Here is a 209,153-nt window from a genome sequence, read left to right as displayed (position 1 = left end):
AGATATCTTGAAGGGATTTATTATTCCCTCTGTTGGATTACTCAAAGTGTGATGCGAGTGTCTGAGTGGCTCAGATAGTAGCTGTTAGCAGAGACCTCCTCCTGTGCTTCAAAATAGGAGTGCTGTGGTGGTTTTTCCTGCACAATGGTGGTGTGTTTTTGCCTTTGGACCGTGTCCTTTGTATCCACACAGATCTGCAATAATCTACCAGGAACACAGTTATGAACAGTGAAGCTGCCATCTGGATCTCTGTTGGGTAAAGCACACCACATGTTAAGTGACCAGACACACATTAAGCAGGAACTGCAGAGTAATTACCACATTGATTAGTGTTGCTACACCGTCAGGCTTTATTTGCACAAAACAGCTTGATTACCAATAAACAGGCTTATTTGTACGTGTTGATATTTCCTTTTGCGAGGAGCTTTAATAGCATCCACGCTCAAATTTCATTTTGTCTTTGTTTTCATGATCAGTCCCGATGGACTGAGATGAAGCCGTGAAATGAAAAAAGGCCCACAAACAAGCCCCAGAGGAGAACTTAAGATTGAAGGCATCCAATTACTACATGTTCCATTCAGCAATGAGCAGTGACAACACAAGTCCCTCATTTGTATCTTTATTTGTTTCTTTTTGTTGATTTGTCTCGCTCTCCTGATTTTTTCATTCTGCGTCAGTGTGAGCCGTGTTGGGAGAATGTCTGGGACAACGGAAATTTCGCAGTAATTCTGGGTTGTTGTCGTGGTCCCGCTCTTTCCTGTCGCCTTTCTCAGGGGCTTCCATCATTTCCAAACAGCTGTCGCTGCAGTCCGTGCCAAGACCTAACCACTACCGACCAATCACTGGCCAACTCTGTGTTTGGATCTGGGCAGCCCTGTTAAATAGCAGCGTTTGCCAATGTGGCTCTCTCACTCTCTGTGTTTCCCTCTCATTCTGTCGTTCTCTTTCTTTCTGTTTCTCCCTCTGGCTAATAAGAATCTTCCTTGCAGTGCAGCCAACAAGATTCAATATGCATCTGCTAGCAGGACCAAAATAATGTTTTTAAACCCCTCAAATCCACCCACCTACAGCAGCGTTCTGCTTTCCTTTAAAAATAAAGCCTATGTCCATTAATATGACTAAGTACTTTAATCAGATCTCGCCGGAGCAGGCCAAGCATATTTTATCTGATGAAAAGATTTGTTGTGTTATAAAACCTACTCTCAATAGACTCCTATTCCATAAACATACTATCACAGATAAAGGCAGAATGACAGAGGGAAGCAGGGACAGGGGGAGAGAAAGAAAATAGCTAAAAAGAAGTGAGGATTAATGCAGGAAGCGTGAATTCATTTAGAAGAAGTATGCAGCGGCAATTCTTGGTCAGTGGTGTATGGTGAAGGGAAGAAAATGATTTATGAAACGAAGGGCTTGATCTGAAGAAATAATTTATTTCACATTTATCAGAGCATCCTTTTCCGGCTTTTGCTCACAGGTGTTCATTACCGAGGGAACCTGACGGGGAGGATATTGTAGATTTGTAACAGTGGGATTTTAAATGTAAAAGCTAAGGTTTGAGGATACACAGTTCTCCACATATAAATCTTTCAGGCTTTATTGTCAGCTTCTTCTTTTCAGCAGGACTTATGAGAGAGAATAAACACTTAGAAATGAAATGATATAGTCCTGCAAAGAAAATTGTTATTTCTTAACCAGGGAAATACTGATTTTTCAATCTTCTCTTGTTGGACTGCTCAAAATCAACCAGAAGGAATGTGACGTGATGGGCGCTATCTTAAATCCTACATTTCTTTGATGTTAAGCCTTCTGAACGTCAGTTATCAATGGATCCTACTTGATACTATCGATGTGTCAAGAGATTTTAGGAATAAATGAAGTTACGCTGTTGTGTTGTGTGTTTATGATTTGTGGGATTTCTGCTTGATATAACTTCAATCTGAGCATAAACATATTTCATGCTGTGAGTGAAGTTAAATGAGCTATCAGTTTGATTCATGTCATGCTTAAAACATACCCATGTACAATCAAGAGACTTACCCCAATATGTTTGAGCTCTGCCCCTCACTCCGTGCCCACATTGAGCACAGCACAATTAGACAGACATGTCCACAATAACCTTTCAGCATACACTTAGACTGTGCACTTCAGATCCTATAAAATAGGACCCTATATGTGTAAGGGAGGGGCAGGTTACATGAGTACCCATGCATAGTTTTTTTTCACATATTAACAGTTTTAAGGGGTAATCTGCCACATCCTGCATGTTGTCTTTGCATTTGATCCTTAGTTGTGTTTCCCCTGTGACTCTTGTAATGACCTGTTTGCTATAGCTCTTTCTCTTTGTTTGCCTGTCTTGTCTGCCTTCACACTGCCAACAGCAAGCCAGCCACTCTACAAGCCAAGGACTGTCCTTATTACTTATAGACAATAACTCGCCGGTATATTCCTGTGATTTAACTCGAGCAGGGAAAAGTAACATCTGTATTTTCAAGACAGGGTAGCTCACACCTGAATGATCACCAGCCTGACTAAAAAACGTAATTATGGTTTTAACAGGCAGCTCGTTATGGAATGTGCAATATTAACTACTACTACTAATGAAGAATAATAATAATAACTTTATTTATATAGGACCTTTAAAAACAGGTGTTTACAAAGTGCTTTGACAGACAAAGCAAAAGGAGGAACTCAAGACAATAATACAATAAAAATCAACAGTCAGGCCAAACAAAGAGCAGTGTATCCAAAAAAGCTGAGACTAAGCGCAGGGACCCAGTGGAAGCACACACATTGAATAAAGTGAAAACCTATCACCTCCGCTCTCTTTGCCAGCACCGCAAAAACTAGAGCGACGACCACTCACCGACGGTCCAACTATAGGACAGACGGCCGACAATTTCCTTGGTGTGTCAGGGCCTTAAGAAAGCAACAGTCAGGTCTCCAAAGGCAGTTAAAGCTATAAAGCAATACAAGGACAGAAGAACACTGCACACTTTTGTTAAAAATGTAAACTGTATTGTATGTCAAAAAAATTGATGTCATAACCCCTGTGACATTGCTGTCAAGCTCATGATATTTTTACACACAATTTTTTTTTTGTTTTGGCCCGTGACATGAACACCTTTGTTTCAGGCTTCTAATTCTATGTTAGACCTCCAGGATGTCCATGTAATTGTATTAATTTACTTTACTAGACCAGTTGGCACCAATGACTGTGATATAGTCTGCTCTCCTGCCTTCTTTCCTTTTTCTAGATGGATGAAGTTTCTCACATTGTATCCCATGTATCTAGCCACAGGTACCAATCTGTACATTTTAATGTGCATCATACAGAACACCATGAATAAAATATAAAAAAGAAACACATTTAAAAATATTCACTTATTCCTAACATTTCCAAATGGACCCTGAGACATGTTTAACCACATCTCGGATGCATAATGTTTGCAAATTTATAGAGTGTATATTTGCAACTGTTTTTTGTACATTTATATGAGAGGATCCTTATTACTGATTGGCGTGCAGGCATGTTTATGTATGCTGATGAACATATGACTACATTTTGGTAAACAAATGTGTATCCTTGTGGCTGGTAGGCCGCTGTCATCCTTTGCTTCTTTTTTTTTATACCTAGAACAATCTATGAAGCCTTGAAAAGCAAGGATTAACATGAATTGACAACACTGACATTTACAAGAGATGCACTGAGTAGATTCATTTTTACATTTTTCACATTTTAATCAGTAAGTCATTTGCAAATTGCTTTACAAGATTTAATTGTTGACTGTGCTTTAGGACCATCCCAATGGAAGTAGAATTCAGGAAAAGATGTTATTTCATGTTTTATGAATCTTGTTACAATTTTAAATCTTGTTATATTTTGGAAGTAAATTGAAGTCATAGTAATTTGGCATACAGAATGTATATTTATAGCCTGTTGAGTAAGCATACTGCAAATTGGGGATTTAACTACATCATCTGCATACGAAGATTCTTTTTTTTCTTTGAACGAAAGCACTTTGGTCTGCCATCTTTGTTTATTTTTTGGGCTTTTTAAATCGTACTTATAGTTATTAAAATGGCTTTCCCTTGTTTAGTGATGCGTTGCTTGATGATGATTTTCTTATTTAAACCACCTTTGCACTCAAAATTGTTGAAATGACTTTAAATCATTTTCATGTGTTGTATGTAATAAGAGGTTTTCTGTTTTTCTCTCCCGGGGGAATATTGCTCGCCACATATTCAATCATATATTGTTTGGTAGGAGTGAAAATAAGTTGTTGTTTTTTATAGTGTGTGTTTGAAGTAGGTCAGAAATTCTATGCGGGTAATGTGTTGGGATTCACCATGGGACTCAGCAGGGGACCATTTCTCTCTCCTGCCGTTTCACGATTGAGGAGTAATTGAGCGCTATATGACTCTACTCCTGGAGACGATGGCGGCCATGGAAATGTCCCCTCGCAGACCAATAAAAATGTCCTCTCCTTCTTGCTGTAATTGGACCGGGGACAGTGGGGTTGGGTTCTTGCCCGAGGAGACCACCTGTGGAAACGCTGTGCTCAATACAGCGCTATTAAACTGATGAGACAGGGGACTCACTGAGAGAAAAAGGCGTGATGAAGTGAGTGATGCTGATGAAAACAAGAACCTACCGCTTTTCACTTTTCAAATTGAAAACGAGCTTGTATTGAATTGCTCGGGGCTTACACAAAATGACAGCTGTCAAACTCATGAACACCTCCTATTTGTTATTAGAAATGAATCAGGAAATGAGTTAGTCATGTCTATCACCACTTGTTAACCAAAATTAGAAGCATATTTGCAACATAGCAATCATCTGAAAAAAGTATCTAAGCAACACAATGCGATTTTTCTGCCTTATTAGATTTTCTGACCTCCTGAGGGGGCATTGCAACAAGATGTAGACAATAAATTGACACATAAACACCTTTTAGAGTTGATATGATGCAAAAAAACATCAGTGAACTTGTACCAGCCTTACCATCCACTTGAAGACTCTGTTTACTTCTGTTTTTCTCACGTACAACTCCTGAAGGAAATATCTGTCTCTTTACCTTTTAGATGTTTACTTTTTCTGCATGGCTTTTGGTGCTGGACAGGTAGTGAACAGTCAAAACATTCAGTTTCCTGCTTTCTCTTCGAATGTCACTGATTAGAACAGTGAGAGAATACCAAAAGTTTGAAAAGCAAAAGTTTTTTTTTTTTTGTTAACTTTCAGTTTTTACCATCGGACTTTAACAAAGAAAAAAACCCTTTTTTTACCGCCCAGAATTAAAATGCCAAAGCAACCAAATTCATGTTGGTTTTTTTAGGATCTGTTCTTAGATTTTAAAACACAATGTCAAATAATGAACAACTTTAGCTGTTTTTAAGTTTACAGAGAGCAATGCCCTCTTTACAGAATAGAACATAAATGTAAATGAGTAATGGGCAGGGGTCGGCAATCCATCAAAAGAGCCATTTTTGCCCCTCAAAAAATCTGTCTGGAGCTGCACACAAATTTGAACCTTTCAGTGAAGTTTATGCCACACTAAGTGAATTCATATTACTAATTGATCTAAATGAGCATTCCTTTATATATTTTACCACATATCATGCAACAATTTTCCAACGGGGGATTTCCCTCCATCACACGCTGTCTGTCTATAAGTAACAGTAAATAACAGAAGAGAAAAGTAGGCTACATGATGTTAAAAAACATCCTTTAATGAGAAGTCACTTCAGAGCCTTCCTTTTATTGACGGTTAGAGCAACTCCTGTACCTGGGCGCTCTGTCATCTCACCTGCGGTTATCAGGGTCCGGCAGAGCAGAGTGCTCAAGTGGTTTAGAGAGAGGGTGTGGTGAGGGTGCCGGGCAAAAAAGCCGCAGCGCAGAGGTAGTGTAACATTGCCGGCTTTTTGGCATTGAATATTGATTATGTTAATCAGAGAGACAATAACTTTGGCGTGTTACCATTTAATATTTGACAGGTGAATACAACACAATATAGTGGAGATATAAAAAAAAAACTAGGTTAAAGAATGCAATGAGATCTAAACAAACTTCTACTTTAGGATCCATGATCTGCAGAGTGGAGTGCTAATTATTTGTAAGTTTACATTACACATAGTCTCTTAATTCATTTTGTTTAAAGATATTGATCCAGGCAACTTTAAACCAACAGAATCAGTCTTAATGCCTTCTCCAAGGCCAGTGAGATGTTCTCTCAACTGACTTTTACTCTTTTCATCTGGACACAGTGTTGCAGTCGAACAGGTTTGATCCTGAGCTGACCCGTACAAAAGGGCATGATCCCTTTCAGCCTGACTCACGCCTCACTCAGGTCGGCTTAAAACTCCCAGATCGCAGACAGCTGAGATGGATTCAATTCCAAGGACATAGACCCAGAGGATGTTTGGAAAAAAAGATTGATATAAAAGTAAAAGAGACAGAGTTAAACAAGAGATAGAGGATAGCAAGACGCTTGCAGCAGATAGAGTATAACAGCTAAAAGGCATTCACACTCGAGCCCCATTCAAACATTCATCCGGCTTCTCTCTCCTGCTGCATTCATGCTGCACAGCCAATTCCAGGGCGATAAGCCAGCTGTGTGCTTCTCAAGGTAAAGGAGTGAATAGAGCGATACAATTTCTGGCTGATGCTGAGGAGGGACGGAGCCTATATGCTGACCTTCCTTGCGCCAGCTTTACTTCAGTGGAGCAGGAGGGTTTCATAAAGGGATTATTCTGCTCAGCCACCTTTAACCTGCCTAGCTGCCTTCCATAACGGCTCAAGCTGCCTGTCCATCACTCAAAGAGAAGCAGGAGGAGATAAGAGAGGAGATGGTTTCAACCTGTGGGAAGGGATTAAAACTGCTGTTGCTTTGCTGTGAAAAGCCGACGAGGAAAAAAAAAAGGGGAGGGGACTGACGACTGAGTTGTCAGCCTGTGCAGCCACTGTCGAATGTATCGGTGACTCAGCAGGTCAGTGCAATATGGACGAACCGAAGTGACCTTTTTCATCAGCTGTGAGACAAGGGTGTTGAACGTTTTCCCTCTGCCGACAATTATGGTCTGTCAGAAGGCGCGATGAAGCCCTGAGGAAAGATTCCGTCGCTGTTGAATGCCAAACATGCCATGCTTCAACCCACGAAGGATTGCATTTCCCAATACAATTCATTGCATTGGAGAGAGACTTCTTAATGTTCATTTGGAGGTACTAGAGTGAGTCAGCAATACTTGAGAGCAGAATTATAGAGCGCACGCAGTGGAGTGACTAACCAAGTTCAGGAAATAGAGATTGCAATGTTATTGTGAGCCCCTAAATGCAGCCTTGGGAGTTAGTAATGGCAGAAACAGCAATGGCAATGTTTTCTCATCTCTTTAGTCATAACAGGAAATGACAAATGCTGTTTCAAAACATTGTCTAGTATGTAAAAGACACTATTATTGTGTGTTTTATCAAAGTGTATGTTCTGAAGGTTTTTATAGAAGCGTGTTTGTTCTTCTGAATGACTTGGACTCTTTAGAGCCATGGCTGACCGTGACAGACAGTTGATGATTTGGACAACGATGAGCCAGTGAGCTGTAACATCTCACTCCAGAGAGCGAAATCTCCAACAAGTCTGAAAGGAAAGCTCTGAGAGGGAGGCATCCAATTCCACCTTCCTTTCAGCCACCGTCCACCAGGCATGCAGGAATGAAAGAAGTAGGATTGAGAGGGCAAGAAAGCAAAGGAGATTGAGACACACAGAGGAGAGGGTGAAAAAAATAAATGCATGATGTAGCATAAGCAGGAAGCAGAGAGAGAGAGGAAGGTGGTGAGGTTACAGGAGATTTTCTCCTCTCATCTCAGCGCTCTTCCTTTCCCCCTCTGGCAGTGTGCTGGTTATTTACTGCGGCCTCTTCCCTTTCCCGGTGGAATGGGAGGGAAATGGGCTCTTAACTGGGTTTCCATACATCACCCACTGACACTGATGCTTGTAGTTTAGGAATGCAAACATCTGATGACTCTTTTTAAAATCAATTATTTACAGAGTATCTAAAGTGGCTGTGCAATTCATCACAGCTAATTGCAGTGCATCACCCCTGTCGTTTATCATGTCAGCAGCAGCTTGTTCTGTTTCAACTTTGTTTTTAGTGCTGGAGGAAAGGTAGGGGGTGCTCCTGACAGTGGGAGATGTGGAATGGTAGTAATTGAGCTACCTCTTGTCAGTATCAACATTATGAAGTCAATTAAAGGTATTCAATGACTATAACTGTCAAAGGTTTTATGTTGTTGTCAGTGCTTTGGCAATACAATTGTTTCAGCTGAAATAAGTCAAATCAAATGAAATCAAATTTCAAACAATGAATGCTAAAATGACATGCTATTTTGAACGTAACAAGTAAGACTCAGCACATCCAACGGGGGGTTGTGGTTTTTGATAGAAGATAAAAGTTTGAAGCTTGAAAAAGTGGAGCGTAGCGTTAGTTCAGGCAGGCCACGGAGTCACACTCTGTTATCATGCCAGAGTTTCGGTAACAGCTGATCCCACGCAGCCGCATCAACTGATGGCCAGCTGATTTGCTTCGAAGCGTCCTATTGGCCAAATAGTAAATATGCCGCCCTATTTAAACTGCTCTAGCCTGCCTACTTTTGCTGCTCCCTCTGCAAGCCGCATTTGCAACCCTCCTCCTCCCCAGCTCCTCCTTTTCTGCTATTCTGACTTAATCAATATCATGCTTGTCATTGATGCTTGCTCTGGGGGGGGGGGGGGGGTTGCTGCTTATCTCCCTGCCTTATAGCTTTCCTTGTATGCACGGGAAGGGCAGCAATGTGTGCTGTTCCTGCCTAATGCTTTCCACGTAAGCGCGTGGAAGGCCAGGGAGATCCCTCATAGAGCCATACCGCCAAATATAAATAATTGCGTCAACGTATTCTTTTGACAAAGTGGTCCTGACTGAACTTAAATAATCTTGATACTTTCTGGTTACTGAATTCATTTAAGACCACATCTCAGCAAATTAACTGTTGTCATTCTTGTTTAGTGTATCATGTTGAACTAATAACTGGAGTTGAATAGATTTCTTTACAATTTGAAAGTTATCTGGGTGTACGTGTATGACACCCAGTGAGTGACGCAATGTTTGATGTAAGGGAGATGCAGTGGTATCCACCTGTCATTTCCCCCCACAACCCTGTAAGTTAACACAAGAGTTGAAGCTGCTAATAATCAAATGAAATCAAAACAGAGCGGTTGGAGTTGAATGAAGTTGCAAAGAAAATTGATAAATTAGGAGAGAACAGCAAAAAAAAAAGAGAATCAATTTAAGATGGAAGAGGACTCTACAGGGAGATAGGGTGATCAAAGATGTCTGCCCTGAGTGACAGCAAGATCCCCATTGAGTCCAGACACTGGTGGTGGAGGTGTAAGCGGATGATGTCTTCTGGGCGCGTGGGATGAAGAAGCTGATTGAACTGTGAAGACTGGGGTTTGATGAGAAGATGGTTGATGATGTCATCTGAGGCTGATGGGATGAAAAGCCGATCTAACTGAAGAAAGATGTTGAGCGGAACAGCTGAAGATGTCGTCTGAGGCTGAAGGGATGAAGAGGCTGACCAGACTGTGAAGACTGGGGTTGACAGGAGGATGGTGATCTGAAGCTGATGGGATGGGATGAAGAAGGTAATGAAACTGCAAAGGCTTGGTGGGGATTGGGGGATGGAGGGTTGCACGTAAAGATGGCACGAATGAAGAAGTGGAAGAGATAGCCATATTTTAAAAATACAGGAGCAATATGATATAGGCTAACGAGCAGTGCTATTGGATAGATGTGAACAGGTGATGTGAACAGTGACATGTGATAGTATGAGAATAAACAATAAAACCAGCAGATAGTCTTCCTGACTGAACCATCACTAGAACTACATTTATATTGACCCTAGTGCCACCAGGAGAAAATTTGTAGAAATCTGCACACATTTTTCTTTTTCCACTGACTTCTTAGCCAACCATGTCTCGTTAAAAATGTTAGATTTTTGCTTGAACAAACCTTAAAGAACACAGTTAACAATCAGGGTTGATTAAGCTATAATTGTTTATGTGTTTTGCTTGGCTTGGTTTTTTAGCAAACTCATCCAAAGAATTTAAGCTGACAGAAACTTTTCAATACATACTTTTCAGTACAATAATTGTTCTTTAGGTATGATAGGTTGTGAGTTTTAGCTAACATCATTACTTTGCATTCTTCTTGGACCATTAGGCCAAAAAAAACAATCCTCCTTTTTCCTTGTGTCTTGTGTTTCGAGAATGCTTTGGCATGAATTGATGTGACTCGTAATGACGTCCTCAACATTTAAAGGGACCAGAAGCTCACAAGGTGAATTAAGTTGTCTTCCGTAGTGGAAATATATTTATATTTCTGCTCACAGTGTCTGCCCCCCAGCAATAGTTTTCACAGTCTGATTGCTTTTACATGAGGCTAATGAAATATGATTGCATTATCAGGTAATCCAATAAATACATTAACCTTTACAAATCAAAACGTGTCATCTCCTCCTAGCTGATGTTGTTTGCCTAAGTAGGCCAGATTAAACCAAAGCATAATGATCCTCTTTCAATTCTACTGGGCTGTCTTTTGTTTGTACAGTCAGTTGACCCAATACTTCTCTCTCTTTAATGGAAATAAAAGAAAAGCTCATTTAAAAACTCTTGCCATTATTTGAAAGAATACAGGCTTTAATCAATTTTAAATGCCACAAATCTAACCTGCAGCACTTCTCTCAAAAAGCACCCTAGACAGGCACGTTTTCCCTCCGATTTTTCATATACATGACCTTTTCTGCACTCATTATTTCATTCTTGGATGATATTCATGTCAATATCTTCAGGGCAGATTGAGACAGACTGAACATAAAAACAGGCTAATATATAAAAGGTTGTGAGAGGATATAATCAGACGTAAAAGCCAGGTGAATGATGGCATGATGATCACAGGGAACGAGCTGAAGACAGTTGCAAAAGACAGGGCAGCATCAGGGGTTGGAGAGAGAGGTCTGATTGACAATTTGCATCCTCTTCAGAGGGTATCAGGGGACATGATTGAATCCAGTCAGGCTGAACCCATTAGGGGAACGCTGCTGTCGGAGGCCGAGCAGAAAGCCATTCACCCGCACCCGGTCCCTGCTCTTCACTGGTCTCCATTTATATTCATGCCGGGGTTGAGTTATTGAGGAAGAAAAGTGAGAGAGAGAGAGAGAGAGAGAGTGTAAAAAAGGGGACTTGAGCTGGCCTCGTCAAGCCATCCATTTGCTATTTGCCAGCCGTAAAGTTCTTACCCTCTGCCAAGATCGCTCACTTGACCTGGGCACGACTGGTCCCATTTGCATGTGATTTCCATGGGTCAATATGTCTATAAATTGGTTTTAAACTGTAGACCTGTAATATCTCAAAGCACTGGGAGAAACCATTTAAAAGCTCTCGGGAAAATGCAAAGGATATTTGCATTTTAATCTGTTTAAAACGTCCCATCTCATTAGCTTGCTTTGACAATGTTTCCGTAACCGAAAAACCTATCCAGTGCCTTTTTCAATGGAGATAGCCACTTGACATCTCTTGGGTTGAACGGAGGCAATCATTTCCTGAAGGTTTCTCTTTGTACTCCTCAGTAGATCCCAGGGCGTGATGAGAGAAGCGGAGATATAACACACTCGAGGGCGTGATAAGCAGCAGTGGCCGAGGACTTCTGAGAACACTTCTTGACAGGCATCCCAGCCCTCATGTCTCCATTCACCTCAGCAAGGCGCCAGATCCAGAGCAGCCCCGGAGTTTGAATAGGTGACAAAAGAGGTGGGGTTCTTCGGAGAGCCTTCCACATGTCGCAATTTATCTCACAAACACAGCACATATGCCCAAAGCTATATATATTGCAGCTTTGGTTTGTACTGTTCCAGCCAGCTGTCAGAGCGGAGAAGATGGAACCTCGCCGATTGACTTCTCCTTCTTTGGAGTGAAAATCGTCGGCTAGAAGAGGAGATTTTGTTTGTGAAAGATTCTATTGCACTTTTTGTTAGATTCACCAGCTTTGTTTAACACAGCAGCAAGTAGCAGAATAGGTACACTGTAGCATTTTTTAAACAGATTTGTTCTGATTATAGTCTTTACTATGGAAGTGCACTCAGGTCGCCAAATTGCCATTAGGCTGTTTACATACAAGCTGGTATGGCGCCACTAATCCAGTTTTTGTACATTTACTCCTTGCTTTGATGTAATTACCAAAACAGAAATTTGATTTGCCCTTTATGGAGCATTGTTAGAATGTAGCCCAAGCTACCCATGATCATATTTAAAGTCATAAACGTAGAAGTCACTTTGGAGGAGAGGTTATTCGATGAACGCTCATACTCTTGAGACTTCTATGTAGTGGCCAAAGAGTCATAGTCACTGTTCCTTTTAGGCATACAGGTAGCAATACATCTGTTCCTAATGCGACTGTCTGATTTAACATCTTTGTCTCTCTCTCTGTCTCTAAGTCTGTCTCTTGTTCCTCCTCTCCTGCCTCTCCCTCTGTGTCCCTGAGGTTTAAAATAGTCACAGAGGGATCATGTTCGAGTTATGAATGGCCCAATTAGCAGGCAGTGGAGAAAGAGGGTCTTGAAAGTAGTACTCAAGTGACTGTTGCAAAAACATTGCTGGGCTATAGTTTTTATTTAGGCGGGCTTAATGCAGGCTATTGACTTCTCAATGAGGACCAGGATTAGGTCAAATATACCTCACTCCCTAATGCATGTCTAATGGCTCTGTTATAGATTAGCCATAAAAGTGGATGATCATAAATATTGCTGGATTTTAAAACATTTATGAGTGAAATCCAATGCCCTGCTTTCAAAATTGTGAGTCTCTAAGCGGTGGTGCAGTATCCAGATATTTATGCTGCATGTTTCAAAGTAGTGGAAAATATTTGGACTCAGCACAGCTACTTCGATTCAAGCATCACTCAAAATCACTCTACAAGATGTGTTTTTGTTTTGCTTGCTTTACTCTGTTGCACTTTCTCCACCTGGCACATCCAGAGCAGAATCATGATAAATGAGGAACAGGTCATTTTCAGGTTTCCAGAGCTGACATGTTCATGCTTTATTGCCATGGTTACTTCGGTTTCTGTGACACAACTGCTGACAAGGGCCTGCCTCACCTGTCTCAAGCTCATCTGTCACCTTTGACCCCTGGCAGAAACTCAAGCAAAGGGGTTGCTGAGCTCAATCTTCCAGACAGTAACAGTCACACAACGCTGTCAGAGCTGTGTGATACACCTTCAGATTGGAAGGAGGAGTGAAAATTACAGGACATGGAGGAGTCGCAGTCAGCACAAATTTCCTTCCAGTTGTGGTTTGAAAAAAAAGTCACTACTCTTGGGTTCGAAGGAAAAAAATGTTTTAGCCATCTGAAAAGGGCTTTGGGTGCTTTCCCACCTAATCCGACAACACTGGTAAACTGATCTGTTGAGTTTTCCCATTTAGTAGAATTTAGCATGTTTATTAACTTTTTTCAAATGAATTAAATCTAATATGCATTAATCTCTAATTGGTGTATTTAAAGAGATATCTGCATACAATTTCATCTTACAATCTATTTTAGGACGACTTTTCTGACCACCAACTTTCTGACCACCAACCCCTTGTTTCTTAAGTCATTGTCAAACTTTGAATAATGGAAACACACAAAAAAATAAGTCTTGGCTGGAAGTCTGTGATCACTTACTGTTGGCAAAGCAGAATTCCATGAAACATTTACCGTGACTCCGAGATACAATTATGACATCAGCACAACAACCTTGGGTTCTGAGATTTGAGTATAGGTGAAAGAAAGGTGAAAATGTGCGTTATATTGAACAAATTCACAGCGTGTTACTTTTCCGCCAGCAATTCACTTTGTTTTAGTGCTACTTCGGCACACCACGTAGCCTACATCTTCAATAGTGTAGAACTCAATTGAATTTTGACGAGTAGCAGCGCTGGACTGGAAAGAACATTTTGCCCTGGCCCTTTTGGCTCAAACTAGCCCCTTACAACTAGACGAACATGATGCAACTTCACACCATCCATGATTCCCCTCTAATAGGTATACCACATTCTTTCCCGGCACCATATCCAAGATGAGAAGTAAATGCCATAGAAACTATTAACAAATCTGTTTTTACTTTTGTGGACAGAGGTGAATATGAGGACTATGTCACCTCCGTCAAGCAGAAAAAAGTACAAGCTATAATTGCAAAAATTATTTTACAAATTACATGCATAGGATAACAAATTAACTTTTCATTGTAATAAAATGAATTTACTTGAATATTGGAGATATTCTTGATTTAAAGTATTTTGTATATGCGCGTCATTTTATATTCAAGGGTTCATTTTGGCAATCACGCTGGCCCTCCGAAAGATTTCACGTTCTGAATATGAGCAAACAGAGTGGGTGGATAGATAGATGGATAGTGTGAACAAAAAATGGACCAAATTAGAAAATTGTTGAAAACATTGTAAGCTTGCCTGCCATTGGTCCAGAGCAAATGAACTACAGTACATGCGTGACCATGCATCTTGGAAGGGAAAAGTATGGTGTTAACATTTTGCTGTCTCATCTGCTCGTTTCTTGCATCTTGTGCAACAACAGGTAAGATAAGAGGCTGCAGCTGTCTATGTATCATCAGAGAATTAGACACATTTATTGCACATTTTCTCCTTTCATTGAGCTATGAATCAATTTCTGACTTGTATTAAGCACATTTTGCTATCTGCATCAATCTTTACTATCACTTTCCTGCTACGAATCTCATTTCCCTCTACCTCGTCCTCCACATTATACCTGCACAAGATAAATATGTCCTTCAGTCTCCAGTTCTCATTCTTTCCCCCTATCTCAGATTTTCACACACCAACAAGAAGCTGTGCACAGTTAAAAAAAAGTGTTTGTTTTAACAAAGCACTGCTCTTTTTGTTCCCTGCCGTGACTGGGGTCAGGAGGAGGTTTGCAGAAGATAGTGTGTCCAATGGATCGCTGCTCTGGAGTCAATTAACCGAGGTCTGTGCAAATGAACAGAACAAGGGTGCAATCAGCTTCAATCTCCCGCTAAGTCCTGCCCTCTCGACTCATTTATTAAAGCATGCTGGTGAATTGACTGCTCCCGACTTCATTGGGATGAATCTCAAGTGGTGGAGTGTGGAGAAACAAGGTCCAGCGCTTTCAGGAAGGGCAGATAGTGCCAGTAAGAGAAATGAAGGGAAAAGATACAGAGGCATCAACTACACCAGCCAGATAAAAGTAGTTTCTGGGCTTGGTAACTTTAGCTACATCGCATCAGCATTGGCATGAGACAGACCACGGCTGTGTTACAAGCGTTTTTAATTAATTACCTTCCCGGAGTCCCCAAACACAGCTTTAGTCACTCTGAACCGCCGCCCCCAAACACTAATCCAGGAAATCCATGCTGACAATCCTCTCAGGGCTGTCCTCTTCCCTTAACACTCAGTTACCCTGCCCACTTCTACGTGTGGAAATCCACTGGTGACATTTCAGGTCAGAGATGATTTCCCAAGTGGGATTCAGCTGCCCCTGCTCGATGTGGGAGCAGATCAATGAGTGCACAGCAACGCTCAGATGAGAGGCCATGAAACCTGTTTACTGTCCTTCTACAAGCCGTTCAACCTTCTCACGCCTCTTTCTCTTTGCACATTTATGAAGCACTAACTAACTCTACTGTATATACAATGAAGTACCCCTGGGCAAGGCTAAATATCGTCTGCTGCTCTTCTGCACATATACAACATGTGATTGGAATAATTCTCTTAGATATTCTAGACTATAACTTTTATATCAGTATGTGTATCCTACTTCAACCCATTGGAGTTTTTTAAAGTACCAGGAAATGAACTGTATAAAATAACACAAGACAAATAAACTTGATTTATTGAATATACCTAATGTGAGGTAGGAACTGGGATGGATGCATTACTGTTCAGAGAAACAGCAGAATAGTGATGGCTAAGATTCTTAAAGGCAAAGTTGAAGTTGAGTTTTTTAAGGTACTTATCAACAATAAGTGCACTATGTACAGTAAAGGGAACATCAGTCCCTCCTAGCCCTGTTTGAAGAAGCTGGCCATGGTGCCTACCCAGAAGGTACAGATAGAACATAGTGCCAAAAGAAAAAGCTGTATATGTGTGTAAAGGGGTAAAAATACGCATTTAAAAAAATATACATACACTTCATTTTTTTCACGTGGCGGCTTAAGTAGTGACCTTTTTCGTTCGATTCTTCCACAAAGAAAATCCATAAAAATAAGAAAATATTGAAACATGTAAATGTAGTATTCCATGTGTATGTACCAGTACAGTTCACGTATACATGATGACTGAGTGTTACACATTCCATCTTATCTCAATTGAATGTCAGGTCTTCACTCTATTTTCAGCTGAGAATGACTGGCCTGCTTTCATCCAATTACTGTGGAGGAAGGAGGTGAGAGGAAGAGAGGTCAGTGTGATGATTAAACATTGTTCTGCAGTCAAAACTTTTCATGACTATCTACTATATATCAGTGTCTTTTTAAAATCGACAGGTCATTTTCCCTGTAAAAAAAATAATACTAAAATGTATTTTAACAGCCTGAAATCAAATGGAGCTTAAAAAGTAAAACAGTGAAAGTTCGACCCTGCACCATGTAACAGCTGTGACATTGTAAGTGAGTAAAACTTTCATATAAAATATGTCTGTCTTGTTCCTTCTATATTTCATTTCTGTTCACTGAGCGGTGCTATAAAAGTTTGAATCATTTTTAAAGGGCCTGTAAATCGAATCTGTGGATTGGACACAATGGGGAAAAGGGGGAAGAAAGGGCACAGTCATCAGAAGGCTGAGCGATATTAGAAGCTCCTCTTATAGAAAGGCCCGGGGCTTCCGTCTCTGTCAGCTGGTACAATAGAGTTGGATCAGGGCTGGAGAACATACTGGTTGTTTTATTGGCATTTGGTTCAGGTTATGTTCTTATTATTTTCCAGTGAATATCCCCAAAGAAAAAGGTGATGGTGTTTTGTACCTTGCATGTTTGTTATATTGTAGCATGAAAGTCCACAACATTTATTTAAAGGACATGTTTGATGGTGAGATTACATCAGCTTGGCTTTTCATTCATGACTCTTTAATTCTAAGGATCATGGATAACATATTATGTGACATCTTACATCTGGATTAAACACTTCAAAGTTAAGCAAAAAACCATACTGCACAAGTTGATATTTTTATACTATAAGAAAACACTCTAAGAAAATTCTTAGAATCAGGACATTTTCTAAGAATTTCCCCTAAAAGTTAGGACTAGATCCTTGTCAAGATGAATTATTCACAAAGTGTCTTAGCCCTTAAGAGAGCTCCTAAGGTGTCAAACTGTTAGGAGTAGTGAGGAGGACTTTTAACAGGATGAAGAGTTTCTCAAGCTGAGGAGAAAATGGAGAAATGTTCTCCAAACACTACATGAAGAATATTATTGACTCATAGTCGGGCAGAACAGACAAAAATTATTTGTGCAGACATTTCAATCTGTCTATGACTTTTTTTTGTACAAAGTGAGACATGCATGTTGAGTTTCTCTACATGAGGTTACCTCCACAGGTCCATCCAATCACTAATTAAGACCTTTCACCTGCTAATATAACTATATATCTGCAGTTGAAGAAGCTGCTGCACATGTCCATTTACCATTTACCAATCAGTGTTGGGAATGCACTCATGAGGACCGATCAGGTTCTTCTTGTTAACTGTGTAACCCAACTGTTATGTAACTGAGCTCTGTAACAAGCTTCAAAGTTAAATGTTTATGATTTAAAACAGTAACAGAACAAATAGAAATGATGTAAAATAAAGTAAACAAGTCACATGTATTCATAAAGCACATTTAAAAACAGCAGCATTTGATCAAAGTGCTGTACAATGCAATAAAGAAACAATATACACGAGTTTACAACATTTATAAGAATAAAGAAATAACAGTGAGGCAATAAAATACTTGATAGAAATGGCCTATTCAGGACCAGAGGGCTCAAATGCTAACATATAAAAATACAATTGGAGGCGGGACTTAAAAGACTCATCAGAGGGGGCCGACCTAATGGAAGTGGGAATGATGTTCCACAGTTTAGAGGCACGATCACTTTTATGCTAACTGTTCTGTATCTGAGCTCTGTAACAAGCTGGAAAGTTAAAAGTTCATGATTTAAAACATCACAGTAACAGAACAAAAAGAAATGATGTAAAATAAGAGAGGGTAAGAAAAAGTAAACTCTGAAGAAAAAAACCTTAATTTGTGTTTCAAATTTGAGTTTTTTTTGCCAAGTATATTCTCCTCCCTCAGCAGATAGGACCTTATTATCCAAACCAAGAAATGAGTCCTTAGATTGTTAAGATTCAATTTGCCAAGCACCTGCTATAAAAATGTACAAACATGATGAGAATTTTGAATCACTATGTCTTTAAAGTGCCATTTTGCTGTCAGTTCCTATGACAAATGAAATAAACAGTGAGTCAGTTGTATGAATGGGTGAGTCTCAGTATCTGAAAGCTACTCAGACTGCAGATATAGAACCTCATCATAACAAGGTCACACATTCTTAAGATGTGTTATCTTGTCTCATTTAAGCTCCATAAAAGATCTGACAGAAGTGGAGAAAGTTTATAACGTGTTCATCACTGTTTTCACCCTGTAAGGGCCTGTTAAAAAACAGTAAGTCAAGCGCCACAGCAGAAACATCAAGACCCATTGAGCTCTTTGGTGTCTGACTCGTGTACATGAACCCCATAGGATCCATCTGTCTGTTACCCTGGCTCCCGGATGAACTGTGAATCTCTGACCAAATAAAACTCACAGAGCTCCGCTGACAGCTCTGTGCTGCTGAGGCCTCTGATCAAAAAGAGCTACAACCAGTCTAATAGCCACATCTCCTTGCATTATATTTCACACAGTAAATATGGCATCAACCTGTCAAGGCCCAGTGAAATTTAGGACGCTGAGCCGGCAGCCCATTTTTTAAACTTAGGTGGATGCTTTCCTATGTAAAAACAGGACAGGGTGATAAATGTATTCTTATTTAAGGAACGTCTGAGACCTTTAGCAGCAGGCTCATGATACTGACATAATATATTGACCTGCTATGTAATGTCTATACATGTATACATACCATAAACACATAAAAAGATGTAGTAGTATGACGTCCTCTTGTTTACTCTCAAAGTAAATTAAAGCTTCTCTTTCTGTATAATGACATGGACACTTGACCTTGAAGATACCTTTCATTCAAATCGGTTTCCTTTGAGTAGCTTGCAACAGCTTTTTGGTTTTACCTTCAAGTGAAGATTGTCAAGGATTTCATCTTTGCACACCCCAAAGCAACCTCTCCTTAGCATTCAATAGAATTAGCAGCCCACAATTCTATCGTATATGTTCATTTAAAGAGAATATCAAGGACCTAAACAGATAACCAGATACTATTACTTCAGCTTCATTCTGTAGAGGTAGCAGACAAAGTGTTCACTTGTCGCCAACGGGATTCAGCTCAGGGTGAAGTAGGGGTGAAGATCTGAACCTAGTTTCATACAGACCTGGTTCTGGAACATTTTTACAACCAAAAAATCAATAATGTTTGAGCGCATCCATACTGCTATTGAGTCTCCTGAGTCCTGTAGCATTATTTGATATATTGAGTGAAGTCACTTCATTTAATTCCAATCACTATAGTGCATAGATATATATCAATAATCCAATGTTTTTGGGTTCAATCAGATTGCCAGCCAACATGCAAATCAGCATTGAAATAAAAACTAAATGCAGCACCTGCAACTGTCGGCTTGAATGAACTCTGTCAACTGTAGCAGTCGATCTCTTCCTCTGCTCAAAGCAGCCGTAGTAAGTGTAACACTCAGGATACAAATTTGTTCAATTTGTAACAAATAACAAAAAACACTTCAATTTAATCAAGGAAAATACCACAATTAAATAAAAGAAAATAGGCCTTCAATTAACAGATTCTTAAGGGCACTTTTTACCCTCCATACAACATATGCTAAATATACCCAATTCTATTCGTATAAATCAATGCACCAAAACACATCACACGTACTGCAGTTATTTGTTATGTGTGTGCAGATGTCCAACAAATTCAAATGTTTATTTAGGTAGGGGAAATCCTACCACACCCTTTAACCAGATAGCCAGGCTTGAGGCCTGCCTTTTGAGGGAATTTTGAGTCTCTTGAAGTTGCTCCTTTAGCTCGCCATCTTCTTTGCTCCAGCAATATGGCCTGACCAGTGTTCAGTCCTGACACATTCCTCCTCAGCAGCAGCAGCACATCAGCTCCTCAAGGGCTTCAAGTTTCAGTTCAGTTAAGTCCAGCTTTGTGTCCAGGGTTGAACGCACAGTGTTTTTCTTTCAGAAGTTCTCCTTGACTGTTTTAGGAATGACTGTGTCCTGCTGCCTTCTGACTGACTCCTTGATTGGTTTCTTGATTAGTGCACCTGGTGAAAGGGGGCAGATGCCTGTTGGCTGCAGGCTGCATCCAATTGGCTCAGGGGATTTGAATGACAGTTGTTGTTGTCCAATTTCAGCAGTGTTACATAAGCACACCCAAACTATGTAGCAAATCCTGTTAATTAAGAATAATGATCCAATGTTGAAATCAGCATATCAAAAGCCAGTGAGCTGACTTAACTAGATGACATAAGGTTACATTATGATGTGTTTAAGGTCAGGTCATTAATTTGACTTTTCATTCTTTTCACGTGATGTCACACACTTATGGAACCACCAAGGCGACTACTTCTCGACGCTACAGATAATGTGACTCTGAAGCCACCTACGGGTTTTCAACCTGTTAACCAGTCAAAAGGCAGTTGTTCGATTAGATGCACTAACCAACGAGGAGACAAGCCAGATGCTTCTACACAATCCTGTGTGAGAAAGAAATCCCAGAGGAGGAGATTGTGGATTAATGCTATAAGACAACCCATTGTTTCTTAAAGGGACATAAGAACATACCTCTGCTCACCCTGCCATTAAATATTGTGATAACTTGACAAAATGCTATTGCCTTTTAACTAACATAACTGCTCTTGAACGCTGACTGAAAATGACAGCTGACAGCTACCTGATACAATCATTAGGGAACATTAACTAGCTTACGTTAGCTAATTAGAACTCACCAAGCTTTGATGAAGAATAATTTCTTTCACTTCCAGATGGCAGCGTCATAGAACCACATAGAACATGGTTATGTCCGTACTTTTGTTACCTTTATAGGCTGTCATGCTGGCGGCGGTGTGAGCAGTGGCAGCTGGTCAATAGAGGGCACTACAAGGAGAATTGCTGACCCTCACTGAATATTATTTTTTTGTATTCGTTTTTAATAAAGGTTAAACATACATAAACAATTTGTATATGGAAATACATGTATAATCTGCACACAAAAACCGGTGCTGGAAGGTACAACTGTTCAACAACTGTATGATACCTGAGTGATGTTTTAGAAATAGTTAAAATAGTATTTTTAAGTTAAAGTAGATATAATTAACAGAGATAAAATGCTTTTTGAGCACATGCCTCCCACCACCACCTCCTGTAACACACACACACACACACACACACACACACACACACAGAAATTCTGGACACACTCCTTTTATCATGCATCACACCGTCTCTTCTTTCAAACTGACTTACCGTGCAGGCTTTTCAGACAATTTAGAAAATGTTCTTTTAAGAAATTCTCAAATTGAAATATTCAAACCCTGGCACCAAGGATGTAATGATTTCCAAATAGAGCTGAAATCAGGCACTGCTATGCTTTAATAGAAGCTGTAAAGGACAGCTTTTCTCTAATGAGGCAGTAGGGCTGGAAAAACAAATGATGAAGAGCTCAGTGAGGTGTGTTGCACTATGTTGAAGTCTGGTTGGAATTAGGGTTTTGAATATGATCTTTTATAGAAATAAACAAGGCTGATAAGTGTGACCCTGATAGACTTATTTTGTGGGAATACCTCATTAATTAAGTAGTTGATATATATATCATCTAAAAGTCTCTGTTGGTGCCTTTAGAGCATTTTATTCCAAAACAGCATCAGAAATTAAATTTTAACTTGTCTTTTATTGGTGTCCCTGCTGCTAATGATTTTCACCACTTAAAAATATGCGATCTATCTCACAGTGCTGAGCTCCTAGCAAAAAAAAAAAACATTACTGATTTTTTTTCTATGAGAGAGGATATGACATGCCGTGGAAATGCCACTTTAGGAGTCCCGTGGGTGCCCCGTGTTCTGCTGCCACACACCCTGCACACTTAATAGAATCTCTGCACTTCTGGTTTCCATATCAGTGGAGCTGAAATGTCAGAGGAGTAATATGGACATCCCCACCTGACACTGCAGACTTAATTAAAGATCCTGGTCTCATGGAGACACTAACAGAAAACAGAACAGGCTGATGGAGATATTTAGCTTTTTTTTGGACGATGGTGGCTCGTTTCTCTGTCACATGGCAGTTGTAATGTACACAGATAGGGAGCCAGTGTTCTGATTTCAACGTCACCATTGCTGTTCTTCATGTCACATAAACATAGTTAGTTCCACAGGAAATATGGTTATATTCATTGCCTGGTTGATATTAGGCCAAAAAGTTTCAACTTTTATATCTGCAAGGCAAATTTGAGGCTCCAGTCAGAGGCCTTCTAAAAAAAAAACACGACATTCACCTTCCAGTATCTCAAAAGTTTACTTATTGCAAGTTATTGCTCCTTGTTTACCAATGACAATTTTTAAGGGTGTTTTTTTGTTACAGCTCTATTTTCTTTTCATGTGACCTCACTTCTTGTTGAAGTCAACTGCTGGTTGCTGTATCATTTAAAACATACCAACATGAGCGTGTTAACTTGTCCGTTGATTCAGTGCAGGAAAATGCTAATCTGTTTTTTCTTTTCTTTAAATGTGACATATACAGAACATTGAACACGATGCATTGTTTCTGCTCTTACACATTGTATTCATGAGTTGTACAGTTGCGAGATGAAGTTCCTGCGTGGTATTAGAAAGATAAAAATGCATGAGCCGCCTCTTCATGCCTTCTGTACACAACCTGCTTGTGTTGCACATTGTGGCCCTGTGCTCCAGTATATCATTTATAGACTCATGCATCTCATCCAATCCAAACTATTTTTGTGTGTGTGTTTCAACACTGAAAACAGTGAGAGAGTGACAATAGTGCTATAGGTTAATGTTAGGTTAAGATGGAGTCCAGAGGCAATATTGAAACTGTTTTAGATTTAAATCATTTTGTTTCTGTAAACGATAATTTTCCCCTTATGTTTCACCCATCTAGCTTTGGCTTTGAATGCTGTACTGTGTGGCGTTAGTCGACTTTCTCCATACTTGTCCCTATATATATAAATATATGAAAACATAAATATGAAACAAAATGTATTGATTTGGAATTAACTCTGACAGAAATAGCACCAAGGTGTCTCGGGTAGCCTCTGATAGTTTCATGCTGGCTGTGTTCTTTTTTGTTGAACTGGATTCAAGCCAGGCCCAGTATTGGAGTGCTGGGTGGCTGACCAGCTGCTGGACCCGGCTGCACTGCAGCAAACACTCTGAGGTGTGTATACCCAAAGTGCCAGCTGATGAAATTACAGCTGCATTGATATTCCTCCACTCACAACGCTCACACCAGTGTACTGGAGCACCTTTTAGCATATGCTGGGAGACCAGGAATAGTTCTGACCTAGTTGGAGCTTCTTAACTCCACCACCAAACTTCTCTCTCCCTCTATATTCTCTGATCCCATGCAGAGGCTACTATTTGTTCTAACTTTACGCTTTTAATTATGTTTTTTTTATGACAGTTCTGGTCATGCAAAATCTATTTAAGTGATGTTGAGCTTTAATTAATGTGTCGAATCAAATCAAGACATTTGAATTAATCACAATGTCAACCTAAATGAACTCAAAACACTGAGAGACTTACTGTAGGTTTATCAGTCTGAAACAAATTCATAAAAATGTATTTTGTAAAGCGGTTAGCACATAACCTAATAATTAAATAGCAGTTTTGACTTTTGGTACCGAAATGTCTTTAGATGAGACTAAAATGCAAATAGGAATAAGTTATTGTATAAAAGGCGTCACAAAACAGAGCCACTGTACTTACCCTACAACATGACTGTAGCCTAAGCACTGAATACTGTTTTCATTACTTACTGACGTGGATCCAAACACCCTGAGTGCAGTTCTGACTATTGATTGACAGGCTGGGGGTTCTGAGAGCTTTGACAAACAGATATAAGTGGAAATAATCCATGCTGGCCACATTGAGGGTGGAGTCCATTTATATAAATGAAGGTCAGTCAACCAATAGTTGGTATTAAAAAAAGAAACACAAGGTGCTGTTTTGTCAGATCAATGTGTAAGCAATCTATTGCTGTAACTCCAGAAAGTTCTGACCTTTTCCGTTCAATTCTAAATCTCCTCGGATCACTCAATAACTGTTTCTTGTCTGTTTGAGTTTTTAGCATTTTTTTCCCTGTAAGCTTTAAATATACAACTACACAGAATAGAAGACATACAGGCTAAGAACATGCTTTTATGATTGCACAAATAACAATATAAATTAACTACAATTACATAAAGGCTACAAGGCTACTACATACATTACAGGCTGTGTCGTTTCAACAGCTGTTTGTTTGTTCATGTATTTATTTAGAGCTAATGCATAGAGTGTCTGTGCGTCATAGTTCAGCACCATGGTCAGCTCTCCAGTTGCTGTTCAGTTGAAGAATGAGTTCAGCACCATGGACAGCTCCCACATCTCACAAAGCAAAATAAGTGATATAAGAAGGAGACAGCACTCTCACCTTTCTGTGTACTGTAGCTCTTATGGCCCATAACCCCTTCACCAGAGACCTTGTTACTCACCTTAAGAAGAAACAGTTTGGCCTTGTGTGCGATCCTTGCATCTCTATTATTGTGACCTTCCATCCGTCGATACATAACCTGTTTGATGGCTGCCCATGAGTCCTTTTGAGAGAGTCTTGTAAGATGTTGATATGAGACACTTATGATCCATATATGATCGTCGATAGTTTTATCTCTCTCTGAATTATTAGAATAAAATTATTTCTGGTTTCTTCCCGCTAAACAGCTCAAGACTGGAACTTTCATAAAATGTGCTGGGCTGTCTGCTGTGCAACTCTTTTGTAGTTTATTTTCTGTATCTTCTTAACCCTCATTTTTAATGGAATTGCTTTTTCCTTGCTTGACGGTATTTGTTTTGGTTTAAGTATTTTATCATCTTTTGTTATCCATGCATGGGATTTTATTCAGTTTAATTCTACGTTTTGTGTTTCAGAGCACATGGTAACTTTGGATGGAAAGTAGCTATGTAAAGTATTATCAATAACAGTTTAGATGTATAATAATTGAGAGCATTCCAAGATAGAGTCCTACCATATTCATGTGTGTGTGTTGTGAATTCATCCTTGTCAGATTCTGATGCAATGTGTTTGTAGACACCGTGAGTCACACAAACAAGCCCATGGCAGGTGTTTTCACCCTTGGGTGGTTCATGCTTTGAGAGAAACTCTTAATATACTTACTGTGATATAGCAATGTGCAGGTCTTTGTCTACCTGTGCTGCATAGCAATGTCTTACATGCAAAAAGAAAGGAGGAGCCTTAGCTTCCAGGGCTGCTAAATACTATTCCATATAGATATTCAAATTGCCTGGTGGAGTCCTCCATCAAATGCTAATTAAGTTGTTGTAGGGACCCAAAAGGCTTGTAGTTGACAGAAGTGTTGTACTGTGGGTACCTCATGTAAATGGCTAGTAAGTAACCTGGAAAGGTGAAAGCAGGTCTTGAAGTTGATGTAAACCCCAGGTGTAATGCCTGCTGGAGCGATAAAGCCCTGTTTGTTTTCCCCCTCTACTGCAGTAAGCTAAAAAAATGACTGGCACTATCTAAGCCTCTGGCGATTATCTGACGTGCCAGAGGGTTCATGCTGCAAAGACTAATTAGTTTCATTAACTTGCACTCAAGATAAAAAACAATTGCTTTCATGTAATTGAAATGCTGATTTTCCTATCCCTCAGCTCTCCCCTCACCGCTGCCTTGTCTCATTCATCTATGGATGCTACATCAGAACCCAGCCACTCTCACCCCCCTCTGATCTCACCATCACCCCACTCTTAGCCTTTTTGCAAATTAATTTTTTATGCACTATCATTTCATCATTTTTTTTTTATCTCTTGTGAACACTACATTGTGTGTGACTTCCATTGTATGATCTTGAAAGCTTTGTTTCAGTGTACTGGAAACCTCTGCTGAAAAAGAGAGTCACATAGGAATCCCAAAATTTCAGTTCTTAAAGTGACCACTAGACGCTGGCACCAAAAGTGACTTGATTCCCATTTGGCCTCATGATAACTTACACTACAAACTTGGGTTATTCAGCTTATAGTCTCTATCCAAGACAACTGTTTGATTAAATCATCCATTTCAATTATTTCAAGGCTTAAAATAAAGCATTATTAGAGGCGTGGTTGCTTTAAGGAGGTACTCCTAGTCAAGTCTCATTTTAATCAATTCAGTCAAATTATTCAAATTCAAATAGGCTCCACTCTTTTTTGGTTACTGAACAAATTTTCAGGGGCATAATGATGAGAAAAGCTGTTACCTAAGTGTGTTGTGGTGTGTCCATCTTAAATGTGGACAGCTGAGCAAAGAATCTGTTACATTCCACAAGCCCATCTTTTTTTTGGACCTTACAACTTAGGTTAGTTACCACCACAAATGATGTTTAATTAGGTCATTTACTAGCCAGTGAATTAGCCATTGGCACACAATTACCATTTGCCAACCCTCCAAAACAACAAACAGTAGCAGCAAAAATGCTGAATTAGAGGCTTCAAATTGCCAGTTTTAAAGAAATGAGTGATGTCACTGTGTGTATCACTATGTATAAACTTTATGGTTTTTGTGTATGCTGTAGTTAAAATGCAAGAAAAAAGCCAAGTGTGTTAAACGTCAAGGGGCCTTCAATTAAAAAAAATCATAAAAAGAATCATGGGAGTGATTATCTCTTCTACCGCCACGCCTGATAAAAACATATCATACAACAAACTACAGCAACAGAATGATTGTGTTCAGTAGCAGTTCCTGCTTCCTTATGCATCTGTCTTTAATGTAACAATCAGGTGTTTCTATGGCAACGATAATCATGTCTTGCCTTTGATGGCAACTCTGTCATGGCGGCAGCCACGAAAGACACTGGCCGTTACAACTATCAAATGAAATATTTATTTGGCTTTGATAACTGCTGGAAACACTAGAGGTAATGTAAGAACTCAACAAATGATATAACATAGGTTTAGTCCATACGTGTATTAACTCCTACTATGTATTGCCTTTGATTTGTTCAATTACCACTTTGTTTATTTATCCAAACATAGATCAGAAAATAGATCTTTTTTATATTAAATGAGAGATTGTTAATTGAACCAGCTACAATTGATATATGTCTTAGCAAATGCACTTATTGTATCACTGACAGCACTTCTATAAATAATCAACAACAGTAATAGAAGTTGTCGTTTCTCAAGAAGCAACAACTGCAGCAACAACATGATAACAGATGTTAACAGCTGACACTTTTTTTAACAATCCATTCCAGTACATCAACCTGTGAAAATACCCAGACACACACATGTTCTAAAAAGACACAGACTTGAGAAAATGCTTTTTGAGAGTCCTGTAACTAGCAGTGAATCTGTATTCAAAGCCATGACAAGCATCACTCTGTAAAAAAATGGTTTCACTGACCACATATAGCAAATGTATGTTCTCCTCCGGTCTCTTTTTTAGTTCCAGTGATCTGTGTTCGTACTCTTTCCACAAACTATTTTCCTATCTGTGCTTCTGCAGGTGTAAAGGTTTCTGAAATGTCTGATTTTCAATCTTTTCATACCAAAATGATCAATGACCTACTTCATCTCTCTTCGTCTCTACAAATAGAAATGTTGTGCGAGAAAGGCTGTTGAATCATCAGTTGATTGTTTGCAAAACACTTTTTTAAAACAAGATGTAGCTAGATTGTGTAGCTCTCTCTCGGGTTGACATTTTTCAGTCAGTCAGTCAGTCCACCACTTTGGTCCAGACTAAAATTGTTGCTTTGAAATTGAAAACAGACATTTATGGTCCCATAAGGATTCTTTTTATGGATATTAGTGATGAGGCAACTTTTTACTTTAGTGCAGGTCAAAAACTTCACATCCCCTTAGAATTTTTTCAAAATGTAATAGATGGATTGGAACATGTTGTACGGACATTCATGGTCCCAAGACGATTAATCCCACTGACTTCGATGATCTCATAACCTTCTACTCTGGTGCCTCCATTAGGTCAAGAATGTCACTTTTCCCTAGAAATGTCTCAACATTTAACAGATGAGTTTGGACAACATTTAGTACAGACATTTATGGTTCCCATTGGATGGTTTTAAAACTTTTGGGACTCTTGACCTTTCCCTCAACAACTGTTTGCTTCATCTACTGGCTTAAAATATTGGTTTTGCAGGAAATATCTCAACAAAAATTGATGGATGGTTAAGACATTTTGTAAAGCCATGTATGCCCTCCTTAGGATGATTTGTAAAAAAAAAAGTAACTTGAATCATCACTTTCTATGTAATTGGTTTCTTGTCATCTAGGCCCACAGACAGTGGACTCCTTTAAAAAAGACCTAAAAACCTTCCTCTTTAAAAGAGCCTTTCCCTAAAAACACTTTTCCCTGTTGTCCCTAAAACCACGGCTTTTAGAATCTTGTTTTATGTTTAGATTCTTAATTCTGCCTAATTTGACCTTTCTGACTATTGCAATTGCTCACTTTGAGATTTCAAATGTAAAGTGTGTTATAAATAAAATGTATTATTATTATTATTATTATTATTATTATTATTATTATTATTATTATTATTATTATTATTATTAATCTCTCAATTTCCACCGTCTTTTGACTGCAGAAATATTCAGATAAACTACCATTTCCAATCATAACATCTCCAATACTTTGTTTGATTGTGAAAATACCTGCAAAACTAAAGCCGTTACCATCGACCAAAGTTTTTTTTTTTCCAGTTCAAAGAACAATGCTATCATAATAGTTATAAGAAGAAGATGGTTAACATTAACACCTCATTTCGTTACTCTATACTTGTATATGTGTAATGACAATAAAGTTGAATCTCATCTCATCTCATCTCATCTCATTATAAACATATCATACATTCTTAGCTTCTGGAGTTTCACATTGTCCTTGACAGCATGTTGGTTAGCTTTTCGCTCAAAGCATTACTTTGCTGAAGCACAGACTTACATAGTTGCTAGCATGGCTGTAGAATTATCAATACCACATCTAGCTCTCCTTCTACATCCCCACTTCAACAGTTTTTTTCCCTTTTCCTCTACCTCTTCAAACACAGTGGCATATTTTTCACTATAGAAACACTGTTGCAGCCCCCCCCCCCCCCCCCCCCACACACATTTCACTCACTTTGCATGTAATTTACCCTTTTCCTCTCCTCTTTAGTGCTCGCAGGCCCCTGGTCTTTTATAACAAAATATATGAGGGCTGACGTGTGTGAATTTGTTTGGTATTGTTTGGAAAGTGACACACACCAGGGTTTGACAGAGAGGCACAGCAGGGACGGCTCCGGCTTGTTTGCCCTATAAAGAGATATCGGCATTTTGACCGGAGGGGTCCGGGCCCTTCATTAATGACCTTTTCAAACACACGGACTGAATACATTGTATCGAGACTGCACTGTCAAAGCTTTTTCTAGCCAAGGGCTGCTTTGTTCTCTCAAGTGTTAGGGCTGCATAAATCAAAGATTTTGATATCTTGCCTTTTAACAACAACGCAGAAACGACAGAAGTAGGCATGAATAGTAAAACAGCGACTGTGCTGGTTCTGAAATTTGAAATGTATAAATTGCCTGGGCCCATAAATAAACATAAAGATAAATATATGAACATATTTTTGTCTGGAGTAGCTGGAGAGGAGATTAGTCATTATTTATAAGTAGCTTTATTCAACTTACAATATTTTGTACACATTTATAGTCTTCATTGGTGACTTAATAGTCAGTGTAAATATTTAAAGGCTTTCTATTGGCTGGGGGCTGGCTAGCTAGAGGAATGTTTTAGCTGTGTTTTGGATCAACAGGAAAGATTTCAAACTGTTTCCTTTCAAATAATCAATGTGGACGGATATCACAAAATTTTGTCAAATTAAATGAGAAATACAGCTCCCCTTGATAGGGTATTTAAAAAATGAATGCTGTAACCCTAAAGTTTTGAGCACACTGTTTCCTCTTTAGATCATACTGAAAGTCATTATGTGCTAAGATTGATTACAGGTTAATGTTAAAACAAAAAGTGACAGTAATGAAGCACCACAGGATGAACAGACAGACCGACTGGCAGGGAGCGCAGACACTTCCTTTCCTCTAAAGCATCACTTCCTGAATTTCCATTTCAATCAGCGTAAGCCTCCTGGGAGGAACCAGGGCCTGGAGCTTGGGTGGGAGGAGTCAAGCTACCTCCTCATTGCCAAGAGTGGTTAAGATTGCACGGCACAGCCTGACATCTCTTGCATTGTCCTCCTTCTGTTGCTTCTCTCTTTCACACCTGTGAGGAGTTAACATGCAGCACCATCCTCCATCTTTACGTCTCGCTATCGCCACCCCTCTCCCCTCACAAACACCTCACTATCTTTAAGTGCAACATGATAACACCAAACTTTTCCTGCCTACTTGTTAAACTTTGCCTCCACTTCCCCGCAGTCATCACTATACTAAGTGGAAAATAATTGAACTCCTCACACTATAAGGACTATTCAGGAGATTCTTGTTCGCCCCGAGAGGCTTGTTTCCCGCTTGCTCGGTCATGGGTCATTTCAGTTGGTCATTAAACATTACTGTCTTCTGGCCTTGGAAATGGAGAACCTATTTAGGGCTGTAATCTGGCCATATAATCTGGGTTAAAAGGTGTCTACAGCTCCTGTAACAATAAGGCCCCCTCTCCTTTGTGTGTGACACGTGCTTGTGTGCCTGGCTGTGCCGGGGAGTGGAAGCAGCACTTTCTGTCTGTAAGTGGGATGCACTGATGCTCACTGACATAAATAGGTCCTGCATATTTGGTAACACATCGCCCAGATATATTTGGATGTGTTGCAATAAAATCTCTATTTGCAATCGCTCTCCCTCCCTCTTCTCCTCTATGTGTTTTATATAAGACAAACACAAAAATAACAATGTTTTATCTCTTCAGGCAAGTGAATCGTAATGTTACAACTTCTTAATATCATCATTGCTCATTCAGGGACAGTCAGACTTAAACATCCTCTTGAATACTGATGCGCTTGAGGGGAATTCAGATAAAGTGATTAGGAAAAAAATTAGGCTTGAGTAAGTGGTCCTTTTGTCTCTCTCTTTGAGGCTCCTTCGCTTTCCATATGCTGTCAATACTGTAAGGAAGACAGAAGGGCTGTTTAGGTGAAATACAATAAAGACATTTCTTCCTCCGGGCCCTCTGGCCTAGCGGATCAATTGCCGCTAGGCATGTTTTCCTGTAACTTACATATGTGAATACTATTAGCAGATGGATGTGTAGTTAGTCACAAGGTTTCCCTCCCATGATGTGAGACCAGCCATGCATGGGGAGAACATTATCTCTCATAGCTTTGTTCTGCTCCTTACAGCTGAAAAGGGCTATTAAGGCCATCTGCCAACTGTCAGAGAGGTGTTTCTTTACATCGACACACATATTTCACTTCGAGCCAATGCAATGTTTTCCACTGCTCAGTTTAATGAGAAAGGTATTGATCCATCTTTAACTAAATATAAGCTCAAGGAAAACCAGCATGAGAAAGTAGTTATTCCTTCTGGATGAAGACGTTTTAGAGGTTTTTAAGAAGAGATTTCATTGCCTGCGTAAGATAACTTTTCTCACACATCTTTTTTTAAAACATATCCATGTAAAACAAACTTTGGCACTTCTTTACTTGAGTCCGTGGCTTAAGAATGCTGTGCAAAAACAATTTTGCCACAGGGGTAAAATTGATGTCAGGGAGGCAAGCAGAGACACCTGACAAAAAATGGACAGAGATTCCAAACCAATAACCTTTGAAATGTTCTGTATTATAAAATATGTTTGATGTTAAAAATTTAAACTGCGTTATCATTGGGTCTAATTTATACTAAAAGAAACCACTTTGAATTCAAACATGTTGTGTTTTTATGTTTGTTTGAATGACTAAGTATTTGCGGTTGAAGAATGAGTTCAGCACCATGGACAGCTCCCACATCTCACAAAACAAAAAAACTGATATAAGAAGCAGATGGCACTCTTAGTATTTGCATATGGAGTAAAGTGTTTAGTAAAGTAACTTTGCACCATGCATCACTCTCCCTTATTAATGGTTTTAAGTTTGGGTAATATGTGACCAAAGGGTCCGTTAAGGTAACTTCAGCCAACAGAAATGTCACATTTTACCTGTCACACCCTTAGGTCCACATCAGTATGAGATATTTAACAAGGGATACTTTTTAACACAACCGCAGATGTTCTGTTATATAAACCAACGGGTTATTATTTTAATCATGAAACCAAGGTTTCATTAAACCCATTAACATTTTTTTAACCAGAAGCATCTTGAAGCAAAATGAACCATGTGGTCTTCCTGCCAAGAGACCATAAAACACTTCAAAGTGTCATTCTAAAGAGCAGTAAAACACATTTTTAGTCTTATCAAGAGGACATTCTTTTCATTTTTACTTATCCCTCTCCCATGATAAAACCATCTCTTGCTTTCTTAGAAAATCAACTCGTTTAAAACATTTCTGTTAAATATTTCATGTAGGAAGTCTGCTGGTGCAATATGGTAAATGGACTTAGCTTATATAGTGCTTTTCTAGTCTTCTGACTGCTCAAAATGCATCGACACCACATGTCACACCTACCCATTAACACACTGATGGCAGAGGTTGGTATGTAGGAAGACTATCAGAAGTAATTCAGGGTCTTGTTCAAGGACACCTCGGACATGTTGGGGAATGAACCCACGACCTTCCGGTTAAGAGACTATGACTCTACCAACTGAGCCACAGACGCCCTAGCATTATTTGTTTTTTATGGATATAAGGAGAAGAGGAAGTTTTCACATTTCACTATAGCGTGGTGCTAATCTTCCATCTACTTATATGTAGTTGAAGGCTAACCTAAGGGCTGAATAAGCTTGATTGCACACCATAGTATATCTCTTTGAACAGTTAAAAATCACTATGTTGTTTGATCTGTAAAGCATGTTACAGGCTACATTTTTGTTCAGCTAACCCTTCAGTCTTTTGGCTTGAGCCAGCAGCAGTGGGAAGATATGAAGCAATGAGATGGAATGACTTTGTCTCCATGTTGGTGTGAATATTTGCTATCAAAGCTAAGTTTTTGTTTTGTGCGGTTGTTGAGCCAAGATCGGTGTGTGTTTGTGTTGTGTGCTACTTCTGCATATTACCGGGCATGTTTATTGCTCCTGTTTGTGTGAACCTGCCATCGTCTTTGTGTATTTTATTTGTGTACACTCCGTGAGCAAATATTCTTTCAAGATACAATTTCTGTCTTTATTCCCCTTACTGCTGGCAACAGGAGACATCTGAGGGAAGCATATGGCTTTTAAATAAAGCGAGCGAGTGTTTGATGTGTAAATGTGTATCCTAGACATGTAAATAAAATGCTATCAGCTTGTCAGCGTCTGTCTGTCACAGATTTGACTTGTCACCAATGTTCTCCTTCTTCATCTCTGCGTACTTCTCTCTTATGAGCGCTTCCTCTCTGCCTTGACAAGAAAGCAAACTGGCAAGTGTAGCCCGAGGCGGAGCAAGTGAGCCTTTGTTTAAAAGGTTATACATTTTGTGCTCATGCTGATAGAGAACTTAGGAGCCCAGTGGCTTTGAGGGTTGTATGAAAATGTTTCATCTATGACAAAGTGATTACATATGCATCTGAATGTGGGGAACAAAGCAGTCCAATTTTAGGTTCCAGATGTTCTGTCCTGTCAGCTATGATGCACTTAATTACTTAGATAATAGGATATAAATAGAATTGCTTTAAATCCAAAATGTCTCTAATGCTCATGTGCAGTCATAAACACTATAATGCAGACTATGCACACAGACATTTTGCATGCACACACTCACACAAGCACAAGCAACAATAAAATGTAGATATTATGATTAACCTTTTTATGTGTATAGGCATTGATTTTTGAGAATGTGCGATTTTTTTGATCCAGTAAATGTCTCCCTCCTTGAGCACCAGCATTGCAACCAAAACAAACTGCTGTTTGGCTACACCTCCGCTATCTAAAGCCTCCGCTCTCCTCCAGCGGCACACCTCCAACCCCTCGCCACTCGCGTTCACACGAAGGAGTAATGAATTAGAACGCATCATAATTAAGCACCATTAAGCACAAAATTGTCCTTTACTTGAGCTGCAATTGCCTGTGGCCTGCATTGTTGTGTTAGCAGGCTAATGTTAGCACACTCAGGTTAACTCACAGTTTCATATTGCACATAAATTGACAAGGAATGACCGTGATCTAAAGACAGTGAGTAGGCTGTGTTATCCTTCATTACTCTAGTCCTTGACTAAAACAGCTTTATTTGCATTAACATCTAAATACTTGATTTCTGCTGTATTTACGTGTTAAATGTCACTCATCCTTCCTTACCCTAACACTCAAACAATGTGAAAATGAATCTGGAATTCCCTTGGATACTGACATCAAATGCAGACAATGTCACTTCAACATGCACCTATAATTTAACAAAAGTTACTTGTAGGAGTCTCATGAACAAACACTTTCTTATTTCCAGCTATGAAAAGAATCTGCAGCAGTTGCTCAGACTTTTTGTCCAACAAATTACTAAAACCGAGAGAAAAAAAACATTATTATCTCCGTCTTTATTGTCCCATCAGACATTCAGGCCTAGTTTTCAATATTTTAAATATTAAACATAGCCATGTTTTCACTTTTAATCTTAAGGGTACTGTTCCTAAGTACCTCTCTCCCTCTCTCTCTCTCTCTCTCTCACACACACACACACACGCACGCACACACACACACACACACACACACACACGCGCGCACACACACACACACACACACACACACACACACTCTTATACACACTGTTGACATTTAAAAGAACATGAGTGAAAGAAAATTGTTGTACACCTCATTTCAGATTTTATATATATATATATATACAAGGGAGTTTCTTGTGAACACAAGCTTGAAGCGGCAGAACTAGAGCATGCTGGGTAAAGTTCTGTACAGCCTTAATATATTTTATCTCTCTTTTTTTTTTTTTTTTAGGTTTTCTGAATTCATAGAGCAAGTTCAAAATAATATTTAAACCGAAAACAAAACGTGTCCGTCCTTCATTCCCTCAGGACCCGATGTGTTTATGATGCATTTCTGTGTGTGGTGCCTAAAGAACAAGATGAAAACTATGTAAGTGTGTGTTCTGTTTTATTCTTTTCAACTCTTGTTTTGTACAACACAGCCTTTTGTGTGGGACCCCTGTCGAGTGATATAAAAACCCTCTAAAGGTCACAGCCAGTAGAATCCGCTTCCCTCAAGGGTTGCCAGTGTTGCCGCTGCCGCTGTTTACTCCATAAACCAAAAACATTAGTTCATTTCATTTGTAGCCTTTAGAAGGACTAAATATCCCAGAGTTGTTCAGCTCTTTTCTATCTGATTGTGCCATGAGCTCAATCAAAATACATGATCTGCGGCTATTGGATAACTGCGTTTTCATCTTGCTCTCCTCACAATCTGATGGAATTAAAAAAGTTATTATTCACATGACTTATTTCAGCTTCAAGGGGATTTACAAGCACACACTTTGATGGGCCTGGTCAGTTTGCATTAATCAGTGGATACTATAAATACACTGTGTATGTACAGTTAAGCATTTGCAGCTATATGATGTCATGTGAAATGTTCCATGAGCTTGAATCAGGACATTTTTAATAATGCTGAGCAAATATATATATATATATATATATATACTGTATATAGCATGGATCCTCATCCCTGGTTGGGCTCTCATGATGAATCCGCTGTAGTTAATAATATCATAAAGATGACAGTCAGTTGCTTTGGTTATTTATAAAGCACATGTAAATGCAGCTAATGTTGATTAAAGTGCTTCACAGAGGAATTAAAAAACATATTTATGTTATTAAAATGAAAACAAATTGATAAATAATAATTATAATTGATACAATTAAAGCGTTTATGTAGTTTTGATCATTATCAGGACTCCAAAGGACACAGTCAGAGTGAGATAAACCAGATTATCTTCATAAAGCTGCTGACAGCTCTGTGAAGCTTTTATTAAACACAGCACGTCTTTGAGCTAATTGCTAATGTCAGCTTCATAACGTGTTCAAAAATCACACGCTAATACTCTGTTGGTCAGTGTTAGCAGGTAGATGTTTGCTAATCAGCATTAAACTTAAGGTGTTGGTGGGTGTCATTGGTCTAGCAAGTATGCAGTCACATAGGCAAAAGTGTTTGACAATTTTACATTTTGACGTAATTTCATTTCATCCTGATTTGAGCGTGGTTGTCTGCATTGTATGAATTAGCAAAACATCCAAGAGTTGTATAGAAAAGTATTCTAAGACAAAATGTGACCTCAATATGGCTTGAGGTTGAAAGTAATCACTCTATGATGTTATATTTCACACAACAAATGAAAGGTTTTCCTTCTTTTTGATCACAAGTTAAAGGGTGGTTGTTGTTTTTTTTTTTTTTTAAAGTGGGGTTGTGTGAGGTACTTGTCAATAGTACGTGTTTTGGAAACAGGATATGCCCCTAAGTTCTGCTCCTTTATTGAGAAACAGGAGTATTGACACAGGAGCTAGGCAGTTTGTACCACGTAATTTAGCTCACTTTACGAGGGGGGGACTTCATAAAAAATGAATTACGATGCAAGTGAACACTATAATTAGGCCTATACATTTTTCAGTGGTTTTCTAGATTTTATCGTTTTGCACCATGGATGTTTGACAAAGATTTTATAGATTTTTTTGAATCCATTCTTCTTCTTTTTTGTGACCAAATAGTGGACTTCATTGTTATCACTGGAGCCTTTTCACCATAGTGGCTGAAAATAATGTATAACCTCTGGATGTTGACTTTGCAACAGTTGCTTCTGGCTTGAACTACAAACAGACTAAGAGTGGTAAGCTTGATGAGCAAACAATTCAAGTTCAAGCTTCAGATCAAGGCCTACCTACATCCTACATCTATCAGTGTGTGTGTGTGTGTGTGGGGGGGGGGGTGAGAGAGAGAGAGCGATGGAGAAGAAGAAGAAAGAGGGAGAGCGAGACACTCAGATTTCAGTATTGATATCAAAGATTCCACACAGCAGGCACCAAACTGTCTGAACACTTTCAAAGAAGCCCCCAGCAGCAATAAAGCCTGTGTCTTATGCCAACAGAGACTCATACGTTTCAATCAATGACCGACTTTTCTAATTGTTTGAAAGGTTTTTTCTGCACCGCTGAGAGGAAGAAAACTATTGCTTCTGACATTTATACAAAGCAAATATCTTCTGAACTGTGTGTGACAACTGCTGATCTCCACGATTTTCTCACAAATTAAAAGATCGCAGGTCAAAGGTCTAAGACTAAATGCAGGAGGATTAATAAAATAGAGGAGGGCACAGAAATCTCACCACTCCTTTGTGCTGTAGCATCCATAATACATGACCCTCCATCAAGAACCATCATAGCCGGGGAATGACAGACATGCTACAGCACGCCGGCCATTCCAGGTCACACGATCCACTGATCTATATTTCAAGAGTTCTCTTGTGAAAGAGAAGCATGTCTGCTGTTTATGATGAGTTATTAAAGAATCCCTTTTTTTGTTTTGCTCCATACTTTTTTTTAATCTTAGATTTAAGTGCCTCATCAATCTTTCATGTGGCCAGTCTTCCTTTCTTTTGTGTGATGCCTTTGATGTCAGCCTGCACTTTCCCCTACCTGAAGTCCATGTATTTTTCATTATCGCACTGACAAACAGCTATGCATTCACAATGCATTCCACACTGTTTACTCAAAAGTACTCGCATTTGATAGTTCATTTGTGTTCATGTAAAGAATGATAACACATCACGGACTTAACAGGATACAAATCAAATGGAATCAGATGTAAATTAAGATCAAAGAGATTAATTTCACAGAACTCGGGAATGCTTCATTAGTAAAGTTTTCTTAATATAGCTTTAAGAACAATCATACTGACATTAAAAGGCAATAGGGCAGCCAGTTATTGTGCTCCATTTACTCAGTTCAAGGATGGATGCACCAGGTCTGCGTTGTGCCAAAGCAGATTTCCGCTGGAGGCGAGCAGCTCTCCATGTTGGATGTGCAGCATACAGTCAGGTCAGGTGAGGGTATCATTAATTAAAGGCATGTTCTCGTTGGAAGCACCTCTCTGCTATGCAATAAAGCAAGTTTATAGGCCTCTGCTGCCCACATTCTTTTTCTCCACTTTTCATCTCTGTGACAAAATGCCCTCTCTGTGGTCAGAGCATAACTCTTCGCCCGCTGACAGCTCCCGGATTACGACTTCGAGGATGAGAGGGAGGTGTGAAGGAACGGGAGGTAACAACCAGGCGCCTCAAAGTCATCATGGCAGCCGTAGATTACAGAGCATCCTCTCCCTCACTCTTCCTGGCAGGCGGACAGTGTGTGACAGCGTGCATGCTGATCGGTTATGGAAGAGATGCAGCAGAGAGGGCAGCATGACAGGATCGTATGGCCCGGGCCCTGGGAAGAAAAGCCACCCGATCCCCGCAGCTGCCGGTGCAGCCCAGGCGCCGCTCACTTTCCCACTCAATAGGTGGAGACAGGAAGGGCAGGCATGAGCTGAGTGATTTGACTGGAGCCTGAGCTGTGTTTTCAGCAGCTCTTCGTGTCTGGTTCACACCTAAGTACCTCCAGTCTGGTTGTATCGAGATAAGCTGCTGTCAGATTTCACTCCTTAAAAGCACCACTAAATGTATCATGCATCATGCTTTAATCATCTTCAACAAAGCAAATGTGTTTCATCTTTAGAATAACTTACCGGTGGACATTACTCCAGAAACTCATGCAAATGACTTCCTAGAGTTGTCCCCCAAAACCTTGCTTTAAGTTGGAAACGATTTCAGATTTTTTTTTTTTTTTTTTTTAAACTGTTCATTGGTAGCCAAGTTGAAGGAACATGTAGGTGAGATATGTTGAATATAGTGTTGGTGTAATTTATGATTGCATATGCACCTTCTCCTCTCTCTCCTCTGCTTTCTGTGTCGGTGGTGTACTCCTCCTCACATCCACACACAGAGGCAGTGGCGGAGGAAGTGCAACATAAATTTACCAGAGAAACAACTACTCCCATTACAGTAAGTGGAATAAAACACTTTGACTAAAATGTCAATATAAGAAATGTATGAACACAACTTTTAAACAAACTTGCAGGGAAGAAGAAATGTTTTCATCCACTTTTCTTGCACACTGTCATTCACATTCCCCATCAGTATGTTTTGTTTATACTGCACTCATTAGCCTTATAGAAAAGTGAACAAGTTACGTATGTCAATGGAAGAGTTCCTCTTTAAGTACTATTTGATCTAAGAGTTGCCTTTACACGCTCAGAATGCTGTTTTAATTGGGAGCGTTGATGCAGTTTGGCTTATGTGGGTCAGCGCTGAGCTTGTTTTTTTTCTCCTAAAAGCATGTGGTTTTAGTACAACTATTGAATAAGCGAGGCTAAAACATATTGTTAGATTCATATTATAATGATAATAGTTAATAATAATGTAATGATTATTAAATGAACGGTATATTGACCGACTTTGCTGTTGTAAATACAGCTGTTGCTGCTCAGAAAATATCTTGAATATATAATTAAACAAATTCTGATGTTCTGTGGAAGTTCTTCTTTTTTATATTATATAATTTATAATTTTGAAAAAAAAAAAAATTGCTGTATTTGAAAAGTGCATATAAGCAGGGTCGTGTCCAGTGGTTGGGTTGGCCAGGGGTGGCATGGGCCCCCCATGAAATCTGATTGGCCACCCCAAAAATCTTTCACTGTGACTGCTGTTTTTCTCTGGTTGAGGAGGGACTTGTGACTATTCTGGCTTCTCGCTGCATCACAGTTCAGATCTTTATTGTCCCTGGAAGGGAAATTTGATTTGCAGCAGTGGACACAAAAACACAACTGATAAACAGACATAGGACAGTGCAACACAACCTGATGAAATACAACCAAGAATCGCGTTATAAAATATAAAACTCACTGTTCGTTAAGAAGTTTCACTCAAATGATATAAATAAATAAATGTAATAAATATAAAGTGCAATAGCTCTGCTTGAAAGTGCAGTCAAGGATTTAAAGAAGATTAAGAGCATTAATTGTACGAGGAACATATGGAAATTTATATCTGTTTGCCTTAGCCCTGGGCAGCCTGTACCTCCAACCTGAGGGGAGAAGAAAAAATTCCTCTAAGAGAGGATGGTCAGAGCTAGACAAGATAGACTTTGCTTTCCTAACAACTTGTCTGTTCCAGATATCTGACAATGAAAGCTGCTGAGTGCTGATTATTTCTTATTATTACATCTTCTGCCTTTATGGAGGGTGTGTTGTATTTGAAAGAATGAATCGGCATTTGACACTTTCACAAGTTACATTTCTTGCTTTAGCTCCTACAGTCAGAGAAGTGCAGCAATATAATGTCAGCTGCCTCAGGTGAATTATATACTTTACTTATCATTGTGCTGTCAAGCTTCATGCCTGTCTCATGCATAAGAACCTAATTTTCTGCTGCCCACTGCCGGATCAGGCCAGAGAAAAAAAGATGTAATGCTTTTTTTTCCGCTTTAAATTGACAAGAAATAAGATCTGTGTTTCACATGATGTGTGACAAAAATGTGAATCAGGAGGCTTCCGACTCCAGTGTGAGTGTGCCCTTGTATTTCCATCTGTCTATCCTGGCTCTCCCTCTATCTGTTCCCTCTGCTGGCTGTGTCCGTGCACCTGTTCCTGCCCGTGCCTGTCACCTTTCTATCATTTTCTCAATGTCTCTGTCTCCCTCGACTGCTCTCCTTCTCTGTCCTGTTTGAATCAATTTCCTCTAGCTGTCTGCTCACTCTACCTCCCCATCCGTCTCTCTCTCTTCTTCTCCCTTAACACCATCTTTTTGTCCCTTCAGAACCTGGCTCTCCTCCTTCCAATCCCTGCTGGATTAACATACATTACACATTTCACCGTGGCTTTGTAATAAAAGACTGTATTCAGCTTGTTTCTCCAAGAGCAGAAACCAGTATGCACATCTCCCCCAAGGTCAGGACGGACCTGAATAGCCCACCTTAATTCATTTTGGGGGTGTGCCAGTACTTTGGCACGCCATCTTTGCAGCGCCTAGTGGCCCAGGTGTTGCTTTTAGATTACACTGTGTGCTCACATAGGCAAGGAGAAGGTCTGTAATCATGTTAGCTGAATAAAGAGACACAGCTCCTCACCCTCGTCATAAAATTACAGCCATTGTCGACACTCAGGACCATTTATCCCTGAAGCTCTGTGAAGAGCAACATGGAGCGGTGTCTGACTATGTCTGGCTGCCAGTGTGTGATGGTATAGGCATGATGTCTCTGCAGCTATAAGTGAGATTAAAAGTAATGGGACATAAGGCTGCAGCAAAGGTGGGAGGTAGCTATGTAAGTCTCTATGACAACATGCAAAAGACATGCCATCAGACACCAGGCCACACTCACCCAGACCATTCTTTAACCCTCCAGAAAGGTGTCTCAGGAGACACCCAATCAACTACCATTATCTCCAAATTAAGTTAGGATTCTCTGGTTTCTGGTGTGTCTGTTTGCATTATGCGATTGCCACAGTTACACACACTCATGTAAATGACAATTTATATCGCTTCCTGCCTCGGAAATCACTCAAACACACTGGAGCGGTGCCAATTTACACCCTGACCTCACCACCCACGGTCTAAAAATAATTAATAGAGTCGTAGGAAGGCTGGGCGCACATCATTAACTATCATAGCAACGTTTCTGTTGGTAAAAATCAATATGAAAGTGCCTCGTAATATCTAATCAGAGAACAATATCATATGGAAGCAAAAATGATTCCTCTGTCTGCCATGGGAGAGTGAGAAATGAGAATTATTGACATTCTCCGCCGGCTTGTTCTTGAGATTAATAAATCAGCTGAACTTTCTTTACAAAATGTATAAGAATAATTTAACAAACATGTGGGAAGCATGGCAAATGGAATAAGAAAAATAATAAAGAGAAAATACAACATCACCTCTTTGAACTTCAGGGAGGATTCTTGCTAATTAATTCCTTGGTGTTATTTTTCAGTTTTAGTTCCCGTAGAGAGTTTTATTAATGGCGCCACGTCCAGGCTACACGTGGATCCGCCAGCTTCTGTAACTGAGTGCAATCTCCCGTGCATGAATTCTTTCATCTTTCTGAACAAGTGACACATTTCCCTGGGCTTTACTTTTTTCACCTGAGGTCTCCCTAACTGACACCTTCATGAAATTAAGAAAGAGTATAATGATTCATGATTTTCATTGGTTTTGTTGCTTGAATGTAATTTGCTGTTTTATTTTGTCATTTGTAACCTTGTGTTTCTCTGTTTTTATCTGTTCATATTCCTGAGTGCCTTTTTAATCTTTCTTGTTTTATTTAGTCTTTTCCTTCCTCGTGTTTCTAAACTTCCCTGTGTGCATTTCTCTATTGTGTTTCCTGATTTAATTTGTACTTCTTTTCCCTAGTGTTTATTGTCTTATTTCTTCTAATTGTCTTTTTTTCCTCTATTTGGATTGCCCGCCCCACTCTCACCTTTGTTTCGTTTGTCCCACTTGTGTCCAATCACTACTGCTTTATTTAGAGTCTGTGTGCTTTACCTTCAGTTCATACGTCTACCTGTCTGTGTTGACACGTCTTACTCTCCTAGTGTTTCCTCAATACTTTTTTTATGGATTTTGGTAGACTACATTTTTTCAGACATTTGAAAGAGTTAACTTTTGTTCATGGCTTCGGCCTTTTTGTATAAATAAATATTTTTGGTTTAGAATCTGTAATTGGGTCCCACTCCTTGTTTTTCCCCGACACAACATAATTATTACTTTTGTCTTGAGTTTTACACCACCATCATTTTATCCATAAAATTTACCAAAACTCTCTTTATATATTTACTTTTTCAATTCCTTACTCTTAAACTTCTAAATTGTTCTCCAGGGCCAGAGTGGGATAATATTCAGTTCAGTTTTTTAATCAGCCTGGGCCAAAAGCCACACATTCACCACAGACAATGTCTACTGTTTACTGTTTTCATTAATGTTCTGTCTTTTAGTTGGACTTCCACACAAAAATGGCTTGAAAACATCTGAAATGGTCATGGCCTCCAAGGCCTTTTAATGTGCAACCTCCCAGTTGCCCATTTAATCTTTGTTTATGTTTCTTTTTAACTTACAGTATCCATTTCTTTTCTTGTACTTTGTAATACACGTGTGGCCCAGCGGTGACATTCACTCTTTAGCATAAGGTGAAAACTGGATTTGATGTCTGCATGATGACACTCTAAGGGAGGCATTGGTAGAGAGGATTCAGCTTTCAGAAGTTAAGAAACACTCAATAAGAGTGGAAATCAAGCTGTGATAGGAATAGTGTGTGTGCAGAGTGTGTTATTGTTTTCCTGATCAGTTTCAGGTACCAATGTGCTGATACTACTCACGGCAGCAGTTTCACTTATCAATGTTGGATGTGCATTGTAAAACTTCTGTGGGTTCCAGAAATAGAGTCAGGGTATGTGAGTTGGGCATCACTTAGCTGAATACACACATCTGCAGCATTAAGCCTCATTACTCCACAGGATGTTCACGTTGTCCTGCAGATGTCCAAGAGCTCTTTTTTCCTCCTCCCATCACACCTTGTGAACACACCACAACTCACCAAGCATACCGGCCTTTATTACGTTTATGGCCATAGAGATGCAGACAAAATGTTTTTTGCCATTATGCATTCTTTTATTGTATTTAGCATCAATAGTCACTCAATCAGTTGTAATAATTCCATTGTTATCGTTTTGAAAAGGCTCGGTTTGCATTTTGTTATTGTATAAATATGTGTTGCATAAGGCGTCTCGATTATGCACCATGAATTATGCACAAAAGCAAAAGATCTGTATGCAAAACAGCACACACACCCACGGCAGCTCAGTAATTGGTTTAATGTAATAAAACTTTCCCCCCTAAGTATTTCTCCTCCTTGTGTACGCAGTGACCCCCAGTTATCAACTGACAACCAGGCTGGATCAGGAATTTCAGATGAATAACACGAATCAGCTTACTCACAACAACACAAAAGGTCTGCCGAATACTGAGAGAGTTGCTGTCAGCAGTTTGTGAGCGGCAGCGGCGGCAGGAAACTAGCCCCTTTGACAGTGTAAATCATAGATCAGTTCATTAGCAAAATGGCACTGATGGATTTACACTGGGGTCAGAATATTACAGAGCGCCCGGAGGATCCTGACTCTCTTCTACAACCTTGCAAAATGTTCTGCCTCTCCATCTCTTTTCGCTGAACATTTTAAATTCCCCGTTCCACACCTCAGGCACAGGGAGAGATTTACACCTGAAAGAAAGGCCAAGTGTGAGAGAATATTTTTCTCCTTTCCAAAGTACAACATAGAAGCTCATAACACAGCACAGCACAGGGGAAATGGTTTCATTGATTTCACATCGATGCATAGCTTGTTTGCATATCGTCACATTATCTATGAATTCTCCATAGAAACCCTATTTACATAAAGATACTGTCTAAAAGCGTATGTATATGTCCGATGTAACCAAGCAACAAGCAGCCTATCTGTAAACCACCAACATTAATATATTATGTATTGATGAAAGTTTTTCCATCGGAGCAGAGTGTAATGCAGAGACTGATGCCTCAGGACTTACTTTGCTTTTTCTCCCGGATTCATGTACCAACAGGTTTTAAAAAAAATGTTCACTGTAGTGGATTAGCAGCCGTTCAATCCTCTTTTTGCCCAAAGCATTTAAATAAACGGCTCTGCTGATCCTGAATAGCTGACTCAGAAGACAAAGACTTCATGATTTATTAAAAAAAAGAATCCAAAGCCGAATCACAGAACATTGTGATTGATTTTTTTCCAATCAATCACAATGTTCTGTGATGTGTGTGGCTTAAAAATAAGTTATGTTCACGAGTGATTTGTGTTCCGGTAGAAGAAGCCTTTTCTGAGTGTGACAATAAGGGGGAAAGTATAGGCAGTGAGTCACGGAATATTTTCTCCTGCCTTCACAAAGGTTTCTTTTTTCCTTTCTTGTCTGCCATGAATTACCTCTGCCTGGAGCCCTCTCTTTTGAAAGTCAAAAAGGGCGTTCAGAAACTCTTGAGCAGAATCACATTTCTACTGTGAAATGAAAGTAAAAAAAACTCCTTTTGATCTGTGGTTGATTCGGTGACTGTTTTTGTTTTGCTGCTTCAGATACAGTGGGAGATGTCTGACGGGGATTAATGACTCCCTTAATTGCCGTACTTTGATGACGTTACATTTATTCACGGCTCAGCGTTTACACAAGTGCTGTGTTATAATCATTCAGTTATTTATAACAGCCAGTCACCTGCGTCTGAACCCAACATGTAATATCATCCAGTCGCCGGAGGGGATGTGTGTGTGTGTGTGTGTGTGTGTGTGTGTGTGTGTGTGTGTGTGTGTGTGTGTGTGTGTTTGTGTCATTGTCTGTATCAGAGCTGTCCAGTGAAGGCTGTCTGTTGCTGAGGGGCTGTTGTGGCTGTGTTGTGGCCCTCACTGAGTTTTTTTTATTTTTCAGAGAAGGAGCATTTGGCCGTTTCCTGCAGAGAGCGACTTAGCCCATGCAAGGTCAAGTAAAGGTGAGGCACTAGTCTCTTTGGCCCTTATGTATAGTCTGCTGTGCTGCTGTGTGAGAAGTGAGTTCTGGGCTCTGCTCTCACTCCACCAGACTAGAATGAGTGTCACTCCCCTGAGAGGAGCTGTCACGGGCAGGAAATGTGTTCAGAGAGGAGGTGAAAGGCACAGTTTCCTCAACCATTGACCATCGGCTGACACGCAGAGCTGTGAACAAATGAATGGGAACCTGAACTGGAGCAGAAAAGAGGCAATGCTTCTTAGAATGAAAGGTTCAGCAGAGAGGTTTTAAAAAAAAAAAAAGAAATCAAATATCATGGCAGGTGTTTATTAGACATGAAATAGATTCTGTTCAGACTTGAACGCTCCCCCCTTCAGGACCCGGAAGAGCCACAGAATTACAATTACACACCTGGAGAATTCTGCAACGGCATCAGTAAACATGATTAAAAAACATTAAATATCAGGAGGTCTCCCATGAATCTTAATTTTGGGAGCACTACTCGGGTGGAATTCATTGTTTTACGTTCTCTAAGTGGTTCTTTAATGTTTCATATTATTTAAATCATTACTAATTTGCTCAGCTTCACATTTTAGCCTCTGTTTAGAATTATCTTTAATGCAAGAGGCCTTGCTGAACTGGTTGACAAAGGTTGGTTGAAGGAGGTACATTTTAAATAGAAATAGTTCAAGTTTATCATATCTAATTCAACACGAGCTTAAGAAAAAGTAATCTGTTATCAAGCTCAGCCAGGAACAGAATCAACTCAAAAGCAAAACCTCATACTGTCCACTGGATCATATTGAGTTAAAATACAGTATGTTGACAATTTTAAACCTTTTGTTTGTAATGTGTTGTTCTGGTTCAGCTTGAAGAGGGTAAAAAGAGTATCAGGTTCCAACTGATTGGGATGTTTTCATGCCAATAATTGGTAATATTAATTGTTTGAGGGAGCATAGTTATGTGGTAGTAGGTCACTACTATACCTCCTCTGCTTATTGGGTAGTTGCATCATTTTTTTATGTGGAAGGACTCAGACACTTAGACTGGCAAGGTCCAGAAGCTGTTGTACTTAGGACAGGAGTAAAGCATGAGGAGTAGTCAGCTGATTCTTATAAATCATGAAAGATCTGCACCCGGATGTTGTTTGCCTGGATGGATGTGTCCCACTGCACTGTGTGCAAAAAAACAACAACAAAGAAGAGCATTTTAATTAACATAAGCCGAGTCATAACCCAAACCATGATGTTTTCCTAAGATGTATCAAACAATTATGGCTCCTAAACCTTAACCAATTCGAAACTGTTTTGCGTCTTTAACTTTGTGCATGTGCTTGTAGATGCAGTAAGCCCATACTGATGCATTCTAATGATGATGTAACAACAACACAGATAGTTACCTTTTTCTGGGTCTCCAACTGGTCAATGTGTCAGCACATGACCTCACATGACCGCTGTCTTAAACCTCATTTGCAGTTGGAGAAATCTCGTAATGCCAGAAAAAATGTTTTTCCCAACTTGTGGTGCGGCATCAGACTAGAATAACTGTTCAACTGCCGCACTCTGATCTCATACTGTATGTTATTAAGTGTGAAATGGGTCATGCCGGTGTCTCTCAATTTCGTATCAAAGTTGAGCTCTACTTTTAGTTTGAATTCTTTACTCCCATAAAGGTTAATCCTGAATCATCACCGGGGTTATCTTCCATAACTTTGGACAGCTCCTTCCAGAACTTGAATTACAGAGCTTGTTTCGTAATCGTTACCACTCTTAATTTTATATTTAAAATCAAACATATCTTAATGAGTAAACTCCATTGATTGTTTGCAGTTCATCTAACTAGCTCTCAAGTGAAAGTGGAATTTTGAAATGTGGCTTATGATCAAGAAAAGCACAATCGTAAAACAAAAGCCAAAAGTGGACATGCTGCTGCTGGGTGACATCTTTATAGATTGATTGGTATGACCATATTAAAGGGGCAGCATTGGTTGTCAAACAGTCCTTGTTGTAGGTGAGGGAGGCAGGAAAACTATTTTGCACTGAGCAAAGTGCTCCTCATAGCCCTCTATGTGGGGTCAGATTTTTTAGTTATCAGCTTCTTTCTTGACATGGTAATCGCTTCCAGGCTTTTTAGAGGGCTCACTCTCGCTATGAGGCCATGGCGAGGCCAGGCTTGACAGGTCCTGTCTTTTTTCTGCTGGTAGGATTTCTTCCAAGAATACTTGACTGATTAAGAAGAATCATGCAGTTGGCGAGCAGGCGTTGGTATTGCATTGGGTCACATGAAGCAGGATGAGTCATACATCTTTACTTTTTGTGATCTTGGATGGATTTTTAATTGAAACTTTGTGATGCTACCACAGACAATGAAGACTTGCTGACAAGGGTGGTGGTACTTAGCGTAGAGCTAACAAAATGTTGCCCCAAAAAACAGGCTATACCCCCTGTTCTCTAAACACACACAGTGGCAACAATCCAAACAGGCCACAGCAGCAGATGGAGCTGAGAGCAGGAAGTCTCTGTCTTGTCTGTAGGGAAGTTGTTTTCAATCATGGCGGTCTTGTACTGACACCGGTCCAAGCCAAGACACACAGGCAGTTTGGTCTATTTTGTGAGCCAAAGTATTCCTGTAATACCAGCTGTAAACCATTATTTTTCTGCACAGAGGCAGAACTTACCTGCTAACAGGCACACAAGTTTTTTGGGTTTTTTTTTTTTGGCAGACCTGTGCTGCTGCTGTGTAGATGTCATTCACATGATTCACTTTTTGAAGAAAGATTTTCAGACTGAAGATCTTTAACCAACCAGCAGATCGATGGAAGCAGCCGGCAGTCCAGACTTTCAAAGAGACCCTCAAAGGCAGCATAGCAGCTCGTCTGAGGTATATCACTCTCATCTTTTTCTGCCGTAGAGATTCTTCACCTGTTTCCCTAAATTTCCTTTTCTAAGAAATGTGCCTCTTTTAGTAACAACTCTGTAAATATACCTCGAGCAAAGCAATATTTATATCAAATACATGGAGTTCATACCCAAGTGTTAAAAAAAGCAAACCAATCTTAAAGGAAATAATCAGAGAGAAGCTTTATTTAATTATTTATTTTCCCCATTCTCTATTACACCCAATCATTACTTTTACGAAGCCTACAACAACATGCCTCTTATTTACTCTACTTTACAGGATAGTGAGTCATTTCAGGCTGTTTTCTCAAGATCTAGACTCATTTTACAAATTTGACAAACATATAAATCGGCCTGTCTTACTGTATCTCATTAGTGTGGGCAATGGCAAAATGGAATGGTTCCATCTGGCCTATCACAGTAACCAGTTTATTGTTGTGTTAACATTGCCAGAAAATGATCCTGTTGTCAGAAGAAAACAATCACTGTTATCTCTGAATAACGAGATATATCGACCCCATTATATTGGGAAACCCGCCTTTGTTAACACAAGATAACAAGAAAATAAAGTGGAGAACTCAAGAAAGCAACTGAAATTAAATCAATATAATATAAAAACCAGCATTGTTATCTTGATCATAGGAAAATGGAGTATATAAACATATGGATGCCTTTCCACTTTGGGCTTCCGTAGTTAACAGTCTATAATTCATGGTATTGTTTGAAACTCTTTAAATGATTGTTTTTCCTGTTTTTCTTTAAGGGTGACATTCTTAGCAAGTCCTCCTATATGTGTTCAAAGAAACTATATGAGCTATATGCGCATGCTTGAATTTGCTGCATGCGGATTCCTATATTCAATAATTGGCATCTGTGTGCATGTGCATATGTATGTGTGTTCTGTGCTGGAGCAGCAGAAACGTGCATTGGAAGCAGAGTGGTGAAAGCGAGGGCAAGATGACAGCACGCTTGGCTTGTTCAGCTGGTGACCCCACTCATCACCTACCTCCAGGCTCTTCCTCCTCAAAAAACAAAAGCATCCTTAACTCTGCCTCTCTATGTTGTGGGCTGGGAACTGGCAGCAGCCCAAAAAGTAAAAGTTCAATAAGGTATCCATACGTGGGAGACCTGGAGCATATGGCCAAAATAAAGGCATTGAGTGCTAGACTTGGAAGCACCATGGAAGGTTTTTAAAAGTAAGATTTGTGGAAGCTTTGTGTCAGTGTTGCGGGTGTTTACATAGAAAGTTAAAATGCGTATCTTACTTTGTAGATTTTTGCCAGTCTGTAATAATTTGTTACTTGTAGTGAACAAGTGAATATTAATAGTTTGACATACTCTATTGTGTTTCCAGTGTTTAATGGTAAAAGCTAAAATTATGCCTTACACAGAATCATTAAAACATCATGATTTAAAAATGACAGAATACCTGCCTTTAATTAAAAAGTGGCACCTTGTGAGATGAGAGACCAATGGAAGCAAACAAAACAAAAAAACAACAATGGTGTGGAAGCAACAAATAGAGGCGGATATGCATCCATACATTTATTTACTCCTTTCAGTAATTTAAGGTTGTTTTTCTCGAGATCTTGACTCATTTATCTTGTCTCCCCAAAGTTGTTAAAACAAACATAGAAATTATTAGTCTGTCAGCATGGCATGTCATGGTTTGGCCTATCGCAGAGACTTGCCTATTGTTTTGTTTAGTCATGTTCCTTTTGGGCTTCCATACTTTTGTGCTGATTTTGAAATGACCCTATACAGCCCTGCTAGTGTTCTTGTAGGTTTTAAAACCACAGCATCTTCCTCATGTTTCCTCAGACTAAATTTGGATATTATTCACAGGATGGTTCATAAACATTTAGTGCTGAGGTATTTCATGATATTGTATTATAGCAACTTGTGACATACAGTCAGTTGCTATGATAAATTACGTTTAGAAATATGAACTTATTGTCTTGTCACCACTGAACTGTAAAATCCAACAGAGAAGGAAAAGCGTCCCTGTATCCCACACTGTGGTCGAAAATGGGTTCGGTTGTCAAACCCTCTGAAATGTATGGCAAAGTCTTACAATAGCACAGTCATCTGAAATGTCAGCCTTTCAGTGTAACTAAATCTGAGTTCGTACAAACAGAGAGAGCTGAAAAATCGAGGCAGATAAAGTGAGAGGTGGAGCGTAAGGGAAAAGGAGGTTGGATAGAGGAGGGTGCACAAACACAAAACAACATAAAAATGATAGAACAGCGCAGGAATCCAATTTAGAGGCCCTAATCAGAGCAGCTCTAAAAGAGAGCAGAGCTGAGGTGGAACGTCGCGTCTGATGAGATTCTGTGAGCACACATCAGCATCCATCTCACCCTGCGTCATGGATAAGAAAGAGATTGTATGCTCAGCTGGGAAAATCTTTGAATGGTGGCAAATCGAACATAGTTATTCTATACAGAGGGTCCATTGATATGAATCAGGGTTTGGATTATTCGCTGTCAGAAAAAAAGGATAGAATAATTGTACCTTTTGGGGCACAGAGAGAGAATAATAAGGCAGTGTCCTTTTTGTACCCTTGTATTGTATCTTGAAAAGTACAATTTTTTCCCTGAAAAGACCGATATGTTCCTTCAGACAGAACATTTGACATTAGACAGTTCTGGGGAAAAAAATAGTTTAACCTTCAACCATTTACTCTTGAAATACAAAAGCAAGTTTCTTACTCAAGTTTTTCATTTTAGGAATAAAATGGGACACATTCATGGCTTATTTAGCTCTTAAACTTGTTTGTGAGATAGTACCTTGGTCTCTGTCAGATTCATGATGTGTTCTTAAACCTCATCATTATCGCATTGTGTTCTGGTAATGCTGAATGCCATTGTCCTTGCAAGTTGAAAGCTCTCACCATTTTTTTCCAGGCAATAGCAGAGGTAAACAGCTCTCCAATCTCCTCAGGGCCTTTTTTGCCCACTAGGAAAGCACATAGTAGCTGACAGAGAAGAAGAAACAATTCAGGTTTGCCCCCCAAAAAAATCTAAAGCGAAAAACTTTAGAAGAAAACACAATTTAAATTAATTAAGATGAGAAACAAAACGGCTGATGGGAGGCTAATCTTCATTAAGTGAAGTTAAAGTTGCAAAAATGTGATTGGATCTCAAATCTTTATCCAGTACAGAGGGGAGATGCTGACCACTGGAGGATCTCCAAGGCCCTCTCTTATTTAATAATTAGTGAATTAGTCAATAAGTTGAAGTTTTTTTCACAATGAGTGCAATTTCAGAAAACATTTGTTCCAAAAGTAGTTGCTTTAAAAATCTATATCATAAGACACATTGAACACATATTCCTAAATCAGCATTTAAAACTTAAAGTAAGGTGAGTATATATATATTTGAGTACATGTTCTGTGATACCAAACTGTTTAATTTGTGTTAAGAGCTGTAGGACTTCCTGTAGCAGTAACTAGCAAACCTTCATGATTGAATTTTTTGTTACTATTTACTGATCTGATGCAACCATCCAATGGGGCAGAACCTGTCACCTTGCGCCCATGTGTTCATAAGGTTCCTATTAAACTGCACAATGTCTGATCTCAGCTTTCTACCTGGATAACCAAGAGAGAATAACCAAAATGTTCTGACCAATGGCCTCAACATGTCATGATTTGGTTTCTTATTTTCAGAGTTTAGGTTTTCTTGTTGTTTTTAGTTCTCATTCTTGTCTGATGGTGTTGTTTCCCTTGTGTGTTTTCTAGGTTAGTGTTTCATGTGTTATTTTTGTAACTTCATATCCTAGTGTTTCTTTATGTTCTAGTGTGTTTTGTTTCATTCTTGAGTTCTGTGTGTCTTCAGTGTTTCATGTATTTTATTTTGTAGTTGTCCTCAGTGTTGTGTCCATTCCTTCCTCTGTGTGTTTCCCTCCAGTGTGATTGCCCTCATTGTCTTCACCTGTGTCATTAGTCTCACCTGTGTTTGATTACCCCTGTGTCTATTTGGTCTCTGTGTTTCTTCCCTTCTGTGTCAGTTCATTGTATGTTGTTGGAATGTCAGTTTTTGCTCGTGGTCCTCTGTGGCTCCCTGTTTTTAATCCCTGTGTTTTTTGTTGAACTTTTCAAATTAAGTTTTGTTGCCTTTGTCCTTTTCGTTTAATTAAATATTTTTGGTTTCTGCACTTGGGTCCACCTCCCTTGTTTTCCAACAGTCCGTAACACAACATTTGTTTCAATCACAGAGGCTGACAATAATTTAATACAAATGAAGAAAAATTCAGATCTGCACTTAAAAATGTGTTTTTGTAAGTGTTTTCCATTATATTTTTTTTCTTTAAATTCATTGTGTTGTTTAAATTATCAAATGGAAAAAAATAAAAAAATAAACATTTTAGATCGTCATAAATATACAACTGCAGAACTGAACAAAACGTATTAATAAAATAATGTATTTCACACCGTCAGATTTTGGACCAATGCAAGTGTTCACTTCTAATACAAACTTAATTCTCATTTTACACTCTAAAGCCTAAGCACTGAACTAGGTGGGTATTTTGTGAGTGCCTGAGTCTGTGAATGCTTGGGATGGTGTTAAATGAGGAATGGGACAACTATCAAAAGTCAGAAGGCATTCATTATATTCTAAACGAGGACTTATGTGGCAAAATAGAGTCTGAATCAGAACCCTCACACACGTATTGAGTGATGAATGAAAAGCACTAAGCAATAACACATACCAGGAACATACTTTAAAGTCTGTGAGTCAGTGAATGATTTGGCATTGGGCAGGTGTTTGATTTCTATGCTGGAGACTGGAATTCAATCATGTCTCTAACCTGCTATAAAGGTTTGCAGTTTAATCAACTGGAAGTACATTTTTCCCTCAATGTAAGCCCTCTACCTTGACTAAACCATAGCTTCCATATGCAGTGCAGAAAGAGAGAATAAAAATGGATTGGGTGTAAAATCAAAAAGCTTTGTTTTTGAAGGTGATTTGGGGTGTGCAGAGTCGTCCACTGTCAGTGCCCCTTCTCTTAGCCTGTGTAGGGTGAAGTCAGAAGTAGTCACAGTTACAGAACAATCAGTTACCAAAGTCCCCAACTGACTGCATTTGATTAGGCCAAATCATTAGGACTGCTGCCTAGGGTTGGACCTCAGTCTCTGTGATGGTAGGTGAGAGCTTTGTTACCTTGCATCATTCAGGCATCAAAATCAATACTCTCTCTAACCAGCCACAGTTACTGTACCCATAGTTCATCTGGAAATGTTTGAAAATCTGTGCTTTCTACCATCAAAGCAGCTTTGTTCCTGTACAATGGATAAAAGGGTATGCATACATGTCTGAAGAAGGCCCATTACTTGCCTTATATGGTGCATCTATGTACCTTTCAGGACTAAAATGTACCTCTTCAGGACATCTCTCATAAATGAGCTTTGTATTTGTGTGTCTGCATTTAACATGTACTGTATTCCCATTTGTATCTTCCTAATGCAGAGCCCATTAGACAAATACTTGTTTTTTCTCACATATAAGAAGCAATAATTATTAGTTTGTTATGTGTTATTATGCATAAAATATATTTTTTAAATGCTTCAATAAGATTGCTTTCTTTTAAAAGATCCTCTTCATCAGTCTTTTTGATGCCACAGGGGCATAGAAATAAAAAGATGCTGGATTAGTCGCTACACTTTAATGGTGCTCTTATAAATTTGGTCTTGACACCACATTGGGATGAGGTAGAACTGGTCTCATGGCCTTGCCCTAACCTCTTGTTAATGTTCTTGTAAGTGTCTTTCAACTCTCCTGAAGCCAGATCGTATTTCATGTTTTTATTGAAAAGAGTGCACATTTGAGTTCATAATCGCCTCTGCATTCCGCCAGGGGCCCATTCTTCTCTCACCTCCCTGATTTATGTTTCACTAATCTCTGCTCCTGGGCTCATATGGAGTATGGATGTAGCTGGTGGCTGACCTGGATATCTGAGAGCGGTATAAAGCACTACAGGGAGTCTCAGGGTTTGAGAAATGGTGTGGACAGGGCAGTGCTGTGAGTATACATCCATTGTTAATATGGCCTCTGCCCTGAGGGACACCTCCAGGGGCATGTTAGGGACTGCAGTTATCTATTAACTGCAACTTATTGTCAGTGAAAGAGCAAACCACTGTATTTTAAAACAGTATTTCTTTTTCTGCTTGAAATCACATACATATAGGTGATAGAGAAACTTGCCCAATGGAATAATTGAAACGGTCTCGTAGACCCTGAACTATGTGGCCTAAAATAATTTATTTAATTCGGGTAATGTTACGGATAGTATTATATCTGGACCCAAAAGCACGACTCAGAACACAAGTAGGCAGAGTTAAATAGTTGTTTAATGAACAAAGTGATTCAAAAGTGCAAAGGGCAAGGGTGGCTGTTTTCCATTCGTCACCTTCCTTTATGCGCACCAAATGATAGGCGTTGCGCAGGTCCAGCTTGGTGAAGATTGTTGCGCTATGAAGGGGCTCAAAAGCAGAGTAAATGAGAGGCAGAGGATACTTGTTCTTGATGGTACTGTTGTTTTAGCCACGAAAATCTATACAGGGTCTCAGGGTTTTATCCTTTTTACCCACAAAGACACCAAGAGGAGAAGAAGAAGGTCCAGAGTCTTTATAGTGTGATTCTTGATCATAGGATGAGGTTCACCTGGCATTGCCTGTAAAGGGAAAGCCACGCCCACCACACACACAGAACACAGACAGGGACGAGAAACAAGACGATGAGACAAAAGGGGAATGACAAATAATACATACAGCTGGGAGGGCTGCCATGATGTGCATCATGACAGGTAATGCACAACTCCAGGTAGAGATTCTACAGATGCTTCAACTATCAGTCTAACTATTTATCATATTTTAATTGTTAATGTTAATCTTAGTGCTGCTTGACTCCAACTGCTACAATTATCATTATAAGTCAAACATTATGTATTATGCCATCATTTTTATTTTTTACAAATAAGTCTCTTTCTGGTCAAGATGTCTCACTGTTGAGCGGCCATTTCCCTATGCCACTGTTGCCATGTGGTAGCTCACGGTGGACTTGTTTTCTGTATATAATATAACAGAGAGTATGGTATAGATGTCTCTTATTATAGAGTGTATTGTGAAAGCTTTTGTTAAAACTCAGCTCTATATCGATAAATATTGATTTATTTATTGTTTTGCATAAAAATGCATGATCTCTAAGCTGTATTTTGGTATTAGAAGTGTTCCAGTGTTCTTTTGGAGTACAAGTAGTGTTGTCCACCAGCGTGCTTTGGCTGTACCCATTCGCAGTTATCCAACAACACTTTTGGCTAAAATTAATTTCTACATAAATCTGCAAATAAGTTTAGCTAACAACCAAATGTTTGATTTTGTTTCTCAACACCAACTCCAATCCAACTTCTTAAGTTGATAGTCACACTTTAAACACAGGCATGGCAAAGAAAAGAGAGCTTTGGCCAGAGGTCCCAAAAAAAGGCTTTATCGTCATAAGATAATAGCTGTTCCGGAATTAGGGTAATGCAATAGCACGGACTGGTTTGGATTACTTGGGCTATTGTTGTTGTCCTGAGTGTAATTTTCACTTCAATGTCAGCATTCCAGATGTGATGTGTGAACTGATTCTTAATTCCATTTTTAACTCTGTATACAACAGGCTAATGGGCAGTGTGCTGTTGTGTAATGAAACATAGCATAATTGATTAAATAATATGGAAGTACCCATCCTAATAGCAGCCAGGGTTTTCTAATAAATTGGAGTTCTCACTTTGTATTCCAAGTTTACTCCATTTCATTAAAGTGCCAGACACTGCCTTCTGTTCAAGGTGAGGTGCCTATTAAGGATGTATATACAGCAGGCAGCAAGAGAGTGGCTTCATCAATAAAAACAGCGAAACCTAATTGTGAAATATCCAATCCTTTCTTTTCAATATCACTGTCGAAGACGGGAGTAAAAGACAAGAATCTCTCACTTGATGTGACACTTAAAACTCTATGAGAGCACAGGTCAGACAGTCTTGCAAATAAATCATTAAAACTTGGAGATAAAAGAAATGTAGAAGGACAGGTTGGAGAGAGAGAGAGACAGATAAACAGAGAATGAGTGGGAGAAAGAGGCAGCTATAGCATGCTAAGGAAGCACGGTTTCTTTGTTCTCATGCCACACACAGAAAAAGGCCACATCAATGATGTTGGCTGTTTTTCAGTGAATAACATAAAAGAAAGAGGGAGAGGGAAAGAGAGCGAGAGGGATGGAGAAAAGTGAGCGTAATTCATTTGAGATTCTGGAAGCGACTCAGTCCTCTCTGTCACTCGTCCATCTTTCCCAGGAAACACAAAGAGCATTATGCATGAGCCCCAGAAGGTCTCGGAGCACGCTCCATGCTGTCGCCCTGCTCCACCGTACAAAGTCACTCTGACACCATTTCTTAAGGACTTCACAATGCCGCTTAACACAATAAAATATGTCCAAATCAATGAGGGGTTAAAAGGTTATAATTCTTACAACTTTCAGCCTTGACCACCTCCTCAGTGCTCCTATTGAAGCCTGACTAACAGCCAGTCACCTTTCAGATATGACATCTCCTTCCCCGTGGGTGGAGGTTGAATAAAAAAGAGGCAGGAAGGAGTTATAAAAGAAATTCAAATACACTGTGTCCTTTTCTTTTGAAGTCTCAAAGTGCTGTCTTGGATTTTTCAGATTTCTGTGGATTTTTCTCTTGGGTAAAAGAGCAAAACTTCCTTATTCTGCTATAAAGTTTAGTGAAAGGATGCAAGATAGGGATGTGGAACCACCCCAAACATTGAGCAGGTGTGTTTTTTAGATAAAGTAAGAGTAGAAAAAAACACTGCAGGGAGAGGAAGTAAGGATAAAAGATGAAGGCTGAATCAGATCATACGCAGAACAAGCTATGTGATGGCACGTCTGGATAAAACACAGGTGAGTCAGAGCCACATTCACCTTTGTATGCATTTTTTATGACTCAACTGCCGGCACAAATCCCAGCATGTCAGGCAATCCGAGATAAAAACCAGTCAGAGATCTTAACTTTCACTTTCTCGCAGACATGCATGTGGATGACGACAGTTGTCAAATCTTAGTGAGATATTTTTCCTCTACTTGTCTGCACTCATATGCACGACTGCTCATAATAGAAAATGATTTCATTGTTGTTCATTTTCATGTTCAACCCTTTTTGAATATGATCATTCATTAAAGGGTTGGACAATATTATCTGAATTACATATCATTGATAGAGTCTCAATAACGATAAATTAAAGAATGATTGGTGTATTTTTTTTTCAACGCTCAACTTTGGAACTAGGAAAGGGTGAAAAACACTTATGAGGTGCGACAGTGACCTTAAGATCGACTGAATCTGTTGAAAAATGATGTTTTAATTACTTCCATAATGCTTTCACTTCCCTTTATGCAGTTAGCAGAAAAGTTACAGAACATGTTTTTTCTTGGAAGTAAATATTTACCATTCAAGGACTGCATAGGCAGTAATCCACATTAGATATGAAAAGCACACGGCTGCAGTTTGAATCAGACAATGTGGGCCATACCCATTGGTTGAAGAGGACGCTGTTTACCAGTCTCAGACAAAAGATGTGTAAACTGTTGTGAGAGGAAGCAACTTTGCTTTGGAACATTGGAATATGCGCAAATTAGGTTGTGAAAAATGAATTTGGGGTTAAAGCAGTTAGAGTATGGTACCCAGCCCTTTACCATACAGTCTATAGTAACAAACCTGGAAATCTCAGAAACACATTAACAGTTTTCTCCCCTGTTAGATGTTGATTACATGTTGTCCCTGTGTTCATACCCATTTCCTCCCACAGTCCAGAAATACAGGTCAGGAGAATGAATGCATCTAAATTGCCTTGCAGCATTTTTGTCCTTCTGTGTTGGTCTTGTGCTGGTCTGTAATAGATCAAGGTTTGCTCCCTGGTTTAACCAATGAATGCTAACAGTAGCTCCATGCACCTGTTGTGTGTGACATCAAATATGTACCCTTCATTTGTCCTACTTTTGTCCTTTGACTTGTTCTCTACTGTAAGAATGGCTCCATTGGACAAGAGGCATTCGATGAGTTATGATATAAAGTACAACATCACAGGAACTTTTTACGATATGTATCACTCTATACCATCATAACAGCAAACAGAGTTTGTCCAATAATAATCTACATTTTAGTTGGTACCTCTGAATCGCAAACAGACAATATTTCATGACAAATTCAAACATACAAATAAATTATTAAACACAAAAGTCTGTGGTGTGTGGCAACAATGGACACAAACAAACAGTGCAGAAGAATGTTGGGTTGCTTGGAAACAAATCCTTTTTGGATTTGGGATGAGTTGAATTGCGGCCTCATGCCTTTGATCGGATCACAGCGGTGCTGAAATTCAGTACATCAGTCCCTCTCATGTGATATTGCTTAATTACACAGCTGTATTTAATACTTTTGAATAGCAGACTGCTGCTATCAACAAATTGTTCATATATATTTATAAATGTATTTATAAATATATATAAATACCCTGGAGGATGAAGTCTAATCTTAACACTAATTTTGGAAGTCATCAATTTTTGCCCCATTTTTTTCTGGAAAAAAAAGTACAAATTGGTGAACAAAATGCTGTGACAGAGAAAACAAATCATTTGAGAAGAAACATGAGGTAAACACAAAATGTAACCTAGTATGGTCGAGCATTGTTTAAACACTGTAAATGGAGAGGAAAAAGCCAACCGTTTTCACAAGTAATGGTGCAGAAAACCGATCCTTTCAGTCCAGGACACCTTGTCTCCTGTCTGCTGAATGGAGATGTTCATTTTATTATGACAGGAAACCGTAGAATCAAAGAGGGCCGTTTCCTTAGATGGAGCAATACAGTCATTTTTCAATTAAAAAAATCTTTCCAAATCAATATTTTATTTCAAATGTTTTTTTATTTATAACCATGTTCTAAGCTTTTAAACATCATCCACTACAGCATCCAGCTTGTTGCACATCATCCCTTATGTTACACCTTCTATTTACAGATGTAAGGATAAACACCATTAGCCCTCATAATGGAGCCGCCAAGAAAAAGGGCTGTGATGGCTGGACTGAAATGCACGTGTCACTTAGAATTCAGTGGTGTCACAGCCCGGATGAAGCCGATGCAGACAAATATTGGTTTTGTGTCAAAAAGCTACTTTAAAGTTGGATGTGTTAATCCTCCTGCTAATGGCCTGGCAAAGGCCTCCTTATTATTCAGGCCCCAGCCTCCCTGTACTGAGGGTGTCTCCACAAGGTTAATTAGTGGAGGGTCCCCTGAGGTTCCCCACACGATGTGGGCTTAGCATAGTGGAGGTGCCTGCACAAACAAGGTTAATGGAGCCTTAGATAACTCCCTCCTACTCGTCCACATGTATCCACATGGAGGCTTCAGTGCCTCAGTTATTCATCAACCTGTAAGGTAACAGGGCTGGCTACCTAGGGAGCTTGAACTGTAGGTATTAGCTATTGAGATGACATTCACATCAGCTTTTGGTCATTGCATTATTTAAGTAATACTTCAGTTGGCAATGGGAAAAGGGACTACGGTAAACAACAAACTGCCATTTCCTGCTATATAATGTGATGAAAGCCAACAGGTTTAATCATCATGTGTCAGGATGCAGAAACAGCAACAGCAGAAAACATTTTCCCTACTAAAAAATGCATTTGGAAATCACTTCGCTCGGAAAACCATTTTAGCAACTATCATCCATCAGTGATCTTGCAGTGCAGCAGCTTTTCTGATGTAGGCAATAATGTCCCATTGAGCTAATCTGGAGCCCATGGGTGTATCTGTCATCAGTTCCCAAAGGAAAGGGGCAACAACACGAAGCCCAAATCAAAGAAATAACTCACAGAGCGAGCGGGGCCCTGCAAAGGTCACTGTGTCACAAATGACTTTGCATCAAGAGTCACACTCTGAATCACACCCTTAAACAAAGTGTGTCTGCAAGCAATTCCCCTAGGTGCACAGTCGACCACATTGCGGTGCACTCTCCTCTGCCCCATCCTCCCTCTCCTCCCACCTGTGACCTCAACATGATTTATCACACCACCATCCCCTTCAACACCATCCTGATTGCTTTGATTTCTCTATTGACATTTCCAACCATCCCACCTGCATGCATTTTCCATGCTTGACCTGCAACATCGGGCATGCCTCTACACTTGATAGTCGTAAGAACACACACAAACGCACACAAAACAACCACACCTTATCTCTCATAGTGTGCCTGGAGCTTTATGTGCAACAATCATGTTTACTTTAGGTCCCATGAGTTCAGAGGCTGGCCAATACGGCTCTGACTGTCTCTGCACATCTTCTTGTCTGTGTGAAGATTTCGCCTTCAGAGGGAAAGGGATGAGAGGCATCCTGCTGCCTTCTTGAGGTCACAGGCAGGGAGGGGGCTGATATGCTGCAAGGTCTGTGAGGGGGGAATAAAAGGCAGCGAAGGAGCGGCTAAAAAGTTTTCAAGCATGACCCAGCCCCTCCTTTGGTGACGAAGGTGACACAGTGTGTGCCAAGAGGCTTGTGAAGGAATCTGGCTCCTCTTACTCTCTCATATGCACATCTAAGCACTTTTGCAGCCTCTGCCTTGCCACTGTGTATGGGATGTTTTTCTTTTGTGTGTGCGTGTGTGCTGTTGCATATGTCTGCGGTTGTCCTTGTGTGTTTATCGGTTGCTGTGTTTGGTTTTGTTGGGTTATGAATTCAATGCTCTGCTGTGCAGTGAGCTCTGCTGCGTATGATACTGAGGCCATCTATTGAAGCCAGTGTCTCAGATGTGGCCTCATCATGCGGTTGAAATTTTGAGTTTTCCCAGCATTCCCTTTTTCATTGTGAAAAAAACAGCAGAAACCTCTCCTTCTGTGAGCAGCTAAACCATGTAATGAATATGATCTCCATGGTATCTTGCTATACAGACACTTTAAAAAAAAGCTCACGTATTTTCCTCTTTACATCCTCTGGCATACATACATGATTAACAGATCAAACAACACCATGAGTGCCTCTCTCATGTAATATCACAATATTACGTCTTCCCTGCTTTGATCCAACCTGGTTATTTCTATCCAGGGAAGTGCTGCAAAAAACCAACCAGCAACATCACACACTATGTGGACCCAACATTTCACAAGCTCTGTTTGATGAATTCACAGACACTCGTGCAGACCCACTGACTATGTTATTCCAAGGCACATTAATGGAGGGCCTCCAGCTGAGAGTGGCTGACAGACATCTGGGCGAGAGAGATAGCTGAGATGTGGCAGCTTCTGTCGCTGTATTGATCCACTCTACAGCACTGACATTCAGAGCAAACACAAGCCGAGTTTTGACAATCTTGTGCTCCTGAGCTGCTGTGGATTTTACGGTAGAGAAGTTAAAGTTATTGTGGATGATGCTTAGGTAGAGCATGGGGAGAAACACTGGGGAAAAAGTCTGCCTTAGTCTTCTTCTGGAGTCAAAATATTTACTGGGTCATAATGTGTCCAGACTCTCAGGGAGCAAATGGAAGGATGAAAGAAAGGGCTAAAGCTCATACATATGCATAGCTGTGACATTGTGAACTTGGTGGGTTAGCACAGAAAATGATGACTAATTATGTTTGCCGTCTGTCATATCACAAGATGTGCTGAGCACAGGGTGCCGATGACCGTCCCCTCCTCTGCCCATCCCTCTCACTTTTTCTCCATCTGATTCCCCGTCACTCTCAGGACTTCATAGTGTCTTTCTCCCCTGTTTTAATTTCCCTGTCAGGCAGTCTGCTCGCTGTCTGCGTGACTAAGCTCCGAGATTTCTTGCTTGTTGACTCAGCAGTTAAGTGCATTAATTCCCCACCTCTCTCACTCATTTGGTATTCCGTCAGATGGAAAACAAAACTGTTCTCAGGCGAGCTAATACCGCATAAATCTATATGTAAACATATCATAAATCAGAGTCTGAAACTCTAAAGCTTTGACGAGAATCACAGCCGTGTTACAAAGCTGAAGAAGCTACTCTGAGATTTTGTACGCGTTCATTATTTCCCTTTGTCTTGTATGCACTGGCTGTGCTTTTGGCCCGAGAGCGTCATATACATATATTCACAGAGGTCAAACCAAGTGGGTCTGTGCTTGGCAGAGTCTGCTTTTCTTAAAGGCTGTGAGACAGACAGTGTGTGTGCAGATTGAAGCAAATGTAATGGACCTATCTGCATTCAGTCAGAGAAAGGGGTCATTAAAGTGTCCAGTATCTGTGCGTGTGAGACAGAGAGACAGAGAAGCTAAACCCAAGATGCTTTTGGATTCTTCTTCTTCTTCCTCTCTCTGGTGATCTTCTCTGCTGTCCAGCCACTCACGTTAATGAGATGGGCAGAACCTTGCTGTCATTGTCTCATTGACTTTTGAAGAGAGCCCTGCAGCCGTGAGAGCTGTGCTGATTTCTCCTTTGAACCTACATGTGGGAAATGTGGTTAACATGCAGGTCTGAGAGACGAAAACATGCAGGGATATGGAGAGTGGACACAAAGAGACACTTGAAGAAAAACATCCAGCAAACAAAAGAGTAAAATGATCAGTGCCAGTAAAAAAGAGAAAGAGAGAGAAACCTGATATGTTAGTAAAAAAAAAAAAGAAAGAGGATGGCAGATAACCTTAGATCGAACGTGTGGTCCAGACTCTGGGCAGGCTCAGGGTGTCAGTTCCTCGCTGTGAGCCCTGTGGGTTGTTAGCTAAGCTTCCCGCATGGCCTGCTGGGAGCTGTGGCTCTCCGTCTCTGGTACTCTGACAGCTTGCAGCTCACTGAGTGGAAACTGACAGTAGATTATTGAGGGAGACCTCAAATTAATTGCTCTGCCTCCACATTTGCTCACTTTCCTCAAGGGAGGGAAGCAGAGGGAAGACAATATGGGACATGCTGTATTATAATTATCAACAGGGACACTGAGAGCGTACAAGTAGGGACAATAACTAAAAAGACTGACAACACAATCCAGCTCATCACATAATGTTTTATGTATAAATAAAACATTGATTCTCACAGTTTCGACAAACAGTATGATAATAGCTACTCACGAATGTTTATGTGAGTGTCTTTCCTAAAAAAATATTTCGTAATACAGTTTATTACATAAATATAAATTTAATTTCAAACATTTGTTTTCATTATGAAGTCAGATTCATTCTGTTTTGCATGGCAGGTGTGAACAGAATTGTTTTTTTAGATATACTGTATATTGAAATCCTGCTGTGTTTTTTTCTTCATTTTTAATACATATGTAAACAAATAATTGACAATTATTCAAATATATATATATATATATATATATTTGAGTCTGGGGTACTGCAGGTCAGCAAAGAATATTAGCATATTATGAATTGAGCCTTTTTCAGTTTTTAATATGACAAATTGTGAAAAATACACTTTGCCATGTTTTTTTTTTAACACTAATATTTGTCCCTCACTCAGCTCACTTGCATTTAAAGCTACAGACACAGACTCGGCCTGTTTTGAGCAGGGCTGAAATAGAGTGGTTCATAGGCATGATAAAATACAGCAACCGAGACGATTTTTGGCAAGAAACTTCATCGACATGTTTTATGGAGCTCTGAGACGTATTTACACTTGTTGAAAAGGAGGATAATATGTGTCCTTTAAAAATTGTCAATCCCACTCAATCCAAACACTTTCAGTGTAAATAATAGTAATACAAAAATCTATATTTGATGTAATCTAACAATTGTCAAACTGTGTTTAAGAAACTTTTATTGAATCACAGCTGATGTAGGTTAGTGGGTTGTTACCCACTTGGCCAAAAAAGATTAAAGTCTGTTGTTAATTGTATCAGATTTATTTCTGTGAGTTGCGTTCTGTTTAAATGAAACCCATAAAGCACATAGCCAGCTTTTCAAGCGTTTATTTCTTTAATTTATTATGGTCTAATTAAAAAAAAATTCTACACCCTACTAAGTCTTAATACGCACATATATTTTAAAAGCAAACTTTTTGAATGGATTAATTAAAAGATATTGGAGATTTATCTGTTAATTCTTTGAATCTTCAATTTAGAGAGCTCCTTCGACTCTAATCCAACATGTTGTCTTGAATTGAAAGATGGTTTGTTGAACGTCAAAGCAGTTCTTTTGTGACACGACTGCTAACGCTGCAGAAAGAATCACAGTTTTTGCTCTGCGAGACAGGACAACATCCTAAATGAGAAAAGTTGAATTGCATTAGTAAGGGTCATTGATATTCTGACAGTCCTGTCTGAATATCAATTCTCCAGAGAGGGGAAAGCATCCCTGGTGAGACAAAAAAAGATAAGACACAAAAGCCTGAAAATATTCAAGTGCATCATCTTTTAGTCATTCGGCTTGGCTTTGGCTCGTGGTGAATATTCAGTTTTAAGTTGAGCGTGCCACTCTTCACTGACACAAAGAAACAGGGAAGGGGTTTATGCGTTTGGTAAGACTTGTTGACACACTGAAATAACATGCCAGAGCAGCACTTTTTCACTTAATTCATGACCTCAGGGTTACTTTAAAAAAGGGCAGCAACAGTAAGAATATTTCACTGTGTAAAATATGGATCACTGACAGTGAAAGCTCTCACCAAAAACAAGGGTGTTAAGAGCTAAAATATCAAATAAACATGAGATAAATGCCCTCCCTGTTCGTTTCAATTTGCACTTTCCGACAGCTTTACAAGGTTTCACTGTGTAAATTCGTATATTTGACCACAGTGGGGCTTCAAGAAGGTCTCTTGGTTGCAGCTGTTCATCATCATCATCTCCTCCCCTCTGTCTCGTCCTCCCCAGTCTGCTGACACTGACGGTTTGGAGGTGAGTATCTCATCCCTCTCTCTCTCTCTCTCTCTCTCTCTCTCTCTCTCTCTCTCTCTCTCTCTCTCTCTCTCTCTCTCTCTCTCTCTCTCTCTCTCTCTCTCTCTCTCTCTCTCTCTCTCGCTCTCTCTCCCTCTGTCATAATCACTGCTCTTTATGATCGGTTTGCCCTCTGCGCCCTTTCAAGATGCTGCATGTAATGAGGGCTCTGGAGGACTGTGTGAGTGGGCTATTTAGCTATTCAGACAAGATCGGCTCACACATCCCACGCTCTTTAACTCGACTCACCACCAATACCTCGAGCTGATTGACTGATTGTTTGTCCTGCTCACAAGGTCACACACTGGGTGTAGCTGGAGTGGCTCAGACATTCAAAAATCCATGTCTGCTCAGTTTAAGTCAACCGCATGATTCAAATGAGCAAATTGATTGTTAAATCCAACCCACAGACAAATATTAAGATGGATTCTAGAATTGAAATAGCTACAAAGACTACTTAAACATTTTATCTTCAAAACAATGCAGTGCCATCCATTTAAAGGCATGGATTCATATATATGTCCCTTCCCACATAAGGATACTTAAACTCTCTGTATCTTACCTCTGCATTGTGTTTGGAGGTGGAGTCAGTAGAATTGGTCGATGCAGCTTGTAAGCTCATTCAAATTGGGCCCATCCCACTGGGCTCATTGACACCAGAAGTGCACGCCCACTGCAGGACTTACCCGCAATTTCCACAGGCGCCGCGGTCCATCAGCATCACGCACTACAGAGCTGATTGCTCCCTCTTAAGTCAATGATTGTGTTTCCACAGCATGTGCCGCGGCCCGTCTCTGGTGCATGCTAGCAGCGTCACTGCACTCGGCTCAGTTACGGGTCTTTTTTTTTGACAGAGCTTGCTGCAAGCATGCGTCAAGCTGAACTGAGTAGATCCACCCAGACAGGAAGTCAGACAAAGGAACACAAAGAGCATCCAAGTGAAAGCAAGTCCAAGGTTCACTCTAGTTTTAGGACAAGCTTTAGCTGCTTGGCATTTCGCCTCACTATGATTATATTTGCTGTTCTTTACAGCTACGTCCAAGTCTACAATATTCGCCGATTGGAATGGCGTCCAATCACTTAAATGTATCTACTCTCAAACTCACCTGTGGGCTGTCATTGGCTTGGGGAAACTCATGATCTCCCCACACAGCATCACCCAGTATATAGGGTCTCTGCGGACATTCACCACCACACATGTATCTCTAATAAACAAGTGATGACTGAGCGGCATTACTTCTAGTATATACAGTGGGTACGGAAAGTATTCAGACCCCTTTACATTTTTCACTCTTTGTTTCATTGCAGCCATTTGCTAAAATCAAAAAAGTTCATTTTATTTCTCATTAATGTACACTCAGCACCCCATCTTGACAGAAAAAAAACAGAAATGTAGAAATTTTTGCAAATTTATTAAAAAAGAAAAACTGAAATATCACATGGTCATAAGTATTCAGACCCTTTGCTCGGTATTGAGTAGAAGCACCCTTTTGAGCTAGTACAGCCATGAGTCTTCTTGGGAATGATGCAACAAGTTTTTCACACCTGGATTTGGGGATCCTCTGCCATTCTTCCTTGCAGATCCTCTCCAGTTCTGTCAGGTTGGATGATGAACGTTGGTGGACAGCCATTTTTAGGTCTCTCCAGAGATGCTCAATTGGGTTTAGGTCAGGGCTCTGGCTGGGCCAGTCAAGAATGGTCACAGAGTTGTTCCGAAGCCACTCCTTTGTTATTTTAGCTGTGTGCTTAGGGTCATTGTCTTGTTGGAAGGTGAACCTTCGGCCCAGTCTGAGGTCCTGAGCACTCTGGAAGAGGTTTTCTTCCAGGATATCTCCATACTTGGCCGCATTCATCTTTCCTTCAATTGCAACTAGTCGTCCTGTCCCTGCAGCTGAAAAACACCCCCATAGCATGATGCTGCCACCACCATGTTTCACTGTTGGGATTGTATTGGGCAGGTGATGAGCAGTGCCTGGTTTTCTCCACACATACAGCTTAGAATTAAAGCCAAAAAGTTCAATCTTGGTCTCATCAGACCAGAGAATCTTCTTTCTCATAGTCTGGGAGTCCTTCATGTGTTTTTTGGCAAACTCTATGCGGGCTTTCATATGTCTTGCACTGAGGAGAGGCTTCCGTCGGGCCACTCTGCCATAAAGCCCCGACTGGTGGAGGGCTGCAGTGATAGTTGACTTTGTGGAACTTTCTCCCATCTCCCTACTGCATCTCTGGAGTTCAGCCACAGTGATCTTTGGGTTCTTCTTTACCTCTCTCACCAAGGCTCTTCTCCCACGATTGCTCAGTTTGGCTGGACGGCCAGGTCTAGGAAGAGTTCTGGTCGTCCCAAACTTCTTCCATTTAAGGATTATGGAGGCCACTGTGCTCTTAGGAACCTTGAGTGCTGCAGAAATTATTTTGTAACCTTGGCCAGATCTGTGCCTTGCCACAATTCTGTCTCTGAGCTCCTTGGGCAGTTCCTTCGACCTCATGATTCTCATTTGCTCTGACATGCACTGTGAGCTGTAAGGTCTTATATAGACAGGTGTGTGCCTTTCCTAATCAAGTCCAATCAGTTTAATTAAACACAGCTGGACTCCAATGAAGGTAAGTATTAAGTACATAAGTATTCAGACCCTTTGCTGTGACACTCATATTTAACTCACATGCTGTCCATTTCTTCTGATCCTCCTTGAGATGGTTCTGCTCCTTCATGTGTGTTCTGCTTCGGTATGTGTGGAGAAAACCAGGCACTGCTCATCACCTGCCCAATACAATCCCAACAGTGAAACATGGTGGTGGCAGCATCATGCTATGGGGGTGTTTTTCAGCTGCAGGGACAGGACGACTAGTTGCAATTGAAGGAAAGATGAATGCGGCCAAGTATGGAGATATCCTGGAAGAAAACCTCTTCCAGAGTGCTCAGGACCTCAGACTGGGCCGAAGGTTCACCTTCCAACAAGACAATGACCCTAAGCACACAGCTAAAATAACAAAGGAGTGGCTTCGGAACAACTCTGTGACCATTCTTGACTGGCCCAGCCAGAGCCCTGACCTAAACCCAATTGAGCATCTCTGGAGAGACCTAAAAATGGCTGTCCACCAACGTTCATCATCCAACCTGACAGAACTGGAGAGGATCTGCAAGGAAGAATGGCAGAGGATCCCCAAACCCAGGTGTGAAAAACTTGTTGCATCATTCCCAAGAAGACTCATGGCTGTACTAGCTCAAAAGGGTGCTTCTACTCAATACCGAGCAAAGGGTCTGAATACTTATGACCATGTGATATTTCAGTTTTTCTTTTTTAATAAATTTGCAAAAATTTCTACATTTCTGTTTTTTTTTCTGTCAAGATGGGATGCTGAGTGTACATTAATGAGAAATAAAATGAACTTTTTTGATTTTAGCAAATGGCTGCAATGAAACAAAGAGTGAAAAATGTAAAGGGGTCTGAATACTTTCCGTACCCACTGTATTTGCTTTTTTTTAATGAAAAAGCTATAGACTATAAGGAGATGAGGTAAACACTGCCCTGCCAGTTGTTTGAATGTTTGTTCCCCACAGGCTCCATGTTAAACAGAAAATGCTCTGATGTGTAGCAACTTAACATGCACACCTCTCCTCAGCATTGCCTTTAGCTGTCTGTGTTTACCACTTTCCATTAAAACATGAAAACACAATGCAGCTCATAACGATCGTGCGGTTCCAGCAATCATAAACCTTTAAAAAAGCAATTTTTCTTATTCATGAATTTACTTTGGAATATGAACATGAACTAAACACTAAATCTTCATTAAAAAAAAAAAAAATTATGTATAATAAAATCCTAAATTTGTATATATATTTTATTAATTATAATAAATAAATAGTAAGGAGCTATATTTTACTAAATCAGTAAAGCAAAACCTGTCCTGGTCTGAGGTCAGTAATAACACGTGATAGAAAAAACTAAGCTTGATATGAAAAGAGTTTGTGTATTGCAGTAAAACGTTGAGCCTGTAAGACTCTCGTTCATGACTGAGAACAGCTAATCAGCAGGAAGTGGTAATAGCAATAAGAGTCACACAACAAAGCAACACAATGTAAACAAATATAAGCTTAAAGCCTCCAAAAGGAACATTCACAGGCCTAAACCACACCTTCAATCAACTGATAAGCCAACTTATACCAAACCATCCCTCTCCACCCTGTTTGTCTCAGTTCTTCGACCCACCCTCCCTTCCTCTCATCCATCCACCCTCCTTTCTCATCGATTCATCCTCTTTGTCTAATTCTAGGCACTGTCTGGACCGTGATCAGCCCATCCTGAGTCGCTCTCTGGCCTGCAGTCAGTCCATCCTCCCAGACAAGCCACCTGACAACATCCTCTTCCATCATAATCATTATCTCATTAACCTGTCACAACATTCATTTGATCCATCATTAAATATGTAAAACGCATATTGTTGTGGCGTGGTCCAAAGTTAATCATTTTAAAATAAACAAACACTTTCTGACATGGATCGATGAATACGAAAAACAACAAAAACTGACCCTTTATTCACGTCCAAATCACACTAAGCACAGCACATTGGCGGTAATACAGTACAGTAAATGTACTTCAATTTACATGTTTCATTTTGACAATTCTTCTTCTGTTCCGAGCTTTAGTGCAGTATTTATCCTTTTCTTTCCTCCATGTTCGATCTTCTCTTAAAACAAAAAAGTTTATTGAATTGAAATTAGTCCATTTCCTTGAGTGAGAAGGAGGAAAGTCAAACTAGTTTTTTTCATGAAATATCAAACCAAGACATCCACTTTCAAAACAATACCTTCAAATGTAAAAACATTTAACATAATTGTCTTTGCAAGGACTGCTGGATAACTTTATTAAGCTATTGTGTTTTAAATATAAGGACGAATTGAAGGTTACTTGGAATGTTATTTAGGGCTTTTGGGCTGCATGTTTTGGACTTGCTGGCTCTTTGATATTTTGAATTTGATAATTGATTAATAATGATGATAATAATTGATTATTAATTAATAATAACTTTACAAACTAAAGTCTTCCAGAGTACCCTTCAACAGGCATGCACAATAAACGTGAAAACTGAACTTAGGACTTTGTACTTGTGTGTGTGTGTGTGTGTGTGTGTGTGTGCGTGTGTGTGTGTGTGTGCGCGCGCGTGAGTGTGTGTTTTTAAAGCACCGCCCACGTCTGCCAGTCGACCAATGAACGGCTTAGTGTAGAGTCGCACATGCTTCGGCGTCATCCTACGTAGGTCTTCCGTGTCAACATGGCGGCTTCCATGGCATCACAGGCTGCAGCAAGAGGGCTGAGGACAACAACCTCAAAGAACATACTTCTCGATAAACTCAAGGTACAATAGCAGCATACTTTACTAAGAATGCGTTTCCACCTCTAACGGGTGTTTTCTGCTGTCTCACGCCCGCTGTCATCGTCTCAGGGATCAGTTTGTGTAGCTACGGAGCTAGCAGGTTAGCATGTGTGAGCAGAGAGAGGGCTGGACTGATCAAAGTTGAACATGTGTCAGCCCTGACACTGCTCATGTGACACCTACCTTCAATGTAAAATGCAGTGCTGAAATCACGTAGCATACCGGTCACGACTTCCGTTTCTCATAATTACATTGTTAAATCGTTGCTGAGGAAATCCTTACTGAAGTCTTAACTAATGTCAGACTGCTAAGTAGCCTAAAGCTATCTTTCATCCTTGACATGAACATGTTATGAAACGATGCCATTGTGTGAAAATGTGCAATTTAAGCATTGAGAGTTTTTAATAAGTCAGCAAAACATGTCTGTCAGAGTTTTTGCTTTATCCCTTTTTTATTTGCCATACTTTGTTTAATACCCTTCATATTGTGGACTGTGTGGATACTTAGTTTAGGCTATTCTAAACAGCACATGTTCACAGGCTTAGAGACATCGAATGCAGATATAGTAATGACCCGAGAGCTCAAAGTGTCTAACTGCAGCTTCATGCCAGATAAGACAACAGTGAAAAGGTTAACTCTTGCACTTTGATCCTCTGATGGCTGTGAGCTGTTTTTCACAGCTCACAGAATTCATCTGATAAGGTTGATTATGTACACAGTGGTCTTGAGCCACAGTACACTTTACCTCTTTCTCTCTCTCTCTCTCTCTCTGTCTGTCCACTTTTTGAACAAATTTTTTACACCTAATGACAAATAAATTTTAAAAAGTGCTGCTTTTGAAGCCTTGTAAATGACCCTAATCCAACCCCCCCCCCCCCCCCCCCCCCCCCGCCTTGTATTGACTCACAAGGACTAGTGCAGGGTATTTTTTTTTGCCGTACGTCAAAGATTAATAACTGCCTCTTTACAAGTTGGATAGTTTTCTCTTGAATCAGTTTAAGATATCTGGACTTTCCTGTCACTGTATCTCTATAAATATTTGCATAAGTACACATGTGTTGACTGAAAGAACCGAGCAGGATCCTGTTGATACTGTAAACATTGTTCCATTGAAGAAGGGACACTGTTGGCTCTGTGTAAACATTACAGTTAGACTATCATGGACTTTCGTAATGACTATATTTTCATTTCTGCCTTGCCGTGTTGTCCTGATCTTTTTCTTCTAGTATTTTAAGGAGCATATTGTCTTTGCACTTGGAAGAGTTTTTAAATGAAGTGGAACAGGAGGATTTGGGTATCTGGTGAAGCTAGAGCACAATGGTTCTGAAGGATCACAGCTCTAAAGAAACATTGTGCGTCATTAAGTGCAGTAAGGTCATCAGGGTGCAGGCCAGAGGTCGTACTGATTATGTGATTTTAAATTATTGACTCTAAGTGATTTCTGACTATAAACAGTCAATTTGAACTTTAATTTGAGAAAACATGAACTCATGCTCACCTTTTCAGTTAAAAAGAATTGTGAAAGATACCTATTGTGTTTCTCCTGTCCTGCACCCCCCCCCCCCCCCCCCCCACACACACACACACCAAAAAAAAAAAAACAATAGTATGTAAAGGTAATGGTCTCCAACAACAATAACTAGCACAGTTTATTGCACTCAGTTTTGAAACAAAAAGCAAATGTTCTAGGACATCTGCTGTCTTCTACCTTGAGCCACATCACACAAGCTGCTGCTTTTTCATTGGCTAAAGAGATGCTACTGATCCATTGGTTTAAACACGAGAGAGTTGGACTGACATTTTACACGAGCACAAAGTTAAGGCTGCTGCCCCTTGTTGATGCAGAGGAGAGTCTATTCAAAAATGTCTTCAAGAACTATAGACTAGTACTGAATTGTGTTCCAGCATTAAAAGTGTGGGGAGGGGGGGAATCAATATCATTTCACCATCATACACTCAGTGCCACGGAGCTGGAAACGCTGATATGACAGTTTGTTGCTGGGGAGTAACACTCACTGGCCCGCTGGGGTCCACACCATGCATAGACAGTTTATATTATTTAACACTCGTTTATGACAATTGGACATTTATTTCCTTTCTGTGTTGTAACGGGTCATATTGTTTTCAATGGGGGAACAGGTTCGTGGTGTCGCCGTTTTAGCTGCACTTCTCTTCGGCACAGTTAACAGAGAACTTTACTCTGTTTTTTGTCGGACTGTAAAGAGCCAAAATGTCTCTAAACTCCTGAAGTTTAGCGGTCTTTCTTGTCATCTTGTCGAGGATAATTTCTCCTGCTTTTTTTCGGCTGTTTCCTTTCCGCTCCTGAGGTCTGTAAGCCCGCCTACCCATATCCCTGCGACATGATTGGCTGTTCTTGGTCCTTTTCTTCTTCTCTGTAATGTCAGGTGGCAACGAGCGTTTAAGGCGCATTAGTGCCCCCCCTCTTTCCCTGTGATTGGATGGTTTAATTACAGGTTTAAATCTATCAAACTTTTATCGAACATTTTTGATATTTATATTGACAAAAATAATATCGCGATAATTAGCGTTATCGTTTTATCGCCCAGGCCTTTTGAGACTGATTGTGAGGTACATGCAGCCTTTAATAGGGTTTAACTTTCATCACAGTGTTGTTCAGTCTTCAGGCTTGACTCCCATTGTGTAGAAATTAGACGACTGAAGTGAGATGAATAGACTGAGACTGAACAGTTCTTGATTAAATTTGAATTTGTGTACATAATAAGCAGTTAAAAAAGTTAAATCTCAATATATTGTATTGCAATTCTCAGCATATCGCAACATGTTTAAAATCGCAATAATATCTTATCGTTGGGCCTCTGGTGATTCCCACCACTAGTATCAGCCCTGTAGTGATGTTGTAATGAATGAATACTTACTCCTCTATGTTGTCCAATTCAGAAGAGTTTTCAACTCTACTTTTCTATTCCACTCAGTGTGTTGTTGATATGTCAACTACTTACACGCATGTCTTAAAGTAATCAGTAGTAATGTGAAAGTTGATCTATTTTCTCAAAATGTAAGGTTTTATTTACGGGTGTCTGCAGTGAAATAGCTTTTTTAAAAACTGTTTAAAATGTTTACACTCACTGGCTGTTGTATCCGCCTCTGTTCCTGCTTCCATTTGTGTCCCTTAGCCTTTTTTCTTTCTCTTTCTCTCGCTCTCTCTTTCTCTCCCAGGCCAGGTGATAAGAGTAATGATGGGGGATTCTCTCTGGTCTGCAGCACAGTATCAGAGCCTGAGAAACTGATTGACAGCCCGGTATCTCGACAATAAAATAAAATCAGCTTTGACAGTATGTCAGCTCAGCTGGGAAATTCAGTTTACAATGATTTGTCAACGCCAATGCATAGGACATCACAATATTCAGATGGTTAAGCTCCAGGATGCTCTTAAATGGGTAGTGGGATGTTGTTTTTTTTACCCCATGCTCTCTCTTTCTCTCTGTCCCTCTCTGACTTTCTCTCATAAATCAAATCTCCTGAATTCTTGTCTGCACAGTGAGATAATCCTCAGGCTGTTTTTCACTGTCACTGCACAGTGGTGAATTTGTAAACGTTTGCTAACTTTTTATTTTTTGTAAGGTGTTCTTGCTCAGTAATAACCCAGCAGCCCAGCACGGTTTGAAGGGAAACACTGGGAGGAGAGGTGGCTCAATGAGCCTCAGTCCTGAATATTTTACAGAGGGGGGTGGAGAGCACGAGTCTTGCAAAGACTTCTTTGCTGGAACTTCAAACGACGGGCGGCTTCCCCATCTGTCTCAGCGAGAACACATTTACATTTCCTCCCCGCAAGGGATACTGGAGGACGAAGTTAGCTCTAACTGGATTTGAATATCGCTTTACCAAGGTTAACAGCCATTTCTGTAGCTGGTGAGGTGCTTAGGCTTTTTCAATAATTTAGAAGGGCTGCAGTCATTAGGAAATGTTGGCAGCCACTGAAATGGGGAATGCAATGAGTGAATGCACTGCGATAAGCTTAATTCCTGCTGTTGTTGTAGTGAGGATAATGAAGAAAAAGAGGGAGTGAGACTGAAAACGAGTTGAGAAAACAATGTCAGTGATTGCTGACAGCTGTAATTTATTTTAAGTGCTGTATGTTCAAGATTATGTTAAGATCTCATACTGGCTTATCCATCATCTTTGAAATCAGACCTTCAGACATATTGGAGGTGTGGGGTACCAGTGGCCTTGTGGTTGGTGCGCCCACCCCATCCCCATGTACAAAGGCTGTAGTCCTCAGAGCGGGCGCCTCGGGTTCGAGTCCAAACTGTGGCTCTTTTCCCGTATTTCTTTCCCATTCTCTTTTGCCCAGATTTTGGACTCTATCCACTGTCCTGTCTCTAGATAAAGGCTTGAAAGTTCCCAAAAAGAAATCTTTAAAAACCTTGCTGGATGTGTGATAGTTTTCATAATTTAGTTTGCCTTGGGCAGGCTGCTCTTTATCATACTTTCCTTTCTATTATAGAGACTTAAAACCATCAGTTAATGTATAGAAAACTTGAAGGAGCTGATTGTATGTTTTTTGTGCTGTAAATAATCAGTAAGTGTACAGTTTAAAATGTGCACAGTGTTACAGAAACATGGCTGCTGCTATAGTGGCCATGGAGACTCCAATAAAGATGCTATCTTAAAAGTAATAAATGATGTCCACACACCTGGTGTGTATGGAGCACCAGGGGATTGATACTTTTTTAAAACTCTTATCTAAAACCCTTTTCACACATACAGAAAACTCCTGAAAAACTCTGGAGATTAGGCTACCCGGAGGGACTTTAGGCTATATGTGAACGCAAACAGCCAAATATTTCGTGCAGACTTTACACAGAGTTTCTCTGGCCAGACCCGTAGTATTTTTTCCGCAGAAAGTCCGAGTGAGCTGATGTCTGAATGTGGCAGCATATACTCCGGAGATTTCACCTCGAGCCAATGGAAACCCAGTGATGTTTATATACAGTGAATGCCTAAAGTGTCTGCACACGACCACAACGATCTCCGTGCACGTAATTAAACGGCTGCATTCTGTTTTCTGTTCCTCAGTATGTTCTCCACTCTTTTGTGGATGTTGTCATTTCATTGGATTACACATAGCATTGATATAAAGGTAAATATTCTCATTATAACGTTGTGTGTCAGCCGCTACTACTGTGTTGTTTTTTTAAGTCACATTTTACCTCGGGAAATCCCCTGCCCCCCCTCCCCTCTGACAGGGAAAGTCCCTGGCTGTGAGGAGCATATGTGAACAGTTAGGTCGGGAGAATCTCCGGAGAAGTCCTCCTGTAAATATCTAGATATTATCCAGAGTGCATATGTGAAAACGGCTTAAGGGTATATTTCAATGTTAGGTTTGTATTTTCCCTCTAAATTTATTTAGTTATTCCAACAAACAACTTTAAGCTGCTCAACCTAACCATGTACACGCACAGACACAAACACAAGGTGTACGCCTCGCGTTTTGAAAAGTTCCTCTCAATATTCCGTTATTTATAGGAGGAGAGGAGCACAAAATCAGCACCAAGCAGCTAACAATATTAAAACGAAGCCATGAGAAGCTTCAGTTTTGATATGAGCCAGGGGTGTACGGACAGTGGACCTTCTCTCTCTCTCTCTCTGTCTCACTAGCTCTATGGTTTCGTTAGCCAATGTCTACCAACAATCGGCTGATGTCAAGGGTCACCAATGCAAAGAGATTGTGTACCTGAATACCCTGTAATTGATAGACCCTAGGAATCCTAACCTAAAAACAAGCAGTGCTCTGCTTAGCTCATGTTATAGGCAGCTAAATCAGCCTCGCAATAACATTTCCACCACAGTTTGGAACTTTTTTTTAGTTTTTTAGTATTTTGGCTCTAAATAAATATACTCTAAAGCTTGATTAATGACCCACCAGGTTACTGGAGGCCTCATTCATCATCTGCTAAATTTCTTACTAACTTGCTGCAATGAAAAAATTAAATATTGTGTAACTCAGCTTAATCAATATAGAAAAAAAGGATCATATTTCTCACAATAATAACCATGTCTGCAACCATGTTCATCCATCTAAACAATGCTGTATCTCCGGCTGAACTTTGACATAGTTGCACATCCTTGTGTTGCCTCATCCTCATTACTGTGTTATCCTCCCCTTAGACCTGACACTTTTGAATATAGCTCCTCCTATTAATTATGCTAATTACTCAAATCCCTATCTGTAGAAGGCACAACAGTGAGGTTTTGCTTTCTTAAGCCTGTCTGCAGGAGATTAGACCTGCCCTGCATAAAGACCTGCCAATGATGCAAATCTCACTGATCTAAATCCTGCAGCCATGCACCACTGCCTGCGCCTCTGTCTCTGCTCTAATGCTCTATTCCCATCTCCCTAACAGACAGATGTCATTTCTCTCTCCGTACTCTATTGGTCTGGCCACAGCCTTATCTTGTTAGAGGCAAAGTACGTTCAAAGCCATGAGTGGGTTGCAGCAGTAATGAGAGCAAAAGTACATCTTTTGTGCCTTACATGCAATATCACACGACGTGTCTCGTGGTTCCCTTTAAAGCTGAATAGTCAACATTTTTAACTGATCTAATGTAGTCTGAACATTATGAGGTTTTACAAAGAGATGTACCCGAAGTTAAAACAACCTTTCTGTAACAGCTTAAGCAGAATGTAAAGGCTGATGATTGTAAATGCCTGGATGTACTTCCTTGAGTAAATGCAGTCAATTAACCTGCGTTGTTATGTTTTAGAGGATGAGGCATAAAGGCCTTATTTGAAATAAATAGTTGTGGACTTACCAACATAACACATGACTACCTTTGCCATTACAAATCCATGGAGGTATACTGCACAAGCTGAGGACAGAAAGTGGAACATCTTCCTTTATTCATCTTGTACTTTAATTAATTAAAAGCGACCAGGTTAATTCAAGCTCTCCGAGTTAACTTCATGGGGCATGCTCTCATTACATGGCTTGCTTAAAGTGGAGAAATGCCTCCCATTCATACTGGTCTGTGCAGAAAATCCACATCATCTCTGCTTTTTTACCTCCTCTGTGTCCTTTGCTGTGTCTTGCTCTCTCACGCCTTACTACACAGGGCTTGTCTGATTGCAATGCCGCCCGTATTTATGAGTTACAACTAAGTAGCAAACTGCCACCTCATTAGCAGAAAAACATTCTCCTGCAATCAGTTCAGCAATGATTTTGACAGTCGCTCTGCGTACTGCTCTCTCTGTGATTAAGCCTGTGCTCATGCAAGTGGCAAGTGGACACTATAAATTCTCCCCGGATGGTTAGCGAAACGGATGGCAAAAGGAGACAAGTTCATAACCTGAATGGGAACAAATCAATTACATAGAATTGTTGAACTGTTAATTTCTTAAACACTTGATAATGCCCCTTAAGAGCATTCTGGTTAATTAACTCTGCAGCCATTTGTCGTCACTAATAAGCCAGTGTCATTTCAAAGCGGTTAGGCTCTGGCCGTAACAAGTAATGAGGATTTTAACCTCTCTAGACATCTTGAGATACCACAGTATGTGATGTAGTGCCTCTGGAAAACCAGATGTCCACATGTTGTGCTTAGCACTTTAAAACTAAATTTACTTATTTTTTCGAGCCAGAGTTTGTGATAAGTTTGAGCTGAAAATAACCCCATCTCTTCTAGAACCCACTTCTGCAGTGCTGAACTGAATTTTCAGTCCCAGTAATGTGGCAATTCATTTCAAATGATACCTTTCATAAAACATTTGGTGTGTGATATGTCAATATTTCTCTGAATTCTATTACATGGTCGTTCTACAGTGAGATCAGTGCTTCCATTATTGTTCCTTTTCACAAAAACATAATGTTATTCCGATGATTCAAAGTTTTTCATAGCTGAGAAATGGAAAAAATCTCTACAATTTATAAATTGTACTGATTTGCATATTTTTGCTTTTGCCTTGCATTGCAAATAAAGCTATGCAAAAGTGATACAATGGCAAGCCACTCTCAAAACAGTTTAAAGGAAATAGTCAGTGTGATGCTATTTTTGAGGGGTTGGAATGTTAAATGTTTAATGTGTGTTCAACAGCATGCTTGGTTCAACATGGTGATCATTACGGCAGATGAAGGAGTTTGATATGACACTGACCTGAATAAAAGAAACAAATAGGCAAAGATTAATAATGAACCGCCAAATTAAATTCTTCTGACAAAATTCCGTGTTGGGTAAAGTCTTAAGGTCATATTAAATGGTCCAGTAGTTATTGAAATATTTCATGTTTGAATAAAGCCGTGGATCAACAGATGGATCGACTGTGTGTAACAACCAGTTTAGACTCATGTTGCTGTTTTTGCACTTTTACAATGGCTTAAATTTTCAACACCAGAGGTTATCACTTGGTTTAAACCCACAGACTTCGTACATCAGATTTTCAACCATTCCTCTGCAAAACGTTTAACTTTTCTGCAGCACTTTTTCTGGACATAAAATCAAACTAGCCCTGTCATGTCAGATTTTCATTAGAAGGTCAGTCACTCAGGTATGTGCGGTCCTTAAATGAAAGGCCTTTTGAGCCTCCAGTGATTAGTGTGGACTTCTGCCTTTTCTTACTGTCACAGGGCAAGGTCAATAACGATTTTTGTGAATCCTCATGAATAGGGCCTCTCATAATCGTGTCCTACCTTTAGTAGCCACTCAAGTAGCAGCCTTTTTATTTCTGCATATAGTCTCTTTGGAATCATGCCTGGATTAACATATTGAGAGTTTCCCTGAACGGAGCTGTTCTTTGTCCAGCCTTGGAGACTTAATGATGGAAGCCTCTGTGAGAGTGTGTTGGTCTCTTTAGCTTAAAGTATATTCAGAGTCTCTCGCAGTAAAGACGGCCTTAATGCAGCTCCTCATAGTGCTTTAAATGTATTCATAATTTATAAACTGTTAAAAAAAAAAACCCACCAGGAAGTCATTTGTTACTTTTTCATTGACTTGTGAAGGCTGGTGAGTGATAACGGCGTACTAGTATTGATTGGTTCACAAAGCAGCAACCACTTTGCATGTGTCTTCCATATCATCAATCAGCGCAGTCTTCCTGAGAAGTCTGCTTCTGAACTTAATCTAGGAGAGCGCTGGGTAGAGCAGGTTCACATACCAGCGGAGAAAAACAGCCTGCAAAACCACAACCAACCACACATAATATCATGAACACATTACTAGTTTTATTTATAATATCGCCATGGAACTATGCACCAAAAAAACATATCTCAATATTTTTAGCTGAATGGCGATATACGATAAATCTCAATATGTCATCCTACAAATAAATCTAAAAAACAAAGTCAGTTCTGAGCCCAATCCGAATAGGTAAAATGCCACACAGGCACTTTTATTGACAGCCAGCTGCACAATGTCTAATTTGTTTTATATAGGTTACATTAAAACTTAAAGAGGTCATATTATGCCCTTTTTGGGGTTCGTATATTTAATCTATGTACCTACTAAAGTATGTTCACAATAGCTAAAGTTTGAAAAAAGTGTCTGTTTTCATGTACTGCCGCTCCATGCACTGGCTCGCTTCTGACTCTCTCTCTAAGGTTCTGAAGTGCCCACGTTCAGAGTCCCCACGTGTGCCAAGTCTGATCTGATTGGTCGGCCTGTCGGCTCTGCCGTAATTGGTCAGTCGCTCAGCAGGCTTCTCGGAAATGTTGCGCCCCTTTTACCATATTGGGAATGCAGCCACTTTGGCTCCGAGGGCAGAGCAAAAACATTAGCACCTTAGCACTACTGTGCTACCGCAGGCTACGGCATATTGTGGGCGTGCTACAGAAGTTAATGGGCGTACAACATGAGCTGCTGGGCTTGCCACAATGAGCCAATGGGCTTAGATCAGTGATATCACACTGGCAAATTCTTTTCGAGGGGGGCTAGAACCGAGCATTACATGCAGCTAATGCTGCAGCTAACAGCAGGACGTAGGAGAAGCCGCGTTTCTGCAGACTTTGAATTTTTGCACATAGATGTGCCTAAACATGAACAGTACACTTGGAAAACACACTAAAGGGCATATAAAACCAGAAAAAGCTGAATATGACCCCTTTAATATAATTAATTATAATTAATAATTACTTACAATGAGTATCAAGAGCCAACAGCTTATCATTCTCAGGCCCATCATATATCTTTGAGTGCTGTATAGCCCTCACCATCAACCGCAGGTATTCCCTGATTATCCCACCATCATCCACAGCCCCTTCTGATGAAGATTCACTATTCTCCACTATTTTTCTAAGAGTTGGTTGAAGAGGCAGTGATGGTACAGGGTACTGGTGAGGAGGAGGAGCAGGTGAAAGGCTCTCTGTTGGTCTATGGCAGGGCAGGCATTGCGCGGGTCACATGTGTCAATGTCCTGAATTGGAGGTAAAAATGCACTCAAATACAGTTAACAGTACATTGAAGCTGTAATTTAAAAAAAAAATTGTTCAAGTGAAAATGTTTGACCTGACATTGCTATTCACCTGTCCAGCTGGTGTGACCATCCACTGAACATAGAGGGTCGAAAACTCCTTGATGTTGTACTGCCCAATGGATCCTGACAGTGTGCTATTGAGTGATTTGGTTGATGCTGCTTCTCGAAGACAGAAAACCTCACTGGCCATTTCTTCTTGCCCAGCAAAATCAAACACTGTCTAAAGCAGAGAACAGAAACTTTACATCTATGAATTATCATACTATTCACATCAGAGCAATACCTGACATCAGAGATGAACTCCTTCTCAGAGGTTAACATTAAGACAGATTACAAGCTTCCTTGTCCTCTCCAATCCATTTGGGAACTTGAATTTGAGCGGCACACCAATAGGTTCTTAAAAAGCTTAATTTCTGGCTTGTCGTGCCTCAGTTGCCTATAATACATAATTACACTTGTATTTATTTTAAAATGCATTTATTAGAGCAACAGACTAAGAAAGAGTAATTGAAATCACATTTAATTACATAACTAATAGAATTCACCTTCAACCGTCTCTGTTCCTGTGCCTTCAGTCCCTGACATCTCATTTGCTGTTTGAGAAAAAAGAAAATATGTTTTCATCTAATGAAATACAAATGTTTTTTTCATGGACAATCCAGCGTGAAAGTAGACTACTTTTTTCTCTGTCCGCCAACAATGATTCATTAAATTCTGTGTCTTGTTGAAGCTGTAAAGACCGCCATTCTTGCAATGTCTCAAAAGCAATCAGTACAACCGAGAGATGCAACATAATTAGAATAGAAAAGTGTTTGACAGTAACCCATTTCAGAAAAAATACAAAACTTTTATCAAAAACGAATAGTTATGAAGGCAAGAAGAGGTTTGTTCTCAATGACCTGAGTGGTGCTGGCACAGGCTGACTTTCAAAGCGTGTTGCTGGTGCATGCTCAGGAGGTGTGAGAGGCAAATTTAATGTTGTTTTCTGTGATATATTGTGAAGGTTGCAAAGAATCAACTCATGCGATCCCAGTTCAACATTTTTTTTTTACCACTGACCAAAGTAACTGTAATACTTCATTTGAATAGAAGTCAATGGCACAAGCTGACTAGTTGTAATTAAGTTCCAGTTATCTACGATGAACATTTCCACTTGTGAAAAATGAATTGTATATATCATTAATTAGAATTGTTACTAGTGAAAATTACATTGTGGATATGTCGGCTTGGAATTCTAACATGTCAAAAAACATTTGTTGACATCTACAATTGCTATTACGGTTAATGATTTAATGTTAAAAGGGCTTGCCACACTTCTCATTCAGAGCAGCAGGAAACCACGTCCGGCTATTACTCCAACAACTGTATATCTTGTGTTTAAAAAAACATTGCCGATATTTAGTATGGACATCCAACAATGTAACATTATATACGTATTTAATATGGATCAGCATAACAGACTTTAATATTTGCTTTGACAACAACAGCTGACAGTTGCTTGTGATAACAGTTGGTGTCTTCACATTAACAACTTCATCCTAAATTCTACTTCAGTCTTTATATGTCTGTTCACCAACATTACAAACCTCATTGTCACAGTGCTGTGCTGCTTCCGCAATCTGGTACAGGGATTGTTTAAATTATTGCTTTAATAATTACGTTTTACATCAATAACCATCACAGTTGATTGATTGGTTTAACCAGCTCATCTTCTATGAAATGATTATCGTATATGAATTTCATGGCATAACTAAAAGATGGATTGTTATATCTGCAATGATGATGTTCTTACTGCGATAAATAGCCTGTGTTGAGGACTAATGTCCCTTAGTGACAGTCAGCGCTGAATCACATCTTCACTCAATAGTGGCCGGATCCTGCCTGGCTTCACCACCATTCAAGAAACAAATGTGTTTTTTGACCTGCAATGTCAACCCTTTGAATATTTGAGTGACAGGTTAACGAGCAGCGCAGCATTGACTGGCTGCCGGTTATGGGCCTGATCAGAGGTGATTGCCTGCTTTGTAACCTGCCCCTTGTAAATTAAAACTTATGGCTCTAATAAATTTCCAGGGGAGCCAGAACTATTCTGTCAAATGGTGACTTTTTGACATTGTTCCTCTCTCGCATAGTGAAAGAGACAACCGGTTTTAAATTAGCCTGAGGATATTGACTCCTCAAGTTGAAAAGAAGGACAAACGACAAAGTAGTGGCATGTCTTTTAATGACTTTTGCAAAGTGTCAAGATCAGACATCCCCTCAAAGTGATGACACTTCTCACAACAAGTGTGGTTTGACATTGTGCATGCTGCTCTCAACCAGACACGAGTCTGCACAATCTTGTGCCTCTTAAGAGGAGTCCTGATGTAGCATGATGCTGTGTTGAATACCATATGGACTGTCCAAAGAATTGTTTTGGGAATAGTGTTGACTTCACCAAGAATTCGTCCTTCAATGCCACTCGTAGATCCGTACCGCTGCCACAAGGACTTGGCAATCTGATGCAGCTGCTGCCTTAGCACTGTCTGCCCTCCCTGTGTCTTTGTGTGAGGGTGAAGCCACTCTGAGTGCTCTGTGAAGAGCGCTGCCGTATGGTGCCATAGTTTATTCAGCACATTTCAATGTTCCAAAGGTTTCTTTGTTCTTTTTTTTTTACTTATAAATGTCAACACAATTTAGTTTCTTTATGAGGTGTTTGTAAAGGTTTCTGCTGCGACTTTTCCACTCTTTTCTTTACATTTGTATTTGCATTTTAAATGGACATGTTTGCAAATCATGTCAGCGTCAACTTTTGAATTTTTCTCCCTTTTTGTAAGAAAAAAAAACCAATGAAGATAAACACGTTCTAAGTTTCATAGATTGCATGGGTTGTTATGAAGAAAAATATCATTGCATGGCTTCCAATATGGACTACAATTTTTTCTGAAAGAAAAACAAATAAATTATATATTTATAGGAAGAATGTGCAACCTTTTTGAACCAGTAGATGTCCCCTAGCATGAAACCAAAAGCGGGCTAATGGTGCTCTTTAGTTAGTTAGTTGCTTTTGCTGTCAATAAAAGAGCTTTAAAGACAGAAAACTTTATCGGCCAAAAATCGGAATTGGCCAGAGAAATTGAAATGAGTACATCTTGACCTTGCATCTAAATAAGCAGTGAGTATGTTATTCTTCTTTTCTCTATCGACTAAAACAGCTTTTATACAAAAGGAGAGCAGTCGGCCGTCTCCATGTAAACACGGCTCCGACAACATCACAGCCAGCGGGACTTGCACTTCTCACTCATTGAAGACAGTCAGACTCTGAGAGACATTTAGATTGCTGAATTCTGCTATATTTATGTGTGAAATGTTCTTCTTCAAATGATTTTGATTTTTCTTTTTTTCACCAAACATCAATTCCAAATCTCTTGAAATTGTAACATGTTGAACAACTCTTCTCAAGTACACTATGATTTATTTGGATAAAGCTAGTTTCTGTTTACCAGATTTTACCTCAGACGACTTCAGTCCCACAATGCACTAACATCAAATGGATGGTGTTGAAACTTACACTTGGCTGCACCTTGCTGTGTGAGTAATTTCATAGTAGATCAAAAAATCTGTCAAAAGCGCCATTAGATTCCATTTGAAAGTGGGACTTTTGGTTTTGACTTTAAACAAAATCATTTCTAAGAAAGAAAAAAATGCAGTCTCCTCATCTGCTGCAACGTACGTGGCATTTTGTGATCACTCCCTGAATGTCAAGAGTCTTGCTGCGAGCCCGCTGAAAGCAAAAATTCTTTCACGTAATAAGTGCTTCCTCAACATGACTTCAGCTTCCCTCTCCTCCGCCTCATTTGATTTTCTTAGCAAAGGTTCTTTTTTTGTGCATTTAAAATCAGAATACAGGCACAAAGTTGCTAATCATAATATGGATATGATGGGTTGTATTCTTTGAGTCTCTGGTTTCATAAAGTAGGTCTTCATGCAAATAGTTGTGGCTTGTTTTTACCTCAGAAATTCATGTGTATGACCTGAAGGGAGAGCGAGGTACAAATTTTGTGGGCCTTTTTTGAGAACCTGCCTCTGGTGTATTGACGGTGAGCCAAGTGCTTTGTCAGAACGGCTGACTGAACAACAACTGGGAAGGAAAAGAGACAGTGCTTTGCTTGTCAATTTATTGAGCCTGGCAACTAATGTGAACATGTGCTTTTACTCTTTGCAGTTTTTCCCCCCCAAGTGTGCTCTGTTGGATTTAGTGGGCCTTTTGAAATCCTGTCTATTTTAATTTGCAGAATGAATGGGAGCTTTTCCTTAAAAATGGTTTTGTCTCGTTCCTGACTATTTGCATATATTAATAGAGAGTATTGCTGTTGTGATCATCACCACTCTAAATCTCTCTTGCCTCTGTGTCCCACTTCTTGTCACTTGGATGCATTCATGAGAAGTTTCTAAGTGCTTTTGTGTGTATAGGAGCTTGTTGTTAATATTTATGCCATTTGGGCCCATGTCAGAGCATACAACTTTTTTGTGCCATAATGTGTCTTTACGTGTGTGTGTGTGTGTGTGTGTGTGTGTGTGTGTGTGTGTGTGTGTGTGTGTGTGTGTGTGTGTGTGTGTGTGTGTGTGTGTGTGTGTGTGTGTGTGTGTGTGTGTGTGTGTGTGTGTGTGTGTGTGTGTGTGTGTGTGTGTGTGTGTGTGCGTGTGCGTGTGTGCGTGAAGTAAGTAGAGCAGTAGTTAGGTAAAGGACTGGGCAGGAGTGTCTCCAGAGTGTCGTTGATGATAATTACTGTAGAAAGAGTGTCTCCGGGGGCTGCAGGCCAGCTGCCTGCGTGCCTGTCTGTCTGCCTGCCACACTGCCAGCCAGCTACTGTTTTTTCCTGGGCAGACATGTAGCACTCAGATTATTCCTCTCGTGTCAAGACCTCAGCAGTATCATGACTTGAATATCTGATAGCATTAATTATGATGAGGAGTGACTGAAGTCTTAACGGTCAAGATTTGTCTGAAGGGGGATTTGAGTAGTTTGTTCTTAAAGAGGAACCCATCAATTCTTAAGGTGGATAATTGGCAGGTTTGCTCGGTAAGGAAGTATCGAACTAATTTATATCCAGTTACATTTTTTCTTGAGTTTTATTCTGTTCCATTATTTACAATAACAATGGCACAATTTCATTTAGCAGACACTTTTGTCCAAAGTGACGAACATTTGAGTACTACATCAGCGATATCTTTATGTTGCTAAATCTTTATGAAGTGTGCAATGTGGAAATGTCTCCTTGTTAATTTGAAAACACTTTTTGTTTTCCCTTTTTATTATTTATTCATTGCTTCTTCTCAATGCAGTCAGTTCAAGTATGGGAACAGGCTGTGATTACTATTCTACACGTTAGCTTCAGCTAACATTGCTTGAGATTCAGCCAGGCAATTTGTCAAAATCTGATTTCAATACATCCATCCGTCCATCCATCCATCCATCTATCCATTTTTTTCTGCTTATCCGAGGTTGGGTTGTGTTGGCAACAACAGGTGAACCAAGTCAACTCAGACTTCCAATCTCCCCAGCAACATCCTGGGGGACAACCAAGGTGTTCCCAGGCCAGATGGGATATATAAGCACTCCAGCGATCTCTGGGTGTACCCCTGGGTCTCCTTCCAGTTGGGCATGCCCAGAAAACCTCCAAAGGCCTTGTCCTGGAGGTATCCTAATCAGATACCCTAACCACCTCATCTTGTCTCCTTTTGATTTGAAGGAGTAGCAGCTCTACTCCTAGCACCCCCCAATTGTCTGACATCCTAACCCTACCTGCTAATTTCCAAATAGTCCTTGGCACCGCCACCCATCAGCGCCACAGTTTTGCTCCCTTTGACAGCATAAGGGGTAGGGGAGTGCAGCCATGAGCAGCTATAACCACATCGAAGGAGAACTACAAGATCACACAGGAAACAGAGAAAAACTTGCAAACAACATGTTACTTTGTCTTACTGAGGCTGATTTGTTGTTTGTTTGATGCCTGTTTTGACGTAAGGGTGATAAAGTGATAGAAAATGTGATCGTGAGTCCGTAAAATGTGTTTTATTTTGAAATTTACCGGACGCTCTTTTCATTTCCTTTTCTACGACCTGTCTGGAGTGAACTAATTTAGGCAATCCACAATATTATTTTCTTGATCACTGGCCATTGCTCATGAACATGGGTGAGTGCTGGAACGAAAATCGACCGCTTGCAGGCTAATCTCCCTCTTCACCAAAACATTCCAGTACAACGCCTACATTACTGCAGATGCTGAACCATCCACCTGTCAATCTCGTGGCCCATCTTACCCTCATTCATGAACAAGAAACCGAGCGTAAACTCCTTTACTTGGGGCAAAGACTTACTCCCCACCCGTAGGGGGCAATCGACCATTTTCCGGCAGATTACCATGGCCTTGGACTTGGAGGTGCTGACCCGACCCTCATTCCTGCTGCTTCGCACTCAGCTACAAACTGCCCCCATGCCTGCTGGAGGTCCCAGCGTTAAGGAAGCCAACTGAACCACATCATCTGCGAAAAGAAGAAAGGAGATTTTGATTGTCCTAAACTGGAAACCCTCCTCCCCCTGGCTGCGGAAATCACGAACACCCGCAACACCTTACAACAATAGATTTTAATACAGTGGTTTGCCATTTTTTACCGTGGATATGAAGTCAGCTACTAGTCACCTTATTCACAACAGGAGAAAGACTTTTCTCCCTGAAGTATCTCCTGATACTTGGCAGCTTGTACATTAAATATTTCACTACTTTTAATGAGGCTTTTTAAGAAATATAAAATAAGCAGCATGTTGCATTGTTGTATGGCTTCTATTTTAGTAAGAAAAATTAGATCTTTCAGAATGTGTTTGCCGGTAAAGCAACAGGTTATCTCTGGTATTTTACTCACCTCTTGATGTTATCAAGTCAAGCAGGAATTCATTTTTATCTCACTGTTGCAAACTTTTAAATTTTTTAATTTTAATGATGATGTCGAGCCGTTAAGAATACCTGTGATTCCTGCAAATACCTTCAGGAGAGCAAAAAGAAGGATACATTACAGGACACTGTGATTCTTACACAGATGAAGTTCATAAGTTTAAAAATTACAAGTCATTTATGGGTTATCTGTGAGACCATCTTTAATTTAATCAAAAATCTCAAAAAACTCCTTTGAGTGTCTTTAATCAACATTTACAGAAATAGAAGAAGATAAATGAACAGTTCATATTCTTGTGCTGTCAATGCCTCATCTCTCATGTATTATTATGCATTTCCTGGTACTATGACTTACACTTTCATAAACAAAGGACAAAAGCTCAGTGACTGGAAATTATAAAAAAACAACATTACATGCATTAAAATACCCTCTAACAATTTATTGTGGGGTAATAATAATAGAAATGACTAAGTAATAAATCACAATGTGTTGCTTATTGGATTTTTCTCTGCCATCTCTGAAGCATTCACATTGTAGCCTCAGCATAGCGTGGCAATATATTTTGCTTTGGTTAGTTAGTTTTGAAACTGTGCCATATACAATGTGTATACTGTACATTTTTTCCCCAGCTTCAATAAAGCTATAACATTCATAAAAGTGATCTTAAATAAAGAGCTGGGGTGTCAGTTTATTTTTCTTTCAGGCGATATCAAACTATTCATTTTGTTTCACTACTCGCTGAGCTGCTAATGGTTTTGAGATATCTATGTACTCATGGTAAACATATCCCAAACTAGGCTGCACTTATCACATACTTTAATTTAAAGAGCCTGTTATTTTTTTCTGGAAAACTTGAACTACGTCACCAGATGACACGGACCTGCATAGCAAGGTACGTCGTTGTCAGTGTGCGGAGTAAGCACCCATCTTTAAACCCACTGTCAAAGGCTCTGGTACATTTTAAAAAGTGCTTTAGGTTCTTTTCTATTCTCTGGTGTTTAGCCCCAGGTAACTGGCAGTGCCTGGAGGGACACCTCCAGCCTGATTTCACTCTTCTTGTAAGCTGCTGTTATTTTGAGAAACCTGCAAAGCTCTTTTCTTCCTCAACCTCTCGCCTCCATCTTTATGGTGTCAGAGGAGCCTTTCTGTGGTAACTGGCTGATTGGTTTTAGCCTCCTAGCTTGCTGGTATGGGAACCTCACATGATATGATTTCAGTTGGTCCAGTTTCAGTTGGACTAATACAATACATTGATTTTTTTATTTTTTATTTAATCATAAAGCTTGATAGTTAGGGGTGCAGAAATGCAAAATTTTCTCTAATCGATTACTCTTCCCAATGTTAAAGCGAGTACTTGAGTAATCGTTTTGTAGTCCCGCCCCCAACTATGACGCGATGCCGACTGTATCTATTGATTAATTTGAATCTTCGGGATTTTAATAATTGTTAGTAAGATGCCTTTGTATTAACATTCAAATATGACATTTCTTACTTCAACAGACAGCAAACCTCAAATAAAAATTCACACAGACGTATCTTATGACCGTTTTAACACTTTATTATAATTAAGAGCAGTGAGTGTGGCGAGCGGACGTGCAGACATCAGTGCGCACTCATCGCACGTTGAAGCTGTTTTGACAGAAACATTCTGTTAACAAAGACTCCAGTCTGCAGTGTCGCGCACACTTTACTCTGGTAAATGAAGTTACAATAGAACAGGTGAAGTGTCTGTCTGTTTCATCTTTCTCCTCTGTGCGTAATGACACTCGCTCAATCTCGCTCGTCCGTCTGCTATGAGCTATTTCTCCCTATAAGGTTGTTCCTTTTTGTAGTTATTAAAAGAATAATCATCTAAAATTCCAAAATATAGGAAAACATCGTGTTATGCTGCTCTGTCCTGGATGATCAAACGTCATTGGTTTAGCGGAGTAAAGCGGTAATCGCAACGTGAAAGTCCTTCTTTTTCTGTGGACTAAAAAGACAATTTGAACTGAACTTTTGTAGATCATATTGCATATTTTGTTTGTTTGGGACTTTTTGTTCATTGTGAATTCATAGGGGGGTTAATTAAAGGGATATTTTTGTTAGGGTAGCAGCGTAACAACAACGGACGCGTTTCAGCACAGAGCCTTTATCAGCGCTTTGTTTGTCATCTATTTTCTTTTTGTGCTCGTGTTCCTTTTTTCTGTTTTGAATTAGGCCTATCCTAGAACCCACAATGCAACAAGAAACATTTACAAAAATGTGGACTACAAAACGATTATTGATTACATTTTATTTGTAACCGATTATTATTTAATGAACGAGTACTCGGGTACTCCTTTGCACCCCTAGTTGGCACTTATGGAAAGCTCTTTCAATATTCCAGAACTTTTATCACCTTATGATCAAGTACTTGCTAATTTTACATCAATACTGTGTCTGTCTGTACCACAACATTTAAATCCCAGTTCTGAATGAAATGACAAGTGATGTGAATGTAACCGAGAGTTATTAGTTGCGCCTAAACTCGGAAAGAAAACATCAACACTGAGTTCTGTAGTATGAATGAGTGTTCTAAACTTTAATTGGGCAGCTATTAACCTGTCAGCGGTTCAAAAGCACTGCACTTCTGTTTACACTCTTCAAAGAAAAGTCTCCTGGATAACAAACTGTTATCTAGAGTTGAACTGAAATATACAGAGCTTTATACGCTTCTCTAAGCATCTGCGAGAGAGTGCAGAAGCGCGCAAGGAACTCATGGCTCCGTGCAACATTAAAAAAACTCCCCTCTCGACTCCTGCGGAGAGATAAGACACAGCAAAACTAAGAGTGCAGAATCACATCAGCAGAGAGAGAGGGAGCGCTAAGGTCCACAGTCCATAATTCCATAGATTTACAAAAGTAATCTGTATAAATGGAAAAAGTTATTTTGCTTAAAAGAAAAATAAAGGACTAGTCCCTTTATTTTAATATAATGACTGGTTCTCTGTAACATGGATGACTTTGGGTTGTGGTATCAGCAGGAATGTCACAATACCAGAATTGTAAACTGCAAAATGATACCACTGAAAAACAAACAATGTCGATACCTGTCTCAATAACAACACAATACTTTTCCTAGGCAACCAATATTGGTAAATTTCTTGTCCTTTAATAACCAAAATTTGACTGAAATCTCCTGCACACTGTCTAACGTGCACAAAAGCATTGGCCACGTTTCAGTACCCAGTTTTGCCAATGTTTTTGTGCAATTTAGACATGAGTCCATATTTGATGGATTCATTGACTTGTAAAATACATTTTTTCAGTTTCAGTACCTTTAAATGCAGTTGATCTGTAGAATAATTAACATTGTAAACATGTGATTTTCGAAAATGTACCAAAGTATTTAACATTTTGACTACCTTAGGTTCCACTGATTTAACCACCAGTGACTGTACAGATCTTAGAAGTCCAAAAGACGGACTGACAGATGGAGGCATGAACAACGTCAGCAGGACTGATCGTCCTAAGGCAAACCGTTGAAATGACAAGAGAAGTGGATGTTTTAAGAGAGGAGGCCCTGCAGGTGCCTGACAGCAGTCAAATGAGTCGACAAAACAGAGAAAACTTGTTCTGCAGCTTGGCTTGTTAAGGCTGTGGGATATGTTCCGCTTTAGTGGACATGTAGGAATGAGCGACAGGCGGAAAAAGAGTTGATGCTCAAAGTTTTGCCTGACAAAAGACCAATAGAGATGGATCTATATTAGCCCATTCTATTTTAGTTTTTCCTAAGTTCCTTATGTGTTAAAGTGTTGTATGTTTATAAATAATAGAGTAATTATGTTAATGACATGACTAGGCAGATCATACAACAGTCAAGCAGTCCATTTCTTGCCCTGCCTTTGAACCCCATCCAGACTTCTGTGAGAGCCATATCATCAACACTGCTTGTCACATAGAGCTGCAGGCAGAGAATTGAAAGCATAGCTCCACACGTAGAAACAGTCACAACTGAAACATATGAATAGCGTGCTAACGGAGACGAGACTGCAGAGGTGACCCCCAGTTGCCCCTCATTACTGTATTCAGTTATGCGAGAGAAGAGGCCAGTATGGATCAACATGTACTGTTCTCCTAGAAAACAACCCATTTGGACTCTAATGAAGTCTCCTGACAGCCTCTCACAAGAGTTAGAATGGAGAAAGCATGCTAATACCCTGTGCTGTGGCACAAAGAGGGTCGTTTTGGCATGAGTTGTGAATTACCAGACATACAGTTTTGTTTCCAGTTGAGACCCATTTATGATTGTGCTTTGTTTTAGACGATAACAATGTTTTGTGAGGCTCTTCCCTCGATGTAGTGACCATATCAAGCTCATTAGCCTCTAATCACTACTAACCATTGTGGGTTAAAGGGAGCTAATTGTGACTTCCACAACACTTAATAGTCAAGAGGTGTTGTACAAATACTCTCCCTTCCCCGTCATGAATGAATAAGTGATGTCTTAAAAGGCCCAGTGCACCACGTTAGTTTGAGTGAGAATGACAGATGGTCATGTAAATTAAGTGCCTAACAATCATTGTGTCTCATCGTCTGTCCAAAAAAGCGTTGTTCTTCCTTACCATATTGACTCCTTTGTCATGTTTTCTTTTACGTATTCATGTTTATCTACTTCCAGGTCAAAGCCCCGAGTGGGAACTTTGGAGCATTCACAGATCACCTAGGCCAGTTGGGGGCAGATTGAGGTTTATACATGAAGAGTAAATCATCCCAGACCCTGAGAAATTGATTTAGTGTTCGTAAGACTAATATGTTTACATCTGTCTAAAAAGTCCAGTTTCAGACGGGCTTACACATCCAATTTTTAACATGATGAAAGCTACAGACCCAGATCTTTCATAAATATCTACGCACTTGATGATATTATTGATGATGATAATGATCATGATGATGATCATGGTTTTGTTTGATAATGATGATTATTGGATTTTATACTGATTAGAGCTCTCAAGAACAGCTGTCGATGTTGTGCTTCGCCTGTCAGCACCTTTGTGTCCAATCGGACTTAAAGCTGTTGGTTTGCGCTTACTGACGTTTCCTTCTCTCTATAGATCCTTGCTTGTGTAGTACTTACTCCCTGATGTACGTCTCTTTGGCTAAAAGCGTCTGCTAAATGAATTGTAGTGTAAATGTACTGACTGAATGTAATCACAGGTTGATGATATACATCCTGCCCACGTACGACCATGAAGACATCCTGATAGTCACAGTGTGTTTTTTGTCATGGACTGTTTAAAACAGTGAAGTAGTCAAAGTCACATCACCTGTTTGTTTCTGAAGAAGCATTTTTTAAGCCTAAACAAGGCAGTGGCCATATTGGAAATGTAATCTCTACCTGACTTTCAATCATTGTAGAATTAGGCCAAGAGGCAGACCTTTTAAATTATTATAATAAATGACATCAATACTGAACAGCAAAACTTGCTCTGTTGTACAATTGTCTCTTTAAAGACACTGTGTTTGATGACTTTGGAATTTCTAAGTTAGCGTTCTTCTCTTAAACCTTTGTATTTTATTTTGTTGTTTTCTTTGGTACCAATATTACAGCAATCTTAATGTTCACAGTGTCAATATTTTCCTCCTGCAACACTTGGTCTTGTGATAGAGGGACTCTAATTCAATCAAAGTGCGGTGCCTTGCTTATTGCTATATTTATAGTTGTATGTTTGTCCCTGCAGTAGATTTCCCCCCCTGCTGCTAAGCAAAGGACTGACCTGAATCTGCTGCCTTCTTCTTTCAAAAACAGGAATTGTTGTTAAGAGCAAGATATCGACGGTGCAGACTTAGGCACAGTTGGCGTGATGGTGGTATTGACTATTATTAATAATATTCTGCAAGTTCACAATAATTTCAACCACATATGATGCATTAAAACGTAATAATAATATGACAGGATATCATTGCCTTTTGCAATTTATTATACAAATGTAACTCTTCTGTTCAGGTTTAGAAGATGATTAATATTTGACAGTTACATGATTCAGACACTTAGGTCGATTTTAAATCTTAGAAGAGAAGAATCTCGATTTTTACAGAAATCGTTTTTTTTCGCACCTCTACAAGTTATTAGTCATTATTAGTGTCAGTGGGTAAACAGCGTCACATTAGTTTGCAGTGTCTGGCTAACGTTAGCAGTGCTCACCAAACTTTAATCCGTTTTGCAGGTTAAATGTGGTGATGCGTTGCTTTGGTCCAGTGCTTATGTAACACTAGGCTGTGTTTAACGTGACAGCCTACAGTAGTGTTGTAGTATTTGAAATCGGTCTTGGTCTTAAAACCGGTCTCGAGACCACTTTTTGAAGGTCTCTTCTTGGAATCGGAAGCATTTTTACTCTGTCTTCTCTCGGTCTCTCGGACTGGGCGGACTCCGGTTTTTAAATCAATTCCACCACTGACATCATAACTGTGATAAGAAGGACAATGCTCCCATCTTAAAAGAACAAATACTTTCAATTCATATATAATTTGATTTTAGTCCCCCCATCACAGCCGCAACCTTCCCGTTGTTACGGTTTGACTGAGACACAGACCATGATATTCATGGTCTCGGTCTTGTCTTTGTCTTACCTTGCCTTTGTCTTGACTTGCTCTTGACTACAACACTAGCTTACAGACAACTTTATCTCCATTTTCCTGATCAAATATTGCAAAACTGCACTCCTCCTATGAGATGCTATCCTTTCACTGTGCTTGTTCTCATCTGTGTAGAAGAGCATGCCGAGTTTCTTCATGAAGCACCTAATTGTGAACATCACAGTGAGGAAATACTCCAATGGAACCATTGTTTACATTCTGAACCATAATTCCCCGTACAGTTCTTGTTTTCCCTTTCCTTTAATGACCTTTCTCTCTTAATGACTCCCTGAAAACCTTCCCTGTGAAACGTGCATTCACACATGCCAGTATGCACACAAAACACTCATACACACACACACACATACACACACATGTGCCCAGAAGTGTTTGCTGGATGAGGAGGTTATTGTGGGGGGCTACAGCTTGTGTCTCCCCGTCACATTAAAAAGCCAATTTCCTTTTAATAGAAAGAACAGCTGGACCTGACAGGTTCTGGGTCTGCAGATGGAGCAAACAGCTCCAGACCCTGTCCTGCAGCTTAGGCCCGGCTGCCCGTCTTATTACTGCAAGAGGAGACAGAGATGATAGAATGGAGGGAAGAGAGGAAGAAGGAAGAGGAGAAAGGGTGTAGCTTGTGCACTCTTAAGAAGGTGTGAAATGTTTGTTTAATAATGTAAACAGCTGCAGCAGAGAGATGCTGAACTCAAAACTGTTATCATTATGAAGATGGAACACAGGAGATTTGTACCTTTTTTTTCCCCCCTAACAGCACTCTGTGATAACTATCTTTCACTTAAAAGTCTTGCACTCATTCATTCACTCACCCCCTCTCTCTCTCTCTTTCTCCTCGTCCAGTGCACCTGGTTGAGTCCCAGGAGATGGCTGAATCTGCAGGAGTACCAGAGCAAGAAGCTGATGCAAGAGAGTGGGGTGGCTGTCCAGCGCTTCTATGTGGCCGACACAGCTTCTGAGGCACTGCAGGCTGCAAAGAGACTCAGTGAGTAGAGAGCAGTGCAGTTCTACTTCTACTTCTTCTCCATCACATAGAAAGAGCAGTCTGCAATAAGTTCAAGTGTTATCATTGTTTTGTATTGTACTAGTCCAGCTGGGTATTTAGATTGTTGAAAAACAGGGAAATCTTCTGTTTGGCTCTCAAGTTTATATGGCAGCTATTTCAACCAATCAATCAATCAATCAATCATTATTTGTATAGCACCAATTCACAACAAGTGTTATCTCGAGACATTTTGCAAAAATCAGGTAGAAGACATTACTCTTTGTTCTGTTACATAAGAAAATTGGATAGGGGGAGATGGGATAAGTTGCAGGCACGATTTCATCTTTGAATTCCTAACGTTCCTGTTGTCCACACTTACCTTGCCGCTGAGGTGGAGGTCGGAGCAGGCCGTGCATGAATGATGACGGAGGTAGGTTGTGGGGACGACACAGTCCAATGGTGGTGGCTGGGCGTCGGGGATGTCGGGTTTTAGTAGTAAGACATGAGAGCTCAGGAAAATATGTTGTTAATAACTAAGATTTACAGAAAGTGACATACAGTAATATGATGTTAATGCACAGAGAGAGATAGGGCGAGATAGGAGATCAAGGTGCTAGTTCCCCCGGTAGACTAGGTCTATTTCCTTTGTCTAAACATGTATCCCCGTGTAGTTTTGCACTTAAGACAAATCTTTATATTCCTGGTATTTTAAACTGTTAGTTGTTTTCGATTTCTGTGTAATTAAATGGCTGTATGGTGTTAAACTTAACAGTATTATCTGTGTTGCATGGCTCTATGGCCCTGCTACAGGATGTGCAAATGGCCGTGTCTAATCAGGGTGGAAGTTGTATCAGGTTTAATTTCATCTTTCTGCTGTTTGCTCCTGTTTTTTTGTTTTTTTAAGTGTAATGTTTTTCTGTGTTTCCTCATGGTCTCACTGGCTAATGTATTCACGTTTTATATCTTCATTTATTTATATGAAATCCTTGGCTACATTTTGGATCATTGCCCCCACACACCCACAGAAAAGCAAGGAAGTGACTCAGAGGCCTTATTTTATTCTTTCAACACGGATCTTCACAAATACATTGTCCTCTCATGAACAAAGATGGTTTAACACATATTTGTGTGCACCCACACAAAGATTTCTTTCTCATCCCCTACATTTCCTGTGCTACTGCTTCTCTTTCCTACACACTAAACCACCATACAGTGTGTGTATCCACCACCTCAGCAGCTATATATTTTATTCATTGTCCTCTTCAACTACGGCAGCGACTCCCTGATAACGCACCCAGGTCTGTTGTCAACCAGCAAGGTGCCACTCTTCTTACTGCTGCCTCTGGGCTCCAGTGCCTGGGGTGCTGCTTTCAGGCACCCTAGTTGCAATGCAGACAAGATAAACTAAATAGGTGTAAGATAATATATATTTTCTTGACAGTACCTATAGTGCTTGGTACGGAAAGAAATGGAGTGACAGAAAACTCAGGGCAAAGGAGTTAAAGGGAGCAGACAGCCTTACAAAACCAAGGCTGGGTTCAAGGGTTGGTTTTCTCAACTCAGGATTTGCAGTGCATTTTTTAGACACTAACAAGTCAGATACTGTAGAAGATTGAAAAAGTTAAGATGCTGCATGCATCACATTTTTCTCCTTGCACTCAAAAAGTAGCATGTTCGGGCAATTGTAAATATATTTCTGGACATTTCCTTGGTAAACTGACGAAAATCATTGTGTGGAGAGAGAGAGAGAGGAACTTTATAAAAATGGTGCTGAAATGAATTTATTGTGGCAGATTCTCCGTTGACGTAGAGGCTATTGCATGACTGCAGTTAAGACATATTTAATGGTGTCCTCAACCAACATTTTAAGTGAAGCTGCAGGGAACTTACACTTTTTGTTGCGCTCCATTGCTTTCCAGAAATGAATGAGACACGTGCTAAATCAGGTCTTAATTAGCGGCAGTGCGTTCAGATTAACTCGACTGTGGCTGTGACCATTTGCATCTTGAGCAACTCCGCAGCTAAATTAGAAACATGCGCCAATGCAAAATTCTTGCAGCTCTGACAGTTATGTGCGGTTGGCTTAGTAAATCAAGCCCTCCTTCCCAAAGCGTACTTCACAACTGCTTTATCTTCTCATTTCCATTTAAGAAAAAAAAAGAAAAAAAAGCTTTTGGTCAGTGTTCTAGTGCATGTGCGTGTTTATTTTTTCACACTTTGTACCATAAACCATTGCTGGCAAACTATCAATGCATGCAAGTGAGCATCTAGTGACGCTTCATTTCTTCAGATACACATTAATGTGTGAGGCTCACTCTTGGGCTATGTTAGGTCACAGATGATTGTGATGGAAGATGATAGGAAAGGGTGGGATCAGTAACCTCTTTAGTTCAGATCTACTTGGCTGAAACGCAAAGTGAGACTGTAAAGCTTGGACTCATGGGTGTCTGAGAGTAGGCAGGATGTGAAGCCAGCTCTGGATTGTGCTCTTTTTCATGCCGTTCCAGTGTAGAGGACACAGGGTATGAGTCTGCACAGGGGACCTGAGCTGACCAAGAGTGACTCCAATGTATTTTTGTGTGGTGCTGATATCCTGCTGTGAGCTCCTGGCCCCCCTGCATACACAATACAATAAACCAGTCAAGCATGGAAGCACAGGCAGACACAGATGAATGGCATGCGTTAGGTAAGCTTGCCCATATAAGCACACAATCACAAAGACACACTTACACACATGCACTCCAACCAGCATTCTCCTCTCTGCTGCACTCACTTAACCATGAAGTGGTTAAGTTGACAGTTCAATTGCAGCTATGCTATATAGAAACTGCTCTCACTCCTCTCATGTACTGTAGTGTCTAACTATCCTAAAGTGGACACAGATTGATTTGTTCATTTACCGCTAAGGGCAAAGCGCTTAAAATCTTTCTCCTTCTCTATCAAAACCTAAAAAAAGTATCCGACATGGACCATTGATTCCATTTAACTTGAATGACAACTCTTAGGGGAGAGTTTACATCTTGGCAGATGGGTGACTCACAACCAGCTAATGGCTCATGGAAAGTAGGGTTTGATTTCTGAGGCCCCATACTGTGTAAGCATTGCAGGGAGTTATCAAAAAGTCACAAGTTTTTGTCATATGTGCTCCAGCGGGACACTCGGAGAATGGCCCACTTACTGCTGCTGTCTGTCCAGAATCAATGACCCTGACCCACTCTGATGGCAGAGCTTTTAATTATTATGATGGGAGTGTGACAGCACAACCACCTAGCTGTAGTTTGAACAATAACTTTTGGACCTTGGAGTTACATAACACAACTTTGAAATGAAAAATGAAAGAAGCTTGTACTTTGTGAACTTGTCACAGTTTTGGATATTGTATTGTGGCTGTCTCTGCCCGACATTCAGGGATTCACTCCTTTGCTGGTTTTGCTGCTAAGACGCCACTCTCTTATGCTTCCAAGAAGGTCCTATGCTCTGAAGCAGTAAATGGGGAAAGCACAAGCGAGTGTCTCTCTGGAAGAGTCAATAACTGATGTGTGTTATATGATGCTGCTATAGACCTGCTAACGTTTCAGCAGTACTTTTATTTCTTAGCTTCTGAAAAATATTTACTTTCAAAGGTCATTACAATTAAGGTAGAAGGTTTAGAGGTAACCCAACACTCAACCCATTACAAATATATCCAGTAACAAGTATCTTGTCTCAGTGCACTAGAGGCTCAGTGCTTCATCAGGCTGATAAAACAATCGAGGAAGTAGTAACCAGTAGTGTAAAAAATATATATAATGTTGTCAGATGTACAGAAAAATATAGCTAACGTTACAGAAAAATTAGGTTTAAGTTATTTAAAAAAACTTCAAAATTATAAAAACAAATATTGTTACATGTCTGGACATGCATAAAGGGGTGAATAACTTTACCTATAGCTAACGGAAGCTCACCACACATTAGTTAACTAGTCTACTCTTTCCTAGAACTATGTGAGGGCTTGCTCCCTACCAGCTTCTAGTCTACTCTTTCCTAGAACTGGAGCTATGTAAAATTACTCCGCTAACACCCTGTCGAGAAGGGAAGACTTATATAACCGCCTAGCCCTAGGATTATCTGCCTAACATTCATTTCTGGAATAATTAGATTCAAGTATAATCCTTGATTCAGGACCCTAAATTAGCCCCCAGAGAGGGATTAACTGCAACTCTCCTCACTCAGATGCTAGGTGTGTTTGAGGTGTGAAGTAAAAGTCAGTAGAAGTGTGCCGTGGTGTGTCTGCTCATGCTTACCTCCCGAGGTTCACACGGCGTCCTTAAGAGAGGCTCAGGTCTTTGTGGTGTGAGTGACTTCAGTCAGAAAAGTGGTTTCAAAAAGTTTCAGAAAATTTATTGAAAAAACTTCAAAAGATATTCAAAATTCAAATACAAAAAAATATAAAAATGTAAAAGTAAAATACAAATTCAAAAGTTTAAACCCGAGCGTGTAGACACTTGAGGTTTTAAAAGATCTCGGTCTCAGAGACTAAGTCCCAAAACAGGGATTTAAAAGTCAGAGTGACGTGGAGTCCTTTAGTAAAAGTAAAGAAGAGCCCCGATCAGGTTCTCCACAGCATTTTTAGAGCCAAACTGTCTATTTTTTCCAAGATTCTGTAAAACCTCAACAATGCAGATTCGCAGAAGTGTTATACACCCACAAGTTCGTATGTGGTTTTGCTCAATGTATCCTGACCTCACAGGTGCATAGGCGCCTCGGATGTGTGCATGATTGACAGGATATGTAAAAGCAAAGAAAGTAGTAATGACTATATGACATATGAGTTAAATGATAAATGAATTAAATGATAATAAAAGAACACATATGGTAAAAACTAATTCAACAATTGCATAACTCTTTCTGATCTTTCAACAATATTGAAATCTGTAAAATAGTCTCACTAAATGTGATACCAATTTCAATACACTGAAGAATACACTAATACTGATTGTAGGAGACACAATGTTTATTTTACCTTTTTTAAGCTTTTTATTCAGTAGTTAGATCACCAAAGTTGATTTGGACTGTGCATCATTTCATTATTCCTACCTGTTCAGTTGTGTGGCGGGAGCCAAACAAGGGGGAGTGGGTTTGAATGTTTTCAGTTGATTTTCAACTTTGTCCTTTGTAAGTAACTTTTTAGCTTTGTGTTGCATTATTTTTCAGTATTTTGTAGAATGCACAGTTGGAACTTCTTTGGACTTTGATTTGATTTTGCACAAATGCGTCACAGATAAAAGCCCACTCAGTCTCGTAGTGGCATGTCTTAGTCTTATTCACTACACGGAGCATCTCACTGATATGATGACAACAAATACAAGTAAACTGCAGGTAAACACTGATTTCTGGTATTTTGCTGGCTTTTACCAACATAACAACCCCCTCTAGTACTGCAATGTCGCTGCATGATAATGTCACATGATAATGTGATGGTGGACTTGACTGGCATACTTACCAATATCTGACACCTAATATTAAGATTCAGTCTGTTAAAGAATCCCAATAATATTTCATACAACTCACTCTTAATCCATGTGAATAGCAAAACAAATGTAAAACCCTTAGATTGGCAATTACTGCACCTCTGGTACAAGTGCATGTCTGCCTTGAGGTCTGCAAGATGGTGATTATGATTGGAAAATGAAACAAGACGTTCTTCCAACACCATACAAGTAACCCAGTGTTTAAACGTGTGCGGGCACAGTGTTGGAACAGATTGTCTTCTCTGGTAGATCCCTCTCTGCATTGTCTGTTGCGTATTGTCAATAATAGTCTATAGCCTCAAGCTATAATTGCCTAAACTTCAGCAGTGATGGTAGCACTATTACACATGCACGCACGCACTCACATACACACACAACATATACAAAATACATATTCTGTATTTTTGTGTATGCAGGGTTTTCACAAAGACCTGCTTACTGTCTACCAGTTTGGAGATATCAGAACAGGACTTCAGTAATGAATATAGATTTCGTCCTTGCCTTGGAAGCAAATATGCACGTCAATGCACACATGCACACAAATAAACACACAGGTATACAAACACCTGTGCACCGCTACATCCAAAGAGAATGTGATTATACAGTCCACTTTGTGTGTCGCCACCCGCTTGACAGATGCATCTGCTGAGCAAATCTTGATGGATTTTCAGTCTGAATTCTAAATCAAAACCACATTTTCCCCTCCCCTTCTTCGCTGTGAAAGCCCTTCATGTCCGCCATGCCTCCTGCTGCCACCAGCAATCGTTCATTGACAAAGAAAACATTGCTTTGGATTCTTATCTTCACCGCATGTTGAGTCTGTTTGATGAACTGGAGCAACTTTTTATTTTGTAGTAAGAACACCTCATGTCAGAAGAGTTTGGAATATTTTGACATGACTTTCCCATGGCACAATTATGTTTTATATAGATCGTTTGTCTTTCTTTGTTTGTCTTTCTTTTTTGGATTGAAAAGTTTATTTACTTCTCTGACTCCTCATTCACCTCAGTCTACCTCTGTTGCTCTGTTAACTTCTTTGTGCTTGGCCCGTCAACTAACAGAGGTGGGACAAATTTTAATTTATTTCACTCGACTATGAATATTCAGTGTAAACAGAGCAGTTTTTATGCATGGCTGTTAAATCTCATGTGTGCATATTAGAGGCATAATTTGATATGTTGGCTCACTTGATATTAGCGAGTTACCTTTCTATGAACTTTTTGACGAGGCAGGTGTGTGTGTGTGTGTGCAAAGGCAGGCAGCCAGAATAAGTTATGCTGGTGCATTTTGTTTTTGTGATGGGGTATGAAGGAGAGGGAAAAAAGGGGATCTATAGATCTAGTTATTAAGTCTGCATGCTTGATATCACTTTGAATGTGCCTGGCTCAGGTATCAGTCATTTGAAAACATAAACATTTTGCTTTACATAATTATTATTTTTTCCCTTGGAAGGAAAGGGGCTTTTTTTTTTTTTACGGTTACTGGGGATTTCCAAGAGCCCTCAAAGTCAAGTCCATGAGGCTTTCACACTGCTCGTCAGATCATGTGTAAATAAAAGTAGCTCAAGGACCCTGCTGTTATGTGTCCCTTAAAGTGAATCTTTTCAGTGCGCTTATTAAGTCCCTCACTCCCGATGTGAGCTCAGACCCCCCTCCATGCTGGTAGTCTGTGATCTGAGCTAGCTTTCCTTCAGACAAAAGCAGGCTAAGATTGTATTATTGTTTAATCTGCCATTTAATAATGTCCCAGCCCTCTCAGGGACAACACAGCACATTGCTTTAGTTTCAAACAGAGCATGAATTAAGGGTTAAGTAAATACACATTGAGATTTTTCATTAAAATATCTTGTACACTTTTGGGCAATAAGCCAACGTATGACACTGTGAGAGGGTCAAACAGCGTATCATAACAATCCACGTTTTTATCCAATTCTTCTGTAATCCCACCGTGAAAAAATTACCAATTTTGCAACTGAATTGGAAGGCAGAGGCTGCATGATGTAATGTTTAGTCTTACAGGAAAGTGTGTTGGAGAATGCTTGGGGGAAGCAGGGGAGGCATGCACCAGCAAACCTGCAGGAGGGGAAAATCATTTCAATTCACCTTTCCAGTAGCATTGGTTTCCCATTGTGCACTGACGCACAGAGGAGAGTCTGTACACAGCAGTCTCTGCTGGATGGACTCCCAGACATATCACCTGTATTTGCCCATCACCAACAGTTTGGAGACACATCTGACATACTAGACCGGAGCCAATGATATGTTTGAAGTACCCTGTGGCGAAGGCAGTGGTATTTAAAAAGAAACTTGGGGAACAAACAGGAAGTTTATGGCCATAAAATCCTACCCTGTGTTTAAAACTCAGAATTTACATAAAAAAGGAAGTCTTAATATTTGGTTCAATTTGTAAAACTATCATTTGGCAATAGTGTAGTAATATTAGAAAGGTTTATTAATAAAGGTGAGAATAAACGGCTAGAGTAACAGTCATGAGACACTGTGTGGCCTAACACACATGCTGTTATGTGGTGTGGCTCCACAATATTTCTGCTGGTGATATCAACTGTTCTGCCGTCTCTGGCAGGGTGCAGAGAAGCATTTACACCTCCGACTGGGCCTGGCGCTGGTGTATGAGATCATCGAGAGAGTACCATATGCTTCTTCACTAACCCAAAACACTGCCTAGCCCGTACCATCTGTCATAGACAGTCCTTCCCACCATTGGCATCTCCACAAGCTGGTCTGAAGACTTTCTCATCCACGCTCCGCATTTGCATTTTACCCAAGTCATCCCTCATACTCTCCTCTCCCCCATCCTGACTGGTTCATGTGCCAATAGAGATGCATCATTATGCTTTCTCACTTAATTGAGTCACTGTATTTAGTCACTATGCTGTCTCCATGTAATTTAAAGGACTTTTACTTCCTAGACTGTGGCAGCTGGTTGGCTGAACCGTAGTTGGAGATAGTATTTAACACTGATGTCCACCTTCCATTCAGAAAAAAAGTCATTAGTCATTTGAAACAGAAACTTAAAAATACCTGTCTAAAAAGATGTCAGACTTCCATATCTACACTTCATAATCATATCTCTGAGTACCTTGTCAAAGTTTTCCACATAGATATGGAGCGACCAGTTTTGTGGTTTCTGAACGTGTGGTTGAAGCTCTAATTTGGAAGCCTGTTGTACTATTATCATCTTATTATTTTGGTAAACTTGCTTAATCACATTTAAACATGTTGTAAATTAGTGTAAAGTAGAATTAGGCATGCTGTGAGTGTCAGTCCACACAGTCTACAGAAGTAACATTTAAATCCACTCCACTGGGGCGGCAGTAGCTCAGTCTGTAGGGACTTGGGTTGGGAACCGGAGGGTTCAAGTCCCTATGCGGACCAAAAATGGAAATTGGTCTGGTAGTTGGAGAGGTGCCAGATCACTTCCTGTTTTCCACGATCCGTTTTCTGTGTGACCCTTTTTTGATTCTGGCAGAAACAGAAATGGTAAAAGTTTATGAAAAGCTGAACTTGTTGGAGAGCACAGCAGCATCCGCGGAGAACAAATAACACCTCACAAGGAGTCTTAACCTTAAACACTTAACTGTTCCATTTGCTGCTTCCAAAGGTGTTATTAAAACATAACGTGCTGGCAGGGCTATTACACCAAACATTACAGTGAAATTATGCTCTTTTCTTATTGTAAGGTGTTTCTATTTTAAGTCATTAATATTGCTCTTTGGCTATATGGTTCAGTTTGTGCTGTATTAGATTATGATTTCATCGTGCCTAGTATTAGTCAGTCATGAATGTGGCACAGCTAAGAGCCCTGTGGGGAAGTGAGTCAAAAGCTCAAGCTGCTCCAGTAGCTTTATGCAGCCATCAATATGTAGTTGACAACAAAGCTCTGCTTATTTCAGCAAGACAATACCAAACGTACTCCTGCAGGTATCACATGGCACCTTAGTAAAGGTTACCGGGTGATAAACTGATCTTCCTGCAGTCCTGACTTGTCACTGTTTGAAAATGTTGGAGCATTATGAAGAATAAAAGAAAAGAAAGGACACCCTGAACTGTTGATTAGCTGATATTCTAAATTAATCCAGAATAAAATAAAATTTGGATGTAAAAATGGAAGTTGGTCTGGTAGCTGAAGAGGTGCCAGATCACTTCCAGATCACTTCCTGAGCACTGCCGAGGTGCCCTTGAGCAAGGCACCAAACCCCCTCCCCACCACCAGCTCAGGAGCACCCTCCGTGAGCGGCTCCGTTACTCTGACATCTCTCCATTAATGCATGTCCATAAGATCCTGTTTGTGCATGTGTGTGTGTATTTCCGTCTATGTGTGTGTTGCATGGTTAACAGAGTGTAAAAACAGAAATTTTTCAATAATCAATAAAAGTAAATCTTAATCTTTAACTGTGCATCCTTTCAATCATTACACCTTATCTATTATTTCATATACATGTATTGACACCTCTCTCTTTTTAAAAACATGCCATGCTAATGGATAAAGAACTGATCAATAAGAACTGAGTTCACTTATGCAACAAAAAATTATAATTAATATATTTTTATACATGATAGAAGCTTGAATGCGTTTTACTGTGACGTCCTCCGTCTGCATCGTCAATTAAAATGCTAATATTTGTCAATCACAGAAGATGTATATTATTCTTTACTGAGGGTGGATGTCCTCACACATGCTGAGCACAGGCTTTTATCCTCACTCATTCATTTTCATAGAGAGAAAAAAAAAAGAAAAAAGAATCAAGACAGACCAAAACATGACCTAAAACATATATGTTTCTATGCAGACCATTGTCAGTTTGTGGTCCTGCTGAAAGAGGAGATCTAAATGCCTGAAGAGAAGAACATCAATTCTCCAACACAGGTTAGAATAAGGCGGGTTCAAATTGATTTTAATAAGTGAAATGTTACTTCTTATTCATATGAAAAGTGACAGCCCCAATCTGCTGATAGATGTGTGAATGTAACATGCTGTAGTTATATTTTATTGATTTCACAAACTGTTAGAAAGCCTGTACTGTAGATTTAAAAATGATTGAACCATAAGAGCATGATACCAAAAAGTGTTCATACTATAAGAAATGCATGTGTTGATGGCTGTTCATTTGTTCATTTTTGGTTGAAGAGCAGGAGACACTTTGAAGTCCTGAAGTAGGTGTTGAATAACAATATTTTTCTGTAGCCCATCAGAATCACTCATGACCTGGTTCATTTTTTCACCCCATTTTATCCTAACACTTGCTAAGTGATAAAGCCATTATCTGGATGATTCTGGCTCTAAATTGCATGTTTTATAAAGGCCATTCCAAGCGTCATTGAGCAGTGAATTGTAAGAAGCAATGCAGTGCTATTATTTCTCTCTGTGTGCCTTTTTCTTTTATTCACTCAAGTTCTGCTCCAATTTTTACCTGACAGTAATTTAAACAAGTTTGTATGGCCTATGTTCTTGGTCATGTATTTCTTTTACACCCAACTCTCTGGCTCACCAATGACTAACACTGTAATAGTTTTATGAATCCACAGCTCTACTTTACAGCCAATGGACACTTAAGCTGCATAGTTTGGATAAGGTAATATGTTATTCTGTGTATATAGTATTCATTTTCATCTACGGCTAGACAAATACAACAAACATGGTCAATATAAAGATAATGCCCTGACCTCTCCTGACTTTACACCCTGTCCCTTCGTTCACAGCTCTCACCAGAGCAGTCTTGTTCACTTCAACACTTCAAGCGCCTTTAAAGACCACTTTCATCTTCCCCCTTCATAAAAAGAGGCAGTGTCTCTGGTGAAAAGCGCTGACAGGAGCAGTTAAAGCCAAGTAGAGGTGGCTCAACCATGGCCCTATGACTTCAGTCTTTGTCAGAAGTAGTGAGTAGGATAACACACCCTCTTCAGGTTTTGTGTGCGTCTGTGTGTATGTACACTAGCAAGAGACAAGGGTCTCAGGTGGCGCTGGTGGCGCAGTGGTTAGTGCCCACTTCCCATGTATGGAGGCTATGGTCCTCCAAGCTGGCGGCCCAGGTTCGAGTCCAACCTTGGGCTCCTTTCCCGCATGTCATGCCCCACTCTCTCTCTCTCTCTCTCTCTCTCTCCATGATTTCCATCTCTATCCACTATCCCATCTCTCCAATAAAGGCACAAAAAGCCCAAAAATAAATCTTTAAAAAAGAAGAAGAAAAGAAAACAGGAGTCTCAGTTAGCTTCAAAGTGCACTAGAGTTTGGTTGGCTGTCGGTACAAATGCAGTCCGAACCAAACAAGTGAAGTGAACCAAAAAACAGTGCATTGTGGGTTGAATTTGGTCGGATATTTTGTTGTATAAAACGGTAATAAAAACAGATAACAAAAAGACAGCAAACCAAATGTTGAAACTGAAAAATGTCATAGTCCTTGGAAAGATTTAGTGCCCTTTTTGAATTTAATGACAGCAACATGTTTCAAAAAGTTGGGACAGTTGCAACGTAAGACTGGAATGTTGTGGAATCAGTTAGGCTCACTGGCAACAGGTTTGTGATTTTAGAGGCTGCATCTTACTGAAGTACATTTGGGGAAATGTTCACCGCTCTATGTAAGATGGACTGAGGCTAAATGGAAAACTATCCTGTGATCTGATGAGTAAAAATTTGACTTTTTCTTTGGAAATCAAATCATTGGCGCGCTGTTCTCTGGGCTGAAGAGGAGAGGAACCACCCGGCATGTTATCAGCCCCTCAGTTCAAACGCTAGCATTTGTGATGGTATGCAGTGTGTAAGTGCTTGGCTGGGGTAACCTCACATTTCTGTTGGTTTCATGATTGCTAAACATATTCTGCCAAATAGACAAAGTCTTTATCGGAAAGTTCTGCTTATTTCAGCAAGACAATACCAAACGTACTCCTGTAGGTATCCTGTAGTGCTAAACATGACCCGGTCCCTACTGTGTTTGGAAATGTGCCACTGACATCAAGTTCAAAATGACCATATACAGTACTTTTCAATAGACATTTGATATGTTTTCCTTTTGCTTTTTTCCAAATGTATATGAGATTTCAATCATATTCTATTTTATTATGTTCCACGACCCACCTTTTGAATTCAAGGTTGTTGTTTTTTGGTTTCAAGAAAAAAGACAAAAAACCTAGAGCACAACACAGGAAATACTCAAATATTGTGTACAGACCAGCAAAGAAAATGAAATTAAGACAACTGTGTATGTGTTGTGTTAGTTTCATGTGGGTGGTATGAGTGTTTGTTCTGTATGGTTCTCTGGAGGTGTAGTCTATCGCTTAGATAACAAGATGGAAAGAAAAGAAAATACTTAGAATAAGAATTCAGATCAATTAAGTAGATTATGGATCAATTATTTGAACCTGCATTTACCAACACCATTACTACCTACAACAATGATAATAATTAAGGTAATGAAAGTTGATAAGAGCAGATTATTTATAAGTGCCTCTGTACATGAAAATATAAGGGTTGTCTGGTTTCATGGAACAGAAGTCTGTGTATATAGATGAATAATTAAATAACTCAATCTTACCTGTTCACTGTCTTTGGAGTGTTTTTGCACATTAATTGCACTTTGTTGTTATGGCAACAGTTTAATTGTTCATACCATTTGAAAATGTCTTTGTAGCATGTTGTTCAACCTAATTAAGCCGACAAAATGAATTAGGCTTGTGTTTGGATTTAATTGGTTCATACCTTGGCCTTGAGCTTCTGCTTACACTGAGTTAACATCTTTTAAACTTCTGATGTTTCATGTATGACCACTTTGTTAATCAAAACATGAAATATATGAATATGAAATATTCTGAAATTGGAATGATTTGACCTTTTTTTTAATTTGTGTTGAATACTGGACTATCATAATAGTAATGTTTACAAGGGAGACACAGCTTTTCTTTGAGCACTAATAATAGGAAATTGGCAAATTTAAAACATTTAACTGTGCTGATTTTTTTCATTTGGCCAGAGTGTGACACAAGTATTATTTTAAAGGTCACATAATATCCTCCTTTTGAGCCAGTTTCTGTTAGTCTCAGAGCTCCCCAAAAACATGCCTGTGAAGTTTCTTCCTAAAAATCCACTCTGATCCTGTATTTTATCAGGTCTCTTAACCTCTTTATTTCAGACCTGCTCAGAACAGGCTGCTTCTGTGTCTGTAGCTTTAAAAGCAAATGAGCTGTCTCTGACCACGCCCCTCTCTGGAAGGGGATGTCGCTCAGGCTTTCTTGCACCATGCCCTATCGTTTACGGTAGAAAGGCGGACTCAGAGGTCAGAACAAACACCTAGCTGTGGGAGTGTCACCCACCTGGGGGAGGAGTTACTGCCCTTTGTGATGTCACAAACTGCCTGTTTGAGCACAGATTTTCTGACAAGTGGAGCAAGCAAAAACTGAGAGGATGGCCTTTTCTCATAATTGGGGGGGTTTGTAGACAGACTAGAGACACATATACCACCATGGTAAAGTATATTTAGCATATAATGTGACCTTTAAGATCTTTATAATGTGTTGGGGTCCTTTAATATAACTATTAACTGCTAATATCAGGTCAAAACAACATTTCTCTTTTTTATACATTTATCCAAAAAGCTCTACTTTCTCTTTGTCCTTGCCTTCCCCCTTTCCCGTTTAGCTAATCAATCTATCATCTCCTTACTGCTGTCTACAATATGTTCTCATTTCACTTTCCTTTTTACTTCATTCAGTTGTTGCAGTCATACCCTTGTCCACTATAGAGCTCCCTCAAGCTTTGTCTGCAGGGCTAAACTCCCCTCAGTGTATGCCCTTCCCTCCTGTTAAATACACATACTATTACAGCAGAAACTCAGTGTCCTCTTTTTGCCCACTTTCATCACATTAAAAGGAAATAAGTAAAGGTGGGTAGATAGCTGGGGAGAGCTGCAGCTTTCCTCACCTCACCACCTCATTCCCTGCAGGGCTGTCGATGATGGACGGAACAGCTCCTGCTCCTTCAGACGGCTAGCTCGTCACACAAGGAAGACAGATGTTAGTGTGCAGTTTTCCTGTCTCCAATACCATGACGAGATAAAACCCACCTGATGGGAAGACAACATCTGAAGGGGGCTAGTGTGAAACATGGGGTTATTGACTTGGACACTGCAGCATACTGAAAAAACCCATTGCAGGCTAAATAATGACTGCAAGTATTTGCATATCATAAACCTTTTTGTTGCAATGAATGTACACAGACGTTCACTGTTCACATTACTTTGGCCTCTCTGAGGATCTGTTGTCATCAAATGCATTAGCTGACTCTTATAGGCCTCTCCTTTGAGAAGAAAAAAAAAGGGCACACATCTGAAATTGTCTTAACAGCTGTAAATAGGCTTTGCAGGGTAAAGCTGCCTGTCTCTCAAAGAGCTGATTTCTGTAAGCTGCTTAGTGTTTCCACCTCCTCATTACACACCCTAACCTATTCATGTCGTGGGTGAGACATGGAATTACTTCTCACACATTGCCTGTATCGTATTAGGATGATGCTAATGTGCCAGTAGAAGTGAACATGCAGTCTAATGTTTGTTGACAGTGTGCTCTGCATATTTGCCGGCTTGCCTTGTTTCATGTTGGAGTTAAGTCAAAGTTCATGTAGGAATGGGAAATGTACTATACTGGCCTAAAATGGACCATTATAATAGTGTTATTTTTCTCCATCCATTAGGCACCCTTCATTACTCATGGAGGAAATGGCACTGAAAGTGCTCCTCTTTTTCACCCGTCGATCGGCAGAAGCATATTTTTGCTTTTAGAAAAGTTTTATCTGCTATTGTTCACGCTGAACTGATGAAAATGTTCGTTCAATAATGAGAAGTGGGAACTTGTGTTTGTGTAGACTCTTGGCCACTTATTTAAAATGTATTTTTTTAAGGAGATTCTCTTAAGCACTCTGTTGTCTGCAACCCAGAGGTAACCTTCTTGTTAAATGTCTCACATTGTGGCTTAGCGTGACTTAATGTTGTTGCACAGGCTTCATTCTCGAGAAATGATTCCCCCTACAGATACCCCTGTGGTCATTTAGCACCCACCGCTCAACAACAACATTGTCATTACTGTCACCCCTGTTGTTGTGTTGCAGTGCAGAAAGTCTTAGCCAGCGGTTTGAACTGCACCTCTCTGTCACTGCGAGGAGAACTGGGCCACCTCAGGATGTCATTAGAAGTGCTGTCCCCGTCTGAAAGCCAGGTGGACTTGTCCTCTAATGAGGAATCAGCAGTCAGGAAAGCACCGACTGCAGGAGGTGACACACAGAGGTGCCGCTGTTGGTACGGGACGCTGATATGCTCATCCACTGAGTAGAAGTGAGATGGCATCATTAGAGGCAGAGACAGATGCAGGGACGGTGGGCTTAACCAGACAAGACAGTGAGATGGTAATGATATATTTAGTTGTAGCGCGCGGAGCCAAATTGTTATCTCTGATTTTTTTTTCTTTTTTGTCAAACACTCTTTGTTTGTCTCTTGTTATACAAGTCCCAATATTTACTCTTAAAAACTGCCTGAAGCTAGCTGAATTTGTAAAGGGTCGTTAGGTTTTTATCATTTTCTGTTCACTCTTCAACCTCAACCGGAAAACCACCGATCATTTTTCTAAGCCCTTAGAATTCCAGAGCCGTTGTGTCAAAGTGGATTGGAACACTGATGGTTTTATTTTTTTCGTTTGGTTCACCTGCTATATCCGCATGAATGGAGACCCGCTTTCTGCGTGACCCTTTTTTCATTCTGGCAGAAACAGAAATGGTAAAAGTTTATGAAAAGCTGAACTTGTTGGAGAGCACAGCAGCATCCGCGGAGAACAAATAAAACCTCACAAGGAGTCTTAACCTTAAACACTAACTGTTCCATTTGCTGCTTCCAAAGGTGCAATTAAAACATAACGTGCTGGCAGGGCTATTACACCAAACATTACAGTGAAATTATGCTCTTTTCTTATTGTAAGGTGTTTCTATTTTAAGTCATTAATATTGCTCTTTGGCTATATGGTCCTTTGTGCTGTATTAGATTATGATTTCATCGTGCCCAGTATTAGTCAGCCATGAATGTGGCACAGCTAAGAGCCCTGTGGGGAAGTGAGTCAAAAGCTCGAGCTGCTCCAGTAGCTTTATGCAGCCATCAATATGTAGTTGACAACATAATTGAAGTTATTTAAAGACACGCCATGTGCCACTCGATGGAAGCAAATGGAAGCACAGATTGTTGTTCTTTCTACGCATAGTCCTGGAATAACCCTGAATAATGCATTCTATTTCAGCTGCTGGAAACCTACTAGTCCAACAAAAAAATACCAAGAAAGAATATTTAGGTCTCCATGACTTATTTGAATAGCCTTGTTCGCGATTCCAGACTCTCTATTCTCTAAAGACTCATTTCTGCCTGTTTGGCAGCAATCAAAACTCTTCCTGCATCATAACCACGAGGTGTGCTGTCTTTATGAGCACAGATGCTGAAGAAGTCTTCTTTAGTGGTTTCCCCCGAAGTGTTAATGACGTTTATCTATAGGAGGGCTCCGGCTCTCTGTGCTACGCTAGTGTTTGTTCTCTCTCCCACTCCCAAGAGTTTTATTAGTCTACCCATTTAGCCGCCACATTACTTTCATTTCTGCACAAATGCACGCTGGGGATGGTCGTCCTGATCTTTTCCTCCTTTAACACAGATGGTAGCCACATCTTTACACTCTCTGCATTGGCACAAAGCCCACATCTGTCCCCTACCAGCCAGTATCCCCCTCATGACGCAGCCTCAGAGGCTCAATTAAAAATCAGACCTAAGCCAAAATTCCTGCTAGCTACTAGTGGACTACACGGAAAAAGAGAAAGGGGTGAAACGAGAAAAGGTCTTTCTAAGGAGGGAATGAGACAGAGGGTGGAAAGGACACTGATTGTAGAAGTAACAACCTCCTTGCCAGCTGCTGTCACAGCAAAGCAGACTAGGAGTTGATTTGTACTCATTATTGGAAAATGAGTGTGGCCTGGGGATGATGACCGCATTACTCCCATCGCATGTGATATGACTGGAGATGTTTTGCAAAGTTAATTCCCCCCCCCCCCCCCTGTGTCCCCAAGATATAGAGAAATAAATGGAGATGGAAATCTTTCTTTGCATCTTCACAGTGGGCCATGAAAGATTCTAATGGAAGCGGAGGAACTGATTATGCAACCACAGCTCCCTCCCCCCTCCAAGAAAAGTATTTTCATTCAACTAATAACCAAAGCACTTTCTGCAGGAGGTAATTCTAATTATCAAGGCTACGGCAAGTTCAGGAATGATCTCTTATGTATCTCTGCTAATTATGCATTTACAGGAATGAAAACATCCATTTAATGTAAATGGATAAACGACATTTTTCTGTCCGCACAGTTAGAATGGAATGCCCTTTATTAGAGAGACCTCTTAAGTGGAGTGCACACTACAAGATAATCTGGCCAATCGTCGGCCTGATTCCCTCCTTACGACCAAAGTCAGCAAAGACCCGACTATCTGATGGATCCAACGATTATCTTGCCAGATTCTCCTGTGGTGTGGGGTGTGTTAAGAGTGTTTGCGACCTCCCCAATGTGCTCATAAAATTATTCTGGGCCGCCCTGATTTTTAAATCGTAAATATTAAAATGTGATCAATATTTACGATCAGAAATCCTGTTGTGTGGGGAGAACACAGAGGAAGACCGAGCACGAACTCTGGGAATTTTCATGTGGAACAGAACAATAGCCAATAGGGACGCAAGCTGCCTGAAGCAGGAAGCACAACAAACATTACCATGGCGACCAGCAAACGCAAAGCATAAATTTAGATGGATGTCATAAAATCAGGACCGACTTGTTGATTTTCTGGCACAACCCAAGTGTTTATATGATGTGTCCTGTAAAATAAACCACAATACAATGAATGTACCAGCTAACAGCTAGCCACGTTTAGCTTGACCATCATGAGATTGATAGTTGAGACTCTGGTTGTTGGTGAATGAATCGGTTAGAGTGTGGTGTGCTCAATTGGTCATCTCTTTGCACACTAGGACTGAACTGTTAATCTGTCATGTGTGGTGTCTCTCACATTTTCAAAATCGTTTAGGTTTTTAAAAATCATGTGGTGTGTGCCAGGCCTTAGTTTACAGATTTAATATTGCATCATCCTTAAGAAAACCTTAATCTCTGACACTAAAACTGCCTTTCCTTATTAGCTTGAGACATGCACCCTTCTTTGCCCTTGTTCATTGCGCTGTCTGGGTTGAACATAAAGACAATGACTTGTCTCTGATTCTACATACTGGTGCTCCTTTTTCACCCAATCCCCACTCTGTACCGCACTCATTAGGGAGCAACCTTTGTCCGAGTGTTAGAGGCCATCTCATGTCTGTCGTATTACCAGATAATGGTGCACCCTGCTCTTTACCATGCCCTATGTTTGCTGTGATCTTTGAAGACATCGTTATCCTCTCCACGTGTTCACACAGAGAGCTGAGTTTGGTTTTACAGCTATATTCTTCCTGATGAAAATTGTAGACTTTTTATTTATGTATGTCTGTATGAATCTTTTTTTCCTCTCATTGTATACCTCAGTTGAAGAAGTTAGCTTGTATTATCAGCACATTGCTTTTCCAGTGCCAATTCACAACTGCTGATATTGCAACAAGATCTTATTGTGTGCCGCATAATGAGCAAGTTCTCTATCAATTACTAGTGCGGCAGGAATGAACACCTGCCTTGTTCTCACCCCATTAACTTCCCTGGCGTATTACATGCCTTTTAATATATTTAATATGTCTTCGGGTTTAGAGCCATTTCTTGCTCTTTTTTTTGCAAGGTCCTCATTAATATGTCAATTCTTTCTGCTCACCTCAAACAATGTAACCCACCTATTTTGCTCCATTCTTGTTCCCTAGCTTGTTTCTTCTTTTTCTCGTCTTTAAGCAAAAGTCATTTCCTTTGTGCGGTCCCTCTCCGCTGCACATGCCCGCAGGACACTCTATTTCATCTCGCTTTGAACTCTTTTAAATTTTGCGCAGTAGCAGTTCTTTATTAACATATTTATTCATTTATGAATCTTCTCAAAGCCCGTTGCATATGAATACACCTTTATTCTCCCATTCTCTCTCTCTCTTTGCTCCCCCCCCCCCCCCTCAGCTCTAAACTCTCCACAGAGAACAGGTCTCACTAATGCAGTGTTAGTTTAATCCCTGCCACCCTGTCAGAGGCTATTTTCTCTGAGGGCCTTTTCTTACTACAGCAGCAGTGAGCACAGCCAGACTTTTAAGACTCTCTTTTCTCACCAGCTGTGGACATTTTCCACTTTGATTGTATAGTTTTTCTTTTCTTTTTTCTTTTAGTCAGTCAAAGAGGGCGCTTGCCTCCAGCCATCAAGGTCATGATGTCTTTCCAGCTATCTCACCGTGGATCATCCCCTTCCACTTTTCCTACCACCCACTTCCCACCCTGATGGCAGCCACCTGTCAATGGCTGAACTCCCCCACCTAGATAATAATAACCCAGCCAGAGACCATCTTTCATCAAGTGTCCTCGCCCTATTTGAATAGAGGGAGATTGTGGGCAGGATGCTGAATAGACAGCTGAGGGGCCTCCTCCTGATGTGCGAGTTCTTGCGATGTGGTTGTGACAGCAAAGGGGATGCTGGGTGGTTACACAATGTGAGCAAGGTCATGTGAAAGCTTTTCAGTCATGCAGATAAATAAGTCCTTCTTGCATTCAGATTATGACAAAATGCCATCATAAAAAATCACCAGTGAAACACACAAAATGGATATGCTTTGTTGATTGTAGTTTTTAACTGAGATCATTTTCTTTTTTGATTGGAAACGGGCATTAATAGTTCCCAGAAGAATGTGACCAATATCCTCTGATGTTTCCTCTATCACCATCGTCAGTTCCAAATTGTTATCTATCATAATACTTAAATATAAAAGAGAAAACCTTCAACACATAAAATATTCCACACACAGAAAAGAACAGCAGGTTGGTGTTTGAAGGCACATCTGGAGAAATTAACTGGTGAACTTTCAAAATACTCTGTTTGCTCAACAACACTATGTTAGCATTGTAGCAATTATCGTAAAGCCCTTTTGAACATCCTCAGAGAATTGATAACATAGCCGTTTTCTCTATAAGACCTTTCTGTGCATTACAGTGAAGGTGCAGTGATTCATACACATTGTGATAAGTGATGCTGGGGTAATTCTTCTACTGTTTGTTTTGCTAAAACTTGGCTTCGTAAACTTTTTCAGACCTGATATAATTCCTGATCTTTTCACATTTCGTCTCGTCTCCCCTCCTGCCTTCAATCAGATAGACAGATAACTGGCAGACTCGAGGGGCATTCGAGGTGCTGAGCCTCTAAAGTGCGCCGACTCTCTTTCTCTGTCTCTCTTCCCCTCTGTTTATCTCTCTTTTCTCAATCCATCCCTCTCTGTCTTTCAGATGCCAAGGAGATCGTGCTGAAAGCTCAGATTCTGGCCGGTGGCAGAGGCAAGGGTGTGTTCGACAGCGGCCTTAAAGGAGGAGTGCACTTGACTAAGGAGTAAGTATGCCCCTCTGTGCATTTTCACACTATGAGTTATTATAGAAGATACATTCATTGTTTTCCTTCCATGACAGCAGCTTTTAAACTGACGAGGCTCAAACAGCTCTCTGAAGATGTTCCCTAGACTCAAAGGCACTGTCAGGATTACTTGTGCTGCAGATAAACAGTTATTCTGTCTTGCAATGTCTCGTTTTTTCGAGAACTACCCTCAATTATGTGTTGAAAAGTTTAAGTGTTTTGCACCCCTCACTGAGTTTCCCTTCTTCTGGTTGATATGGTTTTTGGCTCCTTCTTAGGGTTTATTGTGTTTTAGTCTCAATTCACAAAGTGTGTTGAGTGTAGTCCTCCACTGAAGGCTCACTTTGAAACCTTGTGCATTTTTCAAAGGGCTAAAAAAAAAAAAAACATCTTAAAAAGAGCGTTCCTTTGCTCAGGCACTGTGTTTCTCTCTCTCTCTCAGCGTTCCATGTACTGAAGTGCTGCTATCTTTTTAGTAAAGGTCCCTATCTCTTTCTGTCGCCTTAACCACAAAAAGGTGATTTATGACAATTGTCCCACAGATGTATCATCGTCAGCCTACTTCAGGGTTTCGGAATGGCCGGAAAGTTTTTTCACAGTGAGATATGCTGAAGTTCGTCGTCCCCAGACAGTGACACGAGTGCACAGTTCACCGTTATATCATCTATCAAAGAACGAGTACAACCCCTGGCTCCCTTTTTATTCACTTAGAGAACCCGAGCAGGCTTACAGCATGTGGGCTGCTGTTACACAGAGTGAATAAGTAAGGGCTCATTCATGGCATTCTGTAGATTTACCAAAATGTGCTTTGTCAGGATAACTTACATTACCTACTGTTCTAACATATTCCTATTTCTTTCTACTCTATATATTGTGATGTATATTGTTACTGTGTATATTCAAAATCCATACACAATTCCTCCTTCTACTTATCTCTCTTCACGTTATAAAAGCAGCTGTAACACCAGCATTTCCCCACCGAGATTAATGAAGTATCTCTGATTGTGATTGTAATTATCCTCCTTTGCACTCCTGACATTTTCTAGATAGATTCAGCACATTCAGGTCCTGGTATTTTTTGGAGTTCTCTTTCATACATGCACCTCACAGCAGGAGATTGTCAGGGTCACACGCCCTCTCATTTAGCTTAGTTTGGGTGAGGATCTGCATTAAACGTACAAGAGGAGAGTTCAGTATTGGTGAATGTGTTGATATCACTTCACTATGCATAATAATTCTTCATGTTTTTAATCTCTTTCAATTTCTCTCTGTTCTTCCGTGAAGTTCGTGCAGGCTGCATGTTTCTATGTATGAAAAGGTGCTCTATAAATAAAGCTGAGTTGAGTTCCACAGTAGAAACACAAGAGGATAACACATGGTACAGACAAATTAGGTGAGGATTTAAGTCGGACCAAAGTATGAAAATTGGTCTGGAGACTGTAGAGGTGCCAGGTCACTTCCGGAGTACTACCGCGGTACCATTGAGCAAAGCACACTATAACAGCTCTGAACGTGCTTGGTGTGTAGCATCCCCACTCTGACACATCTCCACATGTCCATAGGTCTTGTTTGAGCATGTTTGTATTTCAGGCCTATGTGTGTGAGAAGAATGTCTCTCACTAACAGAGTGTAAACCACAGACTGTAAATATTAATGGACAAAGCCTGAGTGATGTCAGCCAACTGTTCCTGAAGGGGGCTCCCGAGGCTCATCGGCAGCAGCCGCCATGCTGGAACTCCTGTCTCAGCCTAACTTTCAGTCAAGCTAAGGACAGGGAGAGAGCGGGAGCTGAGGCGGGCTTTAAGCCTAATGACAAACAGTTACATCACGCCCACCTGTCAATCATATCAGCTATGCGCCTAACTATGGATAACACGTATCGCTTATAAAATCAAAACGAAGCCCTTTGATAAAAAAAAATCACCACCCGTACAGTGTGTGCCCATGATGACAATAACAAATCAGACCTATTTTGTTTTTTGTCCCAGGCTGTAAACACATTTATTTCTACAGTTAAAACTATCTTTTTTGCCTGTGTGTTTATGTGACATAAGGGGATCTTGGAGCCAGCCTCAAGCGGACACTAGATGAGCTGCAGGATTTTGCACTTCTGCATTGTCTGCATTATTTAAGACCGGAGGTTTCCGCTGACCAAAGTTTCCCCTCAGGGATTAATATAGTATAAAAAATGAAATAAAATAAAAAACGCCCACTCTAATGCAGTGGCTGTCCAGACTATTACCTGCCTGCTGTGTTTACACATTAGCTCACCTCAACTTCATGCTGAAATATTCCTAAAGTGCTTGCAGGAAAGGCTTTGCATAAAGACAGAGTGACTAAATTAAAAACCATTTGAGTCCACACATGCTGCTGAACAATGTTGGGAAACTTTCAGGAGTACAGTGCATGTGTGGACGGAGCTTATTTATGCCCTGAAAATACTGAGATATATCTCTCTTCAACTGAACAGAACTCCAGAGAGATCAATCATTTTATAAAAGTATGCTTTTCAGGGATTGTTTTGTAGATGAAGAATTGTTTCTTTGAGAAGGAGCCTGTTTGACCTGTATCCTCTCTCCTTCAGCCCTGCTGTGGTTGGTGAACTTGCCAATAAGATGCTGGGTTTCAACCTGACTACAAAGCAGACACCAAAGGATGGAGTGAAAGTGAAAACGGTGAGCCACTGCACAGACTAAAGGAAAGAAAAGAAACGTACTTTACTCTTTCTTGTTTGTTTTTTTCTGACCCAATTTCAAGGCATTTTGAGTCCAGTAATGCAGTTCTATAAAATTAATGACTCTGAGGGAAGTTTGGCTCTATGATTTTTTTTTTAAACTTGGTTTAAAAAGTAGCTGTCCACTTTTGTTTACTGTGGTGTTTGCTGGTTGGTGTTATGGCTCATTGCATAAATTGAACCTGGCCCACTGTGAATATAAAGTGCTTGGTAAACAACTGTTTCTATGTGCCACTAACAAGCAGGAATATCATTTTCTCCACTCGCATGCTGCATGCAGTACGTCCTCAAAACAGACATTTTCAGGTGATGAAGCGCTCTCAGTCTGTGACTGGTGTGTTGGTTACGCTCGCTTTCTCTACCCCTGCTATCCCCGAAATCCAGCTCCTACTTCTACTGCCGAGTTCAGGTGGAATCAAATGAGTGTCGCACTTGTCATTTTTATAGAATGCACCAGCAGAACAAGACATTTACAAGCTCAGAATAAACAACCCGCTTCATATGCTGAGGACAAAACAACAAAATAAATTGTACGAACTTGAGATAGATGTGAGCTAGAGGAGATGGAATCATCTAATCTCTCACAAAGAACATCATCTTTAACCTGCAGCACTGAAATCAGACCTGGCAAGAGCAGCCGTTGACTGTCCCTGAAGGATCTAGCACCGTAACATGGTAGTCACAACCTTGTCTGTCAGACGTCAACCAGAGCTTTGCTGTCAACCTGCCAATGGAGCTCACATCAACCCGCAGCCCATACTGCACCCTAAGCAGAGAAATAGCACATGGAAAAGGCGCAGCACCGTCAGCATGTGCATGGATTTGCTGTCATGGACCTGATGGAGGGAAGAGGAGGGAAGGGTAAGGGAAAATGAGACAGGAGGTGTAAGAGATGGTTGTTAAAGAAAACTGCAGGAGACATGAAAAGGGGATTTGAGGGTAAAAGGGACGAACAAGACAGAGGAAATAGAATATATTTAGACAGAGTGAACAATCAGGCTACAAGTCAAACAGGATAGAACTTAGGAGAAAGTTTGAGTGACTGAAAGAGACAACATTTGGACAAGGAGATAGGGCCGCTGTCTGTTAACACCGAGGTAGGAGAAAGCTATCCATCCTCGTTCACTGGGCGATAGAGTGGAAGCTGAACATAAGGCCCCTGCATGTTCAAACAAACACCTTATCCAGGAAACCTGCAGCCCATTAACCACCACACAACTGACAGTTCCTGTCTGGTTTTTTTTCTCTTCCAAATTAGATTTGCTTGCTTGCTTCCCTGTTTCTCTGTTTATCTGCTGGTCTTTCTCTCTGTTTGCCTTCCTGTCTCTCTGTCACAGCATGTGAGCTTTTCTTAGAGCTTTGCTTCATAGATTCTACCCATCTATGGTCCCTGCCTATTTGTTATCCATTATGTGTAATGTAGTATTTAATGTGCTCCACCTTTCTTGATGATATTCTGTAATTTGACAATTAAAATAAATGAGCAAAGGTTTGCCTAATACTGAAGGGAAGTCAAGAAAAATGTATTTAAATAAAAGGGCTAAAGAGGTAATCATGATGTCAAGCTGATAGCATATTAGCATCTCTTTCCTCCTGCTGTGGCATGTGCAGGTGATGGTTGCGGAGGCCCTGGACATTACCAGGGAGACCTACTTTGCAATACTGATGGACCGCGCCTGCAATGGTCCCGTCATGGTGGGAAGCCCCCAGGGAGGCATGGATATCGAGGAGGTAGCAGCCAACACCCCAGAACTCATCTTTAAGGTAAAGTCAATCGTCAATCAAAAATGACACCTGGTGAATTATGCTCCAGGCGGGGACAGAGATGTACATAGTACTAAGATTCAGATTCTTTACTGTCCGTTAAGGGAAATTTGTTTTTCAGCAGGAACACACAAAAGACAACAAATGAACATTTTTACTAAGTTAGTATGGACAATATGGAGGTGTTCAAATGTACAATTAAAGTGCAAGAAGAGCATACTGAGGGCTAATTGCTATGGTATTTACGTCTTAGTCTGTTGATTTGATGCCAAAACATAATGGAAATGGTCAATAATGGACTAACAGAATAAACATCCAGTGACGTCAGTTTTAACTTCAGAAATGGTTTATGTACTTAACAGTGTTGATTTAATTAGATCATTTCTTATGTTTAGAGATGCTTAGATAGTTTCATATCATCTCTGCAGTCTGTGATTTTACAGTTGTGTTATTGGTCAAAAGTCAGCGGCCTGTGAGCTCAATCAATTTAGTCCAAATGATCAGGACATCATGGGGGCGTGCCATGACACCTGTCAATCATCATGCTACAGTGCTGGGGGTGTAAACAGTATGCTCATTTGGAGATACATAGTGTGTTTATTCTTGTTACTATTAGGTTTTAGTTGCTACTCTAGGTTTCACCCAAGTTTAAAACAATCTGTTGTGAGTTATTTAAAGAATCATTTATATTATAAGAAATGTAGAGCAAAGCCCTACTGGCGAATTTATACCAGCCGCCCCTGATCACAACACAGTATGTAGCTAATATGTACTTATAGTCTTTTAGGAACAAAGTTTTATACTTTGAAATCCTGCAAGAAAGGGGTAAAGCTGTTCTCTGTATTTTTCTTATTATTTAACTGAGTTTGTTGTCATGTCTTCATGCACACTGCAGCAGCTGAACATGTGCCCATCGATAGCAGCCACACACTGATTCTTAAAATGAAAAAAAAAAAACAACAACAACATGCAAACACTCGGCCTTCTGTGTTTTTGTACTGCTGTTAACTGGGTTCCAGTTACAAAGCTCACTCCACCAGTACACCTTACTTGGCAACAGGTTCTAGTTGTAGCTAACAGATGTCAAATTAAAGCCTTACAGATGGAGTTGGCCTGCACATCCATTTTTTTGTTTATCCTTCTTTTTCTATAGTGTACAGATGTTATAGCAGATTGTAAAGATCCTGCAGAGATTGATGCCGTTTATTATATCCACACACTATTTCAGATTGTAAAAGCAGCACCCAGCTGTCTTGTAGCTATCTAACACAGACACAACAGAGCAGTGCACCTTTATAAATCGTATTAAAATCTACATTGTCCAGATCTAGTTTGTTTAGAACGGCAGCTGCAGTTTTATACTTTATTTCTACACTGCCCTGAAATCCTCCAGCCGATGTAATACCTCTGAAATAAGTGATAAGAGAGCTCCTCTATCTGAAAGTCAAAGATACGAGGGTGTAATGATCATAAATCTTCAGTTTCACTCCTAACTCTCCCTTTCTCCACGTCTGGCAGCTTGCCACCACTTAATTACGATGTCGGCAGTTTAATATGAACATCCGCTTTGTGTCACATTAAAGCCCCGTGTTGGAGCCTTGTTCTCTCTCACTCCTTTTCTCCTATTGTGTATCTCTCTCTCTCTCTTTTCCATTTTGCTGCCTATCTTATAGGAAGTCGTGGATATATTTGAAGGTGTGCAAGACGAACAGGCACTCCGCATGGCAGCTAATTTGGGTTTCAAAGGACCTCTGCAGAGACAGGTAATGAGCCCACTGATGGCTTCAAAGTCACAACGCAAAGAAGGGCCAGACAGATGTACAATTAGCATGCTCACCAAAAGACAGGCATATACATCGTCAGTCACAAACAAAAACTTGTTGTTATTAGTTTTACAGAGTCCATTTGTGAAGTGTCATCATTTCACCAGGCAGACTCATTTGCCGTACTGTGCTCCACAAGGCTGAAGGGGCGGAAATTCAGTAATGCCACCATTGTTTGATAGAACATGAGACACAGAGATTGTGTTTGGAAACCATGCAACAAGAAACAACACTTCTCTCAATGGGTGACCTGTTAATCGAGGACAATGAAACATAAAAAAAGATCTTGTCACCTTAAGTTTAATGAGTTTTGTTCCGACAACATGAGCTAGTAGTGCCAAGGAAGAAACGCCCAGAAACACAACATGTTCACATTCACAGTGGGTTTGTGTGTGCTTAGACGTTGGGTTTATTTCAAAGCCATTTGTCTCTTGGCATCAGATCACTAATTTGTTTTATTTTCCACAGGCGCCGTGGCATGAGAAATCAGATTAGTTTAGGATCTTAACACACGGGATACATACAAATCATCCAAGTGAGTCTGTGTCTAAGAAGCAGACTTAAGAGTCAAAGGTGTTTAAGCTTTTGTTGCATCCCATTGTATGTGTGCCCGTCGTTTCAGAATACTGAATGGGCATTGATTTGAAACGGGCAAGAAGAGAAAGCCAGAGTGATTGGTTAAGTGACTGCACTGTCAGTGTGTTTCTCCTTGGTTGCTGTGATTCAGCTGCCAGATTGTTTGATTCAGAGATAATGGAAGAAAAAAAATCTAAAATACCTTTTCTGTCTTGAATGAGGTGAAGGATGACAGTATCTTTGTGTAGACAGACATGTTTGTGGTTGTGTGGTAAACAGAGAAAAGACAGTGAGATTAGTCGACTGTCTGAAACTGTGCATTGACTCTTATAAGTCAATGCCATGTCACCGCTGTCTGTATTACTGAACAACAGCAATAGAGATACAGCTGAGATCCCTTTAAACAGGGGGCTTTAAAGGAAGAATGTGCAACTTTTTGATCCAGTAGATGCCACCCTTGAGCATTAAACCAAAACAAACTCCTGTTGGGTGACACCTCCGATATTGTGAATCCTGCACCCTCCTCCAGCGACACACCTCCAACCCCTCTCTACTTGCGCTCACATGAAGGAGTTATGAATTAGAACGCACCATAATTAAGCACCATTAAGTGCAAAATTGTCCTTTGCTCTAGCAATTGCCTTTGGCCTGCATTGTTGTGTTAGCAGGCTACTGTAAGCACACTTTGGTTAACTCATAGTTTCATATTGCACATAAATTGACACGGAATGACCGTGATCTAAAGACACTTATGTGACATGCAAATAAGCAGTGAGTAGGCCATGTTATTCTTAACTACTCCTCGACAAATACTCAAGGCCGTCCAGTCCCTGTAAACATGGCCCGACAACAGAACAGCTGGCTGGACTCATGCTTCTCACTCAGACAATCATGACTCAGAGAGACATTTAAGAGGATATACTTGAATTCTTCTGTATTATGTGTAAAATGTTGCACATTCTTCCTTTAAAGAAAGGACTTACGTGATGATGCAATTCAATGTAGCTATTTTCACTTCATGTGTTCATCTTTTACACATTAACTGTTTGTATAGATGAATTCCTACAGCCATTTTGTGGGCGCTGCCATCTTTCGGTAGTGCCAAAGTTGTAGCTTGTCACGACTGTTAGAGCAGCTGAGAACTCCACAGGTTCTTTCTTACTCCTTAACATGGTTGTATAAGGTAAAGTTACAAGTTACAAGGTTACATAGAAAGTCATGTTATTTCAAAGGAACTCTACAGGGACAGGTAATGGGCCCACTGAAGAAAATATCTGAAAGATCTGCAATGAGCACAGCAAAAGACAGGCAGACACATCATCAGTCACAAACTGACCAAAATACTGCAGAAACTCTCTACCTCGTGTATATAAATTAACCTGTCTGTTAAATAATTACACATTTTATTATCATGTTTATCAACATTTTGCACTGTTGTCTCATTTAGTCTTGTACATATTGGCTGAGGGACTGCAGACGTAAGCTCTGAGCTAACTCTGGTACAATACATCAGATGGCAACATTTATGTTTAATATTGTACATCATGGTCCCTTTATAAATACAATTCAAAAAATGAATAACGCTGATTCTGAAGCTGATGTTAAAGGTAGAAAAATTGTCAGTTTTTAGGACAGCTCGCTTTCAACCCACAGCTGTTTGAGAGACGCCATTGAAGTAATGCAACTTGTCAACTTCCTGTTCTCCGCTGGATTCGTCTATACATCCTGTATGAAACAAGGCACCCAATATAATATGTTTGAATCTAACAACAAGGAGGAATCTACTGACATTAGCATCATTTTATATAAAGAGTGTTAGCATGTGTTGACAGTTTTCACAGTAGAAGAAGAGAGTCTCTTTTAGCACAAAGACTCACACATTCCTATAAAACAAAGTCAGACAGCATGATGTTGAGGGTTATTTGACATGTCTTATGGAGCCTGAGTGGGATGTGGAGTGGCTTTGGTGGTGCTTGCTGCGTCGAGCTGAACCATCAGGTAATAACTGTCCTCTGTGGACCTCATAGGCGGCTGATCAGATTAAGAGGCTCTATGATCTGTTCCTGAAAGTCGACGCCACTCAAGTCGAAGTCAATCCTCTTGGCGAGACTCCCGAAGGACAAGGTATGATGTATCATGGAAAAATTCCTGTCTTTGTGTTCATGAGAGTGTTCACTTGTCCTCTGTCTTTCTGTGTGCAGTATGTGTGTGTGTCTGCACGTATCTTTGTTGGTGTTTTAACCTGTCATTGTCTGTCTCTAAATCATGTTAGCATGTGTTAAAGTTTAAAACACTTTTACAAGAGAATTGTTAAAGTGCTGAAACAAGCAGCCATCCTTATCTCTTACCGTGGAATACAGGCTCACTCTCTCCTCAGGTCTGAATATATTTATGTGAAGAGTAATTGCAACACATTGACGTCAGTTTCTTGTCAGCATGACTTTGTCTGGATCAAAAACCAAGTGGCTTCAGGGAGCAGAGAGAGTGTGTTGGTGTTTGATGAAGATTCCTTGTTGTTGATGATTAACTGAAGTCTGACATCAGCTAGAAATGAGGAGTCACAGTGAGAAATAACTGCTGCAGCTACAGACACATCACACTGCACAGATTTCTAAATAAAGACAAAACAGATCAGATCAACTCGATTCAAACACGTTCTTTTTCACTTTTCACTTTTCACTTTTACATTCTAAGCTTTAGCTGTTTAAAAAAATAACGTCACCCAGCTTCATGCATTTCTTCTATCCTTATTATTTCACTCAAATGTTTGTAATTTAACATTTAAATGTATGTGCTTGAAACACAACTTATTTCATATTGTAACAGTTAAAATTGTGAAATGTACCTTTAAGACAACCTGTGTTGCTTAGTTACGAGCGGAGCGCTTTGTAAGGTTGATGTTTAGGTTGTCACGGTGGAAACCCCAGACACGTGTGAGTTTGCACTTTTGTCTCCAACTTTTAAGAACTCCATTGTTTTTTAATTACTTTAGTTTTGTATCCTTAAGAAATCATTTGGTCAAATCTCCTATGTGTAGATATGCCTTTTTCTCATATTTAAGAGGAAACATTCATACACAGCTTTAGAACTGTTCTTATGAGAGATACATTTAGTTTATTGCACTAGAAAAGACATTTGTATCATCATTTTTTGTCTTTATCAGAGCACAGTCTAGCCTTTATCATGTGATCATGTGTGATATCAAGTGTTTGATTATTGCATTTTGAGGGATCAAAGCAATAAATATGTATATCTATCTCTACAGATCGAACATAGATCCATGATAGATATACGCAGATATATCGGTATCGGATTTTTGGTCTCCCCAATATCAATATCAGTATCGGCCCTAAAAATCTTATATCGGTCGGGCCCTAGTTTATTTTTGATAGAGTATTAAATATTGTCATTATTGTCAGCCTCTTCTCTTAGACATTCAGATATCAATTCACAACTCAGTGTTCATACACTGTATAGACTCTGTAAAGTAGTGCCACTCATTTAAGAAGAAATTGAGCTCTAAATTAGCTGTTGGCCTTTCTCAATGAGACTCTCCATGCTGTATTGAAGGTCCCATATTATGCTTTTTCTGGTTTTATATGCTCTTTAGTGTGTTTTCCAGGTGTCTTGTGCATGTTTAGGCACATCTATGTGCAAAAATTCAAAGTCCACGGAAACGCGGCTTCTCCTACGTCCTCCTGTTAGCTGTAGCATTAGCTGCATGTAACGCTCGGTTCTAGCCCCCCTCGAAAAAAAATGTGTCAGTGCGGCGTCATTGTCAGTGTGAGATCACTGATCTAAGCCCATTGGCTCGTTGTGGCAAGCCCTGCAGCTCATGTTGAAATTTCCGAGAAGCGTGCTGAGCAACTGACCAATAACGACAGAGCGGATCGGCAGACCAATCAGAGCAGACTTGGCCCACATGGGGTCTAACAGTGGGGGCTCAGCAGAGCGTAGCTGACGGACTCAGAGCGAGAGGGAGCAAGGAGGAGCAGTACATGAAAACAGACACTTTTTTCGGACTTTAGCTATTGTGAACGTACAAAAGTAGGTACATAGATTAAATATACGAACCCCAAAAAGGGCATAATATGGGCTCTTTAAATAAAACAGGAATTACCCCTTTTGCATTGTCAACATAATTATCGACATCATGCCTAAAAACATGGATTTTCCCTTTATATTCATCTTGGAGTGATGTAACCCGGAGCATAGTTTCATTGCATGCCTTCTTTACATTTTTCATAAGAACTGCTGGATGAGCTGATCTACACAGTGTGTCCTCTTTTTAGAGTTATTCTACTTCTGAAGCTTATATTAGGATATTTTGTATATCAAATGATAGCTTGCATCGATATTGAATCACACAGTTTATACACTCAAAGCCCCGAAGAAGCCAGGGTGCTATAACCGTTAGTATCTGTTTTCAATGTGATGTGTCATGAATGTTACCTGATAAAGGCAAACACTTGAATTGACAACGACAGAAACAGAGATATGGTAATTCTCAGTCCCTCGTTGTTTCTTAAGGTGACAACATGACAGACTTCGAGGTTTGCATTGCTAACATTTCATGAGCTCAGCATTCACATAAGAAAGATATGATAAATTGTCATGAACCATATTCTACTACTTTTGTTGAACTCACACTGAACTTTGTTTTGTCCCAAGAAATCAGAACGATTGTCTCGCCTGTAGCGGGTGAATGTGATGCCTCCTTTTGAGACGCATTACAACCTGGTGAACATGCATCACTTCTTTGATGTTATTTAGACTTTTCCAAAACAGATTCTTGTTCAGAGGTGTTTGAGCAACATCTAACAAAAGTACTTTGTTTTTTCATGATTTCTTATGAATATGAATAAATAAAATGACTGCTTTCAGAGGTATAACTTTCCTTTCCTAAGTAATTTCTGTGATTGAGGCAGGCTCTGTAGACAAGCTTCACATTAAAATAAGCTCTTTTTTTTTTTGTTGGATTTGCAAACATGTCACAAGGGAGCACAGCTATTTTCCGGCAGGCTTTCGACAAACATGCGGTGGAGAGGAACATTTCTCTAGGGTAGAGAATTTGTATTTTTTTGTCTCATTTGGTAATAGCTGAATTCATTTTGTAGATGGTCTGCAATAATAGAAGTGTCAAAACAAAAACAAAAAGGAATTGTGTAGTGGAAATGTTTCTTTACCTTGAGGAAACAGTTTGTTTACGCTCCCCAGTCCCACAAGAGTCTGCCTGCTAAGTAATATGTGTCTTTGTTTGTGTCTTGTTTGTTCTTTTTGTCTGTTTGTTGTCGACACAAAACCATTTCCCACATTTAAAGATTTTATTACCTTCTATTACTATTAAACATCAGTTATCTGGCTGCTGTGTTACAATAATAATATATCATTTATTCAAACAAGTTGATAATAAAGGTTTTCATAAGTAATTTTTCCATAAAATGTGTAATTTTAAATGATTTTTAAATGTTATTAGCTTTTGGAAGGCATCTAGCGGCCCCCCTATAGGAGGCTCATAACCCAACTGGGGGGTTGACCCCCACTTTGGATACCACTGAACTAGGGTACCGGCTGGATGAAGTCAGTTAAATGTCCGGTTATGAAGTGCAGTGCAGTTAGTTTTATTAATCAGATTCAAACTCATGTTTATTTAACAGAGCTGCCTGATGTGCAGTAAACAGCTCTGGATGGAACAACATGAAAAAGCAAGTCCATATACAAGCCCCACCAACAACAGACCACAACATAGATGTGCTATGTTTTGTCTCTAGACAATTTCAAAAACACTATTTTAACAAAAGTGATCTTTAAAGGTGCTACATTCTTTACAGAGGAGACGTGAAATGGACTCAATCTTCTCATCATCTCAGTCGTGTCAGCATGAAAGGACAAGCCTTTAAGATTCAGTCAGTTTTAAGTGTTTTTACATAAAAAAGAGCTTCAACTAATTTATGACATTTTTGGCCTGTTTTTTTTTTTTTTATCCTCAGGTAGCTTCATGAGTGTGCTCTCTTTGAAATGTGCTCTCTTTGAAGTGTAAAGGAAGAGTCCATTTACTATACTGTAATGGTCTATCCCTTAGAGGCAGAGTCAAAAACCCATCCCTAACTGACACAACTTCTGAAATAATTAAGACCAGTAGGCCGATGGGACAGCCCTCAGTTCATTAATTCCACATTTAGAAGTGCTAATAAGTCTGGTGTTTGTGCATGAAGTGATGTTTTTTTCCCGTCTTCCTCAGTTACCATCTCCTTCTGTCTGACTTTTGTGCTTTCTCTCTTGCTGTCTTCATTCCTCACTTTTATTTTTCATTTCCTCGTCTCTCCAGTGGTTTGTTTTGATGCTAAGATCAACTTTGACGACAACGCAGAGTTCCGTCAGAAAGCCGTGTTCGCCATGGACGACATGTCCGAGAGTGACCCCACGGAGACGGAGGCAGCCAAATGGGACCTCAAATATATTGGACTGGACGGAAACATCGCCTGCTTTGGTACGGAAACAAAAATCACAGTAACTGAACTCCTTCCTTCACACATTCACCTCGCATTAAATAAACTCTCCCATAAGTGAACCCCCTTCTAAAGTCAGGCTGTAACACCTCTCTTAAGTCGTAAAAGTGGAAAGCTCGGATACGGTTAAAACTTAGTCAAAGTAAAAGCAGCCTCTGCTCTGCTCCAGTCAACGTTACAAGCAGCTTTCCGAGCACTCCAGAAGGAATGCTGCCGTAACCAATGCGTTCTAATTAGCTATAATCCGCCCAGAAAGTCTCCAGTGAGCCAGATTGTTAGCATTCTCATTAAAGGCCTCCTCTCTTGTCATAAATCAAAGCTTTTACAGTGTACAGCAGCACTAACAGGTGCTCACGCTCCTTACCCTGTAGCCTCATAAACACATTAGATGTCTGTTAGTGCTACCCCCCCCCCCCCCAATACACACTAAAACACACACATTCATGCACACACCAACACTCTGCATCTGCAGCCAGCCCCCAGCCTGTCTTAAAGTTAAAACAGCTTTTAAGGCCCTGCAGCTTCCTTGAGAGCTCAGTAAGCCACCAAAGTGACAGCTGTTAGAGCAAATTTCCCTTTTATTGAGACCTTGGTCGGCAAGCTCGCCAGGACGCGAGTTCAGCCAGGCTAAACCAAATGAGGTAAGACATTTTTTTGTGCACTTGGCTCCGGCACAACTCAGCAGGGAAGCCGGGGATGGCAGTTGGCTAAATGATGACACACAAAAAAAAAAGTGTAGCAGAATCTCTTTTAATCAACGCTTTTTCTCTGAAGTCGAGAGACGAGTCATAATCAAATTCTCTCTGTGTTGCTCGTCTTCATGCATTGAGTATTACTGATTAGAAGATTTCCAGCCGATTCTTCTTAAGGGTGACATTTTTTTTCAGCTATTTCGTCTCCTGTGGATGACAATTTCCTGCTGGATTCTTTTGTGTTTTTTTCTTTTTTGAAGTATATGTCTTCTTTGCTTCAGTGGCTAAAAATGCTTTTTTACTCCATTCATGGCTGCTGGCGTCACACTTTCTTCTCAAGGACTTGTGTTTTAGTTTCTGAAAAATGGACTTCAGCCTGGACTTCCTGTCTGTATTTTGCTTTGCCTTAGAAATACATATTATACATTCAACATTTTCTCTTTATTATCCCATAGTCATATTAACACTCTCTTGAGATATTAAACTGGTACAGCAGACATCATTAGTCACACTCTGCAGTGTTTACTCACAGTACCACAGCGTGGCGACTCGTTTCTCTATTGAACGTTTTTGAAGGCAAACATTTTACTTTTAAAAAAAGGCCTTCTCTTAAAGGACATTTATTATTCTCACTTTCACCGTTAATTATGTCAGTCTCGGACACCTACTGAGAAGTGTTGCGAGATGTGTAGCTAAAGAAAACCTTCTTATTTATCATATACTTGCGTCAGTAAAATCCCTGATTTCAGCCTCTCCCTGAAACGGTTAATTTCAGCTGCTGTCTCTTTAAGGCCCCCCTCCGACTGGCCAGCTCTGTTGGAAGTCACAGGGAAAATCTAGTGAGCATCTGGGTGGTCGTGTCCTTAAAAGAGCTGCCAGGTCGGGCATGTCTTACAACTTCTGTCCATTCTTTGCTGTAATATGTCGTCATGAACTGAAGTCAGGTCCTGGACAAGTCTCACAACGTTCTCGTAACATCTCGTTCAGAGTAGCAGGAAACCACGTCCAGGGAAAACGACAACAACTGTGTATCTTGTGTTTTTTTTTAAACTTAGCCGAGGTTTAGTATGGACATTCAACTTCATAACATCATACTGTATGTATATGAATCAGCTTAATAGATCTCATTTAATTTACAAGTTCTGCTGAACTTATTCTCTCCTTTAACATTATTTGAATAGATACCAGCTCACCTTGCTTCCCTCAAGCTCTTTTCTCCTCACACACATACACGACAACTGAGGTCTCTCCCTGCATAAGGCGACTTTCCCCAGTGTTGCTTCAGTCTGTTTCTCTCTGACTTCATGTGTTTGCTCTTGTGAGAATTCTTGTCAGCAATCCAAAGGTTTGTATTTGTTCCCCTTTGATACAGTTATCACACACTCATGACATAGCATATGGAAATAACCACGACCAAGAAAACAATTGACATTTGCACCACTTACAGGCTTTTAAAACAGTGACATGAGTAGATTTTTTAATTAAAAAGTAGAGGTCACAATTCCAGTTAATACATTAAAAGGAGGGATATTCCAGGTGGCTTCTCTCTCTCTAGTTAGCTCACTCCCTGTTTTCTTGTAAAGCATGTGTGTGGACCCTTCTGGCTCCATTCACTTGGACTAATTTAAAATAAAATAAAAAGTTAAAAGGCCAAGACATACCTGGAAAGTCTATTTGTGGAAACCCCTTCAATTTGGCTTAACGAGTCTTATCTAATCCATTGTATCTCAGTTTACATTTTTACAAACTACATGAACTGACAAATTTGAGTCTCAGTTGGTAGAGTCGGTCATCTCTCAACCAGAAGGTTGGGGGTTTGATCCCCAGCTCCTGTAGCAACATGTCCCGCTGCTTTGGCGTCGGCGTATGTGTATGTGTATGTGTATAAATGGGAGTAGTTACTTCTGATGGACCCTTTACATAGCCATGTAATATCAGCGTGTTAATTGGGTGTGATTGTGTAGGTGTGACATGCGGTGTGAAAGCACAAAGTAGTCAGAAGACGAGAAGAAGAGCTGTACAAGCTCAAGTCCATTTACAAAATTATTTTTTTTTACAGTGAATGGAGCTGGTTTGGCCATGGCCACATGTGACATTATTGACCTGCATGGTGGAAAGCCAGCTAACTTCCTGGACCTGGGGGGAGGAGTCCAAGAGAGGCAGGTGTACGAGGCCTTCAAGCTGCTCACTGCTGACCCAAAGGTAGGAGAAAACTACAAAAAACATATACATTTCACATTTTTTCATTGTTTTCTTTGTAACAACTGAGCATATGAAGCATTGACTACTTTCTTTTAGCCTTTCTTCAATGAAATCCCTCTGTTTATATGTCTTTGATCTTGCAGTCTTGTATCTTGTCATAGCACATTCATAAAGCTCTGCCTATTTAGTTTGCACTTTGTCACTGACACAACAAGCTTATTAGACAAAGGACCTTGGCATATGTCCACGTCTCGCTCAGAGAGAGTCTGGGAGGCTGTGTGATTATACACCATCATTTTCAGTTGCAGTCACCTCTCTCTTCACTGCTATAGAAATCATCTTTAATGACTTGTTAACACATCCACATCCACACAAATGAAAAGGGCTCATATGAAGGCTGTGTACAAAGGAAACGCACAAATCCAAACTGTAACTCAAAGCATGTTTCTTGACGTCTTGCAGCTCTGGATGAGTGGCAGCTGGGCGGAGGGGGGGGGTGTTTTACAAGTGATTTGACTCTATGTTCAGAAAGCTAATAACTCCAAACTAAACAACATGAGCCTTGTAACAATACCGCAGCGCTGATTGTGTGTTGACAGTCATCACCCCACTAATTCCCTCGCTGCTGTCACTCCCACATCCCTGGACTGATCTCCGGTTGCCTCTGTGTTAGCATCTCTGGCAGGGCTTAGATGTGTGGAATACTGAGTAGCTGATACAATATCAGTTATTTGCCTTAACTTTCTTTTTATTTAACCTTCATTTCCATGAGCTGATTCCATTTGGCAGGTTCTCTGTTAAAATTGGGTTTTAACTTTGAAAGGCATCTACTTACCTGGGAGCCGCAGCCAGACCTTTACATGATAGGTCACTTACTGACATGAATGTTAGCATTTTACACTTTGACATCAATCAATCTTTATTTGTCCTGTATAGCATCAATTCTTTACAAATGTTATCTGGAGATGCTTTACAAAAGGTAAGGTAAAATACCTTACTGACTGTTTTGTTACAAAATGAAAATGTGATAGGGGGAAACGGGATAAGATGCAGGAAGGACTTCACCTTTGTATTCCTCGCGTTTCTGTTGTCCACACACTTCCTTGCCGCTGAGGTGGCGGTCTGAGCAGGCTGTGCATGAATGACTGAGGTGGTTGACGACACAGTCCGATGGTTGTGGCTGGGCGTCGGTGACGTTGGGTGGTAGTCGTGCCAGATCGCCTCGCTGATTGGTTGGGGGAGCTCCGTCTAACTCGAGAGCCTGGCATCTGTTGCTGGGACAAGACCTCCTGGGCTTCTAACACACTGACGCCATGTATGTGTTTATAGTGTAACTTAAATAAAGCAAGTTATTTTTTTTGTTAATGATGAAATGAAAACAAAAGTGACACTAACACTATGACAGTAAGAAGGAAATAAAGCAGAACATAATGGAAGCTAAGGAGAGTGGGACAACTGACAATATAATATGAATATAATATTATAATTATTGCAATATCAGCACTGAATGATGAAACAAGAGGATGTGAAGATATCGGATTTTTAAGTGTTGTAAATGAGGTAGTGCTCATTATGATGGTGAAGTAATGCAGAAGAGGTAATATTGACAGAGTACAGACTGTATAAGCCATGGGTTCCCAAACTTTTCATTCCGCGACCCCCAAATTAAAGATGTGAAAGATGGGGGACACCCTCTGTCCCTGGAAGGGTTTAAAGCATTTAACGTTGTGCATAGGCAGCAAGGAAACCAATAGGCCTATCCAAACGCTGACATTAAAACAACACTAAAGAATACAGCAGAGCCTTGGAAAAATTTAAATAAGTAAAACAAAGAGCACAACAGGTACCTACATTGTTAGTCAAATTGTTTTACTTTCATTTCAGCACAAATCTCACTTAAGGACTATTTCACAATAATGGGTCAAATATTCAATTTTAAGTCATTTCATATTTGTATGTTTTTGGAAGGCATCTCATGACCCCCTTCCCAGTGTCCCAGCTTTTATTGAACCTAAACATATACCGCAAATGATGACATCAAAATATACAAAAAAAAGTGATTGCACAGGTGTTAACATTGATACACAGTCTTCCCCTATAACAGATATTCTGTCAATATCACAGCTCTGTAGAACTCTTTCTTTCGTCCCAATCTCGTCCTCGTTTGTAGATGTTTCATACACCTGAGTGCAGTGTTGAGGTCCCGGAAAAGCTGTGTTTTTAAAAAGCCCTGTCTCGTACTTATTTCACAGCAGTGAATGGACCAGTATTGCACACCTTTTACAGATGAATGTTAAAAACCTCCAGACCAGCAGGTAGTGCATTGCTTCACTCAGACTTCTGCTGTGTTTAGATACTGTTTGGTCTCCTGTGAATTAAACCCAATGGTCCGTACGGGGAAATAAAAATTAATACGGTGGATATAAAAGAAATGCGATCAATAGGGGAGAGAAAAACTACAAAGACCTGTCACTCTCTCCCGGTATGAGGCCTTCATTGGTTATTTTTTGAACCCCTTTAGAACGAGTTGAAATTCTACAGAGGCAAAGTATGTTTTTTTGCAGTCTGGATTCATTGCTTTCCCTTTCCAAAAACACTCCTGCATGGACAAGAGGATCCTCCTCTACCCTCCTCCTGTTCCTCCTTCTCTCTCTCTCTCTCTCTCTCTCTCTCTCTGTGTCTTTGGCTAATTCCCTAGATCCAGATGGGGTAGTAAGCCTGCTGTCTGTCCCTCCTGCTGCTGTGTATGGAAATAGAGACAGGGAGCTCCTCCCTGACAGGGAAAAAAGTAGAATAGGGTTGACATTAAACTGGGTTGGAAGCACCATTAGCATTTCAACCAGGGGAGCTGAGAAACCTGCTCTGATCTTTGGAGGGAATGTTAATCACGCCACAATAAGAGCTAGAGAGTGAGCGTCTCATTTGCATTTTTTTTTTTTTTTTTTCAGCAAATTACCATTCAAGACTCAGAAATATGAGCTGAAATTAAAATAAGGCTCCAAGCTCTGACGAGGTAAAATGTACAGTATTGATTTCAGGTGTCAAACAGTTATAAAGAGACGGACATTCTGTGTATTTTCTTTTAATATCAAGGCAATCAACCCTTAATGGCCTCCAAATATCTAACCCTTTGTTTACAGTTTTCACTGATTTAATACCCAGTTGTTTTACTCCCATTTCTTACCTTTTTTTGTTTTTATTAATTTTATTTATTTATTAGCTAATAGTTTGGACAGACTGCTACGAGAATGCTTATTTCCACTTTCACTGCATAAAAAGCTTGATACCAACCGAAGGGAAGGCCATCAATGTTCTCGTGCATACATGAATATTTGCTTTTTTTTTATTAGAGAGCACTGAGTCTGTTTACTTAGACTATTACCATTATTTATATACTGTGGAAAAGACGGAGGTGCATTCAGTGTCCATGGGAGCAGAACAGCATGGAGAGAGCCTGCTGTAATGATGCCTTACATATCCACATAAACAGGTATTCGGGGGCCTGTTTTTTTTTTTTCTGTCACACTTTTCTTTCCTGACTCGCTTTTACGCTTTGTCTCCCTCTCTCTCTCTCTCTCTCTCTCTGTCTTTCTCGCTCTCTCCCTCCTGGTCTCCGCTTTGATGTTTCAGGCTCATTGTGCTGAGAGGAGTGGAAGTGATGTGAGTGTGTACTGCTGGCTCTGAATAGCAGAGACGGAGTCTGAGATGACAAAGCCTCCCTCTTTTCTTGTTCGCTCCCGTCTCCTGTATCTACCCCTCGTAGCATTCATTACCTGAAACATTATCCTCTGCGAGATCAGACGAGAAAAAGATGAAATTAGGATACTATATGTGAAGTACTCATAACAGGGAAAAAAAACAGTCAAATGAAATAATTGGGACCAAGAAGAAGAATCATAAAGCAGTGTGTGTAGCCCAGTGTATGTGTGAAACATGTGAGATGTTATGTAGCTCAGCTGGGTGTAGCAGACCATTCAGCTCTGTGTGGATTGCGGCCCCGGGCTCTTTAAGACGGGACACATTTATTTTTCATGCTAAAATAAATAGCTCCACTTTCCACATATGCACGTAAAGAACAGTTTGTTGACAGACTGGCTGAATTTATTGAGCTTTCCTTCACATCACCTGTAGGCACAAAGCAGAGAGAGGCAGCAAATACCAACAGCGAGGTAACCTGCTTATTGCCTTGTGCCTGTGCTATAAAGGAAGTGGCAGATGAATGTTTCGTCCGACTCAACAGCCATTCTGCTCTCAGGGCTGAGGGCGCTTTTCTGCTATTTTTTGTGAGCTGAAGTGAATGATGACATTTCTATAAAACATCCCCTCACGGTCATTTTTCTGTTAGTTTGTGTCCGTGCGAGGCCCAGCAATGTATTAGACATGCTTATTGTTTGTAGGCATGGTATATGTGCATCACAACAACATTTTTAGTATTATAGTTTACATTAAATCTGTTATTTCCCCCACCCCAAAGAGGGAGAACACAAAATACTGCAAAGGGCAAACACAGAAGGAGCAAGTTTGAAAAGTCGAGGAGCAAATGAGCTGCATGTATACATTTCACATTTAGATATAACCACAAACTGTCATATCGAGCCCCTCCTTCTCCCACTGTGTGCTCACATACTGTACACTTTGCATAAAAGCGTGCATGCACATTACCCGTAGGCCTGTTTCTGTGCTGCTGCATTGTTTAAGGCAAAAGCAAGCAAGGTGTGGTGAAGGAGGCACAGATCGGAACATTAGCTTTAGTTCAGCTTGATGACCCGCCTCCAGGGCAACTATGGAGGTGTGTTCATATGCATGTGTTGTTGCATTATCACACTGTTGATCATGCAACATCGTTTCAGCTCCCACTGGCATGTGTGAGATCTTAATTTGGAATGCTGAGGCTCACCTGTAAATATGTGTGTGCTTGTGTACTCACTTGTATTTTCCCATTCCCTGATTGTGTGTTTTAACCACTCCTAGTTGCATTGACACTGCCAAGCTCCGAGTCCCATCTCTCCCTCTGCAGGGGAAACTAATACTGCTTTTTCTGTGAAAGCATCTTATTGCTGTGATTTAACCATACATGCATGGTGACTCTTACCTGAATATCTTGCTGTACCCCAATGTGTCTTCCTGCAAGATTGTCACCTAAGTATTTCCTATAGTTCCTTCCCCTCCTTGCTATTTCTACTCGACCTGTCCTGTCCCTTAGACTCTTTTCTTCTTTGTATCTCTTTTCTTCCCTGTTGCCTTTCATCTAGCTAAATCCTATTAAAGTCAATGTGAATAGCTCCCCCCCCCCCCAGTTTCATGCTTGCGAGCTAAATCCTGCAGGAGCCCTGGCAATGCCTTTCTCATCCCTGTATGGAGATGTCTGAGCCCATGTCTAATGAGCTTCAACATATAGGACTTTAGAGTCACAGAGGCTGCAGCCCAAGCCAGGTGACCCAGAGAAATGTGTAGTGAAAGGTGTGAAGGGAAGGTTACGATAACTCGAGAAATAGTTTTTGACATAATTATTTGAGAAGGGTTAAACTACTACTGTGCACGCGTTGTTTTGGGCTACTATAGTGGTTGTTCAATAGGGATTACATGTTAGCCATGAAGTGATGTCTGGAAGTATTTTGACCATTACAATAACCTCAAGTCAAGATGTGTGGCGTTAAACTTGCATATCATAGAAATTCTTGTTCGACTTTGTGCACTTAAAGCACTTGGAAAAACCAGTCTTGCGTCACATAGTTTGGTAGCCATGTAAGCACACACGTTCATGATGATACCAAAGCGGAGAAAATTAGCCTAATGATAACAAAAATGGTGAATGCACCTTTAAAAAATTTGGAAAACGAACGCATCCGGGAGCTATTGATATTGGTCAGGCCTGAGTACAAGCCATGCACCATCAACATGAACAATGGCTAGCAGCAGAATTTAGAGCTTATTTGCTGACCTAGCGGTAGCCTATGGTGGGCTAGGTACGGAAGGTCAGTGTATGACATGTTTTATTACGTTTCTTTTAGGTAATCGATTTCTCATTCATAGTGTAATGTAAGTTATCAGATATGGAAAATACAATAAATGTATTTTGCTAAAAGGTGCTCCATTCTGTGTTCATGCAGCACTAGAAGTAAGGACAAGAGCTCTGTGTTACAGGGTTGTGTCCTCAGGGTGCTACTCACGCATGAGATGGAAAGAATGCAGCTCATTCAGTCACTGTGCAGAAGTGCAAATAGATGCTTGTATTGCAGCACCCACATCTACACACACATATGCAGCCCTCCAGGGACCCGGACAACTTTTAATCACAAGAGTCACCTGCGATGTGAGAGCCTCGCGGTGTGTTATTTTACTGGGAAAGAAATTACCTTTTTGCCCGAAGCTGAGGGCCTTTGGGAGACGCTGGCTCCCTGTGTTATAAACACAAGCAATGCAAAGCCTTTGAGAAAAGGGGAAAAGGGAGAAAACAAGATGCAGCTGTAATGGAGTTCATTCACAGCCCTCAGAATTTGTACACGAGTACTAAATAGGGGGCCAGCCATGGAGGGACGACTACTTAGTCCAGCCAATGCACTGGGGCTGCCATACTGAGGACAGGCCACAGAGGGGAGCGAACATTGCTTGTTAGAGGCAGACAGCATGAGGGTTTGAGTGCTTTAAGGGAAAAGTGGCACTCTGGGTGATGTATTTCTGTTTTTCATATATATGCAGTGCAGGTTATTGTATTGTTGTAAGAGAAAAGCTCTACCTCATTATAATGGGTTTCTTGTAAATTTGCTTACAGGGCATTAAAAACCCTTTTTCAGTGATAAATATATATGGTGTGTTTTTCTCTATCTTGTGTTGCATTTCATCAGCAGGCTTCATTGGAAGCCTATGTTATGGGCTAAACCCAGAGTTTACTTAACCTGTGTTAGTCCTAGAAATGTATTCAGCATGAGCCTCATGCAATGCTTTTGATCTAAGGGCACATACACGTGGACAGCACAAGGTCTTAATGTGTTTTCCTTTTGAGCATGAAGCTTTTGTGTGTACTTTTGTATTTGCTCAACAAGCCGAGACCCTTGATCCGTGAACTCGGACACCCAGGCATCTGGTTGACGTCACTGGGCCAGAGACAGAACTTGTCTATTTCATAGCCATCAGTTAAGAGGTAGTAAAAGTTTTGAATTTAGATGCTTGTTCATGTTTACCACATTTTTCTTTTTTTTCTTTTTTTTTTTAATATATCCTTTCAACAAGCCTATTGGGACCACAAAGTAAGTGATTATACTTGTGACAGCAGGTGTTGAGTGTTTTGGAAGCTAGTCCCCTGAAGTGAAATTTAAACAAGCTTTTTGTACGGCTAGTTTATAGGCATAGAAATAACAGCAGGCTATAAAGAAAGCTCCATAAACCATACTAAAGGCATGTGAGGCTGTTTAAATGTGCAAATCTTTGTGAAGCTTTCACAAAGATTTTGGATCAGAATAAAACAAAATATCCACACAGTTGTAACTTGAAGGTCATACATTATGCAAAATACACTGTACCAACTTTTTTTTCAACACTAATATGTGTCCCTAGCCTGTCGCCCCCAATTATGAGAAAAGTCCATACTCTTTGTCTTTTCCCTGCTCCACATTTCAGAAAATGTGTGCTCAAACAGGCCGTTTGGAGATTTACCCTTCATGACATCATAAAGGGCAGTAAGCCCTCCCCCAGGTGGGTGACACTCCCACAGCTATGTGATTGTTCTTCCCTGAGTCTGCCTTCTCACCATAAACAATTTGGCATGGAGCAAGAAAGCCCAAGCAACATCACCTTCTGGAGGGGCGTGCTCAGACACAGCTCATTAGCATTTAAAGCTACAGGCACAGAAACAGCCTGTTCTGAGCTGGGCTGAAATCGAGGGGTTTATAGTCATGATCAAATACAGGATCGGAGAGGATTTATAACAGGAAACTTCACAGACATGTTTTGTGGAGCTCTGAGACTTATTGAAACTTGTTGAACAGGAGAATAATGTGTGACCTTTAAAACAAGTGTAAGGAGCCATTCAAATGTGTATTCAAATTACACCCTAAGTCCTTTCCTATTCACTCTCCCTTTACCTCAATGAAAAACATATCAGGGTCAAGATGTGAATAAGAGGAAAGGAAAAGATGATCGCAGTGATGAGGGAATACGACTGTACTTACACTGGGTGGATGTTATGTATGTCACTAGGTCTACTTTGTAAAAACTACAATCTACCCAAGATGGACTACAAAGAGGGCTTATGAATTCATCCTTTGTGTTCTTACCCTGTTGTTTAATGCAGCTAAAAAGACTTAAAACCTCAATGATAAATTAAACCTCATTAAGTCCTTTACAGGTTAAGAACCTGAACATCCCCTCAGGATCAGGCAGCTTTTAACCGTAGTGACCGTCTCTCAAATTTACCTGGATATTAAGAATTATTTTATGATTGATTTTTTAATCCCTCATATTAATGTTCCCTGTTTTATTCTATCCTATTTGATTTTCTGTTGTTTCTAAGCTTTTCTTTTTTTAGTTTATATTGAACTAAATTATACAAAATAATTAGCTTAGCTTTAAGCTATCCTCACAGAAAGAGCCGAAGTCATGCTTCACATTGTCTGGTGTTCAACTTCAACTGCACTGATCTGTGTTGTCTTAAAGTTGAGGCACACATACAGTTTCAATTATTATTCATTGATTGATTCATTGAACGTTGGGATTAAATAAAAAGTAATGTTAAGTTACCATATGTTTGGAGGGACAGGGTCGTCACGTCGAGAATGTTCCTCCTCTCCTCTCCTCTCCTCTCCTCCCCTCCCCTCTACGCTCACTCTCCTCTCCTCTCCTCTCCTCTCCTCTCCTCCCCTCCCCTCTACGCTCACTCACTCTCACGCTCACTCACTCTCCTCTCCTCTCCTCCCCTCTCCTCTCACTCTCACTCTCCTCCCCTCTCCTCCCCTCTCCTCTCCTCCCCTCTCCTCTCCTCTCACTCTCCTCGCCTCGCCTCTCCTCCCCTCTCCTCTCCTCTCCTCTCCTCTCCTCTCCTCCCCTCTCCTCTCCTCTCCTCTCCTCTCTTCTCCCTTTCCTCTCTCCTCTCCTCTCCTCTCTTCTCCCTCTCCTCTCTCCTCTCCTCTCCTCTCCTCTCCTCTCCTCTCACTCTCACTCTCCTCCCCTCTCCTCTCCTCTCCTCTCCTCTCCTCTCCTCCCCTCTCCTCTCCTCTCCTCCCCTCTCACTCTCCTCTCCTCTCCTCTCCTCTCACTCTCCTCTCCTCTCACTCTCACTCTCCTCCCCTTTCCTCTCCTCTCCTCTCCTCTCCTCCCCTCTCCTCTCCTCTCACTCTCCTCCCCTCTCCTCTCCTCTCCTCTCCTCTCCCTCTCCTCCCCTCTCCTCTCACTCTCCCTCCCCTCTCCTCTCCTCTCCTCCCCTCTCCTCTCCTCTCCTCTCCTCTCCTCTTTCAAACAGCTCTTATCACAACTGAAACTTAAATACATATATTCTACAACTATTCGTATGTAACCTAAGTGTTTGTCTTGCTTTTCCATGTGATATGATGATTTTCATTTACAAAGTCCATCTGCATTGTTGCTTTAATTAAACGGCTCTGCTCTCTAGTTTATCTACATTCCGTGGTCACGAGCGCATCTGGGTTTATTTGATTGAGGATTTTATATTAATGCCTGCTTAATTAATTTCCCTCTGTGTAATAATGCCATGTTCATTTCTACTATGACTCTGGTTGACACATTGGCTGTCTGTCGAGGTGCTCATTGGTGCCATTAGTTGTATTAGATCTAGTCTGTGAGTAAGGTTATGATCTTACTGAGTACAGTTGTTCAAAAATATCCAGATCGGGTTACGGCTATCGGTTTAGATCTTGAGAATGGGTTGTTCATAAGAAAAGAGATACGATAGTTTCCTGGATAAAACCTTCAGTGTGTGCTGGTAAAAACTTTTATCTAAGTTTGGGATGAATTTTATCCATTACAGTACTTAAGCGGAGTGTTGAAATCAGGCTGGAATAAATGTAATACAACTTTTAAAGAGGTCATATTATGCCCTTTTGGGGGTTCATATATTTAATCTATGTACCTACTAAAGTATGTTCACAATAGCTAAAGTTCAAAAAAAGTGTCTGTTTTCATGTACTGCTGCTCCATGCACTGGCTCGCTTCTGACTCTCTCTCTAAGGCTCTGAAGTGCCCACGTTCAGAGTCCCCACGTGTGCCAAGTCTGATCTGATTGGTCTGCCGGTCCGCTCTGTCGTTATTGGTCAGTCGCTCAGCACGGTTCTCGGAAATGTCCTGCCTCTTTTACCATATTGGGAATGCAGCCACTGGCTCCGTCCGAGGGGAGCATAAACATTAGCACCTTAGCACTACTGTGCTACCGCAGGCTACGGCATATCGTGGGCGTGCTACAGAAGTTAACAGGCCTGCAACATGAGCTGCAGGGCTTGCCACAACGAGCCAATGGGCTTAGATCAGTGATCTCACACTGACAATGACGTCGGACTGACAAATTTTTATCGAGGGGGGCTAGAACCGAGCGTTACATGCAGCTAATGCTGCAGCTAATAGGAGGACGTAGGAGAAGCCGCGTTTCCACGGACTTTGAATTTTTGCACATAGATGTGCCTAAACATGCACAGGACACTTGGAAAACACACTAAAGAGCATATAAAACCAGAAAAAGCATAATATGAGACCTTTAAATGAGCCATCAAAAAAAAAAGAAAAAAAGTGGTTTACCTTTTTTTTAATTTTGAAACTGAATTGAATTTCTCACTACAGCAACGTAAAAGATTAAGTAGAGCAGATTGTTCAAATTATAAAAGATTTTCAACTCTTAGAAATAATAATAATAATCCAACAAATACATGTCAATATCAAACACAACATATTTGTAATTTAAAGAAACTGAGAGGAACTTTCAGTTTGTGTGGATGTTTGCCGTTCCGTGTGGTTAAAGTTTGTAGTGGGCAGATCCATTTAGAGGTTTAATCTGAGAATCTGGGTTTGGTCATCTTGAGAAGTCTGTTTTGTATGTATGTATTAGCTGATCCTGGATAGAAAGAAAAAAACAATCCAGATCATTCTTATCCTTATTAAACTATTTGAATACCTGTGCAATCAATCATCTTTCTTTGTATAGTGCCAATTCATAGCAAATGTTATCTCAAGACACTTGACAAAAGAGCTGGTAAAAGACCTTATTCAGTGTTTTATTATCTACAAAGACCCGACGTTAATCCATCATGTCTATTATGACATTTATTTTATGCGTGAATGACAGCTTTCACTGACTTAATATGAATTGATCCATCTTCAAAGCTCTTTCCTACATAACTGGTGTTCGACAAAGCAGAGATAAGAGTTGAATTCAAGCATCCTTAGCAATAGCTACCTAAGGTCAATGGATCTTCTGGTTAAATCAGATCGCTGTATGTGCTGATAATATTATGAGGATTGATTACATGCTGCCGTTTACAGGAAGTTACCATGACACGTTTGGTTTGAATTGACTCTAAACTGAATTGTCTCAATCTTTGAAAGAAAATGGTTTCCATTATTTAACAGGTTCACATTTGATAATAAAATATAAAGGACACATAGCCAATGACTAAGCAGCACAGGTGTGTGTGAGTCGCCTAACCCCGGCTTTTAATTTTAATTTTAGCTAACAGCTGAGAGCAGAGTCAGTTTGAGATTGTTAGGTGGGGGTTGTTTCTGTATTAAATGGACAATGATGAAATCATGAATCAGACTGTTGATCATTTTAGGATTTATTCAGCCATGGTCAGACAACATAGAAACACAACACACATGACTGACAAAGTGCAGACCATCGCTGACCCATGCTGACCAAGATCTCACAATTGCTGGCAAAAAGTGGCCATCATGGGCAAAGTGGCAAAGTCTTTATCTTCACAGTTATGCTTATATTCTGCTAGAAGGTACAGCCCACAAATTACTGGCTGCTCCGTTACATCTCTAAAAGGCTAGAAAGAAGACATCACCTTGAGTCGTAAATATATCACCTTTGCTTCTCAGCACAAAAAAAAGGTGTAATAAAGATCTGCTGAGGTTTATATAGACGTCATAGCAGCAATATTACACCTTTCAATTAATGTCTCTATCTATAGAATAAGTCTCAGACATAGAGAACATTTCCTGTGTATAAATAAATGAAGTGAATGGTGGAAATGTTCATTTATTAACTGTCATTATAAATGGCAGACTCGTTGTAGATATACAGTATACTGGCAGCAGGTCAGTCAGGTGTCTGTCATGAAAAGGTAGAGGAAGGCTGTTTTGAAGGAACGTAAGCCCTTAAAAAGGCCGACATGATTACATCATTTGGAAGGTACTTTAGTTTAGCCATAAAAATCAATCTGGATTACCCTTTCTAAATAACACATTGCTGCATTTGATCTTATAAGGTTGGTATGTTTAGAGAGGTTTAAACACCACTTATTGCAGTGTTGTATGTTTCCAAATGAGAATAAATGTCATATGATTGAGCTCATTTTAAATGAACTATCTGAGTTCAAGCAATAGGTGCACAAAGCACAAAAGTAGGCAAGCAACAATGTATCAGCTGCAGAGTCGTGCATGTGGGTTTGTAAGGCCACGTTCACATCTGAAGGCAAGTGGACTCGGTGGGATTGAGGGGTGCAATTGCAACAGTGTTGCATTTTTGATTTGGTTGGGTTTTCTTTTAGACTGCTCTTTATCAAGCGCAAAACCAAAAGCCTGTCAAATGTTGTGTACCGTAGCCCCCTGCCACTAGTTCGGGCTGAAGTCTTGTCAGTGGCTTCAGCCATTCAGCCTAACGCTGCACTATGATCTGAAAATAAACAGGACAGTGGAAGAATGGCATCCAGTAGCATGGTGCACAGTGTTTCCCCTACCATTATATTAGGGGGGCTGCCCACCCCCCCAACGATAGTCGGAAAATCAGGGAAAGAAGTCATTTAAGGATACCTTTCCTTTAAAAGTAACGCATGAACACCAAGATTCCTTCAAGTGTTTGTGTTGGCGTGTCGGCGCCCCCCCCCCCCCCCAAAAAAACGCTGTAAACCTAGGGGAAACACTGGTGCAGTTTGGGAGCTGTCAGCTGTGTCAGGTTAAACTGGCATATCGGCAGGTGGACTGAAGGCTGTGCCAAGCAATGCTAACGTTAGCAACATTTTGCAAACCTGTTTGACATTGTTGACGGATGGCCAAATTCAACCCACAATGCACTGCGTTTTGGTCCCCCTCCCTCGTTTGGTCCAGAACGCGTTCTCACCTACTGTACTGTGAACGTTCGGTAACTCTGGTTCACTTGGACGGAACCGAGACCCATGTTTTCAAGCGGACCAGAGTTCGGTTCTTTGATCCCCACCAAAGTTTGTTTGAGGATTCACACCACCCCAAAACCAAACAAAGTATCTGACAAAGCGCACCAGAGTTCGTTTCAAACGGACGAAAGGTGTGAATGCACCCTAAGATGAACTGAGACACATCATATTTTATATATTTGGGTTAAAACTTACACTTTGCACCTAAAGAGGAAGGCTCAAGCCATCAGTGCAGGACAAATGGGCTTGTCAGACTCCACACTGTACAGTCCACCTCTCATTCCTCTTGTGAAGGTTAATTTGAGGAAGTGAAGGAAATGTCCAGAGATGCACCATGGAGCTGATGACTTGTCAGATTGATTTGCCCTTCAGGGAACGAATGCCTTGTCTGTCTCCTTCTACATTTGATCTGAGTTTCGGTCAGCACAGCATGCTTTTAAAGACTGGTGTCATTTTCCACCGCACCACCAGCAGACAACACTATTACTTAACCATCATGTATGCATAAAGACTATGGATTACTAATGTACTCACCCCATCCCGCCACCTTGTCTCTGCATCCCCTGTTGATTCTCACAAAGACACACACACACACACATTAAGACAGGTCCCATGGGCATGTCTGATTGAGCTTTCTCCTGTCTGCCATTCCTCATCTGTGGGAAATCAATAGAGGATCTGGGATTGGAGCATGGGCTAATTGAGCTCTGCTCTCTCTGTTCTCTTATTGCTGCCAGGAGCGTTTTGTCATCACAGCACCTGGTTCACACCATGGGGCCAGGGGGAGCCAGCCAGCGATCAGATAGGGCCTTTGGATGCCGCGGGGAGGGGAGCCGTTTGTGATTGAGCAACCTTGTGAAGTGGAGCACTCAGAGGAAGGGCATTGAAAAAAAAAAAAAAAAAAAGGGGGCTTCATTTATTCTCATGTGCCTCTATAGGAGCTACTTGATGTTCCGTCCTCTTCATGATATGATAGAGGATCAGAAATGCATCGTCCATTACACAGTTTAGGAGGTCAAATCGTAGATCAGTGATTATCGCTCTGGATTTCATGTAACTCTACTCTCTAAACTTTTTTGCTTGCTAAACTGAGGCAGGTTCTCCCTGAAACTTTTTTTTATAATGGTGGTTGCATCCATTTGCATGTATTAAATATCCCACTGCTAACCAAGCAGACGTGCAGAGAATAAATTTAAGTGCGATTAAACCATTGTCTTGGCAGTAGTATTAACCCACCATTTCTCCAGCTATAAATATCTTGGCATGTGAGCGTAGGTCCTGCTGTGTTTACACTTCACACATGGTTTCAACATAGTCATGGATCAGTCACCCACGCTAACGCCTCATTTTAAATGTGGCATGCTATTCCTAGCGAGAGTTGCACTTAAAAAACGTGCTTTCTTAGTCTTCTTGGTTTTTATAAATGCAGATTCCTTCCTTCCAAACCATCTGCTGTCGCCGCTCCTCCCTTTGCCACCTTTCCAGTTCTCCATCTCTCCATCTGTCCATGTTCCAGGACTTAGGAGAGTATCACCATCACAGAAAGACTTCATGACTTCTGGACCTCCCTCATTTCATGCTCCCCTGACGCTTATGTGTGCCCACATGTTGGAGCATTATGTGAGACCATTCAAACACCCAATTGAAGAGATAATTTGTGCTCTCTGAGCCATGAACTGACACAACAGACGCTGTGCCCTTCCACGTCCTCTAGGGATATTAATGTGGTCTGTATTTTTTAACAGTCGCTTGTCGGGGGTTAGGAGGGCATCATTAGAACAAGGGTTAATTGCAACGATAGCTGTTGAATCTTATTGTAAAGCAATTAGCAGTAAAAGTGTTGAATTCCAACAAACTACACGCATGCCAAAGCTTGGGAGTGCAATTTTAAAAAATGAATACTTGACTAGAGCTGCTCAAAGTGCAACACACATCATTAATTACAGCTTTAGTCATTGTATTCACAGGATAAATAGTTGTTGTTATACCAATACTTCATGTTTAGATATTAGAGCAGTACTTGTAGAGAATTTAAGATTCTGTAAAAAAGGGATTAGTATGACATTTCACAACAGGACTGTCATCTCAACTCAGAGGAGTGTATTATTACCACCAAAGACATTTTCAGATACACTTTTGCATTAAATGGTGGATATTATTGGTGGAGAGATGATTATTATTGATGCCTAAAACTGAAAAACAAAAAAGGAAATGCATAGCAAAGTGATAAAGTTTAACAGATGGCCTTTTTTGTCTCTTAACTCCAATATGAATCTGGAAGTACAGTACATGGATACAACAGTTTTCTTGTCTGGTTATGACTCCCCGTGAGGAGCAAACAGCACATCCTGTGTAAAGTCAGTAGGCCCTGAAACTGGAAGACAATAACAACCCCACTGGCAACAAACCAAGCACATAAAAGAAATTGAAATCTGCAGCTAATTTCTGTATCAAGTTGGCTTACTTTGGCAAATATGTTTTAAACCTGCACCAACATCTTTGACTGTGTAAATATCTCACTGCCTACAGCACAGACATAACCTCATTGTTGACATACCCAGATGAAAATACCAAAGTGTTCATTTCAGTTTGAATTGGAGGATGTTGGTTGCTGAAAACAGATGGTGTTAAGAGAAACCGAAGTCCCCATACTCTTTATTTACAGAACTCAAAGATATCTCACTTCTTTTGACCACACAATCATATCTAAAATTGTATTTGTCATGATAATAAACTATCTGATCTATTTCTGGAGTACAAGACACCATACTGTAGTCCCTTGATTTCAATCGGCCAAGTCACCAACACAAGTTAACACAAGAGACCTTCAACTTGTTTAACACTCAAAGAAATACTGAAACCATCAGTTTTTAAATCACTGAGATCTTTGTGCAACACAACATCTAAACAATGATTTTGATGTACTCCTGTTTTAAAAGTTAGGAAGCAAGTAAATCTTTCTGTATTCTATCGAAGCCCTTTTTAAAAAAAAAAACATCAAAAAACAAACAAAAGTAGCTTCAACTTTAGCAGCTCTGACGATTGTTGAAACTTTAGAAATAATCGAATAAGTTATTAATACATATAATTTTTACCCAACCTGTTGTTAAGAGTGTACTTGCATCTTTTTTAAATGTTCTTCTAATGTGTTTGTTAATGGATTTATACCATGAGGAAGGAGCATTTCTGATTTTAAAACACATTTAAGCAAACAAATAAAAAGTGTTGACTATATTACTGAATCTGAGATTTGCGACAGACCTGTTCCTGTTTTTTGGTTTTGACCTCTTTCTGTTGCAGTTGTCTTTGAAATGAGCCTTAAACTGAAAAACTTTTCATTTGTTGAAATGCAGCATATACAAAGCTAGTATTCATTAGTATTCATTACTAAGTTAGTATTCATATTCATTTCCATACAGCACTAAGGACAGCTTAACGTAAAGATACATTATCGTGTTCTTTAGGTGTACATCTGGAGTAACTCTGAGTGCTTGTTAAACCTTCACCACTTCAGCATGTGTTTATTCATCCAGTTGCTCTGTACATTGTTCGCTTGTACCCGAGCTCCTGAAGCGTGCATTTGTTCCACCATGGCCTGAGGCTATTAACGACTCACATTAACCTTTTGATTTTAGTCCGACCCAGCTCTCAGTTCCTGAAACCTCTCTGCACTCTCTCTTGTTGCAGCCCTATGAGTTTTGGCCAGGGTCATGGGAGCTTACCACTCCTGTCCACCGGCTCTTCTTTGCTATCAACCTCCATTACAACCTCAGTGTGACACTTGCAAGGACAGCAGTAGTATTTCTTTCTACAACCAGTCTATCTATTGTGTGTGCACTCTTAAAAATGGTGTAAAATATGTTTTATTTTCCTCACATTGAAGCAGAATATTGCATATTATTTGGTAAATAATCAGGAAAAGAATCCTAAAGACACATGCTCCCAGTCTCTTTTCTGCCAACTGCCCAGCCTAATGAGCAAACACTCACAGACAGACTGTTCAGATGTCCTGTCTCTGCTCAGCGCCCCTCCTCCACACTTGTCGTGTTTGCAGGTATTTGTTGCTTTGTATGGCGAGGCATGCCAGCAGCAGTACAGCAAGAGATTATTGTCAGTGTAATTGGCTTTTCCAGGCCTGATTTGATACAAGCCTCTTGTCTGATCCACACACTTCTTTATTATCTAGCGTAATGGAAAGACGTCGAGGCTCACATGAAACGTTCAGCTCATTGTGTCTCCAGAGAAATCGCCTCTCATTTTGTTTCTTAGCTCAGGGTCAGGATAGAAAGCAGTATATTTGTGTAAAGACGAAGCACTGAAGGCCTACACACACACATAGACAGACACTTTCTCGCATCACACACATACTGCTAACAAAAGAAAGAAAATTAATTTTGGACAATCATCTCTATATGTTTATCGTCGTTATTCAACAGTCTGTGCATTTTTACCTTGTGCATAACATCTGTAACACCTTACATTTCCACATCCCTCTTTTTGTCCGGCTTTCCTGGTAATTGACAGTTTCTGGGACTAAATTGGTATCAGATTGTTGGATCCAGCCAAGTCCCTGGTTTGCTGTCCAGCTGACACGACTGTCTGCTGCTGCAGCAGTCTGCTTGTTCACCGAGCAGCAAAGGCAATGTCGAACACGGCTCTCCTGCACCGTTATCTCAGTCGATATCTGCTACTGCCAAAGGAGGAGGATACAGAAGGCCAAGAGATTTAAAACAGGGAAGTCAGAAGCAAGAGGATTGTAGCGCAGCAGATGTAGTTTGTAAAACAGGTCTGTTTAAGAGACATTTGACTTCAGTTTTTCACAGTTTGTCAACTTGATACAAACTCAAATTGTGTATTCAAAACTAGAACATTGGGAATAGAAGCCAAACCAAACAAAAACATTGTTATCAAAGCCTTTTTTTATTCTGTCTTGATATTGTTCGTCAAAGTGCGCAGACTTTAAACATTATTTTACACCACAGGGCTACACAATGAAATGTAAATCTTTATACATCCATGCTACATACCAATAGAACATCAATATGTAAAAAGGTGTGAAATACATCACACAAGACTTTATTATTTACATATATACTAAAGCTTTACATGTAAACATTCAATAGAATGATGAAACATTCTGACAGAAGTTCCATCACGTTCCTGTCACTTCCTCTTATTCGTTGACGGTCATGTGTGGTTATGGGTGATAACACGTTTGCTTCGCAGAGGTTTGGTTTCCAAGACAACGACCTCTAAGGCCTTCTTCTCTTAGATGTATTTAAATAACTCTTAACAGACAATAACAATTCTTAGAATGATCAGTATTTATGATAGTGAAAGGTGACTCTCTGAGAAAGATGAGGATCCGATATGGTCCAGTTTTCTCAGAAACCTTTCCTCCAAATTCACAGATGTGCACTGCTAGGGAACAACTTTAAAAATGAACAAATAAAAAAACTGCGTGAAGAAATCAGGAGTGTCTGTTGCCCAAGAGTAAATTAGCTACAGGGCTGTGCCCAAACATTTTTTACAGCAAATTTCCTAATACTGGTTTTCACAATATTATTTTGATTTTACCGCTCATCACATAAATAGATTAAATGGATTAAAAACTTTGATATCACTTCAGGTCACAATATTCACCATAACTAGTTTCTTATGATCATGCTAATTAGTAGCATATAGTCTGCTAGTACGTTATTCTACAAGACCATAGTCTCTAGCTAATAAGCCATTCACTAAGAGTTTGCCCTCCATACCCTCCTCATCACTGCTCAGTGATAGTGAGTTAGGACTTTGTTGAACATGAATTATGATCTTAATAGGCTTTGCTTAACGCGGCTCTTACGAGGTCAAAGTTAGCAAATTAGCAGCCAGTACGCTAATAATTAGCATGCTAATAAGCAACCCCCTCTCCAGTTTATTTGTCTTTGATTCGTCTTTGAGTATTAAGAAAGCTTTATTATTATTATTATTATTATTAATAATCAAAAGGCACCACAAACATTATTGGACAGATTGGTGTTTCAACGATAATTACTTTTCTAATGCATTAATACCAAAGACTCCAGCATGCAGAGTGCATTTATTTTTGTCAGTAATAATTAAAATGGTAGTTCTTTAATGTGGAAATGTCTTTTATTTTTTTATGTGGATGCAAAATAATGAATCATTCAGTGAGTCTATTGAACAGGTTGTTAACCTGATTGATTGCCATTGCAAAACATGTTTATTATGTAGAACAAATGTTTTTGAGCTTGCTGTCTGATTTAGAAGAGGTGCCATCATTTATAAACCGAAGCAAAAACACTCTCTTCCTCTGTCCTTCATTTTTTCCCCTCTGTAAACTTATTTTTTAAATGTGTTTGATGCAGTTTCCTTATTTCTTTAACTGGCTCTATCATTTTCCAAAAGCCCAAGATATGAGTTCATTTTTTGTTTTAGACTCAAAGTGTCACACGCACACACACACACACACACACACACACACACACACACACACACACACACATGGGAGTGGCTGAAACAGTCTAAAGAGAATGGGAATAATACACAGAGAGGAAGTTAGTGGGAGAATTGTGTTGAAAAGAGCGATGGAGAAAGGAAAATAAGAGAGAGTGTAGAGGGTGAGGAGAGAGAGCAGAAAGGGGTGTCGAGAGCAGGAAAATGGGTAGAGGAGAAGGGGTGGGAGTGGGGGTCCTAACTGTGATTACATTGTCCATCAGGCCACAGGACGGCCTGCATCAGCCCACAGGATTGATGTTTGACAGAATAATTAGAAAACTGTCTCAGGCTGTAATCACTGGAGCTCATCTTGCCTGAGAGGACTTCCATTTGCTCTCTGCCACACAGACACACACACACACACACACACAACGAACAGGCATGTCATCCACTGACTGACTAGTATATGGGACAGTGTTTTGATAGAGTGGTAAGATGGGGGTGTTACTGTTTGCTCTTAAGGAACTGAAAGAGTTTATCTGCAGCGGTGGGGATGGAGGCGAGAGCGACACGTCGCCTATTGGTTCACTGACGGCAGGAGTGGAGAACACGCCTGTGATTTTAAAGGTGCTAGAGGTAGGGTTTATGGTCTGGAAAAAAATGAATTAAGAGGAGTTTTACTACAGAGGCTATAGCAGAACGAATGAGATGTGGGACTGAAAACCCCCATAACCCTACTTTGACTCTCTCAGTGCCTTTGTGGATGCTATTGGTTGCTGGGAATGCTGGTCAAGATTAAAATGCTTAACCACATAAGAAGAATGCAGCAATATCTTAGACAGTTACATGGTCCTTGAAAGCAGTAAATAACCTCCAATGTCCATCACATATATTTCACTATTTAGTTTTAAAAGAGAGCTGCTGCGTGGAAGTGTTTTACAACAATTCATCGAATGAAGGGTGAAGAGGAGTTCTTGGACATTAACAATACAAGTTCATTCTTGACCTTGAAAGCAGTCAATGAAAACCCAATCTTACCACAGCATCTAGGTTTATGGTTCCTCAATTAAAGTTCACGAGGTGCACAAGTCTTGAACACTGATGCTGCAATATCTTATTAAATAATGTATTCAAAACGTGTCATGTACATGATCATTTAATGTGACTGAAAGAAGCCTGCTGAAGAATGTTTGTAAATGATTGCACACTTCTTTAGGTGTTTTGATTATTCTTACTAGAACAGATCGTAGTAATATTTCCCCATCATAATATCCCAGTACGATTATCATAAAACTAACTGTAGAATATTATCAAGAATAATTACATGTATATACCAGGGATGGAACAAAATATCAATATGTCATCGCCCTAACTCGTGATACAAATCCCAAATCATAGGTTAATATTTTTCTTATTATGTAATGTGTACTGAATGAGTTTGAGTGTTTTGACATTGAAACTGTGTGTTGCTGATTTTCTTGGCCAGGAATATTCACCCTCCCTTCTGGAACCTGCAATTGAACTTTCGACCAGATACCAGAAAGAGTTAAATGACTGAATGTCTTAGGTCTTCATTCGGATAATCTCCTCAGCCTGTACCTGCAGGTCAAAGGTCTCATTATTTGCCCACCTTATATGCCCTTCCTGACATGGAGCAATCCCCTGGATGAGACCTTCATCAATCTAGAGTCGACTCAGCCTCGTCTTTCTCCTCCTGAGGCTTTTATTGGTTTCTCTGATCCCTCTAATACCTGAGCAAACCCTTAATGACTAATTGATATGCGGCTCTTTTCTCCAGAGCTCCATCAAAAGTCTGCAGGGCAAAATGTCAGCCTTGGAGCCATTGGTCACCCCCCCCCCCCCCCCCCCCCCCCCTTGAAAGACAACCAAAAATCCTTCACATTTGCATAATAGAACAGACCACTTATCCATTTGATTAAAGTTTAGGACATGGGAAAATGTTCTGTAACAGCTTCCACTGCAGCAAGATAGTAGGGGCTATGCGTGCTTACATACCCAATCAGTGTATGTGTCCATGTCTGGCTTTTTTCAGAAATGAAAGCCTGATTGTACCGATCTGTTTCTGGCAAATGAAGCACCAGCTTAACCAAAAAGGCAGGTGGGGAAAAAATATAAGGCTGGAGTGAAGATGTGTCTATTTCCTCCAAATCTAAATGACTCGTTTAGCCAGAGCTGAGTGCATCGAGTGCATCAATAAACAGTCATCGACAGTCAATCATGATACGTGATGATACGGTCAGTGATGAGGATGGAAAACAAATCAGTGGGCTTGTAGAAAGGAGCACCAAAAATAGGGACATGAAGGGAGCAGGTAAAGGTTGAGAATGCCGTAAGCAGATAACCTTCTATACATCCAAACCTGCTATACTGTCCCTCAAGCTAAACAGCCAGTTGCAGAAGAGAATATTAAGACGTTTTTTTTTTTTTCTTTCGTTCTGTGTTCTCTGGGGTTTGTTTATAAGTTAGGTCATTGCTATGCATGCGTTGCTGATTTCACATGTTGAAATCTCACACTAAACCGTTATCATCTTCTGGTTCTTTCTTAATTGGCTGCTGTTGCATTCTCTCACAGCCTGGAAGAGTCCCCGAGGTGTTCTATGTTCACATGTATTCTTAAAAAGTTGTTGCATTGTTGTTACCAGCCGGCTCTTAAAGCCACGATGTGAAATGCACAGCTGTTTAAAAGTTAGAGGTTAAGTTAAAAAAAAAAAAGAATCTAGGTATGCTCTTAAACACACCACATGGCTTGGGGGGTGTATGTGTTGGGAGTCGGAGGTGTTAGGGAGAGAACGGTCTATGAATGTGATAAAATGTGTTAAAGAAACCAAAGAGAACAGAGGAGGATGTAATGTGTCCACATAAGCAACGTGGCACCTGCAGGGAGAGTTGATGATAATCCTGTCAGTCGAAGAGTGAATTAAAAAGATTGTTAGATTACTTCTTAAGAAGGAGTTTCAACAACTGTGTAGCTGCGATGACGATGTTGTAAATGGGCTTTAAGGTGAAAATTGCAGGCATGCCACCTTTTGTGAGGGAGCAGGGAAGTGAGATCACCACTGGAAAACTTCTATCAACACGTTTGGCCTTCGCTGTAAACTTTATAAAGCATTGTGCTCAAAATAAAGACTTACTTTTTTTTGCATTTAAGCTGTGAATATGCAGAACAAAGTCAAATGAGATGTTATGGAAAAATCAAGTTAAGAACAGATTCATCCTGAGGTAAGAGTCATACATTTTAGTTCTCTAGTTGTTGCGTTATTACAACGTTTGCACATAAGATCATTTAGTGTCATTTTGATTGACATTCAAAGGAATACAAACGCCATTCAAGTTATGCAAACACACATTTGTCACATTGGGGAATTACAATGTGTGTTTACAAGTAATATGAATGTGTGTGTGTATTGACATTAGCAAGCATACGTCTGCATATATGTATACTAAACCTTTGCAATAAGTCTTGCAATAATCTGTCTTGTGTGAGGGGATGGTGTGAGACAGAAAGGAATGTACTTATGTCTGTTTATATTTGTATATTGACATTTCCTGATCACCCTTTGAATGCTTCTGGTCAAACTAGTTATTTCTATATAGCTGTTGACCGTAGCTACTCCTGCTGTATTCAGGATCCTGTTCTTTGGCCTGATTCCTCCTACACAAGTTTAAATGCTAAGTTGTTTATCCATTAGTGGAATGCATTTCACTAAAGGTGAACTGATGGCCTGCACATTTAGACACGCAAATGGTGGGGAGGTGACAAAAAAATAAAAAATAAGGGCCGGGGCGATGATTTGCCTTGCAAAGCACACCCATCTGCCCTTTGGATGGCTCATTGGCTCCCAAGATCAGGTGCAATCTGAACTGGAATCATTTGGATAATTGACCTTCTGTGTGCATACATTAGAATAAATTAATTTTGATTGGCCGTGCAGCATTAGGAACAAAGCAGGAAATGTTGGCTCTTTTATATTCTGTTGCTGGTTTGTTGTACGCGGTCTCCGAGGTGATTATGTATGCCATTCCTCAACCATTATGCATTTCTTCAGTTTAATAAAATCATTCTTGCACGGAGCAGAATGGAGCACAACACAGCAGGACATGGAACTATACTTAACTTTTTTAGGTTAAGCTTTAAGTCTTACTTTTCACTTGATTTGAAACTCTTACAGTATGTGAGTGAGCAGGATTGTGTGGGAACAATCTTTGTATCTCTGTCCATGTAAACATGCTGTAACAGAGTATGACTGCCTTCCTCATGTGTCCTCTTGTCCTCTCCATAAGTGACCTTGCTGTTCCAATGAAAGTGGCCATTCTGTGTGTGCGCCAAAGCAAACCCATGTGGCTCTGTATGTCTCATTGCTGCCTGATGGACAGCCATTAACCCTCGGTGAAGAGGTTGTGGAATATTTATGTCTGCCTGTCAGCAGTGACATGACACCCTCTGGGGATGAATAATATGCCTGCCCTACACTGGCTCCAATTGTGGCGTCCAATTCACAAGTGATTCTTATGTGCATGTTAGTATGTGTGCCTGATGATAGGTTTACAGTGTGTGTGTGCTTGGGTGTTGTGTACAGTAAGTTGCGTGTGGGTTCAGGGGCATTGTGATACCCTGAGGTTAACAGCAGGAGATGAGTTCTACATCCCTCACTGACATCTGACAAACCTCCCGCTCACCACAGAGCTCTTCTCTCCTCACTCTGCGTCATGCATGCCATCTTTCTTTCACTCGTTTGCCTCTTTCCTGTCCCTTTCTGCGTACCTTTATATTCTAAAATGCTAACTATTTTACACTTATTTTTGAAAAAACTGGAATCATTTAGGCTCTTAATAGATTAGAAAAGTTTGTTTATTTTTTACATGAAAAAACCAAACAGCTTAAATATGGGATAATTTTTTGAGAGAATTATCTGGAATATGACGTTGAATAACTTTTATACCTGCAATAGATGTAACAAAGAAGGAGTAATACGCTATATGTAAATACTGTAATGACTGAACTGCTATTACCCTACACATTCCAGGACTTCCACCTTTTTCCATGTATTTTCCCAGACTGTTTTGGTGAAGGAGTTACCTTAATCTGACCTCCATGTGCATTTGGTAAGCAGTCGCATTGGGTGCTGAACCCACTCACCTTTAGAGGTTGTTTCCTTGTAAGAGTTGTGATCATAATCTGAGGCAGTGGCAGGGGGATATCTACACTTATAATCTTTTGAATCATCATAAGTGTCAGGGATAGAAAGAGGAATTGTGGCATTATCAATACCTGCTTGCTTTGAACTGTTTCTGCCCCTTTAACTACAAGACGATTCTTGAATTTACCTCCCAGCTGGCCTCATACGCACTCTTTCTGCAACATGAGTTGGAAATTAGCAATAGCTATATACTCTTTATGCAGCACATCACTTTCATGCTTTGTATTGAAATTATGTTAAATTGCATTGTCCCTATTAAAATAAATAAATTCAAAATCTTCATTACAAAGGGAGTCGTGAAGATGTTAAAAGAATGAATATAAGAAAGTAAAAGCTATTGACGTAGGAATTTTTCAAAACTTTCACCACTCAATATGAAGTGTTATAATGAAATGCTGGAAGTGAAATTGTAAGGCAACAGAGGAGGCAAGATGAACTACTTTACACATCTTCACAAACATATTCAGTTTAGCCTTAGGCAATCAACGGTTGGTCTCAAATTCAAACTGTGTCAAGATGAAAGCTTGTTCTTTGTGTGTGAATCATAATAATGTCAATGACGACTGGAAGTCTGCAAAATAGGCTTTTGGAAATTTGTTCATGCAGTTTGGACTATTTTTGAACCTGTCGTCATGTCTGATTAGTTGCTTGCCTCTCATTTAAATATGGCATTTTAGACTCTGTGGAGGATGCAAAACTCCATACAAAGGTACAGTGGCCGAGAAGTGCCCTGTTGGCCAAGTGATCTATTATCTTGTTGAAAACCTGCTGAGAAGATTGAGAATCTCTTCTCAATGTACCATGATAGAGGAGTGAATTTGACAGTACGGCTTGATTTGGACGTGGTGCTTGGTGTCAGCAGTGTACAGAGGTGCTGTTTTGGAATGAGGCAGGGATGCAATAATCCAAAAAAAAAAAAAAAGACGCATTGCCTTAAAACTCCTTGTCAATTGGCATGTTTCCAAACAGTTAATATTACCCGTTAGGTGAACAACAGCAGCAACTGTTTACCCTACAACAGGATGCAATGGAAGGTGTTGATTCCCTTGATGACATGTTGGAGGTTTGCAAGTTCACACAACCGATAAAGTGCTAGTAGCCTGCAGCTGTTCATCTGACTTCTTTAGTTCTTCGCACTGAAGTATTAAATGCCGTCACTGTGTCTCTAATTGTTATAGAGAGGGATAAAAAGGCATTTGGATGTGGTACATAACAGCGAGGTTGTGATCTGCTTATTTATGATTGGGGTGGAACTCAACTTCAAACCCCAGAGATTGTTACTTACACAATCATACACATAAAGATGGTGTTTTTCTCCCTATCATCCGTTAAAAAACACTGAGTCGAGCAGTGGATCTCAAGAAACTGCCTGGTTGGAGAGGAAATGTCAGTGTCGGTCCTTATCTTGTTGTCAAAATTCACCACTCCAGTAGATAAGTAGGAGTGAAAAGTAAATGTTGTACTGAGTACAAGTGCTAGGTATTTCCTACAACCCAACCATACGATACGTATCACGATACAGAGGCCACGATACGATACATATTGTGATATCCATTGATTTTGGATAATATCCATGTCCTAAACATAATTCACTACAACAGCTGTTATTTGTTGTTGAGAATAAGAGCAGAGTCAAAAGGATCCTACACCTTAAAACACTTCAATTCAGGTCCAAATATTTTAATACCAGAGCTATGTCTAAGGTGTGAACTGCACCATAGGTCAGTTGTCTTTCAAAACAGCTTTGTTGCCATATTGAGTACGTAACAAATGCATCGATACATGTATTTGCAAGGAGCACATGACGATATATTGCCATATCTATTTTTTTGAGCACAGCCCTGTACAGTACTGAGCCGTATCTTAAGTCTAGATATCAATCCCATGTGCTGTAGAACCTTTGGAATGATGTTTAAAGGCGTTTATTGACAGTCTTCTCAATAGATAATTATTTTGTTATTGGGTAAAACATCTTCATAAAATGGACTATCTTTCAAAGAAATAAGCAGTTAGACAATGATCATGTGGCATAGGCTCGTCATTATACCAACAGGAAGGAAAAGTTTGTGCATGAATTCAGTAAAAACAGAAATGGAGATCCATCATAAATTAGCTTCCCAAAGAAAGGCTGAGAGGGAAAATAAAGTGTTGGTAAAATAAGGGAGAAATCATAAGATAACACTCCAAGCCACAACACATTGCACTATTTTTATGTCCTCTTACTATTATGGTCTGTTTTTCTGGGTAACTATTGTTATTCGTGCTGCTCACACCTGTCAAACATGTTTAAAATAATATTAATGGGAACGCCTGGCAGGGACTGGATCAGAAGGCAAATGATTATCATCATTAAACACCACATGCTGCATCGTTTTATCTCCCAACTGTCAGCACAAACAGGCCCAGACTGACATGGACTTGATCCCATTTGGTCCAATCAGAAATTACAACTAAATCATCAAATTTTGTGGTCCAAAAAGTGTTATGTGTGTTTACCCCCTAAACCGGCAGTTGTTTTTTTTATTTTATTTTTTTGCTGCCAGAGATTTTGACTAGAAGAGAAAAATCTTTGAATTCAAACAGAGCATCAGAAATCTTACCAGAGCTGTGTAATATGAAATTTTACTAAATGTGTAGAGATCTGTTGCTTTGTAAGCTTACAAAGTCATGAGCTTAGGCTTCACATATAAACCTGACTTCACTAGTACAGTCTTCACTGACTGATTGCAAAGGCATTTCAAAGAGAATGCCCTATTCCTATATCAGAGGATAAGGGCAAAATGGTTGGTCACATGCAGACGCAAGACGATTGTCTCGCACCATGACCCTGCTGCTCATTCACCAAGGGAAGGCAAGCTTATAGGCTTTGATGTCCATGTCCAGGATCCATTCTCTGGGTTCAACCTTCCTCATTTCCCTTCCCCCCCAGTCACCCACCTGTCTCTTTACACAAACCTCTTTTGTCTCAAAGTCAAAGCCATTTCTACCTTGGTTGGTTTCTCTTTTTTGTTTGTAGAGAAAAATGGAAGCAGAGTGCGCTGGAGGTTGGAGATGACTAAGTGCTCCTGAAGTACTGCTGTCCAGAGCAGTTGTTAGAAGACTCAAGGATGTGGATAAATGAGAGCATGGAATATAAATGAAGAGTAAGGTCCAGGCAGTTAAATTGTATTCTTTCAAAGCAATATGCACTCAGGGTTTGTTATGTGAGTTTGTGGTTGATTTTGGTTTTGTTTTTAAAAAGAAAAAAGAAAACCAAAGAAATGTCAGTCTTTAAACTACAGTAGTGTCAAAACTGTCTTTTGGAGGTTTCAGTCTTGTCCTGGCTCACACAGCTTTTACACGGTCCTCTCTGGTTGTCAGACAAAGAGGATTTGTTTCAAGACGAGCAAAGACCGCTTTCAAGGGTATGACACTAGCTTCTCTGTGCATTGTTTGCTCTGAAAAGCAAAGGCCTTCCTTAATGCAAGCAAAAACTTCTGACTCATTTCATGAAATGTGTGTTTACTGGCTGTCAGTGGGGAAACATGAAATGTACTTAGCCTTCAGGGTTTTAGCTTAAAGTGATACATCTAGAGGAGATTTAAGGTACAGGGCAAGTGTTTTGAAATCCTTCCAGTTATATTTTTAGTCATAATAAACAATGACTTGACATTAAGCTACATTTTAGTAACACTAACGTGTGTCTGCTCCCACAAGAATGCTTCAAAACACACTACTGCTCCCTCACCTGGATGATGGAACTAAGGAGGTGACAGTAGAGAGTGGAAAAAGAGTTACGCACCTCCACTTCTTAAAAATGTGCATATCAGATATGCTGCTTTGCCTGACTACATGACAAGATACTTCAAAAGTTCTGATTTTCAGATTGTATACTCGTAAAGTACACAACATTTTATGATACATCTCTGGCTCATTGAATCAATCAAAGAATACTGAAAGGGACCCTTTTTCTGTTGAAGCTGAATCATTTTAAATTAAAGATGCTTGCTATTTCACGGTGTGTTATGGCAAAAAATAGTGTAGGTGTATGGTAAAATATTGAAACGTTGTTGATTAGAGATAAAGATTAAACCCACAGTATGTAAATTCCGCTGCCAAGGGGGCTCTCAAAAGATGATGTCACACCTGGCAGGGAATCATGGGAGTTATTCTCTCTGCTACTCCACCCTCGATGAACGAACCAACTCCAAGTTGACTGTAGTCAAGACGAACGGGCGAAACAGACCTGAAGAAGAGAATATGTTTACTGACAATGTGTCCAAGTATAATTTACATGAAGTTTTTATCAAAGCAGCACATACAGCACCTTTTGAGCGGTCTTTGATGTATCATCTGCTGTTTCCATGGCAACAATAAACATGTCGCGTCTGCCACTAAAAGGCTGTTACTACTATAAAGTTAAGGATTTCTCTGGCTGTGATAACTGTTGAAAATATTAGAGGTAATGTAAGCAGTCAACAAAAACTATATATAACAAAGGCTTAGTCATTTTTGAATAAATTTAGATATATTAGTGTAAACATTCTGTAAACACCTTCAATGAGTAGTTTCTGCTCAAAGAACACAACAGAAAATTCCCACCCAAAAAACTCACCCGCTTATTATTTTAAGATACATGTCATTCCTCACATATACTATTTGTACTTAGGTCAATGTATCAGTGAAGGAGATGATTGAAAAGGAACCTACATTTACATTTTTTACTTTGAACTGTTAGTGTCTGTCTCTGGTCTGCTCTCGATCTCTTAAATCTTGGTTTAGTCTCTATCTTCTTACTCCCTGATCTTGGATGTATCCCGGTTCAGGCGATCTTATTCCAACACTATTCTCTAAAGACACTGAATTGTATTATGAGAGAGCTGAGTTACATATATTCAGGGCTTTTCCGAACATGAAATCAATCATAAGGCTTGGAGATGTCAGTGGTTCATGTAAACAGGAAGTACCGTCAGGTATTGTAGAATGCAGACATGAGTTAGTACTAACGTCTTCATCTCCCTGAGATGAAACCTTGACTCCACCAGGCATCAATCATGCATGTATGTATGTATGGCTGCCTGTTTCGGCAGGTTGTTTCTCCGTCAAGTGAAAGTTCAGATGCCACTGTCTGTCAAGAGGTGTCTCTGCCAGTGACACAGCCAATCTTTGACATAACGCTCAATGTGTCTCTCAGCGGTCCCAAGAAGGGCCTGTCATGCTTCAGTAGGCTGGATAATTATTTCCCTCTTATCCCTCCTTGCCAGGGCCAATCCTTGCCTTCAATAGAAACCAGGGACCGCACCACTTCCCATCACCTCTCTCCGTCTCTTTTCTTCTCCATCTCTCTTCTTCCATCTGTTTCACTTCACCTCACTCTCTGACTTCAAGACCCTCTTTTCCCTCAGTCTGTCTTTGTGTCATTCTCTCTTTTTTTTTTGTTCTGTATCCTCTAAGAATAGATCTGCGCAGGAAAAGTGGCTCCTGAGTTTGACGGAAATGATGCTCAAAGTGGTTAAAGTACAAGATTGCCACATGAGCGTCTTTATCACATGGCTTGTCTAATTCTTTTGATGCTCTCTGCACATGTTACAAAGATTATATTGAAATTCTGCTCGTCCTTTCATCGGCATTGCATCCTCCCAGCACAATTACACAGTGTGAGCCAATTCAAAATTGAAATGATTGTAAGAAACTGTGCTGCGTGTGAAGTCTGAATGCTGTGTTGTGAGAGAAAAGTGTTGTAACAACTCAGGGTATTGCTTATTTGTGGAGATGAGACTTTATTTTTTCACCTTTATTCAATCATGCACCAACAATGCTCCTCAGTGATGTTTGATCCAACCACACTTTTTCCTGTTAGGAAAATCTATGTGAAATTGTAGTTTTTTTGGGGGGATAAGAAAGCATTGTGTAGTTTCCCCTTTTTGCTCTCCCTCAACCTTAAGTGAACAATGTGTAGCCAAGCTCGATGCTATGTGATCAGAAGATATCTGCAGGTAGAAGCTGTGACAGTAAATCCAAACAGAGCAGTTATTAGGAAGTCCTAAACAGCACATAAACCACATCAGACACTATCTTACTTTACAAATTGGACAGAAACTGAGTAATCAGTTTAGCCTCCCCCTCCATACCAAGATGTGTGATTGGAGCCAGCAGGCCAGCCTTGATTGGAAGCCATTTATGTTAACCTGTGGCCCAAGGGCTGAGCGCTGGGCACCCGGCAGATTGAGGGAAAAAAATAAAAATAAAATACACGAGGGCTGCCAGAGAAGGCAGTGACAGTACAGGCTGTCTCTCGTAGATAAGACAGAACAATAGCCCTTAATAGGCCACAGAGAGACACACACCCATCTCCAGCCCTGCCTTTTTCTACTCCTATCTGCTCGCCGGTAACAAAGGAAACAAGATGCTCTCCCTTTTCTTTCTTTCCTGCAGACAGATTAGCGGCGCTCAACAGGGGTATGGGCATGAAAACGTGTATTTGAGTGATAATTCAGCAGCGCACGCACAACTTGCGACAAGGGGCCTTGCAGAATGAGAAGAAACACAATGCTTTTATTCCCCCGGGTTGCAACTTTGAGGAGCAAAGAAGTACATCATGTTTGTTTTCTGTTCATCATCCTACAGAAGAAATATGAAGACTCTCTGAAATGTGATGCTGGGTGTCTGTGTTGTCTAAATGTTTCAGTCCATCAAGATGACCATGGATAGTTTTATAATTAGATGTGCCTGTTTCTGTAATAACAACGCACATATTTTTGTTGAGTGCATCCAAGACCCATTTCATGAAATACACAGCCAGGAGGAGTACAATACAGGCCCCACGTGAGCATGTCAAATTGTCTGGGCTAGATTTCTTACTCGCCCTAAATGCAGTTAGTGTGGCATATAATAGAAGGCAGAAAAGCCTGTTTCTTCTGTGAAGACCCTTTTTCTTTGACTTTGACGCAACAAAAAAAAAAAAAGAAGCCTTGGCAGGGTATGGGATGCCAGAAGCAATGATCCTATTTTGTACAAATCTGAATCATTTCACCGGGACCCAGGTAGAAGGCACCGGCTCTCATGCCATAACACCCCCTGAAAGAACACACAAAGATCCTCTAAAAAAGAGCGAGCTGGCACATTATACCAGCTGCCTTTTATGCTGAGCTCTGATGAAAGAAATACACCCTGCTGCCAAGTTAGCTCACCTGAAATGAATGCCTTTAAGGAAAGGGGCTGTACTTGGTTCTGTGACAGGAGGTAAAATGCTTCAGAGTATGATGTCGGAGAATTTAGATGGATTGGAGTGTGCAGAGCTATTTCATACCTTTAAGGCTGGTTTTTCTGAGGGCGCTGTGAGCTGAATGGAGCAGAGCAGTGTCAGACGTTTGATTGGAGAGGGCATCAAACCCAGAGGATTGGCCCCAATTTTGGTGCACATTTTAAAGGCCCATGAAGGCCCATAAGGCCCAGATTGCTTCACCAAAATATATATTGCATTTTGCAAGCTGAATGAGCAGTCTTAGGAGAGAACATGCTAAGTCAGATGAATAAGATTTACACATTTGTGCTTTTTTTCTGCTCTTTTACCCCCTATGTCGCTGCATATTTTTCAATTTAGGGCTCCATTCCCTCTGGGCACAGATTATCACATTATTTCACTTCAAATCACAGAGATGGGGTTGTGTGTGTGGGTGTCATAGCTCAGGATCTGGGATCTTTACATGGAAGTGGCAGATGTAGTCGAGCTTTTACATCAAATGTCTGCTTAAATTTGCTCGTCCAGGGGAAAATAATCTTCCTTAGGCCATACACTCGCTTGTAATCCAAAACCAGAGACAATTATATGAATACAAAAAACAAACTTCCAGCAAAGTGCAACTCAGTCCTCCCCACATCCATATTTCTATAAACTGCATTTACTTCTGTGCCAAGCTACATAAATCATATCTTGTGTATCATTAATATACATGGGTGTCAATAGGCGACGCATGAATGGAAGAAATATGGTTCTTCCCAATAGAGACCGAGTTGAAAAATGGGCTGTAGATAGGGTAAGAATAGAGCTTTCTCTAGTGAGGCCGAAACACAGGCGTCTAAATCTCTGCTGCCCCCAAGTGGGAGCCACATGGTACTGTGTGTGTGTGTGTGTGTGTGTGTGTGTGTGTGTGTGTGTGTGTGTGTGTGTGTGTGTGTGTGTGTGTGTGTGTGTGTGTGTGTGTGTGTGTGTGTGTGTGTGTGTGTGTGTGTGTGTGTGTGTGTGTGTGTGTGTGTGTGTGTGTGTGTGTGTGTGTGTGTGTGTGTGTGTGTGTGTGTGTGTGTGTGTGTGTGTGTGTGTGTGTGTGTGTGTGTGTGTGTGTGTGTGTGTGTGTGTGTGTGTGTGTGTGTGTGTGTGTGTGTGTGTGTGTGTGTGTGTGTGTGTGTGTGTGTGTGTGCGCGCGCGCGCGCGCATGTCTTCTGTAGAACCTGAGTCAGTTTCTAAAGTCTTGAGCCAGTATTTCAGTCACAGTTATCAAATACACTGATATAGTATGATATGCCTCCTATCCCTCAAACACCACAGTCATGTAATATTTCTCTGTCAATAAATTGAGCGTTTCATGTTCTAGGAATAGAGCATCAATCTCTCTTTACTTCCAGTCATTTCATCATTTTATGTTTGATTCTATGGATGTTTTTTTTTTTTTTTTAAACCTTGCACATGTAGAAGATTGAAGATATGTAAAACCTTTGGCCCAACACTGCCGGGCAAGCTGGAGGACATACAGTAAAGGGATTATGTCAGTAAAAGTGTAGATGTAGATATGCATTTCCCCCTTTTTTTAATAGGCTGTCTATAAATGAATTCTTGACCTTATGCCGCGGCTGTGGGCCACACATGCACAAAGTAGCAGGGAATCACACACTCAGCCTTTTGCCCTAAGGCAGTATAAAATAAAGACACCCGCACACACACTGTGAACTGCATATCGCACCTAACCGACTGACTGAGGAACACTTCAATATGCAGCTGAGGTTTGACAACAACAGCGCTGGTGTCATTTCACACCTCTTCCTTACTTTCTGTCTAACTCCCACTGCTCATCTCTGATGCTGTCTTTTCACTGTCTGCGGCTCTTCGCACATTGTGTTCAATGAAGTAGATAACAGCACTAATATCAGACTTTCCTTTAAGTTGTCTCACTTATTGTGAGTGCGTTTTTATCTGTACTATTGTGACTGCATCTGGAAGCTGTGATCACTTCCTGCTGGGTTTGTTAGTCAACACATGATACTGTTCACACACATCAGTGAGTCGTGTTAATGCACTGCTGAAGGCAGCTTCCCTTCAGTAGTCAAAACGTGAACAGCACAGAAACATTAAGGCTGGACTTGTCTTGATAGCAGCTTTGAATAAAAGAGACATTTAACCTATTCACACGTGAAAATGAGTTATTTTCACATGACATGCCACACATCGTATTGCATAATGTCATCAAAAGGTCCAGATATAACGGGCCGTCGGTGGCAGATAGTTAATGTGCGCCCCGTGTGTGGAGGCTGTAGCCTTTGGAGCAGTTGGCCAGGGCTCGAGTCCGACCTGTGGCTCCCTTGCCGCATGTCGTTCGCCACTCTCTCCTGCCTCAATTTTGAGTTCTGTCCACTGTCCTCACTCTCCAATTATAGCCACAAAAGACATCCAAATTAAACACTTGGATAATTCTGTTGATTTGTTATTTTGGGCTAATGAACATAAGGCCTGTGTTCAAATCTGTAAAATAGATTTTGAAAGATGTTCAAATCCAGCCAAAGACACTTTTGAGTTTCTCTTTTTAAAATGTAGGTTTGTGTCGGTTTGTTTTGAGCGGACACATGCTAGAGGCTAAAAGGCAGAGTATCTTGGCCTTTTTTCAGAATTGTGTTTCATTTCATGCATAATCTGGAGGTCTTCATTTATTACACCATTTGTACATGTATAATGTTCATCTTTTTGGGGATATCTCATATTCCCTATGAAACCGTACTCTGTGTTGACCATAAAGCTTCCTGAATTTTCTGCGTGTTGTGTCTTTCTGGATCTGCCTTCATCATGTTTTCCAGCTCTGTCCTGCTCTTGTGTCATTCTCTGCAGTTGATAACGAGATGTTCATTTTGATAGCACATGGAGGACAATGCCATGTCTGACACTCTGATAGTTATCCAATTCCTTGATCTTCTCTTCATATAAAAATCACAACCACGCACTGACAACATACACATTCACAAAAGACATACATACACACACACACACACACACACACACTCACACACACATCTAAGCACACACCCACAAGCTGCTCATCCAAATCGGCGGTAACAGATTAGCAGTGATTATAAACAAACATGGAGGATTAATCCTGTGTGCTCTCAGTCTACTTTTCCACTGAGCTAGCCAGGGTAATTACCAAGCTCTAGATTGTTAGTGTAATCACACACACACACTCACACATGTGCACACACACACACACACACACACACACTGCCATGCTTGACTTGGTGATACCATTTTTGTGCTGATTTCTTAAAGAAAGTTGACAATATTTTTTTTGAAACACTGCACAGCAGCTGAGGTGAAGAGAGTACCAGACATTTATTTAATGAATGAAAAGAGTTTAGTTTGAATTACAAGGTCGATAGAAGGATGTTCAGTGACGACTGAATCTGCTGAGCCCCGTGTGTGTGGTTTGAAAGCATTCTTTTTTTATTCAATAGCCAAACTCTGTAATTCTCTTTACAAAGCTTTATTTCATACACGGCTCCTCGAGGTTGGAGATTTGAAAAGTAGCATGGTGATTAGATTTAGTTTTTGTTCGTCATGTCAACACGTCCTGTTGAAATATTGCTTTAATATTTGGCCCCAGTGTTGCCTTTTTCTCATGCCCTCTTAAATTCAACAGTACGTTGCTTTATGTAGCCTCCGGTGTGACAGTGTTGTATAGCCTTTGGGTGCACAGCCTCCTGTACAGACTCCTAGTGGTGAGGCTCCAAAAATGAGCTGTGAGATTTCCATTAGAAAACAATGAGTGTGTTGCTGATGTTGTAAAGCTTGTTTGCTGCTGTAAAGAACATGAAGTAGACATATTAGTTTATGTCACTGTATTGTGTTTTTGGACTAACTTGTGACTCTGATTTTATTATTGATACCTTCTCTATTTTTTTTCAGGTTGAAGCCATTCTTGTCAACATCTTTGGTGGGATTGTGAACTGTGCCATCATCGCCAACGGCATCACAAAGGCCTGTCGAGAGCTGGAGCTGAAGGTGCCACTGGTGGTCAGGCTTGAAGGTACAAATACACACACATCCATTCCACACACACACAAACACAAAGGAATGCAGGTCTGGTCTCTCTAACATTTCCCCATTTACACCCAGACAACACCCAATGTTCACCAACCCACTCAGGAACATGCCCCATCGATTTGCATCTGGCCTGGACTAGAAGCCATTGATCCCATTAAGGATTTCATGATGCTGGTTAATGATGCTGGCCTTTAATATACATTTTTAAAACCCCATGTCTCTCCCTAGCACTTGTCAATCATGTGATGTTTCCCTCGACATGGCATGATCTTCAGGCTAAGATAACCAGTTTCTCTCTACCACCAGTGCAGGCATCATGCAAACGACCATTCAGCTTCTCCCTTACTGAATCTTATTTGTGTCTTTTAAATCACCAGTCTTATCCCAAAGATTGTTTTATGTATGTGAACCTTATGAGATGCACAATAGTGAAAAACCCCTAAGGCTACTTCTTTCATTAGATAAAGCATACAAACACAAGTTAATTTAGTCTGATGGTGTAGCTTTAAACATGTATTTTTTTTACCATTTTGAGATGTGAAATATACCGTATCTCCTTTTAGGTTTAATTGGCCAACAGCACAAGGGCAGCAAGATTTACAGCCCCTTGTTCCTGCATTGTTATAAACTTTAGTGCCATTGTATTATTGCTGCCGTACCCTCTGGAGCCTATCCATCTTCATTGTGGCCGGGTGTCCCAATGAGAACAGCAGTGCATTCCTCATACGTGTCACTTTCGGCCACACCCGTCATTAGCGCCAGCCAGAATAACAGTAGAGACAGCACTGATTGGCTCACCTTTCACCTGCGTATGCTAATGTAACCTGCTCGGTTGTGTGAGTGTGAGTGTGTGTGTGTGTGTGTGTGTGTGTGTGTGTGTGTGTGTGTGTGTGTGGGATGGCAGTGGTGACTCCCAAAGGCGTAAGGCCAGTTGGTGGTTAGCTTAATTGTCAAGTTCCTGCTGAGTGGTGTGGCCAGAGCAGAGAGCAGGAAGTATGTGTGTCTACAGACCCTAACACTTCATACTGTATGTCCTCACACACTCTGCTAATAGGGTTTGTAGGTCAGGGTTTGTAAGTGGTTTCTAGAACCCAACTGTGCACAGAGGTACCACAATGCAGTGTGGACACGGCTGTTCAGAGCACCATGGAGTGGGGAAGGTTGTCATTGAAACACGTAAAGGTTTTATCGTCAATCATAGACTTGGATTTTAATGGTTCAAAATGTGGCTGAAGCACCAGTACACAACTTTGCCAATTAGTCGCCATAAAAGTGAACGGATTGGCAAATAAAGCAGACCCTTAATTAGTCACCCCGCACTCCTCCTACCAGGCCAAGTTATTCAGCCTAACTCACAAACAGGCTGAGTCCAGAAGGTTACTGCTGGCGGTCGGTCCAGCCACGTTTCCTTTGGCTGCCTTCTAATCCAAGCTTTAGTTGTGGGTCATTACATCCTGGGCTGCAGTCTTGTGGAGAAGATTGGTTCAGAATCAATCAGCTCAGCTTGCTAGGCTGACCGCAGGGCAGTGAGAGCGGCCCGGCACTCTTCAACAGGATCAGAATGGATTAACTGGCACACTTTTAATTGGGAAGGCTCTTTTTTAAAAAGGACTGGGTTGATTGCATTGGCGGAGAGTTATGTATCCCTGAATGTGGAGAAGGACCATGTGGTCTTGATGCTGATAGGAGGGAATTAGTTGGTAGGGTTTGCATGAAGATTTGATTGTGGGTTGATAGACAGTTTTTTATGAAAACACACAGCTTTTGGACTACATTATTTTAGCTCATACAATTCAAATTCATGCTAAGGATTTGGCACAGAACAGATACACTGTTACTCTCATTTGTTAAAGGTTTTGATAGGAAGATATGATGTAGTACTGTACTGCCCCCTTTGGCCACAGTGGGATCACAGACACTGCTCTGTGAGGATGCTGTCTACCACTGTGGAAAAAATTCCTCTTAGCCCTCGGAGGTCTGGGGAAAAAGGTGACTGCATTTGCTTATCCGTGTTCCCCAACGTATCGATTCACTGGGTCAATCACCAACTGTCCGTCAAACAGTGGAGGCTGTTTTCTCCTTTAAAAGAGATCAGACCTTCTTTCCCTCTGTTTAATTAAGAAGAGATACAGGGTCCTAGAGTAAGGTTAAGATGGCCTTTTCAGTCCTGACTGTGTCATTATTTCTTAAGACGACAATAAATATGCACACCAGTCAATTTTCTCTTGTTTGTTTTTTATGCCTCTGCAATGTCCACAGCAGAGGCTGGAGGCATTATGTTCTCAGGTTGTCTGTCTGTCTGTCTGTCTGTCTGCCTGCCTGTCTGTCTGTCTGTCTGCCTGTCTGCCTGCCTGCCCATCTGCCTGTCTATCTGCCTGTCTGTCTGTCTGCCTGCCTGCCTGTCTGTCTGTCTGTCTGCCTGCCTGTCTGTCTGTCTGTCTGCCTGTCTGTCTGTCTGCCTGCCTGCCTGTCTGTCTGTCTGTCTGCCTGTCTGTCTGCCTGTCTGTCTGTCAGTCAAGTTCATGTGCATGTGATATGTTAGGATAACGTCATCAGAATATTTTCATGTGGCACTCCAGTCCTCCTGGTCTCAAGGAGGAACTGTTTAGATCTGTTTGCTTAAAGGTCAAGGTTACTGCGGCCTCAAATCTGTCCCATTTTCATTAATATGACTTTGCAGAAACAACTTGAAGACACTTTATTGCATCTGGTCAAAAAAATGTTTTTCATTAAACTGAGAGGGTAAGAGAATAAGTAAGAGAGAGAGAAGGTTTTTCTGGCTAAGTTTATGCCCTCCACATCGATTATTGATGTGTTACATCGGGTGTGACCTACCCAACGTAATTTAAGCTCTTTTTTTTTGCCTTTTTATTCAGGCCGGTATTTATTTGGTATTTAGAATATTTGGGAAACACTGATAGATTTTAAATCAAACTTCACCAGCCTCTAAAGCTTTACATTAACCTAATGTTGAGTTGAAAATACTAGCCAAAGAACAAACTAATATTATTTTTTTAACCTTCAAAAAAAAACCTGACAAGAATAAAATATACCCAACTCATTTCCCATTCTTGTTGGGAGAGTTTAGGAGGAGATTCAATTCAGTGATTGGACGGCATTCAAACCGGCAAATATGATGGATTAGGATGTAGTGGCAAAGAAGAAAAAATATTATCAAAGTGAGCCGAAACTCTGAGCGGCTAAAGCTCGTTCCAAAACGAGGGTGAACCTTGTGTTGGCTTTTACGCACGGATTCAGAGTTGGTCTGCTTTCTCAGGTGCCAAACATCGGGGGTTAGCTTGTTCTCGTGTGCAGTAGCTTGAAGTGTAGGTACAAGCGGTCAACATACATGCTAAACCTGCAGTGGGTGTGCGGTTCTGCGGGTGATGAGCCCAGGAGGAGGGGGCCCAGTGTGAATGTTGTGTTTACAAGCTGCAACAGACATTTCTGCCGACTCTACGTTTAAAACTTAAAGTAGTAGACAACTATCAATTTCAGAAATGCTCTTTAAATCTGATACATTTGGCTGTTTTTCTTATAAACTTGAGTCCAGACAACATAAGAAACATACAAACATTGATTGATGCCTGGCTTACACATCAAAGGGAAAGTGTCTGCGGGGTTCAGGGGAATCTCGCCCTGCATTTCTATCAGACGTATTTGATGTCTGATGAAGAAGGGAGGAGCAGGACTCATCCATTTCATCTGTGAAGTGAAAACACTCAATGTTTGGTTCTGATAATAATTAACAATCAAAGGATTAACTATCAAAGTCAGAACAGAGTGATGAAAGCTAAATGTTTTTATAGCAGCAGTTCTTCAGGTAACTGAGGTAGCATGACTTCTGCTACTGGTGGTTAAGTCTTTTGAATACTGTGTGTGATACAGAATGTTTTAAAATAATATTTTATGATCAATATAGCGTTGAAAAAGTACCAAAGCTTCAAAAAAACTGCAGATCTTCTATAAGTTTTTAACCCAAAGCTACCAGGAGCTAAAATGAGAGTGAGCGGCTTTGGCTCGTTCAAAGTGACAGGTCAGAACGACTCTGGTGAGTGATATTTGAGATGGCATACTTTAAAATGGGTCTTTACTCTTTACTTGGCGAAAATTGAAGTCAATGTTTAAATTGCACAAACACACTGACTACATTTTCGTACTGAAATGTTGCCAAAGTACTAGTGCAGTTAAGACAGCGTACAGGAGATTGCTTGCAATTGTTGGTTATAAAAACTCCGATGAAGAGTTTTTTCTGATTATGTCTCCATCTTAATTAGTAAAGCCTGTAGTGTCAGACAAAGTCTTTAAGAGCACCGCCTTTTTATATATTTCCACAGCAAATGTTCACAATTAGTGATAGATTTGACAAGTGTGAGGATGCAGGATGAGACTTTTTGTTTAAAAAAAAAAACCATTACGTACACATATACAGGACAAGAACAGTAAAAAACACTTTGTCCACAGGGGGCGCCAGAATCACCAAAAATCTATAATTCCTCACAGGAGCTTTAAGAACAAGAAATTACCCTTTATTTGGATGCCTGACACTTAACAACACATAAAAGACAAACAGAAACACAGGAGTAACATTACTGTCCTCAAAAACAAAATAAAAAAATACCACTAAGCCCCCCAAACCAATCCATAGATCCAGACCCTCCCCACTTCAATTTACACATCAACGTAGGGAAAAAAAAAGTCAGTCGCCCAAATAATCACTAACAAATCAATATGCATTTGATTACACACAGTATTTTAATAACATGGTGGTAACCATGGGGTCAAGAAATAATGGAAGGAGAGTCTGGCTTGTGTTGCCAGACGGCCTGAATATCAGCCAAAAAGCCTCAGTTAACTTTCTGATACATGGGGATTCACTTCCAACTGTTTCAACTCTTCCAAAACAATCACAAACCCAGTTTCATTTCTGCCTATATTCATTGCCAAAATAATTTGTATTGACACTGACATGTGAAGACTGTTGTTAAGAATGTCACCATGTGCTGCAGGAAGACTAAAGACAGAAGTTTGAAACAGGTCCTCAGCTCCTAGAGAGAGTTTGTATGTAGTTCATTGCAAGTGTTTAATCCTCTCCCTAAAACAATAATTTTACTGAAGTAACACACGTTTTACACCACAATATATATTTCTCAGGAAAATGAAATGTGCTGTTTTTGCATATTGCATTTTGTATGATATCATCATTAGGATTTTCTCAAGGAACATCCCCATCACATCCTCGTATAGGTCAGAAATTATTCTCTGCCAATTTTTATAGCTCACCTCTTCCTAACTACATAACAAACGATTATATTTCATGAAACTGAAGAATATATTGGGCTTTGTGGGGAAATTCACAGGCTACGCAGCAGTTTTCAATAAATGAACGTCTTCACCAGCTCTAAAGCTAAAGTCATTGACTCATTAATGCATCTTTTTTACAGTCATTACACACATACAAATCTGAAATGAGAATATGGAAAAGAGAGAATCTTACTCATTGTGAAGGCATTTTTTAATGCCAATACCAGTAAACTGTTATCAATGTCAAAGTTTTGAAAGCGGGACTTCTGCTTGTAACGCTACATCTATACACTGTTGAGAACTTTTACTTCCTTATCTTCTAATCTGAGTTCTTTTCTCAACACTTTTCTGTTGAGTGAAAGAAACTACGACTAAATATTATCTCACTAAAAATAACACAGGCTACCTTTTGCATCATTAAACTCTGTGGTTTTCTACCTTCTATAAAGGAAGTGAGATTTTTTCCTCTGCATCCTGACATGAAAATGTCATTACAATGTAGTGTTTTTCTTATTTCTGTCTGTGATATAGTGGTGTTACAAATCCTATTCCACTCACTCACTGTCAAAAGACTCAGACAGCTCCCCTTAGAAATATTTAACAGGAAGTCACAAGTCATAACTAGAGTTAGCAACGAACCAGAGTGTTAAACCACCTGAGTGGTGGTGTTTAAGTATATCACTTTAAATATGTGTATAGGTTTTAATGGGTTAATTATCTACTTACAACTTCTGTGACTCTCTGCTCCCTGTCTGTCAGACCTTCTGTCTAAAGTCCCTCCTGCATCTGTGTTTACTTGCTGGTCCCATCACACTTTTGGATTAAACCAACTTTAAGGAGAAGAGGGGGGTGGCCTTTTTCAGGTGTGATGTATGGCATGTGTAGAAGAATATGTTTGACTTAAAATGCATAGTATTTATTATTACTACACTTTATTCTACATGATAGCTAGGGAAAAAAAGTTAAGATATCTAGGAAAATACATCTGAGATTTAAAAAATCTGGTGGGAGATATGCCCCTGATGTTAGAACAGGGGTGCTGAGAAGAAATGTAGGGGTGCTTCACTGGGCAAATTATTTTCCAAAAGTAATACCATTTATCAGTTTCAACAATAGACATGTTGTATGTGCTATGTTCAATTAGATAAGGAGTTTAAATGTTTTGCATTCATCACATTCAAGTTTTATTTACATTTGACTCAGTGTCCCAACCTTTTTGGAAAAAAGGGTCATACAACTTACAATCCAAAAAATCTGTGATGAATGATAAACTTAAAGCAAAACAGCCAAAAAAGAAAGGAAGTGACTTAAAGTCAGCAAACTGACTCAGTCATAACAATCACTCAGAAATGCTTAGCAACAGTTTGCTTATATTAGCTGCTCTTCGCCATGTTATGTCAGACCAAGTTGTGCTGTAATAACAAAATATTTACTCAGAAAAAGGAAGGGTTGGTATTATAACTTATGAATTCAACGAAGTATTTGTCTATCTTCTACAAAAACTCTGGGTCACTTAAATGAAAAACAATGTTCAGAGAAAATGTATCAAGCTTAGCCTGCACCTACAAATACTGTTTTAAAAAAGAGATCAAGCTTTGCTTCTTTTCCTATCTGTGCCTGGTACAAACAAACTGACCCACTTAACCATGACTTATAGAGAAGTGTTAGAGAATAGAGTTTCTCTGTTGGTCGGAGACTGTGGCAGAGTTTTCTCCTCTCATCAGGTCTGGTCTTCACTAAACTCAGCTTGTTCAAACAGAAAAGAAAACACAGATTTAGGAGCTGCAGCATCGATTAACTCCTCCAGCACGAGTCTTTGGCATGGCGCTGAGCCTCATCATCTTGTTGAAATATGCTGGACTGTAATCGACTCGCACATTAAACTGGCATTTTCACAATAGTCACAAGTGAGCTTACTAATTAGAGCATAGATCCAACAGACATTTGTTGTAAAGCGGCAATACATCACACTGCAAAATACTCACATGTGCCTGGTCTTTCCTTGTTTCAGCTTGAAGAGTGTGTTTAGAGACTCATAGAGTGGTGATGTAAGGCCCGCCAGCTGATCCACTCTCCAGATTTATGCTCAAGCGGCAACTTTTTGGATTCGGACTTTAAAGGGGACATGTGAAAAATCCACTTTTACAGATAACCTGAGTGTCTCCCGAACCACAAAAATTGAAATTAACCCATCCAGTCCTTTGTTTTTAGTCTGCATAAGTCTTAAAATACAGAGAGAAATGCTCCTTTTTAAATTTGCTCAACTTGTGACATCACAGTGGGATTCTGGTTAAAAAAAAAAAAACCTCCCCTCCCCTGGTATCTCCACCCCAGGCCTAGAGCAAAACTTATGCGCAGGTCCGCCATTTTTATTCTCGCTACAGAGGAGTGATGTCTACCGGGAAAACTCATTTAAAGAGACACACACACCAAAACGGAGCATTCTGAGAGAGCTGGTTTATACAGGGTCACAAACCTCCTCTGGTGCTTGATTCATGTTATATTTTGACCAAAGCACAGCACAGATGTTTCATTTAGACCACAGGAGACTGTTTGAAAAGATGGAAAAGGGGAATAATATGTCCTCTTTAATAAAGTTTCAATAAATGTTCACGGAGTTCAGAACAGCATGTGACTTTTAAAAGCCACAAATATAACTTGCTCAAGTATTGTATAAGTGAGATATAGTAAAGATTGATTTATTATCTCCCAGTTACAGTTAAAAAAAAAAAAAAGAAGTTGTTGGATTTTATTTCAAAATGACGTCAGTCTAACTTTGCATGCCTCACATGTATGCATGCATCTGTGTGTCCCTGCTTCCTGGCTGTGAGTAGGTCTCTGGCAGCACCTAGTGGCTGCAGGTGAACACTCACATTTTACACTTGGCATACTCTACACACACACACAGACACACAGACACGTACTTACACTCTCACACACCTTAGTCGTGTGATATCCAGCTTGGCTCTGTCCTCTTCTCTGATGCTGTGAGCTATCAGTGCTCCCTGCTGTTCACAGTGGAACTGCACTCTGCGCCGTCTTTCACACACAAATATAAATACACATGTGAACACATATGCAGGAAAAAATCCACGTAAACAAACAACTCTTCTTTCTCACTCCCACAGATGTGCGATTCCCCTCTCACACATTACATGGATAACACAGGTCATGTCTAAGCAATGCTGCACACACTTCTTCTTCTTCTCATGAATATTTATCACATTAAAAAAAAACACATGTAGTGTTTACTTTACTTTAGTGCTATATACATTTCCATAGGCATATTTGCCTTTTCAGTGTATCTCTTGCATTATGTATTTGCTGTGGGCACATATGGCTGCTTCTCCTATAGTTGTATCTCTTGTTTTAAGTTGATGTGTTGCAAGTTTGTTTTTTTATCATGTGATGGATTAACCTGTCTGTGATGAAGTGGATCGGTCATGAACGTAAACCACACAGTACTCTCACCATATCATTTATAAGAGCTCAAGCATCACCTATACAAACTTTTAATTTAAGCTTATGAGAGGAGACACACACACACACACACACACACACACACACACACACACACACACACAGAAAGCATTCTGTGCTATTTGATCAGAAAATGACTGGGGACACTCAATCCCCTGTTTATGTGCCAGAGCAAGCTCTCTTCCTGCTCTTAGTCTAATTAATTACATCGCTGAATTGATTGTTTAGAGTGTGAGCCTGCAAAAAAAAAAAATGTGTTTGGAATGACTTATTATCTGGCTGGACAAAAGAGATGAAATATTAGGCGTTAAGTGGAGCTGGTAATAGAATTCCTCATGAAAGGTCTATTGATCAGGGCAGCCGGGCCTCTGGAGAATTCACATATCATGCAGTCTTAATTACACGCCAAGCCTGGAGAGCTAAGGTCAACCTGTAAGCATCTGAGCATGTTCTCACCCCCCTCCCCACACACACACACACAGTTCCACCCATTTAGCATCACAGTTTGTTTGTTTTTTTTGCCTGAGTGAAGGCAGAGACACCAATGCATGCAAGAAGCAATTATAGTTCCGTCAAGCATTTTTAATTACAAACCCAAAGTAAAAACTGTACATGTATGTCAGGCTGCATCTGGTGATTAATTTCCATCCATCTATGGATAAGTTTCCTGATTGATTATTACGTTAATTTATTTAAGGGGGGGAGGGGCGGGGTCGACAAACAGAACAGACAACTAAATTTGGTTTGCTCCTTTAGAAGAGTCCAAAAACATCTACAATTAAGAAGCTGGGAGCAGTGATTGCTTGTGAGGCTTGTAATGTAACATACTGATGCGTCTGTAAAACCAACTCAAGCACAAAAATAAAAACTATCAGTGAGTGAAAAAAAACGGCACACTCTTTTAAACAGAGGGTTTTTTTGTCGAACGAACTCATGGTGATGATGATTCATCGGACTGTTTAAAAGAAGCTGGGTGAGATTTTTTTTTTTGTCCGAGACTTCAGCTCACACGAGTCCAGGACAAGATCAGCCAAGAAATAACAGTTTGTCCACTCAGGTCACCAACATCGATACAAGATGAAAGTTCCTCACAGTAGCTTTAAATGAAAATGATGAAATGATAGCTTATTACTACAGTTACTCATCAGATGACTGATTAAGACAGACTGAGTTTTAACATCACATTAAGACAATAACACCTAACAAGTCGATCGGCATGTTACTGCAAAACAAATCATTTAGATGATGATACTAAGAACAAAAACATTCCATTACACAATGGGGCTTCAGTTTTGTGTTGGTCTTTATGACTCAACGGCATATTGAATGAGAAGCCTTAATGGATCTCCAGAGGGAAAATTCAGATGTGAGGAGAATGATGACAGATAAATAACAGGAAGGTAGATGACAGAACAAACAGAAGGCAGTAATTAAGAAGTCATCTAAACAATTCATGATTGTATTAAAGATACATTTTTTGAACATTAGAGTAAAGAACTGTTGATACCACATGAGGGGGTTTTATAAATACTGTTTACTCCAATCTTGCGTTCAGGTGTGAAATCGGTAAACTCCACACAAACAGCTGCCTTATGTTGTTTTAGCGGCGTGGGCGATTCTGCTTCATTTGACCTTTTACTCCATTGCCCTCTCTCCCTCTCTCTCTCTCTCTCTCCCCCCCTCTCCCTCCTTCTCTACTGCACCATATCCTCCCTCTCTTGTGTCCTTCCGTTCACTGCGGCGCCCCCGTCCCCGTGTTGTGACAGGTCTGTCAGGCTCTTGTTTGGGCTGCACCATGTGTGGCGCTTAGGGGCAGCCGGTTCAGCGTGCAGAGTCTCAGGGCTGTGAAGAGCATCTCCGGGTGACTTTTTCTCTCGCACTCCCTCCTCTGGTTGGTTGCAGGTCGGGGGCATCGCGGAAATCAACCCGGCACCTGCTCCCCCTGACCTCGCTGCAGCTAGGGGGAACAAACACACACAAATTGCCCTCCTGGCTCAGTGACATTGTTCACAGACAAAGCTGCTCTCAGGATCAGCGGTTGGAGTTTGCTGCTGTTCACCCATAACTACATCCATCTGTCATCAGGCGCCCTGATTCCTCCAAAGGAACGCTTCGTCTTTCACACAGTGTGGTTTTTCTAGAAGTGCAGATGGCAGATTAGGGTTCAACCTTGTTTGGCAAGTTTTTGTCTTCTTCGTCTAGTTCTTTTGTTGCCTGTTGTAACTGTGTTTTTCTGTGCCTGCTAGGAACCAACGTCAACGAGGCCAAGAGGATTCTGACTGAGAGCGGCCTGCCCATTACCGCAGCTGAGAACCTGGACGACGCTGCTAAGAAAGCAGTGGCTGCCATCAAGAAATAAAAAAACCTACAATGAAACCTCAACAGTTTGTCTGCCCATCAGCGCCTCTGATCATCACTGTCAGCCTTTTTCTACACATGCAGACCTCCAGGACTTGCAGCCTTTTCTTTAACAGGCCTTTACAGTTTCAAAATAATCACATCATTGCCAACTGAGTTTCTATATTATTCATTTTGCAGCAAAACCTAATCTAAGGGTGTAATGTAACTTTTTTGCACACTTTAGCTCTGGTAATTTTTCTCCATTGCAGTGTGTATTAATTTGGATAAATTGTAGTTCTTAGGCTTTTGTATCATATTACACTATAAAATCTAGTCTTGTTATATCATAACGTTAATGACATTTGTCAAAAAGGAGACTCGACACTTTGTGCATTCCATTATTCAAAATGAATCAACGTGTCTCCCTCACTTCATTCTGCGGCATTATTACATGATGTTAGTAAGAAAAGACATGTTTTATTTGAACCACTGTCCGGCCTTTCAAGAGAGAATGACACTCTGCAGCAGCTTTACAGCGAACACTTAACTCCTTGGATCGGTCTGTTTTCATTTTGACTTATAGTCTAACTTCAGCCTGATCCATGACTCCATCCAATGCCTTATGTAGGTTTCAAATGAGTAAGAGGAAGCATCGCTGTGAATTTTCTACATCATGTCTTAAGTGTGAAGTGCTCTAAAGGAAACAGTGAGTTCACTGTTTACACCAGGCTTACTTTATCAGGGGCTCTGTAAACTATCAACTTTCAGTTAGAGCAATAGTTTAATAGAGGTGTTGAGGCAAAATAAATAATCTAATATACAATTGTACCTTATGTATTTTTAATCATGAATGTATATTGACAGTTTATCTTGAATACGGTATAATACTGTGTAAATAATTTGAGACAATTAAAGAAAATATTTCAAGTTAACAGTCTTTTTTTCTTCACTTTAGAGTTTCCTGAGATATAAACCAACCCGTCCAGACATGAGCTAACCTTTTGAGATACAATTCTTACAATACAATTTTGTCCAACCAATACTCCAAAAACCGATACTTACACTTCTTTAACTGGCACACATTTTAGTCCAAAATGTATTTTCCCTGATGATTATACTTAGTTTGGCATGAGTTAGTACAGCAGTGGTTTACCTTTTGGCTGTTTCTTTGCTATATAAGACCACTCAGCTGCTCAGCACATTAAAGAATCTAGAACAAAGGGGCGCAGGTGGCCGGTGGTTAGGCCCTATGTGTGGAGACTGTAGTCCTCCAAGCGGAAGGCCCAGGCTCGAAGCCCACCTGTGGCTCCCACCTCTCTCCCTGTTTTCTGACTCCACTGTCCTATCTCTCCATTGAAGGCACAAAAAGCCCCAAAATAAATCTTAAAAAAAATCTAGAACTATGAAATATTTGGTTCTTCTTCAGCTCTGTGTGTTACTTTGTGACGTGGAATTAAAAAAACAATTCCAGCTCTGAAACCTTCCATGGGAAATAATCAGTATGAAATGCACACACTTTGAAGCTTAACACTCTCAGCATTTCCATAACAGTTTCGAGTGATGTGCTGTTGATCTCCAAAATGAAATTCGGTTTCAGAATTTTTAAATTGGCAAAGAAAAAAATGGATATTTGAAAGTTTTTGTTCATCGGTTTTGTACCTTGCAACGGCACTTCCTTTGGTTTTGATAGCTTCACAAACTTTTTAATTAAAAGTTCTGCAAGAATGATATGATGTCAATACCTTCTAAAGACTTTAATCTTTCTATTTATTTTATTTATTGTGTTTAATATGTTGGATTCATCTGCTGCTTTTCTAAAAGGTTTCCAATGAACTCCGATTTCCACAAACAAGCCCCCTCATGTTGCTGCTCAAAAAGAATCCATACCTCTTATCTCTTATATCCTGTCATACATGTATTTAGTATCTGTTTTGCCTTCTTTTTTTACTCTGTGGATTGGCTTACACACACACACATTTTAAACACACATCTTTAACTCCACTCCACAAATCACACACCTTCAGTCCTCTAATGAAACTCAAGTGTGCGTTGTCCCAAGAGAGACTTGAGAGGAGTGACTGTCCTTGGTGGGCCCTGTGTGAGCCGCACAGAGAGACTGAAAGTTGACTGAGACCTCTTCCTGTCAGACACACTGACTGTGTGATGGATTATCTGTCAGGCAATCTGAGAGGACGCCCAGACACACAGGATCGACTGCCACCTCCATGAAAGACACACGCACAAAGCTGCTTTCTCCCCCCCTCCTCCTCCTCCTCCTGCATGCACCAGAGATTTTCTCTGAGAGGAACACTCGGAGTCCACACTGGAGCTTCACTCTCAAACACTTGTAACTTCTACTTTCTTAAGGCACAAGGACTCGACACAAAGTGGAGAGCGAAGTAAGGTGGAATCGGTGGTTAACTGCTTTAATTTATTTATTTACTCATTTGAAGAGTTCCTATCACCAAGAGTCACCTCAAGACACAAACTTGGAGGTCTGTGACGCTGTGCCAGCCAGCCAAGCCGTAGAAATGGGGCTGAAGGGTTCAATAATTGCCTTATTTCATGCTCTTCCCTCCGTGTGTCAGAAATATCCCTGCTGATGGATTGGACGGAGGAATTTAAAGCTTGTTAAAGCGGGCTTCTTGTGGCCCTGATATTGTTTAATTCAGTGTCAAGCTGGAGGTCACAACAAAATGTGCACACTGATTTAGTGGGCAAAATTAGTGCCGCTCCTTCATATTAATATAGATGAGGGTGGGAAGAAGCTTTGGAGGTCAGCAGTGAGAGTTCTATCATGTAACCCTCTGCTTAAAAACCAGCTAATACCTCTTGGGGGTGGGGGGGTGAGAGAAGAGGGTGTTGTTTTAAATGAACCTTTGGGCGGACTGCTCCTTTAATTAAGATGAATTATTATTCCGTGGGAGTTTTTTATTTTTTTGTCACCCTTGTTTGCTCGCTTTATTTGTCTCTGTAATTGTCTGTTTTGCCTGCTCAGAACGTGGCGGGTTTTCTTTATGGGGTTCTGAATTGATGTCAAAACGGTAATTGCCACTTTGCGAGGTTGCCTTCAGTGTTTTAGCGCGTTGGCAGAGACGGTGCTTTTGAAAAACGCTCTTTCCCACAACAGGGTCAAGGCCGTTTCTCAGGATGTATTGGATATTTATTGAGTCATTTGGAAGCAACAACTATGAGCGCATTAGTTCATAATAAAGCAATAGCAGTATGAAATCCCTCCGGCTATTGTACTTCATCTTTCAGGGACAAGGGGTTACTCAATATTTACAATTTTCTGCCTGTGCATCTGCCGACTGCTGTGGGGTCGATTCTGTATCGTACCTGTGTGTGTGTGTGTGTGTGTGTGTGTGTGTGTGTGTGTGTGTGTGTGTGTGTGTGTGTGTGTGTGTGTGTGTGTGTGTGTGTGTGTGTGTGTGTGTGTGTGTGTGTGTGTGTGTGTGTGTGTGTGTGCGTGCGCGAGCGAATGCATGTCTTCTGTGTGTCAGCATATTGATGTATCCTCATGTGCAGTGTGAACATGTGTTTTTGCCTGAGTTCTCAGCTTTGCTTAAAGACAGCCAACATTTTCTTCCTCATGGGATCGTCCAAACACAGAGGCATATTTTTTGTTTTCTTCTCTTACAGACGAATGGAAGAAAAAAAGAAAAAAGCAGCAGGTTTGGCCGTTATTGTTGCCGCCTGCCTGAAATCATAAAAAATAGCTGGTGACAGGTTTTATGGAGGAAAATGAACACAGTACAGGAGAGAGTAAAAATGTCAAAAGTGAAAGAGAGGCCGGTGCTGTCGACGTTGTGTTGTGATTCGGCGCTGCTGTCTAGGTCCTCAGATTTGGCCTTGGCCTGTGGATGAGCAGAAAAATCCATTTCCCTCTCTCCAAACTGTTGTCAGTGTGTCCGTAATTGAAGGACTTAGAATCGATTTGAATTACCTTGGCTGTCTGCAGAAATTGAGCGAAGAGGAGGCAGATTTAAAAAGTTGCAATAAGCAACTCACCTCTTGAATCTTCCTTTTCCATGACGATGTCTTGTTTTCAGCTCGTCTCCAAGCTTCTCTCTCAATCAATACAATGTGACCGTTTTGTTTGCTCTTAAGTGCAAAGTTCGGACACAAGTTTGCACTATAAGAGAATGTTTTCCAATGTTTCCCTTCAGTCAATGAAAGCTCAACTAGTTCCTACATTTTTGTATATTCTTGATCCATCCTTTAACCCTTCCGTTTTTCCAATCCTAATTCTTTTTTTTCACTCTCATTTATTTGAAGTTCTGTTGTCCCTCACTTTTATTCCCTTACCACATTTGCTGACATTTATTCTCTCTCTCTCTCTCTCATCATCCTTCCACATTCCACACTTCCCTTCCTTACCCTGCCATGTTACTCCTTCCCTTCATCTACTCCTTCATCTTTTATTTTCTTTCTGACACTTCCTCCGTCTAGTTTCTCATATCTTGCTCTCATACAACATCTGTTTCCTTACTTCCACTCTTCTATACTCTCATCCTTTCCTATATTTGTAACGCCCCTCTGTACCATTTTCCCTTGCATCCTCCCACCTTTTCTGCTCAGTATCTTCCCGTTCCTAAATCCCAATTTACACTACAAACTTTGTTGTTCTTGGCTAGCTGCCTCTTTTCCACTCTTCTACAAAGCAGCATACACGGAGAGCAGTCTTCAGTCAGTGAAGGAATCTACAGTAGTTAAAATCTCATTTGTTGTGACCTCTAAAGCCAATGATCCCAAATTAAAACATCAGCAGAGGCATCAGAATTCTGTTTTTAAATGTCTTGATAATCAGGCTCTGGAGTTCTTCCTGGTGGAGCCCTCCGCAGGTTTAGCTGACATGCTCAGACACTCCATGGTCCCCCAATGCTGCACTTTCACAGTGTCTGCTGGGTACAACAAAGAGGTGAGACGCAATCTGAAGCCCCGGTGAGGATGATGACACGGTGCAGGAATTTAGGGTGAAACCGTTGCTGTTTGTCAGATTTTTCCTCTAACATTCGTCACACTCTTGTCTTGTTTTTCCTCAGATGGCTGAACGCGTTTGCTGCTTCTCACTCCCTCCATCACCACTTGATCCATCAACTGTATGACGCATGCTAGTTGAAGTGAATGAATGCATGTGTGCCTGTGTTGTGTGTTCTGCAGGGGCTGAACCTCAGGTTGAAGGTGACTTTGACAGTTAATAGCCATAACGATAGCTTTTCACTGGCTCCTCTCCCTCCGTCGTCTCATACTCGGGCTGAATATGTGAAACCTGTGCATGTCAGGTGCTATCCCCGTCAAATGACTGTGCCTGTATCGCGCGCTGAGAGGAGGGTTCGTGTTGAGCCCCCAGGAAAAGTGGTCTGTCACCTGTGATTTTGCCAGCAATATAAAGCGGAGCAGTAATGGCAAGATGAAGGCTACTGCTGCACTGAGGCACACTCGCATATCCAGCTTTAAACAGTCACAGTAAACAAGGTCATGAAGTTAAGCATGTGTGCTAACATCGCCTTGTTGAGATTCTGTGTGATGCTTGAGTTGTGGGTAATCAGAGAGGGTGTGTGTGTGTGTGTGTTTTTACTCCTATTGTGTGGATGTGTGTAAATTTACCAGGACATCAAAACGGCATAATGCATATTGGTGTGTCTGTATGGCTGTGTGTCTGTGCTCTGTTTATTCTCCATGGGAAGATGCGATGAGCTGTTTGTGTAGTTAAATATGCTAGAAGGTTTGTTTGTATTCAGGGTTGCAAGTGATTTGCTTTTCCCAAAGAGGGAAAGTCATGCCGGCGTAATACATCTTGGCCTGAAACATTTAAATCATATGGCAGCAATTTGCATAACCTGAATACTCTTGACAGCACAATGAGTAATTGTAAACTTTGTCTTACCTTTGTTTACTTGGTGGATTTTTTGCTGAGCGCACAGACTCGGTGTGTTTGCACTGTAGCATGTGTTCATTAGCGGTAGCTTCCTCCTGCTGTAGAAAAGCTCTGCTCTTCTTTAGAAGGTCACTCTGAAGCCTCGGTGGGGTGTTAACCTAGCCTAGGTTCATTTCTGAAAAAGAACCACACCTCTCATCACCACAGCTGCCATCCTTTCCTTTGAGAAAAGCCCACAACAATCCTCACTACCCATGCATTGGTCACCAAATAATTAACACTGACTGAGCTCAAGAGCCAGCAGTGCTGGGCATGGAGACCAATAAGCCTCTAATGAGTGCTGGTAAATAACAAAATGTACAATCAATGAAAAAGCTGACGTACAGACTTCTTGGTTGACCTGTTAGTATAATGGACCAAATGAATTACTGTAATATGTGTTTATATTATACGATATCATTACAACTGCTGATTTATATGAAAGTTCACCACCCAGGCTGTACCAGGATGGAAAAATGTGTTTTTCTGCTGTAGAGCTGAATATTTTAACATGTGAGTCTATACACATTAATTCACTTTTGGAGCTCATCCCCTAAGTGACCCTCAAGTGGTCATTGGAAAAACATTATAGCACTTCAGTTTACAGAAGCGTTTTCTAGCCCTGAGGAGTGTTGCTAGCCTTGAAACCCTTGGCAGGCTGATACGGGTTGTGTAACTTAACAAGTACAGATTCTTTGCAAAGTTCCTTTTTCAACAGAACATAATGTGGGTTGTTTATTCAATAATGTGTATCATGTGTGGTGACTAACACCTGGTGCAGGGTAGGTATAACTTTGTTAAAAACCTGTGGTGGAAAAACAGTGAAAAATGTCATCATGTTTTATATGTGTACAACCAGCACATACTGATATTCCCTTTTTCTTTAAAAAGAGTGATGCATTTATAAGACTCCATAAGAAATATACATGAGCTGTTTGTTATCAGCCACAGAACTGTTAAATAGCTGTGAACTATGAAGTCTCTTCAACAGAACATGCAGTGAGAGCAGATCAGTAAATCAAATGTTAACCAACTGAAGCATGGATGAGTTTCCCCTTTTTTAAAATTTAAATTACAGGACGTCCTGTTGGTTTTACGATGCACTCATGTCAAACAAGTTTTGTAATAGTAAAGGAATTTCTAACCCCTCAAGAAACGACTTCCTGTTAAATGGGGAAGAATGCATCGCCATGGCCAAAACGTTAGACACAACCTATAGAGCTTTGCAAAGACGACCTTCACCAATGTCAGGAAATACATTGGAAAGTAATTCAGCAAGATATGTTCAACCTTGTAGGTTTAATAGACAATCATTTAGAAACACTACTTCCATCAAAAAACATCATTTTTTATGGCCATCAATGTGTCGCTGTGGCCACATGCTTTGAAGACTGCAAAATCTTCTGATAACTTTTAACTTTTGACAAAACTTGTAGTTGATCTGAAGAAATGCCTTAGACAAGTTTGTTCACATGAAGCCTTTAAATTGCTCATTTTGAAATTCAAGTAAAAATGGCGGACTGCCTGTAAATTTCTTGCCATTGTCATAATATACTTTTTTGTTTGTCTCATCATGAAACATATGCTCACAAATGTCCATGCATGTAGGTGAAAGACATTTGCAGTGCTGATTTTAGAGTGCACTGTGGAGCTATATTATGACACTCGCGTAAAACGACAATAACAAGTACATTTCTCCTATGTTTAAATTTTGAACACATTTTGGCTGCATGTTCAAGCTGCCAAATATGTCATTCTTCTGTCAGTCGAACTCCAATAGGGTCCATCCATTCAGTGCTCGGGCAGGCCCTGAATATATACCTAACATTGTTGTCTAAATGTGCATAAAGTATAAGGCTGAAGCAAACTCAGACTGTAAATAATAGTGGACAAAGCCTGAGTGATGTCAACCAACTGTTACTACAGGGGGCTTTGGTAACTTGTTGATGGCTGCTGGAAAAGCTGTCTCAACCTAACTTTCAGTCAACCTAACTACAGGCTTAGAGCTGGAGCTAAGGCTTATGCCTCCTGACAAACAGTTACACTGCACCCACCCATCAGTCAGGTCAGCTATGCCCCTTATTATAAATAACGCTTATCCTTCATAAAATCAAATCATAGGAGTTTAAAAAAATACTTTATTTCTGCTGCAAAAACAGGCTTTTTTGAACGGGCATGCATGTCACTTCTGCTACACTTGAAGAATTGCAGGTTTTTGTTCTTCCGCATTGGTTTCATTTTTCAACACCAGATGTTTTTCGCTTGAGTAAACTGTATTTTTGCTTCGATTAGACAGCAGAGATTAGGGCAAATGTTCTTTCCTTGAAATGGGTTTTGGCAAAAAGAAAAGGAAAACAAAATGTGTCCACAGTTTCCCATCCTACAAAGCATCACAAATGTGGAAAAACTCTGAAACTGAAAAATTGAAAATTAGCCTTTGCTGTATGTTCAACCAGTTGCATTTGCAAGTTTTTGATTAACTTTAAAACTTCAAGCAGCTTTAGCAGCAGCAAACTGTGAACCTCATTGCACATCAGTTTTAATTACTTTTACACTTTTTGCATTCAAAACCCCATCTAATCTTTCTTCAAACTCATATTTACAATATTTTTTTTGTATATCCAGCACTTCAACGTACACAGTTCTTTAAAAACTAAGAAATTCAAGTTCTGCATTCGTTCTGTAAAATTAGTTTAAATACATTATTGTTGAATCCTCTATTAAAGCTCAAATTAAACACATTAGAGTAAACAATGTTTTGCAGTTCTTATGATATAAATGTATAGTCTACTGCTGCACCACAGTGTCTCTGTGTGAGAGTGAGAGCAGGGCAGCAATGAAAGAAGAACCCGCTCTCATAGATGAACACATTACCCATATCCAAAGGGTATTTCAAACACTTCCCCTTGTAAAATTCTCCATTACATGGGTCAATAGAGGGCAATGGGAGAAGAATAAATACCCACACCTCTCCTTAAAGAGCCCAGGCCTCTCCTTTGCCTGCACACACACACATTCACACACTCGCTGTCAGCCCATCTGATTGCCTGTTAGGGAGTCTCACCCACCACGACAAGTGCCCTTTTTTGCCAAGAACCATTTTACCAGCCATGTCAGATATGGGGATATTAATGAATGCACAATGACAGTGCTTAGGGAGCTGAGTAGCTTTCCTGCCTGTGCAAATTTACCCGCAGGTCACTTTTGTACGACAAGAAAAAGAAACTACGGAAACAAACAGGCGCGGGTCAGAAACTCATCTCCTCTCGCAGATTAAAAACTCATCTTTCAAAGCCACCCTGCGTTATTGAGGCTGATTCTCCGGGCTCTCCATGCAAATAGAGGTGTGATTAGACACATGGGGAGGGTGCACAGAGGAGACAGAGCTGAGGGAGAAAAGAACGGTGTATCCCTCTGTCCAATTACCCCTGCAAGAATCACTGCGAGAGACAGGGACAAAGGCTGCCTCTGCTCGTTAACAGTGAAGGTTTCACCATTTTTGCAAGTTAATGGTTATTCACATGACGTTATTCATGCAGAACTCGACAAGTTCAACATTTGTTCATGTAATAACTTGCATTTCAATCAGGAGAGACAAGTACATGAAGACAGATTATTTATTAGAAGAGATAACACACTGTGTGTTAACAGTAGGTCTTTGGCTGTTGGACTCTACAGGGAGATTTCTGTGATTGTAGGATATCGTATCTGAGTGGCAGCAAGATAAATCCCACCATGAAGCCCGGACATTGGTGTTGGCGTTTGTGATGATGATGACTTTGCTAGAACCAGATGGATGATACATTGATGGCTGATAATTCTGGAAAGACAGGGCAGTGATGAGAAGGCTGGAGACAACAACAGCATGAAGGAACTAAAGGCAGAAAAATAATCATAATAATAATAAAGAGCTTGAAGATGTAGGATACCAATTAAAGTGTGAAATGGTGCCATTGAATAGATGAGACCAGTTGAAATAAAAGGTTGATACTACATGACAACCCCCAACTGTGACAGTAGGAGTGAGCATGCGTGAGAGGCATAAAAGTGAAATAGTCCACCACTGTGACTGCAATATAGTCGTCCTAAATGTATATGCTCTAGAGCTTTATGTAGACTGCATTACTGAATATCAGACAATAGATCAATTGTTTCAATTTATATCGCATCAAATAGAAACAAATGTTTTCTCACAACACATTACATATTGAGCAGGTCTAGACCACACATTTTGTTGTATTATTTACAGATACCCAACATAAATCCATCATTGATCAGTCATTTGGCAACAATGGCAGGAAAGCTTCATTTCAACAGTCTTAAACCTTGAGCAGGCTCATCAGTGGACGGCCATCTGTCAGTACAGACATTGGCAGAGATTACTCGTCATTCTTCTTTTTACCGCTCACATTTCTAAGATTTTAATCTTTTTGGCATTTATTTGAGAGATAGGACAGTGGATAGTGTTGGAAATCAGGGAGAAGGAGAGTAGGGAATGACATGCGGGAAAGGAGCCACAGGTCAGATTTGATGAATGCACAGATCATTAAAGCTGCTTCTGACGTCTCTTTAATAAAAAGCGCCCCAGTAGAGCAAAGCCAGCCAAGATGAAATGAGGGAACTTTTATCTGCCATTGTTTCCTCATTAACCTTAAATTATGCAAACCAGTGCAGTTCATATTCCAGTTTGTGGACAGCTCCTTCTCTATTTTTTTTTCTTTCTTTTTTACAGTTCCACCATCATCCCTTCTTCCTGCTCCCACTCCTCTCCTCCTCTTTCTGCTTGATAGCTGAGCGCTTTCATGTTGGCTCCAACAATCTGAGTGTCATGTCTGCTTTTCATTGCCACCCATTTCAGTGCTGCTATCCTCTGTAATGAGCTCTGGTGTGCCCACAAGGTCATATGGCACAGACTCATGGAGATAAATCTTGTTTTTTTTGTATGCATGTTTTTCCACAGGCTCATTTCGGCATCTTTAGATGTGTGTAGTTGGGTCTGTTGTGTGTATGTGATGGCACATTGAGCAACAAAGCGGCCACCAAGGTCGGTATAAACAGAGACTCATCCATTCCCACACATTTCTCTGTATAAACCCTCTCCCTCTCACTGAGACTTTAGTTTCCTGTTCTTGCTGATATCAGGTAAAGGCTCCACTACAGCCTCAGGGCCTTCATAAAACACCATACATATTTATCTGGTCTGTTGCCATAGATGATCTTTTCTGGATCGATGAGGAGGATTTGTATCTCATACCAAATCAAATGACATGCTGAGGTCTGAACAATGGCCAGGGAACATACTTCAGAAAAAAAGCTCATGATAGAAATGAAAATGTGTGAAAATATGTAGTATAATATATCGTTTCTTTTCTATCAAAGTAAATGCTAAGATATGGCAACATTTTGGTACCACTATTGCTACACCAAGTCTGACAAGGTACAAAATGAAATGTCGGCGTGAAGGTAAAAAAAATAACATAAGAATGAATTACCATTTCACACAACACAATGATGTTTCACCAATTGTTTATGAGATATAAAATTACACTTTATGTCAGGGCCACTGAAGCTGTAAGATCTGATCCAACCATAGACTGTAAATAATAGTGGACAAAGCCTGAGTGAAGTCAGCCATCTGTTACTGCAGGGGGCTCTGGAGGCTCATCGGCAGCATGCTGGAAATCCTGTCTCACCCGAACTTTCAGTCAACCTAACGACAGGCCAAGATCTGGACGGTTTTAAACCCCTGGACAAAAAAACACTACACTGCGCATGATTGATTGATTGATTGATTGATTGATTGATTGATTGATTGATTGATGTCCGTCAATCAGGTCAGCCTCACTCCTACCTATGGATAACAAGTATCCATCATAAAATCAAAACAGATGCATTGTTAAAAATGTGACTTATTGGGCTCTGGGAGACAGCCTCAAGTGGACCCTCGATGAACTGCAGGAATTTGCACCTTCGCATTCGCTTCATTTTTCACTGGAGGTTGCCGCTTGGATCAAACCAAGTTATGGGAGGTAAGCTCTGAAGGGAGCATGCTAAGAATATCTGTAATAACCCACCCTATTGGTTTTGAAAATGATGTATAAAAAAATGATGATGATCTTTAGTCCCATACAATCTAGCAGTCAGAGATCATTTCAGAAACAAAAGTAATTATCTTTGTTGTGTTTTTGTTCATACGTTTTAGTTTATCAGTGGCTAAAAAGAAAACGCTCTAATAAATAATGAGCTGTAATTGATGTCAACTGGAAAGTTAACTCAGAAAATACTGGATATACTAAAACAAAACTCCAGTATGGATACAAGTATCTGAAACCAAAACTACAGTACTCTAATATGAACAGCATATTATTGGATATAGTGGCAAGACAGACCATAAAAAAAAACGAGGTTAATTTAACTGTCAGATCTTCAGATCATCATGTCTGCATCACTTAATGTTCTTCATGAATCATTCATTGTAGTTCAACAGGGACAAGGAAAAGAGGAATAACAAAACCACTTTTCAAGCAGTGAAACAGCTGTCAATTTTCCATCTTAGTGGAGCTACAAAGCAGCAGCAGCGAGCTGGGAGATCCCTTCTGTCTTCCTCCACCTGGATCCATCGCCCTCTACACACTTTTTCAAGGACACCTGACAAACTCCATGGTGGAGTTCGATCATGTAGACAAAAACTTCTGTGCAGCAGCTGCTTACAGGCACGCTCAGGGAGATGTGTGTGTGCATCTGTTTATGGCTGTGTGTGTGTGTGTGTGTGTGTGTGTGTGTGTGTGTGTGTGTGTGTGTGTGTGTGTGTGTGTGTGTGTGTGTGTGTGTGTGTGTGTGTGTGTGTGTGTGTGTGTGTGTGTGTGTGTGTGTGTGTGTGTGTGTGTGTGTGTGTGTGTGTGTGTGTGTTTGGCATGTGTGAAAGAGGGGGATATAAGAATAGCATTTATCTGAACACAAACTACTTTTGAAGTCTTATTGAGTGATCTGAGACAAACTATCTCATCTAAGGTATTTAAACAAAGAGGATTGTATTTTGCATATTACATCTGTTATTTGTGGTTACAATAAACTTTCTGTTCGGTCAGGTTTGAGCAAAGATAACGGCACAATCAAGTTAAAGAGAAACACCTCAAACTGGACAGTGATAACACCTCATCTTGGATACTGTCTCTTGTTTCATGAGAGTTTCTAAATCTCGTAATGGATGGAGTTCCTGGGTTGTAAGACTTACTGTATATTACCCTCTGGCTGGGCATTTCTACCAGGAACAGTTGCTCTAAATGTCTAATTCAAGGGTTTACATTGGAATTAGGAAACCTTGTTTGTCTCATGCAGACACTGGTTGTACTTATGTATAAGAAAACGTTGTCAGAGAATATGCTTTATGCTGCTCTGATTTGTAAATGAGAAGGTCCTCTGAGGGCGCGGGTATGTTAAAGACAAAAAAAAGGAATGGGAGTCCAGATAAAACATCTGCTGTCAAACTAGATATAAGCTTATTATAGCAATAGCATACAGCCAACCTGCTGTAAGTAGGTAATTGACACATCTGAAGTGACAATCAAAGCTTTACTGAAGCATCTGCTTAGTTACACGTCTAACAAATAATCCCTTAAAACTATGTAAGAATCCTAGTTGAAGTTCACTCCATTGCTTTTTCCAATGATCATCATGCAGCATGTATGTCGGATGTTTTGAAGGTCCTGCCGTAAGCAGTCATAAAAGCTCAGTAGTTGTTAGTTCAGTCTGCTTCAAACTTCTATGAACATGTAAAGAATTCAAGAGTAGATAACTATTTATAAATTCTATTAGACTTTCTCAAAAGAGGTGCATTTACAAGCTGGAAGGCCCAGACCCAACACATGTACTGATATGAAAGAATCCCTGGAGGCATGACCAAAACGTGCACAGTATCACTTTTCAGTACTACACAGCAAAATATTTTTTTCCCGATCCAATGGATGACACGCCTGATACGCCTCTTGACCTTCCCATCCTTTCTGTTTGGCTTATTCAGCGCTTCATCACCAGAGGTCTGAAGAGCTGCTTCAACGCTGGGTTCCTCAGGCATTACATCTCCCACAATGACTGAAGCAATGAGGGAACATTCTTGTTCTTGGCTGAGTTTCTCAGGCATGCTCTGATCCCCCAGAAGTGAGGCTTCATCAGTACCTTCAGCTGGTGCTGGAGTTATAGGAGGTGATACAACTGGCACCTCAGCGGAGTCTGGTTCTAGACTGAGTTCCTCTGTAATAACCTCACCCCCAAGGACTGAAACATGGAGGGAGACTTCAGCCATTACAGAAGATGTTAGAGCTGGTAACAGAGCAGGTCGTGGTTGTAGATTGAATTCCTTGGTCGTAATTTCACCCTCAAGGATTGAAGCTTTATTTACATCTTCAGCTGGAAGGGTTACTGGTGCTGTTGAAGTTGGTACCACAGCATGGTCTGGTTCTTTGGTGGGCTCCTCATTCCTTAGCTGACCCCCCAGGACTGAAGCCAAGGCAGAGTTGTCACTTGGCAGGGTTACAAGAGTATTTAGAGCTGCTGATAGAATTTAAAAAAGCAGCCACTCTAACACTTAGGCCATTGCTTGAGGTTTTATAAGTAATGACTGGGTGGAGTGGATTCATTTAAACTAACATATTAATCTTAACACAGTCAGGTTTCTGTTAGACAAAGTAAATCTATCCGATTATCTGATATCAGATCATTTATTAATAGAAATTTAAATGCCAATGATCTCAAATTTAACAGACTGCATTCAAGTGGCAAAATCGTCCATTTTTGTATGGAAAGACCCACCAAGAAGCATCTAACCCTGGTACGTTTGTCTGACTAATCACTGAACAATACATAGGTTGTTTATGTTTACATGACCAAATATATCTCTGTAAAACCTTGATAAACCAGGGGTCAGAGGCAAATATGGTTAATATGCAACTTCCCACAATCAATTCTAAAAACACATGGTAAACATGAGTGCTCCATACTTACAAACTGTTGCAGACCTGCACAGCTAAGAGTTTGAACCTGGAGTATGATGCCAAAGGAGGGAGAAGAAAATGGAAAATAAAAGGGAGAGTGGTTGTCATGACTGGACAACAAACCGCTTGGTAAACTCACCTGCCGTGTCCCAGGTCTTACAAGATCTCTTTTTCAAAAGAGTCCTGGCCAAGACAGCATCCTAAAATTTTCAGACAGAAAACAAAGTCGGACAATAAACAAAGATTACATCAATCAAAAAAATAAACGTAACCATCCCCTCCCACTAGCTCGAGGTGAGTTCTCATTCTCACATCAGCTCACTCAGACTCTATGCAGGAAAACAAATTGGGGGCTAAACGCCAAATAAAGTCTGATAAAAAAAATGTGCTGTTTTCGTTTACACATGCAGCTAACCCTGAAAACTTCTGTAGGTTTTCAGAAATTCAGCAAAAGTGTGAACAAAGCAGAGGAAATAAACAAAAATAAATCTAAACAACAGAATAATCAAATCTAATGAAAATCAATTAAAACAATAAAACAATTCATCGTAACAAAGAAGGGAGGGATGAAAGGATAAGAGAAGGAGAGAAGGTAAGTTTTGTTCGTTGGCTATGAGAGGGAGAAGAGAGAATTGAGAAGGGGATTTATGAAAAATTCATCAATTAATGTGTTGGTGTGTATGTTAATGTTGAGTTATGAAAGGTGAATAGAGAAAGGTTTGTGTGGTGTTAAGTTATGGAGTAAGAGGCTCCAGTGCCAGTGATGGGAAGGGCAAGGTGGTGGGAATATGTGTGTGTGTGTGTGTGTGTTTGTGAAAACTGAGACTACCTATACTCATCTAATCACCCCTCACAAACCCTCCTACCAGCACCTCAGAGCTACAGATGACATTTCATCAAATATTTATAAAAAACAGCATAATTAGAGGCTTGGTTTAATGTTACCATAATCCTTGTGCTCTTATTTCACTGCAGTCCTCACCTTGCGGTTGCATGAGTCAGTGCCACAGTGTAACACCAAACAAACATCCAATGATCACCCTGACAGTTGATGACATGTAGAGCACCTTGTCAGACCCTCACCTATGAATACCTTCAATTCCTCCCACTTCTCTTTCTGCTATCATTCCTATTTGTCTCAGTAGAAGATATGCTAATAGATATAGAGCAGATGCACTATAATACGCTGACACACACACACACACACACACATTTGGCAGTATAGCCACTGCATTTCCCCTGAATGGTTTTTTCAAAGAAGACGAGCTGCTGCTCAGCACATTATTATATTTTCAGGTTATTAATTACTTTCCAATTACTTAAACAAATATGCTACATTGAGCGCCTAATTTCCCTGCTTAACTGCAGCAGATGGATGTGGCTGCGGCTCGAGCCGGCTAGCGCTTGGTGGCCCGGCATAAAAGGACAGCACAGAGACAGAGAGGAAAAGCATGCTCTGTTAGCTACTGTGTGCTGTCTAAGCTGTAGCACATTAGTTAATCAGTGAACCTTCAGCCAGGTTCACCAGTATCAGGATGTTTTCTGTGCTGCCTTGAAGAGAAGCAGCTGTTATTTAAAATGTATACCCTTCTTAAAAGGAAAAATTGTCAAGACTTGGCATATTTTGCAGGGGTTTTTTTGTTGCAAAAGTGGTGTAACTGTTATGACTTAAACTTAGTTTTAGACTGTGTAAGGACTTGGGAACCGATCCCTCAGGTTGATTTTGAGTGAGCGCTATTTAATTTAAAATCAAGCGGTGTGACTGTGCACATGTGTTGGTATACCATATGTATCATCCTTCACATGTGCCTGCAGTAATCTGTTTACTGTCTCTGGCACAAAATAGAAGCCAAACTCTTCAGTCACATCTAAAAGCCTAATGGGAAATCTCTCCGCTAATTAAGATGCATGAATAATTCAAGCGATGGCACGCTAATTAGTATTCCATCAGTCCTCTGTGGCGATGACGTCCTGTCGAGCAACACCACAGCTAGTTACAGCCTGTCCTGCGAGCGGGGCGGCTGAAGTGAAGGAATGTGGACACCTTGAGAGCTGCTTGACAGAGTATCCTATCATTACTGTAGAGAGCACGACAAGCTTCTTATTTTTCTCCGTCTCTATAATCAACAAAAACACACAGCCTTTGTGTGGGGGAGAATCTAAACTTTGGAAGGTAAATGAGGCTCTGGAGAGTGACTTATTCTTCCTCTTACATATCATTTTACCGAGACATATGGGAGGCTTCATAGACAGTATATTTGTCTGAGCCTGTGTTGTTTGAAGTCTCATAGTCTCATGCTGTCTTCATTCTAAATGCATGATTTAGCAGCGGTGTGGCTCCACAGTTATTGCCACTCTCCCAGAGGGGCTATTTAATGCTAGTAAAAGCAATAAAGAGGTGTTAAGATGGGAATTAAGTTGGGGTAAATCACTGCAGGTTAACCCTGCATTGACTCACAATTGCAGCCTGCATCCATTAAAATCCCAAACTTTACAACAGGAGCATTAACCCTGAACGGTAATCTGCCAATGTGGCTGCTGAATTGTTATCACTGTTATCCGACCCAGCATCATTCATTATTTAATTACAGCTAGTTATTGCAATGAAACACACTAATGATGACACAAAAGGTAAAAAAAAAAAAGAGGAAAGCAGAATATCCCGGCTTGTGGCTGTCTCACAATATGAGGATTCACAGTTTTGTTGCTAAGGGGCACACACATAGTGTCACACGCATGGAAAGAAGAAGAAAGGCTCCTGTGGGCCCCTTGCCTGTGTGAGTGTATGTAGCCCCGGGAGGCAGTCGGAGGTTTTGTGGCGTCTTTGTGTCGGGTTTAACCTTGGCTCTGGGCTAAACACACAGGGAATGTTCTGAGAGGACCTTCAGCCATCAGCAACAGCTTTTCATATACTGCTGCACTCCTGTGGGATCACCGCCACAAACACAACTATTGATCCACTGTCATACTCTCACTTGCTCCTCCCCTCGGCTTTCCTCTTTTCTCTTAGCCGCTATCATAGTGTTTGTGTGTGTGTGTGTGCATGTGTGTGTGTGTGTGTGTGTGTGTGTGTGTGTGTGTGTGTGTGTGTGTGTGTGTGTGTGTGTGTGTGTGTGTGTGTGTGTGTGTGTGTGGCTATAAACTCTCCAAAGTGTTGGTCACAGATCCCATGATGTGGTATTGGGGGTATTGATATGTTATTGGTGTCCTGTGTATCCTGAGGGCTTTGGCTCTTGCATTATGTTTCTATTTATTTTCATCTATTTATAACCCTCCATAGATTCAATGGATGTGTCCAGAATATGAGCTATAAGACCGTTACATGGGGACCTTTTACTTCCTGGAAAGCAGTGTATCATTCATGGTGACCTCATGCTGGGCGACCAGGCACTTACTTCTTTTTTATTTCCTTAGTTAGCCTCCTTTTTCTCACTTTCTCCTGTATTTCATGTTTCCAGTGCAAATGTTATTGTTTATCTTATCAGTAATTATTTTTTCCCACCTTCTACCTGACCACAGGTACACTATGGGCCCTCAAGCTTTGAATCGACCTCTGCATCGAAAATAAACTGTGAAAGTATGCAGCAAAGAGCAACATTTCAAAGAAAATCCCAACAGATGGGGAGATGGTGAAAGAAAAACAGGAGAAGAAGGGGAAATAATTTCATGGGAGGAGAGAAGAGTTAAGTAGAGAAAGATTTGTGAGAAAAAAAAAGAGAGAGAGGGGGGAGTCTGACGGGACTATGAATCCTCTGTGTGCTGAATAAATAGCAGGCCATTTCCACATCATAAATATCATCCCCGCTTAATGTGCTGAGCTCTGAGGTGGGCCTAGACTTGTGCCACCCAGTAGGGTTTTTTTTGAGTATGGATGGAGCTTACTGCAAGGAAGGATCCCTTACCTGCAGCCTCAGGAGGGAGGGCGAAGGGCGGCTTAATCCCTGAAGCGGGAAACATTTCTATCATGGTCCCAGTGGGGCAGATGTGCTCCAGATGCCAGTATGGACAAAATGGGGTATTAATCATTTTCAGGCCGATGACTCTCCCCTTCATCACTTTAACCTGGATCAGTGTGTGGGGGTGAGTGAGTGAGAGACATATGCAGCGCTGCAATTTTTTTCAAGATGAATGCCAGAGACAGCACATTTGGGACCAGGTATCATAATCATGAAAAAATAGAGGAATCTCTTTTCCTCCTTTTTGAACATAGAAATCTCATGCCGAGCGAGTTGGTGACAGTGGGATCCAATCGGCCCTGACATGAGCAGGGTGAAGCTCATTTTTCTGGATGTCAGGTCTTGTCCCTTCAGATGAATCCTGGGGCCCGAGGCCTGGGTGGATTGGCTCCTACCCCGGCTACAGGCAGGTGATTGATGACTGGAAGACTAGTCCTCAGCTTTGCTCCAATTTCCCCCAACCAGCCTATCTGACAGCCCCATCTCCAGGAGGATGTCTGAATCAGGCCTTCTGCCATCCGAAGTCACAACCACTGGCAGATCGCACCGTTCATACTGCCTCTTTTATTGTGTGCTTTAGAAAGCAGAAAATGTAAGCAGGGAATCCCCGCTATGAAAAACAGTTATGCCTTTGGAAGGCTGTGGTGCATTACACCCACACAGACGTGAATTAACAATAAGCCTGTTGTTTTCTGCATTCAAGTGCAATTAAGATGGATTTTGAGGTATATCTGGGGTCCCATTCAGAAAAGCTTCTCTCAGCATCCGAGCGAGCGAGGGAAGCAGTGAGCCAGCGCTTCACTTTACAGCTCAGTTTGAAGCTCCTGTATCAGCTATTTGGATGAATGCTCGCCCTGGAACACACACAGGTGGTGTTTCGCCTCCTCAATTAGCACCTTGTCCAAAGGCCCCCATGTCCCATTCCCTCCCACAGTATGGGTGTGAAATTTTAAATCCTCAACCAGCGTGATTGCTCTTCTCTTCGGGGCATTGAGCTGCTGAGGCAGCATAATGACAAGCGCCACAGAGGTTTAGGATGGCACAGCTACATAACATGGGTGTTTACAGAGAGCAGCGCCATGCACCACACACAGAAAGGAGGGAAGACATGACAGTGACTTAACACTGGAAGTAGGAGTGTAGTACTGAGTATTTTAGATGAGTCATCAGCCTCACTTCTCCACGCGATTTCGACCGTCTGTATGTTCTTTGAAAGTATCCGTCATCCCCATCAGCCCCTCCCTCAAGTCATACTTCTAACTGCGTCTATGGGTCCCCATGGCAGCTGACCAGGTGGGCAAAGTTGCGCCTGGCAATTACCGCCCACCCACCTGGGAGCGGTGGTAAACGTCTGGCTGATTTGAAAAGGAGTGATTGGCTGCTCCTGTACCAGCTGATGGATAGCTTTTTGGGCTCCTGTCTCAGTGGAAGAGGAAGCAGATGATTTGGGGTTTCTTTTATGAGGCATTTTGTTTTTTATCCAAAACCTTTATTGCTACAACCTCCTGGTTTCTTTCTCTCAGTTGGAAAATCTTCTTGGCTTTGACTTTTGGATGAAAACAGTTCATAAAGGATCACAGCTTGGAACTATTATTTTGAACTAAATAAAGGCTGGAGTGCTAAAGATCTGAGCTAAGAATAGATGTTTAATAAAACAGCCCTAAAGGGTTTGTTTTCAAATATTTTGAATATGAATTTGAAAACAGTTATTGAAGCCTAACATTTGGTTTCCTGTTCAAGTCCAACCCTCGCTCTGAGTGAGAGCGTACTGCCTCCTGCACTTCATTGAATAACCAGACAACATTGTGAAGTGCTGCTTGAACTATATGAAGGTACTTCCAGAGCACCGCTAGAGTGAAGAGATTGGTGATATATCAAAAAAAAGTTTCTACTGTATGTAGATTTACAATACAGACGTGTGTAACTGAGTCACCATGGCCTGTTAAGAACTCCAGTCTATAATATACAGAATTAACTGATTAATGACAATCGAAAGTAACAACTTTGTTCACGGATTATCGGTTAAGTTACATTTTATCTGTGCCCACCTCTGGGGAGGTTAGGGTTAACTTTCAGCACATATTTCATGTTTCCGAGCGCTCAGATGTAACCAAGGGCTGCAGCTTCAATATCACTGGATCCCTGGGTTTTAATGCCAAGCAGCAAAAATGATTAAATCATGACCTTTAGTTAAATGAAGATGAGACAAAAAAGGAGGGGGTTGAAAATGTGCCCTTCAAGCCGAGCCCAGAAACATTGCTATGGCAGTCTTCTCAGTGTCTTGCCAGTCAGAGACCAATCAAATATTCTATTACATTATTCTCCAATTTCTGCCCCCTATCAGCCTCATGGACCCAAGGGCCTCGCTAGCACTGTCGGCCGAAGGAAAATGTTTCCTCTGCAGCCATCTGTGGTGATAGGAGGACATATTGGAAATCAAAGCAGGAACAGGAGGAGAGAGCAGAGGGCACGTCCCCCGGCTCTGGTCAGGCTCCTCTTTGGCCAGGAATTCCCGCTCTATGGAAGGTAGGAATAGAAAGAGGTGAACTTGTCATCACTTTCTGTTCATACATGAGCCGATACATATGGGTGAACCTTGTGCATACTGGAGTAGAAATGTGAGCCAGGACATTTTTCAAATAAAAGGCAATCACACAGAGTCCAATAATCACTCAGATACACAGATCAAACAACATCTAAAAACAGAGAACAAATCTGCAAGCAAAAGGCAAGGTCAGACAATAAACACTGCAAAATTGAAAAGTGTGAAATTACTGACGCCAAAAACTCTTGAAAAAAGCCATAAAGACTGGCAAGGATACCCGGTGTGGACTCTCGCCAATTAATCCGTCCTCTACTCGGGCTGCCCAATGCTTCCCTCTAAGCGGGGTTTACTGAGCACTCAGTAATCTTCCTCCAAAAATGTCCCCTTCAGGAGATTCTTCCTCAAGCCTCAGCTATCTCTGCAACACAGTTGGTATCCACTGTGGTCCCAGTTTAGAAGAACTGCTGCCCAAATTTTGTCTGCAAATGGTAAAGTAAAGTCGTGATTATCTCAGCAGAAAAATAGATAATTTGGAAATCTTGCATGAACAGGCAGTCTCCTTAAAAACTTTAATTAGTTACTTCATTAAAGACTTTCTAAAAAACATTATTTGAAGATATTCTGCATTTATAAGCATGATGGTTCTGTCAAAAGGGTTATATAAATGTACCCACTACACACAATAAAATAGAAAATAGTTGCCAGTTTGTTCTACAAGTTCAGCAGGAATAAAAACATGGTGTGCTCACCTTGAGAAAAACACAGCAGTAAAATAAACGGTAACAAGACCAGCTACAACACAAATTATATGGCTGTCTTTTTTACAGCGGCTTTGAAGTCTGCCCATGCACGCATAATAACCTACTACATAGAAATAAGGGCGACTACAATCTGATACTGAACTTTGCAGCATGGCCCAACTGCACTGACACAAGCTTCATCTAGCTGTCTTACATCACTGGATTTGTGAAAAGGTTGCACAAAATGTTGTCCCTCGATGGAGGCTTTTTAAAATCCAGGCTGTGAGTTAAAACAGCAGTGTGCACATCTACAGCAGGAGGACATTTCATTCTAGCATTTAACCAAAAGGATATCTTCACATTTTTGTTACTCCTAGCTTTAAAAAAAAAAAAGTGCTTTTGGTAAATGGTAAATGGATTTGAGCTTTTATAGCTCTTTTAGTCTTCTGACTACTCAAAGCGTTATTACACAGCATGTCACACCATTCACACACTGATGACAGAGGCAGATGTGTATAGTGTCCATCAGTATATTAACTAAACCTCATTCATACACATTCATACACCGCAGATAAAGCAGTTCGAGCAACTTGGGGTTAAGTGTTTTGTCCAAGGACACTTTTGGATGCAAGAGCCGTGATCAAAACCCCCGACATACAGGTTGAGAGACAACCGACTCAAACGACTCCACAGCCACCCATTGAATTTTTTTGTTGTTGTTGTTGTTGTTGTTGTTGTTGTAAATGTTCTTCCTATCTTTGCTGGCTGAGTCTAAAGTGTAAGTGTTGGAGGACAAAACCGACACTCCTGTTCGAGAGTCTTTTAAAGTAAGGTTACGACCAATGTGCATACGCCAGAAGCATTGGTTGCATTTTTACAGGGAAGAAAACACTTTGGATTGAACTTTGGAAGGAGCCTCTTTCCTATCAAGAATAATTAAAGCTGGAAGGAGGTTACAGAAGTAATGAGTGTCATGTTTAGAATAAATGTGGACTGCTCTTTTATCATACTATACCTAGGCAAAATCCCGGTCAATCTCATGTCAGACGATAAATATCTCTTTCAAGTCCTTCTGGTTGCAGCTAAGAAAGCAATCACACAGAGATGGCTGCAGGCAAACCCCCCATCAAAGGATGATTGGTTAGCAATAATCAACGAAATACACTGCATGGAGAGACTGACCTTCTCATTAAGGCTAAAGTTTGACCAATATATGAAAGTCTGGAAGAAATGGAATATGTACTGTACGGAATAACTCTTCTTAATTGAAAAACCCTGATTTGTGTATTTTGACTAATGTATGGCCCGTGTTACCTTTTTTCTTTTCTTTCTTTTTTATTCCCTTCTTTTCTTTTGTCTTGGTTTTCTCTGAAAATATCAATAAAAAGAAAGTATCAAAAAAAATTAGAATTAAAGCAACAAAAATATTTTAAAAATACAAATAAGCACGTTACTGTTGTTTTAAGATCAAGATTTCTAAAAAGTGAGCCTTTCCTTTCAACAACTGCGTTCTCTTGAATTAAAGCGCTTATTTCTGTATTTATAAAGTTCTTATTGAGTTGTAATATTGGGCTAAAGGAAATGGTTCCTTTTAACATAAGAATGATTGAATGGGTCTCACTCTGTGTTGATCTTATTAAATGTATTGGACACAGAAGTGAACACACTGTTTGTAGTGTTTATATCTCCAGACTGTCCCACTGCACCCGTCAGTCTCCTCCATTTAAACATGCTTGACCTGCCCTTGCTATCTATCCAGGGATCAAGACTTTGTTGCACTTAAGTGAAAAAAAACAAAAAAAACTTGAACAGCTTGTTGTGAATGGTCTCATGAAAACATTTCCCCAAAGACAAGGAGAGCAGTTTGTGATTGGATGTGACAGAAGCAAAGGTGTCAGGGGCTTTGAGTAGAGGGAGTGTGATGGGCAGCGTTTCTCACCTCTGGACAAAACATCCCCATCCAGCTCCCTCTCCGCCCGGGTCTGTCACTCTTGCTACGGCCAGTGTGTAGCAGGTGATCACATGACCTGCCCAGCAGCCTTATGAATTATGCAGCCTGAACAAACATACAAGTCGCCGGGTCACTCGAGGAAAAGGACTGCATGTTTCTATTCTTCACTTGGAAAGAGATACCGGACAGATGGAGAAATGAAAGACTGAAAGGAGAAGTTGAATAAAAGACAGATTAGTGGATGCGTTATCAGCTGAGTTTTACTGCTCAGACCATCAGAGACGTAACACACTCCCTGTTCTGTTTGCCTCCAAACACACATGCACGCACGCACGCACGCACGCACGCACACACACACACACACACACACACACACACACACACACACACCGCACACACACTGTGCCCCCGACTCTGTTCACCACCTCCCAACTCCCAGCAGGAGACTGGTGTTGATCTCACAGCAGCGTGACAGGACAGCAGAGGCCACGAGGTGGGGGGTCAGACCGACAACAGAGGTTAGTCAGTGGTTGGGTATGATGAAAGTGTGTGTGTGTGTGTGTGTGTGTGTGTGTGTGTGTGTGTGTGTGTGTGTGTGTGTGTGCACATCAGCTGTGTCCATTAACAGTGGCCAGGCCTGAAGATCGAGCCAAGGGCACCGCAGCAAGTCACTACTCCCGCCAGCCTGGTCCCTAGTGTGTGTGTGTGTGTGTGTGTGTGTGTGTGTGTGTGTGTGTGTGTGTGTGTGTGTGTGTGTGTGTGTGTGTGTGTGTGTGTGTGTGTGTGTGTGTGTGTGTGTGTGTGTATGCAATGTAGCACCTGAGTTTGTATCTGTGAGTAATTGCGTGAGTAATTGTGTGTGTGTGTTTATGTGAGTTTGTGTGACTCACCTATGACCATCCGTGCTTGCTTGGAGGCAGCTCTTTGTCTTTGTGCTGACAGGGTGAAGATGATTGAACACCCTGCTCCTCGTGTTTAACGCCACAGAGACCATGAGCTCAACCACGAGAACACTTTTTTTTTTTACTACCTCCTCACTCTTTAACGTTTAGCATGATTATTTACAAAACTTAAACAAGTGATTTTAACAAATGAATCCCTTTGTATCGATGTTGTACTTTCCAACAACAGAATAGCAGCTATGGCTCCTATAGATGTGTGTTTCAGTCCAGATGTTTAACACTATATAAGATCAATTATTAGCTGTTACCATCAGCATGAACTCTTAAAAATTCACATATGTGTCTGTGCTTTAAAACATATGTCACGCTGTACTTTTGAGATAAGCATGTTATGTTAAATGATTTTTTAAAAAACTTCACCATAGGATGTTTGCTTGAATAGAAAATAAGAAAGTGCATGCAAATTTGGTTATAGCCCAAGACATAAGTATATGTTTTTTTGTTTGTTTGTCTTTTGTTTTGTTTTGTTTTTTTTCGGGGGGGATTTAATGATTTTTTGGGGGGGAATTCTTTCAGGAGCTCCTGTGTGTGAGCAAATCTTCGGTTCACAGTGAGATGTGTCTTAATGAAGAGATCCATTACTCATGTTTACAGTGGTGTTTGCACAGAGACAAATGAAAGTTAAAGAGAGGAATGGGAAAACAAAAAAAAATGACGGTTAATAAGACAGTCCAGAAACACATAAAAAGAACCACATGTGTTGTAAAATATTAATTATACTAGTGATAATTAAAATAAAAACGCAGTCATAAAATGATCAAGATGCTTGAGGTCAATTAGGAGAACCTGAAGATGTGTTGTAGAGTTGTGCAGCTCTTATTCCCTGTTGTTGTTTGTCTCTTTAAAAATGCTTTCTCTCTCGTTAATGTTTTATTTCCTTTTATTACACTTATGGCTCTTATTCATTTTGATGTTCTAATTAAGTAATGCTTTATCTTACTCACTTTTTTTCATCATTACTATTATGATTATCATTTATTTACATGTCTCTATTGCTCTCAACTATTTTGTGGTCTGTTTTTATTTGTTTTTAGCTCTTTCAGTTTCATTCATCATTTTTTGCTGATTGGGTCTTTTGCAGTTGGGTTGTTTTTTATTGTTCTGACTTTTTTATGCTTTTGCTGTATTTCAAAGCAATTTGTAAACCGTTTTTAAAGGTGCTACAATAAAGTTGTTAACAGAATGATTCTTTGTTAGTTGTTCCAACAACATTTTTGCATTTTATTGGTTTGGATACATTTTATATTTTAATAAAAGCAATCCCATCGGTTCAGTGAGGACATCAACACAACCTTTTCAGTCACCTACTTGAATTCAAATATTCCTTAAATTTAAATGTGAGTTTCGGGGGTTTGTGGCATGAGTTGAAGAAAACCAACTATTGTAAAGTTTGGTTTTAGTAAACTGTTCTCCCAGTTGTTCTACATTCAGGCAATAAAAAAGTTTGCTGAGAAGACAATAAGCAAATGTGTCGATAATGAAATAGTCGATCAAATCTTCCAAAAACAAGTCAAAGTGCTTCAAGTGAAATGTGTTTCTATTCAGAAGCAGGAGATGGTAGCAGGCAGCAGACTGCACTGTTTGTCCTCCTCTCCCTTTGTATCACATTTCTGAGGCTGTTGATAATATGATGATGACAAGTGTGTGCTGAAATATGGAGTTTGGCTGGCGTCCCTGGAGAGCGCGTGCTGTTGGAATGATTAGTAAAGCATGCTAGCAGACTGTATCTTGTTGAGCCAGACAGACAGAGAACATATGTACGAGTGCCGGGCCTTGTAATCAACACATGGGCTGTGAGGTGGTCGCTGCTGCCAAGGAAAGAAAGAACGAAAGCTCCTTCTTCTTCCGCTCCTCATTTCTGTTTGAGAAATAAGTAACACAAGTGTATCCAAATTACACACACGCACCGAAATGCACAAACATGCTCAGAAACAGTTGCCAAGAAGCAGAGGAAAAGGAGTTCAAGGCTCCTTCTTCGTTAAAAGAGATAAACAAAATCAGATTTACAGTGTGTGAACAGACAAGATTATCCACTTAGCCACACACACACACACGTACACACTCTCACACACACACATTCTCGTAAAAACAAATCCAAACATGATTTGAATACAACTGACCTCTCCAGCATTACAAAGCTGACAGAAGCTAATTAATTTCATTGGCAGCCCCGTTTTCTCTCCGTCTCTCTCCCCCGTGCTCGGCCTCCAGTGTGTGAGATGTGATCAGTATTCGTCTGTGGTCGTCAGTAAGCTGAGCGAGCGCTGTGACAGTGACCCTCTGGGTCCTCAAAGACCCCCCCGCCTCCTCCCTCTGCCTGCCGTCACTCCTGTCCCGCCAAGGGCTGCTGGTAATTAAGAGTCACACACTGGAGGACTGTGTGTGTGTGTGTGTGTGTGTGTGTGAATGAAGCTATACAATGAGTTAGTGTTATCTGTGACACTGGGATGACTAAGCCTGAATAAAAATAGGAAAATCCATTTTTAACTCATTTGGATATAGATAGATATAGATATGATAAAGATTAAAGGTGCAATATTTTATACATTCTTTTTCTGGATAAAAATAATGGGGGACAAAACAACAACTATGGCCTCTCTACCATGTCTTGTAGTCCAAAAGGATCTGATTCTTCATGATGAACGTGGGTAATGCAGTCCACACATGCCCCTCACAACCCAACAACTAGTTTTCTTATTATCCACTTTAAACCTTGGGAACAATGTTAAAGACACATTCTGTTGAAATGCAATTTAACTGAAGTTTTTCTAGAAGTGAATTATGTTTATTTCTGACAAATTTGCAAGGCAGATCTAGCGCCCCCTCCTGTGCTGCTGGCTGAGCAGGAGGCAGTCAGCCCTCTGTGCACCGAGCTGGAAAGGGTTGTAGGATGTTGAGGTCTGGATCATGAACAGAGATGACAAAAGTACACACATTTTTCACACTTAGTGGAAATACAGATACTTTGGTTGACGGATGATGGTTAACGGTGTAGGCCTGTTCACTTTCATCCA

At 40.4% G+C, this 209,153-nt stretch overlaps 1 protein-coding gene across 1 annotated transcript; it reads left to right on the top strand.

Annotated features, from left to right (window-relative positions):
- The first annotated feature begins 71,149 nt into the window (after window positions 1–71,149).
- Window positions 71,150–182,007, top strand: suclg2 (succinate-CoA ligase GDP-forming subunit beta). Its single transcript, XM_061042335.1, has 11 exons — window positions 71,150–71,291; window positions 96,142–96,283; window positions 117,253–117,352; window positions 119,958–120,048; window positions 121,719–121,871; window positions 123,545–123,634; window positions 126,298–126,394; window positions 130,599–130,760; window positions 133,531–133,673; window positions 169,814–169,934; window positions 180,982–182,007. Exons 1-11 carry the CDS (start codon window positions 71,208–71,210, stop codon window positions 181,092–181,094), a joined length of 1,296 nt encoding a protein of 431 aa, XP_060898318.1. The 5' UTR covers window positions 71,150–71,207; the 3' UTR covers window positions 181,095–182,007.
- The last annotated feature ends 27,146 nt before the right edge of the window (window positions 182,008–209,153 follow it).

This window comes from Labrus mixtus, chromosome 7, assembly GCF_963584025.1.
Source record: "Labrus mixtus chromosome 7, fLabMix1.1, whole genome shotgun sequence".
Classification (NCBI taxonomy): Eukaryota; Metazoa; Chordata; class Actinopteri; order Labriformes; family Labridae; genus Labrus; species Labrus mixtus.
The sequence above is the reverse complement of the archived record's forward strand: the minus strand, read 5'-3'. Positions and strand labels throughout refer to the sequence as shown.

Excerpts from the sequence above, each read along its gene's own strand:
- suclg2 (XM_061042335.1), top strand. The coding sequence starts at position 71,208 with ATGGCGGCTTCCATGGCATCACAGGCTGCAGCAAGAGGGCTGAGGACA. Across the intron at positions 71,292-96,141 it reads TACTTCTCGATAAACTCAAG|TGCACCTGGTTGAGTCCCAG; the intron begins GTACAATAGCAG and ends CTCCTCGTCCAG. Across the intron at positions 96,284-117,252 it reads GCAGGCTGCAAAGAGACTCA|ATGCCAAGGAGATCGTGCTG; the intron begins GTGAGTAGAGAG and ends TCTGTCTTTCAG.